This window comes from Schistocerca nitens, chromosome 9 (genome assembly GCF_023898315.1).
Source record: "Schistocerca nitens isolate TAMUIC-IGC-003100 chromosome 9, iqSchNite1.1, whole genome shotgun sequence".
Taxonomy (NCBI): Eukaryota; Metazoa; Arthropoda; class Insecta; order Orthoptera; family Acrididae; genus Schistocerca; species Schistocerca nitens.
Genome location: NC_064622.1, coordinates 129,285,929 through 129,574,286, shown reverse-complemented (window position 1 = coordinate 129,574,286; position 288,358 = coordinate 129,285,929). Strand labels below are relative to the sequence as shown.

The following is a 288,358-nucleotide window of genomic DNA, read 5'->3' as shown; positions in this document are numbered from 1 at the left end:
GCGCTGCTATACTACTTACAAATCACAAAGGTGTCCCTCTCACCTTGGCGCACCAAGCGAATGCAACTAATTGTGACACGCCCTGCAAATAAATCTTACAGATGTGGCGCATCTGGCACATCAAACGGCGGTTTGTGTCGCTTGTGCGTTGAACCGGCTCTGGTCAGACGTCATGAATTTGGCGAGGATGACGCTTTGAAAATTATGCAAAATATTTTTGTCGAAATAAAGGTTTATTATTGGCACAGAATACGATATAACCAGCGACTAACAGAACCAGACACTGAGTTTTCAGTCCGTTGCTTCGGTTTCCCAAAGATTTGTGAGTTCGGCTTTTCGTATCCTAGAAAGCGTCCTTCGCCGTGATGATGTCTGTGTCGCTACAGTGTACGATGGGGGCACCGCAAACGCATGTGAGCTCATGAAGCGACCGAATTTGTAGTTGATCTACAGATATCTCCCACGCAACGTCCCCACAATAGCGTGAGTTACCTCGGGACTCCCAAATACTGGAAGTTCGTTGAGTGGGAGAGATCTGTATACCAACTGCAAATTCGGTCGTTTCGTGAGTTCAGAAGCGTCCGCGGTACCTCTGTCGTGCTGTCGAGCCAACCAGACAAGATTGCGGCGTATTTCTGCGAAACGCTTTTTATAATGGGAGTCAAGTGAAAAGGAGACAGATGGAAGGAAAGTGAACTGCTTATTATTTCCATGAGTGTACCCAGGCACGCACCTCGACGGCCACAAATATCTTTCCTCGGGGCACCAAAAATATGGAAATCTCATGGGGAGAGATCAGGACCGTATGGAGGTTGTATAAAGGATTCTAAGCCAAACAACGTACTCGAAAAACAGGTACGCCAGCTCCGGGAAATGATGACTTACTGGAATTCGGCAAGAGAATTAACGCTCAGCGGTGCAAGGTACTTTGGAAAAATCGAATAGAGCCGTCAAGTCCAAACGTCTAGGAATGTTGAGAGACGGCATCATTCTGTTACAACATAATGCCGGCCCACATTTCGCCAAGGTTGTTTCGATTACACTGCAGAAGCTTCACTCGGAAGCCCTCATACTGTTGCATCCTTCATACAGTGCCGATCTCTCCCCATGCGATTCCCACATTTTAGGAGCCGAGAAGAAAGACGTCTGTATCCGTCGTTTTGCTGCGGACGAAGAGATGCACGCCCGGGTACATCTACATCTACATGGTTACACTGCAATTCACACTTAAGTGCCTGGCATAGGATTCATCGAACCATTTTCATACTACTTCTCTACCATTCCACTCTCGAATGGCGCGTGGGAAAAAGGAACACTCAAATCTTTCCGTTCGAGCTCTAATTTCTCTTATATTATTATTATGATCATTTCGCATTCGGAAGAGAAAGTTGGTGATTGAAATTTTGTAAATAGATCTCGCTGCAAAGAAAACCGCCTTTGTTTCAGTGACTGCCACCCCAACTCGCGTATCATATCAGTGACACTCTCACCCCTATTGGGTGGTAACAGGAGACGAGCTGCACTTCTTTGCACTTTTTCGATGTCCTCCGTCAATCCTACCTGGTAAGGATCCCATACCGCGCAGCAATATTCCAACAGAGGACGGACAAGTGTAATGCAGGCTGTCTCTTTAGTGGATTTGTAGAATCCTCTAAGTGTTCTGCCAACAAAGGGCAGTCTTTGTTTCGCCTTCCCCACAATATTATCTATGTGGTCTTTCCAATTTAAGTAGCTCATAATAGTAATTCCTAGTTATTTAGTCGAATTGACAGTCCTTAGATTTGTGCGATTTATCGTATACCAGAAATTTATCGGATTTCTTTTAGTACCCATGTGGATGACCTCGCACTTTTCTTTATTTAGTACCAATTGCCACTTTTCGCGCCATACAGAAATTCTCTCTAGATCATTTTGTTATTGGAATTGATCGTCTGATGATTTTACTTGACGCTAAATTACAGCGCTATCTGCAAACAATCTAAGGGGGCTGCTCCGATTATCATCTAGATCATTTATATAAATCAGGAACAGCAGAGGGCCCATGACAGCACCCTGCCGAACGCCAGATATGACTTCTGTTCTACTCTATGATTTACCGTCTATCACTACGAACTGTGACCTCTCTGAGAGGAAATCACGAATCCAGTCACACAACTGAGTCGATACTCCATATGCACGCAATTTGATTAATAGTCGCTTGTGAGGAATGGTATCAAAAGCCTTCTGGAAGTCTAGGAATATGGAATCGATCTGAGATCCATGGTCGACAGCACTCATTACTTCATGGGAATAAAGAGCTAGCTGGGTTGCACAAAAACGATATTTTCTGAATCAATATCAATAAGTCATTTTCTTCAAGGTGATTCATAATGTTCGAGTACAGTATATGCTCTAAAATCCTACTGCAAATTGAGGTCAGTGATATGGGTCTAATTCAATGGGTTACTGCTATTTCCTTACTTGAATATTAGTGTGACCTGTGCTACTTTCCAGTCTTTGGGAACAGACCTTTCGTCTAGTGAGCGGTTTTGTATATGACTGCTACGAAAGGCGCTATTGTGTCTGCATACTCTGAAAGGAATCTGACTGGTATACCACCTGGGCCGGAAGACTTGCCTTTCTTAAGTGATTTGAGTTGTTTCGCAACATCTAAGATATTTCGCAGAGAACCGCATACATTTTTCCATGATGGCACTGACGGTCTTGTCTCATAGTGAGATAAATATTCTAACAGTTATGTCGATTGCTCTTGAAATAATACGAGGAGCGTTCAACAAGTAGTGGAACACATTTTTTGCTCGGCCAGTTCATAAATTCGGAATTTGTCGTGGGAATATTCCTCAATTTCCTACAGAAAATTCCCCATTTTTTTTAACCGAAACTGACCGAGAAAAAAAATTCTATGGCAACGCAAGACCTCACATAAATCTGTGCACCTGCGAGGGGTTCACAAAGCTTCACTGGACTGTTCTTCCTGATCCATCCCACAGCCCGGATTCGGACCTTCCATCTGTTTGGCTCAATGAAGGCTGCACTCCGCGGGAAACAGTGCGGCGTGTGCGATGGGAAGGCGAATGATGTAGCTACACGTTGGTTCCGAAGTCGACCAGTAGAGTGGTACTATGCGAGCAGTCAGGCTCTCCCAGTAAGAAGGCGTAAGGCCGTCCCACTGAACCGAGATTATGTTGAAAAAATAGTGGGGAATAATATGGTGTATTGGAATCCTACATAAAGCTATCCTGCTATCAGGAAAAAATATTGCATTACTTACTGAACGCCCCCTCGTAAACATTTTACTTACTTTTTTCCAAAAACATTTTACTTACTTTTTTCCACGTGTTTCATTTTCATTTGACCGCCCCTTTTAAATTACAAGGGGCCGGACTCACAAATCCCCGGGTAACCGAGAAAATGCACTGAATCATGGATAAACCGAAGCCAAAGCACTGGAAACCGTAATATCCAAATCATACTGATTTTTAGTGTTCCGCTACTTCACTCGGTATCAACGGAATCGTTATAGGATCACTTTGTGGCCAATCTCTCTGTCCGTCTGTAAACATCCCTTTTCCTCAGGCAAGGGTAGAGGTACGCTATGTGATCAAAAGTATCCGTACACCCCCTTAATCATTCGTTTTTCGTGTTAGGTCAATTGTGCTGCTACCTACTGCCAGGTACTCCATATCAGCGACCTCAGTAACCACTAGACATCGTGAGAGAGCAGAATGGGGCACTCCGCGGAACTCACGGACTTCGAACGTGGTCAAGTGACTGGGTGTCACTTGTGTCTGTTGACTGACAGAGACCGCCGACAGTTGAAGAGGATCGTAAAGTGCAATAGGCAGACATATATCCAGACCGTCACACAGGAATTCCAAACTGCATCAGTATCCACTGCAAGTGCTATGACAGTTAGGCGGTAGGTGAGAAAACTGGGATTTCATGGTCGAGCGGCTGCTCATAAGCCATATATCACGCCGGTAAATGCCAAACGACGCCTCGCTTGGTGTAAGGAGCGTAAACATTGGACGATTGAACAGTGTAAAAACGTTGTGTGGGGTGACGAATCACTTTACACAGTATGGCGATCAGATGGCAGGGTGTGGGTATGGCGAATGCCCGGTGAACGTCATTTGCCAGCGTGTGTAGTGCCAACAGTAAAATTCGGAGGCGGTGGTGTTATTGTGTGGACGTGTTTTTCGTGGAGGGGGCACTATCACAGCAAAATGGTTCGAATGGCTCTGAGCACTATGGGACTCAACTTCTGAGGTCATTAGTCCCCTAGAACATAGAACTAGTTAAATCTAACTAACCTAAGGACATCACACACATCCATGCCCGAGGCAGGATTCGAACCTGACTGCAGCGCGCAGAACCGCACGGCCACTTCGGCCGACCAATCACAGCACAGGCCTACATTGATGTTTTAAGCACCTTTTTGCTTCCCACTGTTGAAGACCAATTCGGGGATGGAGATTACATCGTTCAACACGATCGAGGACCTGTTCATAATGCACGGCCTATGGCGGAGTGGTTACACGACAATAACATTCCTGTAATGGATTGGCCTGCACTGAGTGCTGAACCCTTTAGAATACCTTTGGGATATTTTGGAACTCCAACGTCGTGCCAGGGCTCACCGACCAACATCGATACGTCTCCTCAGTGCAGCACTCCGTGAAGAATGGGCTGCCATTCCCCAAGAAACCTCCAGCACCTGATTGAACGTATGCCTGCGAGAGTGGAAGCTGTCATCAAGGCGAAGGGGGGTCAACACCATACTGAATTCCAGCGTTACCGATGGAGGGCGCCACGAAGTTGTAAATCATTTTCAGCGAGGTGTCCGGATACTTTTGATCATATAGTGTATCAAGTTGAATTTTAGATCGAATACTGAGGTCTACGGTTCCTTGGCGGTGTGAGAAAAAATTAGGTTTCAAAGACAGTTCAATTAAAATATCGTACATTTATGTCACGTATTTTGATACTCGATAACTCATTCATCAACACCTATAAATGAACTGTCTGTACACATAATTAAGGTTGTACAGAACCCTTAGAGCGCAGGTGCTACTTTTACCTGTCCGGCTTTTCAGTCTGAAAGTTAGTTTGGATCAGTCGGTAGACACAAAAGCATAGCGCAAGCACCACAGTAGTGTCAGGCATATTTAGTTTGTTTCCAGGCATTTCCACTCCATTTTGTGCGGTTTTCCTTTCCGAATTGCAGTATTCATCGGCTTTGCCAGGCTGGGAATGACAGCACGACAGTGAAGAAAGAGGCACTTGCAGGGTGACTGTTTTGGGAAGTTGAAACTGATGTAACGGTGGCGACCACAAGAGGCGGAAAGATTGCGACTTGGTCCTGTCGGGAAGCGGCGGTTTCTCGGTTGTGCAGTCCGCACGCACGGAAGTACTGGTTTCTCAAGGAAATCACAAGTGCCTGGCGGAAATGAACAAAGTTCTCCGCTATGTTTAACTAAGTGTCCAAGTCTGTAGTTGCTGCACGTACACAAGCTGCTCCATTACGAAGCCTCAGGAAACTGTAAGCACTTCAGTTGATGTGCGAAGGCGTGCTGAAACGCAGTGCCTCAGACTTTTTTATGAGAAAACTCTCAGAGCTATTTAAATAAAATAAACATTATTAACATTCTACATCATTATTCTTCATGTCTAGATATTTTCAGCCCTCTGCCGCTAGAGGGCTCCGAACTGCAGCGTGTAACATGATAGTATGTAACGTAATTATGTTTGTGCTTGAGAAATAGCGTGCTGTAACTGAGTTTCGAATTCGAAGAGTTCGTCCACACACGCAGAACACTCTCCTTCAGCTTCACAATACCAGATCACATATGAGCGCTGCAACACCTGTAACAGTTCGACGTCTTGGATTCACTGTCATCGATCGTCCTCCATACAGCCCCCATTAGCCCCATCCGATTTTCTACTGTTTTCAAAACTTAAAGAACACCTTCGAGAACTTCACTTAGATAGCGATGAACCGGTGCAAGCAGAGGTGATGTAGCTCAGTCAACAAAGCCACACATTTTACAGTGACGGTATCAACAAACTGGTCTGTCGTTGGGAGAACTGTATTCGTCAGCGGGGTGACTACATTGAGAACTAATTATGTAGACATGAAGAATAAAGATGCAAAATGTTAAAACTTTTTGTTTTATTTAAAAAGCCTTAACAGGTATCACATAAAGAATTCGGAGGCTATACTTTTCAGCACACCCTCGTAGCTCACGAACAGCATTCAGTAAATTGGGTTGAATGTGTCAAATTTTGGGTGAACATATTTATGAATTTGTTATCCGAAAAAAAAAATAATTTAAATCTTAAAACAACGCAGTTCTGCAACCTTTGCTTTTCGTATAATTGATAGTTTTGGGAACAAGGAAATCGAAATCGTAACATACGCGTATATTACTTTATTGCGTAATTTTAAAAGTAAACTCATCGCCGAATTCGCTAATTATGAAGTCGGCAGATTTGTTCTGGTCCTTCAGTTCTATATCCTAACATATTTCGCCTTTCTGTCGGTTTTTAGTAATGCGTTTTGGCAGCCCTTTCTGACCATTTGAAGGATATGACAAACATTTTCGCGTGTATTCTTCGCTTTATTCTAAACAGAGAAAATCTTTATTTGTGTTCTGCTGCTATCATTGTGGGTGTGACTATGTCTCCTACAGCCTTTTAGGCTCCAATTTTTCTCATAGTAATCGATGTTAAGACGACTGCAGGGTAGGAGAAGCAGAAAAAACACACACAAACATCACATAAAATATCCATGGAAATATTTGCACTTGGTAATGAGAATAACTTTTTGAAACTCGTCGTACCATGCATGGAAAAACATAACTGGTGCAGTGTTTTATTACTTAAAACTCTTAATCCTTTCTGAAACTGAATTCACTAGGAAAGAAGACATGGACTCCATAAAGGTAAGAAGTGTGAGTAATGTATTGTGTTTATTCAAAAGCATTTTCGAGCAGGTAAACGTTTATCTTCAAAAAAATGGTTCAAATGGCTCTGAGCACTATGGGACTTAACATCTGTGGTCATCAGTCCCCTAGAACTTAGAACTACTTAAACCTAACTAACCTAAGGACATCACACACATCCATGCCCGAGGCAGGATTCGAACCTGCGACGGTAGCAGTCGCGCGGTTCCGGACTGAGCGCCTAGAACCGCGAGACCACCGCGGCCGGCTGTTTATCTTCCGCATCACAATACTTATATTTGCTACTGATTTCCTCATAAGTAATCTATCGTTGTTTGAAAAGAGTACTGATATCCACAGCGAGAACAAAGTATATGACTTTTATTACTCATTGCCAAATGCATCGGTGGGTAATAAAGAAGTTCAGCATATAGCTACAAAAGTATTTGATCGTTATCATAATGATATTAAATGTCTGACATATGGCAAAGAAAAGTCCTCCGCTCCATATTGTACACCAATTAGGTTTCTTTCGGACATGTTGCTGAAATATCTCCATTTGCAGCAATGATATGCAACCGCTCGCTCGACGAAAGACCCGTACTAAATTACTGGGAGCCTACACATGTCACACCAATACACAGGAAAAGGAGAATGAATCCATTTAATTTATAGCCTCGTATCACTGACACTAAGTTGCAATAGGACTTTTCAACATATACTGTTTTCCGATACTATAAAATACCCCGAAGGAAACGATTCGGTTCAAATGGTTCAAATGGCTCTGAGCACTATGGGACTCAACTGCTGTGGTCATAAGTCCCCCAGAACTTAGAACTACTTAAACCTAACTAACCTAAGGACAGCACACAACACCCAGCCATCACGAGGCAGAGAAAATCCCTGACCCCGCCGGGAATCGAACCCGGGAACCCGGGCGTTGGAAGCGAGAACGCTACCGCACGACCACGAGATGCGGGCGAAACGATTCGGAAAACATTGTTCTTGTACAACACAACTAGCTCATTTTTAATACGAAATAATGAGTAATAATTTCAAGCTGATTACATATTTCTAGATTTTCTTAAAGTTTTTGACACCATGCCTCATAAGCGTCTTCTAATCAGATTGCGAGCCTATGGGATATCGTCTCTGCCGTGCGACTGGTTTCGGTCGGAAAGATCACGGTTCGTAGCAACTGACGGAAAATGATCTAGTGAAACCGAAGTTATACCTGGGGTTCCTCAAGAAATTAATGTTGATCTTCTGCTGCTCTTAATTTGTATAAACGATCTGGGGGAAACCTGAGCAGCTCTCTTGGATTGTTAGCAGGTAATTCCGTCATTTACCGTCTAGTGATCAAAAGACCGTAACGTATTGCAGAATAATTTAGGCAACTTTACAACTAACACAAAATTTGCATAATCCATGCAATTTTTTTTGTCCTCATTCTTCTAAGTGGTTTGATGCGGCCCGCCACGAATTCCTCTCCTGTGCTAACCTCATGTCAGAGTAGCACTTGCAACCTACGTCCTCAGTTATTTGCTGGATTTATTCCAATCTCTGTCTTCCTCTACAGTTTTTGTCCTCTACAGCTCCCTCTAGTACCATGGAAGTCATTCCCTCATGTCTTAACAGATGTCCTATCATCCTGTCCCTTCTCCTTATCAGTGTTTGCCACATGTTCCTTTCCTCTCCGATTCTGCAGAACCTCTTCATTCCTTACCTTATCAGTCCAAATACTTTTCAACATGCGTCTGTAGCACCACATCTCAAATGGTTCGATTCTCTGCTGTTCCGGTTTTCCCACAGTCCAATGCTGTACTCCAGACGTACATTCTCAGAAATTTCTTCCTCAAATAAAGGCCGATATTTGATATTAGTAGACTTATGTTGGCCAGGAATGCGCTTTTTGCCATTGCTAGTCTCCTTTTGATGTCCTCCTTGCTCCGTCCATCATTCGTTATTTTTAAGCCTACAGCCATTTTCGATGCCTTCACATTTTTCCTGCAGCCATTTCGTCTTAGCTTCCCTGCACATCCTATTTATTTCATTCCTCGGCGACTTGTATTTGTGTATTCCTGAGATTCTCGGAACATTTTCGTGTTTCCTCCTTTCATCGAACAACTGAAGTATTTCTTCTGTTATCCGTGGTTTCTTCGTAGTTACTTTCTTTGTACCTATGTTTTCCTTCTCAGTTTTCGTGATGGCACTTTTTAGAGATGTCCATTCCTCTTCAACTATACTGCCTACTTGAGCTGTATATATAGCTTTAGAGAACCTCAAGCATATCTTATCATTCCCTAGTACTTCCGGATCCCACTTCTTTCCATACTGATTCTTCCTGACTAATCTCTTACACTTATCCTACTCTTCATCAATACTACATTGTGATCTGAGTCTATATCTACTGCTGGGTACGCATTGCAATCCAGTATCTAATTTCGGAATCTCTGTCTGTCCATGATGCAATCTAACAAACCTTCCCGTAACACCCAGTCTTTTCCATGTATACCTCCTCCTCTTGTGATTCTTGGACAGAGTATTCGCTGTTACTAGCTGGAATTTATTACAGAACTCAGTTAATCTTTCTCCTCTCTCATTCCTTGTCCCAATCCCATATTCTGCTGCAACCTTTTCTTCTACTTCTTCCCCTACAACTGCATTCCAGTCTCCCTTGACTATTAGATTTTCATCCCCCTTTACATCCTGTATCACCCTTTCAATATCCTCATACACTTTCTCTCTCTCTTCATCTTCAGCTTGCGACGTCGGCACGTATACCTAACCTATCATTGTCGGTGTTGCTGTCGATTCTGATAAGAACAACCCTGTCACTGAACTGTTCACAGTTACACACTTTCTGCCCTTCCTTCCTATTCATCACAAATTCTACTCCCGTTATACCCGTTATTCTGCTGCTGTTGATATTACCCTATACTCAGCTGACCAGAAATCCTTGTCTTCTTTCCACTTCACTTCACTGACCCCTACTGTATCTAGATTGAGCCCTTGCATTTGCGTTTTCAGATTTTCTAGTTGCCCTAACACGTTTAAGCTTCTGACATTCCACGCCCCAACTCGTAAAACGCTTTCGTTGATTATTCAATTTTTGCTCATGGTAACCTCCCGCTTGGCAGTCCCCTACCGGAGATCCGAATGGGGGACTATTCCGGAATCTTTTGCCATTGGAGAGATCATCAGGACACTTCTAATATTATAAATGCTAAACTGTGTCTGTAACTTCTCCACGACTAAACTCGCTGAATTGATTTTGATGGAGTTTAATATGTGGGCAGCTTGAACGCCGAGGAAGAGTATAGGCTACTTTAGAAAGTTAAAAAAAGAAAAAAAATAGATTTTCCCCTAAGAAGGTAAAGCATAGAGTGGATCGCCTTTTTTTACATCAGTAAAAATAAACCATGTTAGAAAATTACTAAGTTTTTTGCATAAAGTACACGTCGTATAACGTATGGCAACTTCAGAAACACGATGTGCAGGTGCAAGCAACGCTCGGCAGCTACGCTACTGCACGTGCTGCTTCGCCATGCACTACGGCAGTTGAATGGGAGGGCGAAACACGAGCTGGGCTCATCCCGACAGGCAACAGGCAACAGGCAGACATGTACGGGCAGCTGACGTTATTCTACGTACAATAGCTTACTTACTCGCCATTATTCATCATAATAAAACCATCATATATGAGCACAGCCGTTGGTAATAGCTAGTCATACATGTCTGTCACTTCTCAAAGGGATACGGTAGACATGTACCTTAGGCAAACAAAGATCATCCATCATAGTCTCTAAAAAATGCCCTAATCTTAGATCGTGACCCAGGAACACATTTCCCATCATGTTTCCAACCTTCTTTGAAATACTACGTGCGTAAGGTAAAAAGTTCGTTGACTTTGGAACGACCTCGATATTTTCATCACTCAGTTGATTAACAGCTGGTCGATAGCGCAACGCGTATGTGATGTGTCTTTCACCTCAAGATGGACCAACTCGAATGACAAACTCTCAGGGTCTGAGATGATGTGGACCCTGTGAATAAAGGTACAAAATCCCCCTTCGCACTGAGTTGGATGATGACAACTATCAGCCAGTAGATACAAGTCAGTGTGAGTACGCTTCCTGTAAACAGCATGTCCCAACGTACCATCAACGTTCGGCCTGACCAACACATCAAGGAAAGGAAGGAAGCCATACTTTTCCTCCTCCATCGTGAAACGAATATTCGGGTGGACTGAATTCAGATATTCTTTAAAGGCGTTCAAATTCTCACTATAACGAACCAAACAACGAAAGTACCGTCCACATATCCGAAAAAGAAAAACGCTCAGGCTATAATGCCGTCTATTCCGGATTACATTCCTCGAAATCTTCCATAAACGGAATGGTAATAATACTACACGAAGAGTTCCCCACCACAACTTCGTCTCCTTGTTCGAACAACAGGCCATCGAATAAAAAGAATGTGGAATTCAACACGTCTAGGAATAGGTTCGTTAATACAACACTACAGATAACCTCAGTTAATCATTACGATTCATCGTCTCTTGCGACGAGGAACGTCTCTTCAGGAGGTTGTTAGTCTTCCTCTCAACCTTTTTTTGTCGGTGACCACTGAGCTTGCGATAAGGCGAATCAGACAGTAAACACTGCGTATTTTGAACATAATCCTGCTTGTCCAACACTACTCTAGCAGAGCCCTTGTCCGCGGCTGAGATAACAATATCTGAATAAGCGCAAAGCAGTTGTCGCAGCTGCTGTTATACAGTGTGATCAGGAATTCCCGTTACAAACTTGTAGGACTCGTAGAAAGGAGTGGTGATATTTTGGATAGGAAGCCATGTCTGGGAACGTACCGTTTCCGTTCTACGACGGTTTAAATTCAGATGTGTAACGCGTCCGCATCTGCTAAGGGAAGTCTTAGCGTTGCTTCTCCTGGCGTACAATAGGGTAGACAGGATGAGGTGTACTACGTCAGACGATCACCTGTTGTTGTATGCAAAATTGAATTTACGAGACTCCTGTAGAGGCAATCTACTGACACGAGTTCTGGCCGCTGCACTAGAAACAGAAGAGACATCAGGAGGGACGGTGAATATGTACCAGAATATGCTTCCAACAAGGGAACCTCCCCATCGCACCCCCCCCCCCCTCAGATTTAGTTATAAGTTGGCACAGTGGATAGGCATTGAAAAACTGAACACAGATCAATTGAGAAAACAGGAAGAAGTTGTGTGGAACTGTGAAAAAATAAGCAAAATGTACAAACTGAGTAGTTCAAGCCAAGATAATTAACATTAAGGACGACAGGAACGCAGGGGCGCCGTGGTCTCGGGGTAACATGAGCAGCTGCGGAGCGAAAGGTCCTTGGTTCAAATCTTCCATCGAGTGAAAATTTTAATTTTTTATTTTCAGTTTATGTGACAAACTCTTATGTTTTCACCACTTTTTTGGGAGTGATTATCACATCCACAAGAAAACCTAAATCGGGCAAGGTAGAAGAATCTTTTTACCCATTCGCCAAGTGTACAAGTTAGGTGGGTCGACAACATATTCCTGTCATGTGACGCACATGCCGTTACCAGTGTCGTATAGAATATATCAGATGTGTTTTCCTGTGGAGGAATCTGTTGACCTATGACCTTGCGATCAAATGTTTTCTGTTCCCATTGGAGAGGCACGTCCTTTCGTCTACTAATCGCACGGTTTTGCGATGCGGTCGCAAAACACAGACACTAAACTTATTACAGTGAACAGAGATGTCAATGAACGAACGGACAGATGACAACTACGCAAAAATAAAGAAAGTAAAATTTTCAGTCGAGGGAAGACTTGAACCAAGGACCTCTCATTTAGCAGCTGCTCGCGCTACCACGGGACCACGGCGCTCCTAAGCTCACTTTGTACATTATGTTGCTTATGTGGCCCATGGACTACTCAGTTTGTATATTTTGCTTATTTTTTCACAGTTCCACACAACTTCTTCCTGTTTTCTCAATTGATCTGTGTTCAGTTTATCAAGGCCTATCCACTGTGCCAACTTATAACTAAATCTGAGGGGGGTGCGATGGGGAGGTTCCCTTGTAAGGTGCATTGTCTGCAACAACGCCAGCCGAAGTGGCCGCGCGGTTCTGGCGCTGCAGTCTGGAACCGCGAGACCGCTACGGTCGCAGGTTCGAATCCTGCCTCGGGCATGGATGTGTGTGATGTCCTTAGGTTAGTTAGGTTTAACTAGTTCTAAGTTCTAGGGGACTAATGACCTCAGCAGTTGAGTCCATAGTGCTCAGAGCCATTTGAGCCATTCTGCAACAACGTTGCTGGTCGCCACATCGAGCCGCTGTAATGCATCTGCACTGTTCTGTACATACAGTATGTTGGGTTGGTTCAACTGGCTCTGAGCACTATGGGACTTAACCTCTGAGATCATCAGTACCCTAGAACTTAGACCTACTTAAACCTAACTAACCTAAGGACATCACACACATCCATGCCCGAGGCAGGATTCGAATCTCCGACCATAGCGGTCGCGCAGCTCCAGACTGTAGCGCCTAGAACCGCTCGGCCACTCCGGCCGGCAGTATGTTGGGTTCTTTCTTGTTTTGGAATAATGTAAACACGTAACATGTGTTCCCTTTTGAATTGTTACCTAATAATTGTACTGCGTCACCCCAAATTCAGTCCTTCAAGAAGCGGATGAGTTAAACATCTGAAGTTAAATCATCGTAGAACGGAAACCGTACGTTTCCAGACATAGGTTCCTGTTTAGAATATTTTGTACTCACTCCCCTCTACAAGTCCTAAAGTTTGTAACGGCAGTTATCGAACACCACGTACTACTCTTGGGCGGACGTTCCCGAGTTGGGAAATTCTAACTTTTAACCTCATTGGCAGCATCGTGACCTAGTCAGAACACAGTGCGTTCGACACAACTTCTAAAATCAACAACTGCTTGGGCATCGGTGCAAAGATCAATCATTTCCCTAGCACAGACAGAACAGATGGTCGAAATGTAGCATTACCCCCGAGCAAAGGAAAGTTCAATCTTAGTCGAATGTGGGGCAGTAATACAGCGAAATTTCCAGTCGGACTGCGACCAAGAAGGACTGTCCTTTGGATAGTCCCCCGAGAGACTACAGTACCTGCAACAAATAATACACAATGCTGGAAGTAAGTGCTGTCCTGAGATGGAGGGTTTGGCACAGGAGGGGAAACCGTGGTGGATCGCACCAGATCAGTCAGAAGACGACACGAAAGGAATTCCCTCTGTGTTTGTAATCTGGTAGGCAGGAAGAGGCAGGATAAGGCAACGATTGTGGATGGGGCTGTAATCAGCTACTGTTGGCTACAGTAAACACATACACTTTATTTCAGGAAATAACTTACAACAATCATTTTAAGAGATTTTACTACACTAACGGCTGAAGACCTTATTAAGAAAGAACTCAAAATTTTTGTCAGCTGACAGCCACAAGCAACTTTATAATACTCAACAGCTGAAGGCATGAATTACAAGAGAGGAAGGCAGTTGCATATTAACAAATACTAAGATATTTTCTTCTTAGACAGTCAGAAACTGTAACAAGCTATAGTAACGGCTGAAGGCCTTATTAAGAAAGAATTGAAAATTATTTGTCGGCTGAAAGCCACAAGCAATGTTACAAACAATTAATGGCTGAAGGCCTGATTAAGAAAGAATTCAAAATTATATGTCGGGGCCGGCCGGTGTGGCCGTGCGGTTCTAGGCGCTTCAGTCTGGAACCGCGTGACCGCTACGGTCGCAGGTTCGAATCCTGCCTCGGGCATGGATGTGTGTGATGTCCTTAGGTTAGTTAGGTTTGAGTAGTTCTAAGTTCTAGGGGACTGATGACCACAGACGTTAAGTCCCATAGTGCTCAGAGCCATTTATCTGTCGGCTGAAGGCCACAAGCAGTTTCGGAATACACAATGGCTGAAGGGCTGACTTACAAATAAAGTGCGCAATTAGACGTTAAAAATACTAAAATCGTTTTAACAATCTTAATAAACTGTATCAAACTATAGTGCCGGCTGAAGGCCTTATCAAGACAGAATTGAAAATTATTTGTTGGCTGAAGGCCACAAGCAATGTTACAAACAATTAACGGCTGAAGGGCTGAATTAAAAGTGAGGAAGGCGATTACACGTTAAAACATTAGGGTAAATTTTAAACAATTATGACAACTTGACCAAGTAAGACGGAGTGATTCACAGATAGCGCTCCCTGGCTCGACATGGGGAAGGTGACTACAGCCATGTAAGCGGTGAGACAGGCAGCCAAGAGTAATGAAACTTCCTGGCAGATTAAAACTGTGTGCCCGACCGAGACTCGAACTCGGGACCTTTGCCTTTCGCGGGCAAGCGCTCTACCAACTGAGCTACCGAAGCACGACTCACGCCCGGTACTCACAGCTTTACTTCTGCCAGTATCTCGTCTCCTACAGAAGTAAAGCTGTGAGTACCGGGCGTGAGTCGTGCTTCGGTAGCTCAGTTGGTAGAGCGCTTGCCCGCGAAAGGCAAAGGTCCCGAGTTCGAGTCTCGGCCGGGCACACAGTTTTAATCTGCCAGGAAGTTTCATATCAGCGCACACTCCGCTGCAGAGTGAAAATCTCATTCTGGAGCCAAGAGTAATGTTAACCTAAGGAGGGCAACTCAAACCAGAGACAGTTTAAACGCCAATCAACCTTCTTAGCAAATCCACCTAACGCCAGATAACCAGTACAACGATGGAATAATTCAGCAGTGCGTCTCCAGAATCCGGTGTTTAAAACACCAAAAGGCAGAAGGAACCACTCTAACCAAATTAGACAAAGAAAACAATTATCCATACCCCAATCAATGACGCTGTCAAGTTACACGCCATGCTGGACAGCATCGGCAAGACGAGGAAAAGTACACTGCTGCAAAATACGCTCACCTCCAGGGCAGGTAACCAGGGCGTTAGCGGCCACTAGGCAGTAAGATACCGCTGGTTGTACTTCACCAATAATAACACTAAATCCAAACTAACATCAAGCAATAGAAGGCGGCTAATAGCTTTCGCCAACCTGAGAGACTCCACTTGTTGCGGTTGGTCTCACCGACCCTGGGAGCAGCAACACGCAAACAACAGCGAGATCTCAAACAGTGGAGGTTCCACTACTAGATAAGGTTCACTCAACTTCAAACGTCCTGGGTTCGGTCGTCGGCTACAGCCCCTCGGTCTGACAGTGCCTGCAAGCCACCAGCGGTCCCGGCCTGCCCTCGCGCTGCGGACCTCCTCGCTGCTCCGCCCGAAGCCCAACTGCCTGACACGCACGACGACCCAGAAATACGAGGGCTATCCACAAAGTACATTACGTTTTGGAATTAAAAATGAATAAAGTATTGGAAATTTTTTTTATTATATACAGATGAAAGCCACACTTAAATACTACTTTTCTACATAGTTGCCATTTAAATTAAGGCACTTATCGTAGCGATGGACGAGCTTGGAAATGCCTTCGTCGTAAAATTCGGCCGCCTGCGCCTTCAACCACGTGGTTACCTCTCTTGGGACAGAAAAGGTGTGATTTTTGTGGATTTCCTGGAAAGAGGCACTACAATAAACTCTCAAAGGTATTTCCAAACTCTGGACAACTTCAGAAGAGCAATACAAAACAAGCGCAGGGGAAAGTTGGGCTCAAAGATCTTGCTGATTCACGACAACGCCCGGGCCCACACGGAAAATGCCGCTCGTGAAGTTCTCGAATCTTTTAAGTGGGAGTTGTTTCCTCATCCGCCGTACAGTCCCGACCTGGCACCGAGCGTCTTCCACTTATTCCCAGCAATGAAGAAGTGGTTGGCTATGCAGCGTTTTGATGGCGACGCACAGCTTCAAGAAGAGGTAACCACGTGGTTGAAGGCGCAGGCGGCCGAATTTTACGACGAAGGAATTTCCAAGCTCGTCCATCGCTACGATAAGTGCCTTAATTTAAATGACAACTATGTAGAAAAGTAGTATTTAAGTGTGGCTTTCATCTGTATATAATAAAAAAAATTTCCAATACTTTATTTATTTTTAATTCCAAAACGTAATGTACAGGGTTATTACAAATGATTGAAGCGATTTCACAGCTCTACAATAACTTTATTATTTGAGATATTTTGACAATGCTTTGCACACACATACAAAAACTCAAAAAGTTTTTTTAGGCATTCACAAATGTTCGATATGTGCCCCTTTAGTGATTCGGCAGACATCAAGCCGATAATCAAGTTCCTCCCACACTCGGCGCAGCATGTCCCCATCAATGAGTTCGAAAGCATCGTTGATGCGAGCTCGCAGTTCTGGCTCGTTTCTTGGTAGAGGAGGTTTAAACACTGAATCTTTCACATAACCCCACAGAAAGAAATCGCACGGGGTTAAGTCGGGAGAGCGTGGAGGTCATGACATGAATTGCTGATCATGATCTCCACCACGACCGATCCATCGGTTTTCCAATCTCCTGTTTAAGAAATGCCGAACATCATGATGGAAGTGCGGTGGAGCTCCATCCTGTTGAAAGATGAAGTCGGCGCTGCCGGTCTCCAGTTGTGGCATGAGCCAATTTTCCAGCATGTCCAGATACACGTGTCCTGTAACGTTTTTTTCGCAGAAGAAAAAGGGGCCGTGAACTTTAAACCGTGAGATTGCACAAAACAGGTTAACTTTTGGTGAATTGCGAATTTGCTGCACGAATGCGTGAGGATTATCTACCGCCCAGATTCGCACATTGTGTCTGTTCACTTCACCATTAAGAAAAAAATGTTGCTTCATCAGTGATAAGTTTCGCACTGAACGCATCCTCTTCCATGAGCTGTTGTAACCGCGCCGAAAATTCAGAGCGTTTGACTTTGTCATCGGGTGTCAGGGCATGTAGCAATTGTAAACGGTACGGCTTCTGCTTTAGCCTTTTCCGTAAGATTTTCCAAACCGTCGGCTGTGGTACGTTTAGCTCCCTGCTTGCTTTATTCGTCGACTTCCGCGGGCTGCGCGTGAAACTTGCCCGCACGCGTTCAACCGATTCTTCGCTCACTGCAGGCCGACCCGTTAATTTCCCCTTACAGAGGCATCCAGAAGCTTTAAACTGCGCATACCATGGCCGAATGGAGTTAGCAGTTTGTGGATCTTTGTTGAACTTCGTCCCGAAGTGTCGTTGCACTGTTATGACTGACTGATGTGAGTCCATTTCAAGCACGACATACGCTTTCTCGGCTCCTGCCGCCATTTTGTCTCACTGCGCTCTCGAGCGCTCTGGCGGCAGAAACCTGAAGTGCGGCTTCAGCCGAACAAAACTTTATGAGTTTTTCTACGTATCTGTAGTGTGTCGTGACAATATGTCAATGAATGGAGCTACAGTGAATTTATGAAATCGCTTCAATCATTTGTAACAGCCCTGTACTTTGCGGATAGCCCTCGTACCAGCCGTGGCAACAAAGATAGTACCACAGTACTGGCTAACGATAACCGCTGCTGCTGCCACTCGTGGACAAACAATACTAGGAAATTCAGTGGCGCCATTAACACAAGAAGGAAACGAGACGCCACTGCCGCTGTTACAAGACGCCTCGTTATGAACGACAACAACGCGAGCTGGACACAAGTCAGTGTTTACTGAGAAGAAAGTGCAGAATGATCTTAAAAGTGGCCTTTCTCTTGCGCGATCTGTTTTGGACTTGAAAAAAACCAACATACAGGAAATGCTGTAGCGCTTTCTGGCAATGTCCCATATACGAGCGATTGTTACTTTCATTCATTGAACAACACTCGTCATCGTCTCTCTCTTCGTGTATTGCTGGGAGGGGTCATTCCCACTTATATGGAAGCCCTTGAGCAATCAAGGGGGTTATTCAGAGCAAGGAACGACCTCATTAAGAGGGGAATATCAAGAAAATCATCACAATATTCCTGTGGAGAGGAGCAGACAATGATACATATGTTTCAGTCCCGCGGAGGGGCCGCTCGTTTTGAGGCGCCATGACACGGACTGCGCGGCCCCTCCCGCCGGAGGTTCGGTTCCTCCCTCGGGCATGGGTGTGGGTCTTAGCATAAGTTAGTTTAAATAGTGTGTAAGTCTAGGGACCGATAATCTCAGCAGTTTGCTCCCTTAGTAATTCACACATTCGAACATTTGAATTTGAACGTATGTGTCAGTATCCGTACTGTTTCGTTTTCTTCAGTGAGGAAGATATACTGAATTCTGGACGAATATTATTTGACACTGAATGACGTTACTTGATATTCACTACTACGCCCATATTTCAGTAGCTTGGTCAAATACGCTATTCTGCATATTTGTCAAGCAAAATGACAACTATTGATGATCAATTTGTATGTTGTGAAACTTCTGACACGAATAAAAAATATTTCCTACGATTATGTTTCAGTTTGGATTCCGTAGAAATGTTGGAACACGTGAGGCAATACTAACCTTACGACTTATCTTAGAAGAAAGATTAAGAAAAGGCAAACCTACGTTTCTAGCATTTGTAGACTTAGAGAAAGCTTTTGACAATGAAAACTGGAATACTCTCTTTCAAATTCTGAAGGTGGCAGGGGCAAAATACAGGGAGTGAAAGGCTATTTACAATTTGTACAGAAACCAGATGGCAGTTGTAAAAGTCGAGGGGCATGAAATGGAAGCAGTGGTTGGGAAAGGAGTGATACAGGGTTGTAGCCTCTCCCCGACGTTATTCAATCTGTATATTGAGCAAGCAGTAAAGGAAACAAAAGAAAAATTCGGAGTAGGCATTAAAATTCATGGAGAAGAAGTAAAAACTTTGAGGTTCGCCGATGACATTGTAATTCTGTCAGAGGCAGCAAAAGACTTGGAAGAGCAGTTGAACGGAATGGACAGTGTCTTGAAAGGAGGATATAAGATGAACATCAACAAAAGCAAAACGAGGATAATGGAATGTAGTCAAATTAAATCGGGTGATGCTGAGGGAATTAGATTAGGAAATGAGACACTTAAAGTAGTAAAGGAGTTTTGCTATTTAGGGAGTAAAATAACTGATGATGGTCGAAGTAGAGAGGATATAAAATGTAGACTGGCAATGACAAGGAAATCGTTTCTGAAGAAGAGAAATTTGTTAACATCGAGTATAGATTTAAGGGTCAGGAAGTCGTTTCTGAAAGTATTTGTATGGAGTGTAGCCATGTATGGAAGTGAAACATGGACGATAACTAGTTTGGACAAGAAGAGAATAGAAGCTTTCGAAATGTGGTGCTACAGAAGAATGCTGAATATAAGGTGGGTAGATCACGTAACTAATGAGGAGGTATTGAATAGGATTGGGGAGAAGAGAAGTTTGTGGCACAACTTGATTAGAAGAAGGGATCGGTTGGTAGGACATGTTTTGAGGCATCAAGGGATTACAAATTTAGCATTGGAGGGCAGCGTGGAGGGTAAAAATCGTAGAGGGAGACCAAGAGATGAATACACTAAGCAGATTCAGACGGATGTAGGTTGCATTAGGTACTGGGAGATGAAGAAGCTTGCACAGGATAGAGTAGCATGGAGAGCTGCATCAAACCAGTCTCAGGACTGAAGACCACAACAACAACAACAACAACAACGATTATGTTTTTCGAAAGATGCCGGAAACTGACGTGAACGGCTTCTTTGAAATGGATGGAAGGACTGACATCCAGTAATGTCTTTGGTGGTCCGTCGAAATGTGATGCGGACAGTAGAGTGTTGCGACCGCAACGGCTGACTTCCGTACGACGTATCTCCTGTAATACGTAATGGTTTACATCTGAAACTTTCAGCATGTTCCTTTCCTGTTACGTTCTTATTGTCAGTCAGTTCGTACAGCGCAATTCCGAAACATCTCGACTAAAGCTTTGCGAATGGTAGCCGTGTCACACTCCTTGATAATCTGCAGCATCGCGGATGCCAATCTCAGAGACTGTCGCCAATGTAGAGACACATGTCGCATGTTGTCTCCTAACTCGATCGTGTTTCATCACTTTGCATCCAAAAAGTGTTTAAACTTTTATGTCCACGACTTCCGTTCCATATAATTGAAACAAAATCTCGTACTTCTCGTTGACGTTTTTCATATAATGAATGTGGAATGGACTGTTTTGCATACGAAAAACTAACTGCAGTCACAAATGCAAGTATTGTAATACGTGAATCATTCAGGGCCATATTGGTCCAGATTGAGGTGCGTGTATATCAGGGTTTCAGTGACATACACGGCCTGAAAGAAGCCTCATAGGTAAGCAAAATTGGTGTACAAAATTCTTGGAAGTTGGCTGCATATACAAATGGCTCTGAGCACTATGCTGCATATACAAAGCGAAGATCACTGATCGGCTACGCACGTCTGACGAAAATGCCGAGCGTATCCGAGAAACGTTCACAAGGAGCGTTTGGAAGACGGGCAAACTGGGAACTTCAGCTCCCTCAAACAACGCTGTGCGTTATTCTGAAACAACGCCTGCATATGATGCCTTACAAGTTGCAGCTAATGCAGCAATTGAGTCCCGGCGATCATAAAAGAAGACACGAATTTTACATTTCATTTACCAGGATATGGTAGAGAACACTTTTTCTGAACGACTCATCTTTTCGGACGAATCGAACGTTTCACCTGTACTGTAAGAATTTGAGGATCACAAAATCCTGGTGTCGTCGTATAACATGGAAGAGACTTACCGAAACTGCACGTATTTTGTGCCATTTATGTTCATAAAGTTTACAGATTTTCCATTTTTGCGGAGGAGACTGTTAACGGGAATGTAATACCTGGAGATGCTGGTTTTCGACAATTACACGAAGATTCCAATGATTTCACTTGTATTCATGACGGCTCGCCGCCTCTCTTTCACCTTGAGGTGCGGCGTTATCTTGACAACACCATCCCACAATGTTAGCTTTTATCAGGTGGATAATAAGATCTTATTCATTGCTTTTGGCCTTCCATTTTTTTCTGTGGAGGTACAAAAAATAAAGAACCTTTGTCCCACCTATTGCAACTACACTTCCATAGCTGAGAAATCGACTCGTTATAGCTGCCATTTCAGTAATCAGGGACCTGCTGATCCTTGTGTGGAATAAAAATGGACTTATTTCGATGTTTCTGGGGCAACGCATGGTGCTGTTGGTGAATGTATGGTATAATGTACGTGCGAATATAAAAATTTAAATCTGCCTTTATCCAATGGCATGGGCAATGTGTTTCTATCTTTCATAGCTTGTCTGTAATAAACAGTTGAGATCTTTTCACTCTGTGTAATTGTGGGAAGTGATGACAGCTAGACTGTTTCAAGTTTGGAAATTTGTGTTAAGTTTCTATGGGACCAAACTGCTGAGGTCATTGGTCCCTAGGCTTACACACTACTTAATCTAACTTAAACTAATGTACGCTAAGGACAAAACATACACATACATCCATGCCCGAGGGAGGACTCGAGCCTCCGACGGGGTGACCCGCGCGAACCGTGACAGCATTATTAATTGTTGCATTCTATATGTTATTATTTGTGAAGTTCAACCAGTGGTATTTTTCCTGCCTAGTGACCACCATCGCCCCAGTTACCGCCCTGGAGAGCATATGTTATGGCAGTGTACCTTTCCTTGCCTTGCCGCTGCTGTCCGGTAAGGCGTGTAGTTCGACAGCTTCCTTGATTTGTGCGCTGGGTGATTTTTTTTTCCCCCTGCTCTGGTAGTAGTGGTTCCTTTCTGCTTCCGGATGCTCTAAACACCGGAGTCTGAAGACGTGGTGCTGACCGCCGTTTCCAGGTTTGGTCTGTTATTCCATCATTGCATTGGTCACCAACCATAAGGTAGATTCGGCAAATGATTATTGGTCATGCGTTTAAACTGCCACTAGTCTGAGTTACCATGAAGTGAATGCAACTCTTTGGTGCCTGTCTCATCGCTTGCGAAGTTTTGAGGGACTTTCTCAGGTCGATGCTTGGAGCAAAGTCTGCAGCCCTCCACTTCCCCCTTGGTTTGACCAGATTTGACGATTGTTTAAAAAAATGTTTCAGTGACTGTAATTTCAAGTTTGAAGATATTTAACTGGTTCTTAAATGGATTGCTACTCAGGCCTTCAGCTGTGAAACCGTTTTAAATTATCACTATTGGAGCCTTCAGCCGAGAAATAGTTTGAATTTGTTGTCATTAGGGCCTTCAGCTGGGGAACACTTATTAATTTATTATCACCTTTTATTTGTTGTTGCTTCCAAATAAAGTGTACATGATTGAAAAACAGACTAACCAACAGCAATTGATTACGGCCCTGTCCAGAATCGCAACCCAATTCTGTCTTCCTTGCTACCAGGTCTCAGGTTTTCTGTAGAATTCTTGGGGAGATATACGGAATTTTGATGATATTTTTTTTCGAAAATTGGCAAATAATTTTTGTTACAAGATTCAAATTTCCCTAAGTAATTTTTTCTCGAGAAATTTTGTACAGATAACTCTAGAAATGAAACATATCTATCAAGAGCTGTGTAAAAAATGTGTATTTCTCGAGAGTCAGATGTCAGCTCCACCGACCTCAGAGCATTATGCAGTAATGCCTGATGCCGACGTCATTGTAGTTTTGATGCAAGGATATGCCATAATCAAAGCTGCTACGTTGCAGATTGATGGTCTATCTGAAGATGGGCAGGGAGCACGGAATAAGACCACCCATCGTTACCGAGAGGCTTTTCCACGCAAATATTTCCGTGAGATGACGATGCATGTCGTGTTCCACCGGCTTCTGGCCTCTTCGGATACATCCATCTCGTGAGTCCAATGGAAGGAGATATAAACAGATGCTACATGAGGTAAAAGATCTGCTTTTCGAACCGTCTCCCAGTGTGCAACCCGACAGCTATCCTTCTGAAAGCAGTAATGACACAAGCGAGGTTCAAAATGGTTCAAATGGCTCTGAGCACTATGGGACTCAACATCTTAGGTCATAAGTCCCCTAGAACTTAGAACTACTTAAACCTAACTAACCTAAGGACATCACACACACCCATGCCCGAGGCAGGATTCGAACCTGCGACCGTAGCAGTCCCGCGGTTCCGGACTGCAGCGCCAGAACCGCTAGACCACCGCGGCCGGCAAGCGAGGAATGTGACTAGGATTTCGATTGAAAAATGCAAAAATCGAACAAAATATTTCAATACGGCAATTTCATTTTCTGATTCATTATCAGCTACCTCACAATACTTGATAGCTGAAGTTTTACTCGAATCTGCTAAATTTATAATTTTTGATCTGTCAGAGTGGATACATCATTTTGAATTTTTTAATTCGGACTCCTAATCAGGGAACCAAAGAATCTAAAAAAGTCAGAGTTTCGTAGGATTTTATATCCACTGTTCCGTTATGTCCAGGTTCTGGAGCGAGCTTGTCTACTGTGTGGCGCAGGTAAAGCTGTAGGGACGGGTCGTGAGGCGTGCTAGGGTAACACCGTCCGTAGAACACTTGCCTGCGAAAGGCGAAGGTCCCGGTTTCGAGTACGGGTCCGATACACAATTTTAATCTGTCAGAAACTTTCAAATCTGAGCTGACATGTTTGAAAACACCAATCACCACGCAGTGAATGAAGTTGCTCGGTTTGTCGGTATACCAGCGCCGGTTCTCCAACGAGTCTATGACGAGTGGTGTACCACTTGCAAACATGTAACATCTCGTAAAAAGATCCCAATCGACAGGGACCGAAGACGAGTGTGAACGCAGGTCCACTCAACCAGTTTCGGAGCGAACACTGCACAGAGAACTGCATGCAATGAATATTTAGAGTCACGTACTTTGAAACGTCCCATTAGAAAAATTTATGAATTACTGTGCTGATAAACCTCTTACATTATTTGATTTTCAAACAGCTGAGCAGAACTGAACGTACTTAGACATTTCACTCTTTACCTATTCTGATAAACACTAAACTGACACACAATATTTTCAGCGCAACGCAATCTGACTTTCAATAATCCCTACAAAAGAATGGCCCTGACTAACAATAACCTATACCTTTCATGAATCACTTACCTCACAAAAATCTTCGTTACTCGAATTACTGCAATACAGCGAGCGCCAATACTGCCAGCTAAATAAAAGATTCTAACTACTGAAGGCACTCTGATAGACATAGTTAGCAAATAAAAGATTTTGATAGAGAACAAACAATGTATTTACCTTAATAGTGTTAAAAAGTCATAATATACACTCCTGGAAATGGAAAAAAGAACACATTGACACCGGTGTGTCAGACCCACCATACTTGCTCCGGACACTGCGAGAGGGCTGTACAAGCAATGATCACACGCACGGCACAGCGGACACACCAGGAACCGCGGTGTTGGCCGTCGAATGGCGCTAGCTGCGCAGCATTTGTGCACCGCCGCCGTCAGTGTCAGCCAGTTTGCCGTGGCATACGGAGCTCCAACGCAGTCTTTAACACTGGTAGCATGCAGCGACAGCGTGGACGTGAACCGTATGTGCAGTTGACTGAGCGAGGGCGTATAGTGGGCATGCGGGAGGCCGGGTGGACGTACCGCCGAATTGCTCAACACGTGGGGCGTGAGGTCTCCACAGTACATCGATGTTGTCGCCAGGGGTCGGCGGAAGGTGCACGTGCCCGTCGACCTGGGACCGGACCGCAGCGACGCACGGATGCACGCCAAGATCGTAGGATCCTACGCAGTGCCGTAGGGGACCGCACCGCCACTTCCCAGCAAATTAGGGACACTGTTGCTCCTGGGGTATCGGCGAGGACCATTCGCAACCGTCTCCATGAAGCTGGGCTACGGTCCCGCACACCGTTAGGCCGTCTTCCGCTCACGCCCCAACATCGTGCAGCCCGCCTCCAGTGGTGTCGCGACAGGCGTGAATGGAGGGACGAATGGAGACGTGTCGTCTTCAGCGATGAGAGTCGCTTCTGCCTTGGTGCCAATGATGGTCGTATGCGTGTTTGGCGCCGTGCAGGTGAGCGCCACAATCAGGACTGCATACGACCGAGGCACACAGGGCCAACACCCGGCATCATGGTGTGGGGAGCGATCTCCTACACTGGCCGTACACCACTGGTGATCGTCGAGGGGACACTGAATAGTGCACGGTACATCCAAACCGTCATCGAACCCATCGTTCTACCATTCCTAGACCGGCAAGGGAACTTGCTGTTCCAACAGGACAATGCACGTCCGCATGTATCCCGTGCCACCCAACGTGCTCTAGAAGGTGTAAGTCAACTACCCTGGCCAGCAAGATCTCCGGATCTGTCCCCCATTGAGCATGTTTGGGACTGGATGAAGCGTCGTCTCACGCGGTCTGCACGTCCAGCACGAACGCTGGTCCAACTGAGGCGCCAGGTGGAAATGGCATGGCAAGCCGTTCCACAGGACTACATCCAGCATCTCTACGATCGTCTCCATGGGAGAATAGCAGCCTGCATTGCTGCGAAAGGTGGATATACACTGTACTAGTGCCGACATTGTGCATGCTCTGTTGCCTGTGTCTATGTGCCTGTGGTTCTGTCAGTGTGATCATGTGATGTATCTGACCCCAGGAATGTGTCAATAAAGTTTCCCCTTCCTGGGACAATGAATTCACGGTGTTCTTATTTCAATTTCCAGGAGTGTATATATCAGTTCATGACATCCAGTCTTACAAATTTACTGTCTCTGTCCAGATCATCCGCTCTCAAAACGCCGCCATCTCACTCCCCACGTCCACCACTGCTGGCGGCTCACCTCCAACTGCGAAACGCTACGCGCTGTTCACATTCAACAATTCCAACCAGCCACAAACTGCACACAGCACAACCAGTGATTTTCATATAGAGCGCTATGTGACGTTACCAACATAAATCCTGAACAGCCGACTTTCAACTTTACCAAAGGTTATCGTACAGAAGTACATAAAATTTTACGGCTTCATTGGACCAATTAACACTGAAACTGGACAACGTCTGACTGGAGACATATAGTGTACTCCTATAAGCAGCGATTTTGCCTCTTTTCAATTGATGGAAGGGTCGAGTGCGCCGACGACCGAACGCGACGTTCAACCAGCAGTGTAAGGAGGACTGTACAAATAAAACAGTTTCTGCGGCAGACACTTGTTTATTTTGTCTCTACGCGTTTCGATGGTTCACATCATCTTCAGGTGGAGAACTATTTATTTACACAATTGGTGTTGGTGAAGTGTACAGACGTCTTTGCACAGCCGTAGACCAAGGGTAATGTAAGTTATTTTGCATCTTATGAGGGACGGTAGAATTGTAAAAAATCTGCATACTGTTGCCAGATGTATGTTCTCTCCACTGCACATTACATTTACACTGAGTGACAGCTCCAACCATGTACATAAACAATTAACCAACTGAAGATGTTAATGTGAATCATCGAAATGCTTAGTGGCAAAACAAAAAAGTAACTGACGCAGAAACTTTAATTTCTGTTATCAACAGTCCCAGTCCTCATACTGCCGTCGCTTACGGACGAAATATTCATTAGGAGGGCGTACTTACTGCGGGAGTGTTACAGGGGTGTTTTTCGTACTATCATCAAATGGTTCAAATGGCTCTGAGCACTATGGGAGGTCATCAGTCCCCTAGAACGTAGAACTACTTAAACCTAATTAACCTAAGGACATCACACACATCCATGCCCGAGGCAGGATTCGAACCTGCGACCGTAGCGGTCACGCGGTTCCAGACTGTAGCGCCTAGAACCGCTCGGCCACGACGGCCGGCCGTACTATCATCGGCAAAGTCATCCATGTTATTGTAAATATGAGCCAGGATTTTTATTTCAAATTTCTAAGAGACCAAATGTTCCTCTTTCTTTCACTTTTCCGAAATTAATTTCCAGTGGACACTCTTCTCTTCCGAGAAGAGGTGCTGACCTGTGTTCACAGGGCTGCACTTAAACGTTTCTGGTTTTACGAATACTCAGTCACTGTATATCATCTTGACCCACACGTGAAATCAGTGGATCTTAGAAAATTTCTGGGCCTATCTGGAACAGCTGTGCCGCGCGTGATTGGCCGAGCGGTCTTGGGCGCTGCAGTCGTGGACTGTGCGGCTCGTCCCGGCGGAGGTTCGAGTCCTCCCTCGGGCATGGGTGTGTGTGTTTGTCCTTAGGATAATTTAGGTTAAGTAGTGTGTAAGCTTAGGGACTGGTGACCTTAGTAGTTAAGTCCCATATGATTTCACACACATTTGGAACAGCTGTGTTTCAGGTAGCATTCATCCCCGCAGTCTAGTAGTCCTGTAGCATCAGTGAGTCATTTCAGCCGTATTGAGGCCATCCCCTGTGGATACCTTTTTTTTTCTTTCTCCTGAATCCCTGTATACTCCTCGGGGCACTGTAGATACCGATGTTACCGATTTTGTAACCTTTCCTTTCGCGTATTGAGCGAAGGAAAAGAGACTGTTTAGGGGATGGTTCCTTGATGATATTACAAACTTTCAGAGATGATCTAGAAGGGTAAATGTATCAATTTGAGGTAAGGGACCGTGGCTGAAAACGAAAGTGTCGAAAGTTACAGCAGAAAATCGTATTGATATCTCTGACATTGCAATACAGGTACCGGTACTGTAATGGCTAAGACTGTAGGGTTGGCAACTTGGCAACTTTCACAGGTGGTAGTGTGGGCCCAAAGAAGAAAAAGAGTCTAGGAATTATCAGCTCTAAAATGATTACTTCAAGAGCCATGCACACTTCCTCATCTTCCCTACTGCGAACCACATCTCTTTTACTGAATGAGTGCCCGTAGCTCTTATGGAGCCCATTTTTACTAGACATTTTTTCCTTGTTTTGGTCCATACTATCGCCTTTGAAAGTAGCGTACCCGACAAATACCGGTGCAAGCGCTGCCAGACGCAACCACACGATTTTCGTTTGTAGCTCTCGACCCGGTCGTTTCCGGACCAGGGTCACTTACCTTAGACTGATACATTTACCCTTCTTCAAAAGCCCTGTAAGCCTGCGACATCATCACGGAATCACGCTGTATACGCCTCTGTACATGCCCCAATATCAGGGACTGATGGCCCTTGTAGTCTGGTCCCTTCAATCTCACAAACCAATCAGCCAACGACATCTCACTCGTCACAGTCTTGTGAGCCCTAAGCGACATAGACGATAACGCCAGCTTTTTCTTCGATTACAGGTTCCTTAAATTTGTTCCACGGGGTTTCGCCAGGACTAATTTGTTATTGTTCGAAGCATACTCCAGTTCACCGAGCATTTCTACCTCGCTTTCGAATGCGCTACAGCGACCTGTTAAGATCCTAGCATCGCCTCTCCAGGTTCGACGTTTTCTGTCACGCTTACTTGATGTGGACTTGAAACGCTCTTGAAATACTCTATAGTTTGTCACACTAACTTCTCGTAAGCTGCTGCTCGTACACGTGCGTCGCATTTTCGCAGAACTCTTTCGACAAATCTAAGCCCTAAATAAATTAAATTTTGTAAATAGAAGCATTGATGCTCTACTAACCTAACCTGTGTCTAATTTTTGTTTCCTTCTTTTTTTAGGTAAGCCATCACGGATGATGAAGCCGGCAACCTACAACGCCTGTGTACAGTGATCGGATCCCTCTACAAACTGGACGATAGCTCAAATCACTGATTCACGGTAAGTGGTCCGCACACTGTGGTGATAATACGCTGGGTTGAGAAAATGCGTTTCGGCGACTCTGACTGTTTGACTTAGTGATTGCAGCATCCAGCACGAGGCACTGTTAAGTAATCCGACAAACAGTCACCAGTGAGGAAGGTACACCAGTCAGTTTCGAAGACACACAAACGAGTGTTGCGTCATCCCGTCACATGGAGCACACAGTATGTGTGTTAATCTCATGAATGGTGACGTGGCTAATTTGTGGAGCACGTGATCTCAGTAACGTACAAAACTTTTTATTATTATGCCTAGATCGCTACTCTTCCTTTGTATATGGCGACCGGTTATAACTGCACTCCGTGGTGGTCTTCAAGTCTAGTGATAACAGAAAAAGATAAATAATCAGAAAAGGTCTCTGGCTTAAAACAGTACATAGAATGTAATATACAGAAAAAGTTATCACGTCAGTAACTCGTCAGTTCACTATATCACGACTTGGCATACTGAATTCTATACAAATTTCGGACGTTAATGTGGAACAGTGCAGCCATATACAGACGCGTTGGCCTAAGTAGCTTTCAATCACAATTACAAATACATCTGACAAATTCCAAACGATAAAAACAAAACTTAAGGTAGAGGTTAGATCAATTTGCAAAGACAGGCACATTGTATGCGGTGATAAAAATATATAGAGTTCTTCAAAACCCCCACAAGAGAATAAAGTCATACAACTAGGTATGCATCTTACAAACATAAGCATTACTGCTGTTGATATACACATATCAAAAAAAGTTTTGCCTCTGTCCTGAAGATAGACGTTGACTGCGAATATTGTATCACAGACACAGTCCCTTTAACTGTTCAGAGATGTCACTAAACCCGCCCAACGATGTAAACAACCATGCATGAGCAGCGCCTATTAGACGGAAGGGGTCCGACAGCCGATCAGTTCCAGTCATTCCACCAAGAAGGAGGTACACGGCTCGTGTTGTCTGTAGTTCAACCACGCCTAGACGGTCAATACCGCGGTTCGATCGTGTCCGCATTATTACTTTCTGCCAGGAAGGGCTCTCAACAAGGGAAGTGTCCAGGCGTCTCGGAGTGAATCAAAGCGATGTTGTTCGGACATGGAGGAGATACTGAGAGACAGGAACTGCCGTTGACATGCCTCGCTCAGGCCGCCCAAGGGCTACTACTGCAGTGGATGACCGCTACCTACGGATTATGGCTCGGAGCAACCCTAACAGTAACGCCACCATGTTGAATAATGCTTTTCGTGCAGCCATAGGACGTCGTGTTACGACTCAAACTGTGCAGCATAGGCTGCATGATGCGCAACTTCACTCCCGACGTCCATGGTTATGTCCACCTTTGAAACCAAGACACCATGCAGCGCGGTACAGATGGGCCCAACAACATGCCGAATGGACCACTCCGGATTGGCATCACGTTCTCTTCACCAATGAGTGTGCATTTGCCTTCAACCAGACAATCGTCGGAGACGTGAATGGAGGCAACCTGGTTAGGCTGAACGCCTTAGACACACTGTCCAGCGAGTGCAGCAAGGTGGCAGTATGTTCCTTACTTCCCTTATACACACTGTCCAGCGAGTGCAGCAAGGTGGCAGTATGTTCCTTACTTCTCGTGGAAATCGGGTTTTCTGCCGGATATCAGCGTCTTCGAAGACGCTGATATCCGGCAGAAAACCCGATTTCCACGAGATGTCATCAAATCGCCGGGAAAGTCTAAGAAATTACATGTTCCTTACTGCTTTGGGGTGGCATTATGTGCGGCCAACGTAGACCGCTGGTGCTCATGGAAGGCGCCGTAACGTACGATAAGTGAATGTCATTCTCCGACCGATAGTGCAACCATATCGGTAGCATATTGACGCCGGCCGCTGTGGCCGTGCGGTTCTAGGCGCTTCAGTCTGGAACCGCGCCGCTGCTACGGTCGCAGGTTCGAATCCTGCCTCGGGCATGGACGTGTGTGATGTCCTTAGTTAGTTAGGTTTAAGTAGTTCTAAGTCTAGAGGACTGATGATCTCAGATGTTAAGTCCTATTGTGCTTAGAGCCATCTGAACCATTTTGAACGAGGCATTCGTCTTCATAGACGATGATTCGCGTCCCCATCATGCACATCTTGTGAATGACTTCCTTCAGGATAACGACATCACTCGACTAGAGTGGCCAGCATGTTCTCCAGACATGAACCCTATCGAACATGCCTGGGATAGATTGAAAAGGGCGACGATAGATTGAAAATGGACGACGTGACCCACCAACCACTGTGCAGGATATACGCCGAATCTCCGTTGAGGAGTGGGACAATCTGGACCAACAGTGTATTGATGAACTTGTGGATAATATGCCACGACGAATACAGGCATGCATCAATGCAAGAGGTCGTGCTATTGGGTATTAGAGGTACCGGTGTGCACAGCAATCTGAACCATCACCTCTGAAGGTCTCGCTGTATGGTGGTACAACATGCAATCTGTGGTTTTGATGAGCAATAAAAAGAGCAGAAATGATAATTATATTTATCTCTATTCCAAATTTCTGTACAGGTTCCGGAACTCTCGGAACCGAGGTGATGCAAAACTTATTTTGATGTTTGTAGTAAGTTTCATGAAAAGGTGTTGAAGGGATGTTAGATGAAACCGCAAAGAAAAGAAATTACCTGTTGTCGTCAGAATTCAGACGACCTTTAAATGCGGAAGAAACCAATTGCCTTTTATGAAAGAAATTGTATGACAAAAGTTTTACACATTTGTGTTAACTAGTGCGGAGACTGTGACGTCCCTCTTGTCCGAATGTGTGATTTATGTAATTTAAAAACGCACCACGTTTCGGAAAGACATTCTCCCATTATGAAGCTCTGTAAACTAGGAAAACTTGAATCATTATTTTGCAAAAAATATATGTGAATTCCTAAGTGACAGAACTGCTGAGATCATCGGACCCTTGACTTACACACTACTTAAACTGACTTCTGCTAACCCATGCCCGTGGGCAGACTCGAATCTCCGGCGGGAGGGGCCGCGCAATCTGTGACATGGCGCCTCACACCGCGCGGCCACTCCGCACGAACATTATTTTACATTCGGGCATACATGTAAGGAATATTCTTCTATGTCGTCCATTTACTTTACGTACCTAAAAGGTATTATGCCATTAGGTACAGTCAGAAATACGCAAGCAGGAAAATGAATTGTCGGACACATAAGGATCGCCAACGAACATTATTACCGCTGCCTGTTAACACTCTCACAGTCCTCTTTTCACTGGCTAGCGAAAGTAAATTGTAATTCGCCTAGCGAAGATTGTAATACCTCGTTATGTATACACCAGAGCGAGTGAACGAAACAACTGTCGATTCGAAGACTTCTGAATATCTGTCTTGTTGTAGCAACATAAAAATTTTCTTACACCCTTGTTACAATATTTCTATTTATTGAGATTTGACGGAATATTATAATATTCATTGGTATATCATCCCACACGCGCCACTTGACAACCGATCGAATCTTTCTGACTAACGCTTGATCCACATTCGCAACTGAGCTCCATACGTACATAGTAAATTATAAACAAGAAAGGTAGACAACCTAATTAAACCTAAAGGAACATCGCTAAAGAGGGTCAAGAAATGTCCAGCGGACGGCTGTGTCTTTTCTTTTATGATGTTGAATCGTTAATATCTGAAAAGTGTTTTAACTGATGTCAGGGTTATGCGCAAAGGACGTCAAGATCATTGTGATCAGTAAAGATCACATTTTGCACCCTCGATGGAGGAGACCATCTGCAGTGGACTGGTACTCCATAATTCTAGACTAGCGGTCGTCAAATTGTGGCCCGAACCTAGTATTCGCGTGGCCCCCGGTTCTCAGGCATATTTTATAATACACTGAAGAGACAAAGAAACAGGTATACCTGCCTAATATCGTGAAGGGCCCACGCGAGCGCGCAGAAGTGCCGCAATACGACGTGGCATGGACTCTACTAATGTCTGAAGTAGTCCTGGAGGGAACTGACACCACGAATCCTGGAGGTTAGCCGCGAGGGGTAGCCGTGTGATCTGGGGCGCCTTGTCATCGTTCGCGCGGCTACTCCCGTCGGAGGTTCGAGCCCTTCCTCGGTCGTGGGTGTTTCTGTTGTCCACAGCGTAAGTTAATTTAAGTCAGATTAAGTAGTGTGTAAGCTTAGGGACTGATGACAGAAGTTTGGTCCCATAAGACCTTACCACAAATTTCGAATCCTGGAGGGCTGTCCATAACTTCTTAAGAGTACGAGGGTGGAGAACTCTCTGAACAGGACGTTGCAAGGCATCCCAGATATGCTCAATAATGCTCATGTCTGGGGAGTCTGATGGAGTATTTAAATAGAGAAGAATATTCCTGGAGCCACTCTGTAGCAATTCTGGACGTGTGGGGTGTCGCATTGTCCAGCTCAAATTGTCCAAGTCCGTCGGAATGCAAAATGGACGTGAATGGATGCAAGGTGATCAGATAGGATGCTTTCGAATGTGTCACCTATCAGAGTCCTATCGCTCCAACTGCACACGTCCCACAAGATTACAAAGCCTCCACCAACTTGAACAGTCCCCTGCTGATATGTGGCCTCCATGGATTCATGAGGTTGTCTCCATACCGATACACGTCCATCCTCTTCATACAATTTGAAACGAGACTCTTCCGACCACGCAACATGTTTCAAGTCATCAACAGTCCAATGTCGATGTTGAAGGGCGCAGGCGAGGTGTAAAACTTTGTGTCGTGCAGTCATCAAGGCTACACGAGTGGATCTTCGGCTACAAGAGCCCATATCGATGTTTCGTTGAAGGGTGCGCACTCTGACACTTGTAGATGGCCCACCACTGAAATCTGCAGCAGTTTGCGGAAGGGCTGCACTTCTGTCACGTCGAACGATTCTTTTCAGTCGTCGTTGGTCCCGTTTTTGCAGGATCATTTTCCGGCCTTGGCGATGTCGGAGGTTTGGTGTTTTATCGGATTCCTGATATTGACGGCAAATCCCCACTTCATCGCTACCTCGGAGATGCTGTCTCCCGACGCTCGTGCGCCAAATACACTCCTGGAAATTGAAATAAGAACGCCGTGAATTCATTGTCCCAGGAAGGGGAAACTTTATTGACACATTCCTGGGGTCAGATACATCACATGATCACACTGACAGAACCACAGGCACATAGACACAGGCAACAGAGCATGCACAATGTCGGCACTAGTACAGTGTATATCCACCTTTCGCAGCAATGCAGGCTGCTATTCTCCCATGGAGACGATCGTAGAGATGCTGGATGTAGTCCTGTGGAACGGCTTGCCATGCCATTTCCACCTGGCGCCTCAGTTGGACCAGCGTTCGTGCTGGACGTGCAGACCGCGTGAGACGACGCTTCATCCAGTCCCAAACATGCTCAATGGGGGACAGATCCGGAGATCTTGCTGGCCAGGGTAGTTGACTTACACCTTCTAGAGCACGTTGGGTGGCACGGGATACATGCGGACGTGCATTGTCCTGTTGGAACAGCAAGTTCCCTTGCCGGTCTAGGAATGGTAGAACGATGGGTTCGATGACGGTTTGGATGTACCGTGCACTATTCAGTGTCCCCTCGACGATCACCAGTGGTGTACGGCCAGTGTAGGAGATCGCTCCCCACACCATGATGCCGGGTGTTGGCCCTGTGTGCCTCGGTCGTATGCATTCCTGATTGTGGCGCTCACCTGCACGGCGCCAAACACGCATACGGCCATCATTGGCACCAAGGCAGAAGCGACTCTCATCGCTGAAGACGACACGTCTCCATTCGTCCCTCCATTCACGCCTGTCGCGACACCACTGGAGGCGGGCTGCACGATGTTGGGGCGTGAGCGGAAGACGGCCTAACGGTGTGCGGGACCGTAGCCCAGCTTCATGGAGACGGTTGCGAATGGTCCTCGCCGATACCCCAGGAGCAACAGTGTCCCTAATTTGCTGGGAAGTGGCGGTGCGGTCCCCTACGGCACTGCGTAGGATCCTACGGTCTTGGCGTGCATCCGTGCGTCGCTGCGGTCCGGTCCCAGGTCGACGGGCACGTGCACCTTCCGCCGACCACTGGCGACAACATCGATGTACTGTGGAGACCTCACGCCCCACGTGTTGAGCAATTCGGCGGTACGTCCACCCGGCCTCCCGCATGCCCACTATACGCCCTCGCTCAAAGTCCGTCAACTGCACATACGGTTCACGTCCACGCTGTCGCGGCATGCTACCAGTGTTAAAGACTGCGATGGAGCTCCGTGTGCCACGGCAAACTGGCTGACACTGACGGCGGCGGTGCACAAATGCTGCGCAGCTAGCGCCATTCGACGGCCAACACCGCGGTTCCTGGTGTGTCCGCTGTGCCGTGCGTGTGATCATTGCTTGTACAGCCCTCTCGCAGTGTCCGGAGCAAGTATGGTGGGTCTGACACACCGGTGTCAATGTGTTCTTTTTTCCATTTCCAGGAGTGTATAACACCACGTTCAAGCTCACATAAATCTTGATAACCTGCCATTGTAGCAGCAGTAACCGATCTAACAACTGCGCCAGACACTTGTCTTATATAGACGTTGCCGACCGCAGCGCCTTATTCAGCCTGTTTACATATCTCTGTATTTGAATACGCATGCCTATACCAGTTTCTTTGGCGCTTCAGTGTATTTTCTCAAGCAAATTATATTTTGACGTTTAGAAATGTTTTCGTTCAATCCGTTTCCAACACTGTAGAAAAGTTACATTTCAAACGTCTATCAAAGTTTAACCGTTACGAATCTTACTATCAATCCAACTTCTTAATTTTGACTCTTTTTTCGACCTTTACTACTATAACGGCGCTCATACCAAGTATTAAAATAAATGATGTTTTTTGGTTTAAATATTCGCGGTGCGGTCTCCTATGCCTGCAGTCTAGGTAGCTTGCTCCTGACTGCGCCCCCGTTCCGATGTAAAGCCGTCGGCACACGGACCGTGCTGTCTAACGTTAACGTTAACGTTAAGCGTGCCAAGTTCAACGTGCTGCTGAACGCTCAGGAACGATGCGACTTGTGCACACGGTACGTGGGCCGCAACGTGGTATACGCCATCGCAACGCTCTCCAGCGGCAGTTGAGCGATGTTTCTAGTTCGTAAATCACATTGTTTACTCAACGGGCGCGCATAAAATTCCCACATTAGCTCTATTAAAACGCACATTTCCTCCATCGTCCACGAAAAGGAAAGTACCGTGTCCAATCAATAAGGACACAGGCTTATAAAAGTTCCATTACAAACAGTGCGGTACAAATTTGGAATACTTCTCCGCATAAGATAAACATTATTTCACCATCCCACATTTTAGTAAAAACCCCAAGGTCAGTCTTATTTTATCAGTGTTCTTACCCAGTAGCAGAATCTTTGCAACATGTGAATTACGAAGCGTAAAAGAAAAAGGAGTAAAATATCTTTATACAAGTAGCAGCAAGCTGTCCTTTAGATAAAGCCAATCGAACAAAGTCACCCCTCAAAAAAAGGTGAACTTATATTTACTTAACATCAAATATTATAGTATAAACTTATATTAAACTAATAATAAAGTATCAGAACACAATAAAAACGCGAATGTTTGGAAAAAAAAATTGGAAGTGACAAGACGCGAACCACCGCCACATATAATAACTCTCTAGCGACGTTACTCATTACGCTACACCGATAATAGGATCTTATCGTCTTACCATAGTATGTTAACTGCTGCAGAAAACCTTAATCGTAGATATGTTACTAATTGAAATTTAATTATAACAAATTGTACCAAGAACAACGCATTTTGGGTGGATCTTCAGTGTGTCGCTGGCTTCAAATAGCCTACTCTCATAGTACGCAAGTTACAATAATTCTTTTGCCACGAATATGATGTTTCTCATTATTTTATTGGAACGAGCCCGCATCTCGTGGTCGTGCGGTAGCGTTCTCGCTTCCCACGCCCGGGTTCCCGGGTTCGATTCCCGGCGGGGTCAGGGATTTTCTCTGCCTCGTGATGGCTGGGTGTTGTGTGCTGTCCTTAGGTTAGTTAGGTTTAAGTAGTTCTAAGTTCTAGGGGACTGATGACCATAGATGTTAAGTCCCATAGTGCTCAGAGCCATTTTTTTATTGGAACGAATCACACAGTTAACAACGGGTTTTCCAGTGATTCTCAATTTGCTGGTGCTCAGAAACGGCATATATACGTACAGGCTTGAAATGAATGCCAGTATGGCACCTCACAACTCTGTACTGAAGGGAGACGGCGTGCGTGAGACGTAGGTGGCGCTGTGCCGTCTCATTGGTCAACGCTCAGACGCACGCTCAGAATATCTGACATGCCAGATATTGCTGTGCACGTTCGCAAAGACTCCCGAACGTGCTATTCCACGCTATGACGTCTGAAACTCGGCAAGCTGAACGCTCAACGTTCGGATGCACGGTCCGTGTGCCTACGGCTTAAGAGTGAGTGAGAGGAGTCGTCGATGGTGCAGCAGAAGCCCCTGACCGGCTCGAAATGCCAACAGGCGACCGACGCGGCCTGGGAGCGCGCCTGAGGCCGTTTAATGCCAGCGATCGGGACTGTCGGCGTTTACCTTTTGGGAGGCCCCTTCTTATTTTTCTGTGTGGCCGCGCCGCAAGTGCCGCATGGGGCGAACCGGTTCCGCCGCGGTCAGTGACCGCGCTCAAAAGCAGGAATCTCCCCAAATTATAGACGGCTCGCCGCAGGGGTGCAGCAGGAAAGAAAATCTTAAGGCCGTAAGGTTTACGCATGGAATTAAAATTCAGGGTGAAAGGATATCGATGGTGATACGCATTAATGAGTAAAGGAAGAATTTTAAGTTGCAGCACCTTTTCAAAAATACTGCTATTTTCACTCAGACAGTTCAATATAGGCATTTGGCGACATGGAATGAAGCAAAATAAGCACACTTTCCAGAATGAGATTTTCACTCTGCAGCGGAGTGTGCGCTGATATGAAACTTGCTGGCAGATTAAAACTGTGTGCCGGGCCGAGACTCGAACTCGGGACCTTTGCCTTCCGCGGGCAAGTGCTCTACCAACCTTTTTTTTATCTCATTTTGTTCGTTTCCGTTCGTTTCATCTGGTCGGGGCGGGCGTCGCAAGACACCCGTTTCAGTTCGTCGTTAATCCATTAACTCAGTTTTGTTTATTAAAGAGGGCAGCTATCCCTCCGACCGAACACGCTGAGCTACGGTGCCGGCAGCCAACAGAGCTACCCAAGCACGACTCACGACCCGTCCTCAGAGCTTCAATTCTGCCAGTACCTCGTCTCCTACCTTCCAAACTTCACAGAAGCTCTTCCGCAAAACTTGCAGAAGTGGTAGGAGTGCAGAGCGAAAATCTCATTCTGGAAACACCCCCCGGGCTGTGGCTAAGCCATCTCTCCGAAATATCCTTTCTTCCAGGAGTGCTAATTCTGCAAGGTTTGCAGAAGAGCTTCTGTGAAGTTTGGAAGGTAGGAGACGAGGTACTGGCAGAATTGAAGCTGTGAGGACGGGTCGTCAGTCGTGCTTGGGTAGCTCAGTTGCTTGCCGGCATGGTAGCTCGGCGTGTTCGGTCAGAGGGTTTAGTTACTCTCAGTAATCAAAAAACTGAGTGAACGGATCATCGAACAACCTGAACGAGTGTCATCGGACGTCCGCCGCGAACAAAATCTACGAGCAATGTGGAACAAAATGAGATTAAAAAAAAAAAAGCTTGGTAGAACACTTGCTCGCGGTAGGCAAAGGTCTCGAGTAAGAGTCTCGGTCCAGCACACAGTTTTAATCTGTCAGGAAGTTTCATCAGTACACTTTGTTGCGTCTTTTTGCACTTTTTTGTGAAATTAGTATATGTTGCACATTTTCCCATCTAGTCCACACAACCACCTTCACCTCCCATTTTATCTTCATATTTAATAGATTAGACAGAATTATTTTTCTCTTCCTGAACAGGATTTTAAGACTTTGTTCAGTCAGAAGTCAGCAGTGGTCAATAAATAATAAAACATAATTTATGGAAAGCGCCAGTAGTTATTCATATCCCAAGCAACAGTGGCCGACCTCAGCAACAATAGTCATCTGTAAAATCAAATAAAATGAACATAATGATGCTGCAACAGTTAGTGCTGGCATGAATTTAACCGTTTTCTATTTATCGACTGTATACTCTGTTCAAAATGTGTGCCGGCCGCGGTGGTCTCGCGGTTCTAGGCGCGCAGTCCGGAACCGTGCGACTGCTACGGTCGCAGGTTCGAATCCTGCCTCGGGCATGGATGTGTGTGATCTCCTTAGGTTAGTTAGGTTTAAGTAGTTCTAAGTTCTAGGGGACTGATGACCACAGCAGTTGAGTCCCATAGTGCTCAGAGCCATTTGAACCATTTTTTCAAAATGTGTGTGAATAACTATCGGACCTAACTACTGAGTTCATCGGTCCCTACACTTACACACTACTTAAACTAACTTATGCTAAGAACATCACACACACCCATTACCGAGGGAGGACTCAAACCTCCAGCGGGAGGGGCCGCGCAGTCCGTGACATTGCGCCTCAAACCGCGCGGCCACCCCGCGCGGCTGTTGTTGGTAGTATTAATTGTTATACCAGAACGGATGTTTCACAAGAGAATCATGCCGAAGTTTACAAGGAGAAGTTGTGTGCACTTCCAGAATAATTCAGCACTCAGTTTATCGAAACTGATGGCATTATTCTGGGATGTGCCGCGTGCGAAGGAGATATTACAGTCGATGACAAGCATCAAAGAAACAGAGTCCAGTAGTCTGAAACAATATACATTTAAAGAAAAATGGATTTCGGAAGTCGAAACCTAAGCAAACTACTCTGATACACGCCTTCGCTTCAGGTTCTGGAAAGCAGTGGTCATTGAACGAGTCTAGTGCGGATCTTGCCACAGCATTAATCTAGTCAGGATTTCCAACCTGCAAAGTAAGCAATCCCAAAGTCAAATCATTTCTTGAGAAGTACACTCAAATATCAATATCGAATGAGAGCATTTTGAGAAAAAGTTACATACAGCCCATTTATGAGAACGTTTTAGAGGAAACAAAAGAGGCAGTCGACAAACATGAAGCGGGACTCGTTTTACGCTACTGGAAAATGGGAATGAGTGTTTGACGTCATTCGCCGTGAGGCCCCTTACGGGCAAGGTCCAGCCGCCTTGGTGCAGGTCTTATTACATTCGACGCCACATTAGGCGACCTGCGCGCCGGATGGGGATGAAATGATGAAACCAACACCCAGTCCTGAGCGGAGAAAATCCCTGACCCAGCCGGTAATCCAACCCGGGCCCGTAGGACTGCAATCCGTCACGCTGACCACTGAGCTATCGAGGCGGATTTTACACTACTGATGAGTTGCGAAGATATATTTTGAATATGTTGGTTTTCCATTATCTGCTGATTGTTAAAAACCTGTGCTTTTTAGGATGTACCAACTCGAGAAGACATGTGCCTGCACGAGAATGCAATAACTTATCGACCCGTGTGTGAACCTGTGGCCAGGAAGCATACAGTACGAAGAAGTGACTGACCGAGCACGCTACATGCTTTCTGCTTTCCAACAACTGAAGGGCGTGTAACTCAACATCAGCCATGTAACAGGTATTGCACACGGTCTGCACCGTGTTTGCGAAAGTACCAGGAAGTATTACTGGAAGGTAAATGATTTCATTGCTGCTCTGAAGAAGAATGTGGTAAAGGCTCCAAGTCGTTACAGTTTGTAGCAAGAAATGATAAGACTCCACTTTCTACAGTTTCCTGTCATCGCAAGGTGGGCTACTTGGACGAGATGTGCAGTTTTCTTGTGCGAAAACTTTGATCAAATCAAACACGTCACATATGTCCCAGACTCAATGGGCAGCAGCAGCCATAAAGCAGGGCAATAATTATTCAACAAGAGAGACCCAGTGTTGAACATCTGCTTGGGTATTGCTTCAAGTATTTGCGTGATACGATTCAGAGTTTGGAAGAAAAAAGTATGAGCAAGGAGGATCAGTGGAAGAAGTTCATGAGTGATAGTGATATCCCTGATCGATTTGCTAAAGATAAATTCGAACTAAATTTCAACAACAATCCAGCTGTGGAAACCTTTGCAACTTTGAGTGAACTTCCTTAAAAGGCGATAAAAAACTCATATGCTCCACTGGTTTCTGTAGATGTCGAGCGGAGTTTCTCGGTATGTAAGGAACTATAGAGCTAAAAGCGCCAGCGACTTACTGCTAGAAACATTGAAATGCTGTATGTAACTCACAATAACAGAAACATTTATATGGGACCAAGAAAGTTAATTGTTTAAATCCAAACGAATTAATTTCATCAGCACCTTTTTGGCAACTTTTCATGTGTTTTTCAGAACCTTTCCCCCCCCTTTTCTGACCACAACTTGCACCTTAAAATCCCTTCACTATTATGACGTTTCTATACGTAACGAAGATGAAGAAGAATTGCAGAACCTGTTGACTGGAATGAACAGTCTAATAAGCACTGAACTGAAAGAAACATGAAAGTAATAAGGAGTAGCGTAACGAAAATAACAGATACATTTAACATCGAAACTGGGGACTACAAAGCAGACGAAATGACGGAATTCTGTTATCCTCCAAGGAATATAACCCATGACGGATGAAGCAAGGATTACCTAAAAAGCAGACTAGCACAGATAAACAGGGCTCTCGTGGTCAAGAAGAAGTCTACTGATTTCAGTCATCAACCATAATCTGAGGAGGAAATTCCTAAGTTTGTACGTTCGAAGCACGGTGTTATACACTACTGGCCATTAAAATGTCTACACCAAAAAGAAATGCAGATGATAAATGGATATTCATAGGACAAATATGTTATACTAGAACTGACATTTTCACGCTATTTGGGTGCAAAGATCCTGAGAAATCAGTACCCAGAACAACCACCTCTGGCCGTAATAACGACGTTGATACGCCTGGGCATTGAGTCAAACATAGCTTGGATGGCGTGTACAGGTACAGCTGCCCATAGAGCTTCAACGTGATACCACAGTTCATCAAGAGTAGTGACTGGCGTATCGTGACGAGCCAGTTGCTCGGCCACCATTGACCAGACGTTTTCAATTGGTGAAAGATCTGGAGACTGTGCTGACCAGGGCAGCAGTCGAACATTTTCTGTATCCAGAAAGGCCCGTACAGATCCTGCAACATGCGGTCGTGCATTATCCTGCTGAAATGTGGGGTTGCGCAGGGATCGAATGAAGGGTAGAGCCACGGGTCGTAACACATCTGAAATGTAACGTCCACTGTTCAAAGTTCCGTCAGTGCGAACAAGAGGTGACCGAGACGTGTAACCAATGGTACCCCATACCATCACGCCGGGTGATACGCCAGTATGCAGATGACGAATACACGCTTCCAATGTGCGTTCACCGCGATGTCGCCAAACACGGATGCGACCATCATGATGCTGTAAACACAACCTGGATTCATCCGAAAAAATGACGTTTTGCCATTCGTGCACCCAGGTTCGTCGTTCAGTACACCATCGCAGGCGCTCCTGTCTGTGATGCAGCGTTAAGGGTAACCGCAGCCATGGTCTGCGAGCTGATGGTCCATGCTTCTGCAAACGTCGTCGAACTGTTCGTGCAGATGGTTGTTGTCTTACAAACGTCCCCATCTGTTGACTCAGGGATCGAGACGTTGCTGCACGATCCGTTACAGCCATGCGGATAAGATGCCTGTCATCTCGACTGCTAGTGATACGAGGCCGTTGGGATCCAGCACGGCGTTCCGTATTACCCTCCTGAACCCACCGATTCCGTATTCTGCTAACAGTCATTGGATCTTGACCAACGCGAGCAGCAATGTCGCGATACGATAAAGCGCAATCGCGATAGGCTACAATCCGACCTTTATCAAAGTCGGGAACGTGATGGTACGCATTTCTCCTCCTTACACGAGGCGTCACAACAACGTTTCATCAGGCAACGCCGGTCAACTGCTGTTTGTATGTGAGAAATCGGTTGGAAACTTTCCACCTGTCAGCACGTCGTAGGTGTCACTACCGGCGCCAACCTTGTGTGAATGCTCTGAAAAGCTAATCATTTGCATATCACAGCATCTTCTTCCTGTCGGTTAAATTTCGCGTCTGTAGCACTTCATCTTCGTGGTGTAACAATTTTAATGGCCAGTAGTGTATGATAGTGAACAATGGAGCGTGGGAACACCGGATAAGATTAGAATCCGGGTGTTTGAGATGTGGTTCTATAGAAGGATGTTGAAAATGAAGTGAACTGATGGCCTAAGAAATAAGGCTTTCCGCAGAATAGGCGCGGAGAGAGGGATACAGTAATTAGACGTACGAGCAGTGTGACAGACACTTCTTAAGACATCAAAGAAAAGTTTCCATGGTACTTGAGAGAGTTGTTGTTGTCATTGTTGTTGTTGTGGCCTTCAGTGCAGAGACTGGTCTGATACAGCTCTCCATCCTGCTCTATCCTGTGCAAGCTTCTTCATCTCCGAGTAACTAGTGCAACATACATCCTTATGAATCTGCTTGGTGTATTCATCTCTTGGTTTCCCCTTACAATTTTTACCTTCCACGTTTCTCTCCAATACTAAATTGGTGATACCTTGATGCCTCAGAACGTGCCTTACCAATCGATCCCGTCTTCTGTTCAAGTTATGCCACAAATTCCTCTTCACCCAAATTCTATTCAGTGCCTCCTCATTAGTTGCGTCATCTACCGATCTAATCTTCAGCATTCCTCTGTAGTAAACATTTCGAAAACTTCTTTCTCTTCCTGTCTAAACTATTTATCGTCCACGATTCACTTCCATACTGGGCTGCACTCCATACAAATACTTTCAGAAAAGACTTTCTGACACCTAAATCTATACTCGATGTTAACAAATTTCTCTTTTTTCAGAAACGCTTTCCTTGCCATTGCCAGTCTACATTTTATATCCTCTCTACTTCAACCATCACCAGTTACTTTGTTCCCCAAATAGCAAAACTCATCAACTACTTTAAGTGTCTTACTTCCTAATCTATTTCCCTCAGCATCGCCCGATTTAATTCGACTACATTCCATTATCTTCGTTTCGCTTTTGTTGATGTTCATCTTATATCCCCGTTTCAAAACACTGTCAATTCCGTTCAACTGCTCTTCCAGGTCCTTTGCTGTCTCTGACAGAATTTCAGTGTCATCGGAAAACCTCAAAGTTTTTATTTCTTCTCCATGGATTTTCATTTCTACTCGAAATTTTTCTTTTGTTTCCTTTACTGCTTCCTCAATGTACAGAGTTGTAAAGGGTAAAAACTGTAGGGGAAGTCAGACATTGGATTACACCTAAGACATATTTATGAACGTTGGGAGCTAGTATTACTCTGAGCGGAAGAGCTTGGCACTGGAGAGAAATTCTTCAGGGAGACTCATCAAATCAGTCAGAAGACTGATGACTCATAAAAAGGTATTATTTGCTGCAACGTCCCACAGGTGTTCACCACCTAAACCAGAAAGGTTTCACTGGACTCGCATTCGGGAGGACGACGGTTCAATCCCGCGTCCGGCCATCCAGATTTAGGTTTTCCGTGATTTCCCTAAATCACTCCAGGTAAATGCCGGGATGGTTCCTCTGAAAGGGCACGGCCGACTTCCTTCCCCATCCTTCCCTAATCTGATGAGACCGATGACCACGCTGTCTGTTCTCCTTCCCCAAACCAACCAACAAACCAACCAGAAAGGTTTTGTTTGTTTGTGCCTTTCGCAAAATATCAGCGGCGTCTGAATCGTAATTGTTTCATGTAGGATACTCTGATGAGGTATGTTGTTGTGGTGTAGTAAAGATGCAACTGAAAGCTATAAATACATTAACATTATGTAACCAGCCATTTAACCACAATTTCTGCTATTTTCTATTTAATTGTGTCCACAGTTTCATCCGCGATTTTAAAAATGAGAACCTTTTTTTTATGACCTATTGTTAAATGTATTTATTCGTCTGCTACTTTGCGTGCGGACATCTTTTGTCATTGAATGTGATTTGGGATACCCAACGAATGGTTAGAAGAGAATACAAAGTTTCTAGGAGAAAAATGTAGATATCACAGGTTCTTGTGGGTTCCAAGAGATCTTCCGCGTAAAACTGAACAAAAAGCAAATGCTTCGTGTGAAATAGCTAAAGCACTCAAAGCTCCAACTGCGTTCGTGAGAAAGGCGATAAATTTGTTACTTGCTTCCATCACACTCCGGGCGAATGGAAGGGGCGCATAGTTTCCGTATTTTTTTAATTCAAAAAAGGGCTAGCGCACTGATTTCCTTAAAAGAAAACATACACTTTTAAGGCTCTATCAAAAATTTACCATTTGAGGGCTTTGCTGCAGCCTATATGCATTGTAGCGCGACTCCGGTGCGGATATGTAAGCACCGACATGTAGACAAGGGATTAGGGTCGTGTGTTTCCGAGATGCGTGCGGTAAATGAGTAAACGTGAATTATGGCAACGTTATTACCAAATTTGGTCCAAACAGCACCAACATGTTGTTACTCTTTTGCCGAAGGACAAACACCGGTAGACATCCATCGGAGAACAAAGAATGTCCGTCAAAAACGACCGTTGTGGAATGCTGCGCGACAAGAAGTGCTGCTGCATCTTGATAAAGCACGTCCCTATATAGCAAATGCAGTAACGCAAAAGTTATACCAACTAAAGTGAGAAACACTCGAGCATCGGTCCTGTAGTGCTGACCTCTCCCCGTGCGATTATCACGCCTTCGGTCCCTTAAAAACGCCTCGAAGGTTGGACTAGTTCTGTTGGACAATGATGCACAGCAGGCAGTTACAGAGTTCTACACGCAGCAGGACATGGTGTTTTACCAAGGTATCTTCATCCTGGTGCGTCGGTAGAACGATTGTCTCGATGCCTACGGTGATGCTGTTGATTGGCATATCGTTTCTGGACTGTACGGTTTTTGAACCCAAACTTTTTGATCGCCCCTCTTTGTATCTACAGCGTGGGCAGTATAAAACTGTCCCAGAAAATATTTTCGAAACTGATGTGTGTTTGACCCTGATGTTCATACTCTTTTCGGATAGCTACAGTTTTTATCCGCTACAAGACCCGTTGGTGCCATTTTGCCACTAAGTTTTGTTATGCAGACATTGCTCGAGGGTTTGAGACACGTCACCCGAGTTCTCTACCGACTCGTTTCACAAGTGATATTAAACATCCCTCGATTAAGTAGAGTAAAGAGTGAAAAATAATGAGAGAAGTGACTGACATCAGTAGGTTGTTGGCAAGTTAACCCTAGTCCCTTCTTGATATTAATAGTAACAGCAGTTGTCGCAATTGGCAAGCAACTTTCATAATCCCTCTGGTTTGCAAAGGATATAAGCTTTGATATCTTTGGCTCTGTGAATAGAAGCCACGTGGAGCGAGAGTTCAGAAACTGGCTCGGGGTCACGTGCTTTGCGGTGACCATTGGCTTTCAGCAAGATGAGTGGGTGCGAGAGAGAAGCACCACTGGATAAATCTGCCACTTTCTTCCTGAGGATGGTAGGACCGAGAGGGCCCGGGTCGTTTTTTCTGCTGTGTTGTGCCTGTCCATTAGAATATTAACGCTACGTAGATGTAATTGATGATTTTCCAGTCTCTTCTACGTTTAGTTTGTTTACATTAGGAGATTTTTGTGGTTTCCAATTTTCGTGATTTCTAGTCCATGTCTCCTTGTGATTCTGACTAAGTATAGTTATGAGGGCCTTTTTATGTCTGATGGTTTCAAACATTCTTCGATATAAACACATCAAAAATAGTTTTGCATCACCTCGATTCCTAGAGTTCCACAACCTGTACAGAAAATTGGACATAAACATCATTTCCGCCCTTTTTTTGCTCATGGAAACCACACATTGTTGTACCACCTTACAGCGAGACCTTCAGAGGTGGTGGTCCAGATTGCTGTACACACCGGTACCTCTAATACCCAGACGTGCATTGATGCATGCCTGTATTCGTCGTGGCATATTATCAAGTTCATCAACGCACTGTTGGTCCAGATTGTTCCACCCCTCAACGGAGATTCGGAGTAGATCCCACAGAGTGGTTGGCGGGTCACGTCGTCCATAAACAGCCCTTTTCAATCCATCCCAGGCATGTTCGATAGGGTTCATGCCTGGATAACATGCTGGCCACTCTAGGCGAGCGGTGTCGTTATCCTGAAGGAAGTCATTCACAAGTTGTACACGATGGGGGCGCGAATTGTCTTCCATGAAGACGAATGCCTCGCCAATATGCTGCCGATATGGTTGCACTGTCGATCGGAGGATGGGATTCACGTATTGTACAGCCGTTACAGCGCCTTCCATGACCACCAGTGGCGTATGTCGGGCCCTCATAATGCCACCCCAAAGCAACAGAGACCCTCCACCTTGCTGCACTCGCTGGACAGTGTGTCTAAGGGTTTAGCCTGACCTAGTTGCCTTCAAACTCGTCTCCGACGATTGTCCGGTGTAAGGCACATGCGACACTCATCGGTGAATAGAACGTGATGCCAATCCGGAGCAGTCCATTCGGCATGTTGTTGGGTCCATTTGTACAGCGCTGCATGGTGTCGTGGTTGCAAAGATGGACCTCGCCATGGTCGGCGGGAGTGAAGTTGCGCATCATGCTGCCTATTGCGCACAGTTTGAGTCGTAACACGAAAAGTGTTATTCAGAATAGTGGCGTTTCTGTCAGGGTTCTCAGAGCCACAATACGTGAGTAGCATTCATCCCCTGCAGTAGTAGCCCTTGGACGGCCTGAGTGATGCATGTCGTCGACAGTTGCTGTCTCTCTGTATCTCCTCCATGCTCGAATAAGATCGCTTTGGTTGTCTCCGAGACGCCTGGTCACTTCCCTTTTTGGGAGCCCTTCCTTGCACAAAGTAACAATGCGGACACGATCGAACCCCGGTATTGACCGTCTAGTCTTGGTTGAACTACAGATAACACGAGCCGTGTACCTCCTTCCTGGTGGAAGGACTGGAACTGATCGGCTCTCGGACCCAGTCCGTCTAATAGGCGCTGCTCATGCATGGTTGTTTACATCGTCGGGCGGGTTTAGCGACAACTCTGAACAGTCAAATGGACTGTGTCTGTGATACAGTCCACAGTCAACGACTATCTTCAGGAGTGATGCAAAACTGTTTTTTGACGTGCGTGTGTTGTCCAGTAACATTAATGTGACCACCTGTCAAAATTCCAAATAACCATGAACCGCAGTGAGATGTGCAGGTAGAGTGTCAGTGATGTTTTAGAAGGTATATGCAGGGATGTGGAGTCAAGCCGACTCCAGTGCTGGCCATTTGCACTAGGTTTTTCTGTTGAGGATTCACGGGGCGAACAGCCCGATCGACGTGGTCCCACAGATTCTCGGTTAGGCTTAAATCCGTGGAGTTAGGTAGTTAGGGGTGTATCGTAAACACATCTTGGTGCTCTTCGAATACTGCGAGCTGTGGGGCTCTTTGTCATCATGCCGAGGAAAAATAAATTGCATGTAGGGGTAGACGTGGTCCCAAAGAACAGGTGCATACTAGTGTTGATATACCGTGCCTTGAGAATGACGAGATCACTGGGAGAATGCCGCATAAAGCTTCCCCAGACGATAGTGCTCCCTCCTCTGGTCTGGACCCTTCCTAAGACTGTTGCAGGGTGTTTGGTTTCAGACGTTTCACTCCATCTTTGCGACGGAGCATAAAACACATATAACGTGAACGTGATTCACCTGAAAAGGCCACCCGGCGCCACTCAGTGGAGGTCCAGTCGTGATAATGGTAGTACAGATTCCAGCCTTTGTCTCCGATGGACAGCAGTCAGCATGCGTGCATGAAGCATGAACTACGAGGTGCGTTCAAGTTCTAAGGCCTCCGATTTTTTTTCTCCGGACTGGAAAGAGATAGAAACATGCGCATTGTTTTAAAATGAGGCCGCGTTCATTGTCAATACGGCCCAGAGGTGGCAGCACCGTACGGCAGATGGAATTTTACCACCAGCGGCGAGAATGAGAACTGTTTTAAATACTTAAAATGGCGACGTTTTCCTTACTTGAACAGCGAGCAATCATTCGTTTTCTGAATTTGCGTGGTGTGAAACCAATTGAAATTCTTCGACAGTTGAAGGAGACATGTGGTGATGGAGTTATGTATGTGTCGAAAGTGCGTTCGTGGGTGCGACAGTTTAATGAAGGCAGAACATCGTGTGACAACAAACCGAAACAACCTCGGGCTCGCACAAGCCGGTCTGACGACATGATCGAGAAAGTGAAGAGAATTGTTTTGGGGGATCGCCGAATGACTGTTGAACAGATCGCCTCCAGAGTTGGCATTTCTGTGGGTTCTGTGCACACAATCCTGCATGACGACCTGAAAATGCGCAAAGTGTCATCCAGGTGGGTGCCACGAATGCTGATGGACGACCACATGGCTGCCCGTGTGGCATGTTGCCAAGCAATGTTGACACGCAACAGCAGCATGAATGGGACTTTCTTTTCGTCGGTTGTGACAATGGATGAGACGTGGATGCCATTTTTCAATCCAGAAACAAAGCGCCAGTCAGCTCAACGGAAGCACACAGATTCACCGTCACCAAAAAAATTTCGGGTAACCGCCAGTGCTGAAAAAATGATGGTGTCCATGTTCTGGGACAGCGAGGGCGTAATCCTTACCCACTGCGTTCCAAAGGGCACTACGGTAACAGGTGCATCCTACGAAAATGTTTTGAAGAACAAATTCCTTCCTGCACTGCAACAAAAACGTCCGGGAAGGGCTGCGCGTGTGCTGTTTCACCAAGACAACGCACCCGCACATCGAGCTAACGTTACGCAACAGTTTCTTCGTGGTAACACCTTTGAAGTGATTCCTCATGCTCCCTACTCACCTGACCTGGCTACTAGTGACTTTTGGCTTTTTCCAACAATGAAAGACACTCTCCGTGGCCGCACATTCAGCAGCCGTGCTGCTATTGCCTCAGCGATTTTTCAGTGGTCAAAACAGACTCCTAAAGAAGCTTCGCCGCTGCCATGGAATCATGGCGTCAACGTTGTGAAAAATGTGTACGTCTGCAGGGCGATTACGTCGAGAAGTAACGCCAGTTTCATCGATTTCGGGTGAGTAGTTAATTAGAAAAAAAATCGGAGGCCTTAGAACTTGAATGCACCTCGTAGGTGTCCACAGGCAGCAACAGTCACCTAACGGTCAGCTGCTGAACTGTTGCACGCAAGTTCGCCCGTACACATATCCGCATCCGTCGTACAGCCCCACTTATGGCCCATGGTGCACCACAGTCCCCTCAACTCCAGTTTTGATAGCGCCATTTTGCCGAGCACGGTACCCTTTAACCACAGCTTGCGTCCTTGACCCGAAAGCCAACGATAGTGCCGTTTTGGGCGTCAAACAAATAGATCCGTTTCCGCATTACGAAAACGACTGCAGTATGTGCCGCTTCCCCTGACACGCTTTGCATACTCTCCACTGCTGTCTGTCAGTGGTTATTGCACGCTGACGTCGAACATAGGATGCATGTGTAACTTCTCAGTCGGTACTGAAATACCTTTGTGTGCCCACACGTGTGGTATTAGGCTGACCTTTGAAAGGCGCGTGACTTTTGGATAGGCCTACGCTCGTTTTGTTTCTCAGTTCTGTTTGAACAGTGTTGTAATGCCATTGTCGATCGTGTATTTGCTTAAATAATGTTTCCCCAGCATTTCCGATAATTAAGCCACTCTCTCTTGGTGATTGGACGCGCCTGGTACCAGGCAGGGTTTCATGTAGCTCGTGGTGTTAAGTAGACCTCCACAGTGTTTCTTCTTCAATATGAATTGTGTCAGTAGTGTTCTCTATGGTTTCTGACAATTTGCGAAAGAAATTTCATAAGGAAGTCAACTTCTCGTTTTGATTGACTACACTTGACAATAGGCTGTGTTCAGTGCAGCTCGTGGTATTAAACAGAGCCTCACAGTGGTCCCTTTTATCTTGATTAAATCCTGATCCAGCATTATTCCCGTCGACTTGCACGTGTAACTTCTCAGTCGCTACTGGATTTCTTTGTCTGTCCACACATGTGGTATTAGACAGACCTTTGAAAGTCGTTTGTCTTTTGGATAGGCTTTTTCTAACGCTCGTTTTGTTTCTCAGTTCTGATTGACCAGTGTTGTAATGCCACTGCCGATCGTCCGCAAGTACAGTTGATGCAATTTAACTGGCTTTCCTTTGTGAATCCAGCCAGGTGAGTCCATGTGTGCAAGTTGCTAGCCAAGCTGAACCTTCTATTCTCGACGTACACTATGGCCAGTACTTTCTCAGAAACATATGTTATACGGTTGGACATGCCACGATCCTTCCATTACCAGCGTCCCATACCACACAGGGGAGACTAGCTTGAGTATTGTAAAAATGATTAGATTTTCTTGTGTTCGATGAATACATGGCTTGAAAATCATACTTCTTTGTGGGCTTTGCTTGTACTAACAAATATTGAGCTGATTTCACCTCCATCTTTTTACTGAAAGTTGAATGATAATGTTTTCCTTCTTAACAGATCGAAACTGAATGAGCATTGGGCGGGCCTGCTGTTCTTATACGGCAGGACCTATAATTAAAATAAAGGTTCTTTCCAGTTCCGTAGATGAATAGCGGACAAGCAGAAATGTGGTTCTCCCTTTTGCTTTTCCACACCACTTGCAGTTTTGCCAAAAGTCTTCCAGCATTAGATTCTTGCAGAAACAGTTCCACACACGTTTTCCATGAACTGTGCTTCGCATAACGCTCGACAGTGAACAAGCGCTGTTTTTTCGTTTGAGTTGCATTCAGCTGGTGACAAAACATGTTTGCCACTCTCGCTCCCTCAAACGTTATGATCCAATAAGTATTCGGGGCAGAGCAACCGAGAGACGCACATGCACAGACGTGTGACAACAACCGCTGGTGCACTAAAATCATGGCCTCCAGCATTTCCTGTGATGGGCAGTTCTCCTGCCAGTTAACAAAAGTCAGTTGTGCGTCAGCCTTTTACAAATTTTCGGGGTACGTTTATTTTACGTCCCTGTGTTATGGTGATAAACATAAAATATAAAACATGCGTGAAATCTTCTTGGAATTGTGTTCAAGGTTGCAGTAATTATATCGAAGGTATATCACTGTTATTTTAAGACTTTTGATGTAACAACCGAATAAATAAAAATCTTTAAGGTCAATTACACTATCTCCCTTCCAACATATTATGTAACACATTTTATCATGTAGCCTATACGTTTCACATTGCTTTATTGATATTGTCCTCCTTATAAGTACTTTAAAATTCTAGAGTACTTCGCATCCATCACCGCAGACTGAGATTAGCAGCTACGAAAACACGACAGAAGAACTAACGTAGCTGTCTCGGTTACTAAGAACCAGAGTGTAAGTGTCTGGCTTCCTTCGCTTCATATTTCTCGTCCGTGTTTAGCGCCCTGCTTTTAAATTTCCCAATTTATTTCAATGAAAAGCCAGCGAAAAGCGTCAACCGACATACTTGCAAGATCTTGAAATAACGGTAAGGAGGGTGGAGCCGCAGCTCAGGGATAACTGCAGTATTTCTACGAGGTCGGTTCACGCTTTCGTAATGCTTTCAATACTTACATTTTTTCTTTTCTTATTTCGTTTCGCTTCCTACATCAAAAACAGGGTACTTACAATGCAAAAAAAAAAAAAGAAAAAATGTTGTCTGAATATTGTGGTTACGCATAGTGGCTATAATTAGCGTTGTATAGGACGACCCAGTTTGCAATTATTAACGCAAGAAAAATAAATAAATAAAAAATAAAACCCGCACCGCACGTAGAGTTCGAACACTAAGCTCCTCGTCCTACCATGTTGCCTTCTGTTCCCTCCGGTGTAAACCCTTGTTCACAGGTACAAGCGAATTGTGAACGCTGGTGAATTGTCTGGGGGTATTCGTTCGCTTGCGTTGGTTAACATTACTGGTGCAGAAGACTCAGATATCATGGAAATATTAAGCCATCTTTTAGTAGATTATGCAGTTATCTATAAAGAAGTATAAAAGTAAAACGTATTGTGTAAAAAGAGCTGCAAAAATATTCAGTCACAACTTGGTAAGATTTCAAAGTGGTACGGAAATTGTCAACTTGCTTTAAAATACTGGATGTAACAATTTGTAGGGGAATGAAATTGAATGATCCCCTAGCCTACGATGTAGGTAGGTGGTAGAGTATGGTTCATTGGAAGAATATTGGGAAAATTTGAAAAGTCTACAAAGGAGATTGCTTACAAAACACCCATGTGATCCATCCTAGAATATTACTCGTTGAGTCTCATGCCAAATAGGGCTATCAGGAGATACAAAGAAGGGTTGCTCGAATTGTAATATATTTGTTTGTCTCGCAGAAAAGTGTCACAGACAAAGGGAACTTTCCCAGGTGTAAGTAAACAATGTTGATGAAATTTACGGTCAATGTAGAGGGCACTGAAATAATACGATGCATATGTTATTAACTTTTGCCCAATTTCACTTTTAAGGGGTAAAACACACCCCACAGGGTCATTTAGCAAATTAGTTTTACAGGAATAACGATGATATGCAAAAAATGTGTTTCATACAAAAAACTGAAATGTAACTAATGTTCTTGAAAACTGTATAATCAACTTTTGTAATAATCTGAAATTTTGCAAAATACTGCACGACCATTAATTAATTTTGAAAAATCAAAACTTTTGTTATAACATCAATTAAATAAAATTTCGTATCACATACATCCACGTGTAATAAAGCTGGTTTCTGAAGTACCACTTCTGAACCATCAACTGTGCACAATGTGCTGCCAGAGAATTTTCATCATACCTAACTAAAATATCTAAATGTTCACTGATGTTCTAATTTTTTAATTTACTTATTTTATTTATTAAATTGTTAATTTACTTTTTACATTCATATTTTTGTTTTAAATTTATAATTTCGTGTACGTGTATTTTGTTAATTGACAATAATAATTAAATCACGATTATGATGCAAAATAATTACAGTAATGGTAATATGTAAAGAAATGCTGAAAATGTAACTTTTGTTACATCACACAGATAAAATGAACGATTTTTTTTCATATACGAGTAATACCTACATCTACATCTACATGGATACTCTGCAAATCACATTTAATTGTCTGGCAGAGGGTTCAGCGAACCACCTTCACAATTCTGTTTTATTCCAATCTCGTATAGCGCGCAGAAATAACGAACCAGTGTATCTTTCCCTACAAGCTCTGATCTCCCTTATTTTATCGTGGTGGTCATTTCTCCCTATGTAGATCAATGTCAACAAAATATTTTCGCATTCGGAAGAGTAAGTTGGTGATTGGAATTTCATGAGAAGATTCTGCCGCAACGAAAAACGCCTTTCTTTTAATGATGTCCAGCCCAAATCCTGTATCATTTCAGTGACACTCCCTTCCATATTTCGCGATAATACAAAACGTGCTGCTTTTCTTTGAACTTTTTCGATGTACTCCGTCAGTCCTATCTGATAAGGATCCCATACCGTGCAGCAGGATTCTAAAAGAGGACGGACAAGTATAGTGTAGGCATTCTCCTTAGTAGATCTGTTACATTTTCTAAGTGTCCTGCCAATAAAACGCAGTCTTTGGTTAGCCTTCCCCACAACATTTTCTACATGTTCCTTCCAATTTAAGTTGTTCGTAATTGTAATTCCTAGGTATTTGGTTGAATTTACTGCTTTTAGATTTGACTGATTTATCGTGTAACCGAAGTTTAACGAATTCCTTTTAGCAGTCATGTGGATGACCTCACACTTTTCGTTTTTAGGGTCACTGATAGACGACACAAAACAAATTACGCAAGATTCTAAAATTGGTCCTGATTTGTACCAGACATGCTGTAGTACATCGGAACACCTTGGTGCAAAGAACTACACATATGTGCATATAGGATGCACAGGAGCGCCACCTACCAGAGGTAACTTAAGGCTCAGCCAGTCGACGCATGTCAATAGTTCAGAACGCGCCTAACATATCGATGCCCTATAGCATCTGACACCACGTTTTATATTTAAATGTCAGCTTCATACAAATCTTTTATGTGACATACTGTATATTGTTGTATCCTGTGTAAAGTATGTGATATATTTTTAAAAAATTAGAACTTTTATGACAAAGACCTACAACAGACAGCTACTGCTTCTATATAGTGTATTTACATGGTGATTAAGTGGATGACATGTACTGGACAGAGTCAACCACTCCAATTTTGACTATAGGTGACGCGATTTTACATCCTACATCTTCTGAACAAGATGGTTTTAAAACCGTCAAAACCATGGTCAAGGTTCAATAAACCCTTTATTTTGGAACTGGTTGGCTGTTATTTCCAATGCGTTGAAGCTTTTGCACGCACAGTTGGCTGAAGCGAAGCCATGTTCAAAATCTTGAAAGTAAGAGAATTCGAAAATCTCTTTTTGAAGGCCCTAGTGTTGTGACAGCATCGAAGTGTTGTAAACTCACGGCTGACCAGTTTTCTTTCCTAATGTCGGAGAAAAACCGTTTTGAACGTCGCACCTAAGTACAAGTAACTTGTTCATCTTGTGATACCAAAAGGCTCGATGGGACAGGTACATACTTTGGCCATATTCGACCCTCGATGTTGGAAGAACTTTGTGAAAAAATTTTCGTATCTAGTTCTGCTGAATGACTATGATGTCAATCTCCACTTGAGAAACAATATTATCAAGCTGCAGTCACCAGTATCTAATTAATTCCCGTCTTTAAGGTTTTGCAGTGCACTGAAAGAAGCCTGATGGAAATCAAGATATTTAGAGAATCGCATACCACAGGTTGAGAACCCTGCTAAATTTTATTTTTATGTTGTGTTGTCCTCAGCTTGTACTGTGGGAAGAAATTTCGTTCATTGAGTGTGCATGGTTTATAAAAACGTTATGTTTTAAGCATTTCTTTACATATTACAATTACTGTAATGATTTTGTTTCATCATAATGAATTATTGTGAGTTAACAAAAGGCATGTATGTGAAACAGTGAACTAAAAAATAAAGAAAGACGTGAATGTAGAATGTAAACTGATAATTTGAAGCATAAAACAAAATAAGTAAATTAAATAATTAGAATAATAAAGCACATTTATATTTTTTAATTAGCTATGTTGAAAATACTCTGACAGCGCATTGTGTATAGTTTATTTTCCAAAATTACTATTTCAGGAACTAGCTTTATTACACATGGATGCATGTGGCGTGAATGTTTGTTCAGTTTGTATTGTAGTAAAAGTTTTCAGTTTTAAAAATTAATTAATGGTTGCTAGCATCTGCAGACAAAACCATAAATGTACCTGAGAACCATGAACTGAAGAGGGCTGTATAATGGTTTGAATCCATTCAGACTGTAAAGAAACACGAGAGTTGAGATAATCACTTATTAATCATAGGTAAATTAACGACCAAAATAAACATCTTTGTCATTTACATGGCACGTGCGGCTACAAGCGAAGGACAGCCGCCTGACCGAAAGCCCATTCACCACTGCCAAATCCCTCCCTCGCGGCAGCGAGTGTACCGTTAGGTGCCCTTGGAGGGATGGCCCACTGACCACTGCACCTCAAGTACAAATACTTCGAGAAAGGGAGCACTGTCCAGAGACTCAATCAAATGTAACAACCGAACAGACGGGCCACCAAAGAAATATTAATTTGTTTCTAGCATATTACAAGTCCTGCTACATCATAGAAAATGTTGTTGTTGTTGTTGTTGTTGTTGTGGTCTTCAGTCCTGAGACTGGTTTGATGCAGCTCTCCATGCTACTCTATCCTGTCCAAGCTTCTTCATCTCCCAGTACCTACTGCAACCTACATCCTTCTGAATCTGCTTAGTGTATTCATCTCTTGGTCTCCCTCTACGATTTTTACCCTCCACGCTGCCTTCCAATGCTAAATTTGTGATCCCTTGATGCCTCAAAACATGTCCTACCCACCGATCCCTTCTTCTAGTCAAGTTGTGCCACAAACTTCTCTTCTCCCCAATCCTATTCAATACCTCCTCATTAGTTACGTGATCTACCCACCTTATCTTCAGCATTCTTCTGTAGCACCACATTTCGAAAGCTTCTATTCTCTTCTTGTCCAAACTGGTTATCGTCCATGTTTCACTTCCATACATGGCTACACTCCGTACAAATACTTTCAGAAACGACTTCCTGACTCTTAAATCTATACTCGACGTTAACAAATTTCTCTTCTTCAGAAACGATTTCCTTGCCATTGCCAGTCTACATTTTATATCCTCTCTACTTCGACCATCATCAGTTATTTTACTCCCTAAATAGCAAAACTCCTTTACTACTTTAAGTGTCCCATGTCCTAATCTAATCCCCTCAGCATCACCCGATTTAATTTGACTACATTCCATTATCCTCGTTTTGCTTTTGTTGATGTTCATCTTATATCCTCCTTTCAAGACACTGTCCATTCCGTTCTACTGCTCTTCCAAGTCCTTTGCTGTCTCTGACAGAATTACAATGTCATCGGCGAACCTCAAAGTTTTTACTTCTTCTCCATGAATTTTAATACCTACTCCGAATTTTTCTTTTGTTTCCTTTACTGCTTGCTCAATATACAGATTGAATAACATCGGGGAGAGGCTACAACCCTGTCTCACTCCTTTCCCAACCACTGCTTCCCTTTCATGCCCCTCGACTCTTATAACTGCCATCTGGTTTCTGTACAAATTGTAAATAGCCTTCCGCTCCCTGTATTTTACCCCTGCCACCTTCAGAATTTGAAAGAGACTATTCCAGTTAACGTTGTCAAAAGCTTTCTCTAAGTCTACAAATGCTAGAAACGTAGGTTTGCCTTTCCTTAATCTTTCTTCTAAGATAAGTCGTAAGGTTAGTATTGCCTCACGTGTTCCAACATTTCTACGGAATGCAAACTGATCTTCCCCGAGGTCCGCTTCTACCAGTTTTTCCATTCGTCTGTAAAGAATTCGCGTTAGTATTTTGCAGCTGTGGCTTATTAAACTGATAGTTCGGTAATTTTCACATCTGTCAACACCTGCTTTCTTTGGGATTGGAATTATTATATTCTTCTTGAAGTCTGTGGGTATTTCGCCTGTCTCATACATCTTGCTCACCAGATGGTAGAGTTTTGTCATGACTGGTTCTCCCAAGGCCATCAGTAGTTCTAATGTAATGTTGTCTACTCCCGGGGCCTTGTTTCGACTCAGGTCTTTCAGTGCTCTGTCAAACTCTTCACGCAGTATCTTATATCCCATTTCATCTTCATCTACATCCTCTTCCATTTCCATAATATTGTCCTCAAGTACATCGCCCTTGTATAAACCCTCTATATACTCCTCATAGAAAATAACACTCGTAAATGCACACAACATTGCGTCCTTCAAGCAGGTATTCTGTCCATAGAGCTTGTAACTGGTATCTGGAAATCACAATCACATAAACAAATATACTTTTAAGCATAAAAAAAGATGAAATACACTGAGTCTGCTGCAAGGTACACACAAGACAAAAGGAGAAAAACACACAAACAAAAAACACGAATAGACTAGTCACTTTTGTATCACGTCACTGGGTAAAGGACATAGCTTGCAGAATGGTCTCATGAAAACCCTTACTGTGTGCGAATAGTGGTCACTGGCACCATTTCATCGCTCCCATGGAATACTCCTTCAATGACGGCCAGCTTCCAGCATAAGGGTCAGGTTATCTTCTCTTACTACGACCAATGCACCAGGTTGCTCATTCTGACTAGGGACCATCCACTTGGCCCGCTGCTGCAGATGATGCAGGTAGTCAGATGATTAGCGCCGCCAAAAGGTCTGGAAGCCTGGCTGCAGTAGTTCCATCTTGTGAGCAAGCTGAGGTTGGCTGTACCTAGATCTGGCTGAGGGATGCTTGTGATTGTGGTTGTGGTTCCAATCAGGAAACGACCTGGGGTGAGGGCTTGGGGATCATTAGGATCGCAAGACAGTGGTGTGAGAGGACGAAGGATCGAGCAAGCCTCAATCTGGCAAGTCAGGGTTGTCAACCCTTCGAAAGTTGAACATATGGTTCTCATTGTTCACCGTAAGTGGTACTTGAAGGACTTCAGCTTCCCATATTCCGCCAAAGTGTGGTGACGCAGGAGGAATGAAGTGCAAGTCGATGCCTTCTTCACGCATAAAGCTTTTCACCTGATAATGACTGCTCACAGCAACTTGTAACTCGTGAAGTTCCCGACTATCTCCAACGAAGTTTTTCCCACTGTCGCTGTACAGATTTTGGCACCTACCCAGCCATGAAACAAATTTTCTGAGGGCCGACAGGAATGCTTCAGTCGTCATCTTCCCAACTACCTCTAGATGCACTGCTCGTGCAGCCAAGCACACAAACAGGGCAACGTAGCACTTTTCCCCTAATTTGGATCTCCGCGAGCCTGTTTTTACGTAGAACGGTCCTGTGTAATCAATCCCACAATTGAAGAAAGGCCTAACAGCTTCTTCACATGGGCGTGGCAGATCTCCCATGAGCTGTTGTGCAGGATTCGCCTTTAATTGCTGACAAGTCAAGCACTGATACAGTACACGCCGGATTGCATTTTGTCCGTTAGATATCCAGTATTGCTTTCTGAGAGACGTAAGCAACAGTTGATACCCAGCGATGGAAAGACGACGATGTTCACGTTCCACTATTAGATATGTGAGAAGGTGGTTAGACGGCAGTACGAGTTGATGCTTCTCCTCAAATGACAGATCAGAATTTTTGTAGCCTGCCTCAAACCAGTGGCAGTCTCATGTCATCGAGGATAGGATGCGGTGATTTGAGCTTGCTATTTTTATCCACTAGCTTTATGGTCTTCAACTGGTAGATTTCCGTTGCGTATGTACCTTCTTGTGCTATCCTGACACACTGCAGCAAAGCGTCCTGCAGTTCACTGCGAGACAATCCAGCAGTTACATTTCCTCTGCAGTCTTACAGTTATTAATGAATCTAAGACAGTATGCCGTTATCCGTTCTAATCGTGACAACTTTGAGAATCGACAGATGATACCGTCTTGAGTTGCTCTGCTCCTGTGACAGAGAACATTAGCCCCTTCTTCTGGTACCTCATGGGCTGCAGAATCACTAGGGGTGTCTATCACAGGCCATGAAGTGATGTCCTTCCCACCACAGGCTGTTTTCTTGCATATCTGCAGGAGACGCTCCTCGTGAAGGCAAATCAGCTGGGTTTTCCATTGTAGATACGTGGTTCCAGGCCACAGCTGCTGTATTTTCCTGTACCTCAGCGACACGGTTCCCCACAAATGTCTTCCACCGCATGGGTGAAGATGCGAGCCATGCCAGTACAATGGATGAGTCAGTCCACAAATTCGGTCTACGTCTATACCCAACGACCGAACAACATACTGTAGTACTCGCAACAGCAAGAGAGCACCACAGAGTTCCTGGCAAGGTGAGAAGAACTTTTTCAATTGAGATACTCGTGTTTTGGGGCTTAATAATTTGACACATGTTATTCCATGATAATTAGTTGATCGTACTGATACACAACAGCCTTAGGCCTTCTCTGAAGCGTCGCAGAATCCGTGCAGTTGAATGCTGACAAGTTTTCCTTCTGTTAACGACTCTACGATCAACACGAATATTATCTATCATACGAACCTCTCTATATAGTGTCGGCCACATGCAACTCAACTCCTGAGGAAAGGGCTCATCCCATGTTAACTGAAACTGCCACAGACGTTGCAAAAAGATTTTGTTGTGATAACAACGGGACTGATTAATCCCAGAGGATAAAGAACGTGACAGCCAGTACAGTGCGTTTTGTGAAGCTGTAGACCTTACGTGCTGGCTTGACATTATTCACAATTTGAACAGTTTAGCATCTGGGTGCCAGAGTAAACCTAAAGTTTGAATATCCTCGCCGTTTTTTCAAGCCATAAGGGTACTTGTGTCTCTCTTTACTCTGAGGGGATTTTTCGAGGAATTCCTCACTGTTACTGGACCACTTCCGTAATGAGACCACCTTTCTTCTATAGCTTCGTGAGATCTTGCCGGACTTTGATTGAAGCCTCTACTCTATCACAACCTGGGATACAATCGTCCACATAGAAGTCATTAGCAAGAATGTTTGCTGCCGTGTTTTATCTGCCCTCTTCATGAGCTAATTGTAACAGACACTGTACCGCAAGAAAAGGTGCGCAGGCCATTCCGTATGTGACTATCTTTAACTGATATTCCCGCAGTGGTGCAGATATATCACTCCTCCACAGTATTCGTTGGTAGGCGCCATCTTCATCCGCTACCAGAACTTGTTGATACATTTCTCTCTGTCAGCTATGAGGGCAATGCTGTGCTTGTGGAAGTGTAATATTATGGAGCAGAAATCTTGTCGAATCATAGGTACGACCATCAACAAACTGTTTAGCGACAAATTAGAGCTCGTTTTGGCCGAAAAATCAAAAACTACTCGTGTTTTGGTAGTCAAGCTTGCTTCCTTAAGAACTGGATAGTGTGGCATGTAGTATGAAATGCCAACAGGTGTAGCTACTGGTTCCATATGTCCTAAGTCTTCATATTCCCTCATAAACTGTGTGTAACTTTCTTTAAGCTTTGGGTGTCTCGACAGTTTGTGTTCAATCTGAGAGAAGCGTTTTGCTGCAGTGTTTAAAGATTTGCCCAATTTACTAGCTCTTCGCGAAACGGAACATGCACAACGAATCTGCCTGTGGGATCTTTCGTTGTGTGTAGCACGAAGTGTGCTTCACATTCTTCCTCTTCTTTCGTCATTACATCACGATTTAATTCTTCTGTCTCCCAGAATTTCTTCAAGAGGGTTTGAACATCAGTGTTCGTTTTTACAAAGCATGACACGACCGGCCGCCGTGACGAAATGTTGTGCTCTACTGTTTGATACTCAAAAAATGGTTCGAATGGCTCTGAGCACTATGGGACTTAACTTCTGAGGTCATCAGTCCCCTACAACTTAGAACTACTTAAACCTAACTAACGTAAAGACATCACACACATTCATGCCCGAGGCAGGATTCGAACCTGCGACCGTAGTGGTCGCGCAGTTCCAGACTGTAGCGCCTAGAACCGCTCGGCCACACCGGCCGGCCCTGTTTGATACTGACCCAACCAAGTTCTGTTTCTTGAAGCACAGGATTATCAGTTCCTACGGAGATAGTCCTTGATTTGTGAATGTATGGACAAAATCCTGCTCCTAGCAACACGTCGATCTTTCCAAGTAAGCAAAACTCTGGATCAGCGAGTTGTAAATTTGGCGATTGCCACGTACTGGGATCAATTATTTGTTCAGGTAAGGTGTCAGTCATCTTTGGTAAAACTAAGCATTCGACATTTGACGTAAATTTGCTTACACAGAAGCCCACTAGTATAGTGTTTTATTTCTGAGCGGGTTGCACCTGTCTCTTGAATCGATACTCTGCTGTGTCACCTTTGAAGTCTGAGGCGTTGTGCACATGTTTCCAATATGAAGCATGACTGCGACCCAGAATCTAATAGACCACGACAAGTCTGCCATTTTCCATCGATATCTTGCAACCTTATTCTCGCTGTCGCAAGGAGTACTCGTTTGCCTGGACGGATCTTCACTGAACAATAGCTCGATGTAGTTGACTGATGTTTGCCATTGTGTTCGTGTTGCATGTCACCTGTACACTCCTTCCTTGCTGTATATTGTGTCCGTTGTGTTTCTGCATGTAATAACGTGTGGTGTCGCTTACCACAAGTATGACAGGTTATGGAGTTACATCGAGAAGCCCTGTGGTCATTATTCAGACAGTTGTAGCACGCCGCGCGGGATTAGCCGAGCGGTCAAAGGCGATGCAGTCATGGCTGTGCGGCTGGTCTCGGCGGAGGTTCGAGTCCTCCCTCGGGCATGGGTGTGTGTGTTTTCCCTTAGGATAATTTAGGTTAAGTAATGTGTAAGATTAGGGACTGATGACCTTAGCAGTTAAGTCCCATAAGATTTCACACACATTTGAACATTTTTTTTTAGTTGTAGCACAAGTTGTTGCACATTACAACAGCCTTGCGTTCACTACACGTGGCTTGTTTGAATTTGCTGCACTTGTGCAGCACATGAGGCTGGTAGCACATGACACATGGAGTACCTGTACCAACGTTTTCGAATGCCCAAATTGCTTTGTGTTGGACGATTTCTGATGTTTATTAACACTTGTGCCGCGATGTTGTGGTGCTATAGTCTTGGCTACTTGTAAAGATACTCTTTTATTCTCGACAAAGGCACAAGTTTGTTTAAATGTTGGAAAGCTACTCGACTCAGGCTGGCTTCAAACTCGGTTCTTATAGAATGTTCAACTCTTTCTATAAGGAACTGTGATGTAATTATGTCTTGTAAAGAGACATCCAGCTGTAATGGCATCAGCACATTGCTTAAAACTTCGTTTAGTAGTGCACGAAGTTCATTTGAACATGGCTTTGCTCAAAAATGGTTCAAATGGCTCTGAGCACTATGGGACTTAACTGCTGTGGTCATCAGTCCCCTAGAACTTAGAACTACTTAAACCTAACTAACCTAAGGACATCACACACACCCACGCCCGAGGCAGGATTCGAACCTGCGACCGTAGTAGTGCCTAGAACCGCTTGGCCACAGCGGCCGGCCACGGCTTGGTCTTTGACAGCGTTAGGAGCTTCTTTAAGTGTGCTGATGCAATCAGTCGAGGATTATTGTATCTGTTACAGAGCAAATCAAAGCCTACCTTAAAGTTAGTGTTAGTCACAGAGAGATGGGCAATTACACTGTGTGCTTCACTTTTTAAGGAACTCAGCAAATGATGGTACTTAGCAGTGTCCTCTAATTCCTCATTGTTTACGACGAGAGTCACAAATATGTCGTGAAAATGCCGGAATTGCATTACATCGCCGTTAAATGATAGCAGTTTTATGGTGGGCGGCTTGATGCTACTTTTTGATACACTCAAGGCAGACCCAGCATCTGACGAAACCTTGTCAACTGGGTATCTGTGATTGATCTGAATCGCTCTCCTTCTTTTCGAAACCTCGAAGACCGTATTTTCGAAAGTTTCTCTGTGCTCGGCAAAACTCTCTACATCTTCAATTCGAGCTGTGACTGCACGTCTTCATACTCCTCCACGATCTTTGGCAATTGTTCTAGCCTGACAGTAATGTCCAAAGTGTCCGATTTGCCTGTTACATCGAATTCGGTTGCAAACTTTAACAATCGTGTGAGGCTTGCTTTCGCCACCGAGCGTGTGGTTACAAGTTTCTTTCTTAATACTTCGTCCATCATTGAAAGCTAGCGGTGACAGGGAACAGCAGAAGCAGCAGTTACAATGAGTGGGAATTATAGGAATCGGGATAGCCAGACCAGGTACTTAGCTTTCAGATGCGTCGTCTCGACGCTGCAAGCTGCGTCTCCGTGTTGCTCCGTCGACACTCGTCGCTGCCGCTCCGCCGATGGATGGCCGTCGCTGCACGTTACTTCGTCGAATCCATCACAATACGGCCCCAAGGAGCAAATGGTAGCGTCCGCAGACGAAAACGTAAATGTACCAGAGCACCATGAATTGCGGAGGACTGTATAATGGTTCGAATCCATTCAGATTGTAATGAAACACGAGAGTTGAGATAATCACTTATTGTTCACAGGTTAGTTAACAGCCAAAATACACAAACATCTTTGCTATTTACATGGCGCGCGCGGCTACGAGCTAAGGACACCCGCCCGACCGACAGCCCATTCGCCACTCCCAAATCTTTCCCTCGCGGCGGCGAGTATACCGTCAGGTGCCCTTGGAGGGGTGGCCCACTGACCACTGTCCCTCATGTACGAATACCTCCAGAGAGGGCAGCGCTGTCCAGAGACTCAGTCAAATGTAACAACCGAACAATGGTGGTGGAGTACTTTACAGAATTTCAAATTGTTACAAAAGTGGTTTATAAAGTTTTAAAGAACGTTAACTACATCTTCAACTTTTGTGGTCCTGTCTTCCTCAGTTGCGTTAATATTGCGGTATACTGATAATTTTTATTTATGGACCGTCAAATCAACAAACACACACAATGACAACACCACACAGGAAAGAACCAGATGGTACACCATGACCTACACACATAAACTAACACACAGAGTTGCGAACATCCTAAAGAGACAGGGCTTCAAAATAGCATATAAGCCTGGGAAAACCCTCCAATCACACCTAAGGCAGCCAGCTACCAAGAGGGACAAATTCCAACAATCAGGAATATATAAACTTGAATGTCAAAGTTGCGATGCAGTATACATAGGCATGACATGCAGAAATTTTGAAACAAGATACAAAGAACATATCAGATGTTGGAAGTATGAAACAAACCATTCCACATTTGCAGAGCATTTAAAACACCATAACCATCATCCTACAAACATGGAACAAGAAATGAAAATAATGAGAATAAGCAACCATGACAAACATCTTATACAAACGAAAGAAAACTTCCACATCCAGAAAGCCATAGCAGAAAACAAACATGTGATAAATGAACAAACACATATCAGCACAGGCTCCCTACTACACTTAACAAAAGAAATGATAACATAAAACAAAAAAACTCTTCCCCACACCATCTGAACACACACACACACACACACACACACACACACACACACACACACACACGCGCGCAGCCAAAAAAAATTAATACCACACCAAAACACACACACACACACACACACACACACACACACACACACACACACACACAATCAGAGCCAAAAATTAAAATAAGAAATACTGCACCATAACACACACACACACACACACACACACACACACAGAGCACCAAAAATAAAAATAAAAATAAAAAAAATTATATCACACCAAAACACACACAACACAAACACACACACACACACACACACACACACACACACACACAAATGCATACACGAACAGATCACAGATACTTCAATAATTACACTCGAAAGTTTGGCAATAACATTCGATCTTTGGCAAAAACATTTGACAGTCGGCAATAGAAACCAAAACATTGCATTGAAACAAGCGTTCAGTTCATAGTGCTGTGGAATGTGGGGAAAAAACCGCAAATTGGCATTCATAAGAAGAAGAACAACACCAAAAATGCAACAGGAGCGTATTATGTAAGAAATTGTCCACGCAGCCTGTAAGTACAGTTCAAAACATTACTACTTAATAGAAAATAGCAACCAGCAGAACTGTTTATAACCTATAGGCACAGTGACAAAAATGTAAATTAAATAGCTAACATATGTACATATTCCAGGCCACTGATGATGCTTTCCAGAAAATAAAGGCGAAACGCTTATGGCACTAAAATTGTGTTTTATTCAGTTGCTGTCAGACGGTCCATAAGTAAAAATTATCAATATACCGTAACGTTAACTACACTTGAATTTTTGTATGAAACACATTTTTATACATCATGGTTTCTAAGATATTATCTCTAAACATAACATGCCAAACTACTATGTGGCGTGTGTTTTACCTCTTAAAAGCGAAGTCAGTCAAATACAAGAAATGCATATTGCATTATTTCGACCCCACTTCATGCCTGGCTAGTTTCATCAAGATTGTTCGTTTACATCTGGGAACGTGCACTTGTGAAATGCTTACAGATCAGACACTTGAAGGTAGACGTCAAATAAAGCAATCTTATAAAGTTTCAAGAACCGGGTTCTTGAAACTTTATGAGATTGCTTTAATTAGCGACTACAAGAGGATGTGGTATTATTTCAGTGATATCGAGTCAAATTTACAGATTACAGCACTATGAGTCCACTTTTCAGTATGATGCACCATCCTATCTCGTGCGAATTCAACACTGATTCGGTTGGGAAGGGTGTCATAAAGCAGTTGTACCCTCGCCCGAGGAAAACTGGCCCATAACTGCTGTAAATGGGCCGGCCGGATTGGCCGTGCGGTTCTAGGCGCTACAATCTGGAGCCGCGAGACCGCTACGGTCGCAGGTTCGAATCCTGCCTCGGGCATGAATGTGTGTGATGTCCCTAGGTTAGTTAGGTTTAAGTAGTTCTAAGTTCTAGGGGACTGATGATCTCAGAAATTGAGTCCCATAGTGCTCAGAGCCATTTGAATCATTTTGCTGTAAATGGTCCTTGAGATTCTACACCCTGACACTGAGACAGAGTTCATAACCAAGCTGGTCACACGCATGTTCTATCTGAGGATGTTGCTGACCAAGGGGGTACTTCAGCATCATACTGTACAGTTAGGTGTGTTCAGACATAATGACCTTTCTAGACTCTGAGAAGCTCATCTGCAGAAACCAGAACGGTTTTAGGAAACAGCGGTCATGCAAGACACAGGTGGCCCTCTTTGTGCATGATGTACAACAGGCTCTAGATACCGGCTCCCAGGTTGATGCCATATTTCTCGACTTTCGAATGGCGTTCGACTCAGTTCCGCAATGTCGCTTGCTCGAAAAAGTTCACACTTACGGCCTATCCGATGACATATGCGGTTGGATAGATAGTTTTCTAACACACAGGGAGCAGTATGTCGTCCTGAACGGGCTGGCTTGAACAGAAAAAAGCGTAACTTCAGGTGTGCCCCAGGGCAGTGTAATAGGTCCGCTGCTTGTTACGATTTACATAAACGATCTGGTTGATGGTATTGACAGCGGCATTACACCGTTTGCCGATGATGCTGTAGTCTACAGGAAAGTAGTATCACACGAAAGTTGTGAACAAATCAACGAGGATTTGCAGAAAATAAATGCGTGGTGTCATGACTGGCAATTATCTCTCAATATTAGTAAGTGTAACCTACTGCGTATAACAAGGCGAAAATCCTCATTAATGTACGAGTACAAAATAAATGCCCAGTCTTTGGAAGCGGTATTATCCGTCAAGTATCTGGGGGCGATATTCGAAAAGATCTCAAATGGAACCATCAGATTACACAAGTAACGGGCAAGGCGAACTCTAGATTGCGGTTTATTGGTAGAATCCTGAAGCGATGCAATCCTTCAACAAAGGAAATAGCTTACAATACATTAGTTCGTCCAGTCGATATTTTTACGCCGGTTTATCGATTTATTGATACTTTTCTACGATATATCGAGAACCGATAATTATATATTTTTAAATATCCCAGTATTTTTAAAAATATCAGCTGCACATTGTAAATATATTGCCAGTTTTAGAGCCGTATATTTAATTACTAATTTAGATATTCTGTTCATCAACATCCTAGCAGCCTGTTTATGCCCCTTAGAGCAAGAATTGAAAGGAAAACAGTAGTACGAAGAATTCCGCTTTATGCAAGACACCTTGATTGAGAAGGTCCAAAGAAGAGCGGCAAGATTCGTGACTGGTACATTTAGCCATCGCAAGAACGTTGCAAATCTCATAGGAAGGTTGAAGTGGGACACACTTGCAAATAGACGGCGCGCTAAGCGGAAGGGGCTGCTCACTAAATTTCGAAATCTGATCATCGCTCGAGGATGTAGAACATATATTATTACACCAAATTTCAAATCGCGCAATGATCACCATTCAAAGATAAGGGAAATTAGAGCTCGTACTGAGGCATTCAGACAGTCGTTTTTCCTTCGTGCGATCCGCGAGTGGAACAGACGGGGGGAAATATGACTTTGGCGCGAATTGTGCCCTCCGCCACACAACGCTTGGTGGCTAGCGGAGTATATACACTCCTGGAAATTGAAATAAGAACACCGTGAATTCATTGTCCCAGGAAGGGGAAACTTTATTGACACATTCCTGGGGTCAGATACATCACATGATCACACTGACAGAACCACAGGCACATAGACACAGACACGGGGGGAAATATGACTTTGGCGCGAATTGTGCCCTCCGCCACACAACGCTTGGTGGCTAGCGGAGTATATACACTCCTGGAAATTGAAATAAGAACACCGTGAATTCATTGTCCCAGGAAGGGGAAACTTTATTGACACATTCCTGGGGTCAGATACATCACATGATCACACTGACAGAACCACAGGCACATAGACACAGGCAACAGAGCATGCACAATGTCGGCACTAGTACAGTGTATATCCACCTTTCGCAGCAATGCAGGCTGCTATTCTCCCATGGAGACGATCGTAGAGATGCTGGATGTAGTCCTGTGGAACGGCTTGCCACGCCATTTCCACCTGGCGCCTCAGTTGGACCAGCGTTCGTGCTGGACGTGCAGACCGCGTGAGACGACGCTTCATCCAGTCCCAAACATGCTCAATGGGGGACAGATCCGGAGACCTTGCTGGCCAGGGTAGTTGACTTACACCTTCTAGAGCACGTTGGGTGGCACGGGATACATGCGGACGTACATTGTCCTGTTGGGACAGCAAGTTCCCTTGCCGGTCTAGGAATGGTAGAACGATGGGTTCGATGACGGTTTGGATGTACCGTGCACTATTCAGTGTCCCCTCGACGATCACCAGTGGTGTACGGCCAGTGGAGGAGATCGCTCCCCACACCATGATGCCGGGTGTTGGCCCTGTGTGCCTCGGTCGTATGCAGTCCTGATTGTGGCGCTCACCTGCACGGCGCCAAACACGCATACGACCATCATTGGCACCAAGGCAGAAGCGACTCTCATCGCTGAAGACGACACGTCTCCATTCGTCCCTCCATTCACGCCTGTCGCGACACCGCTGTGCCTCACCAAAACCCTCCCCAGGTCGCTGAACACAACAGACGCACCCGTTTTTGTTGTGTCGTTATCGACAGCTCACGCACGGGACGGTAATTTCCTCGTCCCGCTGCTGCTAGTCTCCAGCCAATGGTGCGGGATGAGCCCATTACTTATTCTCGGAAATGAGCACACTTCACACGCCGCGATCGCATTGTAGACAGTTTTATTGCCCCAAGATGACAAGTTTCAACAGCCTTACGCTATGATGATCATCTGATCATCTGGAACTTGCTATAAAGTTACCATGTTACTTGTTCTCGGATGGCAGTCACAGACGCTAAGTAATTAAGATGTGTGAGACCTTAACTTTTCCCGGCGAATCGAATGTTCAAATAACTTACGGGTTTGCTGCCGGGTGACGTCGTCGAACACCACCGATATTTCGAAAATGTTCAAATGTGTGTGAAACCTTATGGGACTTAACTGCTAAGGTCATCAGTCCCTAAGCTTACGGACTACTTAGCCCAAATTATCCTAAGGACAAACACACACACCCGTGCCCAAGGGAGGACTCGAACCTCCGCCGGGACCAGCCGTACATTCCGTGACTGCAGTGCCTGAGACCGCTCGGCTAATCCTGCGCGGCCCGATATTTCGACAGGAGCACACCCTGCCATTCTCAAGGCACAAATGCAAGGAAGAAAAAATGTGCAAGCAAATTTAATACCTCAGTTCACAGAGGGACAGAATTAGTGCTACCTCACCTGTTGATTAATAGTAACTATCGATATTTCTGATGTTGGTTGTCTTTGGCTGTGTTGACACTTGTTCTGTGTGTGGTGTCTTCCTTGTTTCTCCTCTGTGAACCGAGGTATTAAATTTGCTTGCACATTTATTCTTCCTTGCATTTGTGCCTTGAGAATGGTAGGGTGTGCTCCTGTCGAAATATTGGCGGTGGTCGAGGACGTCACCCGGCAGCAAACCCGTAAGTTATTTGAACATTTAATTAAGATGTGCATGGTGCAGAATATTTGTGGACAGATGTGGTCAACAGAATCCTGTATAAATCGATATTTACTCCAAAAAATATCTGTGCGTGACGGCGATACTCTTTCCATCGATATACAGACATATCTATATCAAAATAGCGTTAACGAGTGCTGATATTTTTGTTTTATATTTATTCCACAATTTTTGGTAAATATTTGAAGTTATTCTTTTGAAATTGTAGTACAGCGTAATTTTACTTTCAGTGTGTGAAGCAGTCTTAGTCCAATCTTTCTCTTTGACTGAGCGAAGCAAGTATAGATGGCACAAAACAAGAAGTGCGATTGCATTAGGGAGTGGCAGTGTGGACGAAGCTACAAAATTTCCGGTGCGAAGAAATAGCACACCATTTGCGTTAAAATACTATTTTAACGCAACTAGTGTGCCGTTTATTCACGTCGGCATTCTTCAAAAACGATTGCTGAAAATGATAAGCAATACTTTAAATGGCACCATTTACGGTGGTGGGCGGAGATAAGCTAGGGAAAATGCTGACGTAATCGGCGCTCGGCGTCACCAACAGAAACTGCAACCTTCAGCTTCACCACGGAATTTTGAGATTACAGCTGCTAGATCTTTGGCGTTGGCAGAAACTAAAAAATAGGGAGGTCGACGTGAAGCGTCCCGGACAGATCCGATATGTGACGAAACCGAACGACGGACGTATTGGCAGTTACCATTGTTAGCAAAGTGGTTTTCGGCAAGCGTGAGCGTGCATCGTTTTCCTTTCATAATCATCTTGTGGTGTTGCAGTTCTTCTTGTTATGTCCGTGCTTGCTACGAAAGTAGGACGAGGAGCTCCGCTTCATGCAAGACACCTTTTTTCTGTTTTGTTTCACCCAGACATGTTTCAGTACTTTTTGTGCTATCTTCAGTGGGTTGTTTTTTATTTTCTAACTTAACATGATACAGAATAGCTACCAAAATAAATGTCCAATAGCATCATGTAAGAAATTAAAAAAAAAAACCACTGAAGATGACACAAACAGTGCTGAAACATTGTAAGTAGGCTGTTAAAGTTTTTATGTTGGTGACGCCACGTAGCGCCCTGTATGAAAATCACTGGCTGTGCTGTTTACAGTCTGTGGCTGGTTGGACTCATTTTTGGAATATTCACTTGTGTAGTGTTGGGCAGTTGGATGTGAACAGCGCGTAGCGTTGGGCAGTTGGAGGTGAGCCGCCAGCAGTGGTGGGTGTGGAGAGAGAGAGATGCCAGAGTTTTGAGAGGTTGCTATAGGCGGACGATCTGGACGTGTGTCCGCCTGAAAAAGGAAATTTGTAAAGATGGTTGTCATGAATTGGCAGATATATATGATGACTTTTGAACATTATTAAAGCAAATACATTGTTTGTTCTCTATTAAAATCTTTCGTTTGCTAACTATGCCTGTCAGTAGTTAGTGTCTTCAGTGGTTAGAATCTTTCATTTAGCTGGTAGTATTGGCGCTCTCTGTATCGCATTAGTTCGAGTAACGAAGATTTTTGTAAGGTAAGTGATTCATGAAAGGTATAGGTTATTGTTAGTCAGGGCCATTCTGTTGTAGGGATTATTGAAAGTCAGATTGTATTGCGCTAAAAATATTGTGTGTAAGTTTAGTGTTGATCAGAATAAGTAAAGAGAAAACTGTCTGAGTACATTGAGTTTCGCTCAGCTGTTTGAAAATCAAATAACTTAGAAGTTTACCAGCACAGTCATACATAATGTTTCAAACGGGACGTTTCAACATGTCTGGGTGAAACAAAACAGAAAGGTGTCTTGCGTAAGGCGGAATTCCTAGTCCTACTGTTTTCCTTCCAATTCTTGCTCTAAGGGGCATAAGCAGGCTGCTAGCTTGTTGATGAACAGAATATCTAATAATAAATTAGTACTTAAATATGCGGCTCTAAAACCGGCAGTATATTTTCAATGTGCAGCTGATATATTTTTTCGGCTGGTACGTCGATATTTTGTCGTCGATTTATCGAGATATTGACACTTTTCTACGATATGTCAGGAACTGATGATGATATATTTTTAAATATCCCAATATTTTTAAAAATATCAACAGTTCTAGCTCCCATAGAGTCCAACATGGGACCACAGTCGCATCCTAATGCTACAGAAATCTGGATGTTGCACTACTCGTTCAGCTGACAAAATGTAAGCCCACAATGAAACCCCTTTCTAATTCAGGTACTGATAAGGCTATCTCATACGAGTGTCCTTCGCAGTGATCTGACACTTGTCACGCCTCTTGTTTACTCTACCATGCCTGGTAACAACGCTGTTCTACCTGCCATGGAGAATCGCAACTCTAATCATTTACGCACCTGTCGATGGTGTGTATGTACAAAATCGACCGTGTCTTCGTGCGTTTTTTGTCAAGCAGTCTGCAGTTACATGTGTATCGCTTCCGTAGAGACCACACAGACAACTTAAGACTAATTACTGCGAGCACAGAGATATTTAAGGGATCTTTTTCCCCCATTCCATAAGAGAATGGAACGGGAAGAAATCTTAATACGTGGCGCATCGGGAAGTACCCTACGCCAGTCACTTCGCGGTGGTCAGATGTAGCAGTCGGCCTGGTGCTGTGGGCGTGTGCATCGCCTGGTGGGCGTGACCCAAATGTGTGGCGCTTATCTGTGCAACGTGACTGTGCCTCGTGTTTGCTGAGGCCCGGCATTAGGGTCGCTTTGAGACTCGCAGATTAGCGTAATCGTGTCCCGGCTTATCTCTGACTCACCGCTACCTGTCCAGCCACGCTGACAATGAGTGGCAGCTCTCCCATTCCCACTGACGCTCGTCGCTATTCTTTTCTGTCTCCCTCCTGCTATTTTCAGTTCGCCGGCTCCAGCTGTTACGTCACAGTAGCCTGGTATTCACTGAACAATCAGTTTAAGCTTCTTGAAGGAGAGGAGCAAGTAAAATGAAATTTCACGCTTAATTTCAAAAGCAAATTACATGAACAACAGAATAAGCACAAGTGGTGGACCGTTGTCAGTACTGTATTAGACCTCGTACTGCAAACAGGCCGGATTTTATCGACAGTGTCAGTATAGAAATGGGGATTAGCGATAATGATGCCGTTATAGGAACTATGATTACGAAAATTTATAAATCAGTCAAGCAGGATAGGAGAGTGTTTCTGCTAGGTAGAGCAGATAAGCAGTTATTAACATCTCACATAGACAATGAATTGGCATTACTAAGTTCCAGTAAGATGGATGTAGAGGAATTATGGGCAAAGTTTAAGCAGACAGTAAATCATGGTCTGGAGAGTTACGGATACGGAGAGTTAGTGGATAAAGGGTAGAAAACACGGACCATGTTTTAATAACGAAATTCGGCGGAAGCTGAGGAAACAGAGGTTATTGTACTCTCGGTTCAAAACGGAATGCATAAGTGACAACAAGTGAAGGTTAGCAGAGATTCGTGCGTCTGTGAAGAGATCTTTGCGCGAAGCATACAAAAACTACCACCTTCACACCTTAACAAAAGATTTGGCGGAGAACCCGAGAAAATTGCGGTCGTATGTAAAATCTCTAAGGCTTCCATTCAGACCCGTGGTGACCTGTCTGGTGTGGCAGCTGAAGACAGCAAAGCGAAAGCCGAACTTCAAAAAAACATTCACACAGGAGAATCGCGAAAACGTACCGTCATTTGACCATCGGACATAGTAATAAGCGTACCTGACGTAAAACAACTGAGTGATCTGAAGAAAATAAATGACCATGTCCGGATGGAATCCCAGTTCGATTTTACAAAGAATACTGTGCTGCATTGGACCCTTACCTAGCTAATATTTGTCGTGCATCTCTCACCCAGCCCAAAGTCCCAAGCGACTAGAATGAAGAACGGGCCTGCAAAGTTACGGGCCGATATCCCTAACTTCCGTTTGTTGCAGAATCCTTGAACATATTCTCAGTTCGAATATAATAAATTTTCTTGAGACAGAGAAGCTTATGTCCACGAATTTGCATGGTTTTGGAAAGCATCGTTCGTGCGAAACTCTGCCAATACTGGACGAAAGGTACAGAAAGTTTCCATATTTCTAGATTTCTGGAAAGCATTTGACAAGGTGCCCCCTTGCAGGCTGTTAACGAAGATACGAGCATGTAGAATAAGTTCAAACATATGTGAGTGGCTCGAAGACTTTTTAAGCAATAGAACGCAGTATGTTGTGCTCGATGGCAAATGTTCATCAGAGATAAGGGTATCATCAGGAGTGGTCCAAGTAAGTGTGATAGGGTAAATGATTTGGCGGACAGGATGGGCAGCAATCTGCGGTTGTTTCAAAAAAAAAAAAAAAAATGGTTCAAATGGCTCTGAGAACTATGGGACTTAGGTCATCAGTCCCCTAGAACTTAGAACTACTTAAACCTAACTAACCTAAGGACATCACACACATCCATGCCCGAGGCAGGATTCGAACCTGCGACCGCAGCAGTCCCACGTTTCCGGACTGCAGCGCCTAGAACCGCGAGACCACCGTGACCGGCCGCGGTTGTTTGCTAACGATGCCGCGGTGTACGATAAGGTGTCGAAGTTGAGTGACAGTAGGAAGATACAAAACAGACAAAGTTTCCAGCTGGTGTGATGAACGGGAGCTAGCCCTAAATGTGGAAAATGTAAGTTAATGCAGATGAGTAGGAAGATCAAACCTGTAATGGTTCAAATGGCTCTGAGCACTATGGGACTTAACTTCTAGGATCATCAGTCCCCTTGAACTTAGAACTACTTAAACCTAACTAACCTAAGGACATCACACACAACCATGCCCGAGGCAGGATTCGAACCTGCGATCGTAGCGGTCGCGCGGTTCCAGACTGTAGCGCCTAGAACCGTTCGGCCACCCCGGCCGGCGATCAAACCTGTAATGATCGGATACAGTATTGCTAGTGTCGTGCTTGACACAACCAAGTCATTACTGATACGACCTATTCAAGTGTTTGGGAGCGGTACCAGGTCAGACTGAAGGAAGACATCGAAGCGATTCAGAATCGAAGCTGCTAGATTTGTTACCGGTATGTTCTAACAACACGTAAGTGTTACGAAGATGCTTCGGGAACTCAAATGGGAATCCCTGGAGGGAAGGCGACGTTCTTTTCGAGAAAGACTATTGAGAAGATTTAGAGAACCGATATATGAAGCTAACTGCCGAACGATCGTACCGCCGCCACCGTACATTTCGAGTAAGGACCACTAAGATACGAGAAATTAGGGCTCATACGGAGACATATAGACAGTCGATTTTCCCTCGCTCTATTTTCGAGTGAAACAGGAAATCAAATGACGAGTAGTGGTATAGAGTGCCTTCCGCCACACACTGTAGGGTGATTTGCGGAGTATCTATGTAGCTGTAGATGTATGTTGCATAACCTTGGGCGCGGTTGGGAAGGGTGTCATACAGCCGTTGTATCCCGTATTGAGATAAGATGACCCACAGCTGTTGTCACGACCTTCAATCTCCTGGATATTACTTCCCATTTAACCGTCACGTTTTCTTTCCTTTGGAGCACAATCGATGGATTTTTGCAGCCCAAGGGAAAATTCCAGCATCATGCAGACAGTTCATGGAGACACGTGTCGTGTCTGGACAAGCGTTGCCCATTTGAGATTAAATGTTTGAATAATAAAAAAAAAAACATGTGGTTATGTAATCGGTGTACTATTCCCTCCTCTGCGTCACCACAGACAGCACGCTATTAAGCTACTGTCTCCATTCTCACTGCAGTAGCAGAAAGTGTGAGGAGCCTAGTTGTATCTTGCCACATCAGAACAAAACACTAAACTTCTTGAAAGAATAGACCGCTGTTTGACTGTGTATTACGGTACTTCTGCACAATCTAGATTTCGGCTTTTACGCCACTCTCGAGAACAGTACTAAAAGTTCTTAGAGCATTAACACGTCATATCTGCTAAAGTGAGCCCAAAGTAAGTAAACAACAGTTTCACCAACGTGGCGTCTTCGTGGTATGTCGTTGTCGAGTGCAGAAGTAGCACGTAGGTCGTGATGCTTCTGATGAGAGGTTTTATGAAATTACAGCGACACTGTTGTCAGCTATTTTTATTATAAATATACTTCGTCAGAGAAGATAGCAAACGTAACTTCTATAATGTTACGTAATGGCGCTTACACCTATCACGTTCAGAAGCTAAATCATCCGTTTGCCTCATTAGTCAAAAGTCAGTCCTTTACCAGATTTTGTCTGGACGGTACGTATTATTAACATATCAAGAAAGAAAATGGAGATTCTCAGATCTTAATGAATCCACTTTGCTCGTAGATGGCCGAGTAAAACCGAGGACCTCTTAACGACATGCTATCATTTTTGGGACTGCCTGGCTGGAGCGAACAACCTCGCTACCGTTACATTGACGATGCGCCCCAATTTATACATGTCTCCTTAGAATATCGGTTGTTTATCCAAAATTAACTTTGAAACCATGGTGTAAATACGCCATAAGAGCGCAGGTACTGGAAGGTTCTTCCAGATTTTAGAACATGAAGATAAATGAAGTTAGCCGGCCGAAGTGGCCGTGCGGTTAAAGGCGCTGCAGTCTGGAGCCGCAAGACCGCTACGGTCGCAGGTTCGAATCCTGCCTCGGGCATGGATGTTTGTGATGTCCTTAGGTTAGTTAGGTTTAACTAGTTCTAAGTTCTAGGGGACTAATGACCTCAGCAGTTGAGTCCCATAGTGCTCAGAGCCATTTGAGCCATAAATGAAGTTACTACAGTGCTCTGAAGAACTTAAGGACGAGGTAAATAAAGTAACTTATCATGTTAACTAAAACTAAACTAAACTCCTCCAGAACAGGCCATGAAGGCCCAAGGGTACTGACCGGTCGCCGTGTCATCCTCAGATCATAGGTGTCACTGAATGCGGATATGCAGGGACATGTGGTCAGCACACCGCTCTCCGGCCGTATGTCAGTTTCCGAGACCTGAGCCGCTATTTCTCAATCAGATAGTCCTCAATTTGCCTCACAAGGGCTGAGTGCGCCCCGCTTGCCAACAGCGCTCGGAAGACCAGATGGTCACCCATCCAGGTGGTAGCCCAGCCCGACAGTGGTTAACTTCGAACTTGTTGACTGCTAGGTGGAAGTGAATGAAAGTGCAGGAGCATATTGTCTGAGGACTGCCATTCACGCACAGAAAGTTGGAGGACACATGGCGAGAGGTCATCGGACTACAGCGCCATATGGGGCTGACCCTTGAAAGGGTACAGTACCGCCCGACATTGAAAATAGGTCCAACATACTTCATTATTCTTGTCAGAACAACACATTTTTTTGGAAAAATAACTCAATTTCAATTAATGCAGCGAAGCCGGATACCAGTGTGGGAAAGAATGACAATTTATTTATTTAATTGATCACATGTGCACTCCCACAAAATAAATCCCTACATCCAGTTTGGTGAGATCAGTGAAATGAATGAATGTATGGTCGTCTGCTAACCGCAGATAGTGAATGTGAATATATGATCATCTTTGAGACGATCCTTTGGTGGGACCAAAGAGATGAAATTTACCTGAGCTTTGAGCGCCTGAAATGTGGCTGACCAATACGGTAGCATGGTCTTCCCCCACCTCGACAGAGGTGCGAGATGACCTAAAGAACGGCCATGTTTCAGCACTCTGCCGCTGGATCTTGTGCTGTTAAGACCTTTTTTTAGTTGTGCTCCGTAAAGACAAAAGAGTGGAGACATGGTATGCATGTGGAATATTTAAGAGTAGTTTGAAATAATAAATTCTCTATTTCAGGAACTTTTGTGGGGAGAATTAAATGTCAGGCAGGTAATATTAATGGGATTGTAGTAATCTCCAGAAGTGATCAACGGTCACAATGAAACCACGTGTAGCAATAAGTTGAAATACTTCCGTGTACTTAAGTTAAGCTGAATTACTAGCGTGTGTACAATAAGTTGAAATATTTAAGAAATAGCGTGTGTACCATAAGTTGAAATATTTAAGAAATGGCGTGTGCAGGACTTGAAATTAGAGACGAGTACTTCCACGTGGTGAGTACTGTGTGAGTCTCAAACTGTGTATGAGACAAAAAGATAAAGAGAAGTACTCGTCCATGGTATCAGTTGAGGACTCGCGTGTGTGATGAATACGTTCTTAATATTACTTTGCGTGATATGATTCCGTGTGACGCTAGATTCAAACTCTGAGAGAGAAGCAAGGTGAGTCGGCCGTCTATCCAGCAACGCCACTTGGCTTGCATTGTACAGGAAGACGTGCAAATATCTCCAGAGTTCATAGTAGGAAAGTAGAATTACACAGTGGGGCAGTGTCGTGTGAAACTGGGATAAATACTAATTGAAGTGGGAAAGCTGAAAGTGATAATGTTGTGACTATTTAGTGTTTTGTATTTCATGTCGTAGTGTGGTTATGTCATGTAATTTGGGTATGTGTGGTTTGCATGGGAGAGTAGCAAGGTAGTTTCAAAAGATTAGTGGGTTATGCTTGTTCCTTCTGTACTGCTCGGTCTGGAGGATAGTTTCGTGATGATGATTGTGAGCGTCGAAGTGTGAGAAATAATAAAAGATCCACCATCCTATCCAGAAAGTGCACTGTAGCGTTAAAGAATTACGAGACCATAATATAGAGATTCACCAAAGTAAAGCAATGCCCACTGGGCGGAATTTCTCATGTGTTATTGTTGTAGGTTATAGAATTTGTGTGTTTAGGTTAGAGAATTTATCGGAATAAATAAGATAGTGAAAAGAAAAAGATTGGTGGCCTTTGCCTTCGAATTGTATGTTGTCATAATGTCCCGAATTTATAATGTGTGCGCCATTCATATTCAGTGCGGTGGCCACGTGTTGACAAAAGCCGTTAAATAAAAATAGAAAGAAAATGTGGTATTGCCAGTGCGTAGTGTACAGTCAGAGTTCTGTAAATTACTGATAGTCAGATGCGTGTTTCCGTTGCGTGTTAATCATATAGGAGGATAACTTGTAACTTAATTGTGAGTACGAGAGTTCATGTTACTCGATAAATAAGAATGAATCCACTCGCTTGGCAGACCACTCATCTTGCAGGCCTGACTGCTTGATGCCACAGTATGAGCAAGGCATGTGGGTGCCTCTCACCCTCGCAACACTAGTTGAAGGAATGGGAAAAGAAGGTGTGTGTCAATGCACTGGGGAGACAACATTTGCATGACTTCATATTGGGAATAATCATCAGGAAACAGGAAGGAGGACGAAATCTGACACGTGTAGGCCGGGAGTTTCACGTTGCTCACAGCATTGTCTTAGGTGCTTGCGGAGCGTTCCGAACTACAGGCACTGCTGCACGAAGGAGAGGAGGCGGTCGACCACGGTCAACTGTAGCTGAAGATGACCGCTACATCGTGCAACAGGCAAGACGGGACAGACATTAAGTCCGCATTTGACAGGACTACAAGGCTCACAGTCTCACGCTCCACGGTAGCACGGCGGCTGCATAGTAGTCGTCTCTTAGTCCGACGACCAGTACGCTGTGTTCTGTTGACATTCGCACATTGGCGGCACCGTTGGCGATGGTGCCGAGAGCGCAGGGCCTAGAACAGCGAGGAGTGGGGTAGCATGGTCTTCTCGGATGAGAGCAGATTCAGTATGAGTAGTTCAAATGGCTCTGAGCACTATGGGACTTAACTTCTGTGGTCATCAGTCCCCTAGAACTTAGAACTACTCAAACCTAACTAACCTAAGGACATCACACACATCCATGCCCGAGGCAGGATTCGAACCTGAGACCGAAGCGGTCGCGCGGCTCCAGACTGTAGCGCCTAGAACCGCTCGGCCACTCCGGCCGGCAGTATGAGTACAGATTTTGGACGTACCCTCATATGGTGAACAAGTAATGCACCCAGAAACACTATCAAACATGATCATTTTTCTGATGTAGCTGTTATGGCGCTAGGAGATTATAATGTTGCATGTGCGTTCCGTCCTCCAAATCTTTGGCCAAAATACACTCACCAGTCAACATTGTTGTGACACTCAACTCTTTCCCCACGTGCGCCTTTTCAGAGGTGCAGTGGGCCCTGACTTCATTTTTATGGATGATAACATACGACCGCATCCAGCATCGCAGGTGGAGGAGCTCTTGGCGAATGGACTGGCCTGCCCGTTCCGCCCTCCCCCCTCCCCCCCCCCCAAATTAAACCCCGTAGAGTACTTGTGGGATGCGTTGGGGAGACGTACTGCCACACTTCCACATGCACCAACGGCCATCCAGCACCTGTCGTTGTCAACCGCGATGGCGGAGTGCAGCGTCCTACAACAACAACTCCTTGCCAACCTTGTGGCCAGCATGGGAGCACATTGCAGAGCACGCAATGCCGTCCCTAGTGATAACACATCCTATTCAGAACCATTTCCTGGCTTTTGTAATGTCCAGGCTTCTATCACAATTCGCGGTGACTGACGTGTCTTGGCTCTATTGAGCTAACTTCAGCCTTCCTATACACCTCTTTTGGTAGGTGCATCTATGTTTTCGATTCTGGGGCGAAGAAAGAACAGCTGAGTCTTTTATGGGACAGCCACAGTGGCACATTGCAGGCAAGTATTGTCATTTCTCAATTTTTGCTTAACATTTCATCTGTAAGTGTAATAAGTGTACGAATATCGTATAGTCCTGTGTTTCCTTTTCCTATTTGTTTCTTACGCTTCCGTATTGTAATTCTATCTTTCTATTTTCCATTTCCTGTCTCGTCTCCTACAGTGAGAGTGTGAATCTGTGTGGTGCTTTCATGTACGAGGGTTGCCCAGAAAGTGATGCATGTGATTTTTTTTTCTTCGACAGTTCTTTGTTGATCGTAACGAGAATCACACACACGAAAGAATGGTCTTTTATCTACACGCCCTATTTTTCCACGTGACCTCCATCCCGTTCTATGGCCTTCCTCCAGCGAGAAACAAGGGCATGTGCATGTGCATGTGCATCCTTGTGTCGGCCCCCGTTAGCTGAGTGGTCAGCGCGGCGGGATTTTTTTAAATTATCGCTACCAGTCACAAACTTTGTCAGCTATTGTATTACTCATTTATTTAGCGACATGTTGAGAGTTAATACCTCATCTGCAGGCTAAATGGCATTACAAAAGCAACTTTACAATAAGGTCATACTGATGTTACATAGTCTTTGTTGTAATTCCATTTAGCCTGAGGATGAGGTATTACCTTGAAACATGTCGCTAAATAAATAATACAATAGTTGACGACGTTTGTGACTGGTAGCGATAATTTTAAAAAATCTTTACTTATTTCTTCAGACAGTCGACGTTGAAAAATAGTCAAAATGGCTCAAATTCTTTTATTCAATAAGTACTTGCCCTCGGCGGCCGAACTTCCCCGAATGGGGGACTCCCAGCCCACAATACTGTACGCTCATTTCCATATTTACCAATCCTTGACCTGGTGACGCAGCCAGTGCTTCACTGTCTGAATCACCTCCTCACTATCCTCAATACGTCTTCCATGAATGGCATCCTTTAATGGCCCAAACAAGAGGAAGTCCGTGGAGGCTAGGTCAGGGCTGTGAGGTGGAAGGGGTAACACTGTCCAACCCTGTTTTGCGATGTGTTCAGCAGTCCTCAGACTTGTGTGGGGCCGAGCGTTATCGTGTTGCAGCAAAACATCTCCTGGGTTGCTGTGGCGCTGAAGTCGCCAAAAGCGCGTCTTCAGTTTTGTTAATGTGTTGACATATACTTCTGCATTAATGGTACCGCCTCTAGGCATCACATCACTGAAAATCACACCTTCACAGTCCCAGAACACGGTGGTCATGACCTTACGGGCGGAAGCAGTTGCTTTGAATCTTTTCTTCGTGGAGAGTGGTAATGGCACCATTCCATCGACTGTCGTTTTGTTTCGGGCTCAAAATGGTGAACCCAGATTTCATCATTTGTCACAGTTCAGGACAAGAAGGCCTCCCTCTCGGCTTCAAAAGGTTGCAACAAATCAAGACAACGTTTTTTATGTGCGATTTGTGATCCACCGTTAGACACAGCGAGACCCATCTTACATAGACTTTTCAATATTCAAGAGTACAGATAATTGTATCCACACTTCCCTTGCTGATTGATGCCGCGTCAGCTGCCGAGTCTTAATGCGTCTCTCCTCGCGAATGATGTCAGCTCGATGTAACTTGTCAGGTGTGACAGCTATGGATAGTCTCCACGATCGCTGCAAATCGTGGAGTTCCGCCGAACCGCCTTCTAATGACCTCACCCTCATTGCCCAGCGACTAATTCTACCTCTGTCGACAGCAGATGTTCCACAGACTTTGCACAAGCGTTTGTGAATATTCCCCACAGTTTCTTTCTCTGCAGTGAGAAATGCAATGACGGCACGTAGCTTGTAACGTACAGGGTTATTACAAATGATTGAAGCGATTTCACAGCTCTACAAAAACTTTATTATTTGAGATATTTTCACAATACTTTGCACACACATACAAAAACTCAAAACGTTTATTTAGGCATTCACAAATGTTCGATATGTGCCCCTTTAGTGATTCGGCACACATCAAGCCGATAATCAAGTTCCTCCCACACTCGGCGCAGCATGTCCCCATCAATGAGTTCGAAAGCATCGTTGATGCGAGTTCGCAGTTCTGGCACGTTTCTTGGTAGAGGAGGTTTAAACACTGAATCTTTCACATAACCCCACAGAAAGAAATCGCATGGGGTTAAGTCGGGAGAGCGTGGAGGCCATGACATGAATTGCTGATCATGATCTCCACCACGACCGATCCATCGGTTTTCCAATCTCCTGTTTAAGAAATGCCGAACATGATGATGGAAGTGCGGTGGAGCACCATCCTGTTGAAAGATGAAGTCGGCGCTGTCGGTCTCCAGTTGTGGCATGAGCCAATTTTCCAGCATGTCCAGATACACGTGTCCTGTAACGTTTTTTTCGCAGAAGAAAAAGGGGTCGTAAACTTTAAACCGTGAGGTTGCACAAAACACGTTAACTTCTGGTGAATTGCGAATTTGCTGCACGAATGCCTGAGGATTCTCTACCGCCCAGATTTGCACATTGTGTCTGTTCACTTCACCAATAAGAAAAAAATGTTGCTTCATCACTGAAAACAAGTTTCGCACTGAACGCATCCTCTTCCATGAGCTGTTGCAACCGCGCCGAAAATTCAAAGCGTTTGACTTTGTCATCGGGTGTCAGGGCTTGTAGCAATTGTAAACGGTAAGGCTTCTGCTTTAGCCTTTTCCGTAAGATTTTCCAAACCGTCGGCTGTGGTACGTTTAGCTCCCTGCTTCCTTTATTCGTCGACTTCCGAGGGCTACGCGTGAAACTTGCCCGCACGCGTTCAACCGTTTCTTCGTTCACTGCAGGCCGACCCGTTGATTTCCCCTTACAGAGGCATCCAGAAGCTTTAAACTGCGCATACCATCGCCGAATGGAGTTAGCAGTTTGTGGATCTTTGTTGAACTTCGTCCTGAAGTGTCGTTGCACTGTTATGACTGACTGATGTGAGTGCATTTCAAGCACGACATACGCTTTCTCGGCTCCTGTCGCCATTTTGTCTCACTGTGCCCTCGAGCGCTCTGGCGGCAGAAACGTGAAGTGCGGCTTCAGCTGAACAAAACTTTATGAGTTTTTCTACGTAATCTGTAGTGTGTCGTGACCATATGTCAATGAATGGAGCTACAGTGAATTTATGAAATCGCTTCAATCATTTGTAATAGCCCTGTACATCACCTACAGATGCCATTTTGAAACTGCCCTGCAATTACGCTATCTGTCGGAGGTGCTGGAAACTTGGCGCGCTCACTCAGCGAACTTTAGATAATACATGCGTAACGTCTCGCATTCGTAACATTGTTTTCGTCTGAGAAAAGAAATGCTATGCTTTACACTCTGAGCAACCCTCGTACTTTGGTTCTTCGGCGGGGATTCTTTGAGTGATAGTGGCCGTCTTGCTGGGGCAAAGAGCCGTTAAGGGAGAGTGGTCAGCAGCTATTGTACAAGTTGGTACAGGTAGACAGAACGTTCTTCTCTTCCCACTTCCTCTACAACCCGCGGACCTCGGGCGAGTAGCGATGAAATCGCTGTTTGCTGGGTCTTAGGAAGGTGAGGCTGTCTGTAAGTTTAGGCAGTTGGAAATGTGTAAGGATTTTCTTGAGAATGTGATACTAATACGTTTTTCAGAAGTATAATCGTGGTAAATCACACCCGAGTACCTATTTCAGTTTTGGAGTGCGACGATGCTTATTAATATTTGAATTAATTAAAGCGATTCTTTATCCGACCACTGCTTAGTGATGGGAGAGCGCATATTTTGTTTCAGTTAGTGTGTATCTCAAAGTGTGAATGCCTTGTGCGTGTTAACCGTTTTTCGTGTTAGAATTCTTTTCGTGTTTAATTTTAAATTCAATTAGTAAGTTCGGGGTTACTTTGTCTGGCTAGCTAAACTAGACCACGTTCCTTTCCGCCACGTGGAGAGCATTCAGTTCAACGTTCCTATTCATTCAAGATCGCTGTTTAAATTGAATTTCGAAACGAATGAGGATTTGCTTGCATCCTAGATAATTCTGTATGTATTGTCTCACTGAGGTGGAGAACTTCTGCGCGAGCTACCGACCCCGTGGTTGATCAGTAAAGCTAAAGTTTTTCTGGCCCATCGTGTTTCCCTCTGAAGTGCAAATTAATCTTCATGTTGTTTCCTTTCTGTGTATGTATTGTGGGTTGAATGTGTGTATGTAAATGAGGCGAATCCATCCTTATATCAAAATAAAGCTTTTCCCACGTATTAAGGAACAGTTATTGAAATACTTGCTATGTCATATACATATGTACACAGTATCAAGCATTCCCCTGTGATCTCTACTGTGCATATTGATGTTCTTAAATGAACTGGTTCGTGAAATAAATGTTAACTGCCTGTTAAATTGTGATCTCAACGTTACTTGTGTAATCCATCCAACTTTTAATCTTTTTATTAAGAATGAAATTCCTCCAGCTGTACTTAAGATTTTATCTTTCCTTCGCTACTAGTTTAGAAGTTGCGTCAACACCATCTTCAGGCCCGTACACTTTGATGAAATCAGTTGTATGTGGCCCAGTCTAGAAGTCGCGGTGAGACCAACACGTGCTCCACATGGATGGCGGGCAGTAACTAATACTAGTCAGGGAGATAATAGCCCAATGATTCAGTCCAAGGGTTTAATTTGCAATTGGAGAATTATTAGCATTAGCATTGACACTAGTTACTGCCCGCCATCCATGTGGAGCACGTGTTGGTCTCACTGCGGACTTCTAGACTGAGCCACACACAACTGATTTCATCAGAGTGTACGGGCCTGAAGGTGGCATTGACGCAACGTCGAAACTAGTAGCGAAGTAAATATAAAATCTTAAGTACAGCTGCAGGAATTTCATTTTTAATAAAAATCATACCAGCTGTGTCCCACCTTCATCCAGTTTAAATATGGATGTACGAAGAAAAAAAACTTTTAATCTGGTTTCTCAGAGTAATCTGATTTAATTAACTGCTTCTTTTTGACATTTCAATTGATGTTCACACAAAAGCTTTACCTTCAATCTAATGTAATATTAGTCAGGAAGATAATAGCGCAATGACTCAGTGCAAGGGTTTAATTTGCAGTTGGAAAATTATTAGCATTAGTATCAAACTATTATTAATAGAAAGTCAAAACTAACCCTAATATATCACCATGTGAAGAGAAGCACTGGTGGAATGTTCTCAAAAAATGGCTCTGAGCACTATGGGACTTAACTTCTAAGGTCATCAGTCGCCTAGAACTTAGAACTACTTAAAGCTAACTAACCTAAGGACATCACATACATCCATGCCCGAGGCAGGATTCTAACCTGCGACCGTAGCGGTCGCGCGGTTCCAGACTGTAGCGCCTAGAACCGCTCGGCCACAACGGCCGGCGGTGGAATGTCCTATTTGAAGGCACCAGGAGATACTGGGAAAACATTTTGATAAGTTTAACACTGGTTGAAATGAGCACCAAAAAGGATTGTCATCATTTAGAATTATGGCAACATTAATGCAAGAAGGAGGAACTGCTCATTTTGTTTGGAAACTTCCATTAAATGTTGTAGAATAAGAATTTCCAGTCTGTAGTATATTAACACCATCTGAAAGAGGCCAGCTTTTTAAAAAAGGTAATTATTGGAAGGCGAGTTAGTTATATTTTCTGTAGATTTTGGCAAACGCGCTCAGTTCTTCCAAAATCAACTCCAGTAGATGCATGTTGAGACCAATTATTTTTTGGCTTCAAGTGAAGAAAGTACAAATAAGAGCGAATATGAGAGTGCTGGATAAGAGAGACATTTTGCCGAAAAAATTTTGCAAACTGGTGAAGATATTCGCCTAATTGATTCTATAAGTGGCCTGGTGGAACTTACAAGTGATTTGTCTAACGCTGTCAACAGTCCAGGTGGATTAATAGGTAAAGTTTACCTGAGCATTGATCAGAATTAAAGGAATTCAAATTTTTTACTTGAAAGAGCCGTTCTATCAGAACGAAATTAAGTAGTTTACAATATAATTTAAAAATTCAAAACAAGATTCTTGGTGAGGAAAGAAGTATAAATCGAGTTATTCAATGGGTAATGCAAGTGAAAGTGCCAATTTTCCCATAGACTTTTTGGATCTGATGCAAGTATCAGGAATGCCTGTATGTGGTTTAAGAATAAAAGTAGGATCACAGTCATTTTGTTGAGAAATTTAGGTTCACCAAAATTATGCAACAAGGACAAACTATGAAACTGTTATCAAGAAATACAGCAGCAGCAAAAATAACGCAAGGAAAAGATGAACACACAAAGATTATTCTGAAGATTCCACTCATGTCCAACAAACTACCGTTCTAATTCAAAAGAGTGCAATTTCTAGTTAGATTAGAATTTGGTAACTCTGTACATATGACACAAGGACAAACGTTAAGACATAGTATTAATTTAAAATAATCATGATCTTCTCACAATCATTTATTAAATCGTTGTTGAGTGGAAAACCTGAATAAATTAAATATCGACTCAACAACTAATAAGATCACAAATGTAGTTCATAAACAAGTAATGTATTAGAGGTAGTTAAATTGTTATGAAATAAAGTGAAAAGAAAGTTCACTGCTCTTTTTCTAAATTAAATATAACTGTATTGAGAGTATGATGATTTACTTTAGCTTTATAATTTGTATATTTGAATGAACATTTTTGTTTAATTCACATATTATAGGAGTTGTCTGGCTTTGGCTGAGCAAACCGAGGGTAATTCCGAGTATTTAACTTCTCTAAGCCCACCCACCACCAGTCACTAATTTCTGTATATCCTGTTGTGCACTATACTGCTTGTCTGCTTGTGTAATGCTAGCTGTTGTGAGTGTGGAGACAGGAGTGTTTGAAGTGGTCACTATCACTTTGCAGTGGTGACCAGGAAATTTTCCATCTCTCTCACATCATTGTATATTTTAAAATGGGGAAAATGTCTTCAAGCTTTTACGAATACTCTTGGAGGTTAATGAATGTTTTCGAATGTTCTAAAATATTTTCGAATGTTCTAGAATTTTCAAGAGTGTTCTAGATCATGCTGGAATGTTCTATAGCTTTTACGGATGTTCTTGAATGTTTTAGAATGTTCTGGAAAGTTTCAGAGCTTTCTTTAACGTTCCCGAATATTTTGAATGTTCTCGGGTCGTCTATATTGAAATAAATGAGTAGGTGACAAAGTAATTTATGTAAAATTAGGTTACTGTTGAATATTTAAGTGGATTTAAGTATTTTTGAGCATTCGAGAATATTTTTGAGCTTTAAATATTAGCATATTTACTGTTTTTTTGAATGTTCGTTTTTACGTTGTTCCCAAATATTCCCGAATAATTTGGAACATTATCAGAAATCAAATCAAAATAAAGACCAGAAGACGTCGGTGTTTTGCAGCTAGTTTCGAATACCCTCGTTCCGCGAACTGCCTTAGTACAGAGGGCGGAAAAGTGAAAAAATTCTGAGGGTATTCTCTTGCTCGTGAGATGGGTAACTGTTTCTAAAAGGCAGAAGGATCAGCAATGCTCAACCGCTTCATAATGTAGAAGGCAATGGAAACCACTGTATTACAGACACACAATGTGTATCCACAGAACATGCGGCCTGTAATTGAAAAAAACTCATGATGATCTCTCCATTGGCAAAAGATTCCGGATCAGTCCTCCATTCTGATCTACGAGATGGTACTGCCAAGGATGTGGCAATCGTGAGGAAAAGATTGAGTAACCAGCGAAAAGGTAACATTCTACTAATTGGAGTGTGAAATGTCAGAATTTAGAACGAGGTCGGAAAGCTAGAAAATCTAAAAGCTAAATGATACGGCTCAGTCTAGATATAGTGGGGGTCAGTGAAGTGAAATGAAAAGAAGATAAGGATTTCTGTTCAGAAGACTTTAGGGTAATATCAACGACCGCAGGAAATGGTATAACTGGAGTAGGATTCGTTATGAACAGGAAGTTAGGGCTGAGAGTCAGTTACTGTGAACATTTCAGTGATAGGGTTGTTCTCATCAGAACCGCCAACAAAGCGATACCGACAACAGCATTTCGGGTATACATGTCGACGTCGCAAGCAGAAGATGAAGAGACAGGGAAAGTGTGTGTGAAATCTTATGGGACTTAACTGCTAAGGTCATCAGTCCCTAACCTTACACACTACTTAACCTAAACCATCCTAAGGAGAAACACACACACCCATGTCCGAGGGAGGACTCGAACCTCCGCCGGGACCAGCCGCACAGTCCATGACTGTAGCGCCTAGACCGCTCGGCCAATCCCGCGCGGCGACAGGGAAAGTATATGAGGATGTTGAACAAGTAATTCAGTACGTAAAGGAAGATGAAATCTGGGACTCATAGGGGACTGAACTGTGGTTGTAGTGGAAGGAGTGAATAAAGGGTTACATGAGAATGTGAGCGTGGTAGTAGGGACGAGAGATGACAAAGACTAATCGAGTTCTGCAATAAATTTCAGCTAGAAATAGTGAACAAGATGTTCAAGAATCACAAGAGGAGGAGGTATACTTGTAAAAACTCTGGGGATACGGGAAGATTTCAGTTTTATTAGATTACATCACAGCCAGGCAGAGAGTCCGAAATTAGATATTTCATTGTAAGGCAGGCCCAGGAAATCTATAAATTTAGTTGCTAACTCTAGTGATGATGAAGAGTAAGCTGAAGTTTAAGACACTCTTCTGTAAGAATCAATATGGAAAGAAGTGGGATACTGTAATATTGTCACGTAGAAGAAGGTGTAACTGGATGAATGACGAACACTAACTTCACTTAACGAAAGTTTATTCAGCACTTGCACATACAAGAGCGCGGAGCGAACTGCCTCCGGCCAGAGCACATTCAGTATATATACAGCTACAGAACATTCCTGTACAATGATGCTTGACATTTGTGTATACTTCTAGAATGTACTCGAATCGAATATAGAAATTAAAATTGTACAGTATAGGTGAGTTTTGAACTCACAACCCTCCATGCAACAGTTTAGTATCGTAACCAGTACACCACAGTGTTACTTAGCTTCTTCTGCGACGGTATTAAGGAATGATATAACGCGTTTTAAGTTATCTAAAGTTGTCTACTGCTATAATGAGTTGCTCGGTAAGCAGTTCAATTAAAGAGAAATTGACATCTCTAAAAAGGGCACTGACTGAAGTTGGTCGGACACATATACAAGGACGGAAAATATCGCAACACCAAGAAGGAGTTGTGAGACATAAGTGAAAGTTGGTAGGATGTTTCTACATCTACAAGAAGGTGTCTGTTCAGATTTCGAGCTCGTCACGTAAGAGTGGCGCTAGTAGCCCCCTTATGAGGATGCAGATCAGGTTTGCTTTTAATGCGTTGCAAAGGCGCTGACTTGTCTTTGAGGTTGGATGTGATGAGTTGATATTAGTCAAAAATGCTCTTAAGGCGACAAAGACGCCAATATCAACATCTCAACTAGATCTTGTAGTAAGGCTCTGAGGAGCTGGATGATCCTTCTGCGATACTGCAGAGAAAGTTGGCAAGAATGATCACTGGCAGTTGCAGTTGCAACAAGGCCGGGCTCCGGACGGTCACATGGCACCAGCGGGAGGGAAGAGCATCGTGTTAGGCGAACAGCTCTCGCGCATCATACTGCATCAACAGCAGCAATTTGAACAGCAGTTGGCATCACGGTGATACAACGAACCGTTGCAAATCGGTTACTTCAAGGACAGCTCGGAGCCAGCGTGGATTTCACCGGCTGCAAACTATTGTCATTTGCGTCTTGTGTCAAGCGATAGCTCGTTGGAGGGCTGGGTGGAGGTCTGTTGTGTTTTCTGGTGAAAGCTGGTTGTGCCACAATGCCAGTGATGGCCGAATGTTGATCAGAAGGTCAATTGAGGGTGTGCAACCTGTTTGTCTGCGTGCAAGACACAGTAGAGGTACACCTAGACGTACAGTCTGGGGTGCCATTTCGCGTCATAGCAGGAGCATTCTCGAGGCTATCCCACGCACCCTGACAGCTAAACGGTACATCAGTCTTGTGGTTCGACCTACTGTGCCGCCGTTCATGATCAGCATTCAAGGGGGTGTTTCCCAACTGGATAACGCTCGGCCACATACCACTGTTGTAAAACCACACGTGTTGTACAGAGCTTGGACATGTTGCCTTCGCCTGCTCGATCGCCAGGTTTGTCTGCAATCGGGCACGCGTGCGACATCATCGAACGACAACTCCAGCGTAATCCACAAACAACATTAATCGTCCTTTATTGGCCAACCAAGTGCAACTGGCATTGAACTCCATCCCACAAACTGACATTCGCCACCTGTACGACACAATGTATACAAGTTTGCATGCTTGCATTCAACAGTCTGGCGCCTACACCGGTTATTAATGTACCATAATTTCACATTTGCAGTGGCTTATCTCGCACTTACATTAACCTGTCATCTTGCAATACAAATATACTCTCGAAATTTCGTACTCTACATTGATTATTTTTGGGTGCTGCAATTCTTTTCCATCAGTGAAGGTGTAAGCATAATAACTTTGGAGAAAGCTTGCGTAACAGAAGTAGCACTTCAAATCATCGAAGAAAAGTATCAAAACGCTTCGGGAAAGATAGGAATAAAGCAATATACTTCTCTTAGGAATGAAATAAATGGAAAGTACTGGGAAGGCAAGGCGAAATGGCTGCAAGAAGAATGTGAATCGTCGGAAGGACTGACTCAGCATGTAGACAAGACAAAACAACGTTCGGCGAAATTAAAAGCAAACGGATCGAAGCCATCTGTCCAAACGCTCTGTAACCACAATGGCACTGAAACAGAGGGTAACACAGAAAATGTAGAAATACTAAATAGTTTTCCCAAAACTGTTTCAAAGAGGGATATCTCACTGAAGCTTCTTTCTTCAAACCGCTGTTCTTACAACGGAGTCCGCAGCTCGTGGTCGTGCGGTAGCGTTCTCGCTTCCCGCGCCCGGGTTCCCGGGTTCGATTCCCGGCGGGGTCAGGGATTTTCTCTGCCTCGTGATGACTGGGTGTTGTGTGCTGTCCTTAGGTTAGTTAGGTTTAAGTAGTTCTAAGTTCTAGGGTACTGATGACCATAGCTGTAAAGTCCCATAGTGCTCAGAGCCATTTGATCAATTTTTTTCTTACAACGGAATGACAGATATCGAAATAAGTGACCGAGAGATAGAAAAGCAACTGCAGTCGCTCAACAGAGGAAAGGCCATGGGACCTGATAGGATACCACTACGATTCTACATAGAGTATGCGAAAGAACTTGCCCCTGTTCCAGCAGGAGTATACCGTAGAAAGAAAAGCATTGGTCATTCCAGTTTTCAAGAAAGATCATGAAACAGACGCACAGAACTAATGACCTATATCTCTAACGTCGGGCTGTTGCATAATTTGGAAACATATTTTATACTGGCGTATTAGCCATTTCTGGAGACTGAAAATCTCTTCTTTAGGAATCGACATAGGTCCCGGAAACAAGGATTGTGTGAAACCCAGCTCGCTCTGTTCTTCCACGAGGCCCAGAAAGCAGTAGATAGTGGCGCCCAAGTATATGGCGTGTTCCTTGACTTCCGTAAGGCATTCGAATGCAGTTCCGCACTGTCGCTAAATGTTAAAATACGGGCATACGGAACATCAGATCAGTTGTGTGATTGGATTGAAGAGTTTGTAGCGGACAGAACTGAGCATGTCATTCTCAACGGAGAGAAGTCTTCAGATTTAAAAGTAACTTCGGGTATGTCGCGTGACCCCATAGAGCGTTATACGACTACCACTTTTCACTATGTATGTAAACGACCTTGTAAATAACGTCGGAAGTTCCATGGGGCTTTTCGCAGACGCTGCTATTGTATAGGTCGCAACGCCGCAAGACTGCAGAAAAATGTAGGAAAACCTGCAAACGATCGACGTTTGGTGCAGAGAATGGAAATTGAGTCTCAGCATAAACAGAGGTAACATGTAGCGAATACGTAAACAGAAAGACTTTTTCTTGTATGATTACACGACTGAAGAACAATCATTGGAAGCAGTTACTTCCATAAAATATCTGGGAGTATGCGTACGGAGTGATGTGAACGACCACATAAAACTAATCGCAATGAAAGTAGATGCCAGACTGAGATTCATTGGATTAATCCTCACGAAATGTAGTCCATCAACAATGGAAGTAGCTTATAAGAAACTCGTTCGACCGTACTTGAATATTAAATGGTTCAAGTGGCTCTGAGCACTACGAGACTTAACATCTGAGGTCATCAGTCCCCTAGAACTTAGAACTACTTAAACCTAACTAACCTAAGGACATCACACACATCCATGCCCGAGGCAGGATTCGAACCTGCGACCGTAGCGGTCGCGCGGTTCCAGACTGTAGCGCCTAGAACCACTTGGCCACAGCGGCCGGCTACTTGAATATTACTTCCTAGTCTGGGATCAGTAGCAGACGGGATCGACAGAAGAAATAGAGGAGATCCAAATTAGAGCAGCACGTTTCGTTACAGATACATTTAGTAAGCACGAAAGTGGCGAGGAGCTGTCCAACCAACTTCAGTTGTAGATGCTGTAAGAGGCGCGTTATGGACCAGCGGCGAGGAGATGTTCAGCCAACTCCGGTGACAGGTGATGTAGAATTTTTTGCTGTGGGGAAAGCTGACAGACGCTGTCTACAAGGAGATACCAACTACACCAGACGACACGCAGGTAAATATTAATACAGGCTACTCGGTCATCACCGCTGAAATACTAGCAAGTATGCAGCTGTCGTTCCATATCCGACTATAAGCACGTAATGCCATAGGAGGTGGTCATTTTGAACAAAACCTGTGACGGCCAGCTGTTTCGTTACTGGTCAGAATCCACAAAGTCGTGTATTCACATATATCCCTTAGTGTGTGCTACCACAGGTATTGAACAAGTGTTGATGTGGTAACTTTTTAAAATACGATAGCTCGTAAACGACTCGCAACAGACACAGTAACATTCTAATTCACACTCATTTTGGCTTTTTAATGTCAAAGGGCATTGTTCCATTTAAAAATTGTGTGTTTACACAAAACATACACTTCCTAAGTATTATTACAATCTGTTGATCGGCTAACAATACTAGCCCCTGTCTACTAATCCATTATGCGTAGGCCGCACATCAATAGCACCTGCCATTTCCGCAATATTTTAGGTACAAGTTCTACGTGGTTCACCCAGTATAAGTTTTGCTATTTGTACTGCAAAGTAACTGACGACGACGAAGCAGACGGAATATAGAACGCAGATTTGTAATAACAAGAACATCTTTCATGAATAAGACAAATTTGTTAACATGGAATACACACAGTCCAGTCATATCAAGGTGATCACAGCCTAAGGTCACCGTCGACGACCAATAAGCACTTACAGACGGCGGGTGCCAGCAGAAACCAGTGGAGGGCGTGCAAAGCGTGTCTGGGAAGCGTGGAAACACTGCAGTCGTTTCTCTAATCGGAAACGGGCCACTTTGGCTAACGTCCAAAATTGGATGATCATTGGTTTTGGGTTAAGGATGGAAGCGTTTCGGAAACGGCTGAGTTCGTAAAATGTCTGCGTGCCGCTGTGTTTAAAGTATACTGTCACGGCAAAGTGCCACTATCCAAACCGGCGCCGAAGCAACTGTGGCGCACCAGGGGCCATAGGTGACAGGGGTGTAGGAATGCTGCGGGGATGGGTACGGGCGGATAAACGTGCAGCTGCTGAGCAGATGAACGAAGGGGGCTCTAGCAGTGTCTCCACATCGACCACTCACCGTACGTTGCTGCATATGGACCTCCGCCGCAGGCGCCTGGTTCATGAAAACATACACTACTGGCCATTAAAATTGCTACACCACGAAGATGACGTGCTACAGACGCGCAATTTAACCAACAGGAAGAAGATGCAAATGATTAGCTTTTCAGAGCATTCACACAAGGTTGGCGCCGGTGGCGACACCTACGATGTGCTGACATGAGGAAAGTTTCCAACCGATTTCTCATACACAAACAGCGGTTGAACAGCGTTGCCTGATGAAACGTTATTGTGATGCCTCGTGTGAGGAGGAGAAATGGGTACCATCACGTTTCCGACTTTGATAATGGTCGGATTGTAGCCTATCACGATTGAGGTTTATCGTATCGCGACATTGCTGCTCGCGTTGGTCGAGATCCAATGACTGTTAGCAGAATATGGAATCGGTGGGTTCACGGGGGTAATACGGAACGCCGTGCTGGATCCCAACGGCCTCGTATCACTAGCAGTCGAGGTGACAGGCATCTTATCCGCATGGCTGTAGCGGATCGTGCAGCCACGTCTCGATCCCTAAGTCAACAGATTGGGACGTTTGCAAGACGACAACCATCTGCACGAACAGTTCGACGACGTTTGCAGCAGCGTGGACTGTCAGCTCGGAGACCATGGCTGCGGTTACCCTTGACGCTGCATCACAGACAGGAGTGCCTGCGATGGTGTACTCAACGACGAACCTGGATGCACGAATGGCAAAACGTCATTTTTTTCGGATGAATCCAGGTTCTGTTTACAGCATCATGATGGTCGCATCCGTGTTTGGCGACATCGCGGTGATCGCACATTGGAAGCGTGTATTCGTCATCGCGTGATGGTATGGGGTGCCACTGGTTACACGTCTCAGTCACCTCTTGTTCGCATTGACGGCACTTTGAACAGTGAACGCTACATTTCAGATGTGTTACGACCCGTGGCTCTACCCTTCATTCGATCCCTGCGAAACCCTACATTTCAGCAGGATAATGCACGACCGCATGTTGCAGGTCCTGTACGCGCCTTTCTGGACACAGAAAATGTTCGACTGCTGCCCTGGCCAGCACATTCTCCAGATATCTCATCAATTGAATGGTGGCCGAGGAACTGGCTCGTCACAATACGCCAGTCACTACTCTTGATGAACTGTGGTATCGTGTTGAAGCTGCATGGGCAGCTGTACCTGTACACGCCATGCAAGCTCTGTTTGACTCAATGCCCAGGCGTATCAAGGCCGTTATTACGGCCAGACGTGGTTGGTCTGGGTACTGATTTCTCGGGATCTATGTACCCAAATTGCGTGAAAATGTAATGACATGTCAGTTATAGTATAATATATTTGTTCAATGAATACCCGTTTAACATCAGCATTTCTTCTTGGTGTAGCAATTTTAATGGCCAGTAGTGTACTAACCGCTGCTCATCGGCGACGAGGGCTTGGATTTGTATGCCAGTACCCCAACTGGACGGTTGCTGAATGGAGAAATGTGGCCTTTTCAGATGGCCCTCACTTTATGCTCCATCGACGTGAAACGTCTGTCAATAAACACCCTACAACAATCGTCGGAAGGGCCCAGCCCAGAGTATGGAGCTTTGTGGTCTGCGGAGTGGTTGTCCCTGGGTCATCTCGTCATTCTGGAAGTAGCAATGAATCATCAGCAGTATGCATGTATTCCTGGGGACCATGTTCACCCCTACATGCAGTTTGTTTCTCGTCGACACGATGGCATCTGAGAACAGGATAACGCAATGTGTTACAGAGCTCGCAGTGTACGTGTGTGGTTCGAAAAGCACCAGAAGCAGTTTATCGCACTCTGCTGGCCACCGACACCCCCCCCCCCCCCCAACCCCCGGGATCTAATCTAGAATCTATAGACAATCTCTATGGGGCTGTTCGTGCCACCCATCGTCGACCGAGAAACCTAGCGCAGATGGACACCTCAATTACTCTCATTCTGCACGTCTTGTATCGGTTCGGCCGTAAAAGATGGTTATTCAAGCTTTGGACACGCGGTCACATTAATTTAACTGTTAGGGTGTCTTTTCTGAAAATTAAACATATTCAGAAGGCGATTCCAACAGCTGTCTAGTGTTTTATGACTCGCACTACAGGTTTCGGTTAATAATCATCGTCTCAGTATAAAACTTGAGCTATAACTGTGATTTCGCGTCTGACACGCCACCTCTTGAGTGCCCATACTTGTTTTGTTCTTTTGATGTTCAGCAGTTTTGATGGGGCTGCAATAATACCATGGCAATACTGACACGACATAGCACGGTATGTAAATAATATTTGATTCTGCTGTGATGATGGTCATTAACCGAAAACGGCAGTAACAATAAAAGACATATAGAAAGGTGCGTGGCGGCCGGAGTAGCCAAGCGGTTCTAGGCGCTACAGTCTGGAACCGCGCGACCGTTACGGTCGCAGGTTCGAAACCTGGCTCGGGCATGGATGTGTGTGATGTCCTTAGGTTAGTTAGGTTTAAGTAGTTCTAAGTTCTAGGGGACTGATGACCTCAGAATTTAAGTCCCATAGTGCTCAGAGCCATTTTTTTTAAAGCTGCGTGTGGCGCGTTTGTTGAAATTATTTGTCTGGAGTGTAGCCTTGAAGGGAAACGAAACGTGGAGGGTAAGCTGTTCAGACAAGAGGAGAACAGAAGTTTTTGATATGCAGCGCTACAGAAAAATGCTGAAACGGTTAGATCGATTGACTGGAGTAACGTAAAGGCAATTTCTGAAGTATTCCAAGGAAGTGTGATAGGATTTTATTGTTTGTATTGTATTGTATGCGAACCGGGAACACAGAAACGACGGAGAGGCTCCGTCCCCGCCCCAGCCGCAGTGGTCCACAATCCCACGACGACTACTGCCGAATCACTCTTTCAGGGTTATTGTTATTGTGCGGTTCGACTCCCGGTCTCACACCAGACGAGTGTAACCCCTATGTTTGCTTGGTAAAGTAATGGTGGTGTACGCGTACGAGGAGAACTTGTTTCCGCAGCAATCGCCGACATAATGTAGCTGACGCGGAATAAGGGGGACCAGCCCGCATTCGCCAAGGCAGATGGAAAACCGCCTAAAAACCATCCACAGACTGGCCGGCTTACCGGACCTCAACAGTCTTACTGTTTACTATGTATATAAATGAGCGTCGGAAGCTGTCTGAGACTACAAAATTGTTAAGGCTTTCGTGGCCACTTGTTGACAAACTGCCTATTGGCTTCTGTCTCGGGTTCTTCGGCCGACGTTCATCTAATGATTTTTCTGACGTTTCGCCAGCACGAGTGGCTGGCATTGTCAAAGCTTCACCCTCCATTGCCGGTGGTGAACGAGGCGAGCTCGCGGCCGCAGACTATATGTACCTGGCGCGCCAACGTCCGAGGGCTTCTCCGCGGTCATTTCCGGTGCGGTTCTCCTCTTGCTACCTGCGACGGTCGTTCGCTGCAGTACGGGAAGCCAGGATCCGTTTACCTTAAGGCTTTCCTCTTTCTTGTTGAAACTGTTCGCGTGTTTTTGGATTTCTACAGCTTCTCTGAACAAGCGCGTGTGATAGTGCTTCTTTACAGCCAGAACTTCCGTGTCGACGAATTTTATTACGTGGTCGGTCTCATTCAGTGCGTGCTCTGCCACGGCCGATTTCTCCACCTGCCCCAACCTGCAATGTCGCTTATGCTCTTTGATCCTGGTGTTAATGGATCGTCCAGTCATTCCGACATAAACTTTTCCGCATGTGCAAGATATACGGTATATTCCCGACATTGCAAGTGGGTCTCTTTTCTCCTTCGCCGATCAAAGACACTCTTTGATCTTCCTTGTCGGTTTGAAAATCGTCTTTACGCCGTGTTTGCGCAACCATGGAGGTAGAAAAGGACAGGAAACTGCCATTTCTAGATGTGCTGGTCACAAGGGACGGCGAAAACCTGGGACACAGCGTGTATCGAAAACCGACACACACGGACCGATACCTGCACAACTGTCAAACCACCACCCGAGCCAGAAAAGAGGCATGATTAGTACGCTCGTAACGAGAGCAGGACGAATATGTGAGCCTCAACACCTCAAACGAGAAATGCAACACCTGGAAACTGTTCTGAGGAGCAATGGGTACTCCACAAATTACATTAGAAGTGTAACAGAGCTAAACACTCGGCGAAGTAAGGAACCAGAAAAAGAAATGTCGGGTACGGCCTTTCTGCCATACATTCCCAGAGTGACGGACAGAATCGGCCGTATATTGCGCAAACACGGCGTAAAGACGATTTTCAAACCGACAAGGAAGATCAAAGAGTGTCTTAGATCGGCGAAGGAGAAAAGAGACCCACTTGCAATGTCGGGAATATACCGTATATCTTGCACATGCGGAAAAGTTTATGTCGGAATGACTGGACGACCCATTAACACCAGGATCAAAGAGCATAAGCGACATTGCAGGTTGGGGCAGGTGGAGAAATCGGCCGTGGCAGAGCACGCACTGAATGAGACCGACCACGTAATAAAATTCGTCGACACGGAAGTTCTGGCTGTAGAGAAGCACTATCACACGCGCTTGTTCAGAGAAGCTGTAGAAATCCAAAAACACGCGAACAGTTTCAACAAGAAAGAGGAAAGCCTTAAGGTAAACGGATCCTTGCTTCCCGTACTGCAGCGAACGACCGTCGCAGGTAGCAAGAGGAGAACCGCACCGGAAATGACCGCGGAGAATGTGGTGTCACTGCCAGACACCACACTTGCTAGGTGGTAGCTTAAATCGGCCGCGGTCCATTAGTACATGTCGGACCCGCGTGTCGCCACTGTGTGATCGCAGACCGAGCGCCACCACACGGCAGGTCTCGAGAGACGTACGAGAACTCGCCCCAGTTGTACGACGACGTTGCTAGCGACTATACGGACGAAGCCTTTGCTCTCATTTGCCGAGAGACAGTTAGAATAGCCTTCAGCTAAGTCCATGTCTACGACCTAGCAAGGCGCCATTAGCCTTAGATAGCTTGTATTTAAAGAGCCTCACTTGTATCGCCACAATCTCCAGATGTCTCATCAAGAACGATGTATACAAAGGCTGTATTAAAAGTTAAGTATATTCTAAAGCTACGTATTTTCTTTATAGCATTCATTAAGTCTCCTGTTTCAGACCTCACTCCATCCGTCGTGAGTTAGCGCGTGCATCTTGGTCGCCTCTTTCAATTAGTGTACGTAGTGTTGGCAAGTCTGCCGACACTACAGAGAAGCCCTCGGACGTTGGCGCGCCAGGTACATATAGTCTGCGGCCGCGAGCTCGCCTCCAGTTCACCACCGGCAATGGAGGGTGAAGCTTTGACAATGCCAGCCACTCGTGCTGACGAAACGTCAGAAAAATCATTAGATGAACGTCGGCCGAAGAACCCGAGACAGAAGCCAATAGGCAGTCTGTCTGAGACTGTTCGCAGATGATGTAGTTGTCTATAAAAAAGTAGCGACGCCGGAAGAAGTATCGATTTGCAGAATGATGTGAAGAGAACTAATGAATTGTGTAAACTGTGACAGTCGACTCTGAACGTAAATAAAAGGGATATATTGCGCTTGCATAGAAAAAGAAATCCATTACTGGTCAACTACACTACTGACGACAAACAGCTGGAAACAGTATCTACCGTAAAATATCTAGGAGTAACTATTCAGAGCGACCTTAACTAGAATGATCACAGGAAACAAATGTTAGGTAAAGTAGATGTGGGACTGAAATTCATAGAATCTTAAGTAAATGTAATTCACACACGAAGAAAGTGGCTTACAAGTAACCTGTGCGACCGATTCTTCAGTATTGTTCATCAGTCTGCGAACCTTACCAGGTAGCACTAGTAGAAGAAATAGAAAAGATCGAAGAGCGGCACGTTTCGTCGAGAGTTCGTTCATTTGGCGCGAGTTACAGAGATGCACAAAAAACTCTAGTGGCAGACATTTCAAGGGATTCGTTGTGCATCAAGGAGAGGTGTCCTATTGAAATTTCGAGAGAGCGGTTTCCGCGAAGAACCGGACAAAGTACTATTTCCTCCCACATACATCTCGCTAAATCATGTCGACGAGAAAATTCGAGAAATTGTACCTAAAACATAAGCTTACTGACAATCACTCTTCCCACGCACCATTCTCGAGTGGAACAGGGAAGGGGGGCAACAGTTAGTGGTACGAGAAGTACCCTCGATCACACACCGTTAGGTGGCTTGCAAGCATGATAGAGATGTAGTAGGTGTACTGTTTCGAATTACGGAGAAAAGAAATTTATGGCACAACTCGAGAAAAGAATGAATCGGTTGATGAAAATTGATGAAGGCATCAAGGAATCGTCAGTTTTGTACCACGGGAAGAGTGGGATGTAAAAATTGTAAAGGGAGCTGGAAGTCGCGATGCAGAAGGCAGGTTCAGATGGATTCAGCTACGGCAGTTTTGCAGGGATGAAGCGGCTGGCACGGGAAAGTCTGGCGTGGAGAGCTGCTCCAAACCAGTCTTTGGGCCAAAGGCCACAACGCCAGTGACATACGGAAGTAACTGTAAAATTTCCATGTAAATATTAGAATACAGGACATTAAACTGAAGTGAAATGAAAATAATCAACGGAAGAACAATAACAGATTTCCAAAAATGTTGCTGCTGCTGCTGCAGTAGAAGCCAATACGACGACACTACGTGGAAAGACAGCTCACCAGTTCGAAGGACAAAATCCCTTGTTGAAGCACCGGCACAGAGATCCAAAACTTATAGATCATGACGACGAGGTTGTGTCGGAATTTTCTGATCATGATCATCTCGTGGTACAGTTCTTCTTCTTGTGTCCGTGCTTGCTACGAAAATGGGATGAGAAATTCCGCCTTATGCAAGACAGCTTTTCTCTGTTTTGGTTCACCCATACATGTTTCAACACTTCTGTGCTATCATCAGTGGGTTTAATATTTATTTTTAACTGTAAAATTGTTGTTACATATTAACATTTGTGTTGTTTATAACATTATGTCGAAGTTTCATTTGTAGCTTAATTGGCGAACAGTGGATGTGTGCATTAGTTAATATACCTTACATGATGTTATTGTCCATTTATTATGGTAGCTGTTAAGCTACACAATATACAACTTGTCATCTGCAAACAGCAAAACGTAATTTACTTTTTATTTGAAACTTCCTGGCAGATTAAAACTGTGTGCCCGACCGAGACTCGAACTCGGGACCTTTGCCTTTCGCGGGGCAAGTGCTCTACCATCTGCAGCGGAGTGTGCGCTGATATGAAACTGTGAGGACCGGGCGTGAGTCGTGCTTCGGTAGCTCAGATGGTAGAGCACTTGCCCGCGAAAGACAAAGGTCCCGAGTTCGAGTCTCGGTCGGGCACACAGTTTTAATCTGCCAGGAAGTTTCATATCAGCGCACATTCCGCTGCAGAGTGAAAATCTCATTCTGGAAACATCCCCCAGGCTGTGGCTAAGCCATGTCTCCACAATATCCTTTCTTTCAGGAGTGCTAGTTCTGCAAGGTTCGCAGGAGAGCTTCTGTAAAGTTTGGAAGGTAGGAAACGAGATACTGGCAGAAGTAAAGCTGTGAGGACCGGGCGTGAGTCGTGCTTCGGTAGCTCAGATGGTAGAGCACTTGCCCGCGAAAGGCAAAGGTCCCGAGTTCGAGTCTCGGTCGGGCACACAGTTTTAATCTGCCAGGAAGTTTCATATCAGCGCACACTCCGCTGCAGAGTGAAAATCTCATTCTGGATACTTTTTATTTGTTATGCATTTACGAACGGAAATGAGTCTGTATCACGTTTTTTATGTGTAACTTACAGTTTTGAAGTTGTGGTGCGTTCTCCTGTGTTTTTGGAGAAGTAATTAGGCTTTCTTTGTGACCTATGGTCTCTTGGCACTGCACTTTTTCGATTTCTCAAAACATAGGCGGAATTTTCGCTGCCATTACGTGTTGTTGTTACTTCTCATCCCATATTCTGATCGTGCTCTTGCCCTTCGTAGTCAACTATGTTGCTGGCTGGCCTGCTCTTTCATTACTTGCCATTGTGTTAGCGTTTCCTTTTTTATTAATTTTTTTTAATCATCAGTCTTCTACTGGTTTGATGCTGTCCGCGACGAATTCCTCTCCTGTGCCAAGCTCTTCATCTCAGAGTAGCACTAGTAACCTACGTCCTCAATTACTTGCTGGATGTCTCCAAATCTCTGTCTTCCCCTACAGTTTTTGCCCTATACAGCTCCCTCTAGTATCATGGAAGTTATTCCGTAATGTCATAGCAGATGTCCTATCATCCTGCCCCTCCTCATCGTGCTAGGAGACTTCTATTGGCCAGGAATGCCCTTTTTGCTACTGTTAGTCTGATTACGATATCCTCCTTGCTCCGTCCATCGTTGGTTATTTCCTTAGCTTCATCTGCTTCGTGACCATCTTGTTTCCATTATCAACAGCAACGTCAGAATGGCTTCTCTGGTGCCTTTACCTTTCCTAAAGCCAAGTTTGTCGTTGTTCTTATTTCTGCTACAACTCATTACTTTCGTCTTTCTTCGATTTACTCTCAATCCATATTCGGTACTTATTAGACTGTTCATTCCATTCAGCAGATCTTCTAAATCTTCTTCACTTCCACTCAGGATAGCAGTGTCACTAGCGAATCGTATTACTGAAATCCTTCCACCTTGAATTTCGATTCCACCCCAGAACCTTTCTTCCGTGTACAGACTGAACAGTAGGGGCGAAAAACTACGTCCCCGTCTTACATGGTTCAAATGGCTCTGAGCACTATGGGACTCAACTGCTGAGATCATTAGTCCCCTAGAACTTAGAACTAGTTAAACCTAACTAACCTAAGGACATCACAAACATCCACGCCCGAGGCAGGATTAAAACCTGCGACCGTAGCGGTCTTGCGGTTCCAGACTGCAGCGCCTTTAACCGCACGGCCACTTCGGCCGGCCCCGTCTTACATGCTTTTGAATCCGAGCACTTCTTACTTTGTCTTCTACTCTTATTATTCCCCGTTGGTTCTTGTACACATTCTATATTATCCATCTCTCCATCCAGCTTACCCCAATTTTTCTCAGAATTTCGAACATCTTGTACCATTTTACATCGTCGAATGAGCCGGCCGCTGTGGCCGAACGGTTCTATGTGCTTCAGTCCGCAACCGCGCTGCTGTTACGTTCGCAGGTTCGAATCCTGTCTCGGACATGGATGTGTGTGATGTCTTTAGGTTAGTTAGATTTAATTAATTCTAAGTCTAGGGGAAGATGTTAAGTTCCATAGTGCTTAGAGCCATTTGAACAATTTTGAACATCGTCGAATGCTTTTTTCAAGTTGACAAATCGTATGAACGTCTCTCGATTTTTCTTTTCGCCGGCCGGAGTGGCCGTGCGGTTCTAGGCACTACAGTCTGGAACCGAGCGACCGCTACGGTCGCAGGTTCGAATCCTGCTTCGGGCGTGGATGTGTGTGATGTCCTTAGGTTAGTTAGGTTTAATTAGTTCTAAGTTCTAGGCGACTGATGACCTTAGAAGTTAAGTCGCATAGTGCTCAGAGCCATTTGAACCATTTGATTTTTCTTTAATCTTGTTTCCATTATCAACAGCAACGTCAGAATTGCTTGTCTAGTGCCTTTACCTTTCCTAAAGCCAAACTGATCGTCTTCTAACACACTACACTCTCAATTTAGCGTATGAAAGGTAAAACCAACACAACCCCCCATAAAACATGAGTACAGCGCTTAGCTCCCTTCGTTCCAACGCCATCAGTCCAACCGGAAGGAAACGTCTACAGATGATGGACAGCGTTCCACAGGAACCACTTTAAACTGTGCGCGGGAGACCAACTGCCTCGTGTGCTCGCCAGGAAATGGAACAGCAGCGGGGTCCAGAACTCCGAGGGGCTCCCGCGACAACGCAATTTCGGCCCGCGTCGTAAAAGAAACCGATGCCCTTTGTGGTCGCGAGAAATAAACAGTCGGCTGGCCTTCGTTAGACGTGCCCGCACAGGAATGCGCCAATCAGCGAGCATTTTTAAGAGCGGCTCGTCTTTTTTTTTACGATCCGAACTCAACGCGTGAAATACAGGCACTCGTAAAGCGAACTCGGCCGCATTCCGCCCTGCTGGCTCCCTGCCATGGCCGCGCCTCAGGGTGTAAAACTTTGGCATATTAATATTTTGGCCCTGCCATCTAACCGCTTGACGGTTGCCGATTAAACTCTGACCCGCCTATGCCTTCATTAATTCGCCCATCTACAGCCGCTTCTAGTTTCGTCTCGTATAGTCTTGAGTTTCAACGCAGCAAGACCTCCCCACACCAAATACCCGATGTAGGCGACACGCCGTAACTTAAGGACACGGTTCGTATGCCGCTGTCTCATAACACTCACAGAATTTATACGTTAACGTCCTCCCAGTATTAACTGATTACGATGAATTGTTATTAAAAGATGCATACAACACTCTATAATTTGGTTTTCATCGCTCTTCACATCCATTAACACACACTTTAGTTCCATGATCAACTCTGTAAACCATAGGCCATCTGTATCTTTAAACAGGTCAATAAAATATACAAACTCTAAGAAGAACTTCCCAAGTGGGAACAAAATGGGTGCACACGTTTGAGATTCTACGAAATTCACCAGAATGACGCATAATAGCCACACACTTTAAATACGAACTTTACATAGATGTTCATCTTTTAAGTACCGGACCAGGATTCGCACAGTAACAACACTTTTGGCCTAGCAGACGCGAACTCAACTATGGTTTCGTGAGCTACACCTAGTTACAGAGGCGTGTATAACAGGAAATTACAAAACTCATAAAGATCTAAGCTATTCCGTTCTACGCAGTAAAATAAATGACAGGAAAATTAAAAGGGACAAAAGTACAATAGACAGTGAAATAAGTTTGTTTAACTATTAGGTGTATAATTAGAAAATCGAAAAATTATCAGTGCTATTTTAAGGAGGAGCAATTATAATGCACGGGGATTCACAAAGTTCGCCAAAAGGTTTCGAAAAACTGGAGTCTTCTAATTGGAATCACTAGCGAACTAACTAGTTTTTGTATTGAAAATATATGTTTTCGGAAACACAAAAATCAAGGTTACTGGAGTTTCGAAAGAATTACATTTTATGATTCGAACATTCTGAATAGCAATTATTTTTGAAAACTCACCATTTCAGAAAAAGTAAGATGATTGTTCAAATTAAAAGAATGAGAGCTTTTAAATGAGGTAGGTAAAACTAGAAAGAAACGATTTTAGCATAACAGAATTTTTACGTTCATACAGTTACCAGGTAGAGTAAATCACGCTTTTTCAAATTAACATATTTTCATATGTTACTCATTAAATTATACAGTGAATAATAGAGATTAATTAAAAACTGCCTAAAATTAGTTACTTCATGTCACTATCGTACATATACTACCAACGAAGAGATCAGAGAAGGGGAAAAATAATATTGGCATTGGGAGTGGGATAAGAACAAAGCCCCAGCTTGATCCGTTACCACACGACACACTTCGTGGGCGAGTTAGACGGAATACTTGTTCGCAATAGCTGAAAGTTGTGACAATAAGAAGGAAATCACTAATACTACACGAATGTAATAAAGACTCAGGCGGCTTGTTGAAAGCTGTGGAAGACTTACTCAGCATGGAATGTAGCTGAAAGACAAAGGTGTTAAAGAAAAATAGAAACCACAGTATCGACTTGGGATAACACGAAGCTTGGGAACGCCACATCAGAGCAAGAACCGTCTTAACTGTGATGCTAGATTACGTCTTGGAAACTGTGGATGCAAGTGAACTGGTATATTCCGTTTTCCAAGAGTTCCGAAAGGCGTTCGGCACTGCACCACATCGTCGATTACTTATCACGTTCCGATCACAAGGAGTGCCTTCGTAAATATACGATTGACTTGAGGAATAACTGACTGATACAACTCAGAACATTTTGCCGGGCGGCGACTCTTCAACAGACACAGAAGTAACAGCGGGTGCGCCACAACGAAGCGTCACAGGATGTCTCATGTTTACAGTATACAGGGCTATTACAAATGATTGAAGCGATTTCATGAATTCTCTGTAGCTCCATTCATTGACATATGGTCACGACACACTACAGATACGTAGAAAAACTCATAAAGTTTTGTTCGGCTGAAGCCGCACTTCAGGTTTCTGCTGCCAGAGCGCTCCAGAGCGCAGTGAGACAAAATGGCGACAGGAGCCGAGAAAGCGTATGTCGTGCTTGAAATGCACTCACATCAGTCAGTCATAACAGTGCAACGACACTTCAGGACGAAGTTCAACAAAGATCCACCAACTGCTAACTGCATTCGGCGATGGTATGCGCAGTTTAAAGCTTCTGGATGCCTCTGTAAGGGGAAATTAACGGGTCGGCCTGCAGTGAGCGAAGAAACGGTTGAACGCGTGCGGGCAAGTTTCACGCGTAGCCCGCGGAAGTCGACGAATAAAGCAAGCAGGGAGCTAAACGTACCACAGCCGACGGTTTGGAAAATCTTACGGAAAAGGCTAAAGCAGAAGCCTTACCGTTTACAATTACTACAAACCCTGACACCCGATGACAAAGTCAAACGCTTTGAATTTTGGACGCGGTTGCAACAGCTCATGGAAGAGAATGCGTTCAGTGCGAAACTTATCACTGATGAAGCAACATTTTTTCTTAGTGGTGAAGTGAACAGACACAATGTGCGAATCTGTGCGGTAGAGAATCCTCAAGCATTCGTGCAGCAAATTCGCAATTCACCAAAAGTTAACGTGTTTAGTGCAATATCACGGTTTAAAGTTTACGGCCCCCTTTTTCTTCTGCGAAAGAAACGTTACAGGACACGTGTATCTGGACATGCTGGAAAATTGGCTCATGCCAGAACTGGAGACCGACAGCGCCGACTTCATCTTTCAACAGGATGGTACTCCACCGCACTTCCATCTTGATGTTCGGCATTTCTTAAACAGGAGATTGGAAAACCGATGGATCGGTCGTGGTGGAGATCATGATCAGCAATTCATGTCACGGCCTCCACGCTCTCCCGACTTAACCCCATGCGATTTCTTTCTGTGGGGTTATGTGAAAGATTCAGTGTTTAAACCTCCTCTACCAAGAAACGTGCCAGAACTGCGAGCTCGCATCAACGATGCTTTCGAACTCATTGATGGGGACATGCTGCGCCGAGTGTGGGAGGAACTTGATTATCGGCTTGATGTCTGCCGAATCACTAAAGGGGCACATATCGAACATTTGTGAATGCCTAAAAAATCTTTTTGAGTTTTTGTATGTGTGTGCAAAGCATTGTGAAAATATCTCAAATAATAAAGTTATTGTAGAGCTGTGAAATCGCTTCAATCATTTGTAATAACCCTGTACAGAACATTTGAAAAAAGGGTCCTACAGGAGGTAGTATTGGTCAAAACTAGAAGAAATATTCCGATACTGATACATCTGGAAACCAATATCTGTTGAGAATCTGTCCTCTCATTCCCATCTAGGCTGTCTGTTAACTGACATACAACTCAGAACTTTTTACCGGGAGGCGACTCTTCAATAGACACAGAAGTTACAGCGGGTGTGCCCCAACGAAGCGTCACAGGATGTCTAATGTCAAGATAGCAGCCCCATTTCCTTCTCCTCCAGCTGTGCAACGAGCCATCAAATTTTCGACTTACGTGGCAAAATCGTCTGCTACACCACTGGCAGGACAGAAGGAATTCTCCTGCGAAGACTTTCTACATCCCTCCAGCCAACAAACATCTGAATCGTCATCTGCCAACAGAAAAGCCTCCAAAAACTCAACCACGGGCAAACGGTCCTCTCCTTCACCGACTCGGAGGTCATCTTCAACCGCGTCGTCGCGTAATACCCTCACCCAGCCGACCTCTGTGTCCCCAGTGCGCACCGCCAACAGTTTTTCTGCCCTGGACTCCTCTGGCCGACCGAGGCAGAATGCTGACGCCTATGTAGATCTCATGGAGAAGGATCCTCCAGCCCCTGCGCCCTCTAGCAGAAGGTCTTCAAAGACTGGCACTCGGCAGCCCCCAATGTGACACCTCTTCATTTTTCCCCTCCTCCCCTTTCCTCATCGTGATTCTCCTCCAGTGGAACGTTTGCGACCTTAGATCCAACAAGGAGGAATTACAGCTGCTCTTGGAATTGCAGTGTCAACTTGTCCTCTGCCTCCAGGAAACAAAACTGCTTCTCATGACCGCTTTGACCTCTCGCATTTCTTTCCGGTCCACTTTGGCCTTCCCCTGAAGGATGGCATTCCATCTCATTGGGGAGTCGTGCTGCTCATCTGTGATGACGTTCATAGTCAAACCATTTCCCTGAACACCCGCCTGCAAGCTGTTGCAGTCCACATTTTCCGTCATCACTTCACCTTTTCCCTTTTTACCATTTACATCCCTCTGTCCTTCAGTATCACCAGGGCATACTTCCTGTGGTGTCACCGCCAGACACCACACTTGCTAGGTGGTAGCCTTTAAATCGGCCGCCGTCCGTTAGTATACATCGGACCCGCGTGTCGCCACTATCAGTGATTGCAGACCGAGCGCCGCCACACGGCAGGTATAGTCTAGAGAGACTCCCTAGCATTCGCCCCAGTTGTACAGCCGACTTTGCTAGCGATGGTTCACTGTCTACATACGCTCTCATTTGCAGAGACGACAGTTTAGCGTAGCCTTCAGCTATGTGATTTGCTACGACCTAGCAAGGCGCCATATTCAGTTACTATAATTACTTCAAGAATATATTCTGAACAGATAATATTGTGAATCATGTACCGTCAAGAGCGACGTTCATCATTAATGGATTAAAGTTATCAAACTAATTATGTGCGCTTTCTGAATTCTCATTCCTTGTCATGTTCCAGACCTCACGTCAGTATAGTTCTTCCCTCCTCACGCCAGCCTGCGTGAGCTAAAACGCGTGCATTTCGGCCTCCATTCGTAACACGGTGTTGGCTCTTCTGCTAACACAAAACTTCCTCCAGCTTGTTGGGCCACTCCGTTACCCCTTTTTGCCGCTTGAAGACTTTAACGCACACCATCCTGTTTGGGACTCTCTCTGAACATACCAGAGAGATGCTCTCTTGGCTGACCTTTTCAGCCAACTCAACCTCATTTGCCTTAACACTGGAGCACCCACATTCCTTTCATACTCCACGCACACCTATTCCCATTTGGACATCTCATTCTGCCTGTCGTTTCAAATGGTCCATTCTGCCTAACATGTACTCGAGCGACCATTTCCCGTGTGCTATTGACTCCTACCCCATCTACGTGCAAACCCAAATGGCAGCTTTCTAGGGCCGATTGCAGACTTTACTCTTCCATGGCGACCTACGATGAACAACTTTTACCCAGTTGTGATGACCTGGTAGAATACCTTGCCAACGTTATCATTACGACCGCAGGACGTTCCTTATCTCGCACTTCACCTTTACCACGCCGTGTCCTGGTCCCTTGGTGGACCGAGGCGTGCTGCGTCACAATTCGCGCGCGGAGTCGTGCTCTCCGCGTTTTTAACCGTCATCCTATGATGGCGAACTGTATTCTATATAAGCGGTTTTGTGCGCAGTGTCGTCGCGGTTGTCGGGATAGCGAGAAAGCTGGCTGAATTTCATTTCCTAGTTCTTTTAAAAGTTCCACTTCCTTTCCCGTCGTGTGGGATAACCTCAGATGGCTCTCTGCGACCGAGGTCCATTCCCCAGTTTCCAGCCTGACAGCATCAGATGATGTCATTATGGAACTCATTGTTATCTCCAACACCTAGGGGCCGCCATTTTGCGGAGATTTCGGGCTCCACCCACTATCACCCTGCCTTCCTCCATCAACAACGTGTGGAGGAGGCTCAGGCGATACCATTCTCTTCTCAAAATCGTGAGTGCTACAATGCTGCTTTTACTAAGGGGGAGCTAGATCATGTTCTCACTTCATCCCGATCCTCCGCCCCAGGGCCGGTAATGTTCACATTCAGATTTTGCAGTACCTTTCCCTTGCAGGCAATCACTTTTTCCTTCATATGTAAAATAGCATCTGGGCAGAGAGCAGTGATGGAACATATGGTTCATGCTTGGCTGTTATGGTGGGTCGAGTCTCGCAATTTACTAACCACTGCACCATTTGGATATCGGGCGCGCCATTCTGCAGCTGGTCATCTCGTCAGTTTGTCGACCCATGTGATGAGAATGGTTTTCTCGGAAATACCAGACTGTGGCCGTATTTTTTGACTCAGAGAAGGCGTACGACACCTGCTGCAGGATTGGTATCCTCTGTACTCTCTGCACGTGGGTCTTCTGAGGCCGTTTACCTCATTTCCTTTACAAATTTTTGAAAGGTTGGATTTTCAAAGTGCGTGTGTGTTCTGCCTTGTCGGGCACTTTTATCTAAGAAAACGGTGAGCCCCAGGGTTCCATCCCAAGCGTCGTCCTCTTTGCTATCGCCAACCCTATTACGACCTGTCTCCCACCAGGTATCTCCAGCTTCCTTTCCGTTGACGATTTTTCCCTCTATTGCAGTTCTCCACGGACTTGTCTCCTTGAGCGGCATCTTCAGCTTTGTCTCGATTGTCTTTACTCGTGGAGCATCGACAATGGCTTTCGCCACTGGACTCGCATTAGGGAGGACGACGGTTCAATCCCGCGTCCGGCCATCCTGATTTAGGTTTTTCGTGATTTCCCTAAATCGCTCCAGGCAAATGCCGGGATGGTTCCTTTCAAAGGGCACGGCCGACTTCCTTCCCCGTCCTTCCCTAATCCGATGAGACCGATGACCTCGATGTCTGGTCTCCTTCCCCAAGACAACCAACAACAATGGCTTTCGCTTTTCCACTAACAAAACCGTCTGAGTGAATTTCTGACGGCGGCGGCGCAATGGGTTTCGTGTGTAGCCTTTACATATCGCGCCTGTTGCTGTTCCATTCGTTGAAACTACGAAATTCCTGGGGCTCATTCTCGATAGGAAACTTTCTTGGTCCTCCCATGTGTCTTACCTAGTAGCTCGCTGTACCCAGTCCCTCAGTGTCCTACGTGTCCTCAGTGGTACTTCCTGGGGAGCAGAGCGGACCACCCTCCCCTGTTTGTAGGGATCCCTTGTCCGTTCGAAATTAATCAATCGATGTTTTGTTTATGCATATGCACGTCCATCCATTATGTCGTCTCAATACAATCTGCCATCATGGTGTCCGTTTGGCCACTGACACCTTTTACACTAGCCCAATTGAGAGTCTATATGCAGAAGCTGCCGAACTCACGCCGTCATAACGATGTGATGTTCTTAGCGTATATGCATGCCTTTCGACTGCCATGCCTGGCCACCCTTTCTATGCCTCTCTCCTAGATGGCTACTTTGCCAGTATGAGGCGTGTCCCTCTTTTCTGTTCCCTCATTCGCTTTCGGCTATTGCTCCAGCAGCTTAACTTCATGCCATCTGCCACTTTCCCGATGGATGTGAACCCTTCGCCACCTTGGCTTCGTGGGGCGGCTAGTGGTCACCTTGGTCTTCATTCACGTCCTATGGACACTATTCCAGACTCGCTCTATCGCCATAAGTATCTCGACCTTCACACAGAACTTCGCGATAGTATCTTCGTGTATAGTGATGGCTCTCGGATTGACTGTGGTCTCGTCACTGACACCGATGATTTTCGGTATCGGCTTCCGGAACACTGCTGAGTATTTACAGCAGAGCTCTTCGCCCTGTATTAGGCCACACAGTATATCCAGCGACATGGGCGTTTCAATTGCGTCATTTGCTTCGATTCTCTAAGTGCTCTTCAGAGCCTCTGTGGACGGTACGCCATCCATGTCTTAGTGCAACGGGTCCAGGAAAGCTTTCACTTGCTCATTCTTGATGAAGCCGCTGTGATGTTAATGTGGGTCCCTGATCACGTTGGTCTGACGGGAAACGAGGCCGTTGACGCTGCTGCCTTGTGCCTTAGCCTGCTAGTTCCTCCACTCCCTCCGACGATCTCTGTGTTGCCCTCAGCAGCAGGTAGTGCCACTTGAGCACCAACACTGGTCTTCCCTTCTCTGGAACAAGCTTCGAGAATTAAACTTCTCCCTGCGGCTTGGCCGATCTCCTCTCGGCCATCTCACCACGAGGAGATCATTTTAGTTAGGTTGTGTATTGGGCACTGTTTTTTTAGCCATCGCCATTTGTTAAGTGGTGATTTCCCTCCCCCCCCCCCCCCCCCCCCCACTGTGCCCATTGTCATCAACCTTTGACGGTTCGCCGTTTCCTGACGGAACGTCCTTTTTTTTTTTTAACCATTTACGTTCTAGTTTATGTTTTCCAAGTGCAACAAGACTCGTCCGACTAAATGACTGTCTTCCATTCCTCAAGGTTTTAAAGCATCGGAACCATGTTTTTCTATTACGCGCACATGCATCACTGATTTGGATTTCCAAATCACACTGCAATTCCCAAATTATGAAGCTCCCTTTGTGTTGTTTTGGTGCTGATAGGGTTCGTGAAGACGATATTAATTTTTACTTTGGTTTCTGCAACTGTCGTCCTCTTATTTTGGGTCACAGTCGTCTTCAGTGACCGTCTCTCATGGCCATTCAATACTTCCGTCCGCGTTGTGACTTAGCGGCAGATGTTTACCTGCTCTCCCTGTATGCAGTATAAATCTTCGATATGGTGCTTCTTCAAACACCAAACACTTTGTATATCTTGGTTACGGATGCACCACCATACAAGCACCAACAATTCGCCCTCCTTCGCACTCGCTTAGGTCGGACATAGTGCATTCACAAATACACAGAACAGTGTTCTGGCCACGACTGGCACTCGTGACGTATTGACACTGCACAAGCACATTTAGTGTTCAAATACAACAGCGCAACTTTCAGGCTTGGTTAGAATCTGCATTTACTTGCAAGCATGGATTTCTCGTGGTGGGTCCATACTTCTGTCCACTCCCACTAAAAGATTTGTGGTAAAATTCATGGCCACGCTTCAAAAATGGTTCAAAAGGACATCACACACATCCATTCCCGAGGCAGGATTCGAACCTGTGACCGTAGTGATTGAGCGGTTGCAGACTGTAGCGCCTAGAACCGCACGGCCACTCCGGCCGCCATCTATGAAGGACTCTCAAGTGAAAAGACGTGTTGTGTCTGATATGAGCAGTGTAGACAAAGGTAAGAAATCTTATTATTTCAGGGATAGCATTCATTAAGCACAGAACCATTACTTTCAAACTGATCAAGTTTTATTTTATTACCAGGGACAGTTTCAAATCAATAGTGTTGCACCAGATTCAGTAGTTGCTTTACGTAAATTCATGCAGTTTTGGTTTGGTTTAAAGTTATTGACAGTTTATATTCTCGGAGCGAAATAAATTTATGTTCTTGCAGTCAGAAAAGTACAAGACAAAGCGCATAAGCGAACAGATAAAATACTCATTCACATGCCATTCCCATTCTAACAGTTGTATTTCAGACCACTGTCAGTTACGTTGCAAGGTGGCTATAATTTCGCACCTTACAAGCACTCATCTACATACTTTGCCGTGATTTACAACCGGAATTAGGTATCATTTGATAGGTTGTACATCGTATATATGAATATTTAAAGAACACTGACATTGTCACGTACTCCTTGTAAATAGTTGTTAAGGCTTATTGCATGAAAGCTGATGAGATGAAATGATTGTATGGCATTTATTGGCCGGGATATCTCCTTCTGGGTTCGGCCGCCGTATTGCAAGTCTTGGAGCGTCTTTATTATCAAAACGGTGTAACGAATGATTGCCTATACTAGTAGAGGTTGGAACGCCAGTGGAAATGAAACGGCAGGCGTAACTCAGACGCTGGGTGGAAAAGCCCGCACAGGTGTGTTAGTCTGTTTTAACACGGGAAGTATCCCAAGACGGACGGTCGGGGCACCTGAGCGCTGAAGCACAATACAGCGGCGGCCGGCTGGGAGGAAATCACGCAGGCTGGGTTATTTCAGAGGATTTTGACTCTGAGAATCGTACCATTGTATGAATTCCTAATTAAAGGGGATAGGTAGTTCCTCGCAAACTTTCCGCGCTGGTCGACAAAAGACTGAAATATGGTTGGTCGTTGTTCAGAAGAATCTGTAGAGAGGGAGAATATTCCGTGGTTTCGAGAATATGATTCGCTTCCTGCAGTTACGAGGGAGGGGAGCCGAGTTTTGCTGGTAAGCCAGCAGTGGAGAGCCCGTGTTTGACGGTCACTCATTATCAGCTTTTGTTGGTACAGACGGACTTGCTGTCTCTGCTCTCAGGATATGTTATAGTTAGAACGGCTAGACACTGTACTGTTGCGAACTTATACGATTCTGGACTTCGCCTCTAGTTAGGGAGTCGTCGTTGAGCACGCAGCGTTCAGTGATTGAGAGCACTTCTTCTTTCTATAGTCACGTAGAGATGTAATCTGAATTCCGTCCTTGTGGCTGGGAGTTTGTGTTTCTTGTCTGTTGAACACAGAGAGGAGAAGACAGTATTAGATTTTACTAGTCAGCCGTCCTAGTGATATAAAATGTTTATTTTGCGGCTGGAGCTTTTCCATCATCGCAGACGTGTACGAGAACCACCACTCCGAGGCACCAGACGCAGTACATACGATGATATTGCTAATTTATTCGGCTTATTAGGGCTATAAGGCTTGACATCTGTGATCATGTAAGTTTTATGTCCACTGAGCTTGCACACCACTGTAGATCATCTTTGAATGTAGTGTCTTGTAGTGTTTGGTGCGTAGATGACGTCAATCATCTTGCATTATTTTATAATAGATCGCGTAGCCATAAGAAGGGGCAGATTTGGGCAATTGATCAGTAATATCAGTTAAGAAATATGAACATTAGTAATATAAAGGGGTTTTTAATTTACAATTGATGTATAAGCAGAAACAGCATTTATCATTTTGTAGTTACTAGTTCCCTTAATCGTTCATTTATGTTTATGTTGTAATTTATATGTTAAAAAGAGCAAGAAGGATGAGGTAATATCACAATTAAGAGATCCTAAGATCTGCTTCAGGGGGTGGCCAGACAGAGCCAAATCTTCGTTTTCGCGTTCAGTATTTTCCGTTGCGCACATTCATTTTTACACCCGCCTGAAGTAGTATCTTGGAACCTAACTTCAGTCATATTTCAAACGTACATATTTCACTTGTACATGTTTCACTTGGCGACAACTTCGTGCAGATCGAAATTCTTTTTGGAATCTTTTGAAATTAACAGTCAGGCAGTCATACGCTCTACTCTTTGTTACATAGTAAATGTAGTCAGCAACTTTGCGCTGCGCATTTACTAATCTGTGTCAGTTATTTCTAACTGGTCAACGGCAAATTGCTCTTTATTTCTTGTCTATTTGTTTGTTCTTTGATTGTATTTGTGCATCATGCCGTTTGAAACGATTGATAATATTACGCGTAGCTCAGTCATGGAAAATGTCGAAAGTACGCATTTGCAAAATAACTCTGTTGCAATGTATACCAATTCTGACAATACTGCATTGACGCCAGTGGATCACACGACAGTCGATGAAAGTGCATCTTCAATGCCGAACAGTTAAACTACCTTGAATTTTACTCTACCTCCCGATGTCGCAATTAATCTGACGGCAAATCCCACAAATGCGGAGGGCACTGATACACATACATCCCATATACAAAATTTGCACTCTGATCATTTATCTTTAGTATCCAATCAAAATGGCAATACCCAAACCTCAATAGACATGTCAAATACTGACACTGTTGAACAGTTTACACAAAATACTTTAAACACTGATAGTCAATTATCGTATAATATCATTATGAGGATGTGTCAACTAATCATGGATGGCAATAAAAAGTCACAGCAGAAACAAGAAGATCGTTTCATTCAAATTAGTGACGCGATGAACCAACAAACATAAAAACAAGAGGTACTGACATACAGTATAGAACAACAAACTAACGAATGTTTTGAACAACAAGAAAAGCGACTTAATGAAAGCCTCAATCAGCAGATAGAGGCTTGTAACCAATTTCAAGAGCTAGTTACACTTCCAATCCAAGCGCGAAAGACCATTCACCAACAAAACGAAAAAATCGAACAGTTACGCGAATCTCCCGTTCACGAACAATATGGAATCAGCAAAAATGTAGTATCTTACGTAGAAAAATACATAGTCAATTGCTACAATAACGTTTTCGGTGGTCTTAAAACCGTATAAGACACGAACACACTGCTTCAAAGCGATTTTACAGAGCATAAAACACAACTAGAAACTTGTTTAAGTCAACAACACGAAAAACACCAAGAAGACATATAGTCACCAGTAGACTTGAACAATTAGAACCTGATACTGATTCTACCGTAGTCAAGTCTGACATACACAAACTTAACAAGTGTACAATGAAGCGGCAGAAACAGGTCGACGAAACAAGTAATGCTCAAATTTCATCACTTATTGAAAAACCTGATAGTCTTTCGAAGGGAGTAGAAATTTTAGAAAAAATACCGATACTAAATCTGAAGACACATTGCCTTCTGCTTTCATTCAGTCTGAACAATTTCAGTTTATGAACCGTGCTGGTAATGAGCTGAACTCACACAGCAATGCACTGAATCGTAAAGTTAACAGTTTGCACCGTGAAACTGCCACGTTAAAAGATCAAACATGAAACAATCAAGTACATAGTGACCTTCAATATAATCAGGCATAACAATTAGACATTATACCGCAAGAGCACAGTCTTGTCAGATCATGACGTGTGAGAGATTAAACTCGGAACAACGTACGCAAAACACATTTTTTAACATTAATGAACCGACAAAAAATTCCTTTACGGTGGTTTCGATTACGAGAATTTCTCGTCAGTATGTAAATACAAAGTATTCCTCAATAACAAAAAAGATCTCCATCCCTTCTCGTTAACGCCTAATTGGCTTATTACCCATAAACTGGAATTCATTTGCAGTATTTTGGTGGGCGAGCCCGCCACCGGGATGTGCCCCATTGCAAGACAATGCCACTCATTAGAAGAATTTCAAAATGCCTTTTTGTCAGTTTATTGGTCCGAAATTACACAACGAGCAATTACACATGAGTCAGTTTAACGTCCTTTGATAATGCTAACTTCCCAAATATTACGCAATTTTTTGAACATATCGCTCAACAAAATCAGCACCTTAACGAGCCATTTAGTCAATAAGCGTTAATACATCTATGCATCTGTAAATTACCTCGTTCATTACGGGTCTCCCTGTTAACGGGCAACAAAAAGAAAGCATTCCTGCATTCTGCGAACTTTTACAACTTTTGAAAGTAGAACATTGTGACTATTCCTTTGTCAATAAAAATTTCTCCCAAAACAGCAACAGTAGTAACACGTATGGATATCAAACCTCCTCAGGACATTTTAATTACAGAAATCATAAGAGGTTTAGCAATAGCAATAACTTTTAGAACGATTTTAATAATCAGTATTCACAAAACCAACAACAGTACCAACAGTTTGGTAGCAAGAACCAAAATTTTCACCAACAAAACCAGCAAGTTGGAAATTCCGGACAACAATGCTCTCAGCAAAGTCAACTAAACTTCAATGGTTCGCCGCAAACTTTAATGAACACGTAATAGCATAGCAATAATATTAAAAAAAATGGCTCTGATCACTATGGGACTTAACTTCTGACGCCATCAGTCCCCTAGAACTTAGAACTACTTAAACCTAACTAACCTAAGGACATCACACACATCCATGCCCGAGGCAGGATTCGAACTTGCGACCGTAGCGGTCGCGCGGTTCCAGACTATAGTACCTAGAACCGCTCGGCCGTCCCGGCCTGCAATAATACTTCACCACGAAGCAATGATTTCTTGTATAGAAACCAGACACTGCATTTGAACCGAGATGTTCCGTATCAGACTAATTAGAGCAACAAACGAAAAGGCCATAGTCAGAATTTTCAGCATAATAATCGCAATTTTTTCCAGAATCAAGGACAATTTCAACAAAAACCTCCACTTATTCGGAATGAACCTGACGTACGTCTACACCCACCTCAAACCCTAATGACCACAATAGCAGAATTGTCCAATTTATTGAGAAGCTTTGGCAAGTAAACAAATTCGGAATACTACGTGACTAGAGGACAACGCCGTTGCTTTAGACTGCAACGACGATCAGCAATTAGAACCTCACGAAACAGTAACTGAAAATGTAACCACTTTCGATGACATTGAAGAAAAGAAGTAGACTATGAAGGCAGCTTCACACCTCATCATTGAAATACAAATAGGCACACATAAATTTACTGCTGTGATACATTCAGGTCCGCCTGTTACAGTGGTAAGTGATGCTTCATTTAATAAGTATAACCACAATAATTCCTGTCTGACTTTTCCACTGAGCAAAAAAAAAAAAAAGTTTCTAACAAAGGCGTCGACGTACAACTTCAAACATATTTATCTTTCTATATACATGGTCATACATTTTATTCTAATTTTTGGATTGTTCCTTTACTCTCTGCCGACATTATGTGAGGTATGGACTCTCTTATCGAACATAAAGCTATTTTGGATTTCAAAAACAACTACATCATTTTAAACGAAAATAACAAGGAGGTTGCTTCGGAATTTCACCAAAATTTATCATCTGAGGAACGAAATGTCAATAGAATTCAACTTATTTCTGTCACCAAAAATATGCATAGAGAACAAGTCAAACAGGGGCTTCAAACCTTGCTCGACCAAGGTATTATAGAACCAGCTATGAGTCAGTACATAAGTCCACTTTTTGCATGGACGCTTATTTTCATTGCAATAATATACCACACGATATGGAATCAACGTTGAACCAACAATTACCAACAAGGTAAGTGAAAGCCAAGCAACAACTGACGATGAACGATGACAATTACATGACATTTTACTACAGCATTCACGAGTCTTTGATAACATTCCAAGTACTATGACAGATTTCTTATATGAAATTCAGGTCAAACCTCACGATTCTCTCAGATCTAAATATTATTCCATACCATTTATTTATTGAGCACAGATCAAACAAAAACTTCAAGCCATGCTCGGCCTAGGAGATGGGAACCACCTCTTTGTCAGTACACAAGTCCATTACACATTGTTATTAAAAAGAATGGATCATTACGACTTGTTCTCGATTCACGCCAGATCGAGGACATTATAGTAACGGAAACTCATCGACCACAGACTTTAGATGAACTTATACAGAAATTTCATGGTACATATGTTTATTCAGCACTAGATCTAAAATCGGGTTTTTGGAAGATGGAACTTCGCCACAACTGTAGAAAATACACAGCATTTCTCTGTTTTGGTAATTGCTCTCTGTTTGGAATCTACCATTTGGTTTGAAAATATCTTCTACTGTATTCATATGAGGATGAACTCAGTAATACCAGGGAATTGAAAGACAGAATAACCATGTATGTTGATTACATTTTAATTGTGGAACACACTTGATCTGACAATAACAATACTCTTCAAGCTTTGCTTCAGACATTTCTTCAGCAAGGCCTCACAGTTAATCTCAGTAAATCCCACTTCGGTAAAGCTTCTATTAAATTTCTAGATCATGTCATTTTGCCGACAGCATAGCACCCGAGCCACAAAAACTTTAAGCAATTCGAGGTAATACGAATCCTATTGCAAGAAAGCAACTTCGTAGTTTCCTAGAACTGATAAACTTTTTTGTCGCTTCATTCATGATTCTGCATTGAATATCCCGATATTATGTCAATTAGCAGGCAAAAATACCTTCTGGACATGGTATGAACAAGCTTTTACTGAATTTTTGAACCTTAAACATGCACTCTTTAATGCACAGATCCTATCACACCCTAACCCCACTAAGAACTTTCCGACCACCACTGACAGTTTCAAAACAGCCCTCGGCGTATACATTTTCCAAGAGATAGAAGAGGATGGCGTCACAGTTATTAAAAGCATTGCATGTGCGAGCCGCATTCTGTCTGCTGCTGAACGCAACTATTCGATTACAGAGTTGGAGACCTAATCTGTCGTTTGGGCTTTTACTAAATTTAGACACTTTTTGTATGGAATACATATCACTGTTTACTGACCACCGTGATATTGCTTTATCTCATTCTCTTACTACCAGACATCAAGACAGTCCCACACTTTTTGCCAAATTAATTACAGTATTTTGTACATACAGCAAGTAGCATTTGTAAATTTTATTTCTTCATCTCTTAAAAACATTTCCAAAGAACAGGATAAAGACAGTATCTACAAAAATAATAAGTAGCATTGGCATGACAAGACCAATTCAACAATCAGTCACTGCTACTTAGTACATAACAATATTCTCTTTCGACGTATACATCTACACGGCGACAATAGGGTCTTATGTATACCTGAAGATTTAGTCAACAAATTAGTTTGGTACACGCACTTAAGTTATGCACATTACAGTTCACGAAAGTGTTTCCTCATTCTCAGACAGAACTGTTACTTTGCAAATATGAAAAATGTATACGACATGTACTAGCAACATGCAAGCTTTGTCAGCAAGCGAAATCATCGACGATTTCTTATCTCGCTTCCTTATATCCCATTATACCAATAAAATTACGTCACATGGCCGCCGTAGATTCCTATGAACCTATTCCCAGATGCAAAAGAGGGTTTTCTTATATTTTCGTAGCAGTAGAACTAACCTCTAAGTTGCCGTTGCATAAAGCTACGGCCACAACTATTTCAGCAGCTTTTATAAATAAATTTCTTACTGATTGCTGGTCATGTACAAAATGTTATTTCTGATATGGACCACAATTCAGATGAGCTATATGCACACGTACTATGAAAGCTAGGAAGATTACACCTATATACATATCTAGTTACCATGCTTCATAAAAACTCATCTGAACGCATTATGATGAAATTGGTAAGCTTTGTCGTCTGTACTAAGGAACACGCCGATTGGGATAAATATATCTACACATTTCAAGAAATTATTAACTCCAGTCCAAATGATTCTACATTGTTGTCTCCATACATGGTATTAAAGAATGTTGAACCGCCGAACAAAAGTAAAAAATTAGTAGCATTTCCTGCTTCACGACGACTACGTCACCATGAAGTCATTGTCATTGCAGTCAATAATGTTTAGCGTGCAGCTGAATGAAGAAACAAACAACAGAAACAAGTGAGTCGTCTCCACGAATTTAAAATCGGTCAAAAAGTAATTAGTACGTACTCATAATTTTTGCAGCAAAGTAAAAAATAGGTGCAACAAGTTCGAGTTGGTGTGGAGTAGTCTGTACAGAATAAGACATATTCCACATCCAAATGTTGTTCATGTAGAAACTTTGCGTACGAAATAGTCGCGGAGGAACCATCTTATCAGTAATGTAAAACATTTTACTGACTGAAACCATTTTTTTCCTGAGTGAGACGATATTTGATACTACACTATCACAGTGTGACATAATAATTCCTTTTGCATTCCACTATGTACTACGTATTTGTTATTTGTCTTGCAACTTGGTTCCATTTCATGTACTGCTATGCGTTTACAGATAGCCGCCTTTTAGATAGAGACAAGATTTCACATGTTTACTGCGTATTGTCATTACTATTTAATCATCATGCTCATTCACTGTGCCGGCCGTAGTGGCCGAGCGGTTCTAGGCGCTATAGTCTGGAACCGCGCGACCGTAACGATCGCAGGTTCGAATCCTGCCTCGGGCATGGATGTGTGTAATGTCCTTAGTTTAGATAGGTTTCAGTAGTTCTAAGTTCTATGGGACTGATGACCTCAGAAGTTAAGTCCCGAAGTGCTCAGAGCCATTTGAACCATTCACTGTTTCAGAACAAGTTGTTACCATGTAAAGTAAAGTAAAAAGAAATAAACATACATACATTTTGAAGCATCGAGGATATGCAACACATTAATGGAAAATGAACGAAACAAGTGCAACAAAGGTCATCCATTTTCATATACCAACTGATTTTTTTCTTGTAGGTTTGACAGGAAACAACAAAGCATAAACTTAAGGATCACATCCATATACTACAAACTCATTTATATGCTGTCACTAAACAATTCTGTTTCAGCATACTAGATGAGTATTATAGCTGTACCAAGAATGACATGTACTAACGATTTTTGTTTGTTTGCTAGATAGCTATAAGTTTCAATTTGATTATTGTAATATTTTCTGAAGTAATAGAAATGGAGACACAATTATGTTCTATTAATAATAATAATAATGACTATATCTGAATAATAAGGTACAGAAAGGTGATGACACAGAGATCACACTATTGTAATGAGAAATATTTTATGATAATAAGAAGTTAATGAAAACACAATAATGGATTAATGAGGTACGGGCACTATTTTTTAACTATTGTAGAATAGCATGATATTACTTGGTACACACATATATTACTCCTTGTATTATAAAGACAAGATTTACTTTTGAATGGTAGAGTAGCATACATGTTCCGCTTGATACAATGCATTTTTCTGAACTAATGATGTTTTCACATATATGTACACTGACATTTAGCACCTGCTGATATTACTTTTGTTTGCATTAACTATGCTCTTAACAATTCTAGCATAATAATTTCCTCATACTTTACAGATACAATGCGCCAGTTCTTATCACACTTTTTTTTCTTTTCTATGATCTGCAATCTATGCTTATACTATATGCTTCTAATTGTTAAGTCATAATAATTTCTTAAACATTTTCATATCTATGTTTGGAGCAGTCTTCTGATCACACGTTTTTATCTTGCTTTATTTTGACTGACCAGTTTGATGACTATGGATGGTGATGATTTTCTTTTGCAGCAAAAGTGCTCTTTCCTTTTCCTTACTCCCACTTTTTCCAGTAGTTATGTGCATTCTTTACATCTGCTATTATTATTTTATTTTCACTTCTCTGTATAAGATATATTACTTATGTGTCGTCAATATCTGCAACAAATACCATTTTCAAATCTCAGGCACTATAGAGATTTTCTACTATAGTGATCTTTCTTATGATCTCTGACACCATATAGACTGATTAATTATGAACTATGTATTTTTTCATTAAAAATGAGAGAGCTGTGATGATACTATTTACTGCACTCATGACTGTACTAGGCAGCACTTAATATGTAATTGGCTGAGTTGTCATTGTGTACCATATCTACTGCAGCCACCAATGAGTCTACTCAATCCCAAATCTCACTGCTTTGACATACCTAGTGAAGTTCGAAAACAGTATTCAAAGTAACATGATTTAGAAATACAATCCTCTGGTGAAGAAATATGAACCAATGTCTATGGATCGTCGATTTGCAGACCATCCAGACTGCAACTTTACCCCAAACATGACTGCACTACATTAGAACATTGTTTTTATAAAACAGATCTGAAGATGGTCATTATAGGCCGAAACCGGTAACCCGATGACAAAAAATTTTGTGACCATGGATGTAAAGTAAAGGAAATTTAAACATGACTTTATCCTTGCCGTTTTCACTCTTTACTTAATTTTCATACTCATTATATAGCTACAGTATGCTTCGTACAACAATGCCTATGATTAGTCATAGCTATGGATATGAGCATTATAATAGATACTCGATCTCACATACTAGATCACGTAGGCACTAAATTTCTTAACAAAATGGTTCAAATGGCTCTGAGCACTATGGGACTTAACATCTATCGTCATCAGTCCCCTAGAACTTAGAACTACTTAAACCTAAGTAACCTAAGGACATCACACAACACCCAGTCATCACGAGGCAGAGAAAATCCCTAACCTCGCCGGGAATCGAACCCGGGAACCCGGGCGCGGGAAGCGAGAAAGCTACCGCACGACCACGAGCTGCGGACTTTCTTAACAAGTTTGTAAATCCTTAGTAATGTTTTTCTATAACTCTGTATAGTATAACCCAGGTTGTTTTAATTCCCATGTACTTTGTAAAGAGCGAGTTGCTCGTACTCCGTTTTTCTTAGATATTATGCTATATTTTAAAGTTTCATAGTGCACATGAGCAATATCATCCCTGACTATTTGTACATTCATGATTTTTAACCCACAGGTGTAAGATGATTAAAGAAAATGCTTCACAAATTAACTGTGATACTTTTATTCTATTCGAAGAGTCAGAAGCTCACATACATTTGTATTTCTTTATTAATTATCTCTTTCATGCTACATTTCCGAACTTTTATCAACCTATACTTATGTAATGTTAAAAATTTGTTGCGTTATTACGGCCAATTGCCATTACAACCCTGAGAATTTCCTTAGAATGAGGCAGCAGGATTACGAAAGGTATATACACAGTTTATGCAAGTTTTGTACGAAAATATTATATTGAACCAGAGATGGTCAAATGAGGTATCGATTGCGTAGTAGCGTCGCTGCTCAAGAGCGATCGGTGATTCAAGATGTTATGGGCAATATGTTAGAGTAACCTTAGTTTCGAGAGATGTACCGTATGGAGAACTCTCAAATGAACAGTCATGTTGTATGTGATGTGTGATGGATATATACTTACTCGCTACGGCCAGTAATGATTTTTTTGTTTGCTACATACTATAATGTTTACTAACTCTAAAGGGTATCTCAACAGAAGTTGGAAATAATTAAGGTAAAGAAAGTTGTTTTGTTACTAATGCAATGCACGTGTTCATAACTGATGATTGAGACAATGTATAGCACACACATCCAATGATTTTGTAAAGCTATTGTTAATGTATAATCAGTTGAGTGTGTTAATTGTGAGCATTATTAATTTTCAAAGAGTCGAAATACAAGTTCTAAAGTTACAACCATATTGTTACTTACCGTAAGTCAATAGCAGTTCACAGATCCATGTCATTTTTGATTAACAATTTTTCTCAAGAAGTTATTCTCTCAAAGTTATTTACAGTTTACATTCTCGCTGCTAAATTAAATTTACATTCTCGCAGTCCGAAAAGTACAGGGCAAAGCAAATAAGCGACGAGATAAAATTCATGTTCACATGTCATTCACGTTCTAACAGTTGTGTTTTCTGTCATATTTGAAACGTACATGTTTCAGCGCATGTGACTTGTCGCAACAAATGTCATATTCATATTTTCAAGCTCAGAAGTTTGTTGTGAATTAAACATAACCACAATAAAAATACTGTTTTTTTTTATTAATTTTCTGTGGTTATAGAATACCCATTCTCCCTGTGTACACTACTTCTATATCAGTACATATTTTAAAAAGAATGTTCTTGATAAAAGTTAACAACTATTAACCAAATTTGTTTTTCTTAGTTTTATGCGGTGAGCACGAAGTATCGTGCCCCCTCCCCTGGTAGCCAGTGTCATGGAAAATGTGTGTATTACTATGTTTAATATACAACATGAAAAACAAGGTAAGCCGTGGCAGCGTTAATTTTGGTTGGTTGGCTTGCCACTCCACTGGCGCCACTAACTACTTGTACAGCCGATATCGATCCTGGTCACATTCCAGGGCTAGAGTCAGTGGGCGAGGAGTGTATTGTTTGAGTTTGGCGGGCCGTGGTACCGGAGTTAGTGGGAGACCACGTGGCTGGCGAGTTGATTTTCAAGCCACTCCTGTTGCCTGGGCGTGGAGCTCGTGCAGCCGCGAGTTGTTAAACTGGTCGCAGACAAAGTTTTCCGGCTGGATTATGTGTTGACAGTGGCGAGTTGCGCGAAGGACAGCGGACGCCGCGTGCAACCTGCTCAGCAAGCACTAGGCCAACTTAAACATTACGCCACCTGTACATCACCTGCACGGATTGGAGGCAATAATGCCCCAGCTTCGTATCCTACGCACATGAGTGGAGCAATGACCTGTTATTGGTACTTGTTAACGTAAGCCCGTGGTTGTGTTAATGTTGGATAGACTCGTCATTACGCTTTCGACTGATTGTGTTGATGGCCACCTGTCAGTGTAACTGATTTTAATCTGTCCGTTCCAGATCGTATTCTATGCAAGTGTATGAATACTGCGTGTTGCAATCTAGTTGATGTAATTGGGACTGCAATATAGGTCGTGTCGACGGCAATGCACTGTTAAAAGAGGGTGTGCCCTGGTATTTGGATAAAAGATTGTTGTAATTAATGTTGTCAATTTTCGTGTAATATTAAGCAGCGTCAGGCTTGTGACTTGCTTCTGCAGCTACTTCCGCAATAAGTTAATATTTCCTACATCTTAGGTATTGTCGTTTGCAGCCTTATTTGGACAGAATTACTGCCGGCCTAGTGGCCGTGCGGTTCTAGGCGCTACAGTCTGGAACCGTGTGACCGCTACGGTCGCAGGTTCGAATCCTGCCTCGGGCGTGGATGTGTGTGATGTCCTTAGGTTAGTTAGGTTTAATTAGTTCTAAGTTCTAGGCGACTGATGACCTCAGAAGTTAAGTCGCATAGTGCTCAGAACCATTTGAACCATTTTTTGATTACTGTTTCGTTTCTGATGCATGTTGGCGGAGTAGTTCTGGCAGTGGCCGACGCATTCCTTTTTCCTGGGCCCGGAGCAGAGACGATTTTTCTTCCCGCTGCAGCGACACTTCCATCGTCGCACGACGTCTAGGTTTGCCCACACTCTAAGACATTATGCATAACACATTGAATCACCAATCGCTGCTGAGCAGCGACGCTGCTATACAATCGATACTACGTTTGACCATGTCTGATTCAATACAATATTTTCTTGCAAAACGTGCCTTAATTTACCCTGTGTATACACCGTTCAACGCTACTAACAAGGGAACCTCCCCAACGCACCCCCCTCAGATTTAGTTATAAGTTGGCACAGTGGATAGGCCTTGAAAAACTGAACACAGATCAATTGAGAAAACAGGAAGAAGTTGTGTGGAACTGTGAAAAAATAAGCAAAATATACAAACTGAGTAGTTCAAGGGAATATAGGTAACATTAATGACAATGGGAACGCAGGAGCGCCGTGGTCTCGTGGTAACGTGAGCAGCTGCGGAACGAAAGGTCCTTGGTTCAATTCTTCCATCGAGTGAAAAGTTTAATTTTTTATTTTCAGTTTATGTGACAAACTCTTATGTTTCCACCACTTTTTTGGGAGTGATTATCACATCCACAAGAAAACCTAAATCGGGCAAGTTAGAAGAATCTTTTTACCCATTCGCCAAGTGTACAAGTTAGGTGGGTCGACAACATATTCCCGTCATGTGACGCACATGCCGTTACCAGTGTCGTATAGAATATATCAGATGTGTTTTCCTGTGGAGGAATCGGTTGACCTATGACATTGCGATCAAATGTTTTCTGTTCCCATTGGAGAGGCACGTCCTTACGTCTACTAATCGCACGGTTTTGCGATGCGGTCGCAAAACACAGACACTAAACTTATTACAGTGAACAGAGATGTCAATGAACGAACGAACAGATAATAACTATGCAAAAATAAAGAAAGTAAAATTTTCAGTCAAGGGGAGACTTAAACCAAGGACCTCTCATTCAGCAGCTGCTCGCGCTACCACGGGACCACAGCGCTCCTACGGTCACTTCGTCCAATATGTTGCTTATGTGACCCATGGACTACTCAGTTTGTATATTTTGCTTATTTTTTCACAGTTCCACACAACTTCTTCCTGTTTTCTCAGTTGATCTGTGTTCAGTTTATCAAGGCCTATCCACTGTGCCAACTTATAACTAAATCTGAGGGGGTGCGATGGAGAGGTTCCCTTGTAAGACTTAAGTCTTCTGCTTGCTTTTTACTGGAATGTTAAAAACAATTACCGAGTCTGGTATAAGAAATTATTTAAAAATATGGGTAAAACATTCGACTACAATAGTTTCAAAAGGTGGCCACGACGTAGCCCAACTCCCTTGGTATTGTGAGGCTTAATGACTTGGGGGACGCTATGAATATTACCCTCAGACCTCTGCAGATGATGCTGCTATCAGTTTACAATTAGTTACCGACCACGTCATCCCAGTCAGAAGACTAATTAAAAAGAAGCGCAGTAAGGAGACCACACCCTAACGACGAGGAACAAATGCATACTGAAATAGCACCCCCTTACTTCACTGTTGGCAGCACACATGATGGCAGATAACGTTCCCCAGGTATTCGCTAAACTCAATGACAGAGAGTAGTGTGAGTCATCGTTCCACACCTCTCGTCTCCAGTGGCGATGCACTTTACACCACCCCAAGCGTCGCTTAGCGCTAAATACAGAAATGTTGAAAGGTCTCTGTTGGATTCCTTTCATGCTAATTTTTTAAAACTATTGTCATTTACGGCATACATTCCACTTCTAAATTTACTGTGGTGTTTTTGACTATCTGGGAAAAGACTGAGCAGTGGAACGTGTTACTTTTACACATAATCAAGAACGATCTGTCACAGTACTACACTTTAAAACACAGTTTATATGTAATTCATGTCACACAGTCTCATACGGAACCTACATCCGCTTTCTTTTACATACTGTATATGATAAGATACTGTCATCCCCCTTCCCTTCTGTGTGAAAGGATGAATGAGCAAATGTATTTCTAGTTGCATGCTTGATGGTAGCAGACAAGCCTGTCTGCTAGAGAACAGTAGGACCAACGTCGGAACAGGTAGCTACGCTTTCTAAAAGCAAAGAGGTTTCTATTCTTAGTATGGTCCTGTCCGTCCCTTGTCATGTTGATATAGGAAGCTGCCTCTCTGGTCACTTCCGTTTTGTATCTGGAAGCACCCTTGGTAGGGGCCCACGGCAATCTGTCCGCGGCGAGCGTCTGAAGTGGTACGATCGCCGGCTAAGCGCGTCTCTGCTAAGTCCGCAGGACAATGGATTTCTTAAGTTCAGCCTAACTGAAAATTTAATCACCTTTATTTCAGGTTTCGATCTAAAATATCTAATGTTATCTTAAATTGCAACACAGTGTAATTCGAGTGTGAAGTCAGAATATCTTCCAGTAGTTGCTTTGTCACTACTTTGTGAGTAAAGTGGAACCACGTATTGATCAGTAACTCTAACTAAGATAATCAATCTTAAATGCAAATGTGCGTGAGATTATAACGTCTCGTCTTGACTATATTTTTCAATATAGCAACTTTTCTTTATGTTCAACCCACGTGGGGTGTACTTCGTGAGACCAGTACCACGTGCTTATACAATTGTTTGACCCATCAGGTTAATAGTAAGAAGATAGTAACCAGTTCGAGGTTTTTCTTTTGTACATTGCTTTTCGATGTAATTTGTTTTAATTATCAAAATTATTGCGGAGTTACACTCTTTGTGTAAACCAAGTTGACCACGAGAAGACTCGTACGTACTCCAGGAAGACCTGCAGAGGATTAATGAATGGTGCGACAGCTGGCAGCTTTCCCTAAATGTAGATAAATGTAATATAATGCGCATACATAGGGGCAGAAATCCATTCCAGTACGATTATGCCATAGGTGGTAAATCATTGGAAGCGGTAACGACCGTAAAATACTTAGGAGTTACTATCCGGAGCGATCTGAAGTGGAATGATCACATAAAACAAATAGTGGGAAAAGCAGGCGCCAGGTTGAGATTCATAGGAAGAATTCTAAGAAAATGTGACTCATCGACGAAAGAAGTAGCTTACAAAACGCTTGTTCGTCCGATTCTTGAGTATTGCTCATCAGTATGGGACCCTTACCAGGTTGGATTAATAGAAGAGATAGACATGATCCAGCGAAAAGCAGCGCGATTCGTCATGGGGACATTTAGTCAGCGCGAGAGCGTTACGGAGATGCTGAACAAGCTCCAGTGGCAGACACTTCAAGAAAGGCGTTACGCAATACGGAGAGGTTTATTATCGAAATTACGAGAGAGCACATTCCGGGAAGAGATGGGCAACATATTACTACCGCCCACATATATCTCGCGTAATGATCACAACGAAAAGATCCGAGAAATTAGAGCAAATACGGAGACTTACAAGCAGTCGTTCTTCCCACGCACAATTCGTGAATGGAACAGGGAAGGGGGGATCAGATAGTGGTACAATAAGTACCCTCCGCCACACACCGTAAGGTGGCTCGCGGAGTATAGATGTAGATGTAGATGTAGATGAATGTAGTGTAATCATCAAAGTAGCCCTCAGCTATTCTTTTCGGGAAGATTTCACAGAGAGTTAGTATTAATTTAGTATACCAGTGTGTGGTAATTTGATGACGGACAGGATTGCGCTACGAACGTAACTTCTTTGGGTGAAAATTTAATCGGTTGGTTGTGGTTAATTTGCTCTTGCATATGTTTCAACGTTCTTCGTCTGTCATTTTATGAATGCAGTGTTGTATGCAGTTTCCGAATCTTGGCTCCATATTTGATGTGTTCCGTAAGATTACAAACTCACGTTTTCACAATCCTAAATAAGGCACCAGTGTAGTTGTGAATCAAGTTTAATATGCTGAAATTTTAATGGAACAATGATCAATGTTAAATAAATGTCCAAATATAAACTGATTTATTTCTTTTTATTTAAATTGTCTCATATATATATATATATATATATATATATATATATATATATATATATATATATATATATAAGATCGTAAGATGACTACTAAAAGATTATAATTAATGTTAGTCTGGTTGGGAATTTGGTAAGCTAGACTAGATACCTGGTGAAACAGTTGCTCAGTAATGCAAGGTTAACTTCCCCAGATAGCTCACAGCTTTTAACCCGCTTTTATTGTCTTGAATATCAGCACCACTTTCAGAACAAATTAATGCATCAACATTACAATGTGTGTCATATAAAGCGCCCTTTGACCACTTTACACCATTCTTTTTAGCTCCTTACACACAGACATTGCGCTAGATGGACTGCTGGTAGTACTCGGAAATTCACGAGTGATAGCTTCCACTGAAAAAAATGAAATGATCATATGTCATTGTCGGCCGGGAGGCTCCATGCGGGGACGTTCGGCTGCCGTATTGCAAGTCCTTTTTAGTTGACGCCACTTCGGCTACTTGCGAGTCAATAATGGTGAAATGATGATGAAAGACACACAACACCCAGTCATCACGAGACAGAGAAAATCCCGGTTCCCGCCGGGAATCGAATCTGGGACCCCCGGCGCGGGAAGCGAGAACGCTACCGCAAGACCATGGTTCAAATGGCTCTGAGCACTATGGGACTTAACTTCTGAGGTCATCAGTCCCCTAGAACTTGGAACTACTTAAACCTAACCAACCTAAGGACATCACACACATCCATGCCCGAGGCAGGATTCGAACCTGCGACCGTAGCGGTCGCGCGGTTCCAGACTGTAGCGCCTAGAACCGCTCGGCCACCCCGGCCGGCAAGGGCAAGACCATGAGCTGCAGACATAGCTTCCACTGATTTAATGCGACTCCCTACAATCTCCGCAACGCTAGACGTCCGTATCCGTCGGTACAGTCTTCCTTTAGCTGTGGTTATTCCTTCTCGACAATTATATACAAACAAACCTAAAACCTACCGTCTCTCTCTCTCTCTCCCCCTTTTCACACACACACACACACACACACACACACACACACACACACATAATTTCACAGACACCTCTGAAAGATTCAGAACAGCAGCCAGGAACACCTTCAACTGTTCCACTGTCAGCCATCTTGTTTTTACACCTTCAACTGTTCCACAACCCGCCATGTTTGTTTTTACAGCTGGTAAACAGTGACAGCGACAGTGACAGTGGCAACTCTATATATAGTCTTTGACAGTGATGAAGATGAGGAAAACGAGAACGTAAGTGAAACATGAATGTAAACAGATATACACACACATAGAATTAATTAATTTCAGGCATAGAAATAACAATTTTCAAATCGTAATTTTGGCTTAAACAATTTATCTACTTTAAAGTGTAAGTGGTTGCAGATGACAAACTGTGTAACAAAACAGTCACTGTAGAAACACAGCACATCAGAAAAACGACACCATGTGGTAAAAAGGTATAAATTCACAATTTTATGTGTTTTTTCAAATATTTGTAATTACGATTTAATAACTAATAGTTACATGTATAAAAACAGTGAAGAACATTCTTTATCTTTAATAGCCATAAAATAAAAGCCCACTGAAGATGCAGCAACATCAGTGGAAACATGTTCAGCTTAAAAAACAAAATTGTGTTTTGCTAAAGGCGGACACTATCCAAAAACATACGTACTATATCAACAAAAGTCGACTTGGACAGTTGTAGGAAGGCTGAAATCTCCCTGACGGATGAGTTCCACCTCGGGGAAGCAATTCGTAGTACATCACACCGTCGATGTTCCACCGGATGCATAAATTATGTGTGGTGGATGTACGGGGAGTTGCTGCTTTGTTTGGGCTCAATCATTCCTTTATTTTACTTATGTTAGCGTAAGGACACCATTTCTCGTCAACAGTAACGATACAGGGTAGGAATGGTCGGTGTCGTTGATGAACCAATTGACGACGAGGATCCACATACAGTCAACTGCTGAGTTTTGTGATTTTGTATTAGGGCGTGGGGTACCCATACACCCAATTTTTGAAGTGTACATGCAAACGTCACACAATGGTGGAATGATCACACTGCATCACATTTGCCATTTCTCGGGTACACTGATTGTCGATTAATGCGTTTAAAGATCTTCGTCGAATCCCGAAGAACGTGAAGAATTACTAATGTCAAAACTATCCTCCTAAAAACGAGAAAACCATTTTGTTGCCGTGCTCTGTCCTATTGTATTGTCTCCGTACACTGCGAAAATTTTTCTGGCAGCCTCCACTTCTCTCACCCCTCTACTGATGTAGAACATGTCGGAAATTTCCGTATTATCCGCTTGGCACTTCACTGTCTAGCGTCTGAAGCTCCACTCACTACCTCCAAATGAGAAAATGACAATGTGGAGAGTCAAACAGCGACAGTGAAGTATAAATAAAAAATAACAATCGATAAATATACCCGTAGCAGCGGGAATACCAAAATGCAAAACAAAAAATGGCTCTGAGCACTATGGGACTTAACATGTGAGGTGATCAGTCCCCTAGAACTTAGAACTACTTAAACCTAACTAACCTAAGGACAGCACACACGTCCATGCCCGAGACAGGTTTCGAACCTGCGACCATAGCGGTTGCGCGGTTCCAGACTGAAGTGCCTAGAACCACTCGGCCGCTCCGGCCGGCTGCGAAACAAAAATGCTACATACTTATTTAACAACCTAATATTAATAAGCTTTTTTATTTAAATAATTATTTACGTGACAAAACAGTAGCTGAATAGTCTCGTGAGGAATATGTCGGCTATAGTGATAGCAACACTTTGCCGTCCGCACGTCTCGTACAAATTTATTCGCTTGGCGCTAGCAGCGATAATTCGGATTACTTGACTTGTCGCCGGCTGCTTGTCACCTTGCCGTTGATGACAAGCTTCAAACACATTGACTTTTACGCGCTTTAATTTGCCGGAAATCCTCTATTTTGGCTTGTCGTTCCACAAACTTGAAATTTCTTTTCAAGCACCTTCTCTGCAAGTTCTACACTGTTACAATAATTATCCATGCAGAGATGATGCCACTCTCCATCAAGGTGTCAATAGTTCCATCGCGGTTTTTGCTAAAGCCTGTCCAGCGCCGAAATACACTCCTGGAAATGGAAAAAAGAACACATTGACACCGGTGTGTCAGACCCACCATACTTGCTCCGGACACTGCGAGAGGGCTGTACAAGCAATGATCACACGCACGGCACAGCGGACACACCAGGAACCGCGGTGTTGGCCGTCGAATGGCGCTAGCTGCGCAGCATTTGTGCACCGCCGCCGTCAGTGTCAGCCAGTTTGCCGTGGCATACGGAGCTCCATCGCAGTGTTTAACACTGGTAGCATGCCGCGACAGCGTGGACGTGAAACGTATGTGCAGTTGACGGACTTTGAGTGAGGGCGTATTGTGGGCATGCGGGAGGCCGGGTGGACGTACCGCCGAATTGCTCAACACGTGGGGCGTGAGGTCTCCACAGTACATCGATGTTGTCGCCAGTGGTCGGCGGAAGGTGCACGTGCCCGTCGACCTGGGACCGGACCGCAGCGACGCACGGATGCACGCCAAGACCGTAGGATCCTACGCAGTGCCGTAGGGTACCGCACCGCCACTTCCCAGCAAATTAGGGACACTGTTGCTCCTGGGGTATCGGCGAGGACCATTCGCAACCGTCTCCATAAAGCTGGGCTACGGTCCCGCACACCGTTAGGCCGTCTTCCGCTCACGCCCCAACATCGTGCAGCCCGCCTCCAGTGGTGTCGCGACGAATGGAGACGTGTCGTCTTCAGCGATGAGAGTCGCTTCTGCCTTGGTGCCAATGATGGTCGTATGCGTGCTTGGCGCCGTGCAGGTGAGCGCCACAATCAGGACTGCATACGACCGAGGCACACAGGGCCAACACCCGGCATCATGGTGTGGGGAGCGATCTCCTACACTGGCCGTACACCACTGGTGATCGTCGAGGGGACACTGAATAGTGCACGGTACATCCAAACCGTCATCGAACCCATCGTTCTACCATTCCTAGACCGGCAAGGGAACTTGCTGTTCCAACAGGACAATGCACGTCCGCATGTATCTCGTGCCACCCAACGTGCTCTAGAAGGTGTAAGTCAACTACCCTGGCCAGCAAGATCTCCGGATCTGTCCCCCATTGAGCATGTTTGGGACTGGATGAAGCGTCGTCTTACGCGGTCTGCACGTCCAGCACGAACGCTGGTCCAACTGAGGCGCCAGGTGGAAATGGCATGGCAAGCCGTTCCACAGGACTACATCCAGCATCTCTACGATCGTCTCCATGGGAGAACAGCAGCCTGCATTGCTGCGAAAGGTGGATATACACTGTAGTAGTGCCGACATTGTGCATGCTCTGTTGCCTGTGTCTATGTGCCTGTGGTTCTGTCAGTGTGATCATGTGATGTATCTGACCCCAGGAATGTGTCAATAAAGTTTCCCCTTCCTGGGACAATGAATTCACGGTGTTCTTATTTCAATTTCCAGGAGTGTATATCTTGAATGAGGAAATGTATCCCGTACTCGAATCACACAGCATCCGAATGAGTATGCCATATTTCGTAATTTTCGACCGATTGTAAACTTTAAAATTTAACCGTCCACGCCACGGTATCATTCCTTCATCAACTGAGTTTTTTTGACTTAGATTAAACGTTTCTTTAAACTTTTTGGAAAAATAATCAATTACGAATTGCACTTTGACAAGACGGTCGGCATCATCTGGTTTATTGTTGCTGTCGGAAAAATGTAAAAACGATAATATTTGTCTGAATCAGTTGCGAGACATCGTTTTGCGAAATATCGGTGTGTCTGTCAACGGATTCGTTGACCAGTAATCATCGATCCTTGCTTTTTTTACAATTCCCATAAGGATAGCAAGCCCAATCCATTTTCTGCATTCGGGTCTCGTAACGTCGAAAAATTTGGCATTTTCTTTTTTTAATCCAGTTTCCTTCTATTGCAGTTTTGACTGTAGTACTAGTTGGTTTCGTTGCTAATATATTCAAATAGATCGTTCCTAATATATAATTCTACGATATCTTCGACGCTCTGTGTATCTTTGGGAAGTATGTTTGGACCCGGGGATCCTTCAAATTTATTATTGGTCCTCGGTAAATCAAAGTCTGACCACTGTGCACTGTCTTCTTCGTCTGATTCAGCCGAATCAGTTGGCAACCGTACTGTTCGCCGAATTCTTGTTGGACGTATTTCACTAAATTCCTACGATTCTGCTTCACTTTAATTTTTTTTATATCCATTGTCTTCTTCCCAAACGGCCGAGTCGTCCGGAACGTCAGCCAAGACGTCCGCGCATTCATCGTAAATAATCCTATTATCTCTTCCGTCCGCCAAGATGAAAGGGCATATACTTATAAAAACAAAAAAACTTGTTGAAGTGTGTAACTTATTGTTACCCAAACAAAATACCAACAGAATGCAAAAGATACTAAAGTGCTGTCGCCGGCCACTGAGCGATACTGTGCAGACGACACAACTATGGTGTCGCCGGCCGTTGACCGCTATTTCGCGCACGACACCACTGGGTGTCGCCGAACGGCATAGTGTTAAACGTTGCAACCAACTGGAAAGCATTTTGCGTGGCTCATGCCGCAATTGGAAGGGGTCAGCGATAATTTCATTTTTGAACAGGATGTTGTTCCAGTGCACTTCCACAACGATGTTCCTGAGCTCTTGGATACTGAGCTACTAACACGACGGGTCGGTCGTGCGCGAGCTTGTAATCGCCCTTGGCCCATTTTCCCAACATTCTCCGGGCCAGAGACGTTACAACCGTTATCTGTTACGTAACATCAAAGGCACTGTTCTCACAACTACGCTTCCCCACCACATGGCTGGCTTTAGGCTGACAGCCAATGGCTAGTTCTCGTTCAAAAATCACTGAGATATGCTTCTCTACTGGCGTCCGTTTATACACTACTGGCCATTAAAATTGCTACACCACGAAGATGACGTGCTACAGACGCGAAATTTAACCAACAGGAAGAAGATGCTGTGATATGCAAATGATTAGCTTTTCAGAGCATTCACACAAGGTTGGCGCCGGTGGTGACACCTACAACGTGCTGACATGAGGAAAGTTTCCAACCGATTTCTCATACACAAAAAGCAGTTGACCGGCGTTGCCTGGTGAAACGTTGTTCTGATGCCTCGTGTAAGGAGGAGAAATGCGTACCATCACGTTTCCGACTATGATTACGGTCGGATTGTAGTCCATCGCGATTGCGGTTTATCGTATCGCGACATTGCAGCTCGCGTTGGTAGAGATTCAATTACTATTAGCAGAATATAGAATCGGTGAGTTCAGGAAGGTAATACGGAACGCTGTGCTGGATCCCAACGGCCTCGTATCACTAGCAGTCGAGATGACAGGCATCTTATCCGCATGGCTGTAACGGATCGTGCAGCCACGTCTCGATCCCTGAGTCAACAGATGGGGACGTTTGCAAGACAACAACAATCTGCACGAACAGTTCCACGACGTTTGCAGCAGTATGGAGACCATGGCTGCGGTTACCCTTGACGCTGCATCACAGACAGGAGGGCCTGCGACGGTGTACTCAACGACGAACATGGGTGCACGAACGTCAAAACGTCATTTTTTCGGATGAATTCAGGTTCTGTTTACAGCATCATGATGGTCGCATCCGTGTTTGGTGACCGCTGTGAACGCACATTGGAAGCGTGTATTCGTCATTGCCGTACTGGCGTATTACCCGGCGTGACAGTATGGGGTGCCATTGGTTACACGTCTTGGTCACCTCTTGTTCGTACTGACGGCACTTTGAACAGTGTACGTTACATTTCAGATGTGTTACGAACCGTGGCTCTACCCTTCATTCGATCCCTGCGAAACCCTACATTTCAGCAGGATAATGCACGGCCGCATGTTGCAGGTCCTGTACGGGCCTTTCTGGATACAGAAAATGCTCGACTGCTGCCCTGGCCAGCACATTCTCGAGATCTCTCACCAAGTGAAAACGTCTGGTCAATGGTGGCCGAGCAACTGGCTCGTCACAATACGCCAGTCACTACTCTTGATGAACTGTGGTATCGTGTTGAAGCTGCATGGGCAGCTGTACCTGTACACGCCATCCAAGCTCTGTTTGACTCAATGCCCAGGCATATCAAGGCCGTTATAACGGCCAGAGGTGGTTGTTCTGGGTACTGATTTCTCAGAATCTATGCACCCAAATTGCGTGAAAATGTAATCACATGTCAGTTCAAGTATAATATATTTGTCCAATGAATACGCATTTATCATCTGCATTTCTTCTTGGTGTAGCAATTTTAATGGCCAGTAGTGTACTTACGGGTCTGCCTCTCGTGGAATCTAGTGGTTAATTCTGCTTTACAGAGACGTGTCCGGATATTTTTGATCAGATAAGGTACATCGCTACTCAGTCATTTCCGGCGGCACCTGATCCTCTGTGTGAGGCGCAGTGCCGCGGCCGCTGTGTACAGGAAGAGAAAGAAGCGGGTACAAATCCCAGGAGGAAGGCTCGGGGGCGACGAGTGAATCACGTTCCAGCGGGCGAGCCGTCCGCACAGTAAAAATAAACACGCCGACGGCGGCACACGTGAATGGAAACAATGGGCGCGCCGGCCGTGACGCTCTGCGGGGGCGTGGAGGGGGAGGGTGGGGCCGCCGTGCTTCCGTGACGTAACCGGGACACTCCCAAACGCCAGGAACGGCCGGCGGCGAGGTGACGGCCGCGCGCATACGGCTCTAGGCACAGGCCCAGCCGGCGCCGTTAGATAACCTCTCTGTGCTCCGTTCCGAAAGGGAGGAAGTAACGAACCGGCGAAAGAGCACGTAAAGAGGAAAAGCGAATGGCACCGGTGGCTAAGAGACCCATAAGAAATGGAAATTTTATACAAAAATTCGCCAAAACGATGCAATTTTTAATAACGCTACAGCCGACATATTCGTCACGAGACAATTCAGCTACTCTCTTGATATTTAATAATTACTTAAAGGAAGAAACTTACTAAAATTATATTGGTCTACATCTACATCTATATCTACATGTTTACTCTGCAATTCACATTTAAGTGCTTGGCAGGGGGTTCATCGGACCACAATTCTATCTTTCTACCATTCCACTCCCGAACAGCGCGCGGGAAAAACGAACACCTAGACCTTTCTGTTCGAGCTCTGATTTCTCTTATTTTATTTTGATGATCATTCCTACCTATGTAGGTTGGGCTCAACAAAATATTTTCGCATTCGGAAGAGAAAGTTGGTGACTGAAATTTCGTAAATAGATCTCGCCGCGACGAAAAACGTCTTTGCTGTAATGACTTCCACCCCAACTCGCGTATCATATCTGCCACACTCTCTCCCCTATTACGTGATAATACAAAACGAGATGCCCTTTTTTGCACCCTTTCGATGTCCTCCATCAGTCCCACCTGGTAAGGATCCCACACCGCGCAGCAATATTCTAACACAGGCGAACGAGTGTAGTTTAAGCTGTCTCTTTAGTGGACTTGTTGCATCTTCTAAGTGTCCTGCCAATGAAACGCAACCTTTGGCTCGCCTTCCCCACAATATTATCTATGTGGTCTTTCCAACTGTAGTTGTTCGTGATTTTTACACCCAGGTATTTAGTAGAATTGACAGCCTTGAGAATTGTACTATTTATCGAGTAATCGAATTCCAACGGATTTCTTTTCGAACTCATGTGGATCACCTCACACTTTTCGTTATTTAGCGTCAACTGCCACCTGCCACACCATACAGCAATCTTTTCTAAATCGCTTTGCATCTGATACTGGTCTTCGGATGACCTTACTAGACGGTAAATTACAGAATCATCTGCGAACAACCTAAGAGAACTGCTCAGATTGTCACCCAGGTCATTTATATAGATCAGGAACAGCAGAGGTCCCAGGACGCTTCCCTGGGGAACACCTGATATCACTTCAGTTTTACTCGATGATTTGCCGTCTATTACTACGAACTGCGACCTTCCTGACAGGAAATCACGAATCCAGTCGCACAATTGAGACGATACCCCATAGGCCTGCAGCTTGATTAGAAGTCGCTTGTGAGGAACGGTGTCAAAAGCTTTCCGGAAATCTAGAAATACGGAATCAACTTGAGATCCCCTGTCGATAGCGGCCATTACTTCGTGCGAATAAAGAGCTAGCTGCGTTACACAAGAACGATGTTTTCTGAAACCATGCTGATTACGTATCAATACATCGTTCCCTTCGAGGTGATTCATAATGTTTGAATACAGTATATGCTCCAAAACCCTACTGCAAATCGACGTCAATGATATAGGTCTGTAGTTCGATGGATTACTCCTACTACCCTTCTTAAACACTGGTGCGACCTGTGCAATTTTCCAATCTGTAGGTACAGTTCTATTGGTGAACGAGCGCTTGTATATGATTGCTAAGTAGGGAGCTATTGTATCAGTGTAATCTGAAAGGAACGTAATCGGTATACAATCTGGACCTGAAGACTTGCCCGTATCAAGAGATTTGAGTTGCTTCGCAACCCCTAAGGTATCTCCTTCTAAGAAACTCATGCTAGCAGCTGTTCGTGTTTCAAATTCTGGAATATTCCATTCGTATTCCCTGGTGAAGGAATTTCGGAAAACTGCGTTCAATAACTCCGCTTGGTAAATAAGTATGTAGCTTTGATAAGATCTTCTCGGGTTGACAGCCGAGTCAATGTGTTGTTCTCCAGCAACGTTTTAGCATGTTTCTTACTTGCCATCTTCAGGCGAAGATGGTAAGTAAGAAACTTGGTGAAATGTTGCTCGAGAAAACACATTGACTCGGCTGTCAACCCGAGAAGATTTTATCATCGAGATTCGCCAAGAAAGCCTGCATTCAAATATAAGTACGTAGCGTTTCTGTTTTGCGTTTTGGTATTCCGATTCCTGCGAGTTTACTGTCATTTTTTATTTGTACTTTACTGTTGCATTTTGACTTAAAATATTGTCATTTTATCATTTGCAGATAGTGGGTAAAGCTGTGGACGTAGAAAATGGAGTGCCAAGTGGATAATACGGACATTTTCGAGATATACTACTGTTTGAATTCAATAGGGGGTGACAGTAGTTGAGGCTGCCACAAACATTCACGCCCTGTATGGGGATAATGCCATTGATCAGAGCACGGCAACAAAAGTGTTTTCTAGTTTTAAGGAGGATCGTTTTGACATTTGTGACTCCCCACACTCAGGAAGATCTTAGGGGTTTGATGAAGATCTTTACGCGCATTGGCCGGCCGAAGTGGCCGCGCGGTTCTGGCGCTGCAGTCTGGAACCGCGAGACCGCTACGGTCGCAGGTTCGAATCCTGCCTCGGGCATGGATGTATGTGATGTCCTTAGGTTAGTTAGGTTTAACTAGTTCTAAGTTCTAGGGGACTAATGACCTCAGCAGTTGAGTCCCATAGTGCTCAGAGCCATTTTACGCGCATTATCCACAACGACCCTCGTCAGTGTAGTCGAGAACTGGCAGATTTGATGAACTGTGATCATTCCATCATTATGCGACACTTGCACGTAGTGAGGAAGGTCCAAAAATTGATTGTGTGGGTACCGCACGCCCTAAGCCAAAATCACAAAAATCAGCAGGTGGCTGAATTTGCATCTCAGCTTCCTTGTCTTCAATTGGCTCGTGAATAACACCGACCATTTATATCCCGTATCGTTACTGGTAATGAGGATTGGTCCCCTTACGCTAACATAAGGAAAATAAAGGAATGGTTGAGCCCAAACAGAGCAGCAACTCTCCACATTAAGACCTACGCGCATCCGCAAAACATACGAGGTTTGCCCAGAAACTAATGTAACAGTGCGAGACGTTACGTATGTATTATTTGAGGTCTGCTAAGTGAGCACGTCAAGTTTTTGTCTCTTCCGACTGGTAGCGTAGCTGCAGGACAGTTTCAAAATGGCGTCTGTAGGTGGGGTACGTCACAGTCAACGTGGCGTCACTGAATTTCTCACTGCTGAGAAAGAAACTGTGGTGAATATTCACAAACACGTGTGCAAAGTCTATGGAGCACCTGCTGTCGACAGAAGTACACTTAGTAGCTGGGCACGGAGGGTGAGGTCATCAGAAGGCGGTTCGGCGAAGCTCCACGATTTGTAGCTCTCGGGGAGACCACCCACGGCTGTCACACCTGACGTCCACTGAAACGTCCCCTTAGAAAAATTAATGAATTACTGTGCTGATAAACCTCTTACATTATTTGATTTTCAGACAGCTGAACAGAACTGAACGTACTCAGACATTTCGCTCTTCGCCTATTCTGATCGACACTAAACTGATACCCAATATTTTTAGCGCAACGCAATCTGACTGTCAATAATCCCTACAAAAGAATGGCCCTGACTAACAATAACCTATACCTTTCATGAATCACTTACAAAAATCTTCGTTACTCGAACTACTACAATACAGCGAGCGCCACTACTGCCAGCTAAATAAAAGATTCAAACTACTAAAGGCTGTAACTACTGATAGGCATAGTTAGCAAATGAAAGATTTCGATAGAAACAAACAATGTATTTACCTTAATAGTGTTCAAAAGAGATATATATATATATATATATATATATATATATATATATATATATATATATATCAGTTCATGACATCCAGTCTACAAATTTACTCTTTCTGATGGACACACGTCCAGATCATCCGCTCTCAAAACTCCGCCATCTCTCTCCCCACATCCACCACTGCTGGCGGCTCACCTCCAACTGCGCAACCAGTGTTGTCAACTCCAAAAAACCCGAGTCGCTAGATTCAATATCAAAAGTCGCTATAAAGTCGCTAAAACTGATTTTATTAGGGGTGTACAGAAAATTTCGTGCTGTGAATGGTGCAATAAGCCAGTGGGGGTGGGGATAATAAAATATTAATAAAAATTGTCTCATACGTAATTGCTATATTGTCTTAATTAAATGACGCATCGCTTGCTACAACATACATATAAAATACGCAAACGTTTAATTAAACATGTTGTCATAATTGTTGTTTCAATCACAGTAGTCAAATATACTAGAAATATACAACTATATTTGTAACAAAAGAAAGCAAGAACTCAAATTAGGTTACAAAATATATACATACCGGTATGCGAGCTATTCATCGTCGTCACTCAGAAGATCGAATAACTGTTTCATGCTCTGACAGAACTGTAGTTGTTGTAGTGGGTTGAACGTCGCTCAAAAGATGATGTTGCAGTTCGACTGGTTTTGTCGCAAAAGAGTAACTTTTGTTCGTTCCAATAAGCTCCAATACGTCTGACAGTATGTCAGAAGATGCACAGTCTTTATTTTGTTTCTTCAGCTGGTCTCTCAATATGATCAAAGCATTAATTGCCTTTAACGATAATCTGTTACGTTGTTTAGTTTTTATAATGTTCATAGAACTGAATATTCTTTCCACTTCTGCATTTGAATGCGGTAGGCATAGAACAGTCGTTGCTAGCTGTGAAATCAAAGAAAAAGGAATCTCTCCTGCTGCATTTTTATACTGCAAAACCTCACTCCAAAATCGAACAGTGTTAGTAGTGTTATTGTTGTTGTTGTTGTGGTCTTCAGTCCTGAGACTGGTTTGATGCAGCTCTCCATGCTACTCTATCCTGTGCAAGCTTCTTCATCTCCCAGTAACTACTGCAACCTACATCCTTCTGAATCTGCTTAGTGTATTCATCTCTTGGTCTCCCTCTACGATTTTTACCCTCCACGCTGCCCCCCAATACTAAATTGGTGATCCCTCGATGTCTCAGAACATGTCCTACCAACCGATCTCTTCTTCTAGTCAAGTTGTGCCACAAACTTCTCTTCTCCCCAATTCTATTCAATACCTCCTCATTAGTTACGTGTTCTACCCACCTTATCTTCAGCATTCTTCTGTAGCACCACATTTCGAAAGCTTATATTCTCTTCCTGTCCAAACTATTTATCGTCCATGTTTCACTTCCGTACTCCATACAAATACTTTCAGAAAAGACTTCAGGACACTTAAATCAATACTCGATGTTAACAAATTTCTCTTCTTCAGAAACGCTTTCCTTGCCATTGCCAGTCTACATTTTATATCCCCTCTACTTCGACCATCATCAATTATCTTGCTCCCCAAATAGCAAAACTCCTTTATTACTTTAAGTGTCTCATTTCCTAATCTAATACCCTCAACATCACACGACTTAATTCGACTACATTCCATTATCCTTGTTTTGCTTTTGTTGATGCTCATCTTATATCCTCCTTTCAAGACACTGTCCATTCCGTTCAACTGCTCTTCCAAGTCCTTTGCTGTCTCTGACAGAATTACAATGTCATCGGCGAACCTCAAAGTTTTTATTTCTTCTCCATGGATTTTAATACCTACTCCAAATTTTCCTTTTGTTTCCTTCACTGCTTACTCAATATAGAGATTGAATAACATCGGGGAGAGGCTACAACCCTGTCTCACCCCCTTCCCAACCACTGCTTCCCTTTTGTGCCCCTCGAATCTTATAACTGCCATCTGGTTGATGTACAAATTGTAAATAGCCTTTCGCTCCCTGTATTTTACCCCTGCCACCTTCAGAATTTGAAAGAGAGTATTCCAGTCAACATTGTCAAAAGCTTTCTCTAAGTCTACAAATGCTAGAAACATAGGTTTGCCTTTCCTTAATCTAGCTTCTAAGATAAGTCGTAGGGTCAGTATTGCCTCACGTGTTCCAATATTTCTACGGAATCCAAACTGATCTTCCCCGAGGTCCGCTTCTAGTAGTTTTCCATTCGTCTGTAAAGAATTCGCTTTAGTATTTTGCAGCTGTGACTTATTAAACTGATAGTTCGGTAATTTTCACATCTGTCAACACCTGCTTTCTTTGGGATTGGAATTATTATATTCTTCTTGAAGTCTGAGGGTATTTCGCCTGTCTCATATATCTTGCTCACCAGGTGGTAGAGTTTTGTCAGGACTGGCTCTTCCAAGGCCGTCAGTAGTTCTAATGGAATGTTGTCTACTCCCGGGGCTTTGTTTCGACTCAGGTCTTTCAGTGCTCTGTCAAACTCTTCACGCAGTATCATATCTCCCATTTAATCATCATCTACGTCCTCATCCATTTCCATAATATTGTCCTCAAGTACATCGCCCTCGTATAGACCCTCTATGTACTCCTTCCACCTTTCTGCTTTCCCTTGTTTGCTTAGAACTGGTTTTCCATCTGAGCTCTTGATATTCACACAAGTGGTTCTCTTTTCTCCAAAGGTCTCTTTAATTTTCGTGTAGGCAGTATCTATCTTACCCCTGGTGAGATAAGCCTCTACATCCTTACATTTGTCCTCTAGCCATCCCTGCTTAGCCATTTTGCACTACCTGTCGATCTCATTTTTGAGACGTTTGTATTCCTTTTTGCCTGATTCATTTACTGCATTATTTATATTTTCTCCTTAGTAGTGTTATTCCACCTCATTAAGTTGATGTTATGCCATTCTTGCAGCATACCGTCTATGAAATCGCCACTAAAACCCAACTATTTGGCTACATCCGCTACAGCATTATTTTTATTCACTTTTAGTGTTTCTCCAACAGTCAGCATTGGCGTTTTTTTTCAGGATCGTAACGTTACTTGGCAGTCTTGGTTTAATTTCTTTTATGAATTTCAGACTAAATTGAATTCATCTCTTCTTCAAACAAACATTATTTTCTTCAGACAAACTTGACTCAAACAATTTCAGTTCAAACATAAAGCCAAGGTTCGGATTTGCGTACATACATTCGCTTGGAACTGGTGTTGTCAACAAATCAACAGTTGGAAAAACTATGTTTTGTCCGAGTGACTGCATGAGAAATGCAAGTGTATCTAGTAATTTAGTGGGGTCATTGTCTTCTCCTTCAAAAGCTTTTATTCCTATTTGTACGTCTTTTAAAGCATGTTTAAGGTAAAATATGTAAAAATTAATTGAGTCGTCACAATACATCTTGTACAAAAGAACGGCAGTGTAACAATTGTCTTGAACCATGACAAGTGAAAATGTAGCTTTAGTTCTTCCCACTGCTCCAGAATTCTTCTTATTGCTGGTTCAATTGAAAGCCAACGTTATGCTCAGACCTTCAAAATTTTTAGTGGCTGTTTTCCACAATTATTGTCTCATAAACCTTTTTATATTCCTCTTGTCTTTTGGGTGAAATGGAGAACCAAAGGTAGATTTCTCGGACAAGAAACTCTATGTCTCTAGGTATGGTATTCAGTGAGGCGTGCGAAACTGCAAGCTGAGGAGAGTGACAAATGCAACGGATCAATACCAAATGCTTCAAACCATATTCTCTCTTTAGTTGTTCAAAAAGCCATTGTTTATTCCAACCATTGCAGAAGCATTATCTGTGCCAATTCCTACCATATTAGCGACTGGAAGTTTGAGATATTTCAAAGAATTCACAAGAACAGCAGCCAGATTTGTTGCATCTGCAGTTTCTACTACAGCGCGTTTGAGAAATGCTGATCTAATGGTTTTGTTGTTTACACTAGAGTACCGTATAACGATACCTAGCATTTTAGATATTGATACATCTGTGGATTCATCTCTTAGTACACTCTATTTTTGGTTACCTATATCTTCAAACAATGATTGTGTAAAATATGGATGCAAAACTTCAGTTATAATGTTAGTGCATTTTGTACGATGTACGATTGCATGTTTTTAGCGTCCTCATCACCGTAAAACACCTTCTTGCACAGTATTCCTAAATGATCTACAGCTAAAATAGAACAAAGTTCAGCAATAAATAAAGAAAGGTCGCCTTCCTCTCTGCTTGCTATTCTCACTGTAGTTTTCGGAGCAATTTTCACAGGTAAGGTGGTTTGTGTTTTTTTAAATCAATTGTTTGTTTGCGCTTAATAGTTTTCGAATGCTTTCTAATATCACACAATTTAGCATAAAACTCTGTTGCACATACTTGACATCTTGCCTTGGATAAGTCTCCAACGACTGGTTTCAGCCACCCATTGAATTCAGGTTCTTCTTTCCACGCATCCCGATATTTTTGAGCGTACTGCTTCTTCTTCTGCGGTAAATCCATTATGTAAGCCACCACAACATAAGTTTCACCAATTTATAATCACTGAAAATACATTAAAACTCCGGCGAACTAGAGGTCATGAAATAATCTACTCACTCAGTAACTCGATATCAGTCCTATCGTTCATTGTTTAAAACGTAATAATGTCTGAGATATCCCCACCGAATTGTTCTTGCCTTACCACTGTGCATGTGGTAATAATTTGACTGCATGTTAACATTTCGAAAAATTAAGGTTTGCTGGACAGAAATGTATTTTATTATACTTAATATTACGTATGTTTTTTGTCAATTCGAAAAATAAAGGGAGTTCAAAAGTTGAAGAATTATAGATCGATACGCTATCGACGATAACAGGCTAGTGGGTAATGAATAATAATTTTTTTATAGTCAAGGTTTTCTTACTCTGTAGGCAGTTCCCACATTCAGGTTTACTAAATGCTTAACAATGCTACATGATCTGCTAAGAACTTAATTCAACTTAGTAAATCTACACTCCTGGAAATTGAAATAAGAACACCGTGAATTCATTGTCCCAGGAAGGGGAAACTTTATTGACACATTCCTGGGGTCAGATACATCACATGATCACACTGACAGAACCACAGGCACATAGATACAGGCAACAGAGCATGCACAATGTCGGCACTAGTACAGTGTATATCCACCTTTCGCAGCAATGCAGGCTGCTATTCTCCCATGGAGACGATCGTAGAGATGCTGGATGTAGTCCTGTGGAACGGCTTGCCATGCCATTTCCACCTGGCGCCTCAGTTGGACCAGCGTTCGTGCTGGACGTGCAGACCGCGTGAGACGACGCTTCATCCAGTCCCAAACATGCTCAATGGGGGACAGATCCGGAGATCTTGCTGGCCAGGGTAGTTGACTTATACCTTCTAGAGCACGTTGGGTGGCACGGGATACATGCGGACGTGCATTGTCCTGTTGGAACAGCAAGTTCCCTTGCCGGTTTAGGAATGGTAGAACGATGGGTTCGATGACGGTTTGGATGTACCGTGCACTATTCAGTGTCCCCTCGACGATCACCAGTGGTGTACGGCCAGTGTAGGAGATCGCTCCCCACACCATGATGCCGGGTGTTGGCCCTGTGTGCCTCGGTCGTATGCAGTCCTGATTGTGGCGCTCACCTGCACGGCGCCAAACACGCATGCGACCATCATTGGCACCAAGGCAGAAGCGACTCTCATCGCTGAAGACGACACGTCTCCATTCGTCCCTCCATTCACGCCTGTCGCGACACCACTGGAGGCGGGCTGCACGATGTTGGGGCGTGAGCGGAAGACGGCCTAACGGTGTGCGGGACCGTAGCCCAGCTTCATGGAGACGGTTGCGAATGGTCCTCGCCGATACCCCAGGAGCAACAGTGTCCTTAATTTGCTGGGAAGTGGCGGTGCGGTCCCCTACGGCACTGCGTAGGATCCTACGGTCTTGGCGTGCATCCGTGCGTCGCTGCGGTCCAGTCCCAGGTCGACGGGCACGTGCACCTTCCGCCGACCACTGGCGACAACATCGATGTACTGTGGAGACCTCACGCCCCACGTGTTGAGCAATTCGGCGCTACGTCCACCCGGCCTCCCGCATGCCCACTATACGCCTTCCTGGTGTGTCCGCTGTGCCGTGCGTGTGATCATTGCTTGTACGGTGTTGGCCGTCGAATGGCGCTAGCTGCGCAGCATTTGTGCACCGCCGCCGTCAGTGTCAGCCAGTTTGCCGTGGCATACGGAGCTCCATCGCAGTCTTTAACACTGGTAGCATGCCGCGACAGCGTGGACGTGAACCGTATGTGCAGTTGACGGACTTTGAGCGAGGGCGTATAGTGGGCATGCGGGAGGCCGGGTGGACGTAGCGCCGAATTGCTCAACACGTGGGGCGTGAGGTCTCCACAGTACATCGATGTTGTCGCCAGTGGTCGGCGGAAGGTGCACGTGCCCGTCGACCTGGGACCGGACCGCAGCGACGCACGGATGCACGCCAAGACCGTAGGATCCTACGCAGTGCCGTAGGGGACCGCACCGCCGCTTCCCAGCAAATTAGGGACACTGTTGCTCCTGGGGTATCGGCGAGGACCATTCGCAACCGTCTCCATAAAGCTGGGCTACGGTCCCGCACACCGTTAGGCCGTCTTCCGCTCACGCCCCAACATCGTGCAGCCCGCCTCCAGTGGTGTCGCGACAGGCGCGAATGGAGGGACGAATGGAGACGTGTCGTCTTCAGCGATGAGAGTCGCTTCTGCCTTGGTGCCAATGATGGTCGCATGCGTGTTTGGCGCCGTGCAGGTGAGCGCCACAATCAGGACTGCATACGACCGAGGCACACAGGGCCAACACCCGGCATCATGGTGTGGGGAGCGATCTCCTACACTGGCCGTACACCACTGGTTATCGTCGAGGGGACACTGAATAGTGCACGGTACATCCAAACCGTCATCGAACCCATCGTTCTACCATTCCTAAACCGGCAAGGGAACTTGCTGTTCCAACAGGACAATGCACGTCCGCATGTATCCCGTGCCACCCAACGTGCTCTAGAAGGTGTAAGTCAACTACCCTGGCCAGCAAGATCTCCGGATCTGTCCCCCATTGAGCATGTTTGGGACTGGATGAAGCGTCGTCTCACGCGGTCTGCACGTCCAGCACGAACTCTGGTCCAACTGAGGCGCCAGGTGGAAATGGCATGGCAAGCCGTTCCACAGGACTACATCCAGCATCTCTACGATCGTCTCCATGGGAGAATAGCAGCCTGCATTGCTGCGAAAGGTGGATATACACTGTACTAGTGCCGACATTGTGCATGCTCTGTTGCCTGTGTCTATGTGCCTGTGGTTCTGTCAGTGTGATCATGTGATGTATCTGAACCCAGGAATGTGTCAATAAAGTTTCCCCTTCCTGGGACAATGAATTCACGGTGTTCTTATTTCAATTTCCAGGAGTGTATTTATATGTACTTTACTGTTGCGTTTTGATTAACATATTATCATTTTGTCATTTGCACATGGTGAGTGCAGCCGTGGACGCCAGAAAATGCTGTGCCAAGTGGATAATACGGACATTTTCGAGATATACTACTGTTTGAATTTGATAGAGGGGTGACACCAGTGGAGACTGCCACCAACATTCGCGCCCTGTATGGCGATAATGCCACTGAACAGAGCACGGCAACAAAATTGTTTTCTCGTTTTAAGGAGGATCGTTTTGACATTAGCGACTCCCTACATTCAGAAAGATCTTAGGGGTTTGATGAAGATCTTTACGCGCATTAATGCACACTGATCCTCGTCGAGAACTGACAAATTTGATGAACTGTGATGATTCCATCACTGTGCGACATTTGCACGTAGTGGGGAAGGTCCAAAATTTGGTATGGCTACCGCACTCCCTAAGCCAAAATCACAAAAAGCCGCTGTGGTCGAGCGGTTCTAGGCGCTTCAGTCCGGAACCACGCGGCTGCTACGGTCGCAGGTTCGAACCTTGCCTCGGGCATGGATGTGTGTGATGTCCTTAGGTCAGTTAGGTTTAAGTAGTTTTATAGGGGACTGATGACCTCAGATGTTAAGTCCTATAGTACGTAGAGACTTTTTTTCGATGGGTGGGTATATGTGCATCTCAGCTTCCTTGTTTTCAATTGGCTCGTGAATAGCACCGACCTTTTATATCCCGTATCGTTACTGGTGACGAGCCCAAACAGAGCGGCATCTCTCCACATTATGACCTACGCGCTTGCACAAAAGGGTTGCCCAGAAACTAATGCACAATATTTTTTTTTTTTTCCTCAGCCAAGAACAATGCTACAAATGCGAGCCGTTACGTATGCATTATCTGTAGTCTCCTGAGTGAGCGCGCCAAGTTTCCGTCTCTTCCGACAGATAGCGTAGCTGCAGGACAGTTTCAAAATGGCGCCTGTAGGCGAAGTACGTTACAAGCAACGTGCCGTCATTGAATTTCGCACTGCAGAGAAAGAAACTGTGGTGAATATTCACAAACGCTTGTGCAAAGTCTATGGAGCATCTGCGGTCGGCAGAAGTACAGTTAATTGCTGGCCCCGGGAGGGTGAGGTCATCAGAAGGCGGTTCGGCGTAGCTCCACGATTTGTAGCGCTCGGGGAGACCATCCACTGATGTCACACCTGACTTCCACTTGTTTGGGCCATTACAGGATGCCATTCTTGGAAGACGTTTTGAGGACGTTGAGGAGGTGATTCACACAGTGAAGCACCGGCTCCGCCACCAGGACAAGGATTGGTACCTTGTTTCGCACTGGAGGAAGGTCATAGAACGAGATGGAGATTACCTGGAAAAATAGGATGTGCAGATAAAACAACATTCTTTCGTGTGTGTAATTCTCATTATCTTCAATAAAGAATTGTTGAAGAAAAAAAAAATGCGGTGCATTACTTTCTGGGCAACACTCGTAATTTATGCGTCTTGTGGAACAGCAGCGGTGTGATGTAGTACGAATTTCTTCCCCAAGCTGTAACCACCACTGCTGACGTTTATTCTCAACAACTGAAACGTCTTGCAGTCGTAATCCAAGGACAGCGACCAAGATGACTGCGCCAAGTGATGATACTCCTGCCGCGCGGAGGTTCGAGTCCTCCTTAGGGCATGGGTGTGTGTGTCATCTTTAGCGTAAGTTAGTTTAAGTAGCGTGTAAGTCTAGGGACCGATGACCTCAGCAGTTTGGTCCCATAGGAATTCACACACATTTCAACGTTTGATACTACTCCACGATAACGCCCGCTCCCATTCTGCTAGACTGACAAAAACATTACACAGGAGTTGGATTGAGAAGTCACTCCGCGCCCACCTTATTCACCTGACCTTGTGGCCTCAGATTTTCACCTATTCTGCTCTCTGTCGAACAACCTTCAAGGAAAATGAATATTTCGTCCGTAAGGGACGGCATTTCGAGGTCTGCGACTGTTGATCAATACAAATAAAACAATTTCCGCGTCAGTCACTTGTTTATTTTGTCAAATGCGTTTCGATGGTTCACATCATCGTCTTCAGGTGGAGAATTTTGTATTTACATGGCTGGTGTTGGTGAAGGACATAGACGTCTTTTCACAGTCGCAGACTGAGGGCAGTGTAGATTATTTTGTGCCTTTAGCTGATGAGAAAAATAGTTGATTTACCAAAGGTACTTTATAGATTAAAAAACATTAATTTCTCACACTGAATTGTAGGAACGGTAGAGTTGTAGAAGGTATGCATGCCGTTGCCTGATGTTTGTCCTCTCCACTGCACATTACATTAACACTGTCATTTCAAAGAAGTTGTACATGATACCGATATGTTTGTTTAAATTGGATACAGAGATACGAGAATCAGCCCGAGAGGAGATAAAAATTTTTTAAGACGGCACTGGTTAAGAACGTTATTCAACAATCATGAAGCGCAAACAAACAACAAATGCAGCACAACCTGCGAGGCGACAAATGGTTACCCAGTTGAATCGCCGCGACTAGAATTGGGGACCGGCGGGTGGACAGTCAGACGCGTGGTCAGATCTTCCGTGTGTGAGGCCTTACGTGAAGTGGGTAGTAGATAAGCAACACGACTCAGCTGTGCGAGCAAGTCGCGCGACCAAATCGTCAGTGTGTACAAGCAGCCATATACACTCATGCTTATAAATTAAGAATAATTGCAGAACGTGGTGCCGCATAACGTGGCACTAAACAAAACTGGCGCTAATAGCATAGGCACATAGGGAACACACACGACACAGATCTGTAAGTCCACAGTATTGGTGATAGCTGAGAAAACCGTCCCGAAACACATGTGCCGCAAAACGCCACTGTTTCCTGCGCATGTACCCCGACATCAATGTGGGATATGATCACCAGGCACACGTACACAAGCCGCTCAATGGGTTGGCATACTCTGGATCAGGTGGTCGAGCAGCTGCTGGGGTATAGCATCCCATTCTTGCTCCAGTGCCTGTCGGAGCTCCTGAGGCGTCGTAGGGGTTTGAAGACGTGCAGCGATATGTCGACCTAGAACATCCCAGACGTGCTCGAGGGGGTTTAGGTCTGGAGAACAGGCAGGCCACTCCATTCGCCTGATATCTTCTGTTTCAAGGTACTCCTCCACGATGGCAGCTCGGTGCGGCCGTGCGTTATCATGCATCAGGAGGAAGGTGGGACCCACTGCACCCCTGAAAAGACGGACATACTGTTGCAAAATGACGTCCCAATACACCTGACCTGTTACAGTTCCTCTGTCAAAGACATGCAGTGGTGTACATGTACCAATCATAATCGCACCCCACACCATCAAACCACGACCTCCATACAAGTCCCTTTCAAGGACATTAAGGGGTTGGTAGCCCGCATCTCGTGGTCGTGCGGTAGCGTTCTCGCTTCCCACGCCCGGGTTCCCGGGTTCGATTCCCGGCGGGGTCAGGGATTTTCTCTGCCTCGTGATGGCTGGCTGTTGTGTGGTGTCCTTAGGTTAGTTAGGTTTAAGTAGTTCTAAGTTCTAGGGGACTTATGACCACAGCAGTTGGGTCCCATAGTGCTCAGAGCCATTTGAACCATTTTTGAAGGGGTTGGTATCTGGTCCCTGGTTCACGCTAGATGAAAACCCGGCGAGAATCACTGTTCAGACTATACCTGGACTCGTCTGTGAACATAACCCGGGACCACTGTCCAATGACCATGTACCGTATTCTTGACACCAGGCTCTACCGGCTCTCCTGTAACCAGGGCTCAGTGGAACGTTCCTTGCAGGTCTCTGGGCGAATAAGCCCTGTATGTTCAGTCATCTGTAGACTGTGTGTCTGGAGACAACTGTTCCAGTGACTGCGGTAAGGTCCCGAGCGAGGCTACCTGCAGTACTCCGTGGCCGTCTGCGGGCACTGATGGTGAGATATCGGTCTTCTTATGGTGTTGTACACTGTGGAAGTCCCGTACTGTAGCGCCTGGGCACGTTTCCTGTCAGCTGGAATCTTTGCGATAGTCTTGAGATCAAACTTTGTGGCACACGGAGGCCCAGTGCTACGACCTGCTGTGTTTGGCCAGCCTCCAGTCGCCCTAGTATTCTACCCCTCATAACGTCATCAATATGTGTTATTTGAGCCATTTTCAACACACAGTCACGATTAGCACGTCTGAAAACGTGTGCACACTTACTCGCTGCACCGTACTCTGACATGCACCTCTGCGTATGTGGACTGCTGCCAGCGCCACCGTGCGACAATCGCAGGTCAAATGCACCGCATGGTCATTCCCGAGGTGATTTAAACCCGCAAACCGCCCACCACAGCGTTGTTTCACCATGTATCAGCATTATCATTATTTTATGAGCATGAGTGTAGACACGACCGGTTTCTTACGCAGCTACATAGGTTGATCTGAAGATGATGCTGGAAAATCGAATCTAGTCATTCTGCAAAAAATGTGCAACTGAGAGGAAAAATTAACGATGCATAATTTTTTAACTTGCAGTGTGTTATCAGAGTGGCTAGCTTATTATAGGTTTGTTTGTTAGTGACCAGGCACCCACCCCCATCTTCATGAGTTATTTCTTTAGCCATAATTCATTATCAGTCACGGAGGGCACCCGTAAACAGAAGGTCCAGCCACATTAGTCTGATAATGAATTACTCTCAGTTGCACATTTTTTACAGTATGACTAGTTTCGACGTCAACGTGAAATAGTCACTCACAGACAGCAGCTTTAGCATGCGGATGCCAGTGCAGTCGTTGTCGTGGTGAGAAAACGGAGCTGTTTATTCAACGTCCAGAAGGGCTTGAGCGTCCGCTCTCGGGAAGGGTGGCAGCATATCTGATATTGCTAAGTTTGTAAACTGTTCGTATGCCTCCCTAGTTAAAGTATGAAGCATAAAGTATAAAACCGGCGCCGAGGCAACGATGGTGCGCGCCACAGGGCTTAGATGACAGGGGTGAACGATGCTGCGGCGATGTGTACAGCCGAATAGACGTGCAATTATTGAACAACTTACCGCCCAGATGAACCAAGGGGCCACCAACAGCGTCTTCTCAACGACTGTTCAGCGAACGTTGCTGCGTATGAGCCTCCGCAGCAGGCACTGGACTTCGATTGGGTGGCGAAAGGTGGCCTTTACAGATAAATCACGTTTTATGCTCCATCGGACAAGTTGGCGTGTGTGGAGGAAACGCCTGAAAGCAAACACCCTGCAACCATCGTTGGTAGGGTTCAGGTCGGAGGAGGGAGCCTCATGGTCTGGGGAATGTTTTCGTGGCATTGCCTGGATGATCTCGTCACTCTGGAGCGCACAATGGATCAACACAAGTATGCATCTGTCCTTGAGAACCACGTCCACTCGTACCAGCAGGACAATGCAACAGGCCTCCGCCGTGGCCGAGCTGTTCTAGGCGCTTCAGTCCGAAACCACGCCGCTACGGTCGCAGGTCCGAATCCTGCCTCTGGCATGGATTGTGTGATGTCCTTAGGTTAGTTAGGTTTAAGTAGTTCTAAGTGTAGGGGAATGATGACCTCAGATGCCCCATAGTGCCATTTGACAATGCAACACGTTACACAACTCACAGTGTACGTGTGTGGTTCGATGAGCACCAGGATTAGTTTATCCCACTCCCCTGGCCACCAATCAAGAATCTGTGGGAACACCTCGATCGGGCTGATCGCACTTTGATCCTCAGCCGTGAAACCTAGCACAGCTGACCACAGCACAGGAGTCGTCATGGCTCCACATCCCTCTCTGTACCTTCGAGAATCTCACTGACTTCCTTCTTGCACCTCTCGCATTGGCCCGTGCTCCAGAAGGTGGGGCCACGCGGGATAGCCGCATGGTCTCAGGCGCCTTGCCACGGTTCGCGCGGCTACCATTGTCGGAAGTCCGAGTCCTCCATCGGGCTTGTGTCTACGTGTTGTGCTTAGCGTAACTTAGATTAAGTAGTCTGTAAGCCTAAGAATCGATGACCCCAGCAGTTTGGTCCCATAGGAACTTACCACAGAAATCCAAATTTGCACAAGATGCTTGTTCAGGCTTTTGACAGGTGGTCACATTAATGTCACTGGACAGTGTATTGAGAGGCACCCACATGCCTTGCTCATACTGTGGCATCAAGCAGTCAGGCCTGCAAGATGAGTGGTCTGCCAAGCGAGTGGATTCATTCTTATTTATCGAGTAACATGAACTCTCGTACTCACAATTAAGTTACAAGTTATCCTCCTATATGATTAATACGCAACGGAAACACGCATCTGACTATCAGTAATTTACAGAACTCTGACTGTACACTACGCACTGGCAATACCACATTTTCTTTCTATTTTTATTTAACGGCTTTTGTCAACACGTGGCCACCGCACTGAATATGAATGGCGCACACATTATAAATTCGGGACATTATGACAACATACAGTTCGAAGGAAAAGTCCACCAATCTTTTTCTTTTCACTATCTTATTTATTCCGATAAATTCTCTAACCTAAACACACAAATTCTATAACCTACAACAATAACACATGAGAAATTCCGCCCAGTGGGCATGGCTTTACATTGGTGAATCTCTATATTATGGTCTCGTAATTATTTAACGCTACAGTGCACTTTCTGGATAGGATGGTGGATCTTTTATTATATCTCACACTTCGACTCTCACAATCATCATCACGAAACTTTCCTCCAGATCGAGCGGTACAGAAGGAACGAGCATAACCCACTAATCTTTTGAAACCACCTTACTACTCTCCCATGCAAACCACACATACCCAAATTACATGACATACATCACACTACAATATGAAATACAAAACACTAAATAGTCACAACACTATCACTTTCAGCTTTCCCACCTCAATTAATATTTATCCCAGTTTCACACGACACTGCCCCACTTCGTAATTCTACTTTCCTACTATGAACTCTGGAGATACATGCATGTCTTCCTGTGCAATGCAAGCCAAGTGGCGTTGCTCAGAGTTTGAATCTAGCGTCACACGGAATCATATCACGCAAAGTAATATTAAGAACGTATTCATCACACACGCGAGTCCTCAACTGATACCATGGACGAGTACTTCTCTTTATCTTTTGTCTCATACACAGTTTGAGACTCACACAGTACTCACCACGTGGAAGTACTCGTCTCTAATTTCAAGTCCTGCACACGCCATTTCTTAAATATTTCAACTTATGGTACACACGCTATTTCTTAAATATTTCAACTTATTGTACACACGCTAGTAAATCAGCTTAAGCACACGGAAGTATTTCAACTTATTGCTACACGTGGTTTCATTGTGACCGTTGGTCACTTCCGAAGATTGCTACAATCCCATTAATATTACCTGCCTGACACTTAATTCTCCCCACAAAAGTTCCTGAAATAGAGAAATTATTATTTCAAACTACTCTTAAATATTCCACATGCATACCATGTCTCCACTCTTTTGTCATTACGGAGCACAACTAAAAAAGGTCTTAACAGCACAAGATCCAGCGGCAGAGTGCTGAAACATGGCCGTTCTCGAGGTCCTCTCACACCTCTGTCGAAGTGGGGGAGCACCTTGCTACCGTATTGGTCAGCCACATTTCAGGCTCTCAAAGCTCAGGTAAATTTCATCTCTTTGGTCCCACCAAAGGTGGCCAAAGGATCGTCTCAAAGATGATGATATAGTCCCATTCACTATCTGCGGTTAGCAGACGACCATACATTCATTCATTTCACAGATCTCACCAAACTGGATGTAGGGATTTACTTTGTGGGAGTGCACATGTGATCAATTAAATAAATAAATTGTCATTCCTTCCCACACTGGTATCCGGCTTCGCTGTATTAATTGAAATTGAGTTATTTTACAAAAAAAATGTGTTGTTCTGACAAAAATAATGAAGTATGTTGTACCTATTTTCAATGTAGGGTGGTACTATACCATTTCAGTATAAAAGCGTAGGCTTTCGCCACCAGAGTCCATTCCAATAAAATTCTTATCGATATGTGGCGCACGGTGGTCACCTGGAAAAGATCGAGCAGCAACCTTGAAACTTGTTGATGACGACAATCCTCCTCTATATATTGACTCTTCTGGGCAAAATAGTTTTCCCAAAAATTGATGCACACCTTCAAAAGTAAAACAAGGATAATTGAACGTATTCTGATTAAATGAAGCGATGACGGGGGTATTAGATTAAGAAATGAGACACAAAATTAGTAGATAAGTAGCAAGATAAATACACTGATGCTCCAGAACATTATGACCTCTGCCCACACCGGGGCTGAATTGTGCCTTGTGACGTTGCAGGCACATTACACAGTATGGGAAATGAAAATAAAAGCGGAGTAGAGAAGAATGGGTGACCATTCTAGCGACGATAAGGGTCGCAAATGAAAAAATACACTGACATATCCGATTTTGACCTAACAATTTTTTCGTATTAATACACAAAAAATATTTTCATTATTGTGTTCTGTCACTGTTTGCTCACGTATGACGCCACACCTTAAAACGTCGTGCGTCAAAATCAACGTTCGTTATAACTAAGTTCAACACATCAGATCCACAGGGCAGTCATGTGTTCCCGCCGCCGTTACAGCCTCAGGCAACATACATCGAACTTCTTAGAAGACAAGAGAATATAGTCCGCTGTCATCGTGTTGCTAACGGGTGTAACAGAAAAGGCGCGGAGCAAGATTGCTGGCCATAACTTGCGGAGCGCAAGAGCAGGAAATTGTCTCCAGTGACCGTAGCGCTGCGCAGCTCTCGGCCGGCCGCAAGCAGGCCAGCGGAACGGATCCACAAAACTACTGCCCCACATTGCTGGCACAAGTCTGCGTGCAATTCTACGACGAGTAATGACGACCCTAGTCTTTTCTCGTTGACTGCATGAACTCGATTCATGAAGAGAGTCTATCTGGTGCTCGCAAAAGCTAATTTCTTTTAGACCTCAAAATTTATTTTCTATTGTCTTTTAGGATTCAACAAATACATGGGTTACTGTAAATGTTTCATTCTTTTCGAGACCTCTATATTTTCCAAATTATAACATGTGCATGAATAGAACCATGAACTCATTGAGTTTGCGTTATGGTCACCAGTTCGCGTTATGACTGCAGTGCCGTGACAAAATGGGAACGAAGAAGAAAACAGATGTTGGAATGTGCGACATGCTTCAGTTGCAACAGCGCAGCGGACATTCAGAAGGAATTATGGTACACTATGTGATCAAAAGTATCCGGACACCCCCAAAAACATGTTTTTCATATTAAGTGCATTCTGCTTCCACGTTCTTCACATCAGCGTCCTCAGTAGTCATTAGACATCGTGAGAGAGCAGAATGGTGGTCTCCGCAGAACTCATGGACTTCGAACTTGGTCAGGTGATTGGGTGTCACTTGTGTCATACGTCTGTACGCGAGATTTCCATACTCCTAAACATCCCTAGGTCCACTGTTTCCGATGTGATAGTGAAGTGGAAACGATAAGGGACACGTACAGCACGAAAGCGTACAGGCTGACCTCGTTTGTTGACTGACAGAGAGCGCCAACAGTTGAAGAGCGTCGTAATGTGTAATAGGCAGACCATCACAAAATGGTTCAAATGGCTCTGAGCACTATGGGACTCAACTGCTGAGGTCATTAGTCCCCTAGAACTTAGAACTAGTTAAACCTAACTAACCTAAGGACATCACAAACATCCATGCCCGAGGCAGGATTCGAACCTGCGACCGTAGCGGTCTTGCGGTTCCAGACTGCAGCGACTTTAACCGCACGGCCACTTCGGCCGGCGCAGACCATCACACAGGAATTCAAAACTGCATCAGGATCCACTGCAAGTACTATAACACTTAGGTGGGAGGCGATAAAACCTGGATTTCACGGTCGAGCGGCTGGTCATAAGCCACACATCACACCGGTAAATGCCAAATGATGCCTCGCTTCGTGTAAGGAGCGTGAACATTGGGCGACTGAACAGTGGAAAAACGTTGTGTGGATTGACGATGTGGCGATCCGATGGTGGGGTGTGGGTATGGTGAATGCCCTGTGAACGTCATCTGCCAGCGTGTGTAGTGCCAACAGTAAAATTCGGAGGCGATGGTGTTATGGTGTGATCGTGTTTTTCATGGAGTGGGCTTGCACCCCTTGTTGTTTTGCGTGGCATTATCACAGCATAGGCCTACATTGATGTTTTAAGCACCTTCTTGCTTTCCACTGTTGAAGAGCAGTTCGGGGATGGTGAGTGCATCTTTCAACACGATCGAGCACCTGTTCATAATGCACGGCCTGTGGCGGAGTGGTTACACGACAATAACGTCCCTGTAATGGACTGTCCTGCACAGAGTCCTGACCTTCGCGATGTTTTGAAACTTCGTGCCAGGCCTAACCGATCGACATCGATACCTCTCCTCAGTGCCACACTCCGTGAAGAATGGGCTCCCATTCCACAAGAAACCTTTTATCACGAGCCTGAACGTATGCCTGCGAGAGTGGAAGCTGTCATCAAGGCTAAGGGTCGGCCAACATCATATTGAATTCCAGCATTACCGATGGAGGGCGCCACGAACTTGTAAGTCAGTTTTGATCACATAGTGTATCTAACCCCCACGTAAATAGAGCGTTGTGTGTTGGTATCGACAATTTAGCGACACTGGTTGTCTCTGTCAAGAGAACAGTGCCGTTTGATCAGGTGGGTTAGATGCAAGCGTGGAGAGGGCGAGGGGAAGTTCCGAACGCAGTCTACAAAAATTTACGATCTGCGCAAGTGACGAATTCGTAACACCGCAGTAAAATGATGTGAAATATTCTCCGACACATTTCAAATCGTGCAACAATAAATTAAAACCGGAAGGTTCGGGCCGGAGGTTTCGATTTTGCATCACAGTGCAGCAAGCATATTCGGAATGACATTTCGCCTAGAAGCTGACATTCAGCCATGAAACAACCTTCCATTTATTTGGAAAAGTTAATCGCTACGATGTGACAGTGTGAGGCGCTGAAAATCCTTATGAAATTGTAGCTCATTAACAAGATTCGCGGCCGGCCGCGGTGGCCGTGCGGTTCTAGGCGCTGCAGTCCGGAACCGCGGGACTGCTACGGTCGCAGGTTCGAATCCTGCCTCGGGCATGGATGTGTGTGATGTCCTTAGGTTAGTTAGGTTTAAGTAGTTCTAAGTTCTAGGGGACTTATGACCTAAGATGTTAAGTCCCATAGTGCTCAGAGCCATTTGAACCATTTTTTGAACAAGATTCGCCAAAGGTTAATATTTCTATGAATTGTCACAAATGAAGCTCTATGGGCCGTTTCTCTTCTGTGAGAAGACTGTGACGTGTGCCTCTAACCTTGATAATTATGTTACGTCGTGGTTGCTTCCGTAAGTGATTGCTGATTCAAATTGGTTCAAATGTCTCTGAGCACTATGGGACTTAACTTCTGAGGTCATCAGTCCCCTAGAACTTAGAACTACTTAAACCTAACTAACCTAAGGACATCACACACATCCACGCCCGAGGCAGGATTCGAACCTGCGACCGTAGCGGTCGCGCGGTTCCTGACTGTAGTGCCTAGAACCGCTCGGCCACTGCGGCCGGCGATTGCTGATTCCGAGAAGTTTATTTCACTAATGTTCGTCGCTAGTTAAACTACGAACTTCCACGTCGTTGGATTGGGCGTAGTGGTGATGTGACTGTTCCTTTGCCCTCCCAGACGGCCTGATCTAAACACGACTTCCGAATTTTTCTTTGGGGAGAACATTAATCATCGTGTTTACGTCCTCCACTGCCAAGAACACTGGAACAGCTAAGAGAACGCATGGCCACTGACACGACGTTCCTACGTAAGGTATGGAACGGACTACTGCTTGGACGTGTGTCCTGTAACGACAGGGGCACTCATAAAAATTTTGTAGAGTGCAAAATGAAAACTTGCTGAATGTTCCATTCATGCGTCGATCATATTTGTAGATGTAATACTTTTTGCTAAAGTAACTGTACACTATTTAGTACTTCGTGGACGTAGTTTGCACACTAAATAAAGAAACCGATGACAACGTCGACGGGGCGGAGTTCGTGCAGCTAATGTTGAAATTGACGATTTTTTTTTTTTTGAGTCATCTGTCTTCTGACTGCTTTGATGTGGCCCACCACGAATTGCTCTCGTGTGCCAACCTCTTCTTCTTGGAATAGCACTTGCAAACAACTTTCCCAGTTATTTGTTCGATCCGTACGGGCTCTATTTTACACTACAGTTTTTATCCTCTACAGCCCCTTCTGGTATCTTGGAAGTTATTCCGTGATGTCTTAACAGATGTTCTACCATCTTGTCCCCTTTTCTGATCAGTGTTGTCCATATGTTCCTTTTCCCACCGGTTCTCCGTAGAACCTCCTCATTCCTTACCTTATCAATCTACCTAATTTTCAACATTCTTCCGTAGACCGCATCTCAAATGCATCGACTCTCTTCTGTTCCGGTTTTGCTACACTCCATGTTTCACTACCATACAATGCTGCGCTCCAAGCGTACATTCTCAGAAATTTCTTCCTCAAATTAAGGGCTATGTTTGATACCAGTAGACTTCTCTTGGCCAGGAATCCCCTTTTTGCCAGTGTTGGTCAGCTTTCTATGTTCTCCTTGCTCCGTCTATCATAGATTACTTTGCTGCCTAGGTAGCAGAATTCCTTCACTTGATTTACTTCGTGATCACCAATCTTGATGTTAAGTTTCTCACTTTTCTCAATTCTGTTATTCTGATTACTTTCATCTTTCTGCGATTTACTCTCAGTCCATATTCTGTACTCATCAGACTGTACATTCCATTCAACGGATCCTGTAATTCTTCTTCACTTTCACTGGGGATAGCAATGTCATCAGCGAATCTTATTGTTGATATCATTTCATTTTGAATTTTAATTCCACTTTTAAACATTTTTTTTATTGCTTCTTCACCGTATGGACTGAACAGTAGGAACGAAAGACTGCATCCATGTCTCACACTCTGCTAAGCTGGCGAAATTGCCGCTCAATCTGAAGCATTCCGACACATGCAGAGGCAATAAAATAACAGTGTATTTTAACGCCAGGCGGAAATTGCTTCTGCTGAAATAATGTTGGGAAAACGTCACTTGATAAAGCTACACTAAATGGAATTCAAAATTGTCTTAACAGAAACTTACTGCTTATTTCAGTCAGTGTACCAAAGTCGCAGATTTTTTCGGTATACGGTCTCGATACGTGAAAATCATGAACAATCAAAGTATATATGTAAAAATAAATGTAACGTATGCTTTTATGGCATTTAACTTTAGGCACAATAATTTTCTTTTGCATTTTCTAATTATCCCGATTTTCGACGATTCGAATGAGCTACGGTCCCACCTAGTCCGGATAAATTCTCCACCGTATATTCAATGTACAAAGCCTACATGAAAGACCAAAGAGAGAGTGCTCGAATTAAACAGAATGTAATGCAGGGGTAAAATACAGGGAGCGAAAGGCTATTTACAATCTGTACAGAAACCAGATGGCAGTTATTAGAGTCGAGGGCCATGAAAGGGAAGCAGTGGTTGGGAAGGGAGTGAGACAGGTTTGTAGTCTATCTCCGATGTTATTCAATGTATATATTCAGCAGGCACTAAAGGAAACAAACGAAAAATTGCGGAGTAGGAATTAAAATCCATGGAGAAGAAATAAAAACTTTGAGGTTCGCCGATGACACTGTAATTCTATCAGAGACAACAAAGGACCTGGAAGAGCAGTTGAACGGAATGTACAGTGTCTTGAAAGGACGATATAAGATGAACATCAACAAAAGTAAAACGAGGATAATGGAATGTAATCGAATTAAATCGGGTGATGCTGAGGGAATTAGATTAGGAAATGAGACACTTAAAGTAGTAAATGAGTTTTGCTGTTTGGGAAGAAAAATAACTCATGATGGTCGAAGTAGAGAGGATATAAACTGTAGACTAGCAATGGCAAGGAAAGCATCTATGGAGAAGAGAAATTTGTTAACATCGAGTACAGATTTAAGTGTCAGAAAGTCGTTTCTGAAAGTATTTGTATGGACGATAAACAGTTTAGACAAGAAGAGAATAGAAGCTTTCGAAACGTGGCGGTACAGAAGAATGCTGAAGATTAGATGGGTAGATCACATAATTAATGAGGAGGTATTGAATAGAATTGGGGAGAAATTTGTGGCACAACTTGACTAGAAGGGATCGGTTGGTAGGACATTTTCTGAGGCATCAAGGGATCACCAATTTAGTATTTGAGGGTAAAAGTAGTAAAGGGAGACCAAGAGATGAATACTGTAACGGTGCTTTTACTGCCGCGCCTCCGCCAATACAAAGATATAATTTACGATCGCGCATGCGGAAGAGCGCTGCGCCAGCGACCGATTTTTATAAATAATTTTTGTTCTTTTTTTTACTTTGAGTAGGTGTTTTGTTTTTAACAACTAATTGATTACACTCTCTATCTCTTGTCTTCATACGAAAGACGTCTATTTTTCGGCGCTGTGTTGAATGTGCTTTTGGGTGGAAATTAAAATTATATTACAAAGCGAGGTTGTTTCAATATTGATTCAAGGTGGTTATCGCCAAATTTGTGAATTGATCCTGACAGTGACAACTTGAAGAAGTTTTCAACAGACGGAGAAAAGTGAAAGACGGGTCGTCCTACAAAAGAATTAGGAGGACAGCCATGAAGACTATATTGTAATTAGTACTGCGTTTCTAACAAGATTATAAGGTAAATTTCAATTAGTTTCTGATGCTATTTTCGTACAGTCGCTTTTTGTAGTGTCGCCGACCCGGTCTGCCATACACGGTCAAATTACAGCACGATCTCAATCAGTAATACGAAGTCCGCCTTATCCGTAACTTATTCCATCAAAATTCAAAACCCAATCAGATTTTCTATTTTATATTGTTTCACGGCAGAACCCCGACGAAGGAAACACTACAATTGGCGTCCTGGTGACAGGACTTACAATCTCCGGATTTGATACAAGTGCATTTATTATAAATTTTGGACATTTTATCTAATTTTAATCATTTAATAGCATCAGAAAATGAATTTGGACTAATTCTCATTCATTTCAATTGTAATGTACGTGCATGAAATTTACAACAATATTGTTTTCCCTGATATTAATTCGTGTTAATTTTCATTTTCATGCTGAGGAAATTAATTTGTTAAAAAAAAGGAAAAGGATAACGTTCCATAAAATAATTTGCACGAAGGCGAAAGAAAAATTTTGGATTGATAACTGTATATCTGACGCTACATTTGCAACATAAGACTGAAGAACACAAAAAAAAAAAAAAAAAAAAAAAAAAAAAAAAAAAAAAAAAAAATGGTGAATACAGAAATTTACATTTTTTTCCAGTTTCAAGCAGCCATCTGTACTTCCTTTATTCCGATCCATTTATTTCGAAATTATTTTTCCAAATTGTAGTTAAAATTGATTTACTATTATTGCAAAAGGTAAGTGAAGAGCATATTCACAGTCATTTATCTCTGAGAGGGAAATTTCAGTACCAGTTTAATAATTTCATTTCTAATTAAAAATCATATAGAAATATCCATCTCCATAAGAGAAATTTCAGATTTCAACATATCATATTTTAAAATTTTTTTTTGCCATTGGAAAATTTTATTTGCAATTAATTACGAAAATCGCAAGATGGACGCTAGACGCGTAGAAATTGTTTCCGCGGACGAGCTTAGTCAAAGTGACGCATTGCAAAACATGTCCGACAGTCAAATGAATATTGAACTTAATAGTGAGGATGTTCAAGACATAATTTTACCGGATCGATTAAGACAACAACCCCTATATTTAAACAGATATACAGGCGAATGGAGAGTGAGTACTACGTGACAAAACGCGACATTGACAACGTCAACTTCAGAACCAGACATCAATCAGACACGAAAAAATGACGAAACTAAGACACAGGACTCTGACATGCTCAACCAGATTCTGAAGTTACTTGGCGACCAAAACAGAAAATTTGACACTTTAGACGACAATTTAAAACGTGACATTGGGAAATTTGACACTAAATTCGATGAACTGATACGGGACATAAAACAAAATTTTGAAAAACAATCGAGGCAAATTGCCGACTTGACAGAAACCACCAGTAGTCTTGGAAGGAAATTTACTGACTTATCAGACAAGGTTACGAGACAAGAAAAGGTATTTATGGAATTCAGTGACGAGACAGAAACTGACTTACAATGATGTAATGAGAAATTGTTAACAGTAGTTTTTGAACAACAGAAAACCAGTACCCAAGTTGATAAGTACACAATTCCGTAAAAACAAACCAAGAACACTTAGACGTGACGATTACAGATCTTTCAGACAGATTAAATGATGTAACATTGGAGCAGAAATACTTACAGGAAAAGTTAGAAAAACTTGAAGACAGAGCAGAGCAGCATCTTTAAAGAATGACACAACTCTAGCAGAGAAACTTGTACATGAATGCAAATTATGTGATGATTATTTAGATGAGAAGTTTGAGACAATGACACAGATCATTTTAGATAAGACAAAGGAACAAGTAAGGGGAGAAACAGATAATATTCAGAAAGAGGTACGTAAACTTAAAGAAAATTTAATACCAAGTTTGTCAGTGATACGAAAACCCATAACAGGCAACCAAAACACAAATGAGAATCCGAATAATGCTAGACCCAGCACATAGCCGAAAATAGGATTACCAATGAGTGATACAAATCCCAATGAACCATTTTCAATGCTACCACAAGATCAAAATTACTATCAGACATCACCACATACTATGCACAGTTTGACACAAAATGCAGGACCAATAATACCATTGGGAGTAGCTGATGAAACATTAGTACGACATGGATACTTTCAGACATTTTCATGTGATGAGAAAGACAAAGTGCATCCATTGTTTTCATCCGCTCTTTTGACGGTATTTTCCCGAGACATTGGTTAGAAGCTGATAAAATTCGATATGTTACAGATTTGTTACGTGGAAGAGCAGCTAAGTAGGGAGCAGCAATGAAAAGACGATGTTTAACATTTCAACAGTTTGAACAAGCATTTCTTGAGGAATTCTGGTCGATCACAGAACAGCAAAGTTTAAAACGAGAAGTATACAATCCAGAAATTTACAACCCGAAGAAAGAGACTTTACGTCAATACTTTAAACGCTACCTGGACAAAACATTATATTGGACAAAACCAGCAGATTTACCAGACGTAATTAGAACACTTAAAAGCCACTTACCATTGCCTTACCGTGATAAATTAATAGGAGTGTCCGAGGACAACATAAAGAATTTTTTCAGTTATGTTTATGAGATAGATGTTGTTTACAGAGATGAGATCAGGAATTTCAATCAATTGTATCCGATCCATCCAAGCAGTTCGCGTACGCACAACAACAGAAATGACAGAGGCTATTAGGCCGGCCGCGGTGGTCTCGCGGTTCTAGGCGCGCAGTCCGGAACCGTGCGACTGCTACGGTCGCAGGTTCGAATCCTGCCTCGGGCATGGATGTGTGTGATGTCCTTAGGTTAGTTAGGTTTAAGTAGTTCTAAGTTCTAGGGGACTTATGACCACAGCAGTTGAGTCCCATAGTGCTCAGAGCCATTTGAACCATTTGAGGCTATTGGAATCCGCCTACGACACCACAACAAAACACTCAAAGAAACAATTCGCACTACACTGGGACAAATCCAATCAATATTATGAGAAACAACTCGCAGCGTTGGCAAGGAAACGGTAATTATCACTATAATGGTTATCCGAACAGTAATTACAATCAGAACAATAACAGTTATATTCAAAATAACAACAATAGAAGAAGGAACCGAAATCATAGAGATCAAAGAAGAGAGGATAACGGGTACCATCCAGGATATTTTCAGAGAAACAACATACAACAACGTCCAAACATGTATTGCAGGAATAACAGTAATGACAATACCAGTTACAGTCATGGGCGAAATAATGTATGGGGAAATCATAATGGACCACCGCCATGACACATGCAATACAGCAACCCTCAATTCCTACCTAACGGAACTCCCAATGCGACGCGAGGTAATGTCAACAACCAAACAGCTGATACATGGGTGACGCGCGACAGAAACGTAAATATTATTGAGTTGGGAAATGAACCCAACCCACAGCAACAACCAAATTTATCGGAAAACGAAAGACGACCGAGCTAAGCGCTCGAGTTACGGTCGATAGGGAGCAGAGCGCAACGGAACCGACGATTTGTTTTCTCCGATATGATGACACTAAGAAAATAGAAAAAGAACTATATGAGAACACACACACACACCAGAGAAGCACACAAAATGGGTAGAATACTTAGCACCATTTGAACACATAGTGAACAATTTAACTCACATTTCTACTGGATACACACCAACCGAATTAATTATGGATGAAACAGAAAGAAATGAATGGACAGACCCTCCACCTACATTTACAGCAACAACCAATCATGTTAGTTTAGAAGAAAAGGTAAGACAAGCTTACACAACATTATGTGACAAAGCTAAGGAAAGAAAGCAGATATATGACAGAGGTGTCAGGAAAGCACAAACATTTCAAGTTGATGAGTTAGTTTTACTAAGAACACATCCTAAACCCACAAAACTGAAACATTTAAACAGGAAATGGCAGGTCTTATACTCTGGACCATACCGAATTGCAAATATTCCACACCCTGGCTGTTATTCATTAGAATATCCATTAACACATAAACCCAGAGGTCTACATCCACACAGACATTTGAAAAAATACATACAGTAAAATGTTAGCTAATGAGAAGAAGATAATTAATCTGATATACAGTTATGATGAGCCTACATTGAAGTTATACACATACTTACAATCTAATGAATGCAGGTAAGTCTAGAAAGCAATGTGAACCATCCAATAGCTAATTAGATATTTGGTTATAAGAGGAGTTGCTATTGAGGCATATACACATTCGAGGAGGCAGAGAACTGAACAGAATTATTTTCTTTACGAGGCATGTCATAATAGTAATGTTGATATGAGTTATGTGAGTGACTGAATGAGATGAGTGAATGTGATTTTAGTTTAATAAGAGGATAAACAGTAATATGGAGAGAGGTAAATGGAATATAAGTTGAGAAAATGGTATTATTATTATTGTTGTTGAAGTAAAAAAAGTAAGTGATGATGAGTAAGAGGGAAATATATACAGGGTGAGTCACCTAACATTACCGCTGGATATATTTCGTAAACCACATCAAATACTGACGAATCGATTCTACAGACCGAACGTGAGGAGAGGGGCTAGTGTAATTGGTTAATACAAACCATACAAAAATGCACGGAAGTATGTTTTTTAACACAAACCTACGTCTTTTTAAATGGAACCCCGTTAGTTTTGTTAGCACATCTGAACATATAAACAAATACGTAATCAGTGCCGTTTGTTGCATTGTAAAATGTTAATTACATCCGGAGATATTGTAACCTAAAGTTGACGCTTGAGTACCACTCCTCCGCTGTTCGATCGTGTGTATCGGAGAGCACCGAATTACCTAGGGATCCAAAGGGAACGGTGATGGACCTTAGGTACAGAAGAGACTGGAACAGCACATTACGTCCACATGCTAACACCTTTTTATTGGTCTTTTTCACTGACGCACATGTACATTACCATGAGGGGTGAGGTAAACGTACACTTGGTTTCCGTTTTCAATTACGGAGTGGAATAGAGTGTGTCCCAACATGTCAGGCCAATAGATGTTCAATGTGGTGGCCATCATTTGCTGCACACAATTGCAATCTCTGGCTTAACGAATGTCGTACACGCCGCAGTACATCTGGTGTAGTGTCGCCGCAGGCTGCCACAATACGTTGTTTCATATCCTCTGGGTTTGTAGGCACATCACGGTACACATTCTCCTCTAACGTACCCCACAAAAAGAAGTCCAGAGGTGTAAGATCAGGAGAACGGGCTGGCCAATTTATGCGTCCTCCACGTCCTATGAAACGCCCGTCGAATATCCTGTCAAGGGTCAGCCTAGTGTTAATAGCGGAATGTGCAGGTGGACCATCATGCTGATACCACATACGTCGACGCGTTTCCAGTGGGACACTCTCTATTCCACTTCATAATTGAAAACGGAAACCAAGTGTACGTTTACCTCACCCCTCATGGTAATGTACATGTGCGTCAGTGTAAAAGACCAATAAAAAGGTGTTAGCATGTGGACGTAATGTGCTGTTCCAGTCTCTTCTGTACCTAAGGTCCATCACTGTTCCCTTTGGATCCCTACGTAATTCGGTGCTCTCCGATACACACGATCGAACAGCGGAGGAGTGGTACTCAAGCGTCAACTTTAGGTTACAATATCTCCGAATGTAATTAACATTTTACAATGAAACAAACGGCACTGATTACGTATTTGTTTATATGTTCAGACGTGCTAACAAAACTAAGGGGGTCCATTTAAAAAAACGTAGGTTTGTGTTAAAAAACATACTTCCGTGCATTTTTTTATGGTTTGTATTAACCAATTACACTAGCCCCTCTCCTCACGTTCGGTTTGTGGAATCGATTCGTCAGTATTTGATGTGGTTTACGAAATATATCCAGCGGTAACGTTAGGTGACTCACCCTGTATATATAATGCTGAGGAATAAGTATATGTTATTTTGTGAAGAATGAATAATGGATAGGTGAGAATGTTATGAGTAATTGAGAATATGTTGAGAGGAGGGAAACGCTATATCACATGTACTCATGGAATACAGAATGAAAGTAGTGGAAAGAATATTATTTATTGAAAGATTGGTATGCCTGAGATAATAACTTATGTGATGTCTTATATATTCTTATAACTAAAGGTGAAAGTATAGATTTATGTGGAAATAATTATTTACAACAGCCACTGTTGGAAATATACCAGATGATTTAAATCTATAACACTTTAACACTAATCTAATGCGAACTTGTAATGAAATTTTTAGAGTTATGTAGGGTTGACACTTCAGATTGGAAGAATTATTTAAGAGAACATATTTAGCCGTCATCTAATGGCATAATTAAAGCTCATCTACTGTACTGAACTAGTGCACCATTAAATAGAAAGGAGAATAAGGAGAAAACAAAACGTCAGTCCTCTGTTGCGGCTCACACTCTCATCCCTCCCTTAGAAAAATTTATACATGTTGATGAAATATTTGACATTATATAATTTGTGCCCCCCATGAACCATGGACCTTGCCGTTGGTGGGGAGGCTTGCGTGCCTCAGCGATACAGATGGCCGTACCGTAGGTGCAACCACAACGGAGGGGTATCTGTTGAGAGGCCAGACAAACATGTGGTTCCTGAAGAGGGGCAGCAGCCTTTTCAGTAGTTGCAGGGGCAACAGTCTGGATGATTGACTGATCTGGCCTTGTAACATTAACCAAAACGGCCTTGCTGTGCTGGTACTGCGAACGGGTGAAAGCAAGGGGAAACTACAGCCGTAATTTTTCCCGAGGACATGCAGCTCTACTGTATGATTAAATGATGATGGCGTCCTCTTGGGTAAAATATTCCGGAGGTAAAATAGTCCCCCATTCGGATCTCCGGGCGGGGACTACTCAAGAGGACGTCGTTATCAGGAGAAAGAAAACTGGCGTTCTACGGATCGGAGCGTGGAATGTCAGATCACTTAATCGGGCAGGTAGGTTAGAAAATTTAAAAAGGGAAATGGATAGGTTAAAGTTAGATATAGTGGGAATTAGTGAAGTTCGGTGGCAGGAGGAACAAGACTTTTGGTCAGGTGATTACTGGGTTATAAATACAAAATCAAATAGGGGTAATGGAGGAGTAGGTTTAATAATGAATAAAAAAATAGGAGTGCGGGTTAGCTACTAAAAACAGCATAGTGAACGCATTATTGTGGCCAAGATAGACACAAAGCCCATGCCTACTACAGTAGTACAAGTTTATACGCCAACTAGCTCTGCAGATGGTGAAGAAATAGATGAAATGTATGACGAGATAAAAGAAATTATTCAGGTAGTGAAGGGAGACGAAAATTTAATAGTCATGGGTGACTGGAATTCGTCAGTAGGAAAAGGGAGAGAAGGAAACATAGTAGGTGAATATGGATTGGGGGGAAGGAATGAAAGAGGAAGCCGCCTTGTAGAATTTTGCACACAGCATAACTTAATCATAGCTAACACTTGGTTCAAGAATCATGAAAGGAGGCTGTATACATGGAAGAAGCCAGGAGATACTGACAGGTTTCAGATAGATTATATAATGGTAAGACAGAGATTTAGGAACCAGGTTTTAAATTGTAAGACATTTCCGGGGGCAGATGTGGATTCTGACCACAATCTATTGGTTATGAACTGCAGATTGAAACTGAAGAAACTGCAAAAAGGTGGGAATTTAAGGAGATGGGACCTGGATAAACTGAAAGAACCAGAGGTTGTAGAGAGTTTCAGGGAGAGCATAAGGGAACAATTGACAGGAATGGGGGAAATAAATACAGTAGAAGAAGAATGGGTAGCTCTGAGGGATGAAGTGGTGAAGGCAGCAGATGATCAAGTAGGTAAAAAGACGAGGGCTAATAGAAATCCTTGGGTAACAGAAGAAATATTGAATTTAATTGATGAAAGAAGAAAATATAAAAATGCAGTAAATGAAGCAGGCAAAAAGGAATACAAACGTCTCAAAAATGAAATCAACAGGAAGTGCAAAATGGCTAAGCAGGGATGGCTAGAGGACAAATGTAAGGATGTAGAGGCTTGTCTCACTAGGGGTAAGATAGATACTGCCTACAGGAAAATTAAAGAGACCTTTGGAGAGAAGAGAACCACATGTATGAATATCAAGAGCTCAGATGGAAACCCAGTTCTAAGCAAAGAAGGGAAGGCAGAAAGGTGGAAGGAGTATATAGAGGGTTTATACAAGGGAGATGTTCTTGAGGACAATATTATGGAAATGGAAGAGGATGTAGATGAAGACGAAATGGGAGATATGATACTGCGTGAAGAGTTTGACAGAGCACTGAAAGACCTGAGTCGAAACAAGGCCCCGGGAGTAGACAACATTCCACTAGAACTACTGATGGCCTCGGGAGAGCCAGTCATGACAAAACTCTACCATCTGGTGAGCAAGATGTATGAGACAGGCGAAATACCCTCAGACTTCAAGAAGAATATAATAATTCCAATCCCAAAGAAAGCAGGTGTTGACAGATGTGAAAATTACCGAACTATCAGTTTAATAAGTCACAGCTGCAAAATACTAACGCGAATTCTTTACAGACGAATGGAAAAACTGGTAGAAGCTGACCTCGGGGAAGATCAGTTTGGATTCCGTAGGAATGTTGGAACACGTGAGGCAATACTGACCTTACGACTTATCTTGGAAGAAAGATTAAGAAAAGGCAAACCTACGTTTCTAGCATTTGTAGACTTAGAGAAAGCTTTTGACAATGTTGACTGGAATACTCTCTTTCAAATTCTGAAGGTGGCAGGGGTAAAATACAGGGAGCGAAAGGCTATTTACAATTTGTACAGAAACCAGATGGCAGTTATAAGAGTCGAGGGGCATGAAAGGGAAGCAGTGGTTGGGAAAGGAGTGAGACAGGGTTGTAGCCTCTCCCCGATGTTATTCAATCTGTATATTGAGCAAGCAGTAAAGGAAACAAAAGAAAAATTCGGAGTAGGTATTAAAATTCATGGAGAAGAAGAAAAAACTTTGAGGTTCGCCGATGACATTGTAATTCTGTCAGAGACAGCAAAGGACTTGGAAGAGCAGTTGAACGGAATGGACAGTGTCTTGAAAGGAGGATATAAGATGAACATCAACAAAAGCAAAACGAGGATAATGGAATGTAGTCAAATTAAGTCGGGTGATGCTGAGGGAATTAGATTAGGAAATGAGACACTTAAAGTAGTAAAGGAGTTTTGCTATTTAGGGAGTAAAATAACCGATGATGGTCGAAGTAGAGAGGATATAAAATGTAGACTGGCAATGGCAAGGAAAGCGTTTCTCAAGAAGAGAAATTTGTTAACATCGAGTATAGATTTAGGTGTCAGGAAGTCGTTTCTGAAAGTATTTGTATGGAGTGTAGCCATGTATGGAAGTGAGACATGGACGATAACTAGTTTGGACAAGAAGAGAATAGAAGCTTTCGAAATGTGGTGCTACAGAAGAATGCTGAAGATAAGGTGGGTAGATCACGTAACTAATGAGGAGGTATTGAATAGGATTGGAGAGAAGAGAAGTTTGTGGCACAACTTGACTAGAAGAAGGGATCGGTTGGTAGGACATGTTTTGAGGCATCAAGGGATCACAAATTTAGCATTGGAGGGCAGCGTGGAGGGTAAAAATCGTAGAGGGAGACCAAGAGATCAATACACTAAGCAGATTCAGAAGGATGTAGGTTGCAGTAGGTACTGGGAGATGAAGAAGCTTGCACAGGATAGAGTAGCATGGAGAGCTGCATCAAACCAGTCTCAGGACTGAAGACCACAACAACAACATATAATTTGTGATTATCTGACAGTATGGGGAGACATACACACATATTTATTTATGAATAGAATTTTACAGGTACCACAAGGTAAATACAGAGTGGATATACAGCATGGAACGCAGCAGCAATTATCTGACAAGAACTAAGAAGATTTATTTATTTATGAAGTAAAACATTTATGATTGACTTGAACTATATATATATATATATATATATATATATATATATATATATATATATATATATATATATTTATTAAGAAAACATGTATTTTGTCTATCATATTTTATTTTGTGTAGTCCACTGTAGGAGATGACTTTACTAGTATTTATGAAGTAGTTAGCAACCATCCCATGAACCTATCCTCCTACAGAGGGCTGTCTTGAAGCTTGAAATATGTGTAAATTTTATTCCAGGAGGCAAGATGAATTTTAAGTTGAATATTCTATCGAGTTTCCACAATTACCTTAAAATGTTGCAAGTGTAACGAAAAGGGAAATAAAAAAAAGGAAAGAAAGGAAAAAGAATGAGCTAACAAATAAAATAAATAAAATGTGTATTTCAATCTGAATGTAATGTAATTCACATGTCAGCACAATGATATTGTTGTAACGTAAAAATTTACTATATTTTTCATTTCATTCTGTATATGTACTATATGACAACAATGTAAATATCTCATGTAATGATTAATTGTAAATATTTGTATATTCATGTACTTATTATATCAAGAAATGTATTTTAAGGAGATGTCAGTGAACTGCATAGGACTTGTGTATGTAGCACATGATTCATATAAATGGAACTGAAAATGCAAAGAAGAAACCAACGTGATGGAACACTGGTCAAGAAATATTTATGTAGTGTCAATAAGCCTTGAAGTGTATGGTGTAGCGGAAGCCGGCAGGTCTTCAGGTTGGTGTAAAGGACAAGATCATCACCTGTCGTAGGCAGTGAGGTGTTTCCTGTGCCCTCATTGACCATTTATACCCCGGTGGACGCCACCAAAATTCGACTGCTGGAGATCACAATTTCGTGTTGACACAATGAACAAACTTTGGATGTTCTTCAAGTCACACGCAAGAGATCCAGGCAGTACCCACATACTCAGAAGCCGATACTACGTTTAAAGACACTGGAGCAATATAATAGAAACATTTATTGCTCGAATTAATTCCATTGTAAACACGAATCATGTGAACTGAATTCAAACGCTGTGCTAAGCAACGATAATACGCCGCAATTCAAAGACATTAATGTTACGACTCCTAAAGAAGATACACACCAAAAAGACTGTATACAGAGACTGATATGCAAAGAGCATTGTGCTCAGAAATATTTTTTGTAATATGTAAATTTCTTATTTTCTTATATATAGGCGGGAGTACTTACAGTGATTTCTGATGCAGTTTGGAATTCCTGTGTGATGATGTAGATAGATGTCCGCCTATTACACATTATGACCCTCTTCAATTGTCGGCGGTCTCTTTCAATCAACAGACGAGGCTAGCCTGTACACTTTTGTGCTGCATGTGTCCCTTCACATTTCCACTTCACTATCACATCGGAAACAGTGGACCTAGGGATGTTTAGGAGCGTGGAATTCACGCGTACAGACGTATGACACAAGTTACACCCAATCACCTGACCACATTCAAAGTCTGTGTGTTCCGCAGAGCTCCTCATTCTGCTCTCTCACGATGTTTAATGACTGCTCAGGTCGCTGATATGGAGTACCTGGCAGTAGCTGGCAGCACCATGCACCTAATATGAAAAACGTATGTTTTTGGGGGTACCTGGATACTTTTGATCACATAGTGTAACTTTTGTCAGGCACGCGTGTGGCAGCAACCAACCACAAGTTTATCAGCTGTCATAAACTTAAAGGGCTGTTTTACTGCTAATTGATCACCCACATCATGGGTATATCACACAACTCCCATTTCCAGTATAAGCAATCATATGTGGCTTCCTTCGTCTGGGATATAATTCTCTTACATTCCCCGATAAAGGACTATGCACAGATCTCTTAAACTGAAGTACTGTTCCTTTGAAATATGTCCGCCATTATCAGAGCTTCTGAACAGTCCCTCAGAGCCTCAGCCACTCTGCAGCCCCCATCACAAGTGTTGCTATCTGACCAATGTGCTGTCCTTAGTTCCAGTCACACCCACAATCCAGGTCGAATTCAGACAATGCTGGAAAAGACTCAGTGACCAGACGCTGCTCTCAACAGCTCGCTTCCTGCAGACAGTGTTTCATTAGTCACCAAAGACACCAGTGACATACCAGTGTGTTAGGAGCACATATTGTGGGAAATCAGGGTGCTAAGTGGCACTCAAAGTGAATGTCGACTGTGCATGTGTGGTCCTCTCAGATGAGGGGGAGGGGACCTGTTCCCAGACATATCATACATCCAGTCTGTGCTTCCACAGTCAGAGGAATCTGTATTGCTCATGGTAGCCTGACCTGCAGACAGACATGGTGGCCTCTGCGACCATCATAGATTGGCAACCTAGTTATTGCCTGGGGTTCCATCCCCTTCAACATTTTGACACTCTGCTGCATAGTTGCAGAAAGGACATCATTAAAGCCAATGGACAATTTACAGCCCAAGTTCAGTACTGTTCAAACACACTTACAGACAGGAGTCTGGTCATCGACACTCTTGGGTGTGGATTTATTCAACGAACTTGGCTTAGAAATACACAACTCCGCCCCCACTGTCAAGTAGCTGGTCGCCAACCACTATCAAAAAGACCTCTTTTCTACATTTGGCTCAGTGTTCACACAATCCTCCTCTAGAGTCAAAAATTTCGAAGCACATCAGGCTGTTATCCCATTAGGAACGCCATAGTTCTTCAACATACACCCATCCTATCTGTGTTGATCCATTGTGGATGCAGGACAGCGGCTGGTCGAATATTTAACAAGGAAAATTGCCAAACAGCTGTGCATTTTGAAAAGTTATTTTACTTTATTTTCACAACCAGTTTCGGTAGTTCATTACGCCGACTCAGGCCCCTTATGCACCTCATGTAATGACACTCAAACATACCAGTATTAGTATATGGGAACTATCACTTTCTGGATGTAGTGAATTCGTATTTCAAGTACTTCCTTCGAAGACTTGTCATTCATTACACTGCCTCCTACATGAAAGCATTCGCTGACAGTGGTCCCCAGCATGCGATAAAGCCTTCTGGGACTTGAAAGAGGCTCCCCTCTGCCCCACCTAGCTCATGGCGCACAATACCCCTAAGCCTTTAATCTCAGCAGGTGATGCATCAAACTGGGGGCGATGCCTTCTCAAGTGATTGACGACGTGGAGCGACCAATTGCATTTATGTTTAAGACCCTCTCTGCTGCACAGCATAACAACCAGATAGCAGAAGGAGCCCTAGAAATGATATATTGGCTAAAATACTTTCATGACTATGCCTACGCCCGCCATTACGCGCTGTTCATAGAACGCAAACACTTACTCCTTCTTTTCTAAGTATCAGCAAATTTTCCAACCAAAACGGCACGTCGCCTTTAGTGGTGAACTCTCTTTCAAGCTATGAATTTGAGTACCATTCAACGACCAAATTTTCTAATGCTGACCATCTCTCGCCTCTGCCTGTGGGCCAGGACCTTCCTTCAGTGTGGATTGCAAAGTCGGTAGCCAACTGTATGTCACCACTGAGGTACCTGTGGCCAAGCATCTCTTCGATATCAAGCTCACCACAAGCCACACTGCCAAGGACCCAGTGCTCCACGAGGTATGTCCCCTGGTGCAACACAGTTGACCATCAAGCTCACCACAAGCCACACTGCCAAGGACCCAGTGCTCCACGAGGTATGTCCCCTGGTGCAACACAGTTGACCATCAAATGGCAAGCAGCTGCGACTCCTGGAGGCCCAGGCCTAATGGTATTGTCAGAATGAGCCCCTCACCCTCAACGATGTGCTCCAGCTTCACAGGGCAACAGCTGCACCAGTGGCGTGATCCCGACAGCCCTGCAGCAGTGTGATGGACTGGGGCATTGTGCTCACCAAGCACCTAACTCACCAACATGTCTACTCGTGGGGCTTGGACGCAGTGATCACCCACATAGCTACCTCCTGCCCCAGTTGCCAGACCAAACAGGCCTCCCCTCCATGTCGCCGCCTGATTCCCGCTATACCAGGTTTTCACAGGTCCCTTCCTGGGATACTCATGGTTAATCGCCTGTTTATACACAACCAATATTTGTTTCAAAACAGGTATCAATGTATGGTTATCGAAATGACAACATCAAGTGCCAATATTTTTTTGTGTTATATTTTTTTCGCAATATTCGGTAAATATGTTTCTTTTGAAATTATAGTAGAACATAATTTTACTTTCACTGTGTAAAGAAGACTTATTACTTCGTGACCTCCAGTCTTTCTCTTTGACAGTGTAAAACAAGGAAGTGTCCGATTGCACTGGGGGGTGGCGATGTGAGTGGAATGTAGTGGCAGCTTCTCACACCGAATGTAACTGCAACACCATATGTATCAGGATGACACCAAATGTAGTGGGAAAAGGTAGAAGGCACCGTACTGAGACTCGTCCAAGCTTTCCAAGTGATTTATTGTTTCCAACTACAGTGCCCCCGTTCCTCTCAATCTGCATCACTGGGCCCCGCAATGCTGAGGACACCACTTCGCTGTCTGCGAAACAGCTAGTCGCAGTATGGATGCCTCAGCACCCCGTGTACGCACTGCTGTGAGTCGGCCTTGTACAGAAACAGTTGCGTCGTTGTCACGATGCCGGCAGTGGTCTGCAAACCTGCCGACTCAGTGCCCCTCGGTGTGAAATGCAGGTGGCCAGCTTCATGCTTCTCGGTAGCGAGCCGTGGGGTTGCCCACCACTGGCTGGCTATGGACCCCGGCTGCTGCATGTAGCTGGTGGTGTGACACGCCCCACTGTCCAGTAGAGCTGCTACACTTGAATGAATCTCATTAGAAAACCGCAACTATTTATACACAGCTGTGCGCCTCTGTTTTTCCATATGCACCGCTTCGCGTCACGTACTCATAACACGCTAGGTTGGCCAGTGGGCATAACATGCGTAACCGCTGTGTATACTCTTTCAGCAATTTGACAGCTCTGTGGCCTGTATTGTGCTTCGCAACTGTTGGTATGTGTAACTCACTGCAATCCGGCCTGCACCTGGCTGTAACTTGTGCTCAGAATATTGCCCAAAACTAACTTTCCCCATCCTAAACGGTGGTGCCGCTACAGGTATAACAAGAATTCTGATAGGAATTTTGAACGCAGCTAGTGTGATTTTTTCTTCAAATCGACATTCAAAAACAGTTGCTGAAAATTAAGAATAAAAATCTAAATGACAAGACCGGTCTTTGCGGTGGGCAGAGACGTGGGAGGAGAAATGCTGACGTAAACGGCGCTCGGCGCTACCAGCAGGAAATGCAACGTTTAATTTCGCCACACAATTTTGAGACTGCAACTGCTGGGTCGCTGGGGTTGGCAGAAATGAAACAAAAAACGAAAAACCATCGAAGTAGACATGAAATGTTACGGAAAAATCCGATATATGACGAAACCGAACGATGGACCCACTGGACACCTTGTATTGTGCCCACTTACATGCGGTTACCATAGTCAAAAAAAAAATGGTTATGGGCAAACGTGAACGTGCAACGTTTTCCTTTCAAATCTTACTCTGAAGGGGATAGGCTGCTAGCTTGTTGATGTACGGAATATCTAATAATAAATCAATACCTAAATATACATTTCTAAAAGCAGCAAAATATTTACAATTTTCACCTGACATTCTTATAGGCCAGTACTTCGATTTTTCCCACCGATATATCGATACATTTTCAGACATCTCGAGACATGATAAGCATATTTATAAAATATCGATATGTCGGATTCCCAGTATTTTTAAAAACAACAACAGTCCTATACTAAATACTAGTGGGCTCTTTTCTCCCGATTTCAGCGCAAAATATTCGCTTTCCTCTTTGTTCGTAAATCTTTAATGAGAATACAGGGCTAGTATAAATGATTCCTTCGTTTTCAAAGCTCTATATGTTCCAAAGAATCACTTGTACAAATATGACTGATGCACAAACAGAACTGTAAACTAACCAAGTCTGCTGCATTTTGCGGTCTACATTTGTTTAAAGAGAGCCCCTCTGGTCACATGTCACACGACCATTCAGCAGTCAATTCCGTTCCATACCTTACATAGCAACGTCCTGTGAATAGCCACCACAGCAGCATTTCTATATTCTCCGAGCTGTTCCAGTGTTATTGGCGGTGAGAGTACATAAATACAGTTCTTAATGTTAGGAAAATGTCTCAAGGCATTACGTCAGCTGATCTGGGATAGATGCGCGGGTAGAGGGGGGGGAGGGGGGCGGAGTAGGCAACAGAACACCCTGTAAACTCGCAACTAAAAGCCGTTGGCGTACTACCAGTATCAATAAGGAACTATCACGTGTATGAACAGTAGTATGGTAGCAGTCACAGTAAACAGGCGTAGTCGCAGCCGGATGGTGTTCCTAAGTGCCTCGGGGTTTACAAGCAAAGCCTCGACTTCACTGTACTGAGTGCCACACAGCAGTAAGAATTTGTGAGAAAGATTGGGTTCTGGGAGCTGGGAGCAGCTTTAAAGTATCTCTGAGAGTGTCGACCCCATTGCATTAATAGCCTGTAATGTAGGGGTATGGTTGGTCTCCTGTATAACAGAAGAAGTTCCATACAAGTTCCTTCCGGCATTGCCTGAACATTGGCACCAGAAAGGAAGGAAGGAGGAAACTCTTAATCCATTGTTGTGATCAGGATGAAATCCAGTGCGAAAGACGCTCAAATCTGTGTGGTGAGAGTTGCGACTAGTCAAACTTTCTTGCTAGCCAAAGAAAGGTAAGTGTCCTTTACAAAACTCTTTTCCCACGTTTCACAAAATGGTTTTGTATATACGAGGTGTGGCTAGAAAAAAACCGGACTAGTACTGGTGAAATAATAAAACGAATGCAATAAGGCTGAAAGTCGCGTGGCCTGTCACGTGACTCTCGCTCCGCCTACTGCTCGAGTTTCATCTGCCTCCTGCACTCAGTCTGCCCGTGGCGTCTGTTTTAAGTAGTTGACGTTTTGTCTGTGCGTCGGAAAATGTTGAGTGTACAGAAAGAACAGCGTGTTAACATCAAATTTTGTTTCAAACTAGGAAAATCTGCAAGTGAAACGTTTTTTAATGTTACATCAAGTGTACGGCGATGATTGTTTATCGCGAACACAAGTGTTTGAGTGGTTTAAACGATTTAAAGATGGCCGCGAAGACACCAGTGATGACACTCGCACTGGCAGACCACTGTCAGCAAAAACTGATGCAAACATTGAAAAAATCGGTAAACTTGTTCGACAAGATCGCCGTTTAACAATCAGAGCAGTGTCTGAGTTAACAGGAGTTGACAAGGAAAGTGTTAGGCAGATTCTTCAAGAAAGTTTCAACATGAACAAAGTGTGTTCAAAAATGGTTCCAAAGTGTCTCACAATTGAACAGAAGAAACGCCGAAGAATGATTTGTTCTGACATCCTGGAAAACATTGAAAGTGATCCCACCTTCTTACAAAATGTTATTACTTGCGATGAATCGTGGTTTTTTACTTACGATCCCGAAACTAAACGCCAATCGATGCATTGGAAAACTCCTGGTTCTCCACGACAAAAAAAAGCACGAATGTCAAAATCGAAATTCAAGGCAATGATGACTGGTTTTTTTTTTTTTTTTTTTTTTTTGACATCAAAGTGATTGTGCACATTGATTGGGTACCAGAGGGACAAACAGTGAATCAGCATTACTACTTTAGCGTCCTGGCTACCCTACGTGAGCGAGTACGGAGAAAACGGAACGATTTGTGGAGAAAAAAGTCATGGATCCTTCACCAAGACAATGCCCCAGCTCACAGTGCGTTGTCAGTGAAGACGTTTTTGGCAAAACACAACATTCCCATCTTAGATCATCCACCCTGCTCACCTGATTTGGCCCCCTGTGACTTTTTTCTTTTCCCTAAAGTCAAGTCAGCTTTGAAAGGAACTAGATTTGAGACTGTTGAAGCAATAAAGAAAAAGCGACGGAAGTAATGTATGGACTTACCGAAAATGATCTGCAGCATTGCTATGAACAGTGGAAAATTCGTATGGATCGGTGTAGAGACCGAGGAGGAGAGTACATTGAAGGAGATAACATGAAATTGTAAATAATTGTAAATAAATATTTTTTCCAGCATCAGTCCGGTTTTTTTCTAGCCGCACCTCGTATACGCAGCTAACACTTCGAGTTCCTAGTGTTATGCTCCAAATATTTAATTGGTAATTGGAAATGCACCACTTACCTACTACGTACAACAAAGAAATTAAGTGAGATAAGTAAGAATGATGGGATACTACATAATGGATTATTTGCTTATTTATTTAACATGACAAGATTACATGTCACCAAAGTGAGTCAACATTCCAGTTTCAATAGTAAATGGGGGCTACATTTTATTCTAAAAAAATGGTTAAAAGGAGACTTCTGTATTCTACAGGGATATAACGTTACCAGTCCCGGAATGTTGGATAAGGATTGCACTGTGGAGAACGCAAGCACAGAAGAAACAGGTAATAAGAAATCAAATGGAATCAGTTACGCAACAGTGGTGCATGTGCACTTAGTCTGTATGCAGACAGCACAATTTATTCAGCAGACGTAACCTAAAGAAATGTGGAGGCGAACACATGTTCACGTTTATGCACATTCAGACGAGACAAGGTTCATACACACTGACTACACAATGCGACTTACTTACAGGGTGTACATTAAGTTTGGGAACGTTTCCAATTATTTATTGCACAAGAACCGGACATTGTACAGATATCATACTTATGTCAGTTTGAAGAGAAACCCTGAAAGTCTTTTTTCATGTATACCGGCACAGCGTAGTTTGGTAATTTGCCGATAGTCAGCGCTAGTCGCAAACATGGCGAGTTCAGGTGCGGAGCAAACTTTCTGTGTGTTGAAGTTCGACAAAAACAAGTGTGCTACAGCTGTTCAACGGGTGTTTAGAACCAAATGCGGTAAGAAGCCACCAACAAGGAGGCCATTTACACTGGCACAACAAATTCGTTATGACGGGTTGCTTTTGCCTGGAAAAGAGAAGAGGATGTCCCAGTGTGAGTGAAGTGAATGTGGAGCGCGTACGAGAGACATTCATAAGGAGTCCAAAGAAATCGGCGCGTCACGCATCCCGTGAACTAGAAATGTCTCCAATGACGGTGTAGGAAGTCCTGCGACAGAAGGTGTCTATGAAACCATTCAAACTGGAGCTGGTACAGAAGCTCAGTGAAGACGACAAAGACAAGCGTTTTGAGTTTTGTTCGTAGTTGCAACAACTGAATGAGGATGGGGATGGCATTGTTGATCGCTTAATTTTAACGACGAAGCCACTTTTCACACTAATGGGAAAGTGAATTGGCATAATCGTCGGAACTGCGGTACAAAGCATCCACATGGATGAATTGAATTTGAGCGTGATTCCCCAAAGGTAAATGTTTTTGTGCCTTGTCACGTGCCTTGTACGGGTCATTCTTCAAAATGGTTCAAATGGCTCTAAGCACCATGGGACTTAACATCTGAGGTCATCAGTCGCCTAGATGTAGAACTACTTAAACCTAGCTAACCTAAGGACATCACAAACATCCATGCCCGATGTAGTATTCGAACCTGCGACCGTAGCAGCAGCGCGGTTCCAGAAGCGCCTAGAATGGCTCGGTCACAGCGGCCGGCAGGCCATTCCTCTTCGCCGAGAGCGCTGTCACTGGATATTCCTACTTGGACATGTTGCAGCAATGGTTGATGCCTCTTAGGCAATCAGACTATCCGTTCATTTTTCAGCAGGATGGGGCTCCACCCTATTTTCATAGGTACCTGAGTACGGAGCTGGCGTAGTGATGGATCGGCCGTTCTACAGAAGGGGAGAAGGGGACAGCTGTTGCATGAAATGGCCTCCCCGATCAGCAGGTCTCACTGCGTGTGACTTTTTGCTGTGGGGACACATCAAAGATCTGGTGTGTATGCCGTCTTTGCCACGTGATGTAGCAGAGCTCTGGGGGAGAATAGGGGAAGCGACTGCCACAGTCGACGATGCCGTGCTGGGACGAGTATGGCAAGAATTAAAAAATGGTTCAAATGACTCTAAGCACTATGGGACTTAACATCTGAGGTCATCAGTCTCCTAGACTTAGAACTACTTAAACCTAACTAACCTAAGGACATCACACACATCCATGCCCGTGGCAGGATTGGAACCTGTGACCGTAGCAGAAGCGCCGTTCCGGACTGAAGCGACTAGATCCGCTCGGTCACAGCGGCCGGCTGCAAGAATTCGATTACCGTATTGATGTCGGCCGGGTCACTCGCGCATATCGATTGTTTGTAAAACAAATTTTCAGGGTTTCTCTTCAAAATGCAATATGTATGACATCTGTACATTGTTTAGTTCTTGTGCACTTTTCTGAATATTAGGGTTCAAGTATCGACGCACAGGACGACTGAAATGTGCTGGCACCTGCTCATGCTGCAACCAAATACAGTCTCGTAGCGAGTGGCACGTCATCCAGCAATTCTGGCAGTGCTCTAGCGAGGAAATTGTAATAATGTCAGTCATTTATCGACCTAATTAGACATTCACCAACAACACTTACCCACACATTCTAGAAGAACGGCACTTGATGACCGTGAATAGAAGTGGCATGTGAATTAAACTCGCTCCAAACATGCGAATTGTGGTTGTTGAAGACCTTATCGCGCCCGAACGTTGCTTCATCTGTAAACAGCACAGAGGAGGGAAATGCTTGATGCATTTGACACTTTTCCGGGTACCACTGAGAGGATAATCATCTGGTTCCAGGTTGTGCACATGCTGTACGTGAAATGGATGCAACAACTGCTCATGAAGGTCGTTCAGTCCATTCGTTTGATTCGTCCCCATGCCACGCGTAATTGCACGAGTACTGATGGAAGGATGCTGCTGCACATGCTGCAGGACAGCTTCCTTAAATTGCAGATTTCGTTCTGTGCGGCTCTATCCCCGTCCAAATAATGTACTAAGTGATCCGGCCTCACGCAGACGTTGATACTCAGCAGTAAACGTCCAATAATGTCGGATACGGCGATTGAGATACTGTTGTTAATAAATCCGCCGTGCTGCTCGTCCCTTGCGATTCGCTATGTAAAGCAAAAAATGGCTCTGAGCACTATGGGACTCAACTGCTGAGGTTATTAGTCCCCTAGAACTTAGAACTACTTAAACCTAACTAACCTAAAGACATCACAAACATCCATGCCCGAGGCAGGATTCGAACCTGCGACCGTAGCGGTCTTGCGGTTCCAGACTGCAGCGCCTTTAACCGCACGGCCACTTCGGCCGGCTATGTAAAGCACCAACTATATCAGTGTACTCACTCCAGATGTGTCGCTCCCTTAGTAAACTAGTACTGTGCTGGGTCAAGATGTACAACTAAATGTGGATGTGAAACAGCTACTACAACTGAAAAGCAAAGTATGCCCTCTATCGGTACAACAGGATCCGTTACAATAACAAATCAATGAAAAGTGGATATGCCCTCTATCGGATTAAATAAGGCACACAGGAAATTATGACGCTATAGAAAGATATTTGCAAAGTTTGTCGGTTTAAGCAATAGTCATCCTGTATGTTAATGATAACAATAATAATATAGGAAAGAATATGTGACATACAAAATTGTTAAGGCTTTCGTGGCCACTTGTTGACAAACTGCCTATTGGCTTCTGTCTCGGCTTCTTCGGCCGACGTTCATCTAATGATTATTCTGACGTTTCGCCAGCACGAGTGGCTGGCATTGTCAAAGCTTCACCCTCCATTGCCGGTGGTGAAATGGAGCCGAGCTCGCGGCCGCAGACTATATGTACCTGGCGCGCCAACGTCCGAGGGCTTCTCCGCAGTCATTTCTGGTGCGGTTCTCCTCTTGCTACCTGCGACGGTCGTTCGCTGCAGTACAGGAAGCCAGGATCCGTTTACCTTAAGGCTTTCCTCTTTCTTGTTGAAACTGTTCGCGTGTTTTTGTATTTCTACAGCTTCTCTAAACAAGCGCGTGTGATAGTGCTTCTCTACAGCCAGAACTTCCGTGTCGGCGAATTTTATTACGTGGTCGGTCTCATTCAGTGCGTGCTCTGCCACGGCCGATTTCTCCACCTGCCCAAACCTGCAATGTCGCTTATTCTCTTTGATCCTGGTGTTAATTATCGTCCAGTCATTCCGACATAAACTTTTCCGCATGTACATGGTATACGGTATATTCCCGACATTGCAAGTGGGTCTCTTTTCTCCTTCGCCGATCTAAGACACTCTTTGATCTTCCTTGTCGGTTTGAAAATCGTCCTTACGCCATGTTTGCGCAATATACGGCCGATTCTGTCCGTCACTCTGGGAATGTATGGCAGAAAGGCCGTACCCGACATTTCTTCTTCTGGTTCCTTACTTCGCCGAGTGTTTGGCTCTGTTACACTTCTAATGTAATTTGTGGAGTACCCATTGCTCCTCAGAACAGTTTTCAGGTGTTACATTTCTCGTTTGAGGTGTTGCGGCTCACATATTCGTCCTGCTCTCGTTACGAGCCTACTAATCATGCCTCTTTTCTGGCTCGGGTGGTGGTTTGAAAGTTTGTGCAGGTATCGGTCCGTGTGAGTCGGTTTTCGATACACGCTGTGTCCCAGGTTTTCGCCGTCCCTTGTGACCAGCACATCTAGAAATGGCAGTTTCTTGTCTTTTTCTACTTCCATGGTAAATGTTATGTTGGCATGGAGGCTGTTCAAGTGCCTTAGGAAGTCACCGAGCTGTTCTTCACCATGGCTCCACACCACGAAAGTATCATCGAAGTTCTGGCTGTAGAGAAGCACTATCACACGCGCTTGTTCAGAGAAGCTGTAGAAATACAAAAACACGCGAACAGTTTGAACAAGAAAGAGAAAACCCTTAAGGTAAACGGATCCTGGCTTCCCGTACTGCAGGGAACGACCGTCGTAGGTAGCAAGAGGAGAACCGCACCGGAAATGACCGCGGAGAAGCCCTCGGACGTTGGCGCGCCAGGTACATATAGTCTGCGGCCGCGAGCTCGGCTCCAGTTCACCACCGGCAATGGAGGGTGAAGCTTTGACAATGCCAGCCACTCGTGCTGGCGAAACGTCAGAAAAATCATTAGATGAACGTCGGCCGAAGAACCCGAGACAGAAGCCAATAGGCAGTTTGTCAATATGTGGCACGTCAATTGACGTTGTGTTAAGCAATTTCCTCACTAAATTATTTTCGAATATTAGGAATGACATCTTACAAGAAGCAGTCCGTTACAAAAAGCAACCCAGAAGGAATCAATGGGGACAAGAAGTTGACTGGTCAGAGCAAGAGCAGATATGACGAGATGGAAGGAAAAAAATAGAAGTAGGAAGGGATGAGAAACACATGGGTAGTCTACAGTGTTGCGGAGATACTGATCCCCTCGTGGAGAGAAGGAACAGAGTTCGGATATGCCGAAAAGGAAGCTACGCCGATAATAACAAATAAAGAATCCATCGCCTTTAGAAAGGACAATGGTTTTGAATAAGATGCAGGTTGCGGCGTACTTTGTTCCAGAGGTTGATGGCTGAGATGCAGAAAGTGATGTGCAAATATTTCTTGTTAAGCAGTGATGCAATCAAACAAATCCAGTCAAGCAATGAAGTTTTATACACACATCAAAAAAAGTTTTGCATCACTTCGGTTCCGAGAGTTCTGGAACCTGTACAGAAAATTGGACATAAACATCGTTTCCGCCCTTTTCATTGCTCATGAAAACCACACATTGCATGTTGTACCACCATACACCGAGACCTTCAGAGGTGGTGGTCCAGATTGATGTACACACTAGTACCTCTAACAACCAGTAGCACGTCCTCTTGTAATGATGCATGCCTGTATTCGTCGCGGCATACTATCCACACATTCATCTAGGCACTGTTGGTCCAGATAGTCCCACTCGACAACGGCGTTTCGGCGTAGATCCCTCAGAGTGGTTGGCGGATCAAGTAGTCCATAAACAGCCCTTTTCAGTCTATCCCAGGCATATTCGATAGGGTTCATTTCTGGAGAACATGTTGGCCACTCTTGTCGAGCGATGTCGTTATCCTGAAGGAAGTAATTCACAAGATGTTCACGATGGGGGCGCGAATTGTCGTCCATGAAGATGAATGTCTCGCCAACACGCTGCCGATATGGTTGCACTATCGGTCGGAAGATGGCATTCATGTATCGTACAGCCGTTACGGCGCCTTTCATGACCATCAGCGGGGTACGTCGGCCCCACATAATGCCACCCCAAAACATCAGGGAACCTCCACCATGCTGCACTCGCTGGACAGTGTGTCTAGGGCGTTCAGCCTGGCCGGGTTGCCTCCAAACACGTCTCCGACCATTATCTGGTTGAAGGCATATGCGATACTCGTCGATGAAAAGAAAGTGATGCCAATCCTGAGCGGTCCATTTGGTATGTTGTTCGGCCCATCGGTACCGCACTGCATGGTGTCGTTGTTGCAAAGACGGACCTCGCCATGGATGTCGGGAGTGAAGTTGCGCATCATGCAGCCTATTTGCGCAGTTTGAGTATAATACGACGTCCTGTGGCTGCACAAAAAGCATTATTCAACATGGTGGCGTTGCTGTCAGGGCTCCTCCGCGCCATAATCCGTAGGTAGCGGTCGTCCGCTGCAGTATTAGCCCTTGGGTGGCCTGAGCGAGGCATGTCAACGACAGTTCCTGTCTCTCTGTATCTCCTCCACGTCCGAACAATATAGCTTTGGTTCACTCCAAGGCGCGTGGACACTTCCCTTGTTGAGAGCCCTTCCTGGCACTAAGTAACAATGCAGACGCGATCGAACCGCTGAATTGACCATCTAGGTATGGTTGAACTACAGACGACACGAGCAGTGTACATCATTCCTGGTGGAATGACTGGAACTGGTCGGCTGTCGGATCCCCTCCGTCTAATAGTGCGCTGCTCATACGTGGTTGCTTACATCTTTGGGCTGGTTTAGTGACATCTCTGAACAGTCAAAGGGACAGTGTCTGTGATAAAATATCCATAGTCAACGTCTATGTTCAGGAGTTCTGGAAACAGGGTTGGTGCAAAACTTTTTTTGATGTCTGTTGTTAAATATGAAGTTTCTCACAACAGAGGAACATAGTTCTTTCACTAATTTTCGCGCTATTCATGGATGGTCTTAATTCTGTTCATCATAAATAATGTTTTTGGAAAGCCTGTGCCTGTGTCATTAAAGATTTAAAAATAAAACGCTGCACAAGTTAGGTTTTTCCTCGTGCACTTCAGGAAAATGCAAAGTTGCGTTGTCGAATGCAGCAACTTACATTTACACAGGCATTTTGTGTTTTGCTCTGCCTCTCTTGTTCGGCAGTCGTTCTTTTCTGAATTTACTGCAATCTGGAAATCGGAAAATCTCGTAATTTTTTTACGAGATAATGTCATAAAATAGTATCTTTGTACTTACAAGTGCTGTGCCTTCTTCATTATGTAGAAATCCACACAAACATACATTCAAGCCATCACTCACACTGTTCGTGTATGTGAAATCTAGACGTGGTATTCCATATTACGACAATATGGCCTTGGATGCCAACAGAGCTATTCAGGTTTTCATGGGTATATTATTATTAGTCGTAAAGCTCCCAACATGGAAGACGCTAAGTAAAGATGGTTCACTTCTGGGGCTTCTTATTCTTCTTGTTTGCCCACCTGGTCTTCATTCTTTGCGAGAATTCAGCTTTTCTTTCTTCGCTCCATTTTGTTCCAGTTCTCGGCGCTTTTGTCTCCGGTTTGACCTCCCATTTGTCAGCTTTAAGTTTGAAATTGTTTCTTTTGTTCATGTCTTCAGTAGTAATGTTGGCTAATTCCAGATCTTTCTTTACATTTTTGATCCATTCTCCTCCATTAACAAGGGATGCTACGTATCTTACTATTTTTTTTTTTTTTTTTTGTAAGTCTGTGATCGGGAAGTCTCATTATGTGGCCATAGAATTTTAGACGCTTCTTCCTCATGTCTATCTCTATGTTAGAATATTCTTCAATTTTAGAATTTTTCTGTAATCTATACCCCTCTTTGGTCCATCTTGGTCCCAGAATTTTCCTAATGATTTTCCTTTCCTCTTTCTTCAGGTTTTCCATATCTGTTTTCCTTTTAAGTGTCAAGGTTTCGCTGGCATATAGCATTATTGGTTTAATTACCGACTTATAATGTTTAATTTTTGTATTTATAGATAGACATTTTTTATTGTAAATGTTTTGGACCCATATACCATGGGTATATTATAAACAGCAAGGTGTCACAACTTCTATAAATAGCACCATTGAATAATTACAGTTACCAGTTATACTTTATGATCTATTTTATAACATTTTGTTGCAAGTATTGAGTGAAATGTATGAAGAAAACAACAGGGTGAGTTAGTTGCCCCTACCGCTGTCATTTTATACAACCCGCAGCGTTATATCTGGCCATCAAAAATGACGCGCGAGATACTCATATTCCCTCACACATTGTGCACAGAGCTATTAACCCCACATAAAACATGAACAGGACCTTTTTGTAGGAAATTTAATGTATTTACCGTAAGTTTTGTGCTGGGATCCGTTTTCGCTAGAGGCCGTAGTTTCCGAGTTATTCAAGGAAACGTACAAAAGTGATCTTCAAATGCACCCCCGCTCCCACTTTTAACCCCCAGTGGTCAGGGTAATTAGTATGTGCTTCATGGCACTCCCCCTGCTTAAGTGCAAAAATCTGGGTCTGCTCGAATTATTTCGTAGATTCTACTTTTTTGGTCTTCACTGACTACCTTAATTAAGTCAGCAGTTTAGTCGAGAATTTACATATTGTAAAATTGACGTTTGTATAAATTTCACCTAACAGTTAAGAGCATTAAAAAAACAATTGCATCTTTGTACTGGTCAGGTCTCCTGACTACGAAATTACTGTGTTTGTAAGGGTTTGGATCGAACTGTCAACGAAATTAGTTTTAGCGTAACGCTAAGGAAAGTGGTTTTTTTTTTCTTTTCATTGCCTTCACGGTACATTTAAATAAGTGATGTTTACGAAATAGCCAACTACTCTTGTGGTGTAACGGCCTAGTCAATAGAGAGCAAAGAAGGTTGAATATCGGAAATGATTCGCGTAGTCGGAAATTTTCGTGCTGTGGTAGCAGGGAGTGCCAGGAACTGCAAACTAGAAATCCAGACCGGTGAGGGATGGAGGTGCGTTTGAAGGTCAGTTTTGTGCGTTTCTCTTGAATAACTCGAAAACTGTGGCCTCCAGCGAAAACGTATCCCAATTTAGAATTTAGCTGCATTAAATTTCCTATAAAAAGGTCCTGTTCATTTTTCTGTGCGATTAGTAATTCGTGCGTAGTGAGAGAGAGAGATATCAACATCTTGCACGTGGTCTTTGAAGGCCACATTTAACACTGCAGGTTGCATAAAGCGACATCGGTAGGGGCATCTGAATCACTCTATATGCAGGGTAAATATTTGAATAGACTAACCTATTCACTATTAAATTCAAAGATGGTACAGATTATAAAAGTGGTGAACATAGCACGATGTATATGGGTGGGTGGTGAGCCCGCATCTCGTGGTCGTGCGGTAGCGTTCTCGCTTCCCACGCCCGGGTTCCCGGGTTCGATTCCCGGCGGAGTCAGGGATTTTCTCTGCCTCGTGATGGCTGGGTGTTGTGTGCTGTCCTTAGGTTAGTTAGGTTTAAGTAGTTCTAAGTTCTAGGGGACTTATGACCACAGCAGTTGAGTCCCATAGTGCTCAGAGCCATTTTTTTATATGGATGGTCAGCGTTGTGGGGGGGGGGGGGGGGCTGACGATGTGTGGGGGAACAGGAAAGACAGTAACCAGATGTTCTTATGTAATTATTTTCAGTGTTTCACCGAGAAGCCACAACCAAGATAGTTGCACACAATCAGTAATGTATTGCTCGTCTTATTGTGTGCAGACAGAAGTATATTCTCTTCTCTGTTCAAAGCTATAATCAATTAATTCCATATATCATAAATGTATTAAGTCATTTAAGGAATAATGCAATCAAGTAGCAATGAACTATGTTCTATTTCAACTAACAAGTTACAAACATAAGTGTATTTCTCATGTGAAGCTAAAATTCACGTATTCCACGTATGAAGTGCTCAATCAGCATTGAATCTGCATAATCTGTGTAAACATACATTAGCGCAAACCATTTCAGATGAGAATAGCTCGAGGTTGTACCGAGACCTTCTCATCTGAAATAGATAGAAATAGGCCATTACTAACGAACATGCTACTTGGACTGTACTGCTCATCCAAATACAGCATATCACTTCCCTCTATATTTTACAAATTATTCTTAATCACGCTCATTGTGTTACTTTTTTTTCTTTGACATTTGCATTGTATAAATTATATTCTCATCAACTATGTAGTAACAAATTATATGGAACCATTTTAACAATTGATAAGCATTCAATCCGCTGTCACCTCAGAGAAATCTTTATATATTATGTTCATTACATTATTTAAAAAAAGCATTAACATCTGTATACCAATAAGACTGTAACAATGAGAAGTCTTTGCTATTAGATTCAGAAGCATACGACCCACCTTACATTTCAAGGCGATGGGTTACTCTGTACTGTTAATGAAATAAATAAATAAATAAATTGTTTCTAGTCTGACTTCAGTATAATTACTTCGCCACTTTTTGTCGAAAACTGACATGTTGAGAGTTGTGGCTGTAATACTACAAGGTTTATAACTGAAACAGTAACCAATTGCAAATATGGTTTAACAAGATTTGTTTGGATCAAACCATGACCGGTTGGAGTTTTTACGAATCCATCTTCAGCTGGTTGTCACACGTTTTCTTCCTGGGGCTTTGTTATGTATCAGTAATTCCTTAGAGCAGCAAAAACGTGGGGGTCCTACATTTTCAGACCCAAGTGGACAACAGTTGCTAACTTTCGCAGAGTGCTGGGAAAATTTGTGAGGAGTTAACGCACCCGAGCGGCTGTATGGAGCGGTGTTGATGAGTTTGTGCGTACCCTGCGTCCGGGCTACGATGTGGCAACTAAATATTAACGATGTTTATCTTTGGTGAGGTTCGAACCGAGTAGCCAGCGGCGCGGCGCCACGTCGCCGCTACCCCCCCCCCCTCTTCCCCGCCCTCCCTTCCCCACCCCTCCACCGCGCCACAGACAAGCGCGTCTCAGCTCGGCTCTGGTCGGCTGCAGCAGTCAGAGGCGCCGCTGGCTGCGCGCCAAACATTCCATTGAGCGGCGCGGCCGCCGGACCCAACCGCACCAGGACCAGAATAACGCCCAGCCCGGAGCCCTCGGTCCCGAGCCGGCCGCCTCCGTGGGCGCCTGCCGGCACACACGACACTCACGCTTGCGAGGAAAACGTACGCTCCACAAATCACCCATTTTCTTCATCTTTGTAGTACTGGCTAGTTACAATTAGTGCAACTACCCACAGACGTTCAGTGTGGGCTGTAACTATCGTACGGCAACGAAACTGGGAAGATGTTCTAATGAGTCAATACGGAACCGATTTACGCTGGGGGGAAAAATGGATTCCAGATTTGGCCACCAGGTGCTAATCTGGCGCTTTACAGCAACTCGTCGACGTCTCCAGTGCTCATACTGAAAAAAATTTTGTAACCGGCGGTTAATGCACTGAAGAGCCAAAGAAACTGGTACACCTGTATAATATCGTGTACGACCCCCGCGAGCACGCACGACGTGGGATGGGCTCGATTGTCTGAAGAAGTGCTGGAGGGTTCAAATGGCTCTGAGCACTATGGGACGTAACATCAGAGGTCATCAGTCCCCTAGAACTTAGAACTACTTAAACCTAACTAACCTAAGGACATCACACACATCCACGCCCGAGGCAGGATTCGAACCTGCGGCCATAGTGGTCGCGCGGTTCCGGACTGAAGCGCCTAGAACCCTTCGGCCACAGCGGCCGGCGTGCTGGAGGGAATTGACACCATGAATCCCCCAGGGCTGTCCATAAATCCGTAAGAGTACGACGGGGTGGAGATCTCTTATGCACAGCACGTTGTAAGGCATCCCACATTTGCTCAATAATGTGCATGTCTAGGGAGTTTGGTGGCCAGTGGAAGTGTTTAAGTTCTGAAGAGTGACCCTAGAGCCACTCTGTAGCAATTCTGGACGCTTCGTATGTCGCATTCTCCTGCTGGAATTGCCCAAGTCCTTCGGAATCATGAATGGATGCAGATGATCAGACAGGATGCTAACTTACGTGTCACCTGTCAGAGTCTCAGGGGTCCCATATCACTCCAATTGCAGACGCCCCACAACATTTCAGAGCCCTGCTGGCATGCAGGGTCCTTGGATTTATGAGGTTGTCTCCGTACCCGTACACGTCCATCCGCTCGATACAGGATGAAACGAGATTCTTTCGACCAGGCAACATGTTTCCAGTCATCAACAGTCCAATGTCGGTGTTCATAGGCATAGGCGAGGCATAAAGCTTTGTGTCGTGCAGTCAGCAAGGGTACACGAGTGAGCCTTCGGCTGACACTTCTTCATGGCCCAGAATTGAAATCTGCAGCAATTTGCGAAAGGTTTGCACTTTTGTGGTGGTGGTGGTGGTGGTTAGTGTTTAACGTCCCGTCGACTACGAGGTCATTAGAGACGGAGCGCAAGCTCGGGTTAGGGAAGGATTGAGAAGGAAATCGGCCGTGCCCTTTCAAAGGAACCATCCCGGCATTTGCCTGAAACGATTTAGGGAAATCACGGAAAACCTAAATCAGGATGGCTGGAGACGGGATTGAACCGTCGTCCTCCCGAATGCGAGTCCAGTGTGCTACCACTGCGCCACCTCGCTCGGTGCACTTTTGTCACGTTGAACGATTCTCTTCAGTCGTCGCTGGTCCCGTCCTTGCAGGATCTTTTTCCGGCGCGGCATGTCGGAGACATGATGTTTTACCGAATTTATAATATTCACGGTACACTCTTGAAATGGTCGTACGGAAAAATTCCCACCTCATCTCTACCTCGGAGATGCTGTGTACCATCGCTCGTGCGCCGACTATAACACCACGTTCAAACTCACTTAAATCTTGATAACCTGCCGTTGTAGCAGCAGCAACCGACCTAACAACTGCGCCAGGCACTTGTCTACTATATGCGTTGCCGAGCGCAACGCCGTATTCTGCCTGTTTACGTATCTCTGTATTTGAGTACGCATGCCTATTTCAGTTTCTTTGTCGCTTCAGTATAATAAAATCAACTTTACACCTTTCTCACTTCAGTTTGAAGAGAAACAACTTCTCAGTCAGTATCGCATTTGAAAAACCTTTACTGACGGCGGCTGGTTTCGGTAAACAGACTTACCATCATCTGACGTACATATGGCCAACATTCCCTATAAATGTACTCACAAGGGAACCTCCCCATCGCACCCCCCTCAGATTTAGTTATAAGTTGGCACAGTGGATAGGCCTTGATAAACTGAACACAGATCAATTGAGAAAACAGGAAGAAGTTGTGTGGAACTGTGAAAAAATAAGCAAAATATACAAACTGAGTAGTCCATGGGTCGCATAGGCAACATCATGGACAGCCTTTGCTCAGGAGCGTCGTGGTTTGGTGGTAGCGTGAGCAGCTGCTGAACTAGAGGTCCTTGGTTCAAGTCTTCCCTCGAGTGAAAATTTTATTTTTGCATAGTTATTATCTGTCCGTTCGTTCATTGACGTCTTTGTTCACTGTAATAAGTTTAGTGTCTGTGTTTTGCGACCGCATCGCAAAACCGTGCGATTAGTAGACGAAAGGACGTGCCTCTCCAATGGGAACCGAAAACATTTGATCGCAAGGTCATACGTCAACTGATTCCCCCACAGAAAAACACATCTGATATATTCTATACGACACTGGTGACGGCATGTGCGTCACATGACAGGAATATGTTGTCGACCCACCTAACTTGTACACTTGGCGAAGGGGTAAAAAGATTCTTCTACCTTGCCCGATTTAGGTTTTCTTGTGGATGTGATAATCACTCCCAAAAAAGTGATGAAAACATAAGAGTTTGTCACATAACCTGAAAATAAAAAATTAAACTCTTTACTTGATGGAAGATTTGAACCATGGACCTTTCGTTCCGCAGCTACTCACGTTACCACGACACCACGGCGCTCCTGCGTTTTCCCTCTCCTTGACGTTGCCTATCTTCCCATGAACTACTCAGTTTGTATATTTTGCTTATTTTTTCACAGTTCCACCCAACTTCTTCCTGTTTTCTCAATTCATCTGTTTTCAGTTTTTCAAGGCCTATCCACTGTGCCAACTTATAACTAAATCTGAGGGGGGTGCGATGGGGAGGTTCCCTTGTCAGTATCTTAATTAGCTGGACAGTTCACATAAGATACAATGGCATGTCAAATTTAAACTTAGTATATACAGTATGTTCAAAGTTAAAATCAGTATTTACAAGATGTTTCGCCAAGTACATCCGTCCCATATTCGTGTTACCGGTCACAGAGTGTATCACTGATGCAAGAGCGCCGCTGAACTGACAGGACGCAAAAATCAGTATGAACAAGTTAACTAACATCTTGCCAGACACTAAGGGATACATCCTCTTCAACAAAGAATGTCTCCAAGTGAATGTGATACCTAAATATACAAGAATTTCAATGAAGAGCTCATCTAAAAATTTACTTTCGCTACGAGTCAGTTCAGCGAAGCTCCTGCATCAGTGATACACTCTCTGATCTGAAATATGGGACGGATGCACGTGGCGAAACATTCCGTATATACTGGTTTAACTTTGAACGTATTGCATATACTGTTTGTAAATTTGACGTGCCAATGCTTCTTATGCCATCTGTCTAACTAATTAAGAGATGAAGTATATTTATAGAGCCAATTGGCCTGTATACCAATCAGATGATGCTATCTCTGTTTACCGAAACTATTCATCGTAAACAAAGGATTTACAGATGCGATCTTCGCTGAGAAGCTGAATATTTACAGATCGCCCCTTAGTAATCGGTATGAGTAAGGTACCTTTCTCACTTGACAGACCTTTTATGCCCACATCCTGTTGCTAATCCTTCACATCTGGAAATATTTCCTACGTTTTTCTTGTATTCACAGCGCGACTTTTGCACCTGGCTAAAACTGGAACTAATTGCTTTCCCACACACATCGGTTCCACATTAACGCATTAAAATATCTTACAAGTTTCACTGCCACACGATAACTATAACCCATACTGGACCTCTGTGAGCAGCTGCACTTTAATTATACCCACCCGGTACATACTTTATGCATTAGCGTTCGGAACGTAAGGACCAAAGTATCTCCTATCTCCGCTTGATACGTCACTGCCAAGTAGTATACCTCGCTTAAACTTGGGCCACACACAGAAAGAACTGCTGCAGTATGGTACAGAAGGTAACTGAATGAAATACGCAATGATACGAATAGAAGAGGCACTTGCATTCATAGACAATAATTACACTGAATTCACAGCAATTTATGTCCCCTGGACATTACAAAGGCAACACATGGATCTTAATATTTATTTATTTATTTAATCTGATCTGTTTAGGGCCATCAGGCCCTCTCTTACATCGGATCAGGATTTTACAAGTATAGTACCTTTTCTACAGCATTTTAATATGAAAAATATTTTAATATGAATAATAGCGTTAAAATGAGTGTCTGAAGTGGCATCGTGAGTAAATAATACTGACTACAGAATAATAAAGGCAGTATTTGTATTACTACAGCTGCTGTCACTAATAGTGATAATAATAATAATAATAATAATAATAATAATAATGGCAGTAATAACAATAATGATAGTGGTAGATATAAAAAATGGATACGTGTACAAAATATAAAGCTAGTTCTGGGGGAAGGAAGGAAAATGATGCATCAGCTACGAATACTGGGAAATCAGGGAGATCTGCTCGGAAAGAAGGATGTACTAGGGTAGCAAGTGCTTATATCCTTATTGTTGCTTTAATAGATATATCATTAACTGTCTTCTGAAGTTGGAGATGTTATTCAGTCCTCTAACGTAATGCGGGAGGTTACCCGTATTCCAGAGTCGGGCGCCTGCTGCTGAGAAGGACTTTGAGAAAGTGGCCGAACGATGGATTGGGGCAGAAAGGATTTTGCTCTGATGGGAGAAGATGTTTCTGCCATGTTGTTCAGGCAAGAGCGTTAAGGTCGAGGAGCGGTGAAACCTCGCTTCTTTCCAAATTTAATAATTCTAGTTCAACGGGAAATACCATATATGTTTTGATGAGTGAGTTTTCGAGTACCAGAATTTGTGACATAAATGGCCATATCTTTGATTGCCTGGACCAACAACTTTAAAATTTTCACGCCGCCAAGGGACCACAGATATTAATACGTGACATAAATACATAAATTCGAACTTGATATGACCACTTGTCTGTGAGAAAAGGGTTCTTAACTGTTGGACAGACAGACAAGAGACAGACGGACCACAGAGTGATCCTACACCGAAGCACCAAAGGAACTAGCATGCGTATTCAAATACAGAGATATGTAGAATAAGGCACTGTGGTCGGCAACGCCTATATAAGACAACAAGCGTCTGATGCAGTTGTTAGATCAGTTACTGCTGCGACAATGGCAGGTTATCAAGATTTAAGTGTGTTTGAACGTGGTGTTCTAGTCGGCGCACGAGCGATGAGACATAGCATCTCTGAGGTAGCGTTTAAGGGGGGATTTTCCCGTTCGACCTGACACCACGACACAAAGCTTTACCCGTCGCCTGGGCCTGTCAACACCGACATGGGACTGTTGATGACTGGAACCATGTTGCCTGGTCGGTCGAGTCACGTTTCAGATTGTATCGAGCGGATTGACATGAACGGGTATGGAGACAACCTCATGAATCCATGGACCCGCACACTAGCAGGGGCTGTACGAGCTGGTAGAGGCTCTGTAATGGTGTGGGACGTGTGCACTTGGAGTGATATGGGATCCCTGATACGTCTAGATACGACTATGACAGGCGACATAAACGTAAGCATCCTCTCTGATCATCTCCATCCATTCATGTCCATTGTGCATTCGACGGACTTGGGCAATTCCAGCAGGACAATGCGACACCCTACTCGACCAGAATTGCTAGAGAGCGGCTCCAGAAACGCTCTTCTGAGTTTAAACACTCCCGCTGGCCATCAAACTCCCCAGATATGAGCATTACTGAACATATATGGGACGCCTTGAAAGTTGTTGTTCAGAAGATATGTTCACCCCGTTGTACTCTTGCGGATTTATGGACAGCCCTGCAGGATTCATGGTGTGAGTTTCCTCCAGCACTACTTCAGCTATTAGTCGAGTCCATGAAATGTCATGTAGCGGCATTTCTGCATGCTCGCGGGGACCCTACACGATATTAGGAAGGTGTACCAATTTATTTGGTTCTTCAGTATACGAGTATAGGGGTTCCGTTTTCACAGACTGAAGCACGGTACTCTGAAACACGTTAGGTGTGTTTCAGTCGTTTATTGTTGAGATCAGCGTTACAATAAACATTCAGATAAGCATCATTAACTTCAGTGCAGCGCTGTAGCCAACGTAGCAGTCCTTCGCATGTGGAGTGGAAAATATGTAGCGTGTTCCGTGTGTGTATATATACAGGGTGATTCAAAAAGAATACCACAACTTTAAAAATGTGTATTTAATGAAAGAAACATAATATAACCTTCTGTTATACATCATTACAAAGAGTATTTAAAAAGGTTTTTTTTTCACTCAAAAACAAGTTCAGAGATGTTCAATATGGCCCCCTCCAGACACACGAGCAATATCGACCCGATACTCCAACTCGTTCCACACTCTCTGTAGCATATCAGGCGTAACAGTTTGGATAGCTGCTGTTATTTCTCGTTTCAAATCATCAATGGTGGCTGGGAGAGGTGGCCGAAACACCATATCCTTAACATACCCCCATAAGAAAAAATCGCAGGGGGTAAGATCAGGGCTTCTTGGAGGCCAGTGATGAAGTGCTCTGTCACGGGCTGCCTGGCGGCCGATCCATCGCCTCGGGTAGTTGACGATAAGGTTTCATAACTAACCTTTTTCGTAGGACTCTCCATACAGTTGATTGTGGAATTTGCAGCTCTCTGCTAGCTCTGCGAGTCGATTTTCCTGGGCTGCGAACAAATGCTTGCTGGATGCGTGCTACATTTTCATCACTCGTTCTCGGCCGTCCAGAACTTTTCCCTTTGCACAAACACCCATTCTCTGTATACTGTTTATACCAACGTTTAATACACCACCTATCAGGAGGTTTAACACCATACTTCGTTCGAAATGCACGCTGAACAACTGTCGTCGATTCACTTCTGCCGTACTCAATAACACAAAAAGCTTTCTGTTGAGCGGTCGCCATCTTAGCATCAACTGACGCTGACGCCTAGTCAACAGCGCCTCAAGCGAACAAATGTACAACTAAATGAAACTTTATAGCTCCCTTAATTCGCCGACAGATAGTGCTTAGCTCTGCCTTTTGTCGTTGCAGAGTTTTGAATTCCTAAAGTTGTGGTATTCTTTTTGAATCACCCTATATATATATATATATATATATATATATATATATATATATATATATATATATATATATATATATATGACTATAGTGCGGGACAACAAGTTGGGAATGTGGGTCTCACGGGAGGCGTGCCAGAGATAAGTCCCTGCAGTCGCACTATCTTTTGTATCCTCGGTGGCTCAGATGGATAGAGCGTCTGTAATGTAATCAGGAGATCCCGGGTTCGAGTCCCCGTCGGGCACACATTTTCAACTGTCCCCGTTGACGTATATCAACGCCTGTATTCAGCTATGGGTATTCATTTCATTGTAGTGTTCCGTATGTGTGTAGTGGACGGAAGAATTCTTGCAACTAATTCTTCCCATTGGGATGAGACGCACAACCGTTTTCATGTAACCCCAGAGAAAGAAGTCTAGTGAACTGGGATACGTGGATATTGCAGACCAATGTGACGGCCGTCCACGATCGATTGCCGAAAGTGGAGCTAATGCTGCACGTACTTGTTCTGTAAAATTCGCCGCGGCCCCAACATGCTGAAAGCACATCCTACTTTTGATACTAGGGGTATCTTCTCCAGCAAGGACGGTGGGTGCTCTTGCAAAAACAGTTTGCATTGGCCACCTGAGCGGAGGAGTTATTATGTGGCGTCCGGGCAAATAGTGCCCACCTTATCGACCCAAATGCATAACTGTTGTACGTGGCTTTCTATTCGCCCGTACATACGAGTTATGTCAATGGTACATACCTTCCAGAATAAATCGAGCCACAATCGACAAAAGATACGGCCATATTTACGCTTGCTTAGTTATCACACAAATTACTTTTCCGACACTTGGTTTCTTTTGAAAAACACGGTCTAATCACAGTAATGTGACTATCCCCCATGTTCGGCGTCAACGTGCAATAGTCACTCACAAACGCAAGTAATGGCAGGTGGCAGCACTAGAAATGGCAGGTGTATGAAGTGTCTCCGGAGGACACGGAATACAGTGCAATCGTTGTCGTAATGTAGAAAGGGGCTATTTATCTGACGTCCAAAAGGGGATTGTCAGTGGCTTTCGGGCCAACTGTGGAAGCATTTCCGAAACGACTGTGAACTGTCCGAGCGCTGCCGTGGTTTAAGTGCAAGGCAAAATGGTGGTGTCCAAAACTGCTGAGAGGCACCCACATGCCTTGCTCATACTGTGGCATCAAGCAGTCAGGCCTGCAAGATGAGTGGTCTGCCAAGCGAGTGGATTCATTCTTATTTATCGAGTAACATGAACTCTAGTACTCACACTTAAGTTACAAGTTATCCTCCTATATGATTAATACGCAACGGAAACACGCATCTGACTATCAGTAATTTACAGAACGCTGACTGTACACTACGCACTGGCAATACCACATTTTCTTTTTGTCTTTTATTTAACGGCTTTTGTCAACACGTGGCCACCGCACTGAATATGAATGGCGCACACATTATAAATTCGGGACATTATGACAACATACAATTCAATGGAAAAGTCCACCAATCTTTTTCTTTTCACTATCTTATTTATTCCGATAAATTCTATAACCTAAACACACAAATTCTATAACCTACAACAATAACACATGAGAAATTCCGCCCAGTGGGCATGGCATTACATTGGTGAATCTCTATATTATGGTCTCGTAATTATTTAACGCTACAGTGCACTTTCTGGATAGGATGGTGGATCTTTTATTATTTCTCACACTTCGACTCTCACAATCATCATCACGAAACTATCCTCCAGACCGAACAGTACAGAAAGAACAAAACACTAAATAGTCACAACATTATCACTTTCAGCTTTCCCACTTCAATTAGTATTTATCCCAGTTTCACACGACACTGCCCCACTTTGTAATTCTACTTTCCTACTATGAAAGCCGGCCGCGGTGGTCTCGCGGTTCTAGGCGCGCAGTCCGGAACCGTGCGACTGCTACGGTCGCAGGTTCGAATCCTGCCTCGGGCATGGATGTGTGTAATGTCCTTAGGTTAGTTAGGTTTAAGTAGTTCTAAGTTCTAGGGGACTAATGACCACAGCAGTTGAGTCCCACAGTGCTCAGAGCCATTTGAACCTACTATGAACTCTGGAGATATTTGCACGTCTTCCTGTGCAATGCAAGCCAAGTGGCGTTGCTGGATAGACGGCCGACTCACCTTGCTTCTCTCTCAGAGTTTGAATCTAGCGTCACACGAAATCATATCACGCAAAGTAATATTAAGAACATATTCATCACACACGCGAGTTCTCAACTGATACCATGGACGAGTACTTCTCTTTATATATTTTGTCTCATACACAGATTGAGACTCACACAGTACTCACCACGTGGAAGTACTCGTCTCTAATTTCAAGTCCTGCACACGCCATTTCTTAAATATTTCAACTTATGGTACACACGCTATTTCTTAAATATTTCAACTTATTGTACACACGCTAGTAATTCAGCTTAACTTAAGCACACGGAAGTATTTCAACTTATTGCTACACGTGGTTTCATTGTGACCGTTGGTCACTTCTGAAGATTACTACAATCCCATTAATATTACCTGCCTGACATTTAATTCTCCCCACAAAAGTTCCTGAAATAGAAAAAATTATTATTTCAAACTACTCTTAAATATTCCACATGCATACCATGTCTCCACTCTTTTGTCATTACGGAGCACAACTAAAACAGGTCTTAACAGCACAAGATCCAGCGGCAGAGTGCTGAAACATGGCCGTTCTCGAGGTCCTCTCACACCTCTGTCGAGGTGGGGGAAGACCATGCTACCGTATTGGTCAGCCACATTTCAGGCGCTCAAAGCTCAGGTAAATTTCATCTCTTTGGTCCCACCAAAGGTGGCCAAAGGATCGTCTCAAAGATGATCATATATTCACATTCACTATCTGCGGTTAGCAGACGACCATACATTCATTCATTTCACAGATCTCACCAAACTGGATGTAGGGATTTACTTTGTGGGAGTGCACATGTGATCAATTAAATAAATAAATTGTCATTCTTTCCCACACTGGTATCCGGCTTCGCTGTATTAATTGAAATTGAGTTATTTTACAAAAAAAATGTGTTGTTCTGACAAAAATAATGAAGTATGTTGTACCTATTTTCAATGTCGGGCAGTACTGTACCCTTTCACTGCAACTGTAGTACACCATGGGCCATAGATGACAGGGGTGGACAACGGTTGCGGAGATGTGTACCGGCGAACAGATGTGCAACTGTTGAGCAGCTGACAGCCCAGATGGCCCAAGGGGCTACCAACAGTGTCTCCTTAACGTCTGTTCAACGCTGCGTATAGGCCTCTACAGCAAGCGCCTATCTCATGCACCCATGCTACCTGCTGTTCATTGGCAGCGAAGGCTGTAATTCACTGGACGTCCACTGAGTGGCGACAGGTGGTTTTTTTATATGCATCATTTTTTACGCTCCATCGAACGGATAGCCCTGCAAGAGTCGTCGAAAGAACCCAGGCCAGTGGGGGGGGGGGGGGGGGGAGGAGGGGGCGTTATAGTTTGGGGAATGTTTTCGTGGCATTTCTAGTTGATTTCATCATTGTGGAAGGCATCTATCCTTTGGGACCATGTCCACCCCTACGTCCAATTTGTTTTGCCTTGGCGCAATGGCATCTACCAGCAGGACAACGCAACGTGACACACAGCTCTCAGTGCACGAGCGTGGTTCGAAGGGCACCAGGATGAGTTTACCGTGCTTCCCTGGCCATCAAACTCCCCAGATTTAGACCCATTTGCTGCTAACATAACTGATAGGCTCAGTATTGCTTCACATGCTCCTACATTTCCCCAGAATGCAAACTTGGTTTCCCTGAGGCCGGAGTCTACCAATCTTTATGTTCTCCTGTAAGCAGTTCCTACCAGTATTTTGCAATTACCAGTTTTTATAGGGCCTACTACAGTCGACATCAGGACTTGATATTTTTAAAAATATCGGGAATCCAGTATATCGATATTTAAATAAATGTCATTATGAGCCCTCAATATATCGAAAAAAGTATCGATTTGTCATATAATTGAAGAAAACGAATAACAAAGTACCAGACTATAAAATATCGGCTCGTCATTGTAAATATACTGCCGGTTTTAAAGCTGTATATTCAAGTGTTGATTTATTATTAGATATTTTGTACATCAACAGGCTAGCTGCCTGTTTATCCCCCTTAGAGCAAGAATTTAAAGGTAAACGATGCACGTTCATGTTTGGCAATAACCACTGTCCTAATAATGGTAATTGCATGTACGTGGCACAATAAAAGGTGTCCAATGAGTCCGTTGTTTGGTTTCGCCACTTATCGGATTTGCCTGGAACGTGTCGACTTTCCGGTTTTTTTTTCATATCTGCCAACGTCAGCAACCTAGCAGTTTAGTGTCAAAATTACGTTAAAATGGTCTTTTAACGAAACTAATGTGCTTTTTCTTTACGTCGGAAATCTTGTTATTTCATTCACGCTGTCGCCCGCCCCCCTCCTCCCCGCCACCCACCAAGAGTACAATCGGACTTCTTCTTTTGTGGTACCTGCACCTGCTGCACAACTTTCAAAGAGGAAGATTGGACGTCATGATAGCTCAACATGTAGTAAGACTCCATCAGACAGTGAAAGTAAAATTACGTTCTACTAGAATTTCAAAAGAAAACTTTTAATATTTTTCGAAAATTGTGAAAAAATATAAATATCGGCAGTCCATATTTCCATTTTGAGTTTTATATATATATATATATATATATATATATATATATATATATATATATATATATATATATATATATATATATATTTCCTGGACAGCCAAAGAAACTAGTACAACTACCTAATGCCATGTAGGGGCCCCGCGAACACGCAGAAGTGCCGCAACACGACGTGGCCCCAGGTATGATCAATAATGTTCATGTCAGGCGAGTTTGGTGACCAGCGGAAGTGTTTAAACTCAGAAGAGTGTTCCTGGAGCCGTTCTGTAGCAATTCTGGACGTGTCGGGTGTCGCATTGTCTTGCTGCAGTTGCCGAAGTCCGTCCCAATGCACAGTGGACACGAATGGATGCAGGATGCCTACGTACGTGTCGTCTGTGAGACTCGTACCCCGACTAGCAGGAGTCCCATATCAGTCCAACCGCACACGCCCCACAGTTTGTGGTTGTCTCCACACTCGTACATGTCCATCCGCTCGATATAATTTGAAACGAGACTCGTTCGACCAGGCAACATGTTCCCAGTCATCAGTAGCCCAAGCTCGGTGTTGGCGGGTCCAGGCGAGGCGTAAAGCTTTGTGTCGTGCAGTCATCAAGGGTACACGAGTGGGCCTTCGGCTCATGAAGCCCATATCGATGATGATTCATTGAATGATCCGCATACTGACACTTGTTGATGGCCCAGCATTGAAATCAATAGCAATTTGCGAAAGGGTTGCGCTTCTATCACTTTGAACGATTTCCTTCAGTCGCCGCAGGTGTCGTTCTTCCAGGATCTTTTTCCGGCTGCAGCGATGTCGGAGATTTGACGTTTTACCGGATTCCTGATATTCACGGTACACTCGTGAAATGGTCGTACGGGAAAATCCCCACTTGGTCGCTATGTCGGAGTTGCTGTTTGCCATCGCTCGTGCGCCGACTAGAACACCACGTTCAAATTCACTTAAATCTTGATAACGTGTCATTGTAGTAGCAGTAACCGATCTAACAACTGCGCCAGACACTTGTTGCCTTATACAGGCGTTGTCGAATGCAGCGCCGTATTCTGCCTGTTTATATATCTTTGTATTTGAATACACATACCTACACAGCTGGCCATTAAAGTTGCAAAACCACGAAGATGACGTGCTACAGACGCGACGTTTAACCGACAGGGAGAAGATGCTGTGATATGCAAATGATTAACTTTTCAGAGCATTCAGACAATGTTGGGGCCGGTGGCGACACCTACAACGTGCTGACATGAGGAAAATTTCCAACCGATTTCCCATAGACAGCAGTTGACCGGCGTTGGTTTATCGTATCGCGACATTGCTTCTCGCGTTGGTCGAGATCCAATGACTGTTAGCAGAATATGGAATCGGTGTGTTCAGGAGGGTAATACGGAACGCCGTGCTGGATCCCAATGGCCTCGTATCACTAGCAGTCAAGATGACAGGCATCTTATCCGCAAGGCTGTAACGGATCGTGCAGCCACGTCTCGATCCCTGAGATAACAGATGTGGACGTTTGCAAGACAACAACCATCTGCACGAACAGTTCGACGACGTTTGCAGCAGCATGGACTATCAGCTCGGAGACCACGGCTGCGGTTACCCTAGACGCTGCATCACAGACAGGAGCGCCTGCGATGGTGTACTCAACGACGGACCTGGATGCACGAATGGCAAAACTTCATTTTTTTCGGATGAATCCAGGTTCTGTTTACAGCATCATGATGGTCGTATCTGTGTTTGGCGACATCGCGGTGAACGCACTTTGGAAGCGTGTATTCGTCATCTGCATACTGGCGTATCACCCGGCGTGACGGTATGGGGTGCCATTGGTTACACATCTCGGTCATCTCTTGTTCGCATTGACGGCACTTTGAACAGTGGACGTTACATTTCAGATGTCTTACGACCCGTGGCTCTACCCTTCATTCGATCCCTGCGAAACCCTACATTTCAGCAGGATAATGCACGACCGCATGTTGCAGGTCCTGTACGGGCCTTTCTGGATACAGAAAATGTTCGACTGCTGCCCTGGCCAGCACATTCTCCAGATCTCTCACCAATTCAAAACGTCTGGTCAATGGTGGCCGAGCAACTGGCTCGTCACAATACGCCAGTCACTACTTTTGATGAACTGTGGTATCGTGTCGAAGCTGCAAGAGCAGCTGTACCTGTACACGGCATCCAAGCTCTGTTTGACTCAATGCCCAGGCGTATACAGGCCGTTATTACGACCAGAGGTGGTTGTTCTGGGTACTGTTTTCTCAGGATCTATGCATCCAAATTGCGTGAAAATGTAAACAAATGTCACTTCTAGTATAATATATTTGTCCAATGAATACCCGTTTATCATCTGCATTTCTTTCATCTGCATTTCTTTCTGGTGTAGCAATTTTAATGGCAAGTAGTGTATACCAGTTTCTTTGGCGCTTCAGTATATATCGATATATTTTTCAAAAAGTATGTGTATCGATATATCGATATTCTGTCTACAGTCCTAGTCGAGACCAGCCTCTGCATTAACGCAGCACTTCATTGCACGGTATGTTTGTTATCAGGTCACGTTTTTAATTCTGCCTCCGCGTCCCGTACGTTTTTCTCGTTTTGACGCTGTGAATCTTTTTTTTTTGTACTGGAATTCGCTGCCGCTCAGTGGCCGACTGCCGGGCCGGTGACCAGCAGCACTCAGCCACGGCTCGCTCGGTCAAGGGCGCCCGGCTAAACCTGCCCGTACCAGCCGCCAGCCGCTCCGAGCCGCACCCTCTCCACGGTGAAGTGCCTGCGCCGTGGCGAGAACCGCCAAAGTCAGCCAGTTCGGCGGCAGTGTACCAGCAGTTTAACTGCAGGCACTTTCCTACAGTCTCCTGTTATGAATATAACGTGTGTATACATTGTAGACACGAGGACAGTGTCCTCTTAAAAAGGAAGGATTATGTATTGACACCCTTCAGAGTGAGGTCTCACTTGAGAATGGCACAAAGGGCGAAATCACAGTCATGGTCAGTAAATACAGGGGTAGGACAAAAATATATAGAAACACCGCGAGAGTATGTGCCAAGCAAGATCGTAAGAGATGGAAAAGAGCCACCGTGGTACAACAACCGAGTTAGAAAACTATTGAGGAAGCAAAGGAGACTTCACAGCAAACATAAACATAGCCAAAGCCTTGCATTACGCGAAGCGAAATGTAGTGTGAGGAGGGCTATGCGAGAGGCGTTCAATGAATTCGAAAGTAAAGTTCTATGTATTGCCTTGGCAGAATATCCTAAGAAATTTTGGTCTTATGTCAAAGCAGTAGGTGGATCAAAACAAAATGTCCAGACACTCTGCGACCAAAATGATACTGAAACAGAGGATGACAGGTTAAATGCCGAATAACTAAATGCCTTTTTCCAAAGCTGTTTCACAGAGGAAGACAACACTGCAGTTCGTTCTCTAGATTGTCACACAGATGACGAAATGGTAGATATCGAAATAGACGACAGAGGGATAGAGAAACAATTAAAATCGCTCAAAAGAGGAAGGGCCACTGGACCTGATGGGATACCAGTTCCATTTTACACAGAGTACGCGAAGGAACTTGCCCCCTTCTTGCAGCGGTGTACCGTAGCTCTCTAGAAGAGAGTAGCGTTCCAAAGCATTAGAAAAGGGCACAGGTCATCCCCGTTTTCAAGAAGGGACGTCCAACAGATTTGCAGAACTATAGGCCTATATCTCTAACACCGATCAGTTGTAGAATTTTGGAACACGTATTATGTTCGAGTATAATGACTTTTTTGGAGACTAGAAATCTACTCTGTAGGAATCAGCATGGGTGTCGAAAAAGACGATCGTGTGAAACCCAGCTCGCACTATTCGTCCACGAGACTCAGAGGGCCATAGACACGGGTTCCCAGGTACATGCCGTGTTTTTTGACTTCCGCAAGCCGTTTGATACAGTTCCCCACAGTCGTTTAATGAACAAAGTAAGAGCATGTGGACTATCAGACCAATTGGTGTGATTGGATTGAAGAGTTCCTAGATAACAGAACGCAGCATGTCATTCTCAATGGAGAGAAGTCTTCCGAAGTACGAGGTGTATTCAGGTTCTAAGGCCTCCGATTTTTTTTCTCCGGACTGGAAAGAGTTAGAAAGATGCGCATTGTTTTAAAATGAGGCCGCGTTCATTGTCAATACATCCCAGAAATGGCAACACCGTACGGCAGATGGAATTTTACCGCCAGTGGCGAGAATGAGAACTGTTTTAAATACTTAAAATGGCGTCGTTTTCCTTACTTGAACAGCGTGCAATCATTCGTTTTCTGAATTTGCGTGGTGTGAAACCAATTGAAATTCATCGACAGTTGAAGGAGACATGTGGTGATGGAGTTATGGATGTGTCGAAAGTGCGTTCGTGGGTGCGACAGTTTAATGAAGGCAGAACATCGTGTGACAACAAACCGAAACAAGCCGGTCTGACGACATGATCGAGAAAGTGGAGAGAATTGTTTTGGGGGATCGCTGAATGACTGTTGAACAGATCGCCTCCAGAGTTGGCATTTCTGTGGGTTCTGTGCACACATCCTGCATGACGACCTGAAAATGCGAAGAGTGTCATCCAGGTGGGTGCCACGAATGCTGACGGACGACCACGTGGCTGCCCGTGTGGCATGTTGCCAAGCAATGTTGACGCGCAACGACAACATGAATGGGACTTTCTTTTCGTCAGTTGTGACAATGGATGAGATGTGGATGCCATTTTTCAATCCAGAAACAAAGCGCCAGTCAGCTCAATGGAAGCACACAGATTCACCGCCACCAAAAAAATTTCGGGTAACCGCCAGTTCTGAAAAAATGATGGTGTCCATGTTCTGGGACAGCGAGGGTGTAATCCCTACCCATTGCGTTCAAAGGGCACTACGGTAACAGGTGCATCCTACGAAAATGTTTTGAAGAACAAATTCCTTCCTGCACTGCAACAAAAACGCCCGGGAAGGGCTGCGCGTGTGCTGTTTCACCAAGACAACGCACCCGCACATCGAGCTAACGTTACGCAACAGTTTCTTCGTGATAACAACTTTGAAGTGATTCCTCATGCTCCCTACTCACCTGACCTGGCTCCTAGTGACTTTTCGCTTTTTCCAACAATGAAAGACACTCTCCGTGGCCGCACATTCACCAGCCGTGCTGCTATTGCCTCAGCGATTTTCCAGTGGTCAAAACAGACTCCTAAAGAAGCCTTCGCCGCTGCCATGGAATCATGGCGTCAGCGTTGTGAAAAACGTGTACGTCTGCAGGGAGATTACGTCGAGAAGTAACGCCAGTTTCATCGATTTCGGGTGAGTAGTTAATTAGAAAAAAAATCGGAGGCCTTAGAACTTGAATGCAACTCGTAAGAGTGATTTCAGGTGTGCCGCAGGGGAGTGTTGTAGGACCGTTGTTATTCACAATATATAAATGACCCTGTGGATGACATCGGAAGTTCACTGAAGCTTTTTATGGATGATGCTGTGATATATCGAGAGGTTGTAAGAATGGAAAATTGTACTGAAATGCAGGAGGATCTGCAGCGAACTGACGCATGGTGCATGGAATGGCAATTGAATCTCAATGTAGACAAGTGTAATGTGCTGCGAATACAGGTCAGCAACTGGAAGCAGTTAATTCCATAAATTATGTGGGAGTAAGCATTAGGAGTGATTTAAAATGGAATGATCATATAAAGTTGATCGTCGGTAAAGCAGATGCCAGACTGAGATTCATTGGAAGAATCCTTAGGAAACGCAATCCGAAAACAAAGGAAGTAAGTTACAGTACACTTGTTCGCCCACTGCTTGAATATTGCTCACCAGTGTGGGATCCGTACCAGATAGGGTTGATAGAAGAGATTGAGAAGATCCAACGGAGAGCAGCACGCTTCGTTACAGGATCATTTAGTAATCGCGAAAGCGTTACGGAGATGATAGCTGAACTCCAGTGGAAGACTCTGCAGGAGAGACGCTCAGTAGCTCGGTACGGGTTTTTGTTGAAGTTTCGTGAACATACCTTCACCGAGGAGTCAAGCATTATATTGTTCCCTCCTACGTATATCTCGCGAAGAGACCATGAGGATAAAATCAGAGAGATTAGAGCCCACACAGAGGCATACTGACAATCCTTCTTTCGTCGAACAATACGTGACTGGAATAGAAGGGAGAACCGATAGAGGTACTCAAGGTACCCTCCGCCACACACCGTCAGGTGGCTTGCGGAGTATGGATGTAGATGTAGATGTAGAAATGTAAGCATCAACATGAACACAGATGCTAGCCTGGCCTACAGGTTTCGCTGTTGTAACTGACCCCGAACGACACCTGTGCAGTGTCCTCAATACATTGCAAGTGTCGGTCGTGGCCAGAACAGTATTCTGTGTAGTTGTGAAGGCATTATGTCGGAGCTAAGTGAATGGAAACGTGGGCAAATTGTAGGTGGTCGTGTTTTGGGTGCTTCCCTAATTATTGTAGCCAAAGTTTTTGCAGCTCCAAGAGAGACCATATCGAAGATTTATTCTGCTAAACCACAAGGCAGACGAAAGTGTGTGCTGAGTGACCGTGACGGACGTTCATTGAAGGGTGTCGTGACGAAAAATAAGAAGGCGACAGCTGAAAAAGTCACTGCAGAATTGTTGTCACACTCACGAATCCTGTCAGTATCGCCGGCTGCTTTGACCGAGCGGTTCTAGGCGCTTCAGTCTGCAACAGCTCGACCGCTACGGTCGCAGCTTCGAATCCTGCCTCGAGCATGGCTGTGTTTGATGTCCTTTGGTTAGTTAGGTTTTAGGAGTTCTAAGTTCTAGGGGACTGGTGACCTCAGATGTTAAGTCCCATGGTGCTCAGAGCCATTTGAACCATTTTTGTCAGTATCGAAGTAACACGAAGAGCGCTCCTAGAGAACTGCAGGGCGATGTCGAATTCCAAAACCACTCGGCAGTGATGCAAGTGGACGCGAGACGAAAACGTAGTACTAAAACTACAAAATCTGGACTTTGGAGCAATGGAAGGATGTCATTTGGTCCCGTGAACCTTGTTTCAGACCGTTTCCTAATGCTGGCTGAGTTTACGTCCCAAGAGTAAACACTGCGGGTGTTACGTGATGCTGCGGCCACTCATATCGTGGTACTCGATGGGTCGCATGGTAAGTCGGTAAGGTGTCATTACTGGCAAGGATTATGTGACCATTTTGGCTGATCAGATCCCTCTCGTGGTACGATGTATGTTCCTCAATGGTGATGCTCCACCTGGCCACACAGCTCGCATTGTCCACGACCGGTTTTTGTGAGCACGAGGATGAATCGTCGTATCTGCCTTGGCCCCCATAATCGCCGGATATCAATATTATTGAGCCTTTGTTGTCTGCTTTGGAGAGAAGGGTTTGTGAGCGCTAAACACATCGTTACTTGAACTTTCCACTATTTTGTACATGGTATAACATTCTCTTGAAAACATTACAGGACCTATATTTATCCATTTGGAGACGACTGGAGTCTGTTTTGAATGTCGTGTTAGGCATGGTAATAGTTAATTTTGGATGTTTCCATATTTTTGCCCGCCTTTGTACATTTAATAACAGTCGACAGGGAAAAATCCTTTCGAAAATACTGCAGGAAGATATTTTTAGATGTGGAATAACTCCTCAAGGTACTGTGTTAATAACTAGTTTTGAATAATGGCTGTAGATGGCTGATACGGTACACTACTGATTAGATATTTTAACACCCCAAAACATACGTGCGATAACTCTCTCTGACGCTAGGTACCACATTTCTTCACACCTTTTTCCTTTCGCAAGCACACGTCTGTCTACTCTCATTTAACTGATCGATGTTGATGCAACTTTCCAGATCGTAAGAACACTATATATGATCGAAGAACCATCGCTCATTACCACAATAGTTCTTTAATGAGGCCAGAACTCTCCATCTCTCTTTTTCTTTTGTATTACTTCGTCTATTTTATACCGCATGTAGTGACCGCGTAGCATGGTCAAGTTTACGATCTACAGCCTCTTAAGCTGAAAATGTGGAGGGGCGCTACAAGGGGTAATACTGTCAGAAGAAAAAAAATAAATAATAATAATAATAATAATTTAAAAAGAAATTTGGGATTGAAATCCTATAATGTAGCATTTAATATTTATTAATCAGCTCCATAAAATTTACTATACGATTGAAGAGTTACTGGTGTGGTGAAATTAAAAAAAATAAAAATTGTAATCATTAAGGCATTCAACTCAACTCATTAACGTCGCTATGAAGAGCTACAGTCAAGAAAAAAAAACGAACACATAACTGACATTCATGTCCACGCTAAAGATCAGTATTTCAGTTCTAAAAAAAATGTGTCGCAACTGCAGATCTTACGAAACCAAACGAAAGTTGGTTCAAATGGCTCTGAGCACTATGGGACTTAACATCTATGGTCATCAGTCCCCTAGAACTTAGAACTACTTAAACCTAACTAACCTAAGGACATCACACAACACCCAGCCATCACGAGGCAGAGAAAATCCCTGACCCCGCCGGGAATCGAACCCGGGAACCCGGGCGTGGGAAGCGAGAACGCTACCGCACGACCACGAGATGCGGGCCCAAACGAAAGTAACAATAAACCAAATTTTACTTGTATTTCATTCAGACACAGTGCTTTCCAGAACCATCAGCCTCAAGATGACAGTTTCACATAATCTTACTGCTAATTGTTTTGTGCTTACACTTGCTGTTTAAGTTATTTAAAAATGTCTCTGCAATTTAGTCGACATAAAGTATCATTAACATTATTGAGAGAAACCAGAATTTCGTCTGTCTGTAATGACAGCGTTGCCGATGAGACGTTAAACTTTAATCTTCCTTTCTCCCAGGATTTCCTACTAAAATGCATGGATTTCGCCTGTTTGAAAAGCTCAAGAATCCTCGTTTTGCGACTAGAAGTTAAGAGAGTTTATGGGTGAAATGAGGTATGAGGAAACCACCTTTCCAGGAAATCGAACTCACTTCAAACCATCAGCTAAACCGCCAGACCTTTGACCCAGTGCCGTTGCGAATTTGTAGGGAAGGAACGCTTGGTTTAATTCACATCCGCTGCCCACTGAAAACTTGCAAGTAATTACAAGAGGGTCGCGTCGCAGTATTAAGAGCAAAGATATTTATTTTTATTTCAAATGTTTGTACTAGGGGCCCTTAGGCTGCACATAAACAGGGACCTGCAGGAAAGATGTAATCTGTCCGAGGACGACAGTGCATGATACCAATACGTTCCACAACGCTGCGCTCGGAAATGTTATTTTTCAGGGGCATATCTGGGGTTATATTGACCACAAAGATTAGGGGTCAAATCTTTTGGATAGCCCTTCGCCTACTGACCATTCGTGCACCTATCGGATAAACTGGCATCTCGTAGCTATGTTGTACTACAGAATCGAAACTGAATTATAACATACTTCCCCCAGCCCAAGGAAACTGAGCAAATATGATGGCTCTTTTGCATTTGGTATGGTATAGCGTGGACCTTTTGCTGCCTATAAAAGCACCATTAGTTCATTACAGGTTCCTGAGAAAACCCAGAAAACTATGATTTTTGAGTAGAGAAAGTACTAGTTGTAGTGATGACCACTTCAATGGTTTCTATTCATGATAGATGGTTGAAAATTTATCATATATAGTTAAGATGATATTGTCGGGGAACTTCGAAACGTTTTTCATTATCATTATCCGTTACTGAGATCCAGAGGTTCAAAGTTATACTTACGCAGGAAACGCCAAAACCCATTTTAGCCTGTTTTTGCACGGTGGGCCGCATTTATCTAAATAACTAACTGTAGCAAGAGACTCAAATTTTAACTGCATATACCTTAGAAATTCATCTAGAAAAGACGTTTACCTACTTTGTATAATCTGGACCCGTTTTCAAGATACACACTAAAAGCCACGATTACTGGGTACTAAAAAGTACAAATTGTGGCGATGACCGCTTCTATAATGCCTGATTACGGCAAATCGCCGAAATCTGTGTGACAAGTTATTAAGATGATGTTCTCGACGAACCCTGATACTTTTATCGATATCATTATCCGTTACCAGGATCCACAGGTTCAAATTTACTGTACTTATGCACATAAAATATGCATGTCATATCTGATCTGAGACGTAAATGTAGTTTAAACTGACGTGGTGAACACATGGAAAGTGTTCAGGGTCTTTGCAAGCGTAATGAGCTCACCAAACTATGTTTTAGCTGCCATTTTGCAGCAACAAAACTCTTTGACGAGGTGACTCTGAATAATGGGCGCTTTACCGCTATGCCCAAAGTGGTACTGCAGTGACAAAAATTGGCTAAAAAGGATGTTAACACACATGAAAAGAAGTTAAAAATTCAACTAGAAGTTATGTAAGACCGGAAACATTCCACATTCAGTAAATATTTCTAATAACATATTTACTCTTTTAAGATACAAATCATAGGCTCGGCGTTGTCAATGAATTTCGACCGATGAGCAAAGTATCAACAAAAAATGGAAACAAACGATTTTGTGTTAAACATATATTATACGCTGAAGCGCCAAAGAAACTAGTATAGGCATGCATATTCAAATGCAAAAATACGTAAACAGGCAGAATACGGTGCTTTGTCAGCAACGCCTCTATAAGACAACAAATGTCTGGCGCACTTGTTAGATTGGTTACTGCTGCTACAGTGGCAGGTTATGAAGATTTAAGTGAGTTTGAACATGACGTTATCGTCGGCACACGAGCGATGGAAAACAGCATCTCCAAGGTAGGTATCAAGTTGGAATTTTCCCCTACGACCATTCCACGAGCGCACCATGGATATGAGGAATCCGGTAAAACATCACATCTTCGACATCGCTGCGGCCGGAAAAAGATCCTGCAAGAGCGGGACCAACGACAACTGAAGAGAATCGTTCAGCGTGACAGAAGAGCAACCCTTCCGCAAATTGTTACAGATTGCAATGTCGGGCCAACAACAAGTGTCAGCGAGTGAACCATTCGACGAAACATCATCGATATGGGCTTCCGGAGCCGAAGACCCACTCGTGTACCCTTGATGATTGCACGGCAGAAATCTTTAGGCCTCGCCTGGGCCCTGTAACACCGACAATGGACTGTTGACGACTGGAAACATGTTGGCTGGTCGGACGAGTTTCGTTTCAAATTGTATCAACCGGATGGACGTGTACAGGTATGGAGACAACCTCATTCATTCATGGATCCTGCATGTCAGCAAGAGCTATTCAAGCTGGTGGAGGCTCTGTAATGGTGTGGAGTGTGCGCAGTTGGAGTGATATGTGACACCTGATACGTCTAGATACGACTCTGACGAGTGACACGTAAGTAAGCATTCTGTCTGATCGCATTCATGTCCATTGTGCAGTCCGATGGACTTGGGCAATTCCTGCAGGAGAATGGACACCCCAAAAGTCCAGAATTGCTGGAGAGCGGCTCTAGGATCATTTGAAAGGTGGCTACACTGAGTCACAGCGCCTGAGATCGCGCCAAAGAGTTTTATTCCGCCGCCTCCACTGAGTGTGCTTGTTCAGAAGTTGTGGTGGTTAGTGCTTTGCGGAGAGGATGTCGATAGCTGTACTACACTCCTGGAAATGGAAAAAGAACACATTGACACCGGTGTGTCAGACCCACCATACTTGCTCCGGACACTGCGAGAGGGCTGTACAAGCAATGATCACACGCACGGCACAGCGGACACACCAGGAACCGCGGTGTTGGCCGTCGAATGGCGCTAGCTGCGCAGCATTTGTGCACCGCCGCCGTCAGTGTCAGCCAGTTTGCCGTGGCATGCGGAGCTCCATCGCAGTCTTTAACACTGGTAGCATGCCGCGACAGCGTGGACGTGAACCGTATGTGCAGTTGACGGACTTTGAGCGAGGGCGTATAGTGGGCATGCGGGAGGCCGGGTGGACGTACCGCCGAATTGCTCAACACGTGGGGCGTGAGGTCTCCACAGTACATCGATGTTGTCGCCAGTGGTCGGCGGAAGGTGCACGTGCCCGTCGACCTGGGACCGGACCGCAGCGACGCACGGATGCACGCCAAGACCGTAGGATCCTACGCAGTGCCGTAGGGGACCGCACCGCCACTTCCCAGCAAATTAGGGACACTGTTGCTCCTGGGGTATCGGCGAGGACCATTCGCAACCGTCTCCATGAAGCTGGGCTACGGTCCCGCACACCGTTAGGACGTCTTCCGCTCACGCCCCAACATCGTGCAGCCCGACTCCAGTGGTGTCGCGACAGGCGTGAATGGAGGGACGAATGGAGACGTGTCGTCTTCAGCGATGAGAGTCGCTTCTGCCTTGGTGCCAATGATGGTCGTATGCGTGTTTGGCGCCGTGCAGGTGAGCGCCACAATCAGGACTGCATACGACCGAGGCACACAGGGCCAACACCCGGCATCATGGTGTGGGGAGCGATCTCCTACACTGGCCGTACACCACTGGTGATCGTAGAGGGGACACTGAATAGTGCACGGTACATCCAAACCGTCATCGAACCCATCGTTCTACCATTCCTAGACCGGCAAGGGAACTTGCTGTTCCAACAGGACAATGCACGTCCGCATGTATCCCGTGCCACCCAACGTGCTCTAGAAGGTGTAAGTCAACTACCCTGGCCAGCAAGATCTCCGGATCTGTCCCCCATTGAGCATGTTTGGGACTGGATGAAGCGTCGTCTCACGCGGTCTGCACGTCCAGCACGAACGCTGGTCCAACTGAGGCACCAGGTGGAAATGGCATGGCAAGCCGTTCCACGGGACTACATCCAGCATCTCTACGATCGTCTCCATGGGAGAATAGCAGCCTGCATTGCTGCGAAAGGTGGATATACACTGTACTAGTGCCGACATTGTGCATGCTCTGTTGCCTGTGTCTATGTGCCTGTGGTTCTGTCAGTGTGATCATGTGATGTATCTGACCCCAGGAATGTGTCAATAAAGTTTCCCCTTCCTGGGACAATGAATTCACGGTGTTCTTATTTCAATTTCCAGGAGTGTAGTTGAGGCCATGTCGTGTGCAGTTGTTTTGATGGGCTAGACAGCAGATGTTGTTCGAATGGAGATGTTGTAATGATCAGAGTGTATTTTTAGTCAATATATATGAAGGTAAAAAACATTTTTTTATTTTTTTTAAATTTCCTAACTAAAAATGCCTCTTGGTCACAGGTTCAGTCAACAAAGCATCTGGCTTGTGTTCATGTATTAGACTGTAATTCGGGTCTCTATGTGCAGTTATAGTATTTCAGTTTTATTTAATTAATTCACTGTAAATGGTATTTAAAATATCTTGTCTTATTTAGGAAGAGCCGTGCCAGATGTGTACGTTGAATCACACTTCCACACACAGAACAGTTACACTTGTGCCTTGTTGTTTCGTAGCTTTCATAGTTGCTGGGGACTTAATTAATTAATTGTGTTAACGGAAATTTCCTTTCATTCTTTGTTGTTATTCTATGCAGTCAGATTGCGTACTAATACTAGTCAGGGCCAACCGGTTACGAGACTTCGTAGCCGGACATACGGCGACTAAAATTAAAAATATTTGCATTATAAATAATTAAGCCCCCATGCACGTGGCGACCGCTGCTTCGGATCGTCCCTTGTAATTCTTTTGATTGTAAAAATAGCAGACAGTAGTATTGTTGTAGTAATTTGTAGTTTAGTAATTGTAGTCTATATTGTATGTGTAGATTTGGTAATGAACATTTGTAGTTGTCTTGTCTTTCTTCTAATGGTATTTTTGCAGAATTTAATTTTTGATGTCTTGTATACGCGTTTGACAATTTTGTGCAATTATGAAGATTTCAATTGTTCGTTAATCGTGTTTGAGGGAAGCATTTCGTGTGAATGGTATTGTTGGTGATAAAGTGTCATATTGTGTGTAATTTTCGTATAGTGACGAGTTTTGTATGTTTTGTAAATGATTACGCGATCGATGAAAAAGCCAAAAATGATGGATAGTGAGAATGACGAAATTGTTAACATGGCGAACTCGCCAACACAGGAGAACAGTATGATGAATAATGAAGTAGAAAACAATTTAATAAGCAGGGAAAATGGTCCAGAATCAGTTCAAAATTTTTCACAATCAAAACATTTTCAGAATACGAGATTAACGACAGAAGACTCTGGAATAGTATCGAACACAGATAGCTTTACAGCTTTGACGGAAGAAGTTGGTTTTGCGGGAAATGTTAGGTGCGAAAAGAATTTCGAACCAGTTAATATGGAGCAGTTAATGAGTGCAATATTTAATTTGGGATCTGAATTAAAAACAGTGGGATCGCAGTTACGATCTGAATTTAAAACAGAGATGGGAACTTTGGCAACACGGTTAGACTCACAAATAGGAACAATTAAAACAGATATGGGAACATCGTCAACACGGTTAGAAACTGATATGGGAACAATGGAAACACGGTTAGACTCACGAATAGGGACATGTTTTAAAAACATGAAAGATGAATTAAAGAAATTAGAGAAGAAGTGCAACCGATTTTGAATGCTCACAATAACAGATTAATTTCAATAGAAATCAGACAAAAGGAACAGGATAGAGAACAGGGAGAAAGAGATCGCTTAGTACAAAAATTTTCAGAGTTAAATTTACAACGTGCACACGATAAGGAAGAAATATTTGAAAGAATCGAGGAATCCGCACCAAATGACAGAATAAATAACCTAACACAACAGTATGAACAGTTAACTACTAAATGTGTCAATACTGAAACCCGAGTCGCGACACTTACGGAAGACGTAAATAAACAGAAAGAAAAAATAGGTGACTTATCGGAAAGAGTTGAGGAGATTTCACATAAATTGACAAGTCTTAGTTTAAATGGGGACAGAGATTCAGATGATACAGCTCCATTGCCATTTGCAGAAACCGAAGAGTACCAGAACATAAATAAGCATGTTGAAAATCAGGGAAAATTTAATGAACGCGTTAAAAGGGAATTTGAGGCATTACGAAAGCAAGTCAAACAAATTGAAGGCGAAATCGTAGAAAAAGACAGTAGAAGAAATTTAGAATCACAGATAGCAGCGGGTTTTGAAGAAAATAATTTGTTTCATTTACGAGATGCAACAAGAGAGCGCCAGGCGCGCGAACTTGACAATAATCGACATTCAGACTGGGACAGACGCGGTAGGTCTTCGTCGCCACGAGGCGAAAACTTTGACTATAAACACTTTTTAACTGTTCGGAAATTTAAGATCTTTCGCAATTCTAAGAATGACATACATCCATGTTCATGGGTAGATCAATTTATGTACGCTCTTCCACCAAATTGGCCACTAAGTCACTAACTGGAATTTATGTGTGGATATTTAGAAAACGAACCGGCGACGCGGATGCGCGCACTTATTAGAGATTGTAGTAATTTAAATGATTTTTATCATGCATTTCTATCAGCATATTGGTCCGAAAACACGCAAGACAGAGTCAAACACAGTCTTATTATGCAGCGTAATTTTAAACAGTCTGAGTTCCGCACGCCAGCAGAAGACATGATTCGAAAGAATCAGTTCCTTTCCAACCCTTATAGCCCGACTGAATTAATTCGCATTTGTTTAACTAAGCTGCCACAATCCATAAGACAAATTGCTTTAGCCGGAAGATGTAAAGACGACATTGAGACTTTTAAGACTTTGCTACAAGAACTTGAGTATGACAACGACGACGGGACTCCTTGTAATTTTTTCAGTAACAGTAATTACAATAGATTTTCAGAGAGAAGGGATAATGATCGGGACGGACGTTATAGCGGTAATTTTGAAAATAACAGACGAAACAGACAGGACAATAGATACCAGCCTTATGACAATAACAGACGTTCTAACAGAAATTACACAGACAATTATAATAACGGAAATTCCTACCGGAATGATCAATCATACGGAAACAGTATTCGGTATCATCAAGACAGAAATTATTCATACAATAATAGAAATTCTTACTACAGAAATAACCAGTGTAGTAGATATAACAATAATTTCAGAAGTGACAGTCGAAATTACACAAGAAGCATTCATGCAGACAGACAGGAAAATAGAAATTTTAATAACAGACACAACCAAGAATTTACATCTATCAGACAGGAGGGACCTAATTGGCATCCTCCGCGTGACAGAAATTCAGAGAGACAAGTGCAAATCGTAGAAATTGATCCGCGAAATGACGCGAATAATCAAATACGTGACGCAAACAATCGACAATGACTTGTCGCTTCGGCTTCTGGCAGCAATATAGACGGTTCAGAAAGTAATGACACTACGACTTTACACTTCGTACGCCTGGAAGACATGACGAAAAGGAAAATAATGTAGACGCATTTTTACATCCTGTTATTGAAGTATGTGTGGGTAAGAATAAGTTCACTGCGGTTTTAGATTCTGGGTGCCCATTGAATGTTATTAGTGAATCAGTTTTCAAATGGTTCAAATGGCTCTGAGCACTATGGGACTCAACTGCTGTGGTCATAAGTCCCCTAGAACTTAGAACTACTTAAACCTAACTAACCTAAGGACAGCACACAACACCCAGCCATCACGAGGCAGAGAAAATCCCTGACCCCGCCGGGAATCGAACCCGGGAACCCGGGCGTGGGAAGCGAGAACGCTACCGCACGACCACGAGATGCGGGCAGTGAATCAGTTTTTCGTATATGTGTAAGAACTATTGCTTGTCCTGTGTTACCTGTTTCTAAAACTACAATTCGAGGAGCTATTTCTGGAAAAAGTGTGGAAGTCAAACAACAGACCAACCTAAATTTTATTTGTCAAGGATACGAATTTTCTGCTAATTTTATTATTGTTCCACTACTCAGTACGCAAAAAATATTAGGTATGGAGTTTCTTAACACACATAAGGCAATTTTAAACTTTAAGGAAGGCAGTGTGAATTTGACTGTTGCCGGAATGCCGAAATGTTTGAAATTTTTCGAGTGTTTAACAAAATCTGAATCAGACACAAAATGTTTAAGGTTTCTTACTTCTGATGTTTTCGCTGAGTATTATGACGTCAATGTGTTCATTCATGACAACGACAATAGATACAGAGACGCGATGGATGATATAATTAATAGCGAAGAATTAATTAATGAAAAGGTTGCAAGAGAAGAAGTGCACCAAATTTTGGCTTCACATGCTACAGTATTTAGTCATCACACAGGAACTATACAAGGCTTACAATATTTATTTAAAGTAAAAGAACACACACCATTTCGAGGAAAAACGTACGCTATTCCTTAGGCTTACAGAGACAAGGTTAAGAGTGAACTTCAATACATGTTAGATCAAGGCATTATTGAGCCAGCAGTCAGTCCTTATACCAGCCCATTACATGTCGTTCTTAAAAAAGATGGGTCAATTCGTTTGGTTCTGGATTCCAGACAGATAAATAATATCATCATTCCTGAAACTGGCCGTACACAAAATTTAGATGAACTTCTACAACATTTCCATGGAATTAAAGTTTTATCCACGATTAATATGCGCGCAAGTTTTTGGCAAATAGAACTCCACCCTGATTGTAGAAAATACACTGCCTTTTTAGCCTTTGATAACTGTTACCAATTTCGGAAATTACCGTTTGGACTTACTGTATCTTCAGCAGCATTCATTCGTAGTTTAAACGAAATTCTACTTGTTTATCTTCGTGACGATATTACTTCTTATGTTGACGATATTCTTATTGCTAAACGTTCTTGGAGTGAGCACAACAAAATTTTGGATTCATTACTACGTATTTTTGCAAGAGTTGGCATTACAGTGAACTTGGAAAAATCTGAATTTGGTCGTTCTCAGGTGAAATTTCTTGGTCATATTATTTCTACAGAAGGTGTTCTTCCTGATCCAGAGAAACTAGATGCTATTCGTAATTATGCTGTTCCTACTACAAAACGTGATGTTCGTAGTTTCCTTGGTGTCTGTAATTTTCTTAGACGCTTTGTTAGATTGGACAATTTGGCCACACCTCATTTATGTGAACTATCTGGAAAGAATTCTAATTGGTGTTGGGATGAGGAAGCTCAATCAGAATTTGAACAACTTCGTGATGCTTTAGTTGCTGCTCCACTTCTTTCACATCCGGATTTATCTAAAGATTTTTGTTTGGCGACGGACTCATCATACAAAGGCCTAGGTGCACATTTATTTCAAGAGATAGAAGAAAACGGCGTTGTAGTACAGAAGACTATTGCATTTGGAAGTCGTGTTCTCTCTAAATCAGAAAAGAATTATTCGATTACGGAACTTGAAGCCTTGGCTGTTGTATGGGCTTTCACAAAATTTCGCATATTTTTGTATGGCAGACATACTAAGGTTTACACCGATCACCGAGCTCTGGAATTTCTTATGTCAACAAAATTAACACATGGAAGATTGTCACGATGGGCGCTGTATCTACAGGAATTTGATTTTAGTATTGTATACATACAGGGTTCTTCAAATATTATTGCTGATGCTTTATCACGTGCACCTATGGGTTTGAAACAAAGTGCTGAGGAGGACTGCAAAGAAAACAATTATTGTTTGATGTATATTCAAGGTGTTGCGTTTGAGAATTTTATTTCGTCCTCGCTCCAGGACATCGCTAAGGAGCAAAATAAGGATCCAATCTGGAAGGACATTAAGGAGAAGTGGAGGAGAAAGGAAAGCGTAGCGATTAGACAGTATTATTTAGTTCGCAATTATATTCTTTTTAAGCGAAAATCGGTCGACAACTCTGTTTGGTTAGTTTGTATTCCTGATGAGTGGGTTAATAAATTGATTTGGTATACACATTTCAGTTATGCACACTTTGGTCCCAGAAAATGCTTTCATAAATTACGAGAAAATTGCTAATTCAGTAATATGGAAAAACGTATTCGATCTGTTCTTGCCAAATGCAAATTATGTCAAAAGGCTAAGCCGCCAACTATTTCTCACAGAGCACCGTTGTTTCCTATCATTCCAGCGAAATTAAAGGAGATGGCTGCAGTCGATTTTTTCGGTCCAGTGGTTCGTTCTACTAATGGTTTTGCGTACATTTTGGTAGCAGTGGAATTGACATCAAAATATGTGTGTTTTACACCTTTACGCAAAGCAACAGCTCGTTCAGTATCTAATGCTTTCATCAAACATTTTCTTAAAGAAGTGGGTCATGTTGATAAGGTTATATCAGCTAATGGATCACAGTTTCGTTCTAAAATTTGGCTTCGTACTCTACGGCGTCGTAAGATTAAACCAACTTTCATTTCACTTTTTCACCCTCAATCTAACGCTTCAGAGAGATGGATGGAGGAAATCAATAAATTGTGTCGACTTTATTATCATCAGAATCACAGAACGTAGGATCAGTATCTTCATATTTTTCAAAACATTCTGAATGAACTTCCTAATGATTCAACTTCTTTACCGCCTATATTGATATTAAAAAAATAAAGCACCGACAAATCGCATTTCTGAAATCGTTCCTTTTCCGCCTACACGGAAACTGCGGCATTCTGAAGTTGTGAACCTGGCTCTGCAAAATATTGCATCTGCGGCTGCTAGAAGAGAGAAATCAGCTAAACGTCCTGGTCGTTTAAAAATCTAGTCAGTTGGTCAAAAGGTGTTAATTAAGTCTCACCGTTTGTCTCACAAAGGAAAACGCTTGTGTCGCAAATTTTTTCTGCTTTATAACGGTCCATATAGAGTTCGCAAAATTATTCATGATAACACTGTCGAAGTAGAAACTCTTAAATCTCGACGCTCCAAGGGAATACATCACATATCGAACATTAAAATTTTTGTGGAATGACATACTTTCGAGAAACCAACAGTTATACGTAAACACACGGAGAATACAAGGATACCGCGCCGTGTTCCGGCGGCGGCACATTCTCAAAGCAACAGTCAAGTCTGCGCGCCGCACAAGGCAGTCGTTGACCGTAAACAATTACTTCCTACGTCGCGTGTACCTACAGCTGATAGAGCGCTTAGTGCGAATGCACTGACAGCCGTAAACAAATACACAGTGTAATTTCTCCGAATAAATTCAGAATAAAGCTATAGTGACTTGATAAATTGTGTTATTAACGTTCAGTATTTTTCAGGATACGGTTGTATAAAATATTTAAGACCTTCAGCTAAATTCTATGTGTGTCCCACGTTAAGAGAAATTTTCAGGAAGAATGTAATTTCGAAGAAGAAACTAATAAACTAAAAAGGTAACTATTAATTGAGTTTATTTTTCAGGTAACATATTTCCACTTAGGTACGTACTTTAGACGTAATTTGCTGCTCGCGATTACGTGATTTATACTTTGTGCTAAATTTTATGTTCTATGAATTTACTTGTGAAGCGACGTGCTTGCGTACATTAACTGATTTTGACAATGATTGATTAATGAACAGGGTTGTTAATTGTGTATATTATGCATCGCTTGTCTGCTATGTTTTTCACTGACGTCATATTTTTTTTATTATGTGCCTGCTGTGCTCATTTATTTAAATTATAATTGTCACATGATTAATTGTGCTGATATGGTTATGTATGTAGGTTACACTTTGTGATTTATCTGCTTGCGCCTTCATGTTTACTTATTAAGATTACATATGAACATTTATTTGCTTATGCTGATATGATGCTAATGACCTGTTTATTATATAAGATGTATACTTGTTGCTTTGCGTATGGATTGCATATTTACACATTTCTGTTTTGTTGTCATAACTACTCTTTAATTTGGTATTGTGAGTCCTGCACGATATTAGGCAGGTGTACCAGTTTCTTTGGCTCTTGAGTGTACAAACTTATTTGCTGTACATAAGTGTCAAAGAATACAAATGCGTCTAAGTACATAAGTCAACTGTCAGTGCTTTGCTGACAGACATTCTGCCCCACACACATTCTTCATCCTCCGATGGATGTCTACCGGTGTTTGTCCTTCGACAGCCAAGAAAACAAAACCAGCAATGTGGTCCTGTGGACGCATTTGGTAATAACGTCACCATAGTTCACGTTTTCGCATTCACAGCAAAAATGGTTCAAATGGCTCTGAGCACTATGGGACTTAACTTCTGAGGTCAACAGCTCCCTAGAATTTAGATCTACTTAAACCTAACTAACCTAAGGACATCACACACATCCAAGCCCGAGGCAGGATTCGAACCTGCGACCGTAGCGGTCGCGCGGTTCCAGACTGAAACGCCTAGAATCGCTCGGCCACCACGGCCGGCCATTCACAGCACGCACGTCGGAAAAACACGAATCCTTTTGCCTACATATCGGTGCTTATATACCAGCATTGGATCGCGCTAAGTCGTATATACGCTGCAGCAACGCCCTCAAACGGAAACTTTTTAATCCCCTTATATTATAAGGTACACGGGAAGAGCCGTCGAGGATAACGTAACGCTTGGTTATTTCTTGTGAATCTGACGGGTTACTGCCGTGCACCAGGTGCTAGCAGAGAATCATTCACGCTAACGAGTTAAGACGCAGCATTTCTGAGACGACCGCTCTGGCTTTTCCAACGGTCTTATTACTATAAGCTCCTTTAAGGAACCAACCTTTTCTAAGGAGCTTCATGCAGCGAAACGTTCCGGTCTCTGAGCTGTGAGTAGGTAAGGATTCGATTTCTACGTATTGTGCCTGGACAGTATGGTAACTTGAGAGGATGACAAGTGAGCCGCGGAGAGGCGGCGGAATCTAAGCACAGAGCTCCGTAACGGTATCTGGACCAAAGTGCCGTCCAGTACTCAGAGCAACTTACTACTAGAGCCGAGCAGCGTAGCTCGAGCTTTCCATTTTAGGAATCTTGTCTGCCAGCCAGTATTGTCTAGGTACTCGTTATGTTGGGAATGGAGAGCTTTCAAATTAATGTCTTGTCACCATAGAAGGAAAGGCAACTAAAATTTTACGTCTCCTCGACGTTAGCGTCATAACAGGCGTAGCCCTAGTAGCAGGATAGGAAGAAAGAGACCTCGGCGCGTTTAAGGAGCTATTCGCCATAAGCAGTTCAAGAAGTAGGACGACCGAACGCGAATTTGAATCTTGTTGTTGTTGTTGTGGTCTTCAGTCCGGAGACTGGTTTGATGCAGCTCTCCATGCTATTCTATCCTGTGCAAGCTTCTTCATGCCCCAGTACCTACTGCAACCTACATCCTTCTGAATCTGCTTAGTGTATTCATCTCTTGGTCTCCCCCTACTATTTTTACCCTCCACGCTGCCCTCCAATACTAAATTGGTGATCCCTTGATGCCTCAGAACATGTCCTACCAACCGATCCCTTCTTCTAGTCAAGTTGTGCCACAAATTTCTCTTCTCCCCAATTCTATTCAATACCTCCTCATTAGTTACGTGATCTACCCATCTAATCTTCAGCATTATTCTGTAGCACCACATTTCGAAAGCTTCTATTCTCTTCTTGTCAAAACTATTTATCGTCCATGTTTCAATTCCATACATGGCTACACTCCATACAAATACTTTCAGAAAAGACTTCCTGACGTTTAAATCTATACTCGATATTAACAAGTTCCTCTTCTTCAGAAACGCTTTCCTTGCCACTGCCGGTCTACATTTTCTATCCGCTCTACTTCGATCATCATGAGTCATTTTGCTCCCCAAATAGCAAAACTCATTTACTAATTTAAGTGTCTCATTTCCTAATCTAATTCCCTCAGCATCACCCGAGTTAACTCGACTACATTCCAATTCCTCATTTTGCTTTTGTTGATGTTCATCTTATATTCTCCTTTCAAGACGTTGTCCATTCCATTCAACTGCTCTTCCATGTCCTTTGCTGTCTCTGACAGAATTACAATGTCATCGGCAAACCTCAAAGGTTTTATTTCTTCTCCATGGATTTTAATTCCTACTCCGATTTTTTCTTTTGTTTCCTTTACTGCTTGCTCAATATACAGATTGAATAACATCGGGGATAGGCTACAACCCTGTCTCACTCCCTTCCCAACCACTGCTTACCTTTCATGTCCCTCGACTCTTATAACTGCCATCTGGTTTTTTTAGAAATTGTATATAGCCTTTCGGTCCCTGTATTTTACCCTTGCTACCTTCAGAATTTGAAAGAGATTATTCCAGTCAACATTGTCAAAAGCTTTCTCTAAGTCTACAAATACTAGAAACGTAGGTTTGCCTTTCCTTAATCTATCTTCTAAGATAAGTCGTAGGGTCCGTGTTGCCTCACGCGTTCCAACATTTCTATGGAATCCAAACTGATCTTCCCCGAGGTCGTCTTCTACCAGTTTCTCCATTCGTCTGTAAAGAATTCGTGTTAGTATTTTGCACCCGTGACTTATTAAACTGATAGTTCGGTAATTTTCACATCTGTCAACACCTGCTTTCTTCGGGATTGGAATCATTATATTCCTCTTGAAGTCAGAGGGTATTTCACCTGTCTCATACATCTTGCTCACCAGATGGTAGAGTTTTGTTAGGGCTGGCTCTCTCAATGCTATCAGTAGTTCTAATGGAATGTTGTCTACTCCTGGACCCTTGTTTCGACTCAGGTCTTTCAGTGCTCTGTCAAACTCTTCACGCAGTATCATATCTCCCATTTCATCTTCATCTATGTCCTCTTCCATTTCCATAATACTACCCTCAAGTACACCGCCCTTGTATAGACTCTCTATATACTCCTTGCACCTTTCTGCCTTCCCGTCTTTGCGTAGAACTGCTTTTCCATCTGAGCTCTTGATATTCATACAAGTGGTTCTCTTTTCTCCAAATGTCTCTTTAATTTTCCTGTAGGCAGTATCTATCTTTCCCCTAGTGACATATGCCTCTACACCCTTACATTTGTCCTCTAACAATCCGTGCTTAGCCATTTTTCGCTTCCTGTCGATCTCATTTTTGAGACGTTTGTATTCATTTTTGCCTTCTTCATTTACTGCATTTTTGTGTTTTCTCGGTTCATCAATTAAATTCAATATATCTTCTGTTACCCAAGGATTTCTACTAGCCCTCGTCTTTTTACCTACTTGATCCTCTGCTACCTTCACTATTTCATCTCTCAAAGCTACCCATTCTTCTTCTACTGTATTTCTTTCCCCCATTCTTGTCAATCGTTCCCTAATACTCTCTCTGAAACTCTCTACAACCTCTGGTTCTGTCAGTTTATCCAGATCACATTTCCTTGAATTCCCACCTTTTTGCAGTTTCTGCAGTTTTGATCTGCAGTTCATGACCAATAGATAGTGGTCAGAGTCCATATTCGCCCCTGGAAATGTCTTACAATTTAAAACCTGGTTCCTTGAATCTTACCATTTCGGAATGCTAATTACTCTGCATAACTTCACCCGCTCCCTTTGACAAATTAAGTATTACTTGCTTCCAGTCTCTAGTTCCATATGTAGTCCTGTTATTTATTTGTAATTTCGTTTTTACATGGTGTAGTTGGAGCCACCCCAAACAAGTACTGCCCATCATGTCTTTCGTGCAGCGCCTGGTGTCAATGGAGCGCATTCGTTTGTTTCCCCTTACAAAGAGAATGATTTTTAAAGCGGAAATCTACATGCGCAATCGATACAGCAGTCCGTAATCAGTCTAGTGCTATATCCATTTACAGGGATAGTAAAACAAGAAGAACAGGCGGTACTCCAGTAGCGGCTGAGCAGCGCTGCTGCTTGGTGGTAACAGTCGCGCGGGCGGAGGTGGCACGCGAGTCGCTGCTAGGGTACATCTTCATCCCCATGATTTCCCTGCAGTTCACAATTAAATGCCTGGCAGAGTGTTCTTCGAACCTTCTTCAAGCTATTTCTCTACCGTTGCACTCTCAAGCAGCGTGCGGGAAAAACGAACACTTCAGTCTTCCTGTCCGAAGTCTGATTTCGCTTATTTTATGACGATTATTTCTCCCTATCTACTTGGGCGGCAACGAAATATATTCACACTCTGAGAAGAAAGTTATTGATTGAAATTTCATGGCTTGCCGCTGGGGCCGAGCTGCTCTAGGCGCTTCAGTCCGGAACCGCATTGTTGCAACGGTCGCCGGTTCAAATCCTCCCTCGGGCATGAATGTCTGTGATGTCCTTAGGTTAGTTAGGTTTAAGTCGTTCTAAGTCTAGGGGACTGATGACCTCAGATGTTAAGTCCCATAGTGCTTAGAGCGATTTGAAATTTCATGAGAAGATCCTGCCGCAACAAAAAAAACGCCCTTCTTCGAACTTTTTCAAACACCTCAGTCAATACTATTTGATGCGGATCCCACATCACACAAAATACTTCAAAAGAGAGCAGTAATGCGTAGTGGTTAATCTTCGTGCTTGAGTGTCCCTGCTAATATACACTCCTGGAAATTGAAATAAGAACAGCGTGAATTCATTGTCCCAGGAAGGGGAAACTTTATTGACACATCCCTGGGGTCAGATACATCACATGATCACACTGACAGAACCACAGGCACATAGACACAGGCAACAGAGCATGCACAATGTCGGCACTAGTACAGTGTATATCCAACTTTCGCAGCAATGCAGGCTGCTATTCCCCCATGGAGACGATCGTAGAGATGCTGGATGTAGTCCTGTGGAACGGCTTGCCATGCCATTTCCACCTGGCGCCTCAGTTGGACCAGCGTTCGTGCTGGACGTGCAGACCGCGTGAGACGACGCTTCATCCAGTCCCAAACATGCTCAATGGGGGACAGATCCGGAGATCTTGCTGGCCAGGGTAGTTGACTTACACCTTCTAGAGCACGTTGGGTGGCACGGGATACATGCGGACGTGCATTGTCCTGTTGGAACAGCAAGTTCCCTTGCCGGTCTAGGAATGGTAGAACGATGGGTTCGATGACGGTTTGGATGTACCGTGCACTATTCAGTGTCCCCTCGACGATCACCAGTGGTGTACGGCCAGTGTAGGAGATCGCTCCCCACACCATGATGCCGGGTGTTGGCCCTGTGTGCCTCGGTCGTATGCAGTCCTGATTGTGGCGCTCACCTGCACGGCGCCAAACACGCATACGACCATCATTGGCACCAAGGCAGAAGCGACTCTCATCGCTGAAGACGACACGTCTCCATTCGTCCCTCCATTCACGCCTGTCGCGACACCACTGGAGTCGGGCTGCACGATGTTGGGGCGTGAGCGGAAGACGGCCTAACGGTGTGCAGGACCGTAGCCCAGCTTCATGGAGACGGTTGCGAATGGTCCTCGCCGATACCCCAGGAGCAACAGTGTCCCTAATTTGCTGGGAAGTGGCGGTGCGGTCCCCTACGGCACTGTGTAGGATCCTACGGTCTTGGCGTGCATCCGTGCGTCGCTGCGGTCCGGTCCCAGGTCGACGGGCACGTGCACCTTCCGCCGACCACTGGCGACAACATCGATGTACTGTGGAGACCTCACGCCCCACGTGTTGAGCAATTCGGCGGTACGTCCACCCCGCCTCCCGCATGCCCACTATACGCCCTCGCTCAAAGTCCGTCAACTGCACATACGGTTCACGTCCACGCTGTCGCGGCATGCTACCAGTGTTAAAGACTGCGATGGAGCTCCGTATGCCACGGCAAACTGGCTGACACTGACGGCGGCGGTGCACAAATGCTGCGCAGCTAGCGCCATTCGACGGCCAACACCGCGGTTCCTGGTGTGTCCGCTGTGCCGTGCGTGTGATCATTGCTTGTACAGCCCTCTCGCAGTGTCCGGAGCAAGTGTGGTGGGTCTGACACACCGGTGTCAATGTGTTCTTTTTTCCATTTCCAGGAGTGTATATTAAAGAAAATGATCAAATGTGTGTGAATTCCTAACGGACCAAACTGCTGAGGTCATCGGTCTCTAGACTTACGCACGACCTAAACCTACTTATTCGAAGAACAACACACAAACCCATGCCCGAGGGAGGGCTCGAACCTCCGGCGGGAGGGTCCGCGCAATCCGTGACATGGCGCTTCAAACAGCGCGGCCACTCCGCGTGGCAATATATATCGATATACTGGCAAAGCGACTACGGCACTACACAAAGCTGAGACAGCTCTATCGAACGGGCACGTAAAATTCCGCTTTAAAAACCATTTTATTTGTAACTGGAATCAAACCGATACTTCCCGTTGAAAATGAGGAGCGTTGCATGGAAGACGTGATGTGCGGTATTGGAATGAACTGAGGCTAGAGCTTCACATTGCGAAAACGAAATTGCAAATATCGTCGGAAACACCAGAGAAAACTGTGCCTAATTACTCTTGGATGAGACATACGGTTCAGTAGCTCAGTGATTTCAGTGAAATTCACTCCTTCACCCCATGCATCTTCCTGGCAGATTAAAACTGTGTGCCGAACAGAGACTCGAACTCGGGACCTTTGTCTTTCGCGGTCAAGTGCTCTACCATCTTGAGCTACCCAAGCACAACTCACTACCCGTCCTCACAACTTCAATTCTTCCAGTACCTCGTCTCCTACATTCCAAACTTCACAGAAGCTCTTCTGTGAACCTTGCAGAACTAGCATTCCTGGAAGAAAGGATATTGAGGAGACATGACATAGCCACAACCTGAGGGATGTTTCCATGCTCTCATTATGAGGGAATGACTTCCATGGTACTAGAGGGAGCTGTAGAGGGCAAAAACTGTTGAATAAGACAGAGATTGGAATACATCGAGCAAATAATTAAGGAAGTAGGTTGCAAGCGCTACTCTGAGATGAAGAGGTTGGCACGGGACAGGAATTCTTAGCGGGCGGCATCAACCAGTCAGGAGACTGAAAAAAAAAGTGAGCCATAGTTTCTGGCTTCTTATCTTCGTGATCCCTACGCGAAAAATTTGCTGGCGGCAGTCAGCTTCAAGCACCGGTTCTCTAGAGTTTCTCAACAGTGTTCCTAAAATAGAACGTCGCCTTTCCTCCAGAGATACCCATTTGAGTTCCCGAAGCATCTCCGTAATACTGGCGTGTTGTGCGAACCTACCGATGACAAATCTACCAGCCCGTATCTTAACTGCTTTGATGTCTTTCTTTAATCCGACATGGTGCGCATTCCAAACACTCGAGCAGTACTCAAGATGTGTCGCACTAGAGTTCTACACGCGGCCTACTTTACAGATGAACCACGCTTTCCTAAAATTCTCCAAATAAACAAAAGTGGAACATTTCCCCACTACAATCCTTACAAGTTCGATCCATTTCATATCACTTTGCAACTTTACACCTGGATATCTAATAAGGCGTGACTGTGTCAAACAGCGCACTACTAATACCGTATTCGAACTTTTTTTTATTTTGGCCATCAGTCTACTGACTGGTTTGATGCGGCCCGCCACGAATTCCTGTCCTGTGCTAACCTCTTCATCTCAGAGTAGCACTTGCAACCTACGTCCTCAATTATTTGCTTGACGTATTCCAATCTCTGTCTTCCTTTACAGTTTTTGCCCTCTACAGCTCCCTCTAGTACCATGGAAGTCATTCCCTCATGTCTTAGCAGATGTCCTATCATCCTGTCCCTTCTCCTTATCAGTGTTTTCCACATATTCCTTTCCTCTCCGATTCTGCGTAGAACCTCCTCATTCCTTACCTTATCAGTCTACCTAATTTTCAACATTCGTCTATAGCACCACATCTGAAATGCTTCGATCCTCTTCTGTTCCGGTTTTCCCACAGTCCATGTTTCACTACCATACAATGCTGTACTCCAGACGTACATCCTCAGAAATTTCTTCCTCAAATTAAGGCCGGTATTTGATATTAGTAGACTTCTCTTGGCCAGAAATGCCTTTTTTGCCATAGCGAGTCTGCTTTTGATGTCCTCCTTGCTCCGTCCGTCATTGGTTATTTTACTGCCTAGGTAGCAGAATTCCTTAACTTCATTGACTTCGTGACCATCAATCCTGATGTTAAGTTTCTCGCTGTTCTCATTTCTACTACTTCTCATTACCTTCGTCTTTCTCCGATTTACTCTCAAACCATACTGTGTACTCATTAGACTGTTCATTCCGTTCAGCAGATCATTTAATTCTTCTTCACTTTCACTCAGGATAGCAATATCATCAGCGAATCGTATCATTGATATCCTTTCACCTTATATTTTAATTCCACTCCTGAACCTTTCTTTTATTTCCATCATTGCTTCCTCGATGTACAGATTGAAGAGTAGGGGCGAAAGGCTACAGCCTTGTCTTACACCCTTCTTAATACGAGCACTTCGTTCTTGATCGTCCACTCTTATTATTCCCTCTTGGTTGTTGTACATATTGTATATGACCCGTCTCTCCCTATAGCTTACCCCTATTTTTTCAGAATCTCGAACAGCTTGCACCATTTTATATTGTCGAACGCTTTTTCCAGGTCGACGAATCCTATGAAAGTGTCTTGATTTTTCTTTAGCCTTGCTTCCATTATTAGCCGTAACGTCAGAATTGCCTCTCTCGTCCCTTTACTTTTCCTAAAGCCAAACTGATCGTCACCTAGCGCATTCTCAATTTTCTTTTCCATTCTTCTGTATATTATTCTTGTAAGAAGCTTCGATGCATGAGTTGTTAAGCTGATTGTGCGATAATTCTCGCACTTGTCAGCTCTTGCCGTCTTCGGAATTGTGTGGATGATGCTTTTCGGAAAGTCAGATGGTATATCGCCAGACTCATATATTCTACACACCAACGTGAATAGTCGTTTTGTTGCCACTTCCCCCAATGATTTTAGAAGTTCTGATGGGATGTTATCTGTCCCCTCTGCCTTACTTGACCGTAAGTCCTCCAAAGCTCTTTTAAATTCCGATTCTAATACTGGATCCCCTATCTCTTCTATATCGACTCCTGTTTCTTCTTCTATCACATCAGACAAATCTTCACCCTCATAGAGGCTTTCAATGTATTCTTTCCACCTATCTGCTCTGTCCTCTGCATTTAACAGTGGAATTCCCGTTGCACTCTTAATGTTACCACCGATGCTTTTAATGTCACCAAAGGTTGTTTTGACTTTCCTGTATGTTAAGTCTGTCCGTCCGACAATCATATCTTTTTTTATGTCTTCACATTTTTCCTGCAGCCATTTCGTCTTAGCTTCCCTGCACTTCCTATTTATTTCATTCCTCAGCGACTTGTATTTCTGTATTCCTGATTTTCCCGGAACATGTTTGTACTTCCTCCTTTCATCAATCAAGTGAAGTATTTCTTCTGTTACCCATGGTTTCTTCGCAGCTACCTTCTTTGTACCTATGTTTTCCTTCCCAACTTCTGTGATGGCCCTTTTTAGAGGTGTCCATTCCTCTTCAACTGTACTGCCTACTGCGCTATTCCTTATTGCTGTATCTATAGCGTTAGAGAACTTCAAACGTATCTCGTCATTCCTTAGTACTTCCGTATCCCACTTGTTTGCGTATTGATTCTTCCTGACTAATGTCTTGAACTTCAGCCTACTCTTCATCACTACTATTTTGTGATCTGAGTCTATATCTGCTCCTGGGTACGCCTTACAATCCAGTATCTGATTTCGGAATCTCTGTCTGACCATGATGTAATCTAATTGAAATCTTCCCGTATCTCCTGGCCTTTTCCAAGTATACCTCCTCCTCTTGTGATTCTTGAACAGGGTATTCCTATTACTAGCTGAAACTTGTTACAGAACTCAATTAGTCTTTCTCCTCTTTCATTCCTTGTCCCAAGCCCATGTTCTCCTGTAAACTTTTCTTCTACTCCTTCCCCTACAACTGCATTCCAGTCGCCCATGACTATTAGATTTTCGTCCCCCTTTACATACTGCATTACCCTTTCAATATCCTCATACACTTTCTCTATCTGTTCATCTTCAATTTGCGACGTCGGCATGTATACTTGAACTATCGTTGTCGGTGTTGGTCTGCTGTCGATTCTGATTAGAACAACCCGGTCACTGAACTGTTCACAGTAACACACCCTCTGCCCTACCTTCCTATTCATAACGAATCCTACACCTGTTATACCATTTTCTGCTGCTGTTGATATTACCCGATACTCATCTGACCAGAAATCCTTGTCTTCCTTCCACTTCACTTCACTGACCCCTACTATATCTAGATTGAGCCTTTGCATTTCCCTTTTCAGATTTTCTAGTTTCCCTACCACGTTCAAGCTTCTGACAGTCCACGCCCCGACTCGTAGAACGTTATGCTTTCGTTGATTATTCAATCTTTTTCTCATGGTAACCTCCCCCTTGGCAGTCCCCTCTCGGAGATCCGAATGGGGGACTATTCCGAAATCTTTTGCCAATGGAGAGATCATCATGACACTTCTTCAATTACAGGCCACATGTCCTGTGGATACACGTTACGTGTCTTTAATGCAGTGGTTTCCATTGCCTTCTGCATCCGCACGTCGTTGATCATTGCTGATTCTTCCGCCTTTAGGGGCAATTTCCCACCCCTAGGACAAGAGAGTGCCCTGAACCTCTATCCGCACCTCCGCCCTCTTTAACAAGGCCGTTGGCAGAATGAGGCTGACTTCTTATGCCGGAATGCTGATTATTTATCAAAATTTAGACAGTGGCGGGGATCGAACCCGGGACCGAAGCCGTTTTGATTATGAAAGACGCTACCCCTAGACCACGGGTACCCTAGTCGAACATTACAGTAACGTTTTTCCTGCTCATTTGCCTATATTTAGAACTAGCTGCCACTCATCACACCAACTAGAAATTTTGTCTAAGTCATCTGTTATCCTCATGCAGTTCCTCAAAGACGACACCGCAGCATCATCACCAAAAAGGCACATATTGCTGGTCACTATGCCCATCACATCATTTATGCCGTCTTATCACATTTAGACAAAATTCATGGAGAAGAAGTAAAAACTTTGAGGTTCGCCGATGACATTGTAATTCTGTCAGAGACAGCAAAGGACTTGGAAGAGCAGTTGAACGGAATGGACAGTGTCTTGAAAGGAGGATATAAGATGAACATCAACAAAAGCAAAACGAGGATAATGGAATGTAGTCAAATTAAATCGGGTGATGCTGAGGGAATTAAATTAGGAAATGAGACACTTAAAGTAGTAAAGGAGTTTTGCTATTTAGGGAGTAAAATAACTGATGATGGTCGAAGTAGAGAGGATATAAAATGTAGACTGGCAATGGCAAGGAAATCGTTTCTGAAGAAGAGAAATTTGTTAACGTTGAGTATAGATTTAAGTGTCAGGAAGTCGTTTCTGAAAGTATTTGTATGGAGTGTAGCCATGTATGGAAGTGAAACATGGACGATAACTAGTTTGGACAAGAAGAGAATAGAAGCTTTCGAAATGTGGTGCTACAGAAGAATGCTGAAGATAAGGTGGGTAGATCACGTAACTAATGAGGAGGTATTGAATAGGATTGGGGAGAAGAGAAGTTTGTGGCACAACTTGACTAGAAGAAGGGATCGGTTGGTAGGACATGTTTTGAGGCATCAAGGGATCACAAATTTAGCATTGGAGGGCAGCGTGGAGGGTAAAAATCGTAGAGGGAGACCAAGAGATGAATACACTAAGCAGATTCAGAAGGATGTAGGTTGCAGTAGGTACTGGGAGATGAAGAAGCTTGGACAGGATAGAGTAGCATGGAGAGCTGCATCAAACCAGTCTCAGGACTGAAGACCACAACAACAACAATCACACTTCCCCTGGATAATTTTGCATTACATAGAAGTGTCCGGATATTTTTGACCAGACATTCATCATCTGAAAAGTCGTAACAGTGTGAGAGATCTATAGAAACTAGCATTGCATCCTACAGAATCTCTCCGTAGAACATTGATCCGCCCCAAAATTTAAGGAGACGCTATCGGCAAGAGTCAAGGACCTTAGAGAGAAGGCCTGGACGAAGAAATGCCCGCCGGGTCAGTTGCCTTCGCTCTCGTTGCCGCTCTCGCTGCCCGCCTCTGCTGGGGTTTTCTCTCCTCGGTCTCGGCGCGTGGCTTGCGGCTCGGGTGAAAGCTGCGCTGAGTCAGGCCGTGCCGGGAACCGGGCGCAGGAAATGCCGTCGCTTCTTACACATCCTCCGGACCTCTGCGTTGCGGGGCGACTCTCAAGCGGCACCGCCGGCAGTGGAGACACCTGCCACAGGAGGAGGCTATGGGAGCGTCGCCAACCTCGTCATAAGCTCCACTGTTATTCCATCAACTCAGATGTAGCAGTAAATAACTTGAGCCTTCTGAATGATTTGTGACAGGTAGTCACGATTTCCTCACTTGTGCCATTGCCTTCATCTTACATTCTCAATTACATCTGCAAGACCACAATTCACCAAGTGTCTGGTAGAGGATTCGCAGAACAACCTTCAGACTATTCCTCACCCGGGATGAAATTTTCAATCCGCAGTGGAGTGTGCGCCGATATAAAATTTCCTGGTGGATTAAAACTGTGTGCAGGCAACTGTCCTACCAACTGAGCCACCCAAGAACGACTCACGACCGCTTCTCACAATTTTACTTCCGCCAGTACCTCGTCTCCTGCCTTCCAAATCTCACAGAAGTTCTCGTGCGAAACTTCGGGACTAGCACTCCTAGAACAACGGATATTGCGGGGACATGGACAGTTTTCATCTTCCAAAAAGTTTCATATCAGCGCACACTCTGCCGCACAGTGAAAATTTCTTTCAGGAAACATCCGCCAGGCTATGGCTAAGCCATGCCTCCGGAATATCCTTTCTTCCAGGAGTACTACTCCCACAAGTTCCTCAGGAGAACTTCTGTGAAGTTTGACGATGCACTGCCGTAAGTAAAATTATGTTGAGGTGTCGTGTATCGTACTGCGTAGCTCAGTCGGTAGAGCATTTCCTCACGAAAAGCAAAATCCTGAGTTCGAACCTCGGTCCGGGATACAGGTTTAATATACCAAGAACTTTTTGATATCTCTACCGTTCCACTCTCGAATAGCGCGCGGGAAAAACGGACACTTAGATCTTTCCGTGCGAACTCTGCTTTCTCTTATTTTATTATCATGAGCGCAAACAAAATATTTTCTCATTCGGGTCGGCCGGAATGGCCGAGCGGCTCTAGGCGCTACAGTCGGAAACCGCGCGACCGCTACTGTCGCAGGTTCGAATCCTGCCTCGGCAATCCTTAGGTTAGTTACGTTTAATAGGTTTAAGTAGTTCTAAGTTCTAGGGGACTGGTGACCTCAGAAGTTAAGTCCCATAGTGCTCAGAGCCATTTGAACCATTTTTTTCTCATTCGGAAGAGAAAGTTGGTGATTGAAATTTCGTGAAAAAATCTCGCTGCACCGAGGAGCACCTACATTTGAATAATTGTCACCCCACTTCGCGTATCATATCCGTGACATTCTCTCCATCACGCGACAATACAAAACGATCTGCTGTTCTTTGAACCTTTTAGAAGTCCTCTGTCAGTCCTTTCTGATACGGATCCTGTACCGCACGGGCTGTGTCGAGGAAGATCGATGATAGCTACCCCAAGGCGCCAGATTTTTGCAGCGGCCAGAGCACTCGTGTGTCGTCTGGCAACATCATGCTCAAGGAGACGGTGCTCCATATGTGGACGAACTCTTCGAATTTGAAACTCGATTACCGCACGTTATAATAAAGATGTAGAAAGTTAATGACGTTTGTTTTACTTTAAAAGCTTTATGAGGTTTCACATAAAAATTCGGAGACATTACTTTCCAGTACACTTTCGTATCTGACAGTGCTTTTTAGCTTATTCGTAATTGTAATTCGTAAGTATTAAGTCGAGTTCAGAACCTTTAGACTGGTGTGATTTATTGTGTAACAGTAATTTAATGGATCTCTTTTAGTACTGAAGTGGTGATCTCACACTTTTAATTATTTAGAGTCAATTTCCACTTTTCTCACACTATAGATATTTTGGCTTAGTGTTTTTTGCAATTGGTTTTGATCTTCTGACGATTTTACTAGACGGTAAACAACACATAAAAATTCGGAAGTGTTACTTTCCAGTACACCTTCGTATCTGACCGTACCGTTTTAGGTTATTCGTAATTGCAATCCGTATGTATTAAGTTGACTTCACAATCTTTATACTTCTGTGATTTATTGTGTAACAGTAATTTAACGGATTTATTTTAGTACTAATGTGGATGATCTCCCATTTTTCATTATTTAGAGTCAATTTCCACTTTTCTCACAGTACAGATACTTTGTCTAAATGTTTTTTTGCAATTGGTTTTGATCTGATGATTTTACTAGACGGTGAACAACACCATTATCCACAAAGAATGGAAAAGGGCTGCTCAAATCGTCTCCTACATCGTTTATATACGAAGGGCCTTCAATAACTAATCCAACACTTTTCTTTTCTGAGGCGGGTTCTTTTGTTCGGGATTCCAATACACCACATTAGTCCCCACACTTTTGTCTACGAAACCCGATATTTCAACGTGATCTCCGTTCAGTGCGACAGCGTTACGCCGTAAGATAAGAGGAAAGCATTAATTATTTTCTTTACGTAGGTGAGACCGTTAGAGGCAGTGTATCTTACAGGAGGCCAAAATAAATGTTTGTTTTCAATTGAAATGAGCGCCAGGCTCCATACAAGATTATCATAACTGGTTTTCATCTGAATACAGTCAAGGCCAAAGTTCACAGATCTACGACGAATGTTATCTCTGATAGTATTTGAACTTTCGCAAAATTAACTCATGGAACTATTCAGATTTAAATTAAATAATGTTTTAAAATGATTTTATCACTTCTGCTCTTGTGGAAAACTGTAAGAAAAGTTAATATCAAGTCCGCCGCGTAATGGCGGCCAATCGTTGCCAGTCATCGATCACTGCTTTCGTCTTCTTGATAGCTGAAAAATACTAATCATTCTCTCTTTTCAATTAAAACTTTGCGATTAGTGGCTGGCATGTTCTTGAAATAATACAATGAACTCACTTTTACACATATATTTCCATCAATAACCTGATACACACCTTTTTTATCGTCTAGTCGAAAGAACAAAAAGAACATCTGCTAGCGTTCAACGCTACACACAATATCTATCTAACAATAATAACATGAGAATCAGAAGCAGCAGAAGAGCGAGTGCTAACTTATCTTTTCCATCTTCTACAGTTATACAAAGATATAAATCTTTTATTTCACCCTATTCTTTATTGCGACATTGTTTATCATCTTTATTGTCTTTCCCTATCGTAGTATCGACGTTATATTTTTTTGTAAATAATTTCATATTTTTTGAACAATTGACTTTCACTCTGGTCTGTTTGGTCGTATTCAATATTTTTATACACACGCATTATTCTTAAACATCGCAAAAGCGGCACTACACACTCTGTCAGTGGACGTCGGAGCCAGCTTTTTGGTGCATCTGTAACCTCCCCATCATCCGCGTACTGTTTCCCGCACACTGCATCCTTCATTGGGCCAAACAGATGGAAGATGCGATATCCGGAGTGTAGCGTGGATGACGAAGGACAGACCAATGAAGTTTGCATTCTTGTGGCGACGAACACACTCAAGTAATTTATTGAGTATCCTGAGGGTAGCATCACAGTACACTCCCGTGTTGACGGTTGCACGATGAGGGAGGACATCACACAGAACAACCCTTCAGATGCCCAGATATCCGATGCCATGTCTTTGCCGGGTGTGGGTGCGGCTTTCAGTGTTCTCTTCGGAGGGGAGGTGGTGTGGCTCCAATCCATGGATTAGCGTTTTGTGTCCTATTGGAAATAATGAATCCATCTGTCAGCGCATGTGACGATGTTCGACAAATAATTGTCCCGATCAGCCTCTTAACGTGTAAGCAAGTCCGCACAGATGGTTTTTCGTTGCTCTTTGCAGTCTTCTACTAGGCGGCGAGGAACGCAACGGGCACACATTTTCGACCACCCCAACTGGTGGACCGAGTGTGTCAGTAATACCATAGAGACGTCCGGCTGTGCAGCGAAGTGTCTGATTGTGATAGCTCGATCACTTCGAATGAGAGTGTCCGCACGTTGCAACATTGCAGGAGGCACATATGTATGTACGGTCCAGTACCGTAAGCTCATTTGCGTTAAAGAAAACTCGAGGTTTGAAAAATTCTTTATGGCCTTGACAGAATTACAAGGGTATTTTTCCAAGCCTTTTGAGGACACTGCCATTCTGACATCTGTTTTCAAACTGTTTTCGAGACCGTTTGCCGTTTCAGCTGAAAGCGCCCTTGTGCTAGTGTAGATATAGCTGCTTGATCTGTAAGGAAATCCCGTTATAAAGACAAACCCCTTTACGTTAAAACTGTCCAGGTCGTCTATATTGTTTTGCTCTTGTAGACTTTCCACATCCCCATAATGAGCTTGCAAAAGTGCTACAATATTTCGATCAACACGTGTGTGAAAAACTTTTTTTCGACAGTGAAACTAGGTAAGTCACAATTACATGGTAAAATGAGTGTGAAAATCTGTGAAACTGATTGCGTCTGCCGATAACCCGACAGTATGTAGCAGTAAAAATTATGTCTTCAGCACGTCAAAACTAATTAAATAATACTGAAAATTAGTTTTGTTTCTGATCCGTGTTGCTGAGAAAGGTGAAACAAAAACCAAATAGTACACAGTGTGACTGCATTGCCATTCTAATGCGGCCCGTTCACAGTTTGCCCCCTCCTCACACTCGAAAGGTGTGGCTTGGCGGTGTGGGAGGTGTGCAGCTAGGCTGAGCGCCATAGCACTTGCGCCATGGCACGCCTTGCGGGCCGAAATCTTGACCGTCCCTGGTCTCCCCATCTTTGATGTTAAGTTTATCTTTAACCTCACTTCTCGTGTACTTCTTTACTTTCGTCTTAGTTTATTATCAATCCATACTGTGAATCTCTTTATTCCATTCAGTAGGGCTTCTCATTCTTCCTCACTTTCAGTGAGTATATCAATGTTTCGTTTCACCCTCAAACCCACTCCGAACCTTTCTCACTTTCTGATAGCTGGTTCTTCAATGTACAGGTTGAACAGGTGAGGAGAAATAATGCATCCCTGCCTCACTTCCTTTATAATCTGAAAACCTCTGTCTTCTTCTTCAGTTATCATTTTTCCCTGTTGTTTCTTGTACATATCTCTTAACGCCTTTTTCCTTATACTGTATACCCATTAGCTGACGATGATGACCATCTTGCCCAATCTCATGTTGTCAAAAACTTTTCCTAGGTCAGCAAATCATATGAAATCTTAAATATTATTTCCATTATAAAATGTTATGCCTCTCTGGTGGCATTGCCTTTACTAAAGCTAAGGTAATGGTTGTGTAACGGATTTTCATTTTTCTTTTCCATTCTTCTGCTTCATTTCTGTCAGTAACTTGGATGTATGAACCGTCAAGCTGTTTGTGCGATAGTTCTCGTATTTGCCTGTCCTTGCTATATTTTGGATTGTTTGGATGATATTCTTCCGAATGTCTCATAGAATCTTCACACAAGAATATCCATTTGTTTGCCACTAAATCAGCGATATCAAAAATTTCGCTAGAAAATATTATCTGTGCCTTTTGCCCAATTTTAACGCAAGTGTTCCAAAGCCTTGTTACACTCAAATGCTAGATCCTCTATGTCCCCCATGTCTTGTTCCATCGCGTTAGGATGGGACCTTCATATAATTATACGAAACAAATTATTAGGTTGGTGCATAACTTCGTAGCGTTTTTTCTGTAATAAACAGATACACATTACAGAGACTTTAGTCATCAACCATATATTCTCCTTCACTCTTTACAACAGTCTGCCAATGTTGGAGTAGCTTTCCCATTCCGCAACTGTGGACATCGCGTATTTCTGAGGCGAATTTGTCGAGACATGTTCGGAGCGCATTTTTATCCGGAAGGGAAATTCCTTGAAGGCTGGTGGGTAGAGAACGAGAAATTGAAAATCTGAGGGCGGTAGATGGGGTGAACTAGGTGTGTGCGGAATCACTTCGCAATCCAACTTCCGTATAGTGTTTTTTGTGAGTCAAACAGAATGCTGGCGCACGTTATCGTGGATTAGCTTCACCTCACGCAGTCTTCATGGTCGTTGTTCTTGGAGTGCGTCTGCGAGACGTCTCAGTTCTCGATAATAAATGTCAGCAGTGAAGGTTACTCTTCGGGAAAGTAATTCCTAGTACATCACACAGTCGCTTTTCCACCAGTTGCGTAATATTATCTTTTGTGGATGCACGCAGGTCTTTTTACGGGGAGTTGCTCCTTTGTTTGGGCTCAAATGGCTCTATGGGACGTAACATCTGACGACATCAGTCCCCTAGACTTACAACTACTTAAACCTAACTAACCTAAGGACATCACACACAGCCATGTCCGAGGCAGGTTCAAATGGTTCAAATGGCTCTGAGCACTATGGGACTCAACTGCTGTGGTCATTAGTCCCCTAGAACTTAGAACTACTTAAACCTAACTAACCTAAGGACATCACACACATCCATGCCCGAGGCAGGATTCGAACCTGCGACCGTAGCAGTCGCACGGTTCCGGACTGCGCGCCTAGAACCGCGAGACCACCGCGGCCGGCTGTCCGAGGCAGGATTCGAATCTCCGACCGTAGCAGCAGCGCGGTTTGGGACTGAAGCGCCTAGAACCACACGTTTCTTTTCCGTATGTTAGCGTAAAGACACTGTTTCCCGTCAGCAGTAACGATACAGGAAGGTAATGGTACTCGGGACCTTTGCCTTTCGCGGGCAAGTGCTCTACCATTTGAGCTACCCACGCACGACTCACGCCCCGTCCTCACAGCTTTACTTCCGCCAGTACCTCGTCTCCTACCTTCCAAACTTTACAGAAGCTCTGCTGCGTGAGTCGTGCATGGGTAGCTCAGATGGTGGAGCATTTGCTCGTGAAAGGCAAAGGTCCCGAGGTCGAGTCTCGGTCCGGCACACAATTTTATTCTGCCAGGAAGTTTCATATCAGCGCACACTCCGCTGCAGAGTGAAAATCTCATTCTGGGAATAGTAGGTGTTGTTCACGGACCAGTTAATGACGAGCAGGCAGAGACGTACACATGGTGCATCCGCTGATATTTGTGGTTTGGACTTAGAGCATACGGCACCCACGCATCCGACACTTGAACCTTCCCAGTTGCATGGAAATGTCTTAATGAAAATGTTGCAATAATCGCAGTTCATCAAATGTGCCAATTCTACAGTACACAGACGCGGATCATGGTGGATTAATGCTTTTAAACGATGTTCATCAAATCCCGAAAGCCTTCCTGAAAATAGAGTTTCACTAATGTCAGTCTTAAAACGAGGAAACCAAGTTCTTGCCGTGTTCTGGCCGTTGGCGTTATCCCCATGCGCAGCGCAAATTTTTCCGGCTGCCTCCGCTACTGTCACCCCTCTACTGAACTCATACAGAAGAATTTGTCGGAGATGTTCCGATTTCTCTACTGGACACTCCATTTTCTAGCGTGCCCAGTTCCACTCGCTATATCCAAGTGATAAAATGACAACACGAAAATTCAAATACCGATAGTGAACTACAAATAAAAAATCACAATCGATAAATGAACCCGTGGCCACCGGAATAACAACATGCAAAACAACCGGTACGAGCTTATGCGCCAGCCTAATAACAGCAGTCAATTTACATTTCAGTTATACTGCGTACAGGCGAAAAATGGGGCCTAATCTGTACAGACTTTGATGAACGTAGTGGCACCGAAATTTAAAATGCTTTATTACTGTAGTTCACCTTCAAAATTATGTCACTGAGAAGAAATTACAAAGGAATAAAATTATACAATAAACCACGCAATGCGATTAAGGTGATTAGTAAAAAAGTCTATTTCAGAAGGCAATTAAAAGACTGGCTAAGCAATTAAGTTCTATACATTGAAAGAGTACTTCGATAACACAGAGTAGGTAGATGGTAAAAAAAATGCAACACAAGTGAGCAATAATAAAACATCTACATTATTTCACACCACACTTTCGCACTATAGTGGTTCTTTTTCTTTTCTATAAATTCATACACCAAAGCTCTGTAATGGATTATACTAACAGCTTACAGTAGTTCTGACCTTAATTTCCTACTCGTTATGCAGGGTTGTTGACCATTTTTCAGACAAGAAAACGAGAAGGCGCGGTAAACGAAATGGAAACCAAGCATTGTTACCATGGTCCTGATGTCAGCTGACAGTGTGTATAGTGTTGCATTATGTACGTATGGCGTGTGTAGTGTGTGTGTGTGGGGGGGGGGGGGGGGATGATCACTGAGAAATGAATAAGCCATATTGCAAAAAATTTTTCAATATTAAATAAGTTATTTGCAAAACAGTAGTATCCTACACTAAGGATAAATAGAAAGAGACTTCGCTGTTTGAAAGGGAATGACCTTGTATTCGGGAGGTTGGGGCTCACATTTCTATCTTTCCATCCAGATTCAGGTTTTCTGTGATTTCTCTGAAATTATTTTAGGCAAATGTCGGGATGGTGCTTATAGTAAGACTTTGAGAACTATGGCTGACTACCCGTTTCACCCTTGTAAAGCTACATCTTTTAGGAACGTAAATGCCTACATATGTCGTTTCAGCTCGGAAGCGCAGTAACAAATAGCGCTGTAACAAATGCACTGATGTAACTTAAGTCATGGTATACCTACTAATATCGTGTGTGGCCTCCTTTTGCTCGGCGTAGTGCAGTAACTCGACGTGGCACGGACACGAGAAGTCTTTGGACGTCCCCTGCGGAAATATTGAGCCATACTGCCTCCACGGCGGTCCATAATTGCGAAGATGTTGCCGCTGCAGGATTTTGTTCACGAACTGACCTCTCGATTATGTCGCATAAATGTTCAACGGTATTCATGTCGGCCAATCTGGATGGACGAATCATTCAACCGAATTCTCCACAATGTTCTTCAAAACAATCGCGGACCGTCGACATGACGCATTATCATCCATAAAAATTCCGTCGTTGTTTGGTAACAAATCCACTGATGGCTCAAGAGGTCTCCAAGGGGTCGAACATAACCATTTCTAGACAGCGATCGACTGAGTTGGACCAGAGGACCCAGTGCATGCCCTGTAAACACAGCCCACACCATTATGGAGCCATCATGAGCTCTGCACAGTGCCTTGTTTACAGCCATGGTCCATGGCTTCGTGTGGTCTGCGCCACACGTGAACGCTACCATCAGCTCCTACCAACTGAAATCGGGAGTCATATGACCAGGCCATGGTCTAGGGTCCAACCGATATGGTCACAAAACCAGGACAGGTGCTGCAGGCGGTGTCGTGCGTCTGCTGCCATAGCCCATTAACACCAAATTTCGCCGCACTGTCCTAACGGATACGTTGATATGTGACGTTATTTCACGTAGTGTTGCTTGTCTGTAAGCATTGACAACTCTACGCAAACGGCACTGCTCTCGGTCGTTAAGTGATCCGTGGTCAGAGGTAACGCCTAAAATTCTGTATTCTCGGCATATTGTTGACACTGTGGATCTCGGAATACTGAATTCCCTAACGATTTCCGAAACTGAATGTTCCATGCGTCTAGCTCCAACTACCAACCCGCGTCAGAAGTTTGTTAATTCACGTCGTGCGGTCAATCACGTCGGAAACGTTTTCAAGTGAATCAAGTGAATCACCTAAGTACGACTGTGTGTGTGTGTGTGTGTGTGTGTGTGTGTGTGTGTGTGTGCATATCGCTATCCCATGATTTTTGTCACGTCAGTGTATGTACGAAAAGGCCTAGCGCAGAATCACCGTTTCGGATTGTCTTGGTGCTCGGTTCCCATTTGAGCTAGGAACATGGAGTAAAAAGTTTATAGTTACCCCGGAGCAGCGGCCATTTGCACGCCCATTCGAATATCACTCTTACAGTAGGTGCGTTACAGAATATTAAGCAAGATTTGTGCGACGAACTGGTGGCAAATTGTGCGAAACGATGATTCCTTTTGCAAAATATTTTAACTGGTCTGAAATTAATGCTCACCTGATGGCAGCACTTGTATGTGCACCGTGCGGATTTTACGTACAAAAACAGTTACTCCTAGATAATTCCGGACTGGAGCGAGACTGAGCGTTCAAATTTGGTCTACCAGCTTACCGGTCCTTCATCTAAGACAAGTTTTAACCGTTTGAAAAAATCTCTCTTCGTTTGGGTTTACCGTGCAAAAAAACAAGTTTCTCGGGGAAGTTTTTGAAGCGCGCCACTTCTGTGTTTCAGACTTGTGCGAATTCGTTCAAATTTTGGAAGAAGGCAGACAAATATATTTAATTAATGTTCGTTCTGATGTTTTCTGAAGGCCTTATTCTCTCTGGACACACCGAGCTCCCTACTGCTGGTTCACAGAAAGCTGGAGATGCTCTTTTTGCACGTGTTGCGGTAAACACATAGTATCGACTGGCCAATGAAGATCAGTTCGCATGTAAGCTACAAAGCCACAAATACGGACACACAATTGACGCGAAGACAATACATTCTGAAGGCAGTAGTAGCACACACAGGTCGGCAGCAGTTAAGCAGGCGGGCAGCCAGACTCCGAGATGAAATAGCCTTACCCAGTATTTGGAAGGCAGTGCAATCAGCTACAATAAACATTGAGTTTCAGCTGCACCAGTTCCACGCGAAATAACGGAACGGGGTTCGGTTCGAGGGAGTGCCTGTCGGCTATCACAGACACTCGACATCCAATGCAAAACGCAATTGTGAGTTTCAGTGGAACTATCTACGTATTCACTAAAATGTATAGAGATAATGTTAAATCACTTCTCGTACAGTAGGTAGAATCACTCCATGCGGGCATGTAACATGTAGACAACTTTCGACTCATATGATGTTTACGATATTGCAGTGCCTGTGTTATTCCGAATTACGACGGAATGTTCATTCGGACAAGCATCTGGCGGCTAAAGCCGTTATCAAATACAGTTGCGAATATGAACAACCATCAGCTGTATAATGGAATAACAATGAAAATTTGCGTCGGACCGGGAATCGAACATGAATTTCGCGCTTATCGCGAGCGTTCGCCTTACCATCATTTGGAATTCGGTAGCAAGAAAATTAGAGGGATCATAAAACCGACGAGCAGAATATGGATATATCTCTCTCGGGCCAGTTCACTGCAGCAGATTAGATTAGATTAGATTAGTACTTGTTCCATAGATCATGAATACGACACTTCGTAATGATGTGGAACGTATCAGATTAATAAAACATTACACAAAATATTACATGACACTTATTTTTTTTTTAATTTTTTTGTGGGGGTTGGGGAAATTACCCACTTACTATATCTAAAAATCCATCTAATGAGTAGAAGGAGTTGGCATTAAGAAATTCTTTTAATTTCCCTTTAAATTCTATATGGCTATCTGGCAGACTTTTGATGCTATTAGATAAGTGACCAAAGACTTTTGTGGCAGCATAATTTACCCCATTCTGAGCCAAAGTTAGATTTAACCTTGAATAGTGAAGATCATCCTTTCTCCTAGTGTTGTAGCCATGTACACTGCTATTACTTTTGAATTCGTTCGGATTGTTAATAACAAATTTCATAAGTGAAAATATATATTGTGAGGCTACAGTGAAGATCCCTCGCTCTTTAAATAAGTGTCATCAGTATGATCTGGGATGGGCTCCAGCAATTATTCTGATTTCACGCTTTTGTGCAATGAACACTCTTTTACACAATGATGAGTTACCCCAGAATATGATGCCATACGAAAGCAGAGAAAGAAAATAGGCGTGGTAAGCTAATTTACTCAGATGTATATCGCCAAAATTTGCAATGACCCCAATAGCATAAGTAGCTAAACTCAAAAGTTTCAGCAGATCCTCAGTGTGTTTTTTCCAGTTCAACCCCTCATCAATGCATACACCTAGAAATTTTGAATATTCTACCCTAGCTACCGATTTCTGATCGAAGTCTATATTTATTAAAGGTGTCATTCCATTTACTGTGTGGAACTGTATATACTGTGTTTTGTCAAAGTTTAATGAAAGCCCATTTGCAGAGAACCATTTAATGATTTTCTGAAAAACATCGTTTACAACGTCACCAGTTAATTCTTGTCTGTTGGGTGTGATAGCTATACTTGTATCATCGGAAAAAGTACCGGCTTTGCATCTTCGTGAATATAGAATGGCAAGTCATTAATATATATTAAGAACAGCAGAGGACCCAAGACCGAACATTGCGGCACCCCATTCTTAATTATTCCCCAGTTTGAGGAATCACCAGTTTTTTGCATATTATGTGAACTGCTTATTTCAAGTTTCTGCACTCTTCCATTTAGGTATGATTTAAACCATTCGAGCACTGTCCCATTCATACCACAGTACTTGAGCTTATCTAGAAGTATTCCATGATTTACACAACCAAAAGCCTTTGATAGATCACAAAAAATCCCAACGGGTCACTTCCGGTTACTCAGAGCATTTAATATTTCATTAGTGAAAGTATATATATCATTTTCCGTTGAAAAACCCTTCTGGAAACCAAACTGACATTTTGTTAAAACTTTATTTTTACAAAGGTGTGAAGCTACTGTACAATACATTACGTTTTCAAGAATTTTGGATAAGGCAGTCAGAAGAGAGATTGGGCGGTAGTTGTTGACATCAGACGTATCCCCTTTTTTATGCAGTGGATTAACAATGGCATACTTCAGTCTATCTGCGAAAATACCCTGTTTCAGGAATCTATTACATATGTGGTTGAGAATCCAACTTATTTCTTGGGAACAAGCTTTTATTATCCTGCTGGAAATGCCATCAATTCCATGTGAGCTTTCATTCTTGAGAGAGTTTATTATCTTCCTAATTTCAGAAGGAGAGGTGGGTGGAATTTCAATTGTATCAAATGGTGTGGGTAAGGCCTCTTCCATTAACTGCCTTGCTTCTTCTAATGAACATTTAGATCCTGTTTTCTCTACAACATTTAAAAAATGATTATTCAAAATATTTTCGACTTCCGGCTTGTTGTTTATCAAGTTTCCATTATTATGTGCTTGCCTGTTGTGGCTTTTCTGGAGATCGAACAATTCCTTTGTAGGAATAAACACGTTCCCACAAGCACTAATTCAATGAAATTCAGGTTGCCCTGTTCCGGAAAGCAGCGGAGAGCGGACTTCCGGGTGATGCCGCGTTCGTTGACTTTCAGAAAACCGTAGGCGCAGCTACGCGTAGACGCCCAGGAAGTGAACAACGCACAAAAGGAATCTCATCCGAACACAAATGCGATCGGACTTGAGAATTCCTAGCAGACGGAATTCACTATGTTGTCCTTAATCATCATTAGAAGAGAAGGTAGCGTCTGCTGTACTGCAGGGTAATGTAATGGGAGTGCTGTTGTTATGCACATATGCAGGGAAGTTAGAAATGACACGTGTCCCTACATACGACAGTACTGGTCAAAACTAAAAGAAAAGTGTGGTGTCACCGCCAGACGCCACACTTGCTAGGTGGTAGCCCTTAAATCGGCCGCGGTCCGTTAGTATACGTCGGACCCGCGTGTCGCCACTATCAGTGATTGCAGACCGAGCGCCGCCACACGGTAGGTCTAGTCTAGAGAGACTCCCTAGCACTCGCCCCAGTTGGACAGCCGATTTTGCTAGCGATGATTCACTGTCTACATACGCTCTCATTTGCGGAGACGACAGTTTAGTACAGCCTTCAGCTACGTCATTTGCTACGACCTAGCAAGGCGTCATATTCAGTTACTATGAATGTATTCTGAACAGATAAGATTGTGAATCATGTACCGTCAAGAGCGACGTCCGTCATTAATGGGTTAAAGTTAAGCATCAAACGAATTACGTTCGCTTTCTGAATTCGAATTCCTTGTCATGTTCCAGACTTCACGTCAATATAGTTCTTCCCTCCTCACGCCAGCCTGCGTGAGCTAAAACGCGTGCGTTTCGGTCTCCTCTGGTAACAGCCAACCCAAAAACAGTTCCCATAACTATGTGTGCTTTTGAGATATGAACCAATGTGGTCTCTTATTTCCGATTGTCAATACGAACAACGCTGCATGTGGTTACCAAGCATCGTGGCACATTCTTCAGCCCTTATTCGCAGTGAATGACGAGCCCTTTCAAATACTGCTGGCTCCACTCAGGTTGTGTCACGTGCGTTAGTGAGTTTCCTGTAACGTCGGCGCATTGTCCACAGGTTGGGCATTCACCAATGCCTTTCATTGTCCCGAAAGACAGAAATGAACAGCTGCACGTCTGGAGGCCATGTTCCCGGGCCGACTCGACTAATCCACTGTGCATGGAACGTTGCGGGGAGGTGCTGCGCGGTCCACAGGACATCGGGTTGTGTCCCGTCGTGCGTGAATAACAGTCGTTGTCTTCCTGCAAGGGTAATAGCGCTGGTAATTCATCCTGCAGAAAACGGTGAAACATAGCACCTGGTAATGTGTTTGGTAAATTGTATGGCCCTACGAGTATGTCACCGACAATTCCTGGCCATTCACTGAAGCTGAAGCGATCCTGATGCCTCAACTGCCTGACTTCTCGAGAATTTGAGTCTCCGCACACGCGTAGTGCGGTAATTTATTATGCATTCTCTTCTAACGGCCTACGTCACCAAACACTAAACATTACCAGACACACGTGAAATGGCCAATATTTCAACAGGTATTGGTCTTCGGACATATATTTATGGAAACTTTTCTTCTAGTTTTGACCAGTGCTGCTTCCTGCAGGAATATGTGACACATTTTTTTTTAAACAGCCTGTATTAATGATCAGGCAGCTAATACTGAAACGTCCCCTTTTGAACAATTTATACTAGACTGTGCTTAAACTGACACACAATATTTTTAGCGCAGCGCAACGCAATCTGACTTTCAAAAAATCCCTACGAAAGAAAGGCCCTGACTAACATTAAACTATATCTTTTACAAATCACTTACCTCACAAAAATCTTCGCTACTCAAGCTACTGCAATACAGCGAGCGCCACTACTGCCAGCTAAATAAAAGATTCAAGCTACTGAAGGCACTAACTACTGATAGGGATAGTTAGCAAATGAAAGATATTAATAGAGAACAAAGAATGTATTTACCTTGATATCATCATATATATAGCAGTTCATGACAAATTACAAAACTCCGCCATCTCTCTCCCCACATCCACCACTGCTGGCGGCTCACCTCCAACTGCGCAACGCTACGCGCTGTTCGCAACCAGCTGCCTAACACTACAATGGCGAGTATTACAACAATGCAAAGCAGCCACAGGCTGCACACAGCACAGCCAGTGATTTTCAAACAGAGGTGGCGTTACCAATAAAAAAACCTAAACAGCCTACTTACATAGCCCCCATGCTCCCCACAAAAAATTTTACAAATTGGTTTGGGCACTGGGCAATACATATTTGTTAAAATTTTTCATAATCGTAATTACAATAACAAAGAAATCAAATGCACACACTTATTGATACAATGTTGGTCAAAAGCTAAAATTTTCTCACAGTCCATAAAGACAGTCCTGAACGTTGATCACACTAAAATAGCAGTGTTTTTCTCAAAAGTCTGAGCAGTAAAAGAAAATGCACACAGAAGTAGTGGATTTCCATGCAGTCTTGAAGAAGTAGCGTTGTCCTTCCAACGGAAAGACAGTGCTGACTCTCGACATGCAGACAGGTCATGGGCCACAACAGAGCAAACCCACAGCGGAGTCAGTCGAAGTTTTGAAGAGTATTGGTGGGTAGGTCACCACAGAGTAGACCCACTGTAGTCCTGGTAGAGATTACGGTATTGGTGGGCCACCAGAGGTGCAGACCCACTGCAGTCCTTGCAGAAATAATGGTAATGGTGGGCCATCAAAGATGCAGACCCACTGTAGCCCTTGTAGAGATAATGGTACTGGTGGGTCATCAAAGATGCAGACCCACTGTAGTCCTTGTAGAGATGGCTAGCAGCCATCCGTTGCGACTGTGCAGGTGCACAATCACCATCGAAGTGTCTTGCGGACAATATAGCAAGTCCATAAACCACCACTTGTGCACTCACAAAGTTTTTTTTGTCCTTAGAACCAGCAATGCTGTTATCCAGTCCCTTGCTGAATTATTAACACACGTGCAAACACTAACAGTCCCTACTTCTCACATATTGTCCATATACTATGACCAACAGAAACATGTGCAGTGAAATGTAACTTACAAGTTACTTAATTTGATGACCTGGTGTCAATTACAATTTTATAACATAAGAATACAATAACAACGGTACAAAATACATCATTAAAAACATAATAATACAGATAACAGTTGTAGTACAGGCTTTACAAAAGAATAGAAATAAACATATACATCAGTGTTACAGGAATTATAAGTACCTACATAAAAGATCAGAATAACTTTCGAAACATCAACTTCACACATGAGCAACAAAACAGAACAGATAAATGTCTAAACATCTTTACAAAGTAAATAACATATTATCAATGCAAATTATATTTGAGGATAACAGTATTCCTCATCATAGTTCATGTAGTTGAGTATTAGAAGAAGAAAAAATTCTATGAAACTACACAAAGACAGGAAGAAAACAAATACACAAGGGTACACAAACACATAGTGGGATAACACAAAAGGAAAGGACAGGGTTTGTTTTCAGTGTATCATTTGGTACTGCAGTCCAACGCAAAACTTCATTCTGTAGATCTTTCGTCTTATTTCAACCTTTGCTTCCACCAAAAAAATCCTATCCAAGCATGCTTTCTGTATTTATTTCACATATTTCTTAACTCATTATTTATTTCCAAGAAAATCCTACCTATATCTGTTGTCCCTAAACCCTACTTTTTTGGTTCATATCCTCTTTCAAAATACCCTTTTTTTTTGGCCAAAGCATTTTCTTTAAGCTTCTCAATGCATTTCTTCCAATCCATCATTGTTAGTTTCTTATATAGTCTACCCCCTCTTAAGCTAACTTAAATCTACTGAGCTCAGATGCTAAACTAAGGGACGAGGCAATGCAGCAGAACAAATCAAGTAACACAAACATCAATGACAAAAATTTCAAGCTGGCAAAGCAAGCTACAGTAAATCTAAATTACCAAGCAATTAAACATTACAACTAATATGAGGCAATGCGCAGCAAACAAGAAAAATAAATCTGGCTTAGCAGAGTAACACAAATTAAAATTCAGTAGCACTATGCCTGGCAAACAGCATAACTTATACCTAAACATGACAAAGTTCAAGCAGAAAAAGTATTACACTAAAAATGGCCATGTCTAATACCTATGTCACATCTTAACACTAGAGTGATGCATCACGAAAACTTACACTAGCAGATAAGTTACCAAATCGTAAAGGAATTGTTTATGCAATTCCTGTGAAGGGAAATGTCTTTTTATGCTCCCTCATTTTTTTGGAAATATATCACAAAACTATTATTTACTGTATCTGGAGACAGAAAATATTTATATTAGTACATCTAAAAAATTTTATTTTAACCAGTGCTGCAGTGCAGCCAGAAACTAGATATTAAACAAAATGAGTAAATAAATACATAAAGCAAGCCATATGGCATTTCTCTCAATTCTCGTAGATAGACACTTGTCCTAATCAGGTGTGCAGATGTAAGAATGTTTCCAAGCTATTATTAGCGTGTCGTATTTACGATGCTTTCTACAAACGAATGTCAATAGCGAGGATAATGGCCTCCCCCTTTTTTTTTTCTTCTACCACCTGCGCCACACACTAATGGCTTTTTCTCAAGGCGGCTGGCACACCTGGCCGCTCACAATGCATTACGTGCAGGTGGTCACTTAACTTTCGTACGGAAATATTTACGACACCAGTTTCCGCTACAGTGACAGTCTCATATAAAAATATTTCACAGGTCAAGAATCTGGGTTACAAATCTGTAGAAACAAAATCCTATAAATATAACAGCATCCAAAAAATTTTCGCCAGCATTGTGATACATTCACGCATATACACACATTTCATAACTCTTAAAGTACGATTCTTAGTTTCCAACAACCTTTTTCACAAACCATAGTCCCTAACTTCTATTCATTATTCATATACATATAAACACGTAATCACATTCCTTATATAGCATCAGCTTATTGATCATAAACATACCGCAACAACATAATACACATAGTCGTCGTAAAAATAACATCATAACACCTCAGTCAACTCTCAAAATCGTCGTAGCTTCCTCCAATAATATCAAAACTTAAAAAAAATTCTCTGCTCATGTCAAAAGTGTCATCTACCTCAAACGTACTTTAAAATCATGCTCCCTTACCAAATATATCATTCAAAGCTCTCATAGTATCACAATGGTTCTGAAAAAATATGAACAGTTCACAAAGTACAAACAACATACAATTTCGTAAGTGTGAAGTTATCCAACTGTGTAATTGCGTAAACATCTGTCACTGACGTAGTAAAAAGAATGTTTATTTCTCTGTCAAATAATCAGATAGCTGTGTAATTTATGTGTTGGAGAAATATGGTACCAATGTGTAAAGTTGTATAAGCAAATACCATATTAGCTAGGGTTCCTTGTGGTTGCCACACACATGGTACACAAAGTAAGCGTGTACCCCTCTGAGGATTAATGTAATTATACCCTCAGGTGTTACAGATTACAGCAATGGAATGAAATGTATCACGGAAAACTTTCTTTGCAATTTAAAAATCTTTAAAAATAAATGTTTTAAGTACAAAATTAATCACTCAAATACGTGTCCTGTAGCGCTAAACTGTGTGTCATGTCGCAACATAATCTCTGTGGAAGTCTCGTAGTTATCGTCCTCCGAAAGCTAAGTTCTGCAGAAGTCAATGTACTTACCTCATGATAAACAAAAGTGAAATGCTTTGTGTATAGATATCGTAGTTATTACGCTTATTGTTGTGATGAAGAAAGTACTGTACTGTAACGTATTGTTGTGCCACGAAAAAGGCTGTCTCATTGTTGCTATACCACAAAAGTTAAATACTAAAACATGTTTCACTTTCCAGAAGAATTCAGAAAAATTGTGCAGATGTAAAACAGATACACTGCAAAAGCAACATTGTAAATTGTCACTCATTAGTAGCGTCGTGATAACATCGTGTAGCTGTCACATAAACTAACCACTGTGTCCTCTGGTATTTCACAGAAAGTACTTTAAATCCAGAATTTTTTTTTTAAGTAAACCAAAATGTTGCATGAAAATCTCATTAGCGTTGCCGGTATATGTTCTGAGTATGTGATCCTTATAGTTGTTACGTGATAGTGGAACTAACAAGCAAGAATGTACACACACAATAACACTGTGACGCCGCTCTGTTCACTAAAACAATGTATTCGTAATTTCTGTTTCAATAAGTTCTCTTGGTTCTTGACTGGATATTTAACTTCAAACATTGTTGCATGTTAACAGATTCTAAATCTGACAAGCATACTAGTAATGTAAAGTGAAAAATTTTATGGCAAAGACTAAGTTAAAAAACAGATTATCTCTCAGTAAGCGGTTTTACATGTGAAATGTGGTGTAAACCTTTACTCTTCCTAGTACTCAAAGTTTGAACTTGAATGCAATTATCATGCGGTATACGTCGGTAAAGAATACTGGAATTTTTCTCAAGGTTAGCGTCTATGTTATTTTTCTCGGAGCCAGCGGGCGCACGCGGCTGCCTGCTTGTGCGAGTCATTGTCTGTCTCTTTGTTGGCGCGCGCCGTTATTGGGGTTTGGAGACCTAACTTCTACATATTCACTCTGACGAGAAGGCCCTGCCCTGTTTAAATCCCGCCAGTTCTGATGCAATTCAGGTCTGTCGTTACGATCACATCGTCTGTCGTCATGTTGGTAGTTCCTGTAGTTTCTATCTTGTCGGTTAAGTGGTGGAGAATTTCTCCCTGAATCGTAGCTGTGCGCCGAACTGTTGCGTCTAAAGTTATTCTGTCTCCCGTAATAATAATTATTTTGGTTCCCATATTGTCTGTTTCTCTGATTGTCTCTGTAATAGTCATTACCGCGGAGAGGTGATCTTTTCCTGTAATTATTACTACTCTGCCAACGGTTGTCATACGGGTGGTGTATGTTTTGGTCACGATTTACGTTATAAGAATAGCCTTGTCGCGTCCAGTTATTATTTCTTTCATCGCGGAATTGCGACGGATGTGATCCGTAATTGTTGTGCTCGTGCGTTCCGCGATTGTCAGTGTCAATTTCCAGTTCTTGTAAGAGTCCTTGAAAAGCTTCAATGTCGTCTTTGCAACGTCCTGCTAAAATAATATGTCGTAAATGTTCAGGCAGTTTGATTAAGCAAATGTGGATGAGTTCTGAGGGGCTGTATGGGTTTGAAAGATACTGATTCTTGTGTAACATGTCTTCAAAATATTTCATAATACTGGAAAATTCAGATTGTTCGAAACGTTTCATCATTATGATGCTATGTTTTACTCGGTCTTGTGTGGCTTGAGACCAATATGCTGAGAGGAAGGCATGATAAAAATCTCCTTCACTGTGACAATCGTGAATGACCGATCGCATTCTTACAGCTGGTTCATTCTCCAAGTAGCCACACATAAATTCTAACCTGTGCTCCAATGACCAGTTGGGGGGAAAACAATGAGAGAACTGATGGAGCCACGCTTGTGGATGAATGTCGTTGGCAGAATTTTTAAACGTTTGGAATTTACGTGTAGTAATGAACAGCTTATAGTCAAAGTCATCATGTCGGCGAGTCGCATATCGGTCATTGTTACGTCGTTTCGGCGGTTCCACTTCAAAATTCGGTGCACCTTGCCAATTTCTTTCATAATTTCCGAAATGCGCTGTGTTATTATTTTGTGGCTGTTCCGTATTTCTATGTCCCTCTTCCTGTACTGGAGCGCGAGTGTCCTCTGAAATATGTAATTCTTGTATTACCTGCGTCAACTGATCTTGTACTTCCCGGATTTCTCTTTTGTACTGTGTATTGATTTGATTTTGATTTTGTTTGAATTTTCTAATTTGTTCATACTCTTCTGTGTCAGTGAAGGCTACAGGTCTTGTGTCATTCAGATCATCATCTACCTTTGTAGATAAGTTAGTGACCTGATCCGAAAGTTCGGCTACTTTCTCCGATAGTGAACACATTTCCTCAGTGTGTTTTTCTGAACCAAGTTTCAGAGTGTCCATTTGTGTTGAAATCGAATCTACTGTGTCCTTTAAGTTTTCCTGAGTTTTTGCAAGTTGCGTAACCGAATCGGTAGATGCAACTGAGTCAAATTTAGCTTGCAAGGTCTCATGATTTTCATGAACAGTAGTTTGCAGTTCTTTTATGGCTGCTTCGTGATTCTGTAGTGCATTTTCATGACGCGAAAAAATAGGTTGGAAATGCTCACAAATTTGTGTTTTTACGTCACTACAGACTTTTTGACATTTCGATTCAATGTGATGTAACTCAGTAGTTAAATCCTCGCGTGTTTGTTCAAGAGTTTGCTCCAATGAGTCTAACTTTTGAAGATTTTGTTCCATTGCGTCTAACTTTTGAAGATTTTGTCCTATTTGTTTCTGATTTTGTTCAAGTGTTGTGTCTAACTTTTTAAGATTTTGTTCCACTGTGTCTAACTTTTGAAGATTTTGTTCCATTATGTCTAACTTTTGAAGCTTTTGTCCCATTTGTTGCATTAATTGTAATAACAGTGCACTGGTGTCTGAAACATGTTCCTCAGTGCTATTCGGCAGTGAAGTTGCACTGGCAACATTCACATTTTGACAAGCAGAAAATGTGTCTTGACTCATCTGAGAAAACGGTGAGGACCCAAAACCTGAGTCTACAATATTTGCGAGATTGTTTCCTGTCATTTCAGATTCCTGAGGCGAGCTGTTGCCGACCGATCGATCGATAATGCTTCCCTGTTCTCTAATTGTTTCACTGTCTACACCATTGTTTGCCGCCCGCTCCATTTCCCTATGCGCAATTACCAAATTACTACTTTGAACATTAGTTAATTCATTACTCTGCGGCGCTAACACACTGCTTTCGTCTTCACTGTCATTTCTCAATTTAGTTTGGAGCCTAGTATTACGTTTTTCACACGCCATTATTGTCACAGTATTTCACACGACAACACAGAAAAGCACAATTTGAAGAGCAAAAATAAGAAAACACATTAACATAACACTGAAAATAATATCTAGTTATTTGCAGCTGCGAAATACTTGGTGCAAATCTACATGCGTGCCACACCTGTTTTACTGTACAACAATGAAAGACTGCAACTACAAAGGAGACTCTCTCTACAATTACGCGCTAGCAATAAACAAAATCTACACTAATTACACAAACTACAAGAAAAAATCAGAAGATTCCAGTGAGGTATCCTAGGCTAAGGGTCGACATATGAAACGTCCCCTTTTAATAATTTTACGGGACTGTGCTTATACTGACACACAATATTTTGTTAGCGCAACGCAATCTGACTTTCAAAATTCCCTACAAAAGAATGGCCCTGACTAACATTAAACTATATCTTTTACAAATCACTTACCTCACAAAAATCTTCGCTACTCAAGCTACTGCAATACAGCGAGTGCCACTACTGCCAGCTAAATAAAAGATTCAAACTACTGAAGGCACTAACTACTGATAGGGATAGTTAGCAAATGAAAGATATTAATAGAGAACAAAGAATGTATTTACCTTGATATCATCATATATATAGCAGTTCATGACAAATTACAAAACTCCGCCATCTCTCTCCCCACATCCACCACTGCTGGCGGCTCACCTCCAACTGCGCAACGCTACGCGCTGTTCGCAGCCAGCTGCCTAACACTACAATGGCGAGTATTACAACAATGCAAAGCAGCCACAGGCTGCACACAGCACAGACAGTGATTTTCAAACAGAGGTGGCGTTACCAATAAAAAAACCTAAACAGCCTACTTACAATACCTTTAGCCATATGATTTTATTTGCAGACGACGCAGTTGTGTGTGGAGAGATCGCATAGTTAGAAACCTGTCGCAAAATGTAGAGAGACTTGCAGTGCCGGCGCCTGGTGCAAAAACTGTAATGTTAAGCTCTGTTCCCATGCTTGCAGAAAGCAACCTTATATAAAAATGGATGTGTGTGTGTGTGTGTGTGTGTGTGTGTGTGTTGGTTCAAATGGCTCTGAGCACTATGGGACTTAACATCTGAGGTCATCAGTCCCCTAGAATTTAGAACTACTTAAACCTAACTAACCTAAGGACGTAACACACATCCATGCCCGAGTCAGGATTCGAACCTGCGCCGATAGCAGTCGCGCGGTTCCGGACTGAAAGGCCTAGAACCGCTCGGCCACCACGGCCGGCTGTGTGTGTGTGTGTGTGTGTGTGTGTGTGTGTGTGTGTGTGTGTGTGTGTGTGTGTGTTTTCCACATCACCTCCTAAGCCCCTGGATCGAGTTCAGTCATGTGTAATATATATTCTGTTTATTATATGGGAAGAGATACAGGGACAAAAAGGACCTGGCTCCCATAACGGTGAAGATGGCAGTGAAAAAGAGTCTGCAGACCCAGACATACAGGCTGCCCTGCACAAAAGGCATATTATGTCGTTAGTAACGGAATGCCTTCCAGGGGCATATGTGCTGACACCCACAGCTTAGAGAGGGGAAGAGGAAACAGATAGTGAGAGGGGGAGGATGAGATGGAAAGAGAAAGGCAAAGGAGGAGATGGAGAGATGGAGATGTGGATTGTGGATAGGATACAGACAAGAAAGACTAAGAGGGGGGGGGGATATGGGCAGGTAGAGGTAGAAGTAGATTGACAGAGAGAGGGGAGGAGTTTATGAATAGAGAGGAAGCAGGAGAAGATAGAGAGGAAGGAGGAGCAGGTGGACAGAGAGAGGATGGAGGAGGGCAGAGGGAGGCTAAGAAAGAGGGAAGGTAGATATGTTCAGAGAGAGGAGGCGAAGGAGAAGGGGTAGTAGGCAGGTGGAACATGTAGTAGTGAGTAGTGGATAGGTGGAAAAGGAAGAGGGGGGGGGGATTTGAACAGAAAGGGGAGCAAATTGAGAGAGTTGGGCGCAGAGAGGGCGAGCAGGAGATAGAGAGAGGCGAGGAAAGAGGAGGAGGTGGAGATTGACACATAGTGTATGAGATGGGCAGAGAGATGGGAGAGGAGGAGCTGTACAGAGTGGGGGAGGAGGAAATTGTAGTATATGTGCTATTTTCGTGAGCAGGCGAAGCTGCTGAACTTACCACAAATAAATGAAATGTAATGCACGTTTATAGACGACTACGTTTTACTACACATTTTTTAATCAGTCACTGGAAACAGTCACAGCCTTCAAGTAACCAGGAGACCCCGTCTAGAGTTATTTTAAATTGAATGGCCAAATAAATTTAAACTGAGGAAAAATAGATTTGTTATAACAAATGTAATTAAAAAAAGAGACAGACCCCTTAGAGACCCTAGTTAGACCAGTTCTGGGCGTCTTTCGTCATTTAGGGATACTTCTGAGGAAAGAGTAAATATTCAGAGAAGAGCTGCACGGTTATTCACGCGTGTATCGCCGTTAGTGTGTCACTGGACTGCTCAATAAACCGCTCACACAGAGATTTCAAGAGTGATGACGTGCATCGTGGAGAGACTTATCGCAAAAGTTCACGAGCCCACGTGCCAAAAAGAGCCAGGAAACGTAATAACTCCTCGGACATACACCAGCGAACTAAAAGCTGCAAATGTAGCCCACCACGAGGCAATGCTGCACGGTCGCGCTGCGGGCACGTGACCCAGTATGGGAAGTACACAGGGTGCATGACATTGAAGGTAGGCTACAAACGAAAGGGGCGAATGGAGAACACTGAAACAAGCAGGCAATCCTAATAAACATACGTCCCGAAACTAATTGTTTTCCCGATACGACGAATTACGACTGAGTACGTGAACATCTTGTAACAGAGTCCCTAAGAATCCAAAATATAGATACGCACTTGAAGACTAACGTGATACAAGTGTTCCACATGGCCACCATTCGTGTGAAGGCAAGCTTCAGCACGTCTCCTCATCAATGTCCGTACACGTTCAAGAATGCCAGGTGTCTTGCGAATGCATTGACAACCGTCCACAATGCATTCCCGGAACTCATCAACGCTTTCAACGGGGATGGCAAATGCAGATTGTTATGGAACGTCGCCTGGAAGGAGAAACCTGGAAAGCTGGTCGACTGTTCGCGCGTTACTGTCGTGAGCGTCAATGGAAAGTCTTTTTCAATATATAAAGTTTACAGCCAATCGCTTGCATAAGTTCTGAGGCATCAAGGGATCACCAATTTAGTATTGGAGGGCAGCGTGGAGGGTAAAAATCGTAGGGGGAGACCAAGAGATGAATACACTAAGCAGATTCAGAAGGATGTAGGTTGCAGTAGGTACTGGTAGATGAAGAAGCTTGCACAGGATAGAGTAGCATGGAGAGCTGCATCAAACCAGTCTCAGGACTGAAGACCACAACAACAACAACAAGTTTAATGTAAAAATCGTATCCTGGTTTAGACACTACCAAACAGCAGAAAATATGAAGTATCCAGGATTCCGCTGTTTAGCGTCATGTAATATACACTCCTGGAAATTGAAATAAGAACACCGTGAATTCATTGTCCCAGGAAGGGGAAACTTTATTGACACATTCCTGGGGTCAGATACATCACATGATCACACTGACAGAACCACAGGCACATAGACACAGGCAACAGAGCATGCACAATGTCGGCACTAGTACAGTGTATATCCACCTTTCGCAGCAATGCAGGCTGCTATTCTCCCATGGAGACGATCGTAGAGATGCTGGATGTAGTCCTGTGGAACGGCTTGCCATGCCATTTCCACCTGGCGCCTCAGTTGGACCAGCGTTCGTGCTGGACGTGCACACCGCGTGAGACGACGCTTCATCCAGTCCCAAACATGCTCAATGGGGGACAGATCCGGAGATCTTGCTGGCCAGGGTAGTTGACTTACACCTTCTAGAGCACGTTGGGTGGCACGGGATACATGCGGACGTGCATTGTCCTGTTGGAACAGCAAGTTCCCTTGCCGGTCTAGGAATGGTAGAACGATGGGTTCGATGACGGTTTGGATGTACCGTGCACTATTCAGTGTCCCCTCGACGATCACCAGTGGTGTACGGCCAGTGTAGGAGATCGCTCCCCACACCATGATGCCGGGTGTTGGCCCTGTGTGCCTCGGTCGTATGCAGTCCTGATTGTGGCGCTCACCTGCACGGCGCCAAACACGCATACGACCATCATTGGCACCAAGGCAGAAGCGACTCTCATCGCTGAAGACGACACGTCTCCATTCACGCCTGTCGCGACACCACTGGAGGCGGGCTGCACGATGTTGGGGCGTGAGCGGAAGACGGCCTAACGGTATGCGGGACCGTAGCCCAGCTTCATGGAGACGGTTGCGAATGGTCCTCGCCGATACCCCAGGAGCAACAGTGTCCCTAATTTGCTGGGAAGTGGCGGTGCGGTCCCCTACGGCACTGCGTAGGATCCTACGGTCTTGGCGTGCATCCGTGCGTCGCTGCGGTCCGGTCCCAGGTCGACGGGCACGTGCACCTTCCGCCGACCACTGGCGACAACATCGATGTACTGTGGAGACCTCACGCCCCACGTGTTGAGCAATTCGGCGGTACGTCCACCCGGCCTCCCGCATGCCCACTATACGCCCTCGCTCAAAGTCCGTCAACTGCACATACGGTTCACGTCCACGCTGTCGCGGCATGCTACCAGTGTTAAAGACTGCGATGGAGCTCCGTATGCCACGGCAAACTGGCTGACACTGACGGCGGCGGTGCACAAATGCTGCGCAGCTAGCGCCATTCGACGGCCAACACCGCGGTTCCTGGTGTGTCCGCTGTGCCGTGCGTGTGATCATTGCTTGTACAGCCCTCTCGCAGTGTCCGGAGCAAGTATGGTGGGTCTGACACACCGGTGTCAATGTGTTCTTTTTTCCATTTCCAGGAGTGTATGTGACTTACTTCTTAAGAAGATACCCTTAGTGATATCGAAACTCGTTAAGGTTTTTACAGTAAACTTATGCAACAGTTTGACTGTGAACTTTATCTACTGAAAATACATTTACAGTTGCTACAGTCAGCCATATTTAACATGTCAACGGAAAGTGGGTGAAGGACGGTGAAACCAGGAGCAGGCGACGAGATGTTGGACGTCTACGCGCCATCACATACTCTGAATGTCGGAAGCTTGCCGCTTTGTAGACAGGAGAGGCGTTCATCTGTGGTTAGTCCAACGACAGGGTACAGTAATGGTGCAGGTTAAGTTTTTTTCTGCCACACCTCTCAGAGCACACTGTTGAACACTGGGCTCCGCTGCAGACGACTCTATTTTTCCCAGTGTTGACCCAATGACACCGTGACTTCCAGTTGCACGGGATATCAAGATTGGACATGAATGAATGGAAACATCTCGCCTGATCAGCTGAAGTGCAACGAAACGTTCATGTGGCTAGGGCCTGCCGTTGGGAAGACCGGTCGTCTGGTGCAAGTGTTTTCAACTGATGCCACTTCGGCGACTTGCTTGTCGATAAAGAAGAAATGATGATGAAGACAACACAGCACCCAGACCTCGAGTGGAGAAAATCTCAAACACGGCCGGGAATCTAACCCAGGCCGCGCTGCCCACTAAGCCGTGGAGGCCTGGTCGGATGAATTACTTATCTTGACACACCAGGTAAGATAGCTGTTCGCGGATATGCTGCCACCCATGTGAACAGTTATTCTGCACTGGGTCAGGAACGCCGACCATTGAGAGCAGTATTATGCTATGGTAGACCTTCAGCTAGGCTTCCATGGGATTGTGGTAGTAATCGATGACACCATGACAACTGTGAACTACGTGAACATTATTACAGCGCACCTCCATCCGTTCATGCTTGATGTCTTCCCCGACGATAATGGAATCATTCAGCAGGGTAACTGCCTGCGTCACAAGCCCGGAATAGTGTTACCATGCTCTGACGAGCATAGCAGTGAACACATGTTGATGTCTCGGCCACCAAATTCGCCGGATCGGAACACGATGAGACACATCACATGTGCATAGAAATTCTGTGGCGCTTGCTTCCCGAAACCTACCAAGGACTTGTCAGATTCGTGCCATGCAGAATCGCTGCTGTATTGCGACCGAAAGGTGAAGTGCAACGCTATTAAGCAGGTGGTAATAATGTGTTGTCTCATCACGACCCCGAACTTGAGGAAATTTTGATCCGTACGCAGCGGTACTGACAGTCTTTCTTTCCATGTACTACCTGTGAATGGAATAGGAGAGAGGAAGGTCGAGGCAATATACACTCTAAGATACGAAGGTGAGTTAAATGAAAACCTCAAATTTGTAATAACAAATCGAAATTTCGCGCCGTTATCCTGTAAGTCGGTAAGCGTGCTATAAACAACGTGCAGAATGGCCTGTAGGTGGCAGCATAGTGCAGATGCACACATACCGTCGCAGTATTAGTATAAAGATGGCCGCCCCACTTGCGACTTGCACCAGGGAAGAACAGCGTTCTGTTACTCGGTTTTTGCGTAGTGAAGGTGTGAAACTTATTCAAATTCATCGAAGAGTGAAGGTTCAGTACGGTGATGCATGTTTCTCACAGCAGCAAGTCTACGAATGGCGTAGGAAGTTCGCAAATGGTGTGACTCCAGTGGAAGATGCTCCTCATCCAGATCAGGCACAACGAGTTGTGACTCCACAGAATATTCCAGCAGTTGAAGCCATAGTGAAGGAAAACCGCCGAGTGACACTGAATGACAATGCAGCATGTTTACAGATTAGTCATGGGTCAGCACACCACATTGTGCATGACGTGCTCCAGTTTCGCAAAGTGTCTGCAAGATGGGTGCCACGGCAGCTGACTCTTGAAATGAGAGAACGACGTGTTGATGCTTGTGAAGAACTTCTTCGGCGCTTTGAACGTGAAGGTGATGGCTTCCTTGCAAGAATCGTTACTGGGGACGAAACCTGGGTTCACTTCCACCAACCAGAAACGAAGAGAGCGAGCAAGGAATGGCGCTATTCCTCATCGCCAAAACCACAGAAGATTCGAACACAACCATCAGCAGGGAAGGTTATGCTGACTCTCTTTTGGGACGAAAAAGGCGTCATTTTGGAGCATTACATGCCTAGAGGGACCACTGTCACTAGAGCATCGTACACAGATCTCCTACAAAATCATCTGCGGTCTGCAATCAAATCAAAGCGCCGTGGATTGTTGTAGGCAGGTGTCGTTTTGCAACGTGACAATGCAGGGCCCCGCACTGCCCGTACAGCAGTTGTCACAACCAGAGACCTCCATTTTGAGTGTCTTCCTCATCCACCATACTCACCAGAACTTGCCCCAAGTGATTTCCGTATGTTTGGACCACTCAAAGACGCAATGGGAGGAAAGAAGTTGCGTTCTGATGAAGAGGTACGCCACGCGGTGCATGAGTGGTTGCGCGGACTGCCAAAAGAATTTTTTTCTAAAGCAATTTATGCGCTTTGTAAGCGCTGAAGGACTTGCATTGAGCGTGGGGGAGATTATGTTGAAAAGTGATACAGCTTTGTACCACTTCTGCACAACAAATAACATTTAAAAATATATATATAAGGTTTTAATTTGAATCACCCTCGTAAAAAATGAACGATCTACCACGAAGGAATTACCCGAATGGAACGCAAATCGGTACATGGGGAACACATGTACAGCTAAACAAATGCTTGCAATTTGATCAACATTTGTAGCTTTATTCAAGAGAAAGAGCTTCACAAATTGAGCGTCTCAGTAACGCGTCGGTCCACCTCTGCCCCTTATGCCAGCAGTTGTTCGACTTAGCGTCGATTGATATGCTCTTGGATGTCCTTCTGAGAGACATCGTGCCTAATTATGTGCAACTAGTGCGTTACATCGTCAAAACCCCGAGCTGGTGGGAAGACCCGCCCATTATCCTCCAAACGATCTCAATTTGGAAGAGATCCGGCGATCTGTCTGGCTAAGGTAAGGTTTGGTAAGCACTGATTAAGCAGCAGAGACTCTCGCCGCGTGCGGCCGGGCACTATCTGGCTGAAATGTAAGCCCCGAATAGCTTGCCATGAAGGGCAATAAAACGAGGCGTAGAATATCGTCGACGTATCGCTGAGATTTAAGGTTCAAAATGGTTCAAATGGCTCTGAGCACTATGCGACTTAACTGCTGAGGTCATCAGTCGCCTAGAACTTAGAACTAATTAAACCTAACTAACCTAAGGACATCACACACATCCATGCCCGAGGCAGGATTCGAACCTGCGACCGAAGCGGTCACGCGGTTCCAGACTGAAGCGCCTTTAACCGCACGGCCACACCGGCCGGCTGAGATTTAAGGCGCCGCGGATGACAGTCAAAGGGGTCCTACAATGAAACGAAATGATATTCCAAATCATCACTCCTGCTTGTTGGTCCGTATGATGGGTGACAGTCAGAGTAGTATCTTAAGCAGGTAGATGCATCAATTGAAATTTTTGTCACGTAGTAAATTCCACGGTTACTTGGCGATGTAAAACATTTTAGATTCTACGTCAGTGTAATCAAAAGATCCGGCCGTTTATGTTACATATTTTGATATCTTGCCAGTATCGATATCATATCCTAAGGAAATGCAATCCGAAAACAAAGGAAGTAGGTTGCAGTACGCTTGTTCGCCCAATGCTTGAATACTGCTCACCAGTGTGGGATCCGTACCAGATAGGGTTGATAGAAGAGATAGAGAAGATCCAACGGAGAGCAGCGCGCTTCGCTACAGGATCATTTAGTAATCGCGGAAGCGTTACGGAGATGATAGATAAACTCCAGTGGAAGACTCTGCAGGAGAGACGCTCAGTAGCTCGGTACGGGCTTTTGTTGAAGTTTCGAGAACATACATTCACCGAGGAGTCAAGCAGTATATTCCTCCCTCCTACGTATATCTCGCGAAGAGACCATGAAGATAAAATCAGAGAGATTAGAGCCCACACAGAGGCATACCGACAATCCTTCTTTCCACGAACGATAGACCGGAATAGAAGGCAGAACCGATAGAGGTACTCAAGGTACCCTCCGCCACACACCGTCAGGTGGCTTGCGGAGTATGGATGTAGATGTAGATGTAGATAACAGACGAAAATCGTCATCCCGGGATGGATGAACTATCTGAAGATTCAATTAAGTGATAGACTTTGAAACACCCCCGTTATATCCTCCGCCAAACAGTTAATTATTATGGATATATGACCGTATGCTTAATGAATGAAAGGCCATCGCTATTTTCTGCTGTGATTTCGAGGGTGTTTCAACAGAGTGCGGCTGTTCTGAGACGGAATAGTTTATGATTGAAAGTTTTTCTATTATTAAAGACCACAAAGGTTGCGATATACAAACTGATATGTATTTTCTATTAACACGCAAATTTTGAGGCAGTTGCTACATTCGCCTTACACGTTTAATTACGGTTATATCTTTTATTGTCTGCTGATTTTAAGTACTTCGTCACACGCAATGAAGATGGTTAACATTCACAACAATCCTCACTCCAATCCATGGTTGTTGCTGGCAGACGCCAAACACGTAATTCGGTACTTGTCGCTTTTGGTTTTACATCACTCGCGAATCGGTATTGATGACGATCAACCCGACGACGATAAGGGGACGCGCTCATTTGTCACACTCTGGCGAATTTACAATTTATTCCTCACTCGGCACATCCGCCAGTAACACCGTACTCAGCTCGACCACCATTTTTTTTTAATTTTTGCCCGTCTTTCCAATACTGCTTTCACCCGACACTAATCTCACTGCCTCCTGCAGCGCTCGACAATCGACTCCTGTCTGCCATCGACATGGGTATCGATACTAATATCTATGGTCGCATCCGCCCCCGGTAGCAGAATGGTCAGCGTGACGGATTGTCAATTCTCTGGGCCCCTGGTTCGATTCCCGGCTGGGTCGGGGAATTTCCTCCACCCAGGGACTGGGTGTTGTGCTGAAACTTCCTGGCAGATTAAAACTGTGTGCCGGACCGAGACTCGAACTCGGGACCTTTGCCTTTCGCGGGCAAGTGCTCTACCAACTGAGCTACCCGAACACGACTCACGCCCCGTCCTCACAGCTTTACTTCTGCCAGTACCTCGTCTCCTACCTTCCAAAGGCAAAGGTCCCGAGTTCGAGTCTCGGTCCGGCACACAGTTTTAATCTGCCAGGAAGTATCACACCAGCGCACACTCCGCTGCAGAGTGAAAATCTCATTCTGGAAACATCCCCCAGGCTGTGGCTAAGCCATGTCTCCGCAATATCCTTTCTTTTAGGAGTGCTAGTTCTGCAAGGTTCGCAGGAGAGCTTCTGTAAAGTTTGGAATGCAGCAGACGAGGTACTGGCAGAAGTAAAGCTGTGAGGACGGGGCGTGAGTCGTGTTCGGGTAGCTCAGTTGGTAGAGCACTTGCCCGCGAAAGGCAAAGGTCCCGAGTTCGAGTCTCAGTCCGGCACACAGTTTTAATCTTCCAGAAAGTTTCACATCAGCGTACACTCCGCTGCAGAGTGAAAATCTCATTCTGGGTGTTGTGCTGTCCTCGTCGTCATCCTTTCATCCTCATCGACTGCAAATCGTCGAAGTGGCGTCAAATTGAAAGACCGACACCAGGCGAACGGCCTGCCCGACTGGGCGCCCTAGACATGCGATTAAAATATAAATCTATGTTCGTGGGATCACGGATTCCTTACCACCTATTCGCATTCATCCGGATTTTGTCTTAATGATGTGTAATTTTTTTTTTCAGTGTCTCGTTCCTGTGAATCACCCTCTACAAGAGCGGCAGAAAAATGTTGGGATTAGTAGTGTACGAAACCAGTGGATGTTGAGCTCGGAAAGTAAGGACTGGCTTACGGTAAGAAGACACGGAGGAAGAGAGGCCGATGATAATTTTAAAGCAATAGAATCGTAGGAACAGCCACGTGCGGTGACTAGGAGGCTGCTTCATGGTGACGTAGGCGTCAGAACATCGCCGGCCGTGACTCAGCGACTGTGGGAGCAGGTGGGCGGAACCAGCGTGTGGGTCAATAGCAGGATCCTGGTACCAGCACGCCACCTGGCTGGCTCACCCGTGGCGGGAAGCAGTCCACACGTGACGGTCAGCTCAGCTGCCTCCACGCCGTCCCATCCCAGGCACCGTGCCACTCTAGCACGGCAAAGGGGCCGGTCAATTGCGATGCTCTTCCACCTCGTTTATTTGTACACTTGCTATTGACAAGGGATTCTAAATCGATTCCGAATTCCTTGTTTTCCGGAAGGCTTTTGATACTGTACCACACAAGCGGCTCGTAGTAAATTGCATGCTTATGGAATATCGTCTCAGTTATGTGATTGGATTTGTCATTTCCTGTCAGAGAGTTAACAGTTTGTAGTAACTGACGGAAAGTCATCGAGTAAAACAGAAGTGATTTCAGGCGTTCCCCAAGGTAGTGCTATAGGCCCTTTGCTGTTCCTTATCTATATAAACGATTTTGGAGACAATCTGAAAAGCCGCTGTCGTTTATCGACTAATAAGGTCATCAGAAGATCAAAACAAACTGCAAAACGATTTAGAAAAAATATCTGAATAGTGCGAAAAGTGGCAGTTGACCCTAAATAACGAAAAGTGTGAGGTGATCCACATGAGTACTGAAAGGAACTCGTTAAACTTCGGTTACACGATAAATCAGTCTAATCCAAAAGCCGTAAATTAGCTAAATACCTAGATATTACAATTACGAACAACTTAAATTGGAAAGAACACATAGAAAATGTTGTGGGGAAGGCTAAACAAAGGCTGCGTTTTATTCGCAGGACACTTAGAAAATGTAACAGACCTACTAAGGAGACTGCCTACACTACGCTTGTCCGTCCTCTTTTAGAATACTGCTGCGCGGTGTGGGATCCTTACCAGGTAGGACTGACGGAGTACAACGAAAAAATTCAAAGAAAGGCAGCACGTTTTGTGTTATCGCGAAATATGGGGAGAGAGTGTCACAGAAATGATACGGGATTTGGGCTGGAAATCATTAAAAGAAAGCCGTTTCTCGTTGCGACGGAATCTTCTCACGAAATTCCAATCACCAACTTTCTCCTCCGAATGCGAAAATATTTGGTTGAGACCGACCTACATAGGTCGGAACGATCAGCACGATAAAAGAAGGGAAATCAGAGCTCGTACGGAAAGATATAGGTGTTCATTCTTTCCGCGCGCGATACGAGATTGGAATAATAGAGAATTGTGAAAGTGGTTCAGTGAACCCTCTGCCAGGCACTGAAATGTGATTTGCAGAGTATCCATGTAGATGTAGATGCCCTCTGAAAACCGGTCCCCTTGTTTACTAAGACAGGCCACAAAATACATCTGTTATATTGAATGTCTCCTACATAATTCTGAATTACAGAGGGCGAGGCAGCTAACGTAGGGTACCCCAAATATATCCAAAACGAATAAACATATCGATATGGGGTTTTCGCCAGCTTACAGCAGACAGTATAGCGAATTTCCTGGCGTTCTAAAGTAAATTCTATCGTTTGTAGTCGGTGAATCACGACACCGATGTTGCTTTTTGTAATTGAACAATATATTTTTTTCTGTGGCATTTGAAAGATGCTTGTAAGAGAACTTCAAGGACATAACATATATGTGACTTGATCAAATAATATCAATATAAAAGCGCCGCAAAGAACTGTCCCGCCGTCAGGAGGAGAGCGTCCACAAACTACCGCCCTATGACATCAAATTTAAGGAAACACGTAACTCAAGATATGCTTCGTGTATAAATTATGACGGCTGTCAATCCAAGTGCTCAAAATGTTGAATACTGCCACACGCTCCTAAAACGATTCTGGAGAAACAATACTGCACGTTGAATTTCATCTGGAGTTAACGGAAGTACAGGTCTATATTATAAGACTTTTGATACCTTCGAGAGTCACCGGTCTTTGGTAAGAAACCTCTTGTTTTAATTCTCGCCACAAATAGAAGTATATAAGTGTGAAGTCTGGTGAGTCTACAGACCATTTAGCGTAACCTGAACGACATTTCTAGTGTTCTGCAGATGTTCTCTTACGAGGGTCTGTCATTACATGTGCACAATGGCAGGGACATTCGTCACGCTGCTACTGCACAGATTGCCTAACGGCCAATGGCAGTTCCGTTGCCAACTTTATGACGTCCGTGGGGTAGTATCGATACATCATATCCCACACTCGGGCCATGGCGTAATCACTGCCTAGGCCGACAACATCGTCTTACTTCTGATCCAGCAGCGCGAGTTGTTTTAGAAGCTAGAACCGTATATCAAAGTTATAGCCAACTGTACACTGAGATACGAGGTGCGGCTAGAAAAAAACCGGACTGATGCTGGAAAAAACATTTATTTACAATTATTTACAATTTCATGTTATCTCCTTCAATGTACTCTCCTCCTCGGTCTCTACACCGCTCCATACGAATTTTCCACTGTTCATAGCAATGCTGCAGATCATTTTCAGTAAGTCCATACATTACTTCCGTCGCTTTTTCTTTTACTGCTTCAACAGTCTCAAATCTAGTTCCTTTCAAAGCTGACTTGACTTTAGGGAAAAGAAAAAAGTCACAGGGGGCCAAATCAGGTGAGTAGGGTGGATGATCTAAGATGGGAATGTTGTGTTTTGCCAAAAACGTCTTCACTGACAACGCACTGTGAGCTGGGGCATTGTCTTGGTGAAGGATCCGTGACTTTTTTCTCCACAAATCGTTCCGTTTTCTCCGTACTCGCTCACGTAGGGTAGCCAGGACGCTAATGTAGTAATGCTGATTCACTGTTTGTCCCTCTGGTACCCAATCAATGTGCACAATCCCTTTGATGTCAAAAAAAAAAACAATCATCATTGCCTTGAATTTCGATTTTGACATTCGTGCTTTTTTTTGTCGTGGGGAACCAGGAGTTTTCCAATGCATCGATTGGCGTTTAGTTTCGGGATCGTAAGTAAAAAACCACGATTCATCGCAAGTAATAACATTTTGTAAGAAGGTGCGATCACTTTCAATCTTTTCCAGGATGTCAGAACAAATCATTCTTCGGCGTTCCTTCTGTTCAATTGTGAGACACTTTGGAACCATTTTTGAACACACTTTGTTCATGTTGAAACTTTCATGAAGAATCTGCCTAACACTTTCCTTGTCAACTCCTGTTAACTCAGACACTGCTGTGATTGTTAAACGGCGATCTTGTCGAACAAGTTTACCGATTTTTTCAATGTCTGCATCAGTTTTTGCTGACAATGGTCTGCCAGTGCGAGTGTCATCACTGGTGTCTTCGCGGCCATTTTTAAATCGTTTAAACCACTCAAACACTTGTGTTCGCGATAAACAATCATCGCCGTACACTTGTTGTAACATTACAAACGTTTCACTTGCAGATTTTCCTAGTTTGAAACAAAATTTGATGTTAACACGCTGTTCTTTCTGTACACTCAACATTTTCCGACGCACAGACAAAACGTCAACTACTTAAAACAGACGCCACGGGCAGACTGAGTGCAGGAGGCAGATGAAACTCGAGCAGTAGGCGGAGCGAGAGTCACGTCACAGGCCACGCGACTTTCAGCCTTATTGCATTCGTTTTATTGTTTCACCAGTACTAGTCCGGTTTTTTCTAGCCAGACCTCGTATCACTATCTTTCCGTATCGTATCAAGTCATAAGTTAGTATTCAGCCACAGAAACAAATTCCTGTCAACCTGGATTGTTTCCAACTTAACTATTTCACACTGAAGCCGCAAAGAAACTAGTATAGGCATGCATATTCAAATACAGAGTTACGTAAACAGGCAGAATACGATGCTGTGGTCGGCAACGCCTGTGTAAGACAAGTGTCTGCGCAGTTGTTAGATCTGTTACTGTCGCTGCAGTGGCAGGTTATCAAGATTTAAGTGAGTTTGTACGTGGTGTTACAGTCGATGCACGGGCGATGGGACTCAGCATCTCCGAGGTGGCGATGAAGTGGGGATTTTCCCGTACGACCATTTCACGAGTGTACCGTGAATGTCAGGAATCCGCTAAAACATCAGGTAAAGATCCTTCAAGAACGGGACCAACGACGACTGAGGAGAATCGATCAACGTGACAAAAGTGCAGAACGGGACCAACGACGACTGAGGAGAATCGATCAACGTGACAAAAGTGCAACGCTTCCGAAAACTGCTACAGATTTCAATGCTGGGTCATCAGCAAGTGTCAGCGTTCGAACCATTCAACGAAACATCATCGATACGGGCTTTCGGAGCCGAAGGGCCACTCGTGCACCCTTGATGACTGCACGACAGAAAGCATTACGCTTCCCATAGGCCCGTCAACAAAGACATTGGTCTGTTGATGACTGCAAATATGTTGAGTGGTCGGACGAGTATCGTTTCAAATTGTATCGAGCGGATGGATGTCTACCGGTATGGAGACAACCTCATGAAACCACGTCGTAAGCAGGGGACTGTTCAGGGGACTGTTAAAGCTGGTGGAGGCTCTGTAATGTTGTGGGGCGTGTGCACTTGTAGTGATATTGTAACCTCCCCACAAAATAAATCCGTAACCTCCCAACAGTAAAAACAATATAATTATAACATTCACATTTAGTATAACCTACCAACAGAAAAATTGCGTAACCTATCAATAATAAAATGTGACTAATCTCTCAATAATAAAATGTGACTAATCTCTCAATAATAAAAATGTGACTCACTTATAACCTTTCAATAATTGACTGTCAATTTAACGTGGTAAATTTTGGACGTCAGCAGTGCTGCGTCATGGCCCTGAAAATTCATTCTGAATAAATTGAAAAATCTTACCTCAATTAGGTCACTGGATAACGCGTATATATCTGCTCCTATAAGAAATTTTTCGGCGCAGCTCTGTGCAATGCTGCCCGATAGATTTGTCATGTATAACAAGGAACAACTGATTTTTCCTTTCAATAATCGGGATGACCAAGGATTGGAGCAATTAGTAAATTCTTTAAATTGAAATGAATGGTTGTCAAAAGTTACTTTTTATGAGAAAGATTATTATTAAGAGATTTTAAAAAAATTTACATGGGACTTGACATAACAATACTACATATACGCGAGGCTGCTTTTACCTTATACTACAATGCTCAGGCACCGCCATCGCAACCTATGACCGGCCCAGCCAACTGGAGACATCAGACTGCTCGCTAGCAACTACTTACTCCTACTAACACACAGTTCCTACCGCAGTCAACACTGCTCTTTGGTCTCAGATTCTCTTATAGCTTACATATCGCAGGCAGCGCGTGAGAAATCCATCGAAATTATATCTGCTCGAGTGCGCTAGCAACAAATTCCTTAATCATGGACCTCTTACAATATGAGACCCCTGGTACGTCTAGATACGACTCTGACATACATCCACTCATGTCCATTGTGCCTTCCGACGGACTTGGGCAATTCCAGTAGGACTATGCGACACCCAACACGTCCAGAATTGCTACAATTAAAACATCGGGTTTTGTTGAATTGTAGGAACTGTAAAAACTGAGTTTTACTGTGATTTAGCGTTACTTTATAATTTACAATCCAAGAACTTACGTCATGAACAGCAATATTTGAAATAGTGCCAGTGTTGCACACAATATCCTTCACTACAAAGCTAGTGTCAGCAGCAAACACAAATATTTTAGAATCACCTGTAATACTAGAGGGCATATCAATTATATGAATAAGGAACAGGAGTGGCCCTGCCCAGATCCCTGGGCCATCACCTCCCCCCCCCCCCCCCTACTCAGACCCCACATCATAGCCATTCTCAACACTGTGGATAATGACCTTTTGCTGCCTGTTGTTAAAGTAGGAGGTGAACCAATTGTGAGCTGCTCCCCGTATTCCTGAATGGCCCAACTTGTGGAGCAATACTTTCTGACCAACACAATCGAACATCTTAGTTAAAAAAGATGCCTAGCGTTCGAAACCTTTTGTTTACTCCATCCACAAAAAAAAGTGAATATAGCATTTTCAGTTGTTAAACCGAACTGTACATTTGATAGCAAATTACGTGGAATAATGTGATCAATTATCCTTACACACACAGTCTTTTCAATAACTTCAGCAAACACTGATTGCATAGAAAGAGGTCTAAAATTGTCTACATTATCTCTTTGTCCCTTTTTATAACACGGTTTTACTGCTGAGTGTTTTGGTCGTTCAGGAAACTGACGATTCTTAAGGGAAAAATTACAAATATGGCTTAATATTCTGCTGGGCACTCCATCATATCTATGACAGTCCATAGTCTTCAGTGATTTAATTATTGACTCAATCTGCCCCTTGTCAGTATAACAGAGGAGTATTTCAGACATCAGTCTCGGAAAGGCATTTTCCAAGAGAGTTATATGATTCCCCATAGAAACTAAGTTTTTATTTAATTCACCAGCAATGCTCAGAAAATGTTTGTTAAATACTGTTCATATATCTGAATTATCAGTAACAGAAATATTTTTACTACAAACTGTCATGTCTTCGAGTTTGTGCTGCTTACCAGACACTTCCTTCACGACTGACCATATGTTTTTAATTTTATCCTGTGAATTAGCTATTCTGTTTGCGTGCCACATACTCTTTACCTTCCTAATAACATTTTTAAGCACCTTACAATACTGTTTGTAATGGGCTACTGTAGCTCGATTGTGACTACTAATATTTTGATATAATTCCCACTTTGTTGTACATGATATCCTCATCCCACGAGTCAACCACCCAGGCTGCCTGTTACTGCTAGTACCCCGTTTAGAAAGTTCTAATGGAAAGCAACTTTCAAAGAGCATGAGAAAAGTGTTGAGCAAAGCATTATATTTGTCATCTATGTTATTGGCACTATAAAATCCCGCCATTTTTTGTTCCTTAACGATGTTTAAAAACTTCTCTGTTGCCGTTGGATTAGCTTTTCTACGTAATTTGTAGTTACATATAACATTTGTTTGAGTACAAAAACCTTTTAGTATTAAAATTTCTGCATCACGGTCTGAAAGGCCATTCAGCTTTTTACTGACAGAATGCCCACCTAATAATGAAGAATGAATGAAAATATTGTCTAGGGCTGTGCTACTGTTCCCCTGAACCCTGGTTGGAAAAACAAAATCTGCATCAGATCATATCAATTTAGGAAACTTTCCAACATCCTTTTTCTTGCACAATCACATACAAAATTAATATTGAAGTCACCACATATAACTATTTTTTAGTACTTCCTATAAAGTGAACCAAGCACAACCACAGTTAGAAGTTTATTTTCACTAAATTCAACTGCCCCTGCACAACATTCAAACACCTCTTCACTGCAGTGCCGTGATACATCTACGGATTCAAATGGAATACTCTCTTTCACGTACATGGCCACTTCCCCATTCCGCAAAGAACTCCTTGAGAAGCAGCCAGCTAATCTGTATCCTGGTAAAGGAAGCCTCTGAATTGTCAAATTATTTAAGTGTTGCTCCGATATACCAATAATGTCAGAGTCAACATCTATAAGCAGCTCGCTAACTTTAATACCTGTTATGTTTTGATGAAATATGCTAATTATTCCTACACTGCCGGCCACGGTGGCCGTGCGGTTCTGGCGCTGCAGTCCGGAACCGCGGGACTGCTACGGTCGCAGGTTCGAATCCTGCCTCGGGCATGGGTGTATGTGATGTCCTTAGGTTAGTTAGGTTTAAGTAGTTCTAAGTTCTAGGGGACTTATGACCTAAGATGTTGAGTCCCATAGTGCTCAGAGCCATTTGAACCATTTTTTATTCCTACACTACATGGATGCCTGACCTTTGAACCTGATTCCTCCGTTAGAGGGACTTCCTTTAAGCAGGGATACCTAACAGCTGACCCAGATACTACTTGTACAGGAATTTTCCCGTGAGTGATCCCACTACCTACTACACTCTCACCTATAATCTTAGCCAGCCTCCCCTTCCCATACCTATTGAGGTGCAGGCCATGCCTAGTGAAACCCCATCTACTGATAGACTCAACTAGCACCACTGCAATGTGAACCATGCCCTCCGCCTTCAGTGCCTTCTCCAGCCCCATGTTAACACTCCTAACTGCAGCATTAAGATGAGGACGATCATGGGGCTGAAACAGTTGCACGAAGTGCACATTAGTGCCACCAGTTTGAATAGCTATCTTTACAAGGCCACCACCTACATCATACTCCCCTTCCCTATCACGACTATTCCCAGCTCCACTCACAGTCACTACCTGATCCTCTTTCGTAAAATTCATACTACGAGGGCAGTTCAATAAGTAATGCAACACATTTTTTTCTGAAACAGGGGTTGTTTTATTCAGCATTGAAATACACCAGGTTATTCCCCAATCTTTTAGCTACACAACACTATTTTTCAACGTAATCTCCATTCAATGCTACGGCCTTACGCCACCTTGAAATGAGGGCCTGTATGCCTGCACGGTACCATTCCACTGGTCGATGTCGGAGCCAACGTCGTACTGCATCAATAACTTCTTCATCATCCGCGTAGTGCCTCCCACGGATTGCGTCCTTCATTGGGCCAAACATATGGAAATCCGATGGTGCGAGATCGGGGCTGTAGGGTGCATGAGGAAGAACAGTCCACTGAAGTTTTGTGAGCTCCTCTCGTGTGCGAAGACTTGTGTGAGGTCTTGCGTTGTCATGAAGAAGGAGAAGTTCGTTCAGATTTTTGTGCCTACAAACACGCTGAAGTCCTTTCTTCAATTTCTGAAGAGTAGCACAATACACTTCAGAGTTGATCGTTTGACCATGGGGAAGGACATCGAACAGAATAACCCCTTCAGCGTCCCAGAAGACTGTAACCATGACTTTACCGGCAGAGGGTATGGCTTTAAACTTTTTCTTGGTAGGGGTGTGGGTGTGGCGCCACTCCATTGATTGCCATTTTGTTTCAGATTCGAAGTGATGAACCCATGTTTCATCGCCTGTAACAATCTTTGACAAGAAATTGTCACCCTCAGCCACATGACGAGCAAGCAGTTCCGCACAGATGGTTCTCCTTTGCTCTTTATGGTGTTCGGTTAGACAACGAGGGACACAGCGGGAACAAACCTTTGAATATCCCAACTGGTGAACAATTGTGACAGCACTACCAACAGAGATGTCAAGTTGAGCACTGAGTTGTTTGATGGTGATCCGTCGATCATCTCGAACGAGTGTGTTCGCACGCTCCGCCATTGCAGGAGTCACAGCTGTGCACGGCCGGCCCGCACGCGGGAGATCAGACAGTCTTGCTTGACCTTGCGGCGATGATGACACACGCTTTGCCCAACGACTCGCCGTGCTTTTGTCCACTGCCAGATCACCGTAGACATTCTGCAAGCGCCTATGAATATCTGAGATGCCCTGGTTTTCCGCCAAAAGAAACTCGATCACTGCCCGTTGTTTGCAACGCACACCCGTTACAGACGCCATTTTAACAGCTCCGTACAGCGCTGCCACCTGTCGGAAGTCAATGAAACTATACGAGACGAAGCGGGAATGTTTGAAAATATTCCACAAGAAATTTCCGGTTTTTTCAACCAAAATTGGCCGAGAAAAAAAATGTGTTGCATTACTTATTGAACTGCCCTCGTAACTCCCTTATTTTAACAGTCACTTGAGCCAGTCTTGCACTAGGCTTCACAATGTTAGCGGCCTGATACCGACCCCCAACACTTCCTGCAACTGCTGGCCCACACCTCTGCCATGCGAACTACCTAGCAGCAGAACCTTCTTCTTTCTCGTCATGATCAGGATCCCCTTTGGCTTCAAACCGCATAGCTACTCTAACCGTTACGCGGCATGTGTCATAAACGATATTGGCTGTAATATAATTGTGAATGTCCCTATAGCTGCGCGAAGAAGTTATCTCATTGCTACAACAGCAGAGCGCAGACTGATTGGCTTCAAGTGCACAGTTAAGCACGAGAACCGTACCTGAGTTCCGCGTTTGCCTACATTCGTTATAATAGAGCAGACGCTTGTGGAACCTCTTCTCCTGACGATAGGACAGTGTTTTGCAGCACTATTATCTTTTATTTGATCAAGTTCCTTACATGTTATGTCGTTGTAGAAGCTTTTTTGAATGTCACAGTATGTACAGGGTTATTACAAATGACTGAAGCGATTTCACAGCTCTACAATAACTTTATTATTTGAGATATTTTCACAATGCTTTGCACACACATACAAAAACTCAAAAAGTTTTTTTAGGCATTCACAAATGTTCGATATGTGCCCCTTTAGTGATTCGGCAGACATCAAGCCGATAATCAAGTTCCTCCCATACTCGGCGCAGCATGGCCCCATCAATGAGTTCGAAAGCATCATTGATGCGAGCTCGCAGTTCTGGCACGTTTCTTGGTAGAGGAGGTTTAAACACTGAATCTTTCACATAACCCCACAGAAAGAAATCGCATGGGGTTAAGTTGGGAGAGCGTGGAGGCCATGACATCAATTGCTGATCATGATCTCCACCACGACCGATCCATCGGTTTTCCAATCTCCTGTTTAAGAAATGCCGAACGTCATGATGGAAGTGCGGTGGAGCACCATCCTGTTGAAAGATGAAGTCGGCGCTGCCGGTCTCCAGTTGTGGCATGAGCCAATTTTCCAGCATGTCCAGATACACGTGTCCTGTAACGTTTTTTTCGCAGAAGAAAAAGGGGCCGTAAACTTTAAACCGTGAGATTGCACAAAACACGTTAACCTTTGGTGTATTGCGAATTTGTTGCACGAATGCGTGAGGATTCTCTACCGCCCAGATTCGCGCATTGTATCTGTTCACTTCACCATTAAGAAAAAAATGTTGCTTCATCACTGAAAACAAGTTTCGCACTGAACGCATCCTCTTCCATGAGCTGTTGCAACCGCGCCGAAAATTCAAAGCGTTTGACTTTGTCATCGGGTGTCAGGGCTTGTAGCAATTGTAAACGGTAAGGCTTCTGCTTTAGCCTTTTCCGTAAGATTTTCCAAACCGTCGGCTGTGGTACGTTTAGCTCCCTGCTTGCTTTATTCGTCGACTTCCGCGGGCTACGCGTGAAACTTGATCGCACGCGTTCAACCGTTTCTTCGCTCACTGCAGGCCGACCCGTTGATTTCCCCTTACAGAGGCATCCAGAAGCTTTAAACTGCGCATGCCATCGCCGAATGGAGTTAGCAGTTGGTGGATCTTTGTTGAACTTCGTCCTGAAGTGTCGTTGCACTGTTATGACTGACTGATGTGAGTGCATTTCAAGCTCAAGCTCTCGGCTCCTGTCGCCATTTTGTCTCACTGCGCTCTCGAGCGCTCTGGCAGCAGAAACCTGAAGTGCGGCTTCAGCCGAACAAAACTTTATGAGTTTTTCTACGTATCTGTAGTGTGTCGTGACCATATGTCAATGAATGGAGCTACAATGAATTTATGAAATCGCTTCAATCATTTGTAATAGCCCTGTAGTTGCGCTAGAAAAAAACAAAGTCGCTGCCGTAATTCGTCGACTATAAAAGATAAAAATTACTATCGAACGTCTGGAAATTCGCCGCATTGTTCACTATAACTTCTCGAAAACCGCACTTCGATATATTTATTCATTCTGGATATATTTGTGGTGGCCTGACTTAGCTGCCTCACCGTGTATCATAGAATTTGAGGACCGATATATGAAGTCTTGAAAATTTATAGCTCATTGTTTACTACATCACATTTGCGATGTAATACTGCTGATAACCGATTTCGGCCTTACGAGCCCTTCTTCAGATCTACAAAAATGACAAATGAACAGAAATCACAAAGGTATCCTACTGTATGATGAAATGTATATAATAGTATGAAGTCAATATATAAAACCGCAGGTTATTGGCTTGGTTACAGTGTAACACATTACATTCGTACCCATGTGACAAAATACTGCGGTGTGAATGGTGGATACGTAGATACTAAAGTGACTACTTGCTAGGCATGTACCTAGTTTTTTTTTGTGCAGAGTGACAACATGTTGTACATCTAAGATAACATCTACATTTTCCATGACTACTATCACTAAACTATTCTATGCTATATTTGTTATTGTCCTGTGAGAAGGTGTCTAGATGGATACATGATTGATTGACCAGTTGTTACAGTATAACAGGCGTTTATATACAGATGTTAAAACCGTAAACATATAAAAATGAGTGAAAAATCCAGTAGTCTGTTATAGCTGTATTTATTTAAGTCGGATTCAGATCCACACAACCGGTTTCGCAACTTTTAAGTTGCATCTGCTTGGGTATATCTCTACTGAAAATTTTATAAATTAGTGCTTTAAGTACTGACTGAATAGATTTAAACAAGGAAGAAAATACTACGTATCTAGTTAGGAAACTAGGTGTGGCTCACATACGCCCCCTAACGAACGGGCCTGTTCGTATTTAATGACTAAGATTTGTAGTTTCATACCAAAAGAAGGTATGCCGTGTCATATTGTGTATGGAATTGTTACAGAATGCCGCAGAATAACAGTTGGCGTAGCTACGCAATGTTCACACCCTTCCTCAATTGACAAAAACCATTGTCAGTGATGAATGTCCAGTTAAAAAAAATGGCAATAGAATTAGGAATCAGGTAACTAAAATGAAAAAGAGGTGGGGACAGTCGCCGTGCAACGTGGAACAACTGCCAAAAACGTGACCAACTAGCGTCAAAATCACGAACTATGATCATTTTACCGGTTAAAGTATGTTCCTGTGAGCCTATATCAAGCAACAGACGATGCACCTCATAAATGTTATCCAGGAAAATTTTGGGATTCTGGAGAGACTGAAGAATAAAATAAAGTTAGTAATGAAAGCTAATAAAATTAATGTATTGAAATACACTGAAAAATTTATTTTTAACATGATTTGGGGCCACCAATGACCGAAAGGAAGAAGCTTATGCTGACGTCTCTAGACGGATCAGTGCCGGAGGCAACTGCAGATGGCAGCTCGGATTATCCTTCAAATTCCACATTTGATCTTGAGGGAAACTTTCTACTTTAGAGATGTCTGCTTTATTTATGTGTGTCACAAGCTACTACTAGATATTACCCACTTCCTAGAGTGCAATCTGTAGCAGCATGTGTTGTGGCGTAACAAGCTAGTCACGCCACACTGAGGAGGAAGCCGAAAGGCACGCGTACACACACGCCGACTGGCGTCAAGTCTGGAACAGGATACGTATTGAATACTATAAAGAAAATACGTATCTTTGGAATATACTTAACTTTTAATGCTTCCTTTGGTACATCTCTCTTGACTATACAAATGAGACTCGTAAGATACATGCACTGATACAATTGGCGCCTTGCTAAGTCGTAGCCATTAACTTAGCTGAAGGCTATTTTAACTGTCTCTCGGCAAATGAGAGCAAAGGCTTCGTCAGTATAGTCGCTAGCAACGTCGCCGTACAACTGGGGCGAGTTCTCGTACGTCTCTCGAGACCTGCCGTGTGGTGGCGCTCGGTCTGCGATCACACAGTGGCGACACGCGGGTCCGACATGTACTAATGGACCGCGGCCGATTTAAGCTACCACCTAGCAAGTGTGGTGTCTGGCGGTGACACCACAGCATGGATCTCCCCACTGCAATCAACTCCCACTTTGCGAGCAAGCGAGAAACGCGCTATTCCCGTAGCCGCTCAGCAGAATTTCATTCGTTGCCTTTCTCTGTTTCCGGGAACCGCACATCTGCTACGGGGACCAAAACAACATTTGTCTATAAACGCACGATAACCTGTCTAAAACCCACACAGAGTCCTTCAATGTTTGTTTGATCTCAACAAACATCGGAGAGCTCGCAATGTGGTATTCACGGCAGCCAAACATAGGCTTCATTGATTCCGTTAAAATATTTGGGCAGTCTGTATGTTGGGATGTGCAGTCGCCTCAGAAAATCAAACAGATATTGCGCCCTGTGAGAGATAGTCACAGGTATTTACGATGTTCGATGAGAATCTCGCAGCACCTACGTGTGACAGACAGACCGAACAGTTTCCCAACATAGATACATACATTACATACATACATTAATCCTTGTTCCATAGATCATGAATACGACATTTCGTAATGATGTGGAACGTGTCACGCTGTACCAGTCATCAGTGGCGCATCAAGTACAGCCTTACAAATAAGCAGAAGAACGTGGTTGAGCAGACACGGATTTTAGCAAACGCTTCAAAACACTACGTTTGTTAAAACTAGTATGTGTGTCAGTAACTTTAATAATGATACGGGCTATGCACTCAGCGTTGCGTTAAAGCCGGTACTCGGAGACTTAAAACGAGTATGTCCAGTATTAAACGCCGTCGTGGAAACAAAGACAGCTGATGTCAACATAATCTCTGGTCGTTGATTTACACATGTGAGATTCGTTATTTCTTTTCTTTATTCGTGTTTGATTTATTTTTTCATATATTAATACAGTGGAAACAAATAGTTCAAAACTGCACTCACACACAGAATACGTAAGTGTGCGTATACATCTACACCAGCGACATCTACATCAGTACTCTGCAAGCCACATGACGGTGCGTGGTGGTCACCCCCGGTAACACTGATGCCCTCTTCCCTGATCCATTCGTGAATGGGGTCTGGGAAGAACGATAGTCGATTAGCTCGGATTTCTCGAATTTTCTTGTCGTGGTTATTTCGCGACACCATGTGGGAGGAAGAAGTATGTTTTCCGACTTTTCTCAGGAAGTACTTTCTCCAAATTTCAATAGTAAGCCTCCAAGATGCTACTCCAGGTGGGTGTAAAATGAATGTGCGCAATGGAAAATAATAAACGCTAAAATGTAGATTTGGCCGTGTCTGACTACCCCCCGAAACAGATCTTAGGATCTCTTAATTCTATAAATTACAATCTAAACATACAGGGTGTTTCAAAAATGACCGGTATATTTGAAACGGCAATAAAAACTAAACGAGCAGCGATAGAAATACACCGTTTGTTGCAATATGCTTGGGACAACAGTACATTTTCAGGCGGACAAACTTTCGAAATTACAGTAGTTACAATTTTCAACAACAGATGGCGCTGCAAGTGATGTGAAAGATATAGAAGACAACGCAGTCTGTGGGTGCGCCATTCTGTACGTCGTCTTTCTGCTGTAAGCGTGTGCTGTTCACAACGTGCAAGTGTGCTGTAGACAACATGGTTTATTCCTTTGAACAGGATTTTTCTGGTGTTGGAATTCCACCGCCTGGAACACAGTGTTGTTGCAACAAGACGAAGTTTTCAACGGAGGTTTAAGTTAACCAAAGGACCGAAAAGCGATACAATAAAGGATCTGTTTGAAAAATTTCAACGGACTGGGAACGTGACGGATGAACG

General features: G+C 43.7%; 1 non-coding gene across 1 annotated transcript; it reads left to right on the top strand.

Moving 5' to 3' along the window:
• The first annotated feature begins 15,448 nt into the window (after positions 1–15,448).
• Positions 15,449–15,523, top strand: Trnas-cga (transfer RNA serine (anticodon CGA)). Its single transcript has one exon. It is a non-coding gene; the product is annotated as a tRNA-Ser (tRNA).
• Positions 15,524–288,358: the final 272,835 nt, after the last annotated feature.